We start from the raw sequence: 288,358 nt of genomic DNA on the forward strand, positions 1-288,358 counted from the left end.
GAAAGGTAAGAGGCATATCTCCACTATTGGCACTGCAAATGTGCATTTCTGGTTCAGGGTCTAGCTCAAGATTATTGTTTTACCTGAAATTTTCCATTGTATGGCATTAAATGTTTCTGTTTTGCATTTACTAAATTACACATGTTTGTATTGCTCTGAAATACCTTGAAATGCATGCATTATTACTGTGAGTGGGGTCACCTCCCCACAGATCTGACTTGTGACTTTGCATGGTAGCATTAAGGTAAATTTGACGTAATACTGTGGAACATTCTAACGCAATGCAGTGACATCTCTACAACAACATACAAACAGATGGCCTACCCTCCACCAGTAAAGTTGTATAGTGCACCTTTAAATTGTTATTAGTGTTAAAACTCCTTGTGCTGATTTTCAGGTTGACACACACATACACGCCTCATCCTGCATGAACCAGAAGCACCTGCTGCGGTTCATAAAGCGTGCCATGAAGAAGTATCCTGGTGAGATCGTTCACATTGAGCGTGGACGGGGCCAGACCCTGAAGGATGTGTTTGAGAGCATGAATCTGACGGCCTTTGACCTCAGCGTGGACACTCTCGACATGCATGCAGTAAATCCTACAGCCACCAATACACAACATGAGCTCAGGCAGTTCATTAGTTTAACTGCTATGTTTTCTCTACAGGATCGCAACACCTTCCATCGATTTGATAAATTCAATGCCAAGTATAATCCCATTGGAGAATCAATCCTCCGTGAGATCTTCATCAAAACTGACAATTGTATTCAGGGAAAATACTTTGCACACATAGTGAAGGTATGAAGAAGTTATCGGCAACGATGCAACTGTAATTATTCAATTTAGGTGTCTTATTAATCAAAAATACCTTAAAAAAGATGCATGCTTACTGTGAGTGGGCTCACCTTTCCACAGATCTGACCTGTATCATCATGGAGACAAGGATGTGTCAGTTACATAGTGCACTTTTAAAGTATCTAACTAACAACTAATTTTTATTTGTACAGGAAGTGATGGCTGACCTAGAAGAAAGCAAATACCAAAACTCCGAGCTGCGTCTCTCTGTCTATGGGCGCTCCAGGGATGAATGGGACAAACTGGCAGAGTGGGCCGTCAATCACAAAGTGTACTCTGATAATGTGCGCTGGCTCATTCAGGTGCCCAGACTTTAGTAAGTCCCCCCTTAAAATGTTCAAATGACAAGCAATTTATTATTTACTTGTATTTAATAATTAAATAACCTTTTATCCTCAGTGATGTCTACAAAATAAAGAACACTCTAGCCAACTTTCAGGAGATGTTGGAGAATATTTTCCTTCCTCTTTTCGAAGCCACCATAAACCCACGCAGTCACCCTGAGCTGCATTTATTGTTGGACCATGTAAATATCACTTTGCATTATATTCAAGCAGCAGTTTAGCTTCAAAAATGTATGGATACTTTGAGTATATGACTAGAAAGTACAGACTTAGGTGGAACTGCAAAGGTGAGCTGATTTGTGCTGTTAAACAAGTCACTTTTAGTTGAAAATCGAACACCTAAACAGAATATTGAATGCTTTTGAACACTGATTGATCAAAGGTTCCTGAAAATGTGTGGTTTGAATCCATTTTGTACTTTTTCTTGAGTTTACAGAGTAATTTCACTGCAAAAGATCAATTGCAGTGTGTCTTATTGAATCATAGGTGGTGGGCTTTGACAGTGTAGACGATGAATCCAAACCAGAGCATCACATTTTCAACCAGGAGAGTCCACTGCCTGCCAACTGGACTGAAGAAGACAACCCTCCATACTCATACTATCTCTACTACACCTATGCCAACATGACCGTGCTCAACCACCTGCGGAGGTACATACAGTTTTACAGAAAAAAGTCAAACTACAGATCATGCCTTTAAAATGTTAACTTATTTTACTACTACAGGATAAGAGGCCTTCATACATTTGTGCTGCGACCCCATTGTGGAGAGGCGGGGCCCATCCATCACCTGGTGTCAGGATTCATGTTGTCAGAGAATATTTCTCATGGGCTGCTGCTTAGAAAGGTCAGAGCCAAGCTTAGCCAAGTTTCTACATTATTCTTGTTCTCTACTTCTCTGTTACACTCTATTTTGACAGGTCTAATTTGATGCTCTGACAGTATAAAGGTTTCTTATATTTTCTTATTTTATTTATTTGTAAAGGGACAGTACATATTAATGAACATTAAAAATGTAAATATGCAAAGATTATAGCCAACGTGGCTAATTTCCATCTTCAGTCCCTCGGCAGGTTGATGTAAAATCATCTATAGGACGAGGAAAAGTACAGCAACAATCACACAAAAGTATATAACACCAGCACACTCACTATGCACACAATTATTTTCAAACAGTTCATTTGAAGTTCAAAGTCAGAAGTTTAAGAATCAAGAGTTAAACCAACAACCCCTCAAAATAAAAGAAAATATAAATTGTTTAAACATGGTGACATATTTGACCATTGAATAACCACTGTTTTAAAGCTTTAGAAAATGCTGCCAGTGTTGAAAGTTCTCGTATATGAGCAGGCACTGTATTCCATGTTTGAGCTGCTCGATAAGCAAAAGAGAGTTGTCCAAAGGTACTTTTCCTAAACGGCACAGAGCCGTCGCCTCTAGAGCTGCTCTTGTTGTGCGATTTGAATTTCTTTTCACAAACTCCTTTAGAGGAGGTGGAGCAAGATGATTAAAAACTTTGTAAACCAGAATTAAATCTGCATATTTGATTGTGTTATCCCAATTTAGGAATTTGTATTTGTCAAGTATTCTGCAACAGTGATAATTTGTGGGCTTTTTGTCTAATAAGTGATTTTTTATATATTGTTTCAGCTAATTTAAGAGTAGTTTTTTTTGTCAGAGTCCAAGTAGTAATGCAATAATTTAGGTGTGGCAAAATCATTTAATTTAAATACATAAATGCTGAGTTGGTCGTTAGATTATTTCTTATATGGCGAAAATTTGATAAATGATATTTGATTTTATTCACTGTTCTTTTGATGTGTTGTTTGAATGATAGTTGTGGGTCCAGGGTGACTCCCAGATACTTTACTTCATGGACCATTTTCAGTTTTGTTCCAAGCACAAATACATGTGGGTCTGTATCCATGCCAGGTTTTTTTGAGAAAAACATACTAACAGACTTTGATATATTAAGATGTAGTTGTGAATGTTGTAGCCAATTTGCTCCTCTGACATAACATTTGACAGATCGTGTGCAGCTTGCTGTTTGTTTTTAGAATGAACATACAAGACTGCATCATCAGCGTACATTTGACAAATTATATTAGATGGACAAATTTGGGGCAAGTCATTAATATACATGCTAAACAGCAATGGACCCAGTATCGAGCCTTGAGGCACACCAAGATTATTTTGAGATGTTGGAGATTTTACATTATGCACTGAAACGCATTGCTTTCTCAAGGCCAGGTATGATTGTAGCCAGTTTAAGGTTATTTTTGATAGATTGAAATAAGTGAGTTTTTGTAGTAGCGTGTGATGGTTCACAGTGTCGAACGCCTTTGTCAAGTCGATAAACACTGCGCCAACAACACCGCCAGCATCAATACTGGACTTGATGTTTTCGACGAGGTAACATAGAGCAGTCTCTGTGGAATGATATTTGCGGAAGCCAAATTGCATTGGGTTTAAACTGTAGGGGCTTGTATTTAGATGTTCAGTAAGTAGCTCTGCAACCCACTTTTCAGCTACTTTTGAGATTACTGGAAGAATGTTGATTGGCCTAAAGTTATTGATTAAAGTGGGATCCCCCTGTTTGAAGATTGGCGTAATAACTCCAACCTTCCAGGGGCTTGGGAAAGTACCTTCTTGTAAAGACTTATTGATAATATTTGTGAGTGGCATAATAAGTGATTGTTTATAGTTTTTTAAAAAGATGGTGTCCAAGCCGAATGCATCTTTGGCCCTTGAATTCTTGAGACTGCGAATGATCCTGTCCACAGTAGATTCAGATATTTCAGTAAATGTAAGTGTTTAAGGCAGTGGTCTTCTCTTCTTGTAAGGACGGGTACAAAATGTTTGATTTGACACTAGTTTTTAAAAATGGTGTTACTGCTCATTTTTGCTACTTAGCAGGTTATTTTACATATTTTTTTTTACTGTAAAACAATGGTTGACACTAGTTGACATTAAGAAACATATTAAAACATATAGAATATTTTCCTTTGGGATGTGGTAGTGGTTTTCCTGGTTACTGGGGACCCCTGCCCCTTGGAGACCACGCAGTTGATTTATTAAACTGTGTGCATATCATCCATTGAAATGCGCTTGTGTATTTATGCCATGTGACTGAGCAATAATGTTAAGAGCCTGAATTTGTGATTTAGTTATTATGGTCTTTCTTATTTTTGTTCCTCAGGCTCCAGTTCTTCAGTATCTGTACTATCTTGCACAAGTGGGCATTGCCATGTCTCCTCTGAGCAACAACAGCCTGTTCCTTAGTTACCATAGAAACCCTCTTCCAGAGTACCTGTCCCGAGGCCTCATGGTGTCGCTGTCCACAGATGACCCTCTGCAGTTCCACTTCACTAAGGTTAGGCACATGTCTCTAGAGCTGCAGCCCCTGCACTGCACCTGCCCCTCACCTACCCCTCACCTGCTCTTCACCTGCCCCTCACTTAACGCTTACAGAAGTAATGTGTGTGTTCCAGGAGCCACTGATGGAGGAGTACAGCATCGCAGCTCAGGTGTGGAAGCTCAGCTCCTGCGACATGTGTGAACTGTCCCGAAACAGTGTTCTCATGAGTGGATTTTCACACAAGGTTAGCTATTTCTGCTTAATTTGATAATTTGTGAACATGTGCTATGTTATGAATAAATATATAAGCTCCACTCACAAAAGTCCTAAGGGTCTATTTTTATTATATTAATATTTTATTATATTAATATTTTCAGGCAAAGAGTTATTGGCTGGGTCCCAGCTACATGAGAGAGGGTCCTGAGAGCAATGATATCCGGCGGACAAACGTCCCTGACATTCGAGTGGCGTATCGCCACGAGACGCTTTCGGAGGAGCTGCAGCTCATCACTCATGCGGTCCGCACAGACGAACTGGACGCTATAGATGAGGAGGACACTCTCACCATGGGACCACTTTCAGGACAACGCTAACTGTCACAACATCTGCTCTAACTGTCCCGTTATTAACCCAGCATGTCACTGTAGAGAGAGGACAGCACCAGTCACTAGCCTTGTGTTAAGAATGTGTTCAAAAGCACAACAATCACTTCAGGGGGCTGTTGTCCCCTGGTTTGCCCTTGACCAGCTCAGCTAGGCCCCTGTTTAACAAGCGGCCAGGACAGTGCCTGTGTAACTCATAGATTTAGAATGTGTCCTGGCTAAAACCATGAGGTCATAAAAACACCAGTTACACAGTAACCTTGTACTCATGGTTTGATTTTAGGAAAGTACTTTGATCCACCGTCCTGCCAAAGCCATAACAATATACTAAGACTGTTCAGTAGTTATGTATTGTAGATTTATAGAATAAAAAACATTTTTATTTCAAACTAAAATGATGGCCTCTACACAGCCACGCCTAGGTTAGGCGGTTAGGCTTAGTTAGTTTTAATGTTCCAAGTGTAGAACATCTGCTACAGATCTCCCTTTGGCCAGTGAAAACATTCCGTAAATGTAGTTTACTTTAGTTGAGAAGAAGAATCTAATATCAATAGTAACTGTGTTTTGATTCCATTTGGTCCCATGCAGCATACAATACAACACATACACACATATTTATAATGTAATATTTAATTTCACATAAAACAATATGAAAAGCATGTAGATGCTTAAATTCCTGATCATATAGAACTGCCCAGACCAACTGACCACTGTTGATAAGTTCATCACTTAATCCACATTGATCTGCAAATGGTCTATTGTAAGTCTGCACAATAGAAAAGCACAGGGATGGACACTACAAATGTACTTTTTCTCTGTAAGTCTCAAAGATTCAGTAACCTGATTGTTGCATAGCTCTTAAGCATGTAACTTAATTACAACAAATGTTCCACTTCCTCCTCTGCATGCATCATATACAGTACTACACTCTGTACTCGGCACTTGTTTTAAATTCATTTCATAGCTGGGCTTTCTACAGTAACACCGCTCGGTCATATACACTATGTGCATGCATGGAGATGGCCTTTTGTTATTATAACAAAGCTTCTGCCTTGAAGTGCTTTGGTTGCATGCTGCATGAGGAATGGATAAAAGGATTGAATGAGTTCAAACTGTACGTATATGGTGAACACATGCACAGCATCATGCGTCTAGTCAGAGTAACAAACCAGGATTATTAAACATGCCCTGATGTTTCAAATGTCCACAAGTGTTATTACTACACTGTTCCTGCCTCTGGGCCAGTCCAGCTTCAGAAACATACAGTTCTAATGTCCAATGACAGACAGGTGAGACAGGTGAAAAGGTTCAGCTGTTTAGTGTTGCCTCAGCTGTAGCTTTCAGTTTTAAAGGGATGACATAATATAATGTGAGCATGGTGTACCATGTTAAACCATGTTAAAATGTATTTTTTATGATACAGAATTTATATTCACTAAATTCATGTTGCCAAGTAAATTAGTAATGTCTTCTAGACAAGCCTTATTTGTTTGCTTTTTATCTATATCTGTGTCAATCATTGAATGCGATCTCGATTTGGACATGCTGCAGCAGCCTTTTACTCATGCACATCTTCTGAAATGTAGCCTTTATATTTACCTCTTACTAAAAGCCAAAACTCTCTGGGGTAGCTTTTCATTTCTGTCCATAGCAGAGGTTTTGTATTTTTAGATATTTTTGTGGCCAGACTTGTCAGGAAACAGTTTGTTGTATGTTCACCTACTGTAGACCCTACCTCACCAGAACTCAGTTGTAACAGCCTTGTTTCATCTTAACAGTTTTATCCATCAGTTTAACCATTACAATTGCGCATACATCATAATAGGTGAATGGTTGATCAACACCTCTGCATCTAAGTCCATATAACTGTCTTCAGTGTTGGCTCACATTTGACATATTTTGAGTTGAGCCATCTTGTTCTGCCATTTACTTATGTTGTTTACATTATAGTTTTAATGTTTCCTTTATGATTTATCTGAAATGTATTGTCACAGATGCTATTCAACTTAAGTGTACATGTAAACAATAAAGCATGTTTATACAGTTTAATTGTGTTTTTTATTTACAACAGACACGTGACACAGTTTTAAATCATGAAATGTTCTTATCAAAAATGATCTTTAACTACTATTAACATACCATTTTGTTAATTTAAAGTTAAATTTAAAACAAATAAGACAAATGACATATATGTGAAATTCACATGTAATAAATGTGACATGAATAGTTAAATACAGAATGCATTTAAGTTAAAATGTTTAGCTTTTTAAAGTTATGACAGTTATTATGACAATATAACTGGTGAGCAATTAAAAGTGTTCTAAAAAATGAATAATAAAATACAATAAATGTGAAAAGCACTGATGCAATTATCAGAAATTCTAGTTGTTTTGTAGATGACCAAAGCGTGAGTTTCTTCTCTGCAGTGCTGATGGTATCTAATTTCCAGCCTGTACCAAAAATGGATTACATTATTGTGGTTATTAACCAAAGGAGAGGAGAGTACCATAGTCAAAATTACAAGAAAGTAACATTACTTCAAAATAATATTACTGACATTGAAGTACAAAGTAGTGGTCCAAGAAATTTCTCCAGTAAGAAAAAATATTTTGGAACACTATTACTTAAGTAAGAGCAACTGTCTGGATGCAACATCTGATTTAAAATTCAATAAATACTCATTTAAAGTTGATGTAATTGGAAGGACAGAATATTAACTCATGTACTAAATCTGGTATTTTCAAAAGATATACCCTATATCAACATAATGTGAGGTAAAAGCTTTGAGGGACTCACAGCCAAAGCAGCCTTGACGCCCTGTAGCTGGTAGAAGACTCTCCCTCCTTCCTCAGGACAGAGGGTCTTCAGCTCTTCTCTGGTCATTCCCAAAAGCATTGAACCACTCAGAACCCCCAGACAACGCACAGTACTGCATACCAACAACATTAAAAAATAATAATAATTTGCCATGTTTGCATAATTTCCCTTGTCAACAACAATCAAAGGGAAATCAGATTACTGACATCAGATGTAACATAAATTTCAGTCACTCCAGAAATCATAACGATCAGCTGTTTGTTGCTATATAAATATAGCCAATGTGAATATTAAATCTGTCCTGTAATATGCACATGATGCACACACAACTTTGATAAGACGCTGGTAATAAAATGGGTGGATTTGCACATTTAATTTTGTTAGATAAAGGCAAAGTGATAGGCGATTACCTAACTGCTATTATTAAATGCTATAAAAGTAGTGCCATGCTTGCAAACTATTAATCAATAAAATGGCAATGTGAACTCTTACACAGTAAAAATATAACAACAAAATAAAAGCCAAAATGCACTATAGACATTAATATTCTTGTGTAGATGTCATAGAATTTGATGTCATGATTTCTGATACAGGGCATAGACTACTGCGTGTCTGTGTCCCAGTGCACCCCAGTCGCCTCAAGCTCATGCAGAACTCTGCAGCGTGTTTTTTTAATCGATACTCAAGATGTCAGCACATCACTCCAGTTATTTCTTCATTTATTTTCAGTTTCTTTTAGAATTGATTTAAAATGTTATTGTTTGTTTTTAAAGCTCTTAACGGGCTTGATCCTCCTGTCTGTCCACAGCTCAAAGAGGGGTTAATGGTTAAACAACCAGCTTCTACTGGAAGTCCCCAGAGCCAAACTCAAACACAGGGTTGCCCAGGCTTTCTTTATCACTGGCCCCAGACTCTGGAACAAACTGTCCTTGATATGCGCCTCACCACAGACTTTTAAATCATTTTAAATTCATTGTTTAATGTTTTGCATGTTTTTATATTGTGTTGATTTTAATATGAGGCACTTTGGTCACCTTCAGTGTTGTATAGTGCTCTATACATAAAGTTTGATTGACGGATAAATGTATGGTTATTTCTTTCAAAAACAATGAATCTGTCCCCAGACTGCCATAATAATATAATATATGCCATTAACTCAAAAGCCTTTCATCTAGCAAGAACCACATATTTGTCTGGGCACCACTTTTTTTAACCATTGTGAACAAAAACTATTTCGCCTTTGTGCTGACAGGACGTAAATGAACGTAAATGCCAGTTTGTGTTTCATGCAGCTATGTCCAGTAAAATCACTGTGATGTGAACCATATGCAGGACAAAACCTTGAACCCTATCATAAACTATGAGCATTCCTGAATCATATGATTCCACAAATTGTCCTGCCTATCAGGTCCTTGGTAACACATGGTAATAAAACAGATGTAATGGAAGTTGATTAATGCGTAATGTGCTGGAATCAATCACTGATTCTAATCAAAATGTTTCTTGGTTAATCATCAGACTCACATTTTGGTAAAGCCCTTGTCTTCAAGCCAGGATTTCACTTCAGCAGGTTTTGATCTCTTGGTGAGGACTGGTGGACCATCTAGGTCCTGAGAGACATCACAATATATGATTTAAAGAATTTTTATGTTTGCTATTTAAAGATGTACTATATGTACTTTTCTGTATAAGCTTTGTCTTCTGCTTTTCTCCATCAACAAGCAACCCTGCTTACAGTTAGAAAGAATTTATAACTGACTCAGTTTTTTGTAAGAAAAAGCCTGTTATTGGCAAAAAGTGTAGCGCCATATAGCAGAACATTAATAAAGCAATACGATCTCTGCATATGGAGACAAGCAGGCAGCAGAACCCACAGCAGAAAAGTTACACAGTGTACCTTTAAAATTTTATCTTAAAAAATGTATTACCTCTTCATTAAGCTGATCCATTAACTGGAGAATGTTATTGGGCACATAACCCTCTTCTCCCTGAGCATTCCTCACTTTCCACCACTGTCTAGAGCGGTCGAGCAGCTGGCCACAAACAAATGTTAATCAACAAACTAAGTTGTCAAATAGTTAGTATGTCAAAAAACTGAACAGATACTTACTTCAACTGTGTCTCCTTTAGCAATTGAGAGCTCTCTGTGATTTCTTGAGGTGAAGTCATACATAACCACCATGAATTCAGGTTCTCCTGAGCTGCAGATACCGAAAAAAGATAAGGGGATTCAACAGCTTGTACTTACTGTATCAGGAACTTTTTAATAGATTATTTGATTTACCGTTTTGTATATTGCTTTGGGGGTTTCCATTTTGGTTTTTTCTACAAAGAAAAAAAGTATATCACTCAGATATGTTATCCTGAAAAGCTATTCATGTTAAATTTTCTATAACTGTATGATCTTACACTGGTAGGAGTCTTAATTGGCTGCCTCTTCACAGAATCGTGAGGATCTGATTCTGTTGTCACCTCAGGAGGCTGCCAGCCATCGAAAAACTCCAGGTTATAGGTGGGTATATCCTCCTCAGTTTCAGCCCAGTCTGCACTGTAAATATTCAGAAATACACTTATTTATAACAGTTATATATTATAATTATATATTATATTATAACCAGGGTTGCTTACACACTTACATACACCTCGTGGAAATTTGGACTTAACTTTGACTAACTCCATAACTAAATCTGGACCGCCATACGGTCAATGGGACTAGATGAGGGCTATGCCAGGACTAGAATGGGACCAATCCTAGTTTATATCAGGACTAAGCTGGGCTTCAACACGCAGAGTGAAAACATACCGTAAGAGTACCCCACTCGTTGGAACCACTGGGTATCTATGCTAAATCGCAACAAAAAACAACATTTGGTTTTGAATATGTAGACATACTAATAATGAGATTACTCCAAGTATGTTTTTATGAGGTAACAACATTCCAAAGCTCACAAGAATCATTTTTTAACAGAGGACTGGAGACAGGTAAGACAGGTCAAGTGTTATACTCAATAACACAACAGCAATATACATTGAAGTTATCAGGATAGATCAGTCAAGTTGGTGGTATTTATTTGGTCCCCTCAGGGCAGTTGTAGGAACAAGTCTATTACTTCCTGCTATTGCTTTGACTAATATTCTTTTACCTGGTAGTGTTCCAGGCCTCTCCCAGACTTTGCCACAGTATTTCCTCTGCATCTGTCACCTCTTCCCTCATGAGCTGCACACTGTCAGGGGTTAACACAGGCACTAGTATAGAGGGGGGCAGGCCTTCGGGACAGTGAGCCCCCACCTAAAATGAGTACAATTAACAATGTGTGGGTTTACCAATGTACTATACACACCAATACCAATATGCACAAAACACTGAATTGTAACAGTAAGAGTAAGAATGTCTGTGGCATAAACGAAACAATGTGATCAATAGGTCAACAGCTAATTCCTATTATTTCTGAAAGATTTAACAAACAGGTACAATGACAAAAAATAAAACTAGTCTAATTTATAATTTCTCTATTCTACTAAAAAGCTTGTGTTTTTGACTGATAAAATAAAAACAAAAGTTATACTTGACCAAACCTACATGCTATCTATAGCAATTTTGCTAGTCCAAATTTCCATTAAATAACCATAGACAGATGAAATTATATGATTTCATGTAAAACCCAAACAGAAGTACTAACATAACCTGTACTTACATACGCCAGTGCTGCAAATAAGGAGTGAACAAAGTCTGCAGCACTTGGGTTATTGATTTTTCCATTCAGCTCTCCCTAGAAACATGATTTAAAATACACAGTTAGATATTAATAGTAAAAATGTTAAGAATGGACTAAGATGACACATACCAGTAAGTTAAAACCAGACTTGATTTTGCGCAGACAGACAGCAAAGTCCTCTGCAGAAGGCATGCCGTCCATCACTGGGTAACAGACAACAGTCAACAGCTACTGCATACAATGACTTTGATACTAATTTTACACATGTCAGACTAATCATAACATAACATGCCTCAATGAAGTGAAGCCATATTTATACTTGGGTTACCAATACTAGTACCTTTCTTCTTTTTCTTCTTCTTTTTTCCATTTTTGGCTAAAACTGCAGATATTTTCCCCATGAAAATTTCAATGTCACCTAAAATATGATTTAAGATGTCCTGCAAAAGATAAAATATTTAAGGAAAAACACAGATAGTGAGTTAATTTTGTCTTTATTTTGTTACTGACCACATTTCTATCCAGTTCTGTGTAGATTCGGGGGGGGTCAAGGTGTTCATCTTCTGTTGTGGGGGTCATCTGTGGGACAGGGGTCTGCTCTCGAGAAGGGAATGCCTCTTCCTCCTCATGTAAGGTCACCTCAGATAGAGTGGTGTCATCTTCTGCTCAGACATAACCCATTTTAGTATACAATATTACATACAATAGTGAGCATTGTGTCTTACCATAATCTGGGGCAGTCCACAACAGCACTGGCTCTTCTGGTGGTGGTGGAGAGCCTATACTGCCACTGCTGTAATATCAAAAGACAAAGACCTACAAGAAATGTGCAATGTAATAATATAATATAATGAGCTTTTCAGCTGCCTTACCTGAGACTTGAAATCTCATCTCTACGAGAAAGTGCATGAGAGAGATGTTTCTCAACCACATCGGCCTGCACACAGTGAAAATGTAACAAAACATGACAACATGTTTTCTACAATCAAATTTCCTCTTCTTTTTTTCGCTTATATTTTCATTGACTTTACAATACAATGTGCAAACAGTATAAAGGATAATTTTGTCATATGATCTTTAAAAAACATGATAATAAATTTAACAAAAAAAAATAAAATAAAAAAAATTGGGAATAAAAATGAATAGTTTTATTGGATTAACATAGTCAGTTCCACTTCCTTTCAAATTTCACAGTTTCTAGTCAGTTTCTCCAAAATATTGTGGAACACATCCACCCAGTTTTCCTTTATTGGTGCCTCCACCTTTAATTCCTAGTAATGTACTAATAGTCATGGAATTCTAATCCCAAATACAAGTAAACAAAAGAGTGAGATAGTATAGTATGACCACTGTACTGCTCACCCTGACGTCGTCACACTGGAACAGGAAGATGCTGGTTTTAGATTTGGTACGACTCTGCACTGACACTGTGAGCAGAGAGTTAAAGACTCCAGACTCCACAACAGACTGAATCTCCATCACATCATTGAGATCTATGGATTCCAGCTCCTCCTGAAAAATACAGACAACTTCTGTCACTAATGAGAACTTAAAAAAACAACAGACCTTTGAAATTCACATTTGTATGTCATTACTGAAATTTATTACAACATTTTTCATCTTTTTGTAAAACTGAACTATTGAAATTTCTTATCCCTTTCCTTATTCCTGCCCTTATTTTTTGTTACATTATTGTGATGTGTCTTTGAGTTACTGTGAAAAGCAGTTTATAAAACCGATGTTATGTATTATTATAAGAAAAAACAAATCAATAAATCTTTGTTCCTGTGTTAATTTCTTTGAAAAAAAAGTATCATAGTTTTAACCAATGTTCTATTTCAAAATGTAATTGTAATGTAGAATTGCATATATTTAACTTAAATTATGACTATAACCAAACCTCCTTGTCAAAGCCTGATCTCATCAGGCGCTAAGCAGGGCTGGGCCTGGTTAGTACTTGGATGGGAGACCTGAGATCAGGTGCCACAGTGGCGTGCCAGTGTTGTGTGTTGGTGGTGGTCAGAGACAGATGGCGCAGACTGGCAGCCTCACTTAAGTCAGTCTGCCCCAGGGGAGTTTGACTACAAAAGTAACTTTGACTACAAAAGTAACTTTATTCCACCAAAAGCACTTATATGAGAACTAATGCATTATTATTATTAAAATATGTTTTTTAAACTAAAAGTACTGATATTTTTTATTTAAATAAAATGTAACTAAACATAAAACTTTTGCCAACTAAAACTAGACTAAAACAAAAGAACCATTCAACTAAATATGGGCTAAAATTAAAATTTTTGGCCAAAAGGATAAGACTAAACTAAATAAAAATGTCTTGTCAAAATGAACATGAGTTTGTCCATCATTATCTCTTTGCAAACACCACTGACGGATTTAGCAAACAACCATTAACCAAATATTATGTAAAAGTGTTTGTTTATCTTTATAGCAGGTGTTTCCATGTGTCCTGTGATTGCTCTTTGGATGGGCTGTTCTGCTTCACATGACGTCACGGTCCCGTTCATAAACCCTCATGTGGACAAGGGCTGAACAATTTGATAAAACTACATGACTAGCATTTTTTGCATAATAAGAGAAGATTATTTGTTGTTTGCAAGTGCAATTATGTTACTACAGTCTTTGCAATGCCAATGTACAATTTTGATTTCTTTGTGATTCAATTGTGATATATATTACAGCCTTAATGTGGGCACAGTACCTTTGTCTCTGTGTCGGTGAGGACCAGGGCTGCCCCCTTCAAAGCCAAGACCATGTTCTGCCCCCACACTCGCCCCATCCCGTCCAACAGCCTCAGCCTCTCCACACAGTCCGATATGCTCCTCAGATCCTTCCCATCCAGGTCACAGGTAAACAAATGCTGCAGAGGAGAGTAATAGAAGTCAAATCCATAATAATCCATTATAAGTTCTGTGGTATTGTTTCATTATGATAGTGGGCACATAGTCAAAGATGAATTGCAAAAAAGTTTAATATACTAGTGGTTACAAAGCAGTACTATGGCAATGCACTTACAGTATTTATTCGATTAAAATCAAAGACATTTTAGAAATATTTCATATAATTTGTTCTGTTGATGTATAACATAGAATTATGTGGTGTTATTACCTCCACTCTGTATTGAAATGTGTCCAACATCTTGTTTATTGAAGCAGCATACTCCTTCCTTTGCACTGATAAACAAAAAATCGTGTTTTCTAGTGGTCATCTGAGACACAAAAACAATATTTTATACACAGTATACTCACTATAGACTGCCTTAGCACTGGGCTTGGACAGATTGGATGCCTGTGAAGATACTTCATCCAGAGCAGAGAAGTTGCTGTAATAAAATATGATTTTTAAAATAAATATTCCTTGAGAAAAGTTATAACGAGCATTCAGACGACTTACCTTGAGTGAATGGATTCGCTAAAGCTGCTGGTGTCATTCGCAAAAGGGCTATTACCCCTCATGATTATTTCTCGACACAGACACACCTACACTCCAGGTACATCGGAGAATATATACCATGATGAGTACATTGCAAAGGAGTGGCTACAGGGTCATGTTAATCATTCATTTAATGAGCTGAGTTGATAGTTTTGTTTGTTTGACACTTTGAACAAAATAAAATATTTTAAAGTTTTAAATATTTATGAACTTTTATAATTTATCTTGAGATAACACACAAACGTGGATACTGTGCATAGTGGAAAGTGTTTAGTTAATCAAAGGCTTGACGTAGCCACAGACACACTTCAACTATAAATCTACATAATACTGTCTACAATGCTGTCTAGTTTATAATTTACCAATAAACACATCCACATATTTCAACATAGAGTAATGGTCTACAGCTACAAGCCACTGCATCCAAATTATTATATACATAATCTTTGTAACTGAATACACCCAAACGTATTTTTAAAGTATGCAAATACGACTTGATCAACAGAATGATGTCAGTTACAAGTCTTACCTGTGCTGAGATGTGGTCAGTCCAAGGCAATGTTTAGTTTAAATTGGTTCCTGTCAGAAGCATGATCCACCCAGGACTTCCTCATATAATTAAGGTCAAAGTCCGTTTTAACTCCTGAGACTGGGCAGGCTCAGATCAGGATCAGGGTGTGAGCCAGAGGTCACCAAGGAGCACCAGCAGCATGGAAAAATTATATTATATTTATAAAGAAATGTGCAAGATTGAAAAGTCTAAAAACGAACGAAAATAAACAAGGCAACTTGGTAAACCACCAAACAAATTAAAACTGACATCCAAGGACGAAAACAAAATATTGAAGCCTGGTGTGTTATAAAAAAATCCACTAGAGGTCAGCATTGCTAGATTAGTGTTGTGTTCTATTCACCAGCACACCAATGCTGTGTTTAAAGAAGACATGATTTAATATTCAAAGCACTACAAGATTTGTCATCATAGCAATATGGCTAAAATACAAAAATGTTTAAGTACATATGCACCAAATATAAACTGTACTTCAGCACTCAAAGTGCGTTGGCCTCCATCTCAAAACAGACAAATAAATCTGATTATTGCTAAATGTTTTATAAATGGCAATGATGTAAAATGTTACACATCTAGAAAAGAAAATACTCAATAATCCGGTAACTGGATACATTTTATGAATTGAACAAGGTTTGATATTACACAAATGTTAAAGAAACCAAAAAAAAAAACGAAAAAAAAAAAACAAAACAGGGGCATATTTTATATTTAACATTAAAAGCTGAATGGCACCAGGAGAAGATAAATGAGCAGTACTGATGGGACTCAGGGGGCTGGACAAGAGGACACTTGGCAGTTAGGGTACTGAGGGTAAATAATGCCCTGACCACTTCTGTAACTCATTTACTTTGTAAAATGTTTTCTTATGACAAAAAAAGACTTTGGCCTGTGCAGTCTACAGATGTGTCCCCTTCACATACAATGGAAACGAAAATGACCATCAATACAAGATAATACACATAAAGTAAGTACTAGTGAGCAAGGGTAGTCAAGAGTCAAATAGTCTATAATATGTTGTGCTTCACTGCGACTGCAGAGCTTGAACAATGTTCATACCGGGACCAGGGGGCATGGTCCACCCATCCTGGCCCTGGTGGGTCTGCAGCAGACAGTACAGCTGCTTCAGATGGGTCACGATGTTGTCTTTGATGTCAGGGATGGAAATCTGCAGACGAACGCTGCCACTGTCAAAGGAGCGAGTGTTGTCTCCAGAAAACATCTCACTGATCATTCGCGCCACAACCGGAATAACCTACAGCAGAGGAGAGACAGAGGTCGAGATGTGTATAACCAGTAAAGCATGTGACACGCTGGTGCATACATGCCATGTGTGTAAATCCTGTATAAAGGATACTCATTAAAGCTCACCATGACTTTATGCATTACAAAAACAAAAGCCTTTCCCGAACAAACCTCACCTGGACCATGATCAGTTTCCTCTCTCTGGGGCGGCCATCGGGCCACTCCTCTCCAAAGCACAGACTGATTTCAAAATTGGGTGGGTTTGGAGTCTGGCCACGCTGATGAGCAATCACACCTACAATGACAACAAATGCCTGGTTTATTTATCTGTGTAATTTTGTGTAAGTTGTGTTGACTGTGCAGAGCTTCTTACCACTGAGAAAAGACTCGAGACAGAACAGTTTAACTTTCCTCTGTCTCTCGATGAGGTTGGGGGCTGCTGGATTGGGAGCACAGGGGCCAGACCAGTAGACTTTGCACTGACAGAGGCGCACGGCATAGATGTCGTGTCCATTCACCTCCAGGATGAGGCCACGGTCCATCACGTCCAGCAGGCGGTTGGTGAATATGCGCTGTTTTTCGTTGGTGATGTGCTCGGTGGTGGGGAAACGCAGCTGCTCCAGACTCACGGGTCCAAACAGCTCCTCCTGATTCTCCATCGGACCCAGGTCTCCATAAAACAGCCTGCAGCCCTGAGGGTTACTGACTGTGACTGTGGGACACATCTCTTTGCCCCTGTACAGAAACTGCACCTCCAGGTCAGTCACTATGTAAGAAAGAAGATATGATAGATGAATAAAATTAAATAGATTTACATTTTTGTCACCTACAAATTTCTGTATAGATCTGGTATAAAGAGACAAAACAGGCCATATTTGCAAAATGTAGCTGCCAATTTGTTTTTGTTTTACTAATCCCAACTGTACAACTAAAGCCATATATTAACATGTGAACGTACAAGTATATATTTTCACAAAACAGTGTAAAAATATGTAAGTATTCATACTAGGGATGGGCATTCGATGAAATTTTCTTAATCAATCGTCGGAAGAATTAACGATCGATTAATCATTAACGTTTTTATATTAAAATTATCATCATTATTATTACTATCTGCACTACTAATCTGCATAAATAAATTCAACTTTACGACATATAAACCGTAACGACTCTAGAGCCACATCAGCCCGTTTGACATTATAATGTGTTTAATTCAGTTTTGCGCAACTCTCACAGAAACAAAACTTAAAACCGCATCGCTAATTTGCATAAACTCAGCGAAGATAAAACTACAGCTCTTGTGCGCTGATGCGTCAACTTCTGTCAGATTAAAAGACATGACTCAGTGGAATACAGGTGTGTGACCATATTTGCGTTTGTCAAAACCAGGACACTGTACGGGGGGAGGGAGGTGAGTCCTCGTCATCGACATTGCGCGACTCTCACCTGGTAAAGCTTTTTCCCACTGGACACAGAAACATATGTTCCTGCTTTGTACACTGTGCACAAGGACTCACACTTGTCCCGAACACAACAGAAAGCGTGGAATTTCTTGTACACATCATCGTTAAATACGCATTTGTGCTTCGGTACATTGCAGACTGACCGAATGTTTGTGTCTGCTCGCTCCTTCTGAGTGCAGAGACACATGTACAGACCCCTTGTTTGGTCACGCTACACACGGCAACCTACATTCGGTTTGTCGCTTAAAATTAACGTAATCGATGAAATTCTTAATGATCAATTATCGATTAATCATGCCCATCCCTAATTCAAACATGTTAAAAATATGCCATTGCCATTTTATTAAAGCACCATGAACATAATTTACTTGTTAAAAATAAGAATATGGTGTTCAGTCACACTTTAATATTACTCCTTACTTGGCAGAGAACTGATCCATGTCTCTGGAGTGGCAAACAGGGCTTCAGACAGTGGCGGGGGGTGCATTATGGTTTCAGGCAGTGCAGTGGGAGCCATGACAGCCATTGGGGGAGGCTGCATTTCCACATCCACTGGCTCCTCTTTTGGCCACACTTTGTTGGGCTCCTCTTTGGGCCAGACCTCGTTTGAAGGAGGACAGCTGGGGGGCTGCATGGAGGCGTCTGAGCATGGAGACCACAGGATCAGAGGAGATGGGCTGGTGCCTAAAATTGAAAATCAAGTTAAAGTAAAAAAGATGCAAGGATATATATAAAAATGCAGGTTTTTACCATTGGATGGATAGGGAGGCAGGGATTCTGGTGTGTTGGGAACATCATCATCTCCGCCATCATCATCTCCGGGAGTCCATGAACCAGCATCAGAAAGGGCTGTAATAAAGATTGTGTAGGTTATCGTTACAGTCACACATTATATCATTACAGATTCAAGCCTAGATAAAACAGTGTGAATCATGTTAAGCAGGTCCCCCAGTGTAAAAGTTATGCCAACTCATGGGATCAAACAAAATTGGAATGATATAATTTGCTTTTAAATAGATCAAACAACTATTTTTGCAGTCCATAGATTTGTTAATTTTTCATTTTTATCATTCCTAACCAGATAAGTTGAAATATGGTTACTGAATGCTTCTGGAAAGAATATTTATGAATACAGTATGTACTTTTTGATTTAATAATGCAGCTTTTCTTTTTTTAAAAAAAGGTCTTTTGACATGTTCTTTCATCTGTCCAGATAACGATTACGATGATCAAAATACAATAACATTATTTTAATCGTGGACCCGTCATGAGTGTTCCAATGACAACTGATCACAGCTCTATTTTTATTGTTATGACCAGAAAATGACAAACAGAATAGCCCTTATTTTAGATAAATAAAGTAGTGACATATTGAATGTATTAAAATAAATACATTTATGCAGGAATACTGGCTCCTGCCCCACCCCCATATGGGTGATGTCAATTTTGTCAGTAGTACCTTGGTTACTCATGGGCTGTGGTATGTCACAAACATCATAGATCTTGAGTGGGTTCATGGGGACTTCTTTGGTGCCATCATAAATCAGGTTGAACTCTCTGCTTTTATTGAGCGCACATCTCAACTGAGCCTTCCACTTGGCTGGATCTGGTTCATCTACACCCTCCTGGAACTTCCCTGTCTCCACAGCCCACGCCTGTAAGCCAATGACAAGGACTATGAAACATCCAAGTGGAAAATACCATTGTGTGAGAAAATGTCTGAGTAATGCAACTATATGAAACAATAAGTGTTTTTGAAACTGTAAGTCTATATGGGAGGTTCTCTGTCAGGCAGGTTGTCATATGTGTCATATGTAAGCAAAAAATAAGGCTAGAAGCATATATATTCATCGCGTAAGGCAAGCTTGATCAAATCACTGAGACATCCTTGAAGTCAAAAATTATAAATATAACATATGACTTGTATACAACGTCTATCTTTGCAGTTGCCTTTACCTTGGTCACATAAAAACCCACCTTGAATATGGTGTCTTCGTCCTCGTGCTGCGGTGTGTGGCGGGTCGCGTGTTTCCAGGGGATCTTAAAGCGCATGGCATCACGGTCAATCCACACCAGCCCCGGGTAGCGCCCGCTGTCCACCTGCGCCACGAGCCACGGCTTCAGGCGCACACGGCGTGGGGTAACCGACATCCTGCCTGTGAGGATAGCCCCCTAAAAAACAAAAAGAGACGTTTAAAAGTAACCCAGGCATATTTGTAACAGCCCCTGCAGACAAACGTCCCATACAAGTTACATACAGAGGTCAAAGGGCAGGTACAATGGCCGACATGTCGTCTAGTGCACAGAAGTAAACCACAACAGCAGATCCAACGTATATGCTTGTTAAAGACAGTATGATAGAAGCAATGGACCAAACCTAACCTACAACAACAACAGCAACAACGGAAACTATAAAGCACGTAGCCTACCTGTGGCGGTAAACCAGGAAGTCACCGGGCGCTTTTCTGCTCCGTGAGTGCGCAAACAGCTGTACAAATCCTCGGTATGGTACTAAAGTTTTTCCTATACTTTAACACAGACTTCCACCAAGTCAAAGTTCACCGTTTCTGCCGCACATCGCCGTCTCACAACAACAAAGTGAAAGTTTATCTAGGGTAGAAGCGGTGCGGCGACGTGAAAATGTTCACCTACTTTGGGCTCAAGCCCCTCCTCCTCCTCCTCACCGAAACTCAGGTACACATGACGTCACCCGGTGACACACCTTTCTGCTTCAGGGACAGGCGCACGGACACGCGCCTGGCTTACTGTAAATACAAAGAACCAACACCAAAGAACAACAAACTATTGGGTCACATAACATACCTACATTGGGCTACTTATTCTTATACTTACATTTCTGGATATTGGCAACATGGTGGCAGGTTACTCTTCACGCAAATAATAGAGAGTATATTCAGTATTTGGAATATTTTACCATATATCTAGGTTTTCTGTACTTGCCTTCCTTTCTGTATACTTACTGATGTGAAACAGGACTGGCATTTTATCCTTGAAAATGAATATTAGTATAATGAAGATACATCGTTGCAATAAGAGATACAGGACTGCATTCATACCATACTCCAGTCCATACAACAACTCTGGCTTATGTAAGAGATAACCCTATGTCCTGTCTGTCACTTCTTAATCTTTGAACTGTTTCTCCATACATTTCTTTCTTTTCATTTCTTTCTATATTTTGTATTTATGTATTTCTATATTTTATTTGTTCTTGTGCATATATATTTGTATAATTATACCATATTTGACACCAGTATCTTACTATTTTTTCTAACGTATTTTGAATGTATTATTACCATTTATATTTTTTGCCCTTTATTATTATATTTAATGTGATGTGTGAGCTACTGTGTTTAAATAATTTTCCTTGTGGATCAATAAAGTTTGACGAAGTCTAAATCTAAGACAGAAGACGCAGTCCACATTACCCATCTATTGAAAATATTTTATATAAACAAACAGAGGAGCCTGAAATGCAGATGAATTAGTTGAGGTATCCCATCAGTGAGAGCCACTCCCTGAAACTATCATCATCTCTTGAGTGCATATTTTCCAGGACTGCATGCACGTCTTGTTGCAGGGTGCTATTTTGCATTTCATTTGAAGGTGGTTTGTGGCATATGCACTCAATGGCAGTCACTCAGTTGTTTGTTTGGGATGAAAGCAATGACAAAGCAATGCAAATCAAGAGCAATTTGCAATTGTCATCTGTACTTCATGTTTGAATTATGTATGTGCTTGCAATACCACTTCCCGAGCATGGTCAAATCCACTCTTAATGGTCCTCTCTGATAATAGACCTTACATGATAATTACTATATTGTCTTGTCATTCAGTATATGAAAGCTGGAACAATATTTTCGGGTCAGTATTTATCGTATGTACAATTTATTTGCCCTACTGGGAAATTTGTGGTTATTTTTTGGCTAAAGAATAATATTTAAGCCATTTTTTACAATATTGTAGATTTAGAATAGTTTTTGTGGTTTAAATCTACTCTTGGGTTATTGTGTCAGTAGCAAAAAGTAGTTTGAATATTACTGTTTATTGTCCATATTTTCTTCTGCAATATATTGCACTTCAAAATTTGTTATCATGACAGGCCTGTCTGCAACTTGCTGGAAGATTCTAACCTTTTTTCAAACATTTTCATTTTATTTAGAAATATATTCATGTTCTACCCTAGTTGCACAATTCACAGTTTCTATAGCTGAACTTTCTTTACTCTAATACAAGAAAATGTGCATTCACTTAAACATTTTGTGTTCAAAACATTTCTGGCACTTGAAGTTGAGGATCTGTGAAATGTAAGAACATAAAGGATCAAAGTGTGTATTTTTTGTGTTTCTTCATAAAATAGCATAAGATTTAAAAGGTCAGTAATCCTTCTCCCATGTTCAGGTAGTGCTGTCCTTTGTGTTGGCCAATATCTTTTCTGTGGCATAGCAAATAGTCAATATTTTAGCATCCCTCTTGGTCTATGAGCTCTCCATGGATCTTGTGCAGGATATGGGTCAGGTCCAGACTCTCTGTTAACATCTTTAGCAGCTCCTCATCCTGTTGAATCCCCTCCATGAACTCCTCATAGGACAGCTCCCCTGCAAAACAATTGCTGCTTTGAATCAAATATAATCACATTTTTCTATGTAAAGGCACATACTAGAATATTGAGAAATTGTTATTTGAGAACATTATAAATTATACCCAAATACAATTAAAATACAAACTGACCATAATTTTATAAATATTGCATGAAACTTCTCACCATCTCCATTGATGTCAATCTTGTCAAACATCATGTTGGTAAAGTCCTCAGCAGAAATGTCATGAGATATCCCACTGATTGCACGAATTGACTGTAACACAAAAGAGGAACTTAATGCACTTTTATTTGATACCTTAAAACAAACATATTTACTATACATCACTATTTAGTGATAACAATATATACTCCCAATTAATATACAGCTAAAAACGTTCTCAGGACCATTTGTGTTTTTAATTAACTGACCTACTGTAATAATTAGGATTGCAATTGTATTTTTAGCTTTGACCAGGAGGGGTCAGCAAATGTCAACTGGTGTTTTCAAGTTCTTGCCTCTGAAAACATCGGTCTGCCCCTAATCCTGGTGGAATTCCAGATCCTCTTTTTAATCCTTGTATCTATTTCAGGTCTCAGGGGTCTAAGCAGGTTGTCTCAGGACAGTCAAGAGATTTGCATAGCTCTCACCCAAAATCCTGGTTTAGGTTGTAGATGAGAGATGACTATGATGATACAGTTTTAAAATCAGATTTTTAGGTTATTTAAAACCATAATGTTTTTTCCTGATTCAGTTATGTCTCACCTTAATAATGAGGAGCAGCTCATCCCTGTCAATGCACCCGCTCCCGTCGATGTCATAGAGCTTAAAATACCACCTCAACTTCTGATGCACACTGGCCTTCAACACCAGACTCAGAGCTGCCACATACTCCATAAAATCTATGTACCCATCCTGCAAACAACATACAAAATATAATATAACACAGGAATAAAATATAAGTTGTATTGGTGAAAACATTTTTTCCTTGTGAAAAACCAGAGCAAGATATAAACTGTGTAAGATTAGAAGTTTTATGAAGACTATTCACCCATAATCCCTAATACAAATAAGTAAATAACCCTAAAGAAATCAAAGGGGCACATAAACATGACAAATATATGTTTCTAGTTTTGTTTTGCTAAAAATGATAAATAAGACTTACAGTGCAGATTTAAAAAAGATTTACCCAGATCTGGCCTCAGCTTTTTTAAGTAAATGCTCCATTCATTGACTCATTCTCACCATTTGCAAGGGAAAATTACTTCCTCTCAATCCTATTTGAACTTGTATTTTATGTATTTCAGAATAATGATAAAAAAAATGATTAACAATTAAAACAAAATATATCTTTAGAATAGGGAAAAGGTCCTCAAAATGTTGTATATGAATCACAATTTCATATAATACACATAATGAAATAAAATATAATTATAAGTGAGTAAAATATATATTTTTGACCCTTAAAAATGGTATAAAATGTTTCAACTTGACAGTTAGTGTTTGTAGTCTGGTTGCAGTTCTGGGTCAGTTGGATAAGGCTTGTCACTGGGATAAGCTTCTCTAGTAATAGCTATTGACCCTTGCCCAGAAATAAACAAGCTTTACTCTCCAATAGTACTAACAAAAGCAAAAAACTGTTCACACACACCATTCTTAAACATAAAACTTTCAGGAGTGAAATCACTTACATCGTTCATATCAAAAGTCCTAAACATTGTATGGACATATTCATTTGAAGTCGCTGACAAATTCTTCAGGCCAAAAAACTTCTTAAATTCGTAGTAGGTAAGAAGTCCCGATGGGCACTCTGTCATGAATTTCCTGTACCACTGATGACTTTCACATTCTTGCATCTCCTCCACACTTGATCCGCTGGTGTTGCCCATAATATATTTTCTATCTCCAGCTAAAAAGTTTAAAAAATTCTTTTAGAAAGCATAGCAACTATCATCATAGTAGGTCCAACGCACTCCTGCTCATAACTGGTCTGTAGTCTGTGAGGGAAACCCCAGCAGCAGCAGGACCTCCCTGAGCTGCAGCCAATCATCTGTCAGCACTCTTGTGTGAAACTGGATGAATATATAATCCACTTTGCCTGACAGTAAGACTTAACTAATTAAAGAGACCTTAGACCCTGGAAACGCATGCTACTGCACAGAGAACTATCAGTGTCTATGTTTACATGCACACCAAAAATCTGATCATTATCTGATTACTGGAGTTATAAAATTATTGAAGTGTCATGGAAAGAGTTATGATTTACTTCTTATGACTTACTTCTGATTGTTCACACCTGGGCAGGTTTTGACAAGGAATTTTATTAAAAAACGAATGGGACAAAGACAAAGACAAAAAAAAAAAAAAAAAAAAAAAAAAAGCAATTGTTATATGGATAATAGTTTTCTTTCTTTGTGTTTTCTTGAGGGGTTGTTCAAATTGCAAAAACAAATTTGACGTCAATAACATGACTTTTTTACATTTCTCTGTCCAGCATGTTTAAATCTTACAAAGGTCACTTGATTGTGGCTGATGTGAGACCTGCATGTTTTAATCAAACTGAGGAAACATGACTTTATTATAATCTCTGGTGAGGCTCCTCCCTCTGGAATTCTCCTCCCCAAAACTTTTGGAGGGAAAATTCAAATGCAGCAGGACACAGGACAGATACAGGAGCAGAGGACACACAGTGTGGAGCAGGAGGATTATGAGAGCTGATCTGTAGGTAAGACTTTTTAAAGATTTTATATGTTTCTCCAGCCTAGAATGTCATCATTGTTAAAACATGTTTGTGGTGTTTCATTTGAAATTTAAGTTAATGTAAGGACTCCTTGAAACAAATTATATTTGCCTGTCTATCTACAAGAGGGTGACAGTTGTACTAAGATTTGAATGTGTTTGTTCCAGAGTCGTCTACAAACAAACAGTGACGTCCAGAGCTCTGCTGGAGCTGTGGGGAAGTTCATGAATGTTATATCTGATGTTTCAGGAAAAAGGAAGATGTTTGAGAACCAACAAAACACAGACCACAGATGAACAAAGTAAGTAAACCAACTAAAATGATTTTAAACAAATTTTTCAAAATTAACTTCCTATTGAAACAGTGATCGTGTTTCTACAGGGTGATGTGGCACTGGAGGACTTTATACCAGATGCCCTACCTGTTACTGCGTTTAGAGCACAGGTGTCAAACATACGGCCCGGGGGCCAGATCCGGCCCTTCAAGACCTTTAATCTGGCCCTCGACTGGTTTTCTACAAAAATATTTTAATTATATTTTTTATTAAAATGTGGTGTTTATCACAGCAGCGTCTCCAGCGTCTCTGTACGTGGCCCCTCCCACCAGAGCAGCACAAATGAAGACTTGTCTCTTTCCAAACGCTCTTAAAGGACGATCGTTTTGACTTTTCACCGTGACACCGTCATCAGAAAAATGTCAAAAATAAGAAAAGTGGAGCCGAGTGCAGGATTTTCCAAGAAAAATTAACTTATTCCTATTTGCGTACAAGTTAATGTTAAAATTTTGTGTTGAAATTGTATTTTTCTTAAAGTTTCAGGTTGTTCATAATATTATAATATTTAGTTAAAAAAAATAGTTCATCAATTAAAAAAAGATTTCTCTAATAGATTTGCGTTTCTCTGCACAAATATTTGAATTTATTGTCATTTTTGGGGTTTATATGACATGAGTTTTCTGATCCGGCCCCTTTGGATCAAATTAGGCTGAATACGGCCCCTGGACCAAAATGAGTTTGACACCCCTGGTTTAGAGGAAGAAAAGCAGCACACGGTGAGTATTGTTTCTGCAGATACAGTTCTAATGTTCTTGTGATTGTGTTCTGGTCCATTATTGTAGTAATAAGTGCTTTATGTATATTTAAACATGTACAACAGAGTAGATCATCAGAATGTAATCATGTGTTATTCCTGTGTCCACAGGCAGAGACCAGAGCGTCTTCACTGGAATAAATCTTCACACTGTCCAGCTCCAAACTGTGTGTCTCTGTACTTGTGCTCTGTGTGTTTGATTCTGTTTAAGACAATACAGAAATGTGAAAAACTAAAGACTGCTTTTGTATTATTTTACAGTATTAGATCAGTTAAATTAAATTATACATACTTATATATTTCACGATAAGGTAACATAAGATAAATATGCATATTCAGCATGATTTGATCAAATTTCATCAACATGAAAAAGTGATGTTCATGTTCTGAGAAAAATATGTGTAGAGAGCATCAAAATAAGTTTCAAAGCCTAAACATAATTTTATTGCATGCAACCGCTTTCCATAACTTTTTTACGCAAATCCAGCAACCTTTTTTTTCAGTGTGCATTTATTGTAAATAAAATATTTCTAAATGAGATTTGCAAATGTTTCATTTTTTAAATTGGTATTCAACACTTCATTTGGTGCTGTAAATGTGGTATGTGAGTTACATAGCCTAACTCTATTGATGTTTTTCTGTATTCATAAATCCTGTTTAGTTAAGTCTTCTTTGTGTATGTGGCATTGGAGCTTGCCCCAGTTCAGAGGGCACCAGTCAGTGGGTTAGACCTCAATGCTCCTCCTTCTTCTGTGATGGATGCATCTTTTGCTGCAGAGACAGAAACAACACAGGAGAGAAACAACGTTAATATACGCACACTACAAATGAACTACTCATCTTCATTCAATTACTACTACCAACAAAGTGAAGATACATATTAAAATGTTAATTATGCCATATAAAACATGATCAAAAACTCCCCAGAAAAGTTAAAGGCAAGGGAAATTTAGCCATATAGCATAATTCATACGCAAAGTGTTTTATAGAATAAAAATACATTAAAATCACAAAACATAAATAATCACCATAAAATTAACATAAGAAGAGAAGGAGAACAACATCATATGCACAGACACAGAACTGTTTTTAGCCTGGATTTAAACATGGTCAAAATCTTAAAATTGATGTCAGATGTCAGGTTTATTTGTGTGTTGGAAATTTAATAGAATAATTTTTTGCAATTTGCTCAATTGCTGCCACCCTGCCATGCTCCCTAATGTCTAATGTCATTGTTAATGCTCATTTGTATGTAATATTTATTACTGTCATGGTGTTTTAATTCTTACACATATTGGAATGACAAATAAACAACTTTGAACCATGAATTTAGTATCAGTAAGTAATAGACAACTGCCTCATCTTTATGTAAAAATAAATTTTATATATCGAAATAAGAAATAAATGACTTCATGTTTTATAATGATGATAATGAGAAGACATCTGGTGTTTTGTTATGGTGAAACCAGGATTTGCAGGCTTGCTTTCTATGTTTATTTGGAATTTTTATAGAGATGTATTTCCATTGACAATAATTTCAAGGGGATGGCAAGTGAAATTCTCCTTACCAGCTTTGGGGAAGTTGTTTTCATTGTTACAGGCTTAGACAATGCATTGAATTCATTTCGGCTACCAATCTATTAACGCCTTGTTATAAAACTATGTTCGACATTTACAACCCGAGTGTATGTTCCCATCATGTTCTTTTACAAGTTTATGCATACTAGTAGCTCTGTGACATGATTTATGGTATATAGAGTACGTTCTGTTTTGTAATGCAGTGGCTAGCACTTATACAGTCAAGTGAGTGTTGAATTTTAGGTGAAGAAAGCGTAAAGGTCGTGCACATTCCTGACATTAGAGCCAGCATCAGTGGCACTTGAGAAAACAGGCTGGACCAGTCCTCTGTGTATCCTCGACAACAGGCTGATTCAGCGAAACACATGGACAGCCTTTTAGGACATTGTATACTCACACAATATGTTATTATGTCATTAGAGAGGTGGTGTGCGCTTCTAAATATAAGAATTAAGATTATTTCTGCAAACATATCGTAATATACAGAAAGTATGATTTGAACAATTATACCATATTCATATAATAATTAAAAAAACAATGGTTATGTAAGTTAAAGATACACTATATAACTTTTCTGTGTAGGGCCTACCTTCTGACTGTCACCATGGAAATGTTACTGTTTTGTCTGGAATATTCCACAGTATGGGATAAAATTGATCTATCGCCATAAAAACAAGCAGGTGATGCCACCAGACTGAGGTACAGGTCAGATTTGTGGAGAGGTAGGCCCATTAACAGTAACAGTCTTTTTGATGAATGTTTGATTAATAAAACTGAGATATATAAGTTTAATGCCACATTGTATAACACACAACACAGAACATTCCAGACAATATCATATGAACATGGAAAGAAGCTGATAAACATGGAAACAAGATGATGGCCAATCAGGACCAGAAATTTACATAGTGCACCTTCAACTTTTATCTGTAAAAAGTACCGTATTATATCCATCCATCCATTCATTTTCGTCCGCTTATCCGGGGCCGGGTCGCGGGGGGAGCAGCCTAAGCAGGGACTCCCAGACTTCCTTCACCCCAGACACGTCCTCCAGCTCCTCCGGGGGGACCCCGAGGCGTTCCCAGGCCAGCCGAGAGACATAGTCCCTCCAGCGTGTCCTGGGTCTTCCCCGGGGCCTCCTCCCGGTGGGACATACCCGGAACACCTCCCGAGGGAGGCACCCAGGAGGCATCCGGAACAGATGCCCGAGCCACCTCAACTGGCTCCTCTCGACGTGGAGGAGCAGCGGCTCTACTCCGAGCTCCTCCCGTGTGACTGAGCTCCTCACCCTATCTCTAAGGGAGCGCCCAGCCACCCTGCGGAGGAAACTCATTTCGAGCGCACCGTATTATATGTTTTGGATATTATTCACTTATTACTTTGAGCAATTAAAAAGGTGAGCAGAGGTCATTTTTTGCAGCCTTTTTATTGTGTTAATACTGCATTTCAGGGAATGCTTTTCAAAATATTTTCAAGATTAATAAAAAGGTAGAACAAATAATGGACAGAGAAATTATATTTTTACTTTGATATAAGTTTCAATATGGTATGGACTGCAGCTAGTATGTTTGTCTTGTAAACTATACTCATGAATTTCAGTTTCCAGGTGCCATTTTAAATCAAAATCTAAAACCAAACCAACCAAAATCTAAAACCAGTGAAAATCTAAAATATTTTGTCTTGCATTATTTTGTACTGTGACTAATTTTTTATCAGAAACATATGGATCCTATACTCATCAGTAATGTTCTTTCCATTATCATTAACATTACCATAAACAGCATGAATTAACTGAAAGTCTTTGACTCATAAGTATTAACTTTATCCACGAGCAGTGACCATATGTTTATGTTAATCTCTGTTGTGACAGTGAAAACCTGGAGGTCCTTCCAGTGCACAGATCACAGGGACTTTAAGATGCTCTGATCCTCTTTAGGCAGCATCATCTCCAGCCCCTCTGATCTCACGCCTCACCTGCTGCCCCCACACTACTATCACATACAGATCACTGAGAAAACAACACACAAACAATTTTACATAAGTGAAATGTACTTAATTATTTATGATAGTTATTAAGTTCGACATTTGTTGTAATGAACATATTATATTATGTTAATTACATACATTTAAAATCTCTTAATTAATTAATGGATGTTGGCATCAACTTTTTGTTTGTGTAAGAGATTAAAATAATTGTTGTTTTGTTCCAGCAAAACATGGGCCTATTATTTATTTAGTTTGCTATAAACATAGATTAATAACCAGGTTTAATGTTAAAGTAGGTTAAGGTAGGCCTATACTTGTCTGATCCATCGCAAGGCTATTTAGACAGATTACAACATAATTTCAACATTTCTATCACAAATATACATCAGTGTAAGATTATCTGTAGTAACATATGTCTCTAAATTTAATAGACTTCAAGGATGAACTTAGCCTGGTTACCTTGTCAAGGCGTAGTCCTATAGCTTAGCCCACATTCTGAGCTATTGATGTATAGAGACTTGATACCTCTTTTCTGCTGATTTGACCTAAAAGTGGACCAGTCATGTGGCGCACTATTTACACCGCAGTGGGCTGGAATGCTCTTGCTTAGAGGCCTCACCTGTGGGCGTGACAGACAGACGCACAGACAGACGCAGCGCAGTAGGCGGGGCTTGCTCTATTCTCTCTGTCTCTCCATTAGTTGCCCAAACCTCTGGATCAGATTAGAACGCTGCACCTGCCTTTAGGGCGACACACAAACTTGGGTTGGACTTTTTGTGTTTCATAATGTGCCAATAATTTTGTACTTTTTTCTTTGTGAATATTAGCTGATCAGCCACAATGAAGAAGGGCACGCTTAATTTTCTGGGTCGAAAGAACCAGTCACTTTTCGACACCAACGTGAAAATGAAGGATATGGGTGAGTACCAGCTTTCACCGGAGTCTTATGCATTTTGCATTATCACTGACAAAACAACCTTTGTACCAAGGACACTGGCCTGTCTCTATGGGTTTATATTTGTGCTGAATAACATGGACAGGTACATTTATGTATAAATATGAGTAAAACCAAACGACTGTAATCAAATAGAAATAGAAATATGATTACATGGTGGTCAAGCTGGATCTTTGTAATAGCTTACATTAGACTGTGGCTCAAGTAAGGTAAAGTAATGTATGTTCTGAAATGTGTATAGTAGTTTTAATCTAGTATAATTTGATCACAAGCAATATGTAAGACTTAAAAATAACAGGAGATAGCTATTTTTTGTTGGTGTAAAAAGTTAAATGTAACACTTGCATGTAAGTTTATCATGTCTATCTAATGTGCCTGACTGAAGAATAGATCATTAATATGAAAATTATGGGCTACTCCAGATATTTAGCCTCTCAACAGGAAACACTGGAGCACGCAAACCACAAAAGGGAAACAATATTTGTCTAACACAGTCTGGTCAATGTAAATGAGAGAAACCACTGCCTCGCAGCTGTGCAAGATCAGCCATCTCTCTATTGCTCTTTTCAGTAAAATAAAGTAGTTTGGCTTCAAATTGGTAAAGGTCTCAGGCTAACTATATTTAAAAATTACATAGCTCTTTTATATATATATATATATATATATATATATATATATATATATATATATATATATATATATATATATATATATATATATATATACACACACACACACACACACATACATACACTTAGAAGGTTATATATATATATATATATATATATATATATATATATATATAAACACCTTCTAAGTATTACAACTGTATTTTTTCATTATACAGACTCTTAAACACAAAATCAAAAGTTAAAAAAACCAACAAAAAAAACCAACAAAAAACAACTGACTCAATTCTGCCTTCAATCACCATATTAATATATATTTTTTTTAACTTAATAGAAATTATTGTTTGACTTGCCAACTAAGCAAAAAAGTTGACTTCCAAAATAATTATTAGTATAAGTAAAAGTAAAGTTAGTAAAGTAAAAGCCAGACTTAGTTTCTGTTATGTTTGAGCAAAGCAATTCCATTTTTCCTTCAGACTGATGTAAAAGTTAACATGTGCATTACAGGTGTATGAATCTAGTGAATGCCTGTCTTTGCTAATCATGTAATGAGCATATAGAGTGTTTACATTGCCAGGCTTGCCAGCTCTTTGGTTTTTTTGTTATGTAAAAGTATTAGACAACAGTAGAGCTAGACTAAATGTTTCTCAGTGACAGGCGCCTTTCATCAGTCACTTATGAAACAAACGTGACACGGGACGCAAAGGAATGCAACAGGGAACACTGCCACTACCAAGAGCCTCCCATGGTGATATCTGTCAGCAGGTCACCCAAGCCTTTTTCTGACCTTTAATTGTTGTGTGTGTGTTTAATCATAAATGTGTGTGTTTTTAAAGCTACTTCTGCTCTTTTAATCGCCCCGCTGGGACGAATAAACAGATTTGATTGACTGATTGATTATAGCCAGCGACATTCTGTTCATTTTGTGCATATCCAAACTTGATGTGTGAATCACCTTTTAGCTTCATCTTGCGTCAGATCTATAAAGAATGAGTCAAAAGAAAAACAAAAGTAGTATAGGATTACACTGTTCCCAAGGTTTTATAGGTGTCCATAAATACTGCTGTTGCTACTCATCTGTGACATAATGGAAATTGGAAAGACATAGTTTTTTTGTTAAGTTTCCTCCACTAAGTTTCCTCACTTGTACAGAAACAGTGCACAGTGTTACCATGACCAAAACCACAGGAAAGAGGTGGAAGATGCATCAAGTACTATTTGGAGATATACAAGTTTAGAATACTGAGTAGGCACATCTCAAAAAACTATTAAAAACTACATTAAAAGAGATGCTTGCTGCATTATCTTTGAAAACAAGGCAATAAAGTTATATTTCTGCACCTTTGTGTTATATTTAAAAAAAAAAAAGTTTCGGAACCAAACCTTAACCAAGACATTAACAGACACATTTTAGCACATTTCTGATGGATTGCCAGATAGGCCTGATAGGTCATGATAATTACTATATCGACTTATTGTTATTATTATTGTTTAAGGCAGATAGAACAATATTTCTGATGGACATTATTTTTCACGTGTACCTTTTCTTTGCACTACCGAAGTTTTTTTTCTTTCTTCTTTGCTGCAATAAGACTTGAGATATAAACACAAACTTACTACTAAAGTGTTTCTTTCTGCTAGTTTTTTGTGGGTTTCAATATGATCATTTATTGTCTATATTTTCTTCATTAATGTATTGTGCTTCACCAATCGCACTTCAAAACTTTCATGTCAGGCCTATTGCCAGAACATTGAATAATTTCCAGGATAATCCAAAACAATATTGAGATATTAATTTCTGTCATTATTTTCCACCAGAATGCTAGGATTTAAGAATATATGGAGAGGTGTGTATTTTTATATCTCACCTGGCAGAGCACATTTTCAGTTTAATCATTATTATTCTGACATGAGTTCTGATACAGGCAGAGACCAGTTTACTCAATGTTTATTTTTTGACATAACTGTACATGGATAAGTAAAAGGCCATTTTAACATATTTCTGATCTTTATGTGTGTTTTGTTTTTCAGATAATGTGGATTTGGTGTTAGGTTCAGGTACCATTCTTGAATCTGGTACAGCCAGTGTGAGAGCCCGGCCCACAGTCAAACACTATTCTGTAAGTACACTATGGCTGTGTAATTAATTACATTTTAATGAGATTTAGTCATTTCTAATTGTTGGTTGTCAATTGATTAGGTCTTTTTAGAGGTTTACCGCCAGTCCTTGGTCAGTAAAAGTGTGTGGTTTGGAACAGAGTTCAAAGTTTAGAGAAAGGAAATCGACTATTGTTTTGTGGTAAATGGCAATGATTTGATCTCTGTCTGTTTATTTTCAAGAAAACAATATTGAAAGCCATTTTTATTTGGATTTAATAGGGCAAAATCAAACTTAAAATTTTGATACGAGGTACAAAAATGTATTACATTTTTGTCATATCATCTAACACAACATAAATATACTTAGGGTCTGACTGGACGACGCCCTGTCAGTAATTAGCCAACGCAGTCTAAAGGTGCACTCACACTTGTCCTGCTTTGGTCCTAGGTTGAGCCCAATTCAGTCCAGATGTAGACTTGGTTTGCACCTGTTTATAGTCCTCAGTTAGACCTGTTTGTAGTCCTGGGTTATCAAATCTAATTCCAAATTATGATGTGGTGTTTATGCAAGTTTGAGTTTTTCATACACAAGACAAGTTGCAAAGTTGATCTAAGGAAATGAGAAGAAATCACTACACTGGTAACTATTAGATAGTTATTGATTCATGAGGTAAATTACTACAGTCAAATGCATTCATAGGGCAGTACATTTACAAAGAAACTATTGTAACTGAATATCAACATAATATGTACATAAATATAGCAAAATAGATGCCAATATCCAAGAATTTAAATTATAAAATAGCACAAGATTCATATTTTAATGTAGCGCTTTTATGCAATGACATAACATAAGGATGTACATTGTGTTTTCTCTGTTTGCTACATAACCATTTCTTTTATCTCTCTCTTAATGTCTTCGTCTTAAGCCCAGATAATTGTTAGGGAGTGCTTCGGTTAAGTAACCTTGTACAAAAATGTGCAATACTAAGCACATTTCTATATGCAAATAGACATATTTGCTGAAGAAAAAAGCTGAAGAATGTGTCTGTGCAATGATTAGATAATGACATGTTTTCACTTTTAGTAAATATTTACTTAGATTGAGAAACTGTTAGATTGAAAGTAAGTGTGCACGTAATGTGAAAAAGCACTTTGGGTGTCCTGAAAGGCACTTCACAAATCCAGTGCATTGTTATTGTAAAGATGCGATGTGCTATTTTTTTTTTTTTATTGCGATAACAATTGTTGCAATATTTGAATCCACTTTTTTACAAGTTCCAAAAAGCACTGCTACAGTCACAGCATTTTTTAAAAATACACTAACCAGTAACCATTACATTTTTTTATTATTAGAAATGATGTCAAAATCTCATTCTTGTGAAACCAATCTTGTCTTGTGGAAACTGTATCTTGTCCCACCCGTAGTCAGCCAAAGTTAGATTACTGATGTCATCCCATTTGCGTCTCATATCACATTGTTATGCTACGGACATAAATAAGCCTAACGCGTAGGTTCATACACACCTTTTCGTCTGGGAGTGTTTTTGACTGTGTCTGAGGCATGTATTGAGCTGCCCCACCCAGAAGAGCATGGGCAGGTCAGCTTTGACTCTGCCTCAAATGAAAGTGACTCATATGTTCAAGAACAAAATACAAAATCAAACATTCAGCGGCGCGCCCTCACTCTGCAGGGCGTTTATAAGAATCACATTTAGATCCAAGCAAAATACAAAGAGAAATGTCATAGCAAAGTCATCTGAGGTGCGAGATCAGGCCAGCTGCCAAAATAGTTTGGCTGACGATGTTGTGTTGTTAAGGAACCCGTGTACAGATGCAAAATGACGTCAACATGCCACATACATTACATATATTCAAGTAGGAATTGTGCTGTGATAATGAATGGAATAAGTACACTAGTCTTGTACTGTACATGCCCTTCAAAAGAACTACCCTCATAGTGATTGCAGGTCAATATTGTGTCAACACAGCTTGTTTTAGCAATTTAAATTAATCATTTTTGTTTATGCAGTTCACGTATGCACAGAGCAAGATACTTTTAATCACACCAACAACATGACATTTGAATAAATTGAAATCTAACTTGAGCAATATGGATGTTAGTAAAGAAAAGTGTAAATGCAATCTGTAATGACAATAGTAGGACTAGTAGTAACAGTAACAAAATGGTAGTTGTAACAGCAACCAGAAGAATAGTTAAGTATCAGTATTAATTAGGCTTTATGCATTATACATATACACACTTTTTACTACTGAAAAAATGATCCTCTGCTCCTGGTATCAAGATTTTAGAGCATGCTAACCTGTTTTCAGGCCTGTACAATGCCTCTAAACTGGTTGGTTTACTCTCATGCTGAATACCAAGAAAAGTTCCCACGTCCATTAGCACAGCACGACTCATTGTTGTCTCTTTGCGCTTGAACTTCAAAAATCACAAATATCCCTAATTGTTTCTTTTCCCTCATAGCCGTCATCTGACAGTTTCCAAGCATATGCTGTCCCTACACCCACTGTGCCCCACTATGCCCCTGCAATCAATGGTACAAAGATCAATGGATCAGGTAAGCCCTTAACTGCCTATAATAAATACTTAAAACATATGCACTGGCTCTCAAGTTATTCAAGTTACATCAAGTTATGATATTATTTACACAAAGATTATTTAAGGCGCCTTAGGTTTGACTGATTTGATGGATTACTACAATTGCAATGTATCCATATTGAGTTGAAAATTGAGGTCAGGTAAATGTTTGTCCAGGAAATGGCTCAATAGCTTGAACTGGCTGAGACAGATGCCAGGTATTATAACAGACAGGGAGTGTTTGCAGTTTGAGAGATCAGAGAAATATTTTATGTTACTTGGCATGAACTGGTTTATGTATTATGTGCAAATAAAATGTTAACAGGGAATGTAAAAAATATATGAAAGATTGCCAAAAGAATACCAAAAATGCCATTCAATACCTGTAACTGTAATGTTGTTTGTTCTCTAGGAAAAATAACCTTGCAATAGTCTCACAAGAAAGTAATTTCTTTGTTTGGTTGTCATTAAATGGTCAATGTAGATGGGTCATATTTGAATCCCATGGCACTGGTAGCAGCAATATACTATCCATAAAAGAAATATATATGAATGTTGGCCATAGAGTTGCTATAAAATTTGGGGCAGGACATTAGCTCAGTTATACTTGGCTAAAATGGCTAAAATATAAAGAAAGGTATACTTTGGCCTGTCATGATAATTACTAGACACACTAATATTTCAACAAATGATAGATACAACAATAATATTTGGGGCTCTGTAATTATTGTGTTCATTTTGTGACCATACAGGCTTGACAAAGCCTGATCTAATCAGATTTCAGAAGCTAAGCAAACTGCACTTCCGTCAGTCTGCCTCATGGCAGCTGTGGCTACAATAGTATTTTACCAGCACTGAGTGTGGAGTGAATGAATAATGCACTTTGAAGCGCTTTGGGTGTCTTGGCGCTATATATAAAAAAAAAATAATAAAAAAAAAAAAAAAAAAAAAAAATATATATATATATATATATATATATATATATATATATTTAAAATGTAATATTGATTATTTAATTCTTTGTACTAGTGGAACGATAGTAGTACGATTAAGATGTGAGAGGTGGAGGTTTGAATAAGTAACGTCTGTCACTCATTAATACTCACCAACTGCTTTACTGTTTCTTTTAGCTATGTATATTTGCACAACTTGTACAAAGGGTTGAATGGGTAATCTATCATAATTTATTGTGACAGTGACATAAAGTAGTTTCTATTTTATTTAACTTTTCTGTAGCAATCTGTGACACTAGGAATACTTTGATAATGCAGCTTCAAATGACCGTATTTATTTAGTTTACCCTGTGCTTTCTTTTGACTTATTCAGTGAGTGACGACCAGATCTCTAATGGGTCGACTATTTCTGTGACTGACCCAATTGAGGGTGAGATCTTCGTCCCAGCCCCTCCCTCCATGGCCCCGCCTCCTCCCCCTGCTGAGGTCTTTGTGCTCCCCCCTCCAGAGTTCATGGGCGATCTCAGCACTCTGCAGCCCCCTGTGATGCCTGCTTCAAAACCACCATCACAGTTTCTCTCTTTGCAAGAAGACGATTTCAACTTTTTGACCCCTCCACCCATGTCCCCACCAAAGCCTCCATCTACAGGATCAAATGGTTTATCTGTGCCTGTTTCCAGTCCAGTAGCAACCGACATTCCTGAGCATCCAAAATATGCGCCACCACAACCACCTGTAGAAAAAACAAGAATCTTTAAGAATCCACCCCCAAAGCCTATTCGGATATCGTCTGTACAAACTCTAGACACTCCCCCGGACACCCCCGCCCCGCCTCCCCCAGTGCACACCCCTACACTGTCCTCTTTCAATCCTCAGTCCCCTGCAAAGCTCTACAATGCTCCCAATTCATCATTTGTGAACGGTTATGAAGAATCAGGTCCAAAAATCCAACCTAAATTACTTTTTGAAGACGCAGGAGCTGGACCAGTCCAAATGGTACCACCTAAATCACTCCAAACATGACCAAACCCCAAATCACCCCACCCAAATCCCAAACCCCAACCCCAAATCAAACCCCACTCCAAATTCAACAAACCTCAAATTACCATACCCAAATGACCAAACCCCAAAGTACCCCACCCCAAATTGCCCCACCCAAATTACCAAACCAAACACAAATTCCCTCAAATTACCCCACCAAACTCCCAGCTTCACTTCCAAAATTTCACCAAAAAGACAACCTGAAAAATTTGGATCTCCAACACTTAACGGCAAATACAGTCCGTTAATAGATCGCAAGCTCCGTAACATCAGTGGTTCAAGTGCGCCGAAGGACACGTCTCCTCTAGCACTGCTGATGGCTGCTAAGCAAAGAGACAAGCAAGGAACCCAGCCATCAACCGAAATTCTTTACCAATTCCCATTAATTATTTGGAAGGACAACCAGTGAGTCAAAGTCTGAACCAATTTATCAAATAAACATCAAAAGAAGTGCCCTTGCCTCTGCAAAGTTTACTTGACAGGTACAGCCAGTATCCTCTAAGTCACCACACCAAATCTCCCAAATATTCTGCTGAACCGATGCCGACTTTCCTCCATCCACCAGAGTTTTGATGATTTGGATTACCCAACCATGGACCAACTCACCCACCTAAAATGAACCTTACACCATCCCACACCTACTTCCTCTACCTGCACAGACGACAATCACTACTCCTGTCATTCCGACTCCACCCAAGCCTGTACCCGCACCCCCACCTGCACCCCAACTTCCTCCTCCTACATTTGATAGTACTGTAAAATCCAAGCCACCACCAGTACTAACAAAACCCAAACCAACCCAGGCTCCACTACCTACCCCAGCTACTCCCAGCCAAGCCACTCTGCTCAATATCCTCAAAAAGAAGATGATGGAGATGGACCAGAAAATGGGTCCTGATGCAGGTGAACACGAGTCTAATTCGGATGACTGGGGCTCACCAGAGGACAATGAAGTGCCTGTAATGCCAAAAGTGAATACTCCAAAAAATGCAGGGGTCAACAACTCAGCAACTCTGGACATGAGGGAGCTACAGACCAAAATGGCCCAGAAAAATCAGGAGCCAAACAGAATTCCTATTCCAACCAGGTAAGATTTTAATGACTAAAACATTGCCTATAATGCTTTAATTTTGAATTGCTTTAAATGTAATAAATTAATACTATTATGGTAAATGTAAAACATAATGTATGACATAATTAGTTTTGAAAAAAAATTAAAATCTTATGCTATTAATTTATTCATTAACATTTTAAACGATGTGCAACTTTTTTGATGGAGGGTCCGCCACTTGACTGTCTTCATGAAGATGTTAATGCTTTGCCTGGAATATTCCATTATATGGCATTAAACTTATATAACTCAATAGTGACAAGCAGGCAACACCAATAGGGCAAGTCATAGAAGTTAGAAATCAATCATCAAATAAAATCACCTGTAATGAAATAAATGTAATGTTATACCGTGGAACATATTAAGCAACTGCATCTCCAAGAAGACAAGTAAATGGTAGACCTCGTGCCAGAGAAGTTACAAAGTGCACTGTTTCACTGTTTGATGTTTTAACTTTTTGTTGGTTAAATCAGTTATTTTGTTACACCCAGAGAGGAACCTGCTGTTGTGATTTGGGACTTTACAAAAATAAATTGAAATAGAATTGTTCTTTTCTTTTTTTAAGCAATGGACCCTCAAGACATCAGTATGGTATGACATTCACAGTTCGACCTGGGACCAAACAGCCCATTACACTGGTCAGTAAAGGGGAGTGATACTGTATATAAATGAAGATACTTTGACCCTGTTGAATGTCCAACCCGGAAGCACTTTGAACAAATACAGATTATAACTGTCCAGTTCTGCTGTCACGACCTTAAAGTGTTGCATGTATAAAGCACATGAGTATGAAGTCTTTTTAGCTGCTGTGGTTTATTGTGCTATAAATTGTGTCATATAACATTTTTGTCTAGTTAAATCATACTGATGCATTCTACAGCTCATTAAAACTGCTTATAATGAAAGAGGGAAGTTTATATAAGTATTTCTTTAAGATACAATCCTCATGTAATCTACGGTTATGTAATGCCATAATTGCAAATGACGTTAACTGGTGAATGGCATTTGTTTCTTATATGAAAGTCAGTAAATTTTATGTTGAGACCTAAAAAGTCTTTTGTGTTTTTTTTAAATTACCCAAAATCCAGACCAGCAAATATACCCAAAATGAGCATAAGTAGTACTTGTTATTTCCAAGCTTAAATTTTCTCTGCCACCAGTGCAGAAAAAAAACTTACAAAAATTGTTTATGACAGATCTGGAGTTTCATTTATAAAGTGTGTGTATGTTAAAAAATCGTATGTGACTTTCCTTGTTAAGTTTCATCTATAAATATGAGCAGTCTAGCCTAAAAAATCTGAATTTTGGGCATCAGGACTGTCACCATTCTAAGATTGTGTTGTGGTTGCTCAATCAAATCTCTGTTAATAGCAGTAATTTGAATGATTCACTGTATTAACAACCTACCTGCTTGAGGCCCTCGCCTTTGTTTGAATTTCAAAAGTTTGTACATAACAAGTGTAGTCCTTCTCTAGGTGTGATAATGCAAAAAAAAAAGAAAATAAACAGATGATTTACAGTAGTAATTCAATCCATAATCTTGCCACACCTAAGCCCTTAACATTAGGTGTCCTACCCTCATATCAACATAAAGATAGCCCAGTATGCAATGATTGAGGCTCCTTCCTGCAGAATTTCAGTAAGTCTATATTATTGTGCCATATCCATCATTGATGTAAACAAACTGCATTACAATGAGTATATGATGTACCAATGACCCCATTTGTTCATCATATAGTCATTGTAGGCTAATACATGAGGTATAAAAGCATGAGAACATCTATTATTAGATGGCCTACACTGTTTCCATAACTGCATGTATAGGTTGAGACTACAGTGGCTATGTTGCACATAAAAATCTAATTATCCATTTCCTGTACCGTAAAGATCATTAAATTACATGCCAAGTGCAAAATTTCAGAGGGACCATGGACCATGGAAATCATGACTTTGCTGTTTACATGCCACTTTAATAACGTTATAATTCCAAAATTCTGATAATCTGATTTAAAATGTGCATGTAACAACAGCCACTGTATGCCTTAATTTCCATTTGCATATCTAAGCCTGTTAACTCCTGAGGCCTTGCTCTTTTAAAGTTTTAGCACATAAGGGATATTTTGATCTTGTGGTGAGTGCAAATCTATGCAGTTTTTATACAGTTTTGGTTAAATACAAGTTCTAGATTCTACTAATTTAAAAGTATATCTCCATTATGGACAGCATATGTGTTAAAGAGCTAATCAATTTCTTATTGTTTCTATTAGCAACCACCAGCAATCAAAAACATTCAAGAGTAAATACATAAAAAGAACCTATTGTGCTCTGCTCTTACAGAGAAACCACAACTTATTATTACAGTACGTTTAATGTAGATTTAACCATAACAACCAGCCTGACCAAAATGAAAACACATAATGACATAACGGCAAGAGTTTTTGAAACCGTATTTAAGTACTTGACATTGGCAAGGTGTGCTTTGGAAATCCTTCAGTAAAAACGACCAGACTCAAAGCTGTGAATAAAATCTCAAAAATGCACTGTTTTTAGCAGCTAATTCCACATTACCTAGGAGTATGTATTTTGAATCTAAGAGTTAGAGTTAGTATCAGAAGTGACAGTGTGGTGCAGAACTGCATGGTCCCAGCCGACAGTGCTCAGAGAGTTAGAGCCTCCATGGAGCCAACTCACACCTTTGACAAAGTCCTGGTGTCTCCGGTCTCGATATCTAAAAAAGATTATAAACAAATTATATTATGATTTGATTCTGAATATTCATAAAGTTTGGGGATCAAAGTGTATTTTTTCCCACTGCCCACTTCTAAATTTGATTTTGGTAATCATACTTTGAAAGAATATTTAAAGGTCCATTATGTAGCTTTTTTATTGGAGGGTCCGCCATTTCCTTATCTCCATGGATGTTATTGATGATTATTTCACTGCGTGCCATTGAACTGATCTATCTTGCATTTATTTCACTGGGGGTGTTTAATTGCTCAAAATCCTTAAACAAGTTTTATAAAAGGAGTGAGTTTGCCTCTTCACAGATCTAAGTGGGGTCAACTGCTCATTTAAGTTTAATGCTACATGATGGAACGTTCCAGGCACAGCGACAATCTCTCCGTGGAAACAAGTATGTGGAAGACTCTACACCAGAAATATTACATAGTGCACCTTTAACTACTTGCTACTTGGTGTGTAACATTTGTCAGTCTCTGAAAAAGTGTTATACAAACTTACATTTCTTTCAGTTCAGAGTTTATCACAGCTACGGAACAGTCATTGCTTATTGAAGCCAGCAAAGCAGCGCTAAAAGTGGAGAGACATGTATATTAGAACATTTACTGTAGTTGTTATTGATTGTAAAACTATGAGCTTTACCTATGTGTGGAGAAGGCAAGTTCATTCACTCTGCGACTGTGGACATTCTGCATCTGAGCTGGCTCCACCCCCTGGAAATCTTTTATAGTTACTCTGCCCAGTTCATCACCTGAAAATACAATCAAACATCTGTAAAGATTTTATGTTGCCGTCATACCATTTCTGAGCTGAGAACACCACACACCAATTGCAATAGTGCTTCTGTGATGTGGGTTCCAGGCTATAGTAGTTGGGGAGCAGAGGGGACTTGGCACATCTGAGGGAAAAGAATAAGACTATTAAGTAATATACCTCTTGAAGCACAATTTAGACACCAATATAACAATCACTGAAGAATAAAGTTAACTACTCTTACCTATTCTTGAGGCTGGTTTAGTTGACTTTCTTTTGTCCCATAACAACACACGACCATCCTACATGAAAGAGGGTATGATTAGGACAGACATGCTTAGCAACTGGCACATTAAAAATGAGAGGACTCGTTAAATATCGCAAAATATTTGTATTGAAATCAAAATCTCTTACTTGTCCACATGACACAAACAGGGAATCGTCTGTAGGACTGCAGACAACACAATTCACAGAGTCTGTATGAGCTAGAGAAAAGACAGCCGACAAAACTTGGTCAAATTAAACTGGGGCATAACAATTACTTGCACAATAGAGGGAGAGGTCAAAACCTGCCAAATTGTGGCTTCTCTTCATAGCAATTATTACATAAGTTTATTAGTGTCTTGGTGTGTCTTTAATTTACTTTTATTGTAATATGTCCTTGAGTGTATTGAAAAACTCAAATTAGAACTGAGTGAAAGAGCACGTACTCAAGTCTGAAATGTATTACATCTATGCATTATTCTTATGATCGACATGATGTCACTTCCTTAGGGTCATATCATGCATTCTGAGTACAAGTAGTTTAGTAGCTTTGCATAGTTATTCATAAACTGAACTGACTTTACAAGCAAAACATATCAAATCTTTTAAGTGGAAGATAAATTTGTTATTTGCCCTTTCAAGCCACAGGTATGACATATATTCTTGGATGTGACTATGAGAATTAAATCTTTCAGTGATGTGAAGCTTTAAATACATTGGTGCAATCAAAAACAATAAACGTTACCATGATAGGTAGTAACAACAGTCTCCTGACTAAGATCCCAGACTTTAACTCTGCATTAGACAAAGAAATTAGTCATTATCATAAACTCTGGGTGTGTTTAGATAAATGTTTGCAGTTGCATGCACACCTGTAGGAGCTCACCTGTAGTCCATGCTACCAGTAACAGCACCACTTGCTCCACACATCGGGCTCACACTGGTCACAATGTTGTCATGCTCATATTTGGTCCATCTGTTCACCAGCAGACACTCGTTCTCTGTCAGCTCCCACAGCTCCAAGGCACCTGTACAAAAAACACAGTTATGCTTATTTATTTCTAGTAAATTCATATTTTTTTTCTCAGAAAGTTACATGCTTATCCCCATGTTTGCAGGAAACAAAGCGACTTATGACTCATACTTTTTGGGAATGCCTGGAGATTATAATGTTGCTCAACATTATTGCTTTGTCTGGAATGCCGCCGCCGCCCCCCCATAGTATGGCAATCACACGTGATGTCACCAAGTCATTTTACAGGTCAGATTTTTGGAAAGGAGACCTTGCTCACAATAAGAATTTATGCTTTTCTAGGTATTCTTTCAATGTAAAAACATATGGCAAACAGACACTTTGCTATATTGTGCACCATTACAGGCCAAGGTAGCATTCCCAGGGAGACAAGCAATAGGTGGCAGATCCTCTATCAATAAAGTTACATAGAGTTATGAAATAGAACTTACCAGAATCTGATGCAAGAACTATGTCTTTGTCAGACAGCCACTTGACATCTGTGACCCCAGCTTCAGTCTGCACTCCTGCCTTACAGAAGCCCTCGTTGGGGGCCTGCTCTGGGTTACTGTAGAGCCAAACAGAGCCCTGCCAATTTCTGCCTGTGAGACTGGAAGCGGCAAGCAGTAAGGCTCCATCTGTGGATACAAGGCATGGTCCGTTAAATGAATTCAATACAATGAATGTACAGGCAGCACTTTAACTGTGGCCCTATTGGGCTTCACAAAGGCAGAGACAGTAAAACATGCTTTAACACTGAAATAGCGGGTATGTGTGCACCTGATCGGTACCGGGCCGCGCACAGGTGTTTTTCCATGCACGCGGGCGCGTTTGGAGGAATATCCCATTTATTCTCCTTCACCATGCTGCTGCTTACGGCGCCTTTCATCCAGATGACACAAGCGGACTGTCAATGCGGCCGTTTTCCTCACTGAAGTTATCCACAAGGCAGTTATGACTATGTCCCTAGGAATAAACTATTAGATAAATCTCGTTTAAACTATGGTAAATGTAAAGAAACACATGGGACAAATGAACATGCACTTCCTACTTTGAGTCTTCTTCTGTGACAATATAGCTCCCAGCTAATGTCAGACAATGAGTACTGCCATCTCGTGGTAGGTGACTTAGACTCAGACAAATTTTATTGATCCACAGGGGAAATTATTTGAACACAGCTCACACATCACATTATATTACAATAACACAAGGTAAAAAAAAAAGAAAAAAAAAAGAAGTAAAAGTAATAAACTTATACTACTTAAACTAAATAAGTAGCAATAAAAAAAAATCAAGAGATTGGTATCAAAGATAAGACATAAATTATATAAATGTATTTATAGTAAGTAAAAAAAAAACAAATATCAAAATATAAGTATATCACAGTTATATACAAGAGGTCGTAAGGAAACATGATATGATGATATGATGATTGACAGAAACACAGGCTTACCTATTACATAAAGGTGTGTTGTTGTACATCTATATGGAGAATGTAGTCAAGTTTCTCTCACTGTTTGAGCGGAGCTGTAGGAGCCTGTTGGACAATGAGCTCCTCTGTTTTTGCTGGATCTTTTGCTGCACACAGATGAAAGATAATAGTAGTAGTTATAGTTTGTATATATAGTGTATGACACAAACAGCCCCTCTGAAAAGAAAAGCGATGGCATTTGAAACACGTGGCATGTAATTGGTATCCGGCAACCACCAAACTGTGAATTACACAATATCTTCCTGGAAGTTGACTTCAATGGAAGTTCAAGTTCACCACTCTGCTTCTCTACTTCTTCCTTAGCTCTCGTGAGCGCAATTTCTTTTTTCTTTTTTTTGTGAGTGATCTTTTTGTCAGCTAGTTATAGGTGATGGGAAAAATTAGGTAGGTAAAAGACTTGATGATTTTTAAGACATTTAGCAAAAAAGAAATGTTCTTTTAGTAACCAAGATAACATTTTACAAAAATGAGTGAGCAGTAACCTCCCCACGAAGTAAAGCAGTAAAACCCAAAGTTATCAAAATTGGCAAATTTACACAGTAAATTTCCTTTATTTTACTCACCTCTGTGCTTTTAATTTGAAAGTTTCTAAACGGAAGCTAGAAATAATGCTTTGTAACTTGCCAATTTTGTGTCTCACTAAAATTGATAAGTGATTGGCTTTTTGATACTATAGATTTTAAAGAGTGTAGCGCTCGGGCCACTGAAGGTAAGCCTCTAACTGTGCCAGCTGGGTGCACGTGAATGGCCCCATCAGGTGTCGTCGATGTTTACAGAAATAGCTTTACAATAACCGCTATATGGGTTTTTCGGTGATGTCTTTTGTGTCTGGCGTTTATTGCGCTGAAAGCTCGCATTTTAGCGTCAGTTCTAATGCCTCTGCCCCCCCTTTTCCTGACTGTAAACTACGCTGACAGCTGCTGCTCTACATGCTAGCCGCGCACAGCTAAAGCACAGAGCAGGGCACAGACAGGGAGAGGAAAGGGGTGTAACACTGCGGTAAGAGGTGCCTCCAGACCGGGCGGACATGCAGCATCACTGGTCCTCATTCAGGTGACAGCCCTGGATCAGGACAAATGACAAGCACACCTGTGCAGACATGTTGGTACATATGCCAACGAGCAACGCCTTTGGTCTGCACGAGTCCACATAATCTACTAAATATTTATTTACCGGTCAAAGTTAAGTTGGGGTCACACTGTAAGCATGCATGTGTGTATAATGAATAGATCTTGTCTTTGGAGGGCACATAAACACACATTAATGGCTGCCAGTAAAGGGTTTTATTTAGTTCACCAGATGTATTTATTAATTTATTTTAACAATCCAAATTTCTATAAAAAGAATTAAAGTCTGAGAACAGTCCCATTAAGCATTTAAATAGAAAGTTATTTGCCTCAAATTATGCCAGTGCATCTATTACACAGCTATCAATATTTATTTGCTTACAACATTTAGAACCCCAACAACAGGAGGCAGTGGAGTACACTGTTTTGACAACTTTGCTTCATCTGGCTATGGCACTGCAGACATCTCTGAAGAGGGGGTGCTTGCAAAGTCATAGTTCTTACATGCTTGCACACTTTTACAGAGTCAGGTTTAAGGAAAAAAAAAAGTTCAGCTAAGTGTCATTGATTTAATATAACTGTATGCATGTTTTTTATTTCTGGTCATTAGAGGGCTGCCATGGCCCTAAAGAGAAGGCGGGCGACCTCTCCCACCAGCAGTGTGAGCGGAGGGGACTTTGAGGACAGCCAGACATCTTCTTCCATGTCTTCATTTGGCCGAAAAAGAAGACGTACCTCAAATCTCCCAACTGTAGATCCTGTAATTTTACACATTTCACAGAAATGCTGACAGTGACAAAGATGGTTTAGTCATTCATTTGTGTCTTACAGATTGCTGTTTGTCATGAACTTTACAACACCATCAGAGACTATAAAGATGACCAGGGGAGGATGTTGTGTGAGCTTTTCATTAGAGCTCCTAAACGAAGGTACTGTCACAAATACACAATTTCTCATTATTGTTTTAGAAATAATGCAAGTAGCCCAAGAGTTGTAAAGAAATTATTTACCAGCAGTATGAGACCCAGAGACATGAACACTCTATATATTGTGGTAGCTGTCCATTTAAAGGTGCACTGTGTAACTTTTCTCAGGGTGCCGCCATATGTGTCAAATAGATATGTCATCATAAGTTGTAGTCATAGTGTGGAGCATTCCAGACAAATCAATAGCATCTTCATGGCAACAAGCAGGTACTGTACCGTCCTCCAGAAAAGTTAGATAGTGCCCTTTTAAGTCTTTAGGTCAGATAAAGCTATCACCAATCAAATTTGAACTATGCTGGAGGTCTCCTTGGTAGAGTAGTGCAATTTCACCACCAGTTACTATTAAAACACAATCTTTATTTCTCAAAGGAACCAGCCAGACTATTACCACGTCGTATCCCAGCCCATTGACATGATGAAAATACAACAGAAGCTAAAGATGGAGGAGTATGATGATGTGGAGCAACTCACTAGTGACTTTCAGCTCTTATTCAAGAATGCAAAGAGTTATTATAAGGTAGAAAAAAGCCAGAAGATAATAAGATAAGAGAAAGGTTTAATGTAAGAAATTTTGTATTTCTAGTCGGACAGTCCAGAGTACAGAGCAGCCTGTAAACTGTGGGACCTTTATCTCCGAACCAAGAATGAATTTGTGCAGCGAGGAGAGTATGAGGAGGATGATGATGATGATCAAGATAATCCTGAAGAAGAGGTGGTGTTTTTTCCACGGTCATATAAATTAAAAGTTGTCATTCATAAGAACATATTTTAAAATCTTAAATTCCATAACAGAGTCCAGTTTTGACATTGAAGGAGGTCCTAGAACAGCTTCTTGATGCAGTGGTGTCCTACGCTGAACCTTCTGGACGAGTCATTAGCAAACTTTTTCAACAACTTCCTTCTAAAGTGGTACGAGTATTTCTTATTGTAAGGTAAAATACATATTTAAAGCTTAATTTTGTCTTTTATAGCAATACCCAGATTATTACGCCATCATCAAAGAACCAATCGACTTGAAAACAGTTTCTCAAAAGATTCAGGTTCGTCATACTCCCTACACTCTACAACTTTGTAAATGTTTCTGTTGTTGCCATAATGCTGTATGTCCTGGGTTTGTCTGAAGATGGGCCAGTACAGAAGTGTTCATGGGATGTCTAAAGATATTGATTTGCTGGTGAAGAATGCAAAAACCTACAATGAACCTGGATCTCAGGTATTTAAGGTGAGTCTGTCAGACTTTGATAAGCATTAGGAAATTATTTGGACAATACACAACTAAAAATAAAAAGTATGAAAGCAATGAAAAATATGAAAGAAATACTTAATTACTGAGAAAACCATTAAGTAAAAAATTAAATAATACAACACACATTTGCACAACACGTAATAATACGTAGATCTTAATATACATTAGGTGGGGTAGTGCATAGATGAATAATATAGTTTTACTGAGATATGTTTAAACATATAAGTAGCAAGGTGTGAATGTAGTCTTGCATTTTTGCCTATATATTATGGATAAGGGATACAATACTCCCTTAACTAGTCACATGTATTTTTTTCATTATTGCAGGATGCTAATTCAATCAAAAAGATTTTTGCACAAAAGCGCTCAGAAATTGAACATGGAGACCCAATAAAATCCAGTATGCGTATTCGGTAAGTACTGAACCCACTGATAAGTTAGTGATTCTTTATAATAATGCATGTAAGACCAGTCTTTAACTCATGTTTGTTTGTGACAGAAATCGAAAGTGTGTTCAGGGTGACCGTCTCTCTGCCATCACCATGGCTCTTCAGTATGAGAGTGATGATGAAGGCATACTCTCTGGTACTTTACAGAAAATAAATATAGAAGCTTATAATTTCTTAACAACCATCTGTTCTATAGGCTCCGTCCACTATGATGAGGGTGAATCAGAGGCGGAGAGCATGACTTCTAACATGGACATGACTAACCCAATCTTCCAGCTGTACGAGGCTGTGAGGGGGGCCAGGAACAGCCAGGGACAGCTTATCTCTGAACCGTTTCTGCAGCTCCCATCCAGAAAAGACTATCCCGACTATTATCAGCACATCAGCCACCCCATCTGCCTCTTGCACATCAAGTATGCAAATAAAAAATTGTTAAATATTCTTTTGTAATTAGTTGATGTAACTTACATTGAAGGCAGGCCTAACTTTACTGGAGAGGCAGGACAAGTTTACAGTTTGAAATTACATAAAAAAAAGTTTTAAACCTTTCATAAAATTCACAGACAAAGATGACAAAATACTATGGGATAGCACTTAGGATCTAATACATTAAACACAGTCAATTATAAGCCATTTTTATGACTGACCCATAAAGGTGCACTCTTTAACTCAGTTGCTTCCTTCACTCTGTGGAGATGAGATTGCTTTGTCCTGAAAGTTCATTATCTCATTAATACATTAAACCTATCTATATCCACATTAAAAACAGTAAAAACACCTGTAAATGGAAAAAAAAATTAAAGGTACATTGTGTTACCTTGTTGAGAAGGGGTCCGTTAATTTTCTCCATGGAGATATTATTGTTTTGTCCAAAATATTTCAGGTCAGATCTGTGGAGAGGCAACACTGCTCACAATCAGAGTGACTGCTTTTCTAGGTATTTATTATGAGATATTAAACCCCCTGTAATTGAAGAAGTGTAAGGTAGAGCTGTTTACTGTCATATGAAGAACATTCTAGGCAAAACAGTAACATCTCATTGAGGCAGGTGATGAACTTTTCACCAGAAAGGTTACGTAGTTCACCTTTAATAGTATCCCGCAACCTTTGCCCTTAGATTGTCAATATTCCTATTATTAATAAAAAAGGCAGTTTTTCTTAAATTTTTTGCTGCATGTATTTTTTCAGGAACAAGATGAAGAATAATGAATATGAAAGTGTTGAGAGCATTGATGCAGACCTGACGCGAATGTTTGAAAATGCCAAACGCTACAATGTCCCTCATTCCTCTATCTACAAACGTGCTCTTAAACTACAACAAATTCAACTGGTGAGTCCCAAATTATTTAAGGCCACATATTTTTTGTATTTTTCTTCATGTGTTTTTATTGTTGATAGATTAAAAGAAAAGAGCTCCTACAAAGAGAGGATGATGATGGTGATAGCATGCTCTCATCGGCCACATCTGACACAGGCAGCACCAAAAGAAAATAGTACTGCTATTATTTTTGTGGTTTATTCGTTGTTTTTAGAATATTCTGTGTTTATATGTTATTATATATTATACATAATATAATAAATATATAATATATATATTATATATTTTTTATATATATAAAGATATTTATTTTTTTCTAGTTACAAGAAGAAAACAAAGAAATACAGGATGAAAGTCCTTTTAGCTTCTGTGACAGAGGCGCGGGAGGCAGGCACTGGTCGCAGACTGTGTGACCTGTTTATGGTCAAACCCTCAAAAAAAGATTATCCTGACTATTATAAAGTCATTCTGGAGCCAATGGATCTCAGGACCATTGAGAACAACATCCGATCAGATAAATACATGACAGAGGATTCAATGGTGGAGGATATGAAGCTCATGTTTCGCAATGCAAGACACTATAATGAAGAAGGTTCTCAGGTAAGACTCATTTACACTTAAACTGTGTTGATAGTTATCTATCATTTATGTTGGTAAATTACTTTTCCATTTGCCAATAGTCAGTGGATCTATTTTTGGAAACACTTCCTGACTTCCTGTTCTCAATGGCAAAACTGACTTGGCCTACCTCTTTATAGTTGCATTGCCCCATAGAAAGCAAATGATTTTCATTTAGTTGTTTTTAGTGCTACACATATGACCCAGAGTTTATATTTTTGAAAGATCTCAACAAAATACAGAGCAGAGATGGGGGGCAGGTGAAAATTTTCTGTGCTCTCAAGCATCAAATGCAAGACAACAGTATACAGTATTGCATAAATATTTAGGAATCAATCAAGGCAAATGAGGAGTGGAAAACCATTATAAATTTAATTATTAAAGGCCCATAAAAGGTGACTATGCATAATATATCCCCTTTTAAGGTAAGGTAACTTTATTGTACCTGAAGGAATTTTGTCCTCCACATTTGACCCATCCTTCAATGCCACCAATCAACTGGTCATTATTTGTATGTATTTTAACTAGGCCATAATCAGTCAGGCTTGAGATATAGTTAGAGCTGGGTTCAGGAATCACTAGACTTTCCTTTTCATTTGGTTTAGGTCTACAATGATGCCGACATCTTAGAAAAAATCATGAAGGACAAGCGCAAAGAACTTGGGCCTCCACCTGACGATGAAGACTTGATGTCTCCGAAGTTAAAAATGAGTACGTAGTACTGTCTATTTTTTCTAAACACAACATCACAAATAACTTGCCAGGACAGAGCGGCACCTACATTAATACATCCAGTACACCAATAACATGAGTGGATGGGATAGAGGGTGGCAAACCTTAGTATGTAATTGCACTGAGGTACTATCTCTAAATTATGTTTGAACAATATAATGATTGCTATAACAATTAATGCTGTATCTTTTATGCTAGGAAAGAACAGCATTGCTCTTAAAAAATCCAAGTACTTGACGCCTCTTCAGCAGAAACTCCATGAACTCTACGAAGCTGTAAAAAACTACACAGACAAACGTGGACGCCGTCTAAGCACCATCTTCCTCCGCCTACCGTCCCGATCTGAATTGCCTGACTATTACATTGCTATAAAGAAACCCGTGGACATGGAGAAAATCAAAAGCCACATGCTAGCCAACAAATACCAGGATGTTGATGCATTGGTGGAAGATTTGGTGCTCATGTTCAACAATGCGTGCACTTACAATGAGCCAGAGTCCCTCATATACAGGGATGCATTGGTGCTACACAGGGTCCTGTTGGAGACCAGGCGTGAGCTGGAGGGGGGAGAGGACAGTCACGTGCCCGATGTACCAAGGCTGATTCAGGAGCTCATCCGCAGTTTGTTTGTGTCAGTTTTGGGGCATCAAGATGACGAAGGGCGTTGCTATAGTGATTCACTTGCCGAGATCCCCGCCGCCGATCCTGCCAATCCAGACAAACCACAGCTAAACTTTGAGATAATTCGGTCCAACGTGGATAAAGGGCGTTACAAGAGACTGGATGTGTTTCAAGATCACATGTTTGAGGTGCTGGAGAAAGCCAGGAGACTAAACAGGTGATGCAGTAGTCCTGTGTTATACTAAACCAACTAACTCTATATTAGCTACACCTTAATTAGCTTTAAAACAGCATGTGGAATGAACAAATAGTTTATTAGAATGATTCAAACTTAGTATCTTAACTAATAACCTAACTCTAACATAAGTAGCCCACTTACCCCTTAATTAAGTAGTTACTAAGCATAAATCATACTTACACTATTTGTTCATTAAGTCCTTCTTCATGCTTTAAGCCTGTATATAGTGTGGTTGTTATCATTACTAAATTGATTTATTGGTTGCTTAATAAATATGTATTGCTTTATAATATTTATTGGCTTGATGTTGCCATGTGTGTTTACTATCATGAACCAACCACCATCAATAACAGTGCCATTATTAACTAAGCTTAAACTTGTTTTCTTAGGTGGTACTGTATATGTATTTTTTTTGTTTTATGTGTTTGTTGCAGGACTGACTCAGAGATCTTTGAGGATGCCGTGGAGCTGCAGCAGTTTTTAATTCGGATCCGAGATGAGCTTTGTAAGAATGGAGAGATCCTGATGTCTCCTGCTCTGAGCTACACCTCCAAACACCTGCACTCTGATGTGGAGAAGGAGAAAAAGGAGAAGCTCCCCAAAGAGTTTGAGGAAGACAAAGTAAAGAGAGAGGAGGAGAAACAGGGTATTTCAGAAACAGATTTTAAATAAAATTATAGGTAGATGAGCAACCTTTCAAACTTTTAATATAACTTTTTTTTTTTTTTTTTTTTTCTCGGAAAGGCTATAGGAAAAAAATTATGTGGAATTTACTTCACATTTATTTGTTGAGCTCCGTAGTTGTTTGATTAAAAGATTGTATTCATTTCTTAGTCCTGCTGTTTAATTTAGACTTTGTAAAATTGTATTCTTTAATTATTTAAAAGTGTTGATATATAGTGTAAACATATCCATCTCCATGGAGGATGTCCCAAATTAGGATTTTAACTTTCTATTTCCATGGAATCACACAGGTTACCACATTGTTGCTTTAAAATGTTAATCAAGTATGTTTTTTTTTTTTACTTATTATTCACTTGAATGAGTTTTAATCTTATTCTTTGTAGAAGCTGAAAAGCGAGAGGACACAGTGGAAGGGGTGTGGTCCTCCAGCACACAACGCACATACAGCCAGGACTGTAGCTTCAAAGACAGTAAATATCATGTTGGGGACTATGTGTATGTGGAGCCTGCGGAGCCCAACCTCCAGCCTCATATCATCTACATAGAACGCCTTTGGGAGGATGACACTGGTGAGATTAACAGTAGATACTCACTTATTACAAAAGAAGAAAGAGCAATATTCATCAACTGTATGTGTCAAATCTTGTGTATATCTCTACCAAAATTACAGGTGAAAAATGGTTGTATGGCTGCTGGTTTTACAGACCAAATGAAACTTTTCACCTTGCCACAAGAAAGTTCTTAGAAAAAGAGGTTTTCAAGAGCGACTATTATAACAAAGCACCAGTCAGCAAGATATTAGGAAAATGTGTAGTTATGTTTGTGAAGGTGTGAGCTTTTTGTCTTGTATTTTTATAATTTATCAACATATGTCCTTTGGATTAACTGTTATCTTATATATCTTAAGGAATATTTCAAACTTCAGCCTGACGGGTTTGAGCCAGATAATGTGTATGTTTGTGAATCACGTTACTCTGCCAAGTCCAAGTCCTTTAAAAAGATCAAGCTGTGGGCCATGCCTCTGAACTCCGTGCGGCTATTGCCCCGAGAGGTTCCTCTGCCAGTGGTTCGAGTGGCATCTATGTTTGCTCCAAAACAAGAGGAAAAACCAGTAGAGACCACTCACACAGAAAATGAAAGCAAGTTACAAGATTCCATAATTGACAAGGTAAAATATGTTTTACTTTTAGGATTTTTCGTTTGCATAAAGAGACATAAATGGTTTCATTCAACAGGAGAGAGAGGATGTCCCAATGGAAATGAGTAATGGTGAGCCCGGTTGTCAGTACTATGAGCAACTCTGCTATAACAACCTGTGGCACAAAGTTGGAGACTTTGTATACATTGGTTCCCATGGGTTAGTGCGCCACCGAGTGGGCAGGTAGAGTATTACCTTACCCAACCAATTTATTTAACAGTGAATATAACATAAAACATTTACTTAAATATAAAAATAAACATAATGCATTTTTATATAGAATTGAGAAAATGTGGATGCGTGATGGAGCTGGATACTTTTTTGGTCCAATCTTCATTCATCCTGAGGAAACTGAACATGAACCAACCAAGATGTTTTACAAAAGAGAAGTGTTTCTCAGCAACCTGGAGGAGACCTGTCCAATGACCTGCATTATAGGTAACTGTCAATTTAACTTAAATAGATTTTAAATTAACAAACTGTGTTAACATTGCTTATTTTACAGGGAAGTGTGTTGTGTTATCTTTCAAAGACTACCTTTCATGTCGGCAAACTGAGATACCAGAGGAGAATGTACTTCTGTGTGAGAGCCGTTACATTGACAATGAGAAACAAATGAAGAAATTTAAGGGTCTCAAACGCTTTTCACTTTCTGGGAAAGTAATCGAGGATGAAATCTACTATTTTCGGTTTGTCATTATGAAACAAACTTCCACGTTATACAAAAAGTTAACAACCTACAGAGCAATATAATTTTTCTCCTGCAGGAAGCTTATTGTACCTCAGAAAGAGCCATCACCACTTCTGGACCAGAAGATTGAAGAACTGGAGGCCAAGTTTGCTGACATGACAGATGAAGAGCTGGAGGACCTTGGAGATGATGATCCAGATTTAGATCATTCTCACTTGCAGTCTTCACTGTCCAGTGACTTGGACTTGTTGGCCTACACCCCCCCACAGGTGTAATAAAACAAAAGTATGTTTTCACAAAAATAAGTTGATAACATTGAATATAACTGTTTTATTTGAACAGTCAACACCTAAATCCCTGAAGGGTCTTTCAAAGAAAGAGGGCTCCAAAAGGAAAATTAACATGAGCGGCTACATCCTGTTCAGCAGTGAGATGCGGGCTGTAATTAAAGCCCAGCACCCGGACTTCTCCTTTGGGGATCTGAGCCGACTTGTTGGGACAGAATGGAGAAACTTGGAGAGTTCCCGAAAAGCTGAGTATGAAGGTACAACACATTAACTACACATGTGTGATGATGACTAGCTGTATTTTATATCTCTCACTCATTGCCTTCACATTAGAATGTTTAATTTAGCTAATATTAGTTAAGGTAATTCTTTTGTTAACCCGTTAACAAAAAAACAACATTAGTAAAATGTTATGCCTAATTGTGTTACTGTTTTTTAATCTATTTAATTTTGTTAATAAATGTTTTGTATCTGACCTTTGCAGAGAGGGCAGCAAAAGTGGCCGAGCAGCAGGAGCGTGAGAGATCCACTCATCTGACTTCCCCAAGAGCAGGTACCCCGTTAGGGGCACTGATGGGGGTGGTGCCTCCTCCAACCCCTATGGGCATGCTAAATCCCAGCATGACCTCTATGTCAGGTAACCCCTCATAGATGTGGAGTGTGCGTAGAAGGCTGGAATAAGAAGCTGAACTGCTAGAATTAACACCTTCAATAACAATAACCTAATATTAACATGTATTGTGCAATAGTGTGGTGCTTCAGATAACTCTTTATCTTTAACTAAAACCTTGATATGTGTACGCCAGTGCAGACTGATCTAGATTGGAACCTCCTTTCAGAATAATTTTACTTTAAAGTAACTGCATTTTTGTACACAATTCAAGGTTTGGAGTTTATGTAGTTGAATGCATGTCTCTTGCATATTTTTATTTCTTTGGTTGAATATCTTGTGTTTGTTTATGTAGTAGTTGTTGCATGTGTAACCAATGCATGATACTGTTGTGTTTGTTACTTAACCCATCGTGAGAAGGTGCGATGGCTGCATATAGGACAGTTACGATGCCCTGGCAGGGCCATGTTGAAGGCATGGTTAGTTTGACTGGCATCCCACCACATCACATGGGGGCGCCGGTGTTCCCCCCACATCCTCTGCTTGTTTTGCCTGGGCTTCCCGGAATGCCACACCTGGGTAAGAGTCCTGTCATAGCCACCTCACCTGCCACGCAGTTGCTTCCTGTCACCCGTCTACTAACTGGAGGGGCTACCTGTACCACAAATTTTAATTTGAAGATTACTACATAGCTGGGACTTAAAAGCTTCCACTAAAGAAATTAATCTCACAGTAAGAAAAAATGATTAGGATTGGCATTCCTTAAAGCTACTGATTATGCATCTCTTTATGGGATAATAACAATACATTTGTTGCACATTTATTTCTAAGGACTCAATGGTATTGGTGGTGGAAGTGGAGGAGGAAATGTTCATGGATCCCAGGTAAAGTGCTATGCTTTTTTGGATTTTAACCTTTATTTCTTTATTTGCTTGTTCCCTGTAATAGCTTTTGCAATGCACTCTGGTAAAATATAACTTTTATCACTTCAGAGCTAACCATGTAGAATGTCCTGTGTGAAATTATATTGGCAGAGGAACCTAACAAATGACTTTTTCCTTTAGGTGGGTTTGACTGGGACAGGACAGCAGGCCACACCCGCATTCTCTGGTCAGACAGGACAAGCAGCACACCAGCCCTCCACACCACTGTTTGTGTCTCCACCTGCCAAGTCTCAGCGGCTGCTTCACTCTGAGGCGTATCTGAAGTATATTGAGGGTCTGACGCCAGAATCTTCCACTGTCAGCAAGTGGGACCAAACACTATCAGGTATCATAGTACCATTTTGGTTTTTTTTACATCTTCTGTTTATCTTCATACATTAACTATAAAAACTTGCTATTTCAGTTAAGAAACAAGATGTCCGACTGACAAAAGAACAAGAGAGCAGACTACCATCCCACTGGCTGAAGAGTAAAGGGGCCCACAAGACGATGGCAGATGCTCTTTGGCGGCTGCGGGACCTCATGCTGAGGGACACCCTGAATATTCGCCAGATGCACAACCTGTAGCTTTGCTTATAACTGAGCCTCTGGTTTTCACCTGTGAGACAGGAAGAACGTAATGCTCTTTAAAATGTTAACTTTGTGTTGTCTTAAATATGTTTGTATTCAAGAAAGGTGTATTCTGTGTTAAAATAGTTTTCATTTCACAGTTCATCAAGTGCATTATTGTTGTTATGAATGTCATTTTGAATTCAATGCCTTCATTACATTCACAATTAAATTGTGAACAGTTAAACTTGGGTGTATGAGTCTAATTGACGGTACTTGTTTTCTAGATGCACATATAAAGTGTGCATCTTACACACATCTTGCACACATGAAGTGTGCATCTTACGGAGCAGAAAAATAAACTTACCTTGTCTGAACACGTGGGCGGGTCCAGTAGTTTGAGTGTGACTTGTGCGCATGCGCTTTTCACTGACCGCGCAGTTCCTTTTGCTCAGACATTTGAAAGCTGGCACAGGGAGCACCTCTGAGCAGGGCATTGTCCCACACTGTTAACCTTTAAAGGTAAGATCTTATAATCTGATATATAAGAGGTTTATACGCCACTGTCAGCATAGTGTCCTTGAAATTACAGGGAGAAATCTGTATGCATAAAGGCGCTTATTCAACCTTCGCTAAGTTTGTATGTAGCACAATCTAGCAGGCTAGCGCTAACACCGGGTTGCTAGAATAGTCTGTCTACTCATTGATGATGGAAAATGCATCCCATGAAAGCTGTAATATAATTTTGTGATAAAGTATAACACGACCTAAGAGCGTACAAGATCCTTCTCTACAATTCCCATGTTATCCAGCCGAAAATTTTGCATAAACATGACTCAAAAGCTAGCTAATACAGACTGCATGATGTGTTTCAGACGGCGTGCTAGCGGCGTAGTGCCATTCAATGAAGCTTGGTCACCCAGATTAGCTTCAGCTAAAATAACGTCAAACTCGAAAGTGTCAACGATTTATCATATTTTGGTTTATTCAGTTTATTTTATACTTGTGAACATCTAATTTGCCTCGAAAACTGTACTTATACTGGCCTAATGCATATTTAATACTTTTATACTTTTTTAAAGGCCTGCTGAATTATTTGTAAGATTGTTTTTTGTATGAAGCACCGATCACATTTCCCCTTTTCATTTTATTCTCAGTTAAAACATGGAACTGAATAATGCTCATCTACAAAGTCTGACCGAGTTTCTCAGGAAAACACTTGACCCAGATCCTTCAGTCAGACGCCCTGGTAAAGTCATTTTAAACTTGTGCACACCTCATTGGTGACCTAAGTTTTGAAGCCTAACTTCTGCTTTTGTCCCTCAGCTGAAAAGTTCCTTGAGTCCGTAGAGGGAAACCAGAACTATCCTTTGTTACTACTCACATTACTGGAAAAGTCCCAGGACGGGGTTATCCGTGTTTGCGCTGCAGTGACATTTAAGAATTACATCAAAAGGAATTGGCGCATTGTAAGTGGGAAAAACTGTACATTTTTATGTTCACTATTTAGTTTTTAAACAGTATTGTGTCAAACACATGTTTTATTTGTTAAATATTATTTTCATAGGTTGAAGATGAGCCCAATAAAATCTCTGATGCAGACAGAATCGCAATCAAGGCCAACATTGTTAATCTTATGCTCAGTAGCCCAGAGCAGATTCAGAAACAGGTATGTTTTCATCTATTATATAATAACTTAATTTGGGTGGAGCTTGTGAACAAGTTTGTTTTTATCGCAACAGTTAAGTGATGCCATCAGCATCATTGGACGGGAGGATTTTCCTCAAAAATGGCCTGACCTCTTGACAGAGATGGTAAACCGCTTTGGGAGTGGAGACTTTCACATTATTAATGGAGTACTACGAACTGCACACTCCCTTTTCAAGAGGTACAACTCACTGTCACCTGTGTAGTAGCTAATTTGTAAACTGAAAAAACATTGTAGTTATCATGCTTTTTTTCTTTCTTTTATTTTTTTATTAAAGGTATCGTCACGAGTTCAAATCTAATGAGCTTTGGACAGAGATTAAATTGGTTCTGGACACATTTGCTCTGCCACTGACTAACCTGTTTAAGGTTTGTATTTTACACAATAACCCATAAAATGTATTGAAACGTTTGATTGAAACGTTTGATCTGATGATTTGTAGGGTACTATTGAATTGTGTCAGACCCATGCTACAGATATTAATGCCTTAAAGGTCCTCTTCTCATCACTCACTCTGATCTGTAAGCTCTTCTACAGCCTCAACTTCCAGGTCAGTGCTGTTGTATTATACACTAATCTTTACATTGTATGCTGCTCTTTAATGTCATTGTTGTGTTGTCACCCATATTGCTTATGGACCATTGGTACATTTTCTTTTTTGCTGTTTAGGACCTTCCAGAGTTTTTTGAAGACAATATGGAGACCTGGATGACAAATTTTCATGCTTTACTCACAATAGATAATAAACTTCTTCAAACGGATGTAAGTTATTAGAAATTGCGTGACCTGTATTCAAATCAATCTATTGTATGATTTTAAGTTCAGTTCATCACTCTATCAGGACGAGGAAGAAGCAGGTCTTTTGGAGCTACTTAAGTCTCAAATCTGTGATAACGCTGCTCTTTATGCTCAAAAATATGATGAGGAGTTTCAGCCTTACCTCCCACGCTTTGTCACTGCCATATGGAACCTTTTAGTCTCCACAGGCCAAGAAGTCAAGTATGACCTGGTGAGATCTCACGCCAGTGTTTATTTTAATATATATTGTGAAGTTACTAAAGACTGTCTTTTGTATTACAGCTTGTGAGTAATGCTATCCAGTTCTTGGCATCTGTATGTGAAAGGCCACACTATAAACATCTATTTGAGGACCAAAATATTCTCACCAGCATCTGTGAGAAGGTCATTGTGCCCAACATGGAGTTCAGAAGTGAGCCCATTTTTATTTCACTTTCTACTCTCAATTCCAAAACCACATTAGAGTGATAAAAAGCCATTCATATTCCTCAGGTGCTGATGAAGAGGCATTTGAAGATAATTCAGAGGAATACATTCGCAGGGACCTTGAAGGATCTGGTATTTCTCTACAGTTGTTTGTATATCCAGTTAATGAGTTTAAATATGATAAACATAATATTTCTGAAATACCCCTAGATATTGACACTCGACGAAGGGCTGCATGTGACCTGGTGAGGGGTCTGTGTAAATATTTTGAGGGTCCCGTCACCGCAATCTTTTCCGGTTATGTGAGCTCGATGCTTACAGAATTTGCCAAAAATCCCGGAACAAACTGGAAACACAAAGATGCTGCAATTTATTTGGTCACCTCATTGGCATCCAAAGCTCAAACACAGAAGGTGAATGAAATTAATGAACTAATTCTGATAATCTATTTGTATAGAAAAATTAGCTCAATAAAATAACTGTATTTTATTTCTTTCCGCCAGCATGGGATCACACAGGCTAATGAATTAGTCAATCTAACAGAGTTCTTTGTGAATCACATCCTCCCAGATTTAAAATCTCCCAATGGTAAGAAAAATGTCTGCATTTGCACTTGCATTCCAAAACAGTATTGGCTTCACTTATTTTTTTGGTTTCAGTTAACGAGTTCCCAGTGTTAAAAGCAGATGCTATCAAATACGCCATGATCTTTAGAAGTCAAGTAAGAATGCATTCATACATTTTGTAACCTGTATGAAAGGCCAGTATTAACTCTACATACCTGTACTGGTGCCAGCTTCCCAAGGAGCATCTGATACAGGCCATTCCACTGCTCATCGCTCATCTTCAGGCAGAGAGCACAGTGCAACACACCTATGCCGCTCACGCTCTAGAGAGGCTGTTTACTATGAGAGGGCCCAACAACTCCACACTGTAAATCTAGTCAATATTAACAACATCATGTTTTTAGGCTGTTCTTTGACTTTTTTTGTTTTGGTTTTAGTATTACTCCTGCGGAGATGGCACCATTTACAGAACAACTTCTCAACAACTTGTTCAAGGCGCTGGCTTTCCCTGCATCTTCAGAAAATGAATACATTATGAAAGGTAACTGTAAGGTTCTGTACACATCAGGGTCAAAAGGCAAACAATCATCACTCTTTGTTTCTTTTACTTTATTTTCAAAGCGATCATGCGCAGTTTCTCACTGCTGCAGGAGGCCATAGTCCCCTACATTCCCACGTTAATTGGTCAGCTCACTCACAAGCTTCTCTTAGTCAGCAAGGTAAGTCCTGCGTTATTTATTTGAGCTCAGAACTGTTTTTTTTTCCCCTAAAGAACCTTGACTATGTGTTCTTCTCAGAATCCCAGCAAGCCTCACTTCAACCACTATCTCTTTGAGTCTCTGTGTCTTTCTGTGCGCATCACCTGCAAGGCCAACCCTGCCACTGTGGGCAGCTTTGAGGAGGCACTTTTCCCAGTTTTTACCGAAATCCTCCAGAATGATGTCCAGGGTGTGTCCCTCTGTCACATGATCTAGTCTATACAGTAAACTTTACAGTCAATCATGTTAACATTCATTCATTTGTCTTTCATTTGTAGAGTTTCTTCCGTATGTGTTCCAAGTGATGTCTCTTCTCCTGGAGATCCACTCCAACACGATTCCTGACTCGTACATGGCTCTGTTCCCTCACCTACTGCAGCCCGTGCTCTGGGAGCGGACAGGGAACATCCCTCCACTTGTGCGTCTTCTTCAGGCTTATTTGGAGAAGGGAGGAGCAACAATTGCCTCCAATGCTGCAGACAAGATTGTGAGTTCAATCGTGCAGTAATTGATAAAAAGCAGGTGAGTTTTCCTGTGTTTGAACCCTGACTTTTATTCTTCCATAGCCTGGTTTGCTTGGCGTTTTTCAAAAACTTATTGCCTCAAAGGCAAATGACCACCAAGGATTTTACCTTCTCAACAGCATCATAGAGCACATGCCTCCGTAAGTTTACATTCACTAAAATATTGACCAAAATGACAGATTTGACAAATGTATTTTAACTTTACTTTCAAAATTCTTTCAGGGAGGCTCTTACTCAGTACAGAAAACAAATCTTCATTTTGTTGTTCCAGAGGCTCCAGAGCTCCAAAACGACCAAATTCATCAAGAGTCAGTACAAAAATTTTATGACACATTTCAGCAATCTAAATTTTATACAATTTTTTTATACTTTTCCTCAGGTTTCTTAGTTTTTGTTAACTTGTATGGTGTTAAATATGGGGCCATTGCCCTTCAAGAGATTTTTGATGACATACAGCCAAAGTAAGTTGTAAAGAATGTGATTACTTTTATGTTTACAGTTAATAATGTTGTCTTGACTTTTTCAGAATGTTTGGAATGGTTTTGGAAAAAATTGTGATTCCAGAGGTGCAAAAGGTTTCTGGATCTGTGGAAAAAAAGATTTGTGCAGTTGGCATTACTAAGATCCTGACTGAATGCCCTGCTATGATGGACACAGACTACACCAAACTTTGGTAATATACTCAATCTGACTTCAATCAAAAATCTAATAACAATAAATATAAAATACCAATCATCCAGTGTATTTTGATTGATAATTATTTCTTGTTCTCAATTCATTCACACAGTATGGCCTCATATTTCTCTAATATGAGGCCATACCACCTGTTTCCCAACAGGTCTAGAACAGAACTAAAATAGGCCCAAACCGTGAGTGATCATTTCTAGCTCATGATGTCTGCTTGTGTTTAGGACTCCTCTGCTCCAAGCCCTCATTGGTTTGTTTGAGCTACCAGAAGATGACAGTATCCCTGACGACGAGCATTTCATTGACATTGAGGACACTCCAGGATATCAGACTGCTTTCTCACAGCTGGCCTTTGCAGGGAAAAAGGAGCACGACCCAATCGGAGATGCTGTTGGCAATCCCAAAATCCACCTGGCACAATCTTTGCACAAACTGTCTACTGCGTGTCCAGGAAGGGTAAATTATACTCTTAGTATAAAGACTAATGTAATTACCTGGAAACATGCCTAGTCTTAACTCCGTAGTAATATAGAAACAAGGCTGCAAAATCTATATCTTCTAGTACCATTTCCATCCTACCATGATGGCAATAGGCTGTAAAGTGTTACCCATTTTTTTTGATAAAAGGCTCTTGTTTATTCCCTCTTCATCTCAAACCAAGCCACATGTGACTGCAGATTGATATAGTGGAAAAGATTGTATAATTAAAGGTGTAAGGTGTGAACTTGTGCCAACATTTATAAAATAAAGATGTACATACTTAAAACTCAAGCAGCCTGAAAAGGAAGAAAGTTTTATAATTTAAAAAACAAAAGGGATTTGTTTAAAGCTAAACCTTTTGTTTTTGTGCAGGTCCCATCTATGATCAGCACCAGCCTGAATGCAGAGGCACTCCAGTACTTGCAGGGATACCTACAGGCAGCCACTGTACAGTTGGTTTGAAGTCCTTACAGGTTTGGATTGGTGACAGTGGTTTATTCTCCAGAGGAATTTATCACAACGTTTCTGGAAAAGGATTAAGGGAAGACCTGTCCAAAGGTTTTCTTAAATACCACAACGGATGTTTTGTCTTATTTTGATATGGGACAGATACAGACAAAATGACTGCATACACTTCACTTAGCAGTAGAGGGGAATCGTAATGAGCACTTAACATCCAAAACATAAGCGCTTTTTTTTTCTATGATCGAATTCCCTTTTACAGTTATTGAAGACTGCCCTGCTGCGTAAACATAATGCTTAGTAATCTCTTGCATGTTACCTGTAGAGTAATGTCACTGTTTCATGTGAATAAAAAGAGGCACTTGTTTAGCTACGTTACTTCTGTTACTTTTTATAATATCACAATTTCCTTGCAGTTAATGTGTTTAGGATGATTTATACACTACATCACACTCACACAAAGCAAAATCCCAACGTGCATTTCTTTGGTGCTCCCCAAGTGGAATGATACTATTTTTGGTTGATATGACCCTTGGATGTCTTCTGTTCAGTGTTCTTGATGAAGGGCAGCATACATGTGTCTCCTCCCATAAAACGATAAGTGGCAACATTAGCCTCCCAGGGTAGCAACCTACAAAACACAAGCAAATATTTAAAATGTGCTAAGGAGACAAGTTTGCTTTATTGCATATTTGTACTCACGCTCTTGTGAGAAAGGGGATATACATGAGGCGGGGGATGCAGATCATTTGTTGCTCTGACAGAATGGCCTCCATTGACTGTTGAACTGTGTAAAGGGGTTCCAGAGGGGGGATTAGACTCCGTAGCTCCTGCCTAATAAATGAGGTTTAAATATGAAAGATTTTTGTCATTGGTAATTCATACAAGGTGTCTTATCTCACCTTATCTCACAGCCAGCAAACATCCCGGTGTCCACTATATATGGACAAACTAAAGTTGTTTTAATCCCGTCAAGGTTTTCAGCATGTAGCTCATGTGTCAGGGACTCATGAAAACCCACAGCTCCAAACTTGCTGGCACAGTAATCCTGAAAAACATTCATAGACGGTCATTGACAAATGGATGATTTGTTTAGTTTTTCAAAAGATAATTACCTCTACACAGGCTGTGCTAAACAAGCCCAATGCACTGGCCACAGTTATGATGTGTCCATGGTTCTTGGATTTCATCGGAGGCAAAAAGGCCTTTGTCATCTGGAAAATAAAAAAAGAACTTTCACTTTGCAGCCCTCATTAGACAAATGCACATGTGATGTTGTATTTGTAATGAGTTTACAGACTCCTAATCTTTTCTAAAAATGAAAGTCAGTCACATGCTGCAGACCACCCCTGTTACCTCTGATAACCCGTGGTTGCCGTCTCTGAGCCCTCACACATGAGTTCACAATCACAGCTTCAACACATGTTACATAATGCTTGTCTGTCAGACAGGCCCTGTGCCTCTGTGCGTGAACCTTACCCAGAACAGTGCATGGCAATTCACTAACAGCGTCCTCTCCAAAAGTTCATCTGGACAGTCCAGCAGCCTCCGCCCGGCCACTACTCCAGCGTTGTTCACTAGAATAGTCACGTGTCCCACCTCGCGCCTCACTCGGTCCGCGGTGTCATAGATGCTCTGACGCTTGGACAGGTCCACGGTGTACGCGTGCACCTGTACGCCCAGCTCGCGCGCCAGTTCTGCGGTTTGTTCATTGGCCTCGGTGTTACAGTCCCAGAGTACAAGGTGCGCCCCCTCTTTAGCGAACTCCAGCGCGAAGAGCCGACCTAGCGCGCCCCCAGCTCCGGTGATGAGGCACAACTCCCCGTCTATGCACTTGAGTCTGGGCCTGAACACTGTGTTGAGCACGGCGCAGAGGATGGAGACCGTCAGGTTTATCAGCATCAGCAGCAGGTCCACTATGAGCAACATCCTGCTCCCTCAAGGTGCGGGGCCACTGTGACCAACGGGAGCGAGCGCGTGCAGTGTCCCGCTGTGAAGTCACACTAGATTGACATTTTATATAATCTGAGAGTGAAGGATTATGACAGCGCCAGAGACCACAGGGGCATTTGTCTGGTGACAGGCAGACTAATGCACATGGTCTTAATTATGGAGACATGCCTTAAGCGATTCTAATAACACTCACAATATAGCTACACAACAAAGCTGATAAAAAAATAAATAAACGTACATGCCAGCTGTGCCAAAAGTATGTTTCCCTCAAACCTTTTTTTTTTTCTTATAACAAATAATCTAAAGTTTACTATCTGGGTTTATTTGATCATTTATATGTCAATACCCTATTACGTTTTAGTAAGGATATAAATTATGGCTATTTTGTCAAGAGCTTTGTTCCAAATATTTGCACTTGACTAGTTTGTGTTGCGCGCACATTCCCAATTTGTTATTTAAGTTGTTTAATATACCCCCTGGCTTTAAGTGCTGTGGAGATAAACATCTTACGTTGCACAAGTTCATAATATACAGCTTTTCCTCAAACGCACACCAAACCTAACCTTACTGACATAAAAGAAAGGTTACATCACACAGATTTTCTATTGAACACTGGAGGGCGCTGTTGATCTGTAGCTCGGGGTGAGATTTAATAGGCCATCACATTGCTGCTTCCTGTGGGGCTACTAAAACTTAATACTTATTTTTGACAGTACATGTGAAGAAAACTTAACTAGGTAATGTCTGTGGCATGTAAAATAAGTGAACCTGAACAGGTCTATACGATAGGCTACGCTGCACCCTTGGCAAACCCTGTATGATAAATTTTTACATGTCTTAATTTTTACATAAAAATGGGACACACAACTCCCACAAGAGCTCCTGTCACAAGTGCACAAAATGCTTCCCAAGTCTGCATTCAGACCATGTAAGTATAAAAGAAGGGCCAGTTTTGATCTCACAAAATGTGCGCTGGGGAATGGAGACTTGAATGAATGGACACCCAGTTCACCAACTCCTTTGTCATCATTTATTAAATATCATTCAGTAAAGGGAAAAACTGCTTTAAAATGATATATACCTAAAGAGTTTTATTCCAGAGAATATTTACATGTTTGTCAAAGGTCTTTCGTTTACTGCTACATGTGTCGAACAACAGGAAATCACAAAGTTCATCTGCTACAAAGTCAAGTATGAAACTGTACAAAATGCACACATCCCAAACTTTTAAGGGCAGCACACAGACTTAAAATCTCTGTTTTGGCTTTAAACCAGTGTGAACAGCTGAACAACTGTGCTTTTGTATCTGGAGAAATGTACATTGTGGTTTAAGAAATCCATAAAGTGCAGGTTAAAATGGGCTACACTAAACACTTCTGATACTATCTATGGCTTGTTTTAGTGTTCTACTGTGGTGGCAAAAGGCTTTAGTTTACCAAAAGCTGAAGTTACTACACATCAGACATAGCATTACTCTCTTGTAGTTATCCATTGTTTCAGAATGAGAATTTAGGACTGCCCTAACGATTAACAAGGCTGCCCTAACGATTAACAATTATATGTGAATTGTTGTTGTAAATTGTTGTTTGTTTTCATGCAAAAGCAATACCAGGAAACTAACACCCACAAATAATGGGTTATGAAAATGCTATGACAACTTCTCCACACCCCATACGGATGAATCTCTGCTTTGTAGGCTTATTCTGACACTTTACAATCTGTTACTTTCAAATGTGTAGTAATAAACATTGGTCAAAGTGTTCAGAGCATCATAGATTACTTTACCGATTATGCATCATAATGCTTGATTGTAAGCAAGACCATTTTAATGTAAGCATGAATCTTTGGATAGCAACTTCTCTAAACTGACAAAATTAATTGAGCTGTTCTGCGCCGCCAAGACTTTTTCACCTGGGATGATATTTATAGATTCCCAGAGCCTTTCAAACTCATATACAAAATGGGATTAATTAAGCTTTAAGATATTCTATAGCGTATATTTTTTCCATTGAGATATAGGTATAAGAATGAATCAGAACAGTAGAAAAGGTGAATTTCTAGCCTTAAAACACATCAAGTATTATATCAAGACAGTTGCAATGCCTTGGCAGAGGTCTGTGCTTGGAGTCGCTCTCCTTTTCAAATGATCAACACACCTGAACAGTGCAGAGTAATTTTAGTCTAAGGCTTATAACTCGTATAAAATATAAATGATCCACTCCGCTCAACCATCACCATGGAAACTGTAGTTATTAACACTGAATACCACACCTGTATGTTTCTAATAAATGTGGTGTAGATTAGAAGAGCAGGTGGTTGTGGGGAGTCTTTTAAAAAAACATAAATACTATTTCTTCAGCCATGCTGTTGTTTAGGGGTCATTGGGGTTCTGACAACAGTAATCAGAGCATCAGCAAAGGCACAAAGAGTACATGTGACAAATGAAAGGGGCTAAACAGGATATGGTCTTGACCTATGGCATCACTGTAGAGGTTTTTGTTGCTGTTGTTGCTATATCAGTAATCTTTACCAATGAAGACAATATTTTGAATGAGTAAAAAGGTATTAATAGCTAATAAGTTTTTTCTTCTAGCATATAAACTAACTACTATCGCTTAAAGTCTTAATGTCTGCTAATGTCTTGTAATACAAATCATATTACACTGTTTATTCCGTTTAATTTGTCACTGTTAGGGACTGACTAATAGAGTGGTTACAACAATAAAGCAGAGCAAATAACATATTAAAACATAATAGCAGTGAAGCATGCATTAGATATCTTAAAAGTAAAAAAAGAAATCATGCATGACTAAACATCCATCAATGAGACAAGGAGAGGCAGGCTGTAGCTGTGTTAGTGACTTGTAGCAGAAATGATGGAAGAGAAAAGCCTACAATATTTCAAAATCTCATCTCATTTCTCAACTTAAGTGTTTTCACAGAGGAGAGAGACAGTACAACCTAGATGCTTTACAATTTGAAATCTTCCTTCCTTCTTGATCTTGGGGACAGCTTTGCAGTGCAGCGTTGTATCCTTTCATTGGTGTGAGCAAATCTCAAAGCCAAGATAAAAGTTTATTTCTTCAAAAGTTCAATGGCTCTGCATACAGGGAAGATTCTGTCAGTTGTTGCAGTTACACATCTATAGACAGTAAAATGCATGTGACCAGACAAGTCTTTGGTTCTTCATGTTACCCAAAGGACCAATTGGGACCTTTCATCTGACAATAGCAAATATTACAAACCAACTTCCTTCATGAAATGTGGTAAATTTTAAGAGTGCAAAACTATAATATCAGCACAATGTTTCAAGTCCTTAAATTTAGAAAAGTCTTAAAAATATATATTGTTGCAGTTCTTATGCAATAAATCTGTTTTTTCACATTGTTACAGAGCCACATTTTAACTTGTATTAGCTACAACAAGAGCAATGCCTTTTGTCTTATGGTTGTATAACATAGTGTAGTTTGAACTCTGATTGACCCCTGAAACAGAATAGCATGGATGTAGAAAATCAGCAGATGAATGCAGTCCTTGTGTGATAAAATAATGATGACTTTAAGGTGCTGTGTGGGCCCACAGAAAAAAATAATGGATTTTAAGTGTATTTACGCTGTAAAAATAACAAAACGCCCCATTGGATGAAAAATCAGACAACCAAAAATGTAGTTTGGACATAGAAAAACACAACTGTCTCCATTTATATATAATCTTGCAATCACACAACAAACAGGCGAATGAACTAAGGCCAGTTTAAAGGAAGCAAAAATAAATGTTATCTTTATCATAGGCAGTCCATAAAACACAACTGAAGCACTCCTAGTTAGTATTTTAAAATGCCCATTGAGTCTTGCTACTTAAAATGTGGCTACTAATGAAAAGGAAAATATGAAAAATAGGTTTTTGCTTTGAGTCTAGTTACTGACAGACAGAACCAGTCTAAAGGGTCTTAGGAACATAGTCTTCTCAGTTTTTGAGTTCATAGTTTTTGGGTTAGTTCAATGTGCTTTACCATTATTTAATATATTATATATTTTTATGCATTGGAGCTGTCTCCCTGATGTGGCGATAGATCCTGAGCCATGTGGTTATCCTGGCTTTCTATTCCCAAAGAATTGCTCAACTTCCTCTGAGTGTGATTGGAACGCCGTCCAAACTTGGGGCTGCCATTGTCCAGGAGTCTTCGTGTGGGGTTTGCACTTGTGTCATGAAGGTGCTCCTCCTCATCTGTATCTGCGTCAATGAATTTGCTTATTGACGAATCATGGAATGTGAAAATATTTGGGCGAATGTACTCTGGGCTTTTGGTGGGCGTCCTGCTACTAGCGGTGGTGTACAGAGATGCATCCGGACTTTGCACAGATGAACTGTCCGCTCCTGACTCCTCCCCGCGCCGATAGTTCACTCGTATTGTATGCGCTTTGTTCGGACGACTGATGTGATGGTCTTGATAAGGATTTTGCTTGGACATGGGGGTAAGAGAGCCCTGGGACCCCTCGTGATCTGCCTCTAAGGTGGGCTCCAGGCTGGGGTTGGTGCTCACTCTGCCCTGATGGATGCTGCCGATTGGACTTTGGGAAAACCTTGAGCTGTCTGGAAAATCGGTGGCGCAGCTCATGAAACTATCAATACTGGAAATGCTCTTCATATCTGTCACTGGATCTGCGGTGCTGCAGAGAGGCGCTGTCGGTATCGCTCCCATCTCTAGTTCCGCCCTCTGCCTCACTGGTTTGGACCCCGTGCCCCTGTCCTTATTACTGTTCCCCTGCGCATCTGACAGGGACATCTTGTTATAAATCTCCTCTAGTTTTTGAGCGCTTAAATGTTGCGGACTGCTGGATGTCTTGACTTGCTCTTTGAATGTTGAGTCGATGTTCCTGGTGGGACTGCTGTTGTTTGATCTCAGATTAGACTGATCTTTAACGTGCATACTCGGAGATACATGGTTATCCTGGGGTTTCTCTTTTTTGTTTTCTATACCTTCATCTACCATTACGTCCATGAGCTCCACACCACGAACAAATGCATCTTTAATGTTCATAGACACAATACTACCATTTCGCTTTGCCCTCTCTAAGGCCTCCCTTCTTTTAATGGCTTTCTCCTGGCGTTTCTGCTCCTTGTAAAACTCTGAGAAGTTATTAACAATGATTGGAATTGGTAATGCTATCACCAGTACTCCAGCAATGCAACACAACCCCCCAACTATCTTCCCTAGTAAAGTTTTTGGGTAGATGTCCCCATAGCCAACTGTAGTCATTGTGATAGTAGCCCACCAAAATGACGCTGGTATACTTTTAAATTTGGTGTCCTCCTCGTCTTTTTCGGCAAAAAACACCAAACTAGAGAAGATCATAATGCCCATGGCTAGGAAAAGAATGAGCAGTCCAAGTTCATTGTAGCTCCTTCTAAGTGTAAAACCTAAAGACTGTAGACCCGTGGAGTGCCGAGCCAATTTGAGGATACGCAAGATTCGCATGATCCTGAAAATCTGCACCACACGGCGGACATTTTGAAACTGCAGCACACTTTTGTTAGACTCTGTTAAAAATATTGTGACATAATATGGAAGGATGGCCAACAGGTCAATGATGTTCAGTGGACCCTTGAAGAACTTCCACTTGTTTGGGGAGGAGAGGAAGCGGAGGAGGTATTCCATGGTGAACCAGGCGATGCACACAGCTTCCACATGGGCCAGCTGGGGGTTATCTGTGGGCTGCCCGAACTCATCTGTGTCCTGGAGCTCTGGGAGGGTGTTCAGGGACAAGGCAATAGTGGAGAGCACAATGAAGAGTATGGAGATGATCGCCAAAATCTGAAAGCACACAAAGACAAAATAAATTTATATTACAGTTAGCCCACTTACAATAGTTTATGTATGCTACAAATAGGGATGTAACAAAAACCGAAATATCGTGATATCGTATCGTCAGAGTTCTCGCAATAATATTGTGGACCATCACAATGTATTGAATTACAAGTGTCTTTGTTTAAATTAAGAGTTATGGTGCAGCAAAAGCAAAAAAAAAAAAAAAAAAGACGGAGGGAACTACATAGACCATGATCCTTTGCTCCATTTCAGTGCAGACTACAAGAAGAAATAACAGTTCTAAGCACTTTTAAGTCTTAGTTCTTTGGATTAAGTCTTGCCAAGGCATTTTAAGAGGAAAAAGTAGCATATTCACAATTTTGTTTGCCTCCACAAAATATCGCAACAAATATCGTATCGTGAGATGTGAAAATATTGCGTAAATATCGTAATAGATTTAGATATTGTTACAACTCTAATCGTGAGCCTCCTCACCATATTGTGAGCTTTCCCACGATATTGCAATAAATATCGTAGTGCGATGTTCATACCATGACTTTCATACCATCACGATATCGTATTGTGAGACTTCGATATCATTACACCTCTAGCTACAAAGTATCAATTATGTATATCTTCTGCATAAGTGCACCAGTCATTTGGAGACAAGATCAAAACCTTTGATAATTGGGGCTCCAGTTTTAATGATGACGCCCATGACTGAGGGCACTGGATGAAAAAATAACTTATAATATAAATACTGCTAACCTCCCTTAGCTAAAAACATAGACGGTGAATTTTGAATACAGTTTAACAAAATAGCAATAGGAATGAGCAGGCTTGCCTCCCTACAGATCTGACCTGTAACTTTGCCTGATGCATGATGCATGCCTCAGTGAAGATATTCAAGTTTAATGCCAGATGGTGGAGCATTACAGGAAAAGCAATAGCATCTCCATTAAGACAGCTAAACAACAGAAGTTACCCAGAAACGTTCTAAAAGTTACAGTGCACAGGCAAAGTGAAAGGGAGTTTGAACAATGTCAAAGAAAAGAGTCATATTCTCTTTTGGAAACTGTTGTGTCACGACTCCTTTTTGAGACTTTAAATTACATTCCACAAGGGACTCAAATACCTGCTAAAACCTCCTCATTTGTGGGCATTTTACCTGCATGACTACATTGTGTGACTTTTTGAAATGGCACGTCATAATTTGAAAAGCTACCATGATCTCTGGGGTTTGTGTGTCTGTGTATGTGTGCGTGTTATGTGTGAGTGTGTATGTATGTGTGTATGTATGTGTCTTGATGCACTTTGGTGAGACAGTGAAGCAGGAGGCTGGGAAAGCTACATGTTGTATTGATACATTTTTAAAGCTCCCCTGCCTCTCCTCTTCTTCATCATGTTATCTCCCACAAACGCCTATAGCAATGAATGAGAGAAGCAGTGTATGACCAGTAATACAGCTCCCACGAAGTTTTGTCAAATCCTCTATTAGTAGGATACGATCAACTGTAATTTAAGTCAAAGTCTTGTTATGCATTTTGATGTAGGCTCGAATTAAAGGTGAGCTATAATCTTTCTGCTGCTCGAGGGTTCGCCATCTGCTTGTCTCTTTTGAGATGTTATTACTTTGCCTGGAATGTTCAAGTCTGAAGTATTAATGTTAATCTGTCTTGCTTTTTACCAAATGCAGTTTTAAATTGTTCAACAGTACCTTAATAAAATGAGAGTCGACTCTCCACTGATCTGACCTTTAATGTGCTGTTCCTGCTACCTGCTTGCCTCATTGAAGATAGATAAGTTTTAATGGCCTAGTGTGGAACATTCCAAGCAAAGAGTAATGGAGAAAAGCAGGTGATGAACTCTCCACTAGAAAAACTACAGTGCACCTTTACGCACCTGGCTGTTATAGAATTAACTTTAGTATTAGACCGCTATAGGTAGCTATAGTCTGGGAAAGCTTGAAGTTTTCAAAATGATCAATACTATACCCATTATAATTTATATTGTATGATAGTTTGAACATGAAACAAAAAGGCATTTAATATGTATTGTGAAGGGTTGACACACTTTAATATTCTAGCATCAGCGTGTTCATAATGTAACAACACAAGTCTGCTGAAAGTATTTTTAGTAGTTTGTTGTAATAATTTATTGATACCTCTCCCCCACCACTGTAGCTAACTACTGTGTCATCATCATCACTGCCATCCCCTCTCTATCCCTCTCTATCCAGGGCTGAAAGAAGCTACAGTGTGTGACATGTTGTACAATATGGTGCACAGACAAGAGGTAAGCCCCACTGACACACTTGAGCCAGCTACTAATGATATAATCTCATGAGCACAATAGAGTCTAGCCTGTTGCACTGCTGATTAGGGAGGCGGTGGATCCGTAACACACCTATTATTCCTGTCCCAGTTGGTGTGAAATCCAATGCAAGGTCAGTGCATGGAGGCGGCATCCTGGGCCAATAGCAAAACCGGATTACACATTGTCACCAGTAAGCGGTCATAAGCTTTAATTGGACTGGACAGGTAACTTGCTTGTGCACCTACCTTGACCTTTTGATTAGGCTAACCCTGTTACACTGTTGGACTTTGAGCCATTTTAGCTCCAGTAGGCTACAAGTTCAAACCTGTGAGAGCGAATTTAAAGGGCATAGCGAAATGTTTATGCCCTATTGGTTTCTTAAATAGCACACTTCTATGTTAGGACACCCAGGAGACACTGGTGATGGATGGGAACTTTCAGAAATGACCTGATGTTAAGGAACTTCCTAATCACACTCCGGGGAATCAAACAGCTGCTGTCGCTGAAAAAAATTGTGAAATGATTGCAAGAGTCTAGACAGGTTTGAAAAAGTTAGATCAAGCGTTGGCAGCATTTTAATAAGCGCAAGGAGATTGAAGACGCCTTGGTCACTACGGCAATCTCAAATAGTTTGGTTAGCGGAAAGGCAACAGATCAGGGCTAATCTATTTTGACAGACTAGCCGCTCTTGTGCGTCCCTAATGAATCACGTTGAAGACAATAGACGGTGTGAAAAGTGAACCTTGGATGTGCATTGTTTCTCGCGTGTGAAAGCTAGCGAGTCGTGATGTATAGCTCTACCACACTCCTATCTCACTCCACTAACACCTCTCTTTTCATCTCTCTTTTCTTCGCACCAGCGCTGCACGCCAACGGGGTCAAGACCAGAGCAGATTACAAGGATGTGGGCTCTCGTGGTAGAACAACACTTTACACAGCCGCAGGGTTTACTGAGGCCACACAGTGTTGCATGGACGTCTACAGAGTTCTGAGACTCTTTGTACTCTGATAAGACTAAATGAAATCAGGCACTACAATTATATATAGCTATCTATCTATGTACAATTTTTCAGGTTCACAGAGTTTACATCTAGAGAGCGAGAGGAAGGGAGACCTACTGTACCAATGTTCCCTTTCTGTTATCGGATGTACTAATGTTGTCATGTTAGGATTAGATTATATTTATTCAGTTTGACTTGGCAGGGCAGGAGAAGACAATACAATGCTAAACCTAAAGTATTTCAACAAACATGATTCACCAAAACAACAATTTCGATGAAACTATTTGCATAATTAAGGTTATTATAATTTTCTCTACTTTTTTAATGGCTAGTGGTCATTTAAACACAGTATTCAAATGTGTAATATCCATTTTGAGTGATTCAAATGTTATTGGACGTGCAAAACACCAATTTCAAATGAAGGCTTGCAAGCTCACTAAATGAGTTATTTGTTTGTCTGTTTCAAATATGATTATTGCAGAAATCAAGACAAACAAGTTCAAGGTATTTCAAAGATGTGTTTCTCCTGCAAACAGTTGTAATTTTAATAAGCAAAGGCAATTGTCTCTCCCAGAGTGAAATAATAAACTTCAAATAAAGCTTTTGTATAGATCTAGTAACTATGATTGTTATTAATCATAAATTATGCAAACAAATCTACTCTGTGACAGTTAAACAGGAAGTTCTACAATTTTAAACAGTGGACATTCTACCTGGATGCAACCTATTTCGAAAGAACAAGTGAAGCCACTTGAGGGTAAGGCGCTGGTGATGAGAGCCAAAACATCTTTAACTCTTCAGTGTTAGTCCAGTTGACTAATTTTTCAATCTGCTGTTTCAAACCAACCTGCTTGTGAGGGAAGCTACAAGGTCATTTTTGGGTGAATTTCCCTTATTATGCATAAAAAACATTAGTGTCAGTGGTTTGCTAAACAGGGCCCTCCCTTGTATCATGTTCCTTCATTAGCTACTAATGATGAGCGCCGGGGTCACAGGGGCATCCAACCCATTTCCTATTTGCATAAAACATGGGACTAAATGTGATTTCACATTTCACATTCAACGGTAGCTCACGTTTAGTAAATACCCACCCAGCTGTCCATAACAATATGCACTTGCCTTCAGTAATTAGGCCCAAACCTGCATTCCCCACAGGCCAACAGGCAAAGCAAGCTGAATATTTAATACCCTCTTCAAGTGCAAGCCCATCCCGTCCTGGAGAGCTGCTGTGTTTCTGGGCAGGTATTTATCACAATGTGGAGACTTAAATCTAGCCTATACATGCTCAATTCATGGGGAGCTCAGATGCTGCCCTTATGGAGGCAGAAATTATGATGTAATCCTTTATTATTAGATAAACAATGACAAAAAAGTTAAGGGTAAAAATAGGCTATGGTTACGGTTTAGGTACCTGATTTTTACTCTTAAAAATTTACTAAAATGAATGAATGAAAAACAGAACTAGTTTAAACAGTTTACAGTGATCCAAAGATTACAAAGAGTGCATTCAGAGCATCCTAATTTTTCACAGCAATGAGTTTATGGGCACTTTGCACAACTTATATATCATACTAATCACACAACTCCTGATTATCAGACAATAAAGCACTTTAAAATCAGGTGCAGACAGTACACAGCAGACTTATTTTGACCCCAAGAGCTTACTTACTTATTACTTTACTGGGAATTTTGCTCAAATCATAGAAAAAAATCAGGTACAGGAAACTGTAGTGACTGTGGTTACTGTTAGGATGAGTCTCCAGGAAATGTATGCAAGAATGTAATGTCCCCAAAAAGCACTGAATCCCAACCCTAGTGTGTGCGTGCTCGCCGTGCCATGACTGACTGTAGAGGTAGTAGCCAGAGAGCTAGCCTACTTTTCCCTCTGCTTTCACAAGGTTAGGCCTGCTTCATGCATGATCGAAGAAAGAATGGACTCTGAAGGAGAGCTGTTGTAGTACAAGGCTCCTCTGAGACCTCTCCCACCCCGGCAGCCCTCAGCTATTACCGGCTAAAGAGACAGTGCTCTGCTCCAACATCGGAAACATTACTATGCCCTTTACAGGCTCAATTAACTTTCTGTCCTTCAGATTTCTTTTTCATTTTAATCACCTAATAAATTATTATAACGTTGCCAAAATGTTGAAGATTTAAATGGTGGCAGAAATAGTTCATAAACACTCAGACTGTTCTGACTCACAGCTCCTGAGTCACATGGTTCAGTGGAAGTTGGTCTGTGTGTTCAGTCTTTGCATAACTAAGTGTCCCTGCTGTGCTATGCCAGAGAAAAAGTGAAAAGTCTGGACATGCCCCTGCCAGTGTTCCTGTAAAGTTCCAAAATGTTTTGCTCTGGGAGTGAGCACAGTGAGTCACCATGTTTAGCTGGTTCTGGTTAAAGGCTAGTTTCTGTTTACGTTATATTGTTTCTTTCTTGCTCCTGCTTCCATGTATACCTTCTAGAAAATGTAAACTCCAAATGTGAACTCCAAATCTGTTATTATTATTATTATATGACAATGTGGAATTTGGCCACATAATCTCTTAAATTAGACCTTAGACTAAGTATGATGTGCATCTCGGTGTTAATTTTGTGTTCATGTGGGAGGTGGTCTCTGTTGTAAAAATAATATTTGCGTCAGACGACCCGTAAATAATCCTAAGGCTTTCCTCTGCGTCATATGGAGTCTCCTCTTGTTTGTGTTGTTCATGTTGTAAACTGGACCTTTTATTACAACAAACTGAATGAGCCTGTTTAGTCATTCTGAGTCACTGCTCTATGTTGTAACTGGGTCAAACTAAAGATGGCACTCTTAATCCACCTTAGAACCTTGATTTGAAATATATGACCACACTCACACACTGCATTTGTTGTTACTTTCTTGACGATCTCTTTGAGTGGAACCAGTATACAGGGATCCCTGACCTGGTAAACAAAGTATACAAAAGGACATTTCCTCCCCAGGGGATGTCATGTGGAACTTTCCAGATAGAAACCACAAGGCTCTTATCAAATCATTAAACTAATTAAAGCGTGTTCTTTTGGTTTTCTTCAAATTAATTAATGGAGCTCAGTTGGTGCAGAGCTGTTGGGCTAAAATAATGGCTAAAGTAATGTATCAGTCTAGGATTTAAATGTTGTTTTACCAAGTATAATCATTGTAATTCTTGTATTTATAACACAGTGCAGTCAACAATACAAAAATAACATTCTTTATATCTACTTTAGTATTTTAAGATGACACACTGGTAATATGTTTATGTAAAATAGAGGGAAGTTCATGCATTTAAACATTTAATACTAAAATACCAAACAAAGCTTATTTGGTCTTTTTAAAATTTAAGTGGCCTCTAACATTGCTGGGAAGCCTCTGTCCTGAGTTGGAATGACATTAAGCATTAGTCACAGTGGCAGCCCCCCTGCGTCCCTCACAGATGTGCCCTCTGCCATACCTGTCCCGCCTCACCTTGCCTGGTTACCATAGCGTCCCACCCTTGAGCCTATAGCAGCGATGCGTGCTGTGCCAAAGCCCTACCACTCCCCTGCACCAAGCAGCAGACAGCCAGATGGATGAGAGAGCTTGCGGCTACGCACCATGTGTCCTTCCACAAGTGTGAGGGTGTTGATACCACCATGGGAGATCCACAGCCCCAACATGTCAGATAAGATTCACATCCAATTCCAGACTTAATAAAAAAAAATAAATCCTAGTGATGAATTAGTGTTAGTGTAGATATATTTATGTGTTGAACTTTTAGCGGATGCGATTTTGTTTGTCTAGAAGTGATGTTAAATGTCAAGTTGAGGCATATGTAGCATTTTGAGAGGAAGAGAAGGCAACATCATGAGTGCAGTGCAGAGATGACAGTGCAGTGCAGAAATTAGGAGAAAACTGCAGTCTGACACAGGGGCCTGAGATATTCTCCACCTGTAGTTGATGTACAACAAAGTGATTACATAGCCAAACTAACATTTAATGCCTTCTAGCCATGTGTTCATTATCTTATTCTTGGTAAAATGTCAGTATAAATGTAAGTTGCATGTTCATGGTGTGAAAATTTGCTTCTGGACAGTAAGATCAGAATAATAAAGTATGTATATATCACTGTTGCTTAAGTGGGACTCTAATTCTAATACTAATGGAGAACAAGCAAAAAGTCTTGCTGCTGGAATATTTTATAATGCAGGTTGATTTACATAAAGTCTTCAGTGTTCATGTACACCAGCAAGTCAACAATGTGCCCTTTCTCTGTGTGGTTTAAAAACAGCTGTGTTGTCTATATAGAACTTATTTGTTGTTGAGGTCGCCATCCCTATACAAAATCATACAACCGTAAGGAGGGGTAAAATTAATGACAGCGCCAGTGGCAACTTCTTGAATAAGGTCTAGGTCTATAGTTTAACTGGTTTGACTAATGCCTAACTCTTTAATGACCCCATATGAATTACAAAAGCACATTTCTGATTATGAAACAAGAAACATATATTCTCCTTTACAATTTTTATATTTGGATCACTGAATCTTTGAAATGGGTCAGTGTGGTCTAAACATCAACATATTTCAGAAATCACTCGCAATAAACCAGGCATATCATAAAGGTAAATAAATATAAAGTCTGTAAGGGCTCTCATAATTATTCCAGTTAGGTTATTTTTGTCGTTAAGATGAGTAAACAAACTGGATCTTAACGAAGCGTGCTGTGTTTCTCTCCAGTGTCTTCCTCTTTGCGAGTCCCTGCCTTTGCCTGCCGTTCCAGTCCTCCTCCAGGCGCCTGCTACAAAAACATGCACTGCATGAGTGCGCTCTGCTAATGGAATAAGTGAAGCCGCTGTGATGTAAGACGTACAGCGCTGATGTGCACGGCAACATTGTTCTGCTGTGAAAGACTGGTCCTCCCTGTAGCTTGCAGCACTCTGTTGTCCCAGTCATGGTCCAAGAAAACACATCAATCACAATGCCACCAGTGCCCTCACATTCAAAGTCCTGCAGCCTACTGTGGATTCCCTTTTGTAGTCAAACATGTATAACACCAGTTAGGGTACATATAAAGGTTGTCATTCGGTTCAGAAAAATAGAGAAGTGTCTAAAAATAGAGAAGTGGATGAATTCACAAAATTGGCATAAGCTGGCAGTGGCAAGGCATTTTGATACTGTTATAAATTATTAAATCTTTCTTATTCCTCTACTTAAAAATATTCAACAAAATAATTCAAAAAGGCCACAAACGCAGGTATTCTGTCTCTTACAATGTATATGTAGAATTTCGAGATTCATGTTAACAGATATTTTGCAGTTGATCCTGAGTTTTTTAAGGTCTAAAACTGGCAGCGCTGTGTCCTCCAAGTAACAATAAATATTTCATGGTGAATAAAATGAAATCTGAATGTGGGCTTCATAAAAGTGAATCTTGGAGAGACATTGGAGAGCTTATTATGAGACACATAATGTTACATACAGATAATGGTGGTGTGCATTGTGAACAGTGACCGGCTGTAACACACAGACTGTCAATCACTCATTCAGTATGGGGTTATTTAGAGTCAGCAGTTCTTCAAACACAATGAAGACCCTGAAGAGAGCTCAGAGTAGCACAGGAGAATGCACAGCCTTCACTGAACTCTCTCATCAGTGAGAAGGAAATGCACCTGTCCTCTCAGCCCCTTCAAGACAATTATCATTACTAATTGATTGTAATTTTGAATTAAGAGGCTGCTCTACACAGTAGAGAGATGGCATAAAACAGGAAGACATTCCTCCAGATCTTTCCTTGTTATATTATTTTATCGGACCATCATAAAAATTTCACTGTATTATATCGTCATGGTGACGTGTCCCCTCGTCACTCGGGCTGAAGTCTGATACTGCTGTGCCAGGGTGCAGATAAGATGCCTTCACTGATCTGGTATCAGCTGACAGATAATTAACGTTCACTAATTTGGTGTCTCCGGTGGCCTGGCCGTGTGGCGTGGCGACCCACGGTGTTGACCATAAGCAGCAGGTTCCTGTGACACGATAGGGTGTCAGGCTGAGCAGAGAGAGTTACCTGCAGCAGTAACAGGAGAGGCCTTTCTCGAAGTATAATCCCATATAATGCCATATCACCTCCACACTTGTGTTTCAGGCAGACGCCTCATGACATTCAAGAGCGATCAGTCTGAGTCTGGTGTAATCACATCAAAGTCCTGATGGTTCCTCTGCAGACGGGGAACACGCTGACCTTTTCCTGCGTTGACATCCAAGTCACCCTGCTCTGTTTGGGCCTGCCTAACTGCACCCTCATTCCAGGTTCAAATGATCCTAACTGGTCCCATTGCGCTGGACTCGTGGCTCTCTTAGTGTCACCATGACAACAAATTCACCAGATCACAATTAACAAAAGTGCTGCTCCACCACTACCTGACTCAAGTTATTTTCTTCTGCACTCTTCCCCTCTTTCTTTCACATCTGTCTTCAAGTTCTGTTTATTTGAGATTTGCAAATGAGGTTGTAATGCCAGCTGGCGCACACGCTATATTTGACACCATCCACTTTGAATAAAAATCTGTGATGGGAAACACAAAAGGTGCAGAGTCTTGTTTGGAGCAGGTCTCAGTGTCCCAAGGAGAATTTAAACTTTCAGCTGACATTGCACTAAATATACTACAAACTCTGTACACAACAACCTCCACATCCCAACTTGATTCACGGTCATCCAAGCTTCAAATAGTGCCATCATTTTTTCAAGCCTTTTGAGATGCTGACAATAGCAATAACATTTCCATGTTGGTGTTATTGTTTTGCCTGGAATGTTCCACAGTATTGAACTCACATGTTACACAAATCAAATCTCCAAATGGCTCTTTCCCACTAAACACTTGATGATGTATTTTTTATGTTGAACTAAAACCTGCTCTCTGGATGAATTATTCAGAAGGAGCATGAGGCCAAACCAAGACACTTCCTGCTGGCCACCAAAAAACCCTAAGTCCTCAGTATTAGTATCACAGTATTTACCTGGTCCTGTCCTGTGCAGTTTAGCCCTTCTGTTGCTGTTGTCAGCCATTCTCAGTCTTTAAGTGAAGGGGGGTGATACATTATGTAGAGTGGAGGGTATTTGAAGTAGGTGAATAGTGTATAATGTATGCAGCTGCAATGTGATTGCACTGGGGGAACCAAGGCTAAAGGCACAATACAAACCTGCAGAGGTGGCCTATTTCTTCCTCATAACAAAACTACTTACTACAGGGGCGGTGCCAAGGGGGACTTTAGGGCCAATGCACCCCACACTTCTATAAAACTAATCTTAAACTGAAGATGGTATTTCACATAAGCAGCCACCAGGATAAACAAACCTGGACAACCTGAATAATTACATTTACATTTGCATTTGCTTGAACGATCATCACATATCATTGTCACACATTTACTTGAACAGCCAAAACTACATGCTTTGAAAAAACTTTACAAGGAGTGGATCTGGAGTCGTATCCTGTCTCCTCGATTCCAGAGGGCATGATTGACAGATGGATTAACCAGTCAATAGAAAAATCTTCTCTGCTTGCACCAAAAACAAACATAGCTGCTTACACATAAAAAAAGGAGAAACAGCATGGCTTTTTTCGGAATAAACAATCGAAGCAGAACTATTCTCAGGTTATATATTTTGTTCTGAACTTGACCAGAATTTTGGAGAGGAGATGTCTTCCGCATTTGGAAGACACGTGCTACAAATTAGCAACTGTGGTTGGATCATCTCAAGTTTGGACCGAGGATGTTCAACCTCTATTATTTGGTTCCAGTCCCTTCTGGATTCGATCAGAATGTAGAAGGGACTGGCTGGTCAGGCAAGTCACACATCATATTGCCTATCCAAGCCCTGGTGCTGGAACATATTGAAAGACAGTATTTATATATGTATATATATATATATATATATATATATATATATATATATATACATATATACATATATACATATATACACACACACACACACACACATATATATATATATATATATACACACACACACACACACACACACACACATATATATATATATATATATATATATATATATAATATTATTATTATTATTATTATTATTATTATTTTATTTTATTTTTTTACTGACCTAAAAACTTGCATTCTTACATGAGTGGACTCTCCACAAATCTGACATGTAATTTGGCCATCTGGTGTCACTGTTTAGATAAATAAGTATAAAGACTGTGGAACATTCCAGACAACATCTCCATGGAGACAAGCAGATGATGGACCATCCACAAGAAAAGTTATACATTGCACCTTTAACATACAAAAGTAACTTATATGAGAGCTGTTTTGATCAGTAGAGACAATATCTGACATGCATGTATACATCAAAAAGTCAAAAACCTCTGGAAATCACGACCATGATGCTGTTATAAATTTCACTGTATATCTCTTAAACTTGTGTCAAGATTTGATGCTTTGTGCATTTCTTGTGATTCTGAATCCGTACACACTGAAATAAACATGAATGGACCCTCTGTTGTTATTTTTATTTTAGGAAAAGTGAAATACCAACAGCATGAAGAAAGTGTGTGACATTTGAACAAGAGCAGTTTAGAGGGATGTAACCTTTACGACTGAATGTGCGCGCGGTGCTTAGAGGCCTGACATACAAAAATAAAACAACCATTACCACTGACAGAGCTGGACTGCTTCTTTCATGTACTTCTATCATAGTGGAGAGAGAGCTGAATGTGAACTTAAATAAAAGTACAGTTACAAGTATTCAGTTACTGCTGAAAGGTATTCAAGTAAATAAGCATTAAAAAAAAAAAAAAAATCAAATCAAGATTTTACATTTGCAATTTATGCTTAAAAATTGCACATTTTAGAATTTTTGAAGATTTTTCTATGAAAAGCCAGAATGACTCGTGCAAAACTGAACATTATTTTCTAAATAACTGCAGTCTTTGTGCTTTACTATTTGCATTTTTTTTTGCATTTGATTTGTATTTTCTTTTCGATAATCTTTTATAAAAACCTGATTCATTACAACTGAATGGACCTGAATTAAGTTATGTGTATATTCTTTCAGCTCTAGCTCATCAGAGTGATGTTTTTATGTTAGTTTGAAGGCTTTGAGTGCACAGTGAGCATTGGGACAACTGAGAATTGTTATTACATATTACATATACTCAATAACAAGTGCATGTTTAAAATCTGAGTTACTTTCCCAGCCCTGTGAATTCAAGGGTTTCAGTTTCCTCTACTATGCAACATTTTGAAGACCCCCTTTCCCCATTCAAAAGATATAATAATTAGTTTTAAATTGTTAATTAAATTGCTATTGCTATGTCAGCATTACTAATATCTCATCATTGTGAAACCCATGGATAGCTTTTATTTAGATCTCACATGATGTGGTATGTTTGCGTTAATAATGAAATGTGAGAATGGGCAATTTAGCAGAAAAAGTGCAGCTGTGTAAAAGCATATGGACATAAACAATAGCAGCCAGATGCATGCGAGTATATAGGACTGGATCACAACAGAGAAGGGGATTATGAACAACAACTGCCTCATATGTTTACACTGCAGTGACATGCAAGTCCACTAAACAGACTCTGCTCTGGCTCACACGGCTGGTTTCCATAGTAACATGAAGCTTTTGTCATTTCTCAAAAACAAATCCATTTAAAAATAAAAAAGATCCCAGACAGGAGACAGCTGTGGCGCTTATCTGCATCACTTCAGGTTCACATCATTCTAGTCGTAAACACAAAATTAACGGCGCAGTGGGACTGGCGGTGAAACCAAAATAAGATCATTCTCCCAAAAAACAACAATTTGTATTCTCGAAGGGACTCAGCCAGACCTCGACAAACACATACAGAAATACACAGCACCACTGACCAAGCATTTGCAATTTCTGAGTCCCCCCTCGCTTACACAACCTCTGCATTTTGAAGTCAGTGGGATTTGTCCTCTGAATAAATCAAACATGCAAAATATATTTAGTCTGTGTTTACTCAAAGGTGAATGTCATTTTGTTTGTAAGAAATGTCTTAAGATGATAAGCAATCTGACAGCTTGGATCAACTACTCATCTGTACTGTTAAGAAGATGCACACTGCAAAAATGTACATCCAAAAAAGTAAAAAAAAAAAGAGGAACATTTAGGAACATTAGTTTTCTTTGAGTAAATTTGTGTTTTATCATCTGTAAATAGAATAAAACTTTCTGTACTTAACAAGGATCTTGTTGAGCTTAAAATAAGAAAATAAACTGGATGTTGCTTTATCAAATAAAATATACCTTGTTCTGAAGATATTTGTATAAGTCAAGTTAAAAAAAAAAGTCTCAAGATAATATATTCTTAATTCCAAGACCTTTTAACTTACCTAGGTATAACTTTTTTGCAGTGTAAGTGACAGTGACAGCACAAGTAAAGCAGAGCAATACTATAAAAACAAATGCATGTCTACTGGGGCTGATGGATTAGGTATTGTAAAAGTAAAGCACACCTCTTTGGATGAATGTCGTCTGGTGGAAATGTTCAGTGAGGAGCTTTAAATCCCACAGACAAACACATGTCGGGTGAGGCTGATACTGCGCACGCCTCTGCATCTATCCACACACTGTAAACTGCTGACACTCAGGTATGAGCCCCTCTCACTGCCTTACATGGACACTGACCCCACACTCAAGACAAGGATGCAAGTCTGAACTTTGACCTTTCACCTCTGGGTTACAGTGTAATGTTGATCTGATGAAATATGTATTGTACACTCTGCCTGGTCTGACCTCACCTGATATAATAATGCATAGGCAAAGTGGTTGAGTAAACAGGGCTAATGTTCGGCCAAAACACAGAAGCACCGATATTTCTGAAAAGCGTCAATCACAGAGCTCTTTTAATTTGCAGCTTTTATCCTTTCCCTGTTAATCCGTGTGTGCTGCAGCTGCCGTCGCTTGTGACAAACTGTGGAGTCACAAAGTCTCAGCTGAGAGGTTACACACATGCACATGTAGGCCTCTCACACAGAGACAGGTCTGGAGGAGACGTGATCTGGGAGAAGAGCTCTGTCACGTTTTAAAAATATTCTAAGTTCTCTCACACAAGGACCAGAGGCACTGCTGCAAATGATATAATTAAAACAAACAGTCTTGGTAATAATTTCAAATGTGGCATTCACAGCTGACAGTCATCTTGATAAATGTAGCGGCAATCTGTAATTTAAAAGAATCTGTGGGCTGTTCTGCCTCAACAAGAGAGTTTCCAAATGATTTGGTTGAATAGCCTTTGTCTTGTTATGAGATTTTCATTATACAGCTTTGCCCAGTTGTGTTATAAACCATTTTAGTGAAGTGAATGCCACCATCACAAGCATAGATTTTTTGTCTGAATAGTACTTTTACACAGTGGTGTCTATGAGTGAATATTTGCTCATACGGCCAAGGTTTCACAACAAGATTACAAGCGTCTCTTTAATCACTTTTTGGACAGGGACAGAGAATGTGAGATCCTTAAAGATTAGACAGTAAATCCATGGAGATTTGGCGAGTCTGTTGTATTATCCACAGCCAAGGTTTTCTGAGGGTTAGCCCTGGGATTTCCTCTTAAAGCTGGCTCTTCTGCTCTGGTCCCAGCTGATGAAGAAGTTCTAATAAATAGACTTCCACTCTGAATGACCCATTAAAGGATCATTATGGACTGCAATACTGTAGAACAATAAAAGAAAAATTGGCAACACTCATCCAATAACCACTGAACTTACTTACAGGAAGCATTGGGCTGGGTTTGTTTCCATTTCCTCTGGTATGTTTTTCTTTCTATCTCATTTCTGATTAGTGGCATTGCTCTAAAAACTTCTTTTCCATGTAGTATATACAATATGTATACAATATACAATATATACAGAGTATGTATGGTCAACAGCTGAGCTTTGGCTGGCTGCTGGTACTACCTTCCCCTAAGTGTTATGACTGCACTGATGAGTATGTTCTTTATCTATTTAAACAGGTGCACAGCCTGTCCCAGTTGAGAGTGTTTCTGTTTCGCTGAGAGCATCTTCAGAGCCACAAACGTGTTAAACTAACACACAGGGACTCAGGTTTCCCACTGATCACTAACCCTTTCAATTTACATCAGGCTGCTCAGTTTACAGGAAAAACCAGCCAACACAGCTCCCCAACATGTGGACTCAACAGTGGCACAAAACCAATAAATATCACTTTTGTTCTCCAATGGCCTTGGATCAAATATTGACATATTAATATAGCAAATATTAAAGGCCTACCTCCAGAAAGTGAAGAATTCCTAAATTATTAGTCCATCCTTTGTGTGAGCCCTAAGCCATGATAAAACAAATACGAGTTTTTAGACTTTGACAATACATGAAAATTACAAAACAAAAGAGAACAAAAGCTTAAAACATGTTTTTTTTGTGTCTGTGAATACACTCTCCTCTTCCACGTGTTTATAACAACTCTCATAGATTCAATGCAGACCTGTTCGTTATATCCTGGGGGCAAGTGCCCTTGACTGTAACCTTGAATCCTTGCCTCCTTGGCCCACTTCGGCCCACTTGGGTCCAGTGCTTTTAGATGAGTGTCCTACATGTGGCTCAGACAGAGGTGATGTTATGTGCTCTGTATGAGAGCAGACACAGGGACCTATGGGACGGTTTCTCTCAGATTAGTAATATTGTGATTCACATTCAGCTGAAGTGCCCCTACTCTGCACAGCTAAGGCATACAGCTACACTATAAGGATACACTGACTTACATGGCAGGACCTCTTGTTAATGAGCAAGGCCACAGGTTTCAGGTATGTGACTTGTGACTCCTGCGGGACTTCCCCTGAGAAGTCATGTACTATTCAAGGGAACAACAAGACCAAGACTACTTTAATTACCAAAGAAGCTACTAACTTGATCAACACTACTACATCTAGCAACAAACAGCTGTGGCTATCCCTTATACATATACACCCTGGATATGGTTAAAATGCACATCTAATTGTCATGCTGTAAACACATGGACAACATAAACTGAATAAGAAGTAGCACTGAGTTTTTAATACACGTAAATGAGCCGTAGTTGTATGCAGAGGCTGACCCCAAAAGCTTTGTAATTTAAATTACTGTGTTGATTTTACATACTCATACAATGAACATGTAGCATAGACAAGGAATATAGGGTGGTCTCGTTAATGGTTCAACAAGATATGTATACCCTAACTCACATATTTTAGATGGCAAACAATCTGATGTGATGTTCATATGAAGTGGAGATGGCTGCATCAATATATATACAGTGTATTGTGTGATCTTTTTATTTTCATACATTATGCTAAATTATAATGAACGTGTAAGATAATAAATACTGAGGTAGTAATTTCCACTAAAAACACGTGTCTGGGGGAGATCTGGTGAAAAATTATTTTTATTGATGCATTTTAAACTACTAATTTGAAGCAAAATATTTTTGACCCATTTACTGTATTACATTTGTGCTTTTTGACTGGGTTCATATCAGTTTTGTCTTTGTAACTGTTAATAATGACACTTGAAATATTTAATATGACAGCAGCCCACAAATTTGAACACCTCAGCTCATTTTTTTACATGTAATTAAAATCGATGCCAGGCTATAATTATCCCAACTCGCACAGTGGCTCTACTTCAGCATGTTTTAACACTGCAAGGCTCTCTGAGGGTATTTACTCAATACCATGAAGTGCAAATTAAACACCATTTGGTCCCAGTTACTTATCAGGACACACGCACCAACAAGTCTCAGGACTTTTAGATAATACAATACAATCCCAAGATCAAAACATATTTCTATTCTTTTTCCAATAGTCTATATTTGAAAGCCCACATCTGTCACCTTGGACCTCTCTCACACCAATCACGCAAGTGCCAGTCTGTCCTCCATTACAGCAGCAACACTTCTTTGACTTTCTCTCCTGTCTCTTCTCCCGCAAGAAACAACACCTCCGCCGCACTCCGACTTGTAAATTTGACAACCCACCAATGAAAAAAAAAAAAAAAAGAAAATAGATGGACTGCAGCTGTTTTGACCAGCTCCAATAACATGTCAAAAGCAACCACACAAATGAGAGTCTATTTTGGATGTTGGTGGAGAGTAACTGAAGCAAAGTTATTGGACATGAAAAGACCTAGCAGTGGTGAATGTGTGTGTGTGGACATGTATTTATATTTATAGAAGGCCCTTGGGAGAAGACTGCCATTAGCGCTAGAGGTACACAATGTAGTCAGGAAAGCTCTGAATGCCACACGATTGACCACATCGCCTTTACCAACATGTCTGATAAACTCATGATGGCGAGTTCTCTGCGACATTCTTCAGATAGTTTCAGCATACATAAACATTTATCTTTTTTATAAGCTTGGAGAGATATCAATGAAAATAGTTTGGCCACATCTGGTGAGCTGTTTTTAGTACTACAAATGCAACTACTTCTGATTCAACAGTGTTTTAGTGGGTAATAAAATGTATACTTTATGAGATTACATTTGATCTATATGACCACAGATTTCACAGCAAAATTAATTGGCGTATCAGTGTCCATTTCTGAATACCATTCTGTTACCATGGTTGTTGATCTACCAAAAAACATATCAACATTTCAAAGAGAGCCATACAAAGAAAGTGGGGATCATTATCGTATATTCATTGACATAAGTATTAGGTCAACACATGTGAATATTAAAACAGGAGTGCCTATCCTTGCCACAAAGAAAAATATAAAATAGAATTTTTACTGCATGGCATTACATGTATCGACTAGTATTTCTTGGGAGATAAGCAATTTACACACCAGATTAGTTAAGTTAGTCCTGTGGAGAGGCAAGCCCACTCACAATAAGAATGCATGATTTTTTATTTTATTCAATAGAAGTAAAACTCTTGTACATGAATAAATGCAAGATAGATAAGTTTACTGCCATACTATGAAACATTCCAGGTAAAATAATAACATCTCCAAATAGATAGCCCAACTTTGACCTGAAAAGTTATATAGTAAACCTTTAACTAAAGCATAAGAAAATCTTGTAGTGAAAATCAATTGTTTCTTCCTACACACTTCTTGCCGGTGTTATTCCTTTGTCATTATCAATCACTGCGGTTTGAATGACTTACTGAGAGAGTGGGCGGGCACATTGATCCTCAAATCGACCTTGACTTCTCAGACCATTGTATTTTACTTTACACATACAAACAAACAAGCCTCCATTGAAAGTAACCATTAGTAACCTGGTGGGAACAAAATAGCCAAAACACAGAGGGATCAATAAAGGTGTTTATGTATGGGGGACCTGTCTCCTTCCGCCCACAGATAACCTGACCCTATGAGCTGTATTATCTCTCAGGACCAGATGGAGATTTTGTTGTGCACTGTGAGCATTGTCTGTGGAGGACTGACCAACCAATTCAACCTGATCTCCTCAGTCCTTTGGTCTCTCAGCAGTAGTAAGCTCACTTTTGATGTGCATGGTTGGTTAATATGGTGAGATGTAGAGAAGTACAGGTATATTCAAATGCAATTATTCATGGGGGTTGTGAGGACTTTCCATTCAAAAGATATAATATTTTAAAATGGATTCCTTAATTGCTATGGCGATGGGGTGACAAGCGCCATAGATTAAAACCTCTGAATAGTACTAGCCTACCATAAAAGTTGTACTGATGCATGATTGCAGTAAAACAAGGGGAGAACATGAACAGAAAAGCCCAGGCCTGTCCGAGAATGAAACCCAAAATATTCTTGCTGTGAGGTAAAAGTCTTCACTACAGTGTGCCACTGTGCTACCCACTTATTTTACAGGACTTGCTATTGAACTATTAGTTTGTTTTCTTCTTCCTATTCCAAATCACTTCTCTGAGTGCATTGATTACAGGTGCTGGTCTGAGGTATTGCTTTTTTATTCAAGAGCACAGGTAAAAAAGTAGGATTCATAACATAGCACACTGACCATTGTTGCAGAGCCACACACAGCAGCTAGTCTGGAATGGAAACATACATTTTTGCTCAAGCTAAGAATTACTATTACTACCAATAACACTAAGTACTTCTTATTCTTCTGAAGGTCCTGTGTTCTGTCTGGGTGTGTGTCCCTGTGCGAGCATGTGCAGGTGTAACTCAATGCAGAGGGTGCAGCAGACACAGTGATGAGATGCCACATCATGAGGAGCACAGACACAGATGATGGGATGTTAATGGGAGGGTACTGTTGACTGTCCTTCTTCAGAGTGCTGAGGTGTTGGGTTTTGTATTGAGTTCAGGTAATTACCTCTGTGAGTGCACATGGGCACACATAGGGATCACTTCAAATGCAGCAAAGCAAGAAATTAACAGGTTAACAGGATAAGAAAGTGCGAAGAGTGCAAAAGCATCCTCTATTGTTTGTTTTTTATTTTAGTTTGGTAAAAAAGACCAGTCAAGCTAATAAGAAGATGAGAAAGACATATAAGGGCTCTGTAGGTCAAAACAAATGTGTTTTTCTATCTCTACTTCATAGAATATGATTTTGGGACATCTTGGTTTCCTTAGAAACCATATGCATATTATCTGAAAAAAATATGAAAACCAAAACATCATTTTTTAATGTTAATGAGTATGTCAAAAGCATCAAGGCTCTGGGTGATAATAAGTAAGTAATAATTAATAATAATAATAGCTCACGGTGCGTATGGCTAAGCGCAGTTTTGGGAAACTTTCTTTATTCTTTTCCTATCTGGTGAACTTGACCCAACTCCTGTAATAATCTAATGGTCCTGAGTGAGTCAAAAATGAGTGGGTGTGTACACACATGCACACCTGTATCATGTGACCACACCATCATTTGTTGCACAGTGACAGTTCTCTTCAGTACAAGAGGGCTGACTTCAATTGAGGTTTTTGACAATCGCCTTTATGTTAGTGGACACAAAAGGAGTCTGTAATGAAGTAAAATTGGCAAAGAGTACATTAAGGCATCTTTCTGTTTCTCTATGATCACTAGTGAAGATTCAGTTAAAACATTATGAAACAAAGTATTAAACAGTGCCCAGTATGTTAAGGGAATACTTATGGCCTAACATGTCCAAACTGACCACACTTACAAAAGTCAAAAGAGAAATAAAATGTATAGACTGTCTCCAAAAGCAGTGGATTGATTTCACTGCATTATTTAGCTCCCCTATTCTTTGCAAACTGACCTTTCCAGTCACAGGCCAACGAGTGAGTGGTGAAAAATCTCAGGTACAGTGTACAATTGTGGCTTAAGGAGTGGATTTACCATGCAATGGCTACAGGCTCGGATGTCCACCTCTCTGGAAACTTGTGTTTTTGTTTGTGTGCTGACCACTGGGCCCCACACCACTCTCCAATGCATCTCCTTGAGTGATGTTCTCCCACTGACAGGCTGTGCTAAATAATGAATGAACTTCTGCAGCAAAGTAGCCCTGTCTCTGTCCCCTCCTATTGACCCCTTGTCTATGTAAATGACCCATGGTGATAAAAGCCTAATGCTAAAGTGTGAGCAATACAGGCAGGATCTGAACAGGAGATTATGCTAACAGGAAGGCACTATGGACTGTACACTCTATTCCTATTTGGAATTGTGTTGCCGACTGGTGTGAGAAATAAGCAAATGTAGCACACAGTATTTCCAGTCTAGAAATGGGCAGAACAGGAGGGTCTCCGGGGGCAAAAGTTGGCTTTATATTGGGAAAAGAAGGAAAGTACATTCAAATATATTGTGTATTATCTTATGCAAGTTTTGATTTATTTTTCCCTGATGGAGGGACAAAAAGGTGGAAATGTGGTCTAAAACATTTATATATTAATGTGATGATGAGATGATAATGATAAGTCAATTATATAAAGAGAATATCAGATATTGACAGAGGCTTAAACAAATGACCATATAAAAAGCATTTTAAGACAGAAACCTTTACTTCTAGTAAAAGACTGAGAGATTCAATGTGAAACTACAATTCAAATAAAGCCTTTCATTTATATTTATGTTTTTTATCTTACTCTAATAAGGATTAAACTGTGGGGTGGGCTCATACTAATCACAGCTGAGTGCCCAATGTGCTTAAGCTCAAGTGACCCTGTGAAGACCAAAGTGAAAACTCTTTGGTCTGGACATTAGTGCTCAAAGTGTGCGACTCACGGTTCTGTTATTGATCAGCTGGACTGAGGGACATGTTGCTTTCTAAGCTGAATTTCGATTTATGCCTTTCCGCACACTGATGAAACTGCATCAAAGGGCTCTTTAAATCAATAATGCTAATGTCTGTGAGTGTACAGCTTCATTGGAGTCTCCAGTTTGTCTTTACGTGTGACCCCAAAAAGAAGATTAGGTTTATCACAATCGGAACTATACTGAAATTTCAATGGATGCAATTAACAAATTGCAAAGGATGCAATTGCCATAATTTCCTCCACAAATGACAAAACACTTTTATTTTATTTTATTCTAAATAAAATAAGACAGGAGAGGGAAGAGTGAGAGCTGTTAACTTTCTGTATATCTCCTGAGAAACTGGAGCAGAATAATTTCTGTATATTAAGAGACACACTGTTGGGCATTGTGCTAGTTTAATTCAGCTGTCCACGTTATCTCAACAGCATGTCAAACTGTGCAGCTGCCTGGAATATCAACAAGGTAAGTTACTGTATGAAGAACCCTCTTAGAACAGTGCCGTACAGTTATATTTATAGGCACTAGGCTTCAATAAGTGTGTGCACAAAACAGTATTTTCACGCTGAGCGGGTTACTCAGATGTGCCTAATTAATGAAGTAAGAGGATCCAGAAGACTCCATGTAGTGTACAGTCCTGTGATGTGGAACTAATGTTACACAAACCTGCCTATACTTCCACTGAAACAGAATACTTGTTCACTTACAGACCATATACGGCCTAAGGCCCTGAGAGTCATCAGACACATACTGTGTGCAATTGAGGACAAAGGAAAAGCTGCAGTCACCTAGCAACACAAAGTTATAAACACTGGAGTTTGAGCTCAAAAGTGATGGATCAGAAGAGGTCACAGACAGTAGTCTGTGGAAGAGATCGTCTGATCAGATAAGGAGCATGTATCTCCCCAGAGGCTCTGCTCTCTCACGCACATCTTATGCACTTCTCATGCACGTCTCATGCACATCTCAGTGGGAAATGGGCCGTGGGAAGTCACATATCCACCCGTCTCCAATGGCTCCTCAGGGCATGTCCTCACTCAACCCTCTCTCACTTTTTATGTCCCATTGATTTTCTACATTGTTACAATGACTCTTATCTGATCAGTTTGCTTCTACAGCAGGTAACAGAACACAGTGACCGGAGCAGAGGGCTCAGACTTCACCAACAACTGCACAAACACTTAAAGTGAACTCATCCGAGCTTATCTGATGTGCACTAAGGCGAGCTGCTCAACGCCTGCAGAGACGCCCGACCAGAGAAGTTTCCATGCAATTAGTTCAAAGAGCCTCTGCCCAGGCCAGGCCTCAGTGTCAGTTTTTATTGTTTGATCTACTGTACTGCTCCAGTCCAGAGCGAGAAGAGGAGATGAAGAGAAGTGCACTAAACTACACTCAAGAGGGTAGAAAAAGAAAAGTGCAACTATTAAAACTTTACTTTATTAAAAATATTTGTTTTGATATGACTATAGTGTAATACACAAAGTTTGTCCAAACTGGACAAATGTTCTGTCTAGATAGCTCTTCCCTCAGACAGATGTAACGCATTTCCACCAACACTAGACCAGAACTGAAGAAGTCACTTAAAACTTTTGTCCAGTTGACAGAATTGAATTTTATTTTGCTATTTCACGTGAATGATCTTCACTTGCAGAATTATGACTGAGAAAATTTTCAGGGTCTGAAAACACAATTGCCAAGGTGCAAGGGAAATGATTTATAGAGAGACACAGGTTTGAGGTTTGTGTTTTTGCTCTGAATGCACATTGAATATGAATAATATCACTATATTATCTACATTAACATACGCTACTGTGCAAAAGTTGGATTATTACTTTCAATTTATTACTACATTACTAATTCTAAACTAAAATTTTACAAACTGACTCTTTTTGAAGTGTAATGTCAAAAAGTTCATTGGACAAAAACTGAACTAAAACTGTCTGACCCAAAACCACTCCAGGATACCCCGAAGTCCCGCGCCCTTCACTCGGACATGACAAATGGGCTGTCTGGACGAGCGGTCTGTAAGTGTATTTTTAAAGAGGTTATAAACTTTAAATAGTCCAGATGAAGTGACATGTGGACTATAGATATTCAGGATCACACCTTCTCTCTCCAGCATTAAGCCAGGCGTTATTAATGTGCAATTAAAATTTCAACAGCTCTGAAAAATAAATGAGCTGGAATATGTGTTTGGGAACAACCCATTTTCACTGATGCAGATTCTAAATTAGCTCAGAGAAAAAAAAACACACACACTTTGATAGCAGCCATTTAACCTCTAGACCGGCACTTTTATTGTCGCTTTCCTCGTATGGCAAAGACAGGCATGGGATAATGGCCCCATTTGTGCAACATCCACTATGTGCCCTCCATGCTATTTCATTCACAAGTTTTTTTTAATGCCTTCATAAAACATGGTACCTTCCATACAATGACCCCATAACTCTCAACACAACTCCCGCTACAGCCATTTAGACCATTTGATGAATTGGGTCTCCACTTAACCTCGTGGTATACATGATTTACATTCTCATTCAAACTGCCATATAGAGGCTGTTCATTGTTAAAAATAAATACACTTGGTGAAGTACATAACATTTTATATGGTGCAATTAGACTATAGTAAGTTGTAGCATAGTTTATAGCTTAATGGCAATGACTTTGTTTATATGCATGTTAAAATCTGATCATTATTTGATTGAATAAACAGGATTATTTTGAAATGCATTTTACTTTGTCTTACAAATAAAACTGTTAACTAACACCAGGTATTGTTGATGATCAGATTTCTTTTGTGCATGTAAACACACACCAAAAATCAGATCTAATTACTGGGTAATCTGATTATTCTAGTTATAAATTTTTTACTGGCCATGTAAATGCACCAACTGTGTGAAACACAGTGCTTCAAAAACAGAACCAAGAGGTCTAAATATCTTTCAGTTTTACCCCTTAGTTGGATTGGTTTAAAATAGAAGATCACATGACTATTATGTCTAAAATCTGTAAAAAAATAAACTCATATCACTACCTCCTACGCTCTAGTGAGGTGAAGTGGACTTGTTGCCAAAGTGAGATGTGGCTGTTAATGAACGGAGTGATTGAATATAGAGCAGTATGAGTCTAGGACTAATGAAGCCAGGGGAGGGGGGTGGGGTCATGTCTGAGGGAGGAGGCTGCGGTGTGACTGTCTAAAAATCACTTATGTAGTAATATTTGTTCAACCAAACATTATTCTCACAAATACAGCTGCTCCTTTCATCCTCTTCCAAATTTCAGAGGAAAAAACTTAATAACAGGGGAGCACACAAATGTAAGCCAGTGAAAAGGAAACAATAATTACATGGTTGTATTGAAAAGACAGTCAAACAGTGGATAATATCAAAAAACATGTTTTCATGTTTTGAAAATTATTCTAAACAGAGTAGCAAAAAGAGGAATATTCAGCTCTGTACAACTGAGTGTTGCTATAACTCTTCTCTGCTCTGTGGCTCACACTGACAGGTTAAACACAAGAGAAAGTTGTTCTCAAAACACATTTTGCTAGCCTCTAGATATGTATTGTATTCAAATCCCCAAAGGTGTCTTAAATTAGATTTAAAGTTTCTTTGCTCCCTGTCCTGAAATACTTCTACTGTAATAATGAAATACTGTAAAATTTGAGTATGAGCTGTTGGTTGCTGTCCCTCTGCTTCTCTCAGGTTGCTTGTGTTCACTTGATCTGCTCTAGCATTGGGATAATGACAGTACTGTGCAGCAAACTGTACCTTAGCGGCAAATGAGGAGCTGGGCTTCTCCAGCAGGTCCCATAGCTTCCTCCTTTTCTCCGAGCAGCAGGTGGTGCTGAACTCCTCACCCTCTCTCTCGCGCAAGTTCTCCGCCTCTCTCTTTAGCTCCTCGTTCATCTGTTCTTTCTTCTGGTGGTACCTTGCCTGGCAACACGACTCCAGGTAGATCTCATCAATACCCCAGAAATCCAGCTCCTGACTGAAGGACAGAGCACACATCTCCTCCATCATGTGCAGCTTCCCCGTCCTGTAAAAGTTGAGTATGGACGTAAACGCCCCTGGATGTCGATCGAAGAAGTACTCGTTATTTTCCAGGCTGTAGTCATCACAGATCTCCATGATGGATTCGTGAGTGTTGCAGTCCCTCAGCTTGCCCAGTCTGGTGCGGGGAAGCCTGTCCAGAGTCCTCCACAGGACCTCATGGAGCAGCCCGCCCACGTTCAACCTCACCCGACGGGACTGGGACTTGCTCCGGATGATGTCCATGGTGTCAGGGGGCAGGATGGTGCCCCGGGCTCCACCTTTCATTGCGTTGTTTGTCACTTGTTCAAGTGAAAGGACTGGGACATGTACTAAGACATCCTGCAGAGGGACACATCAGGGTTCTCCTTCTGTACCAATAAAAACAAAAAAACATAAAATTACATAATGTTTTGTATTGTTCAGTCCCTCACAGCTTCTGTTCTACAGCTGTCTGTGAGGTGGTTTATCCACTCATCAGAGAAGCAAATAGATATTTTAATCAGCTTTAAGAGGCACAACCTCTTTTTGTGCTGACTCGTGAGGTGGTGGGGGCTGAGAGTCCAGCCAATGAGAACAAATTTTACACCTTTTACATCTATGACACAGTCAAATATAAATAATTATATTTTAAAATCTGAAGAAGGAAATAAGTTTCATCTAAAAAAAAAAAAAACAACAGTATAAAACATCATTTTTTGAGTAAAATTCTATATTCCTTCATGCAAAAGTCTTGCTCTGACAATAACAACTGAGTAATTCTGTTTTTTGTAAACCTAAGGTAAACTTTCTAAAAAGCGTGTCCCAGGACCAGGACTCTGGGCGCTGTCCGGTGCTGAAACATCTGTCTATCCGTCTATCCATCCACTGTGCGCTGTCTGTGGTGCTGAATTCGCCGCACTCTTTCCTGATTCAAAAAAAAAAAAAAAAAAATGTCTGCTTTAGTTGTGAATGGCATCTCCAGAGCGGACTGTTCTCCGGAGGGATTACTGATGGAGGCAAGACTAATTCTCACCCTGATTATCAACTTTGATTAAGAGTACAGAACACTTTGACCGGCGTGCAAACTGCGCATGTGTGGGCAACAACCATGGCTTTTCTAGAAATATGCGTTTCTACTCCAAATTAGCGGTCAAAGGCTAAGAAAAGTTATAACCACTTAATCAACCATGCCTAACCAAAAAATTAGGCAAAGTGAATAAACTGAGCATTATTTCAAAAGACAAAGTACGTACGTGTGCCCCGTTTGTAACGAAGTAGCTCGCCCGCCAACATCTCATGAGTGGTCGCGTACAAACTTAAGCGCTGCGTGGAGATCTTCGGTAGACTGCTCGGAGCTGAAGGCATTATGAGCCGCGGTCCGACATGTTGAAACACAATGTGCTGTATTAAAGAGACATGCAAGCCAGTCCGCTTCGACCAAAGCCCTCCTGAAGATATTATCCTTCAACAAGTCGCCGGGAGGAGAGAGGGAGCACGCTGTGGTCGCTCCACCTGCACGCGGTGTCTTTGGAGCGTGTGGACAGTGATCTGCAGGGGCTGCCTTCTCCGCGCCTCCACAAGAGCTGCCTCCAGTTTAACCCCTGCAGCTCCGTCTCAGAGAGAGACTGAGCGCCCTCCCATTGGACACCGAGAACACAGCCCAGAGGCTTTGTGACTTATACTCTGATGTTGAGGATGATTGATTAAATAAAACAAAGTCTGTAATGTAAACACAATAAATATAAGTAGCTGTTTCTCGGGACCACTTAAACTGTAGTCTACATAGTTGTACCCAGTATAAACTGTTAAGGGCAGTGGTAGTCAATGTGAAGTGCATGCTACTGGATTTGTTTACTTAGAATTAAACTTTACCTTTACAAAGTGCTTTCAGTTTTATACACTGGCATTTGCAATGGGAAATGTGTAATGCTCCTTTATGAATTCAGTTTAAGAACAAGCTGATATTTCCATAGACTCATGTCTTGGCTCATGCTTGGCTTCCTTAATAGTTATCAGGGGAGAAAAACTGCCCCACCAAAGAATTTACCAAAAAATAATTTTAAATTTATTTACAGATAAATATAAATACAAAGATACATTATATAACACATTACATATAAACAATAAGCTGAAATGTATAAATATGTTGTTCATACAATATTCTTCATTGTTTGTTTCAACTTGTATCGGACACGAAGCTCTCCCTCTGGCTGCAAAACCCCAAATCCATAACGGCTTGTGTTAACTTCTGGCATCTGTGCGTTAGGGTGACACAACTCCAACTCGCACTTTGTCAGCACCATGTAAACAAATCTGCAGAGGAGGAAGCACAGCAAGTTACAATGGTACAATTTCATTTTGGTTGTAATATGAAGTTCTGTCCTTGATACTCACTGTCTGATGGTATTGATAGCCAACTGCTTCCCCACACAGCCGTTGGTCCCTGCTCCCCACGGCATGGTGTAATATTTCAACCTTCTACCTCTTTTGTAAAAATCCATCTTTGGTGATCCGTTTTGATTCAGGAAACGATCATGCTTGAATTTCTGCCACGTTAACACATTTAAACATGTGAGATAAGAGACCCTATTAGGTCCTATTAATAACATTTTATGGAATACGAATGTTGGGAATAATATTTTGTAACATGATCAAATCAGTGTACTGTATTCTGAATACTTTCACACTTAGTTGCATTTGTATAATAATGTAAAAACACAATATAGGAAACATACAATTTTCTAAGGGTGCAGTGTTTTGCATGCAATCACCACTATTTTCAATTTTTACTAAAAATTTGTATTCTGAATATATATTCTTGGTACATGTATTTAGTAACTTCACAATGCTCTGGATGGCTGGTTTTATTACAGTGTCAGCGTGATTCCACCCACATTGTTTCTCTCTCAGTGTGGCTAATCCCTAAATGGCCCACAGCTCTGGAAGTGACCTCTCACTGGGTAATGCAGGGTCAGCTGCATCAACTTTACCTAATATAAGCCACTACTAATGCTAAATACACTTAAGTCTGTCTCAAGCTACTCCCTGAGATAATTAACTTACCAACAGTGTACCTAATAGAGTGAATGTACAAGTCATTAAAGATTCTATATTATTAATTTGTCACCTTTGTCTTGATATTTTCTGTAGTCTAACATGGAAAACTGTACGTGTATGTGTAATAAATGAGTCACTTTTGCATACTGTAGGCCCTTATTAACAATACTTACTAACCTGAGGCTCATTGTGTATTTCAGGATCCATCTGAGGGCTCAGAAGGGGAAACAGGCAAACTCTGTCCCCTTTCCTGAGCAGGTACTCCTGTCCGCCTGCCATATGAATGGTTTTCTCGCACACTACCTCTCTAGTGATGAAGGGGGCAGCAGTGAGACGGAGAGTCTCATCAAGTGCACTGTCTGAGAAGAAACAGATGTTCCATATACAAAATAATGTTACTAATGAAATATGTGAAGGCGGTATTAAGAAAACATGCTTTTACTTTTTGTCTGTCTTTTGGCTAAAAAGTTACATACCGTGATTTAAAAGACAGGGTTGGAGGCAGTTCAAAGGAATGGAGAGTTGGAAAACAGTTGAAGAGTGCAGCAGGTTGAAAAGAGTGGAGAAATGTATGTTAGGTGTGTCTCGTGATAAGAGACTTACACGTAACAAGTACCAGGAATAAGAACATCAAAAGTGCTGCCCATGTTTTGAATGTCAATGTAAGCCAGCCAGGTTTATAATGTATAGCGGAGCAAAGTTAGAGCTTTGAGAGAGGCCAATAGAAAAAGCAAATATGGATAATGTAAAAGTGAAAGAGGAATAGGTTTCATTTGTGTGAGAGAGGAGACATCAAAATGGCTTGGAATAACATAATATAATATGAATCCATGTTGTCCTCACCAAATACTGGAGTTTTTACATTGAGTAAACATGTGTCTGATGATTGTGAAATCTCATTGAACTCCTTCTTCACGGCTGTCATGGCGTCAGGATTGGTAAGCAGAAATCCCAAAAGCCAAAATGCAGCCGGACCAGCATTACCCTGAAAACAAACACTCACATGAGCTTGTGATAAAGGGCCTCTCTCCACTCAAGAGCTGCTTAGCGACAGCACACACACAGCTGTTTGATAACTCTGACATAACCAAATGCAACAATTCATTTTACACAATGTTTTTGAGTGACTAATGTTCACAGGCTAAGTTTTTTTTTTTTTTTATCCATGTGTTATATTATTAGGGCAAAGGCAAGATATTTAAACTTTCATCAAAAACGCTTGGTCTACACTCTAACTGAATACTGATAATGTACAATGAATATGTCACATTCAATTACTCTTACTCATTTAAAGGTGCACTATATAACTTTTCAGGAAGATGCTGCCATATGCTTGTCTCCATGGAGATATTATGGTTTGCCTGAAATGTTCCACAACATTGTATTAAACTCATCTATCTCCATGGAGTCAAGCATTTAATGCCATCTGGCCATGTTACAGGTCAGATCTGTGGAGAGGCAAACATGCTCACAGTAAGAATGCATGTTTTTCAGGGAATGTTTGAACAATAAAGGTGATGGCAGATAATGGACTAGTGATGGACCCTCCTCCAGAAAAATTACATATTGTACCTTTAAAACAAGCCTGTCAACTGTTTTGGTCAAAGTAACGCCACAAAAAGTGAAGAGGACATTTTACAAATAATAATACTTTAAAAAGCTGCAATATTGTTAGGTTGGAAACTTAAAAATTAGTAATTGTATAAAGATAAATAATATGTAACACTTTGTTCATTCCAAGGCTATGGTTAATTAACACCTTCAATTACATGGAAATGGAAACAACAGAAAAACAAATGACTAAGTCTGTGTGGTTTGTAGCAAATGTCAGCATTAACATATTTGAATAGGCCTTCAGCAGGACAAGAACAGGGCCAAATGACTCAGAAATGAATTTAATACTTTTGCGCCTGCATCTAATCTTATTCAGTCTTGTAACAAAGACACAGGCTCTTACTCATTTGGAATAAAACCACAAAGAGAAATTTCATAAGTACAATTGTGTTAATTGAGTGTTCAAGTCAATATTGTGTAACATCTCCAATTTAACATTTAATAACACACACTACGGTACTACTCACAAAAACATAGTGACCTCTTCTGGTAAAAGGGGGCATTGCACACTATTGGATATTTTGGGCTCTCTTCTTTTTGAAAGGATGAGGAAACTCCCATTCAAACAAACAAGCAAACAAACAAAAAAATCAATCATACTCAACCAGTCCATTTATTTAAATTACCACACACTTACTGAAATGCTTTCTACTCTTGACTTGTTGTATATTTTCAATTGGATTCAGAGCCAGTTGAATTTGTTTTCATTTGCTAATTCCAGAGAAATTCCCCATGATATGAAGCCAAATAAGGTAACAGCAGAACTTTTAAAAATATGCACTAATAATAAACTCAAGCAACCTGAATATAAAACAGAATATATAGGACATCTTTTTGGGGCAGAGGAACCTAAATTCAACTTTTTATGACAAAAAGTCATACTTATGATCATCTCTTTCTTCTGTATTATTTAGATTCTAGAGCAGGGATGGGCAAACTTTTTGGTTCGCGGGCCACATAGGTCCTAAAATTTGACTGAAGGGCCGGACAGAAGACAGCACATGACATGTTAAGAGCTTGGTTTCATTACATTCATATTTATGTAGGACGTAGGACACGCACTACGTACTGTAACTTTGTCGCAAAAGACTCAGTACAAATAAAAGCATATAGACTGTTCCACAACACACTACAGGTTAATGTGTATCATGAGCTAATTGTTCTCAAATCTAACTGAAAAACAACTCAATAACAGAGCTCCTGCCAGACAGTCACACACTGCAGTGAAATTTTATGACTTTCTTCATACTGAGAATCACAACTTGAGTATGTTAATTTCCCATGTTTAAATTTCACCATCCTTAACTAGAAGCAGTGCAGCCTTATAAGATATAAAAAATCTACAGAAGAAAAAAGGTGAACCTGGACATAATTTCAGCATCAAATCTGCAAATAAAAAATAGTAACATTGCCAAAGCCAGTCTCAAATAAAGATGCACTATATAACTTTTCCAGACCAAATTACAGGTCAGATCTTACTCCGAGTAGGCTACTCAGAGTAAGAATGCTTGTTTTTCAAGGCAGTTTTGAACAATATAAACACCTGCACTTGAATAAATACTAGAAAGAAATGTTTAATGGAACATTCCAGTAAAAGTAATCATATTTTCACGAAGACTAAATGTAGTGCATCCCCCTCCACCAGAAAAGTTACATAGTACACCTTTAAACACTACAGGTTTGTTTAATTGTGTCATCTGAAACCCAACATTACCACGGCAACTCACCTGAGAAGCCCATAGCTGCATGAGTAAAGCCTTATTCTGTGTGTCGAGGTCTGCACCCTCATCTTGGAGCAACTGTCTGTAGGAGCGGACCCAGGATCCCGCCCCCGAGTCTTCCCCAAATCCCACGGGAGACAGGAGCTCACACAACCTCTGACGGATGCTCTGTGCCAACTTCTTCTCCTCTGCAAGATCCAGATAAACAACACATAGCACAAATGAGTCATCGACACAAGATAAACAATTTAACTGAATGGAGCCATCACTGATTGACAGATACAAGGCAACAGGTCTGAGAAAGTACACACGAATTACTCTATTATACTGTAGGTTAGTGTTACTACTATACAAAGTACTTTATATTAGAGCATGTAAACATTTTAGTCTTTTATTAATTATATGTAGGTCTGGATGATTTGGGGGACTAATCATGTGTGTAAATGTGTGTGTAAAAAGCTAATTGTGTGTGTAATTAGATTTGCAATGCATGCATAAAAAGTAGGATTCAGTTGATCGTGCACATTGTAAAAAACTCCAGGAGCATTCACATTTTAGACTAAAATACAGTATATACAAAAATTCCATGTATTTCAGAACTTTTAGTCTAAATAGCTGGTACATTTTTTTCTATAAAAAGCCACAATATATTCTTCTTTGCAAGGACATTCTATTATCTAAAAAGCAGTCTTGGCAGTTTCATAAATGATCCAACTCTGAAACTTCCATTACAAAACAGTTCTTTTGAAACCACACTGACCCCTTGTGGCCTTAGTAATATAATAAAATAATAGATAAGGCTACAATTCTAAGTCATCAAATGTGTCTTTACCTGGCTTGAGGGTGCCTCTTGCTAATTTTATCAGTAGACCATCAAACTTTCTATACTCTGTATACATTTTTGATGGGTCAGTGCTGTTGTTGTTTTGTTCACCTCCAAAAAGAGTCAGATACCCCGCCCTGCAAGAAAACATGAAACAATGACTCAGAAGTTGATGAAAGGCTTTAAAACGTAACACTGAGATAAGCAACCCACACATTTCACATTGACAATCCCCTGTTTCATTTAGGTGACGCAGCAAGTGTTTCATAACTTTTGTAACTTTGTAACTTTGTAACTTTATTCAGTGATTTACTACATATGGAAACGTAACCTCAAATATTTACATTTCTAAACTTTTTTTTTTTTTTTTTTACTGTTTACTAACACTGGACAGGACAAGAGCTTGCTGGGTAAATTGTTTAGATACAAGACATCATGTTCTGTTGCTGAGAGATTATTCTTGTATGTTTGGTAGGGAGGAAGTACTAGTTCATACTTAAAAAGCAGGCCATAGGAAAAGTTGAACAGTCCCTCCTCTTTCCAGTCTTTCTGGTTCACAGAGAGCTCAGCTTTCAGCAAACTGTACAGGTGTCGCCCCATAGACGTGTTTAAGCCGCTTAAATTCATGCCAAGAAAGTATCTGAAAAGGACCATAAGATAAAACAGCATAAGAGCAGTGCTTACAATTGTGACTCACAAATGATAATGATGATATTAATCTGAGGGTATTTTCCCTGCCAGATACATATTCCTACTTTAATCAAATACATTTAAAAATATGTTTTATTTAATTTTTGTTTATTATTATTTTTATTTTTTTTATATAAAAGCTTGCTTAAAAGTGCACTATGTAACTTTATTGGTGGGGGGACCACTACCTGCTTGTCTCCATGGAGATGACATTTCTTTGCCTGTATTGTTTATTAAATCTTAGGTGTTGTGTTTTTATTGCTAAAAATTACTATATGCAGTGTAGTGTTTCCACAGATTAACTGGCATGAACTGCATGATTTCAAGGAGACAGATCAATTCAATCACATACTGTGGAACATTTCAGGCAAAGCTAAAACATTTCGGAGACAAGAGGATGGACGCACCAGAAAATTTACATAGTGCACTTGACCTACCTTACAACTATTAGTAGTACATTCCACATTTTATCTATAAAGATTTCAACACAGCAAAGAAAAAAACAAGTTCCTAAAAATTCTTTCACTTTAGCGGAACTCACCATTATGGTTTTACTTACTGTTTCATTATCATTTTGCTTTTATTTTGCATGTGATGTGGGAGCTGCAGCTGGAAGATCCTGTCCATGAGCACTGCAGCGTATCGGGAGAAGTCCAAGCAGTCCTTATCATTTAGGACTGAATCATAGGAGAATGGATCCAGGAGAACAGTCACGTAACGCCCAGCCACACGCACCTGCAACAATACACCAAAAAAAACAACAACAAACAAACAAAAAAAAGAGCAAGGTGTTAAATGAGTTGGACTGAGATATATACATAAAAATGTCATTCAGTGTGGTTTGTATCAGCTGGAAATACAGTGATCTCCCATTTGTAATTCCAGCGACAGCAATAGCAAAAAACAAAACAAAACAAAACAAACAAACAAACAAAAAAAAAAAAAAAAAAAAAAAAAAAACAACAACTTGCTCATCATCTTGCACCAATATACTTGTACCAATCAGAACATCAGAGATGTGAGAGGAAATGGCTCTCAGGGTATTTTTCACAGTATTTTTCAGTAAACGAACATTTATAATTTTATTTCGACTTACAGTAAAGATGTCCCCATGTTTCATCTTCATTCGACTAAGAAACTTGAAAGCATCTTTTCCAAATTCAAGGGCATGGCCCAGCCAAGGGATAACACCTTTATCCAGAGGAGGATCGTTTTTGTATCTAAAGAAAAGTATAACAAACATAAGTCACAGGTCACAGAACAATAATCAACACAGCTGTGACATTTATACTTTACTATTATTATTGCCATATTATTTAGGCCACAACGTGCACTTGTGTATTGACGACACAATTACAGGCACATGGCAATTTGCCGAGTCGTGGATAATAGATATGATTTATTACCACGCGTCACTGTAATTAAGGACAATAAAAGCCCGCGATCAAACGGTACTCCCATCTACTTAAAGCGTTGTAGTGGTTCAACCACATTCTTCACACACTGAAGCAGGGACAACCCTGTATTGAAACGAAATATGCGCCTTTGTTAGGCTAGAAACTATGGTGACATTGGCATATTCCTGGAAAATAACAAACTCAAAAGATCGTATTAGGTCTATTATTACATCTACAAAAATCTAAAAATATATTAACTAGGCGATAAATACAACATTTTAAACGTTTTTATTAAAGCCAAAGGAAAAATACCATTCACAAAGTTAGACCATATAGCCCATGACTATCCATAATTGAACTTACCTTTTTCTGTGTGTTAGAGCAAAATAGAGGAGGCCCGCCTGGATAAGTAAAATGATTGTCCAAATCATGTTGTACGTTGCGCTGTTCGTCGCCACGCTCCGCGCGCAGGTTTTATCCTGTGCGTGCTGTTGCGTCACTGCGAGCCGCCTGTGCCGCAGGCGCACTTCAACACAATAGGCTACAAAAACTGAGAATGATTCAATCTACAAATGGAAATACAGTAAATGTAGATGTTACATCTTCATCTTCCTAAATTTTTAGAATTAATTTTACTTAAAAATTAATTACTGTGAGCCTTTAATCTTCTGTAGCCTATATGTATCCAACTACCGGAACCAATCAACCAGGAAGCAACAGACGAGTTTCATTTACCTCATGAGGTTTATTCCTGCTACAGCCTGTTTACATTAGGTAGAACACCATTAGTCACACACCCACTTCAGCCCCCTGAGCTGATGCACACAGCAGCACGTCACACATGGAAATAGTCAAGTGAGTAAAGTAACATAACAAGTATAAAGTCAGCAGGATTATTTTATTAATATAAACACATGGCAATATGTAGAACTGAGCTTTCAACAGAGATAGCTAAACTGTATACTTAATATTAATATGCATTTCCCATTTTTTCTTTAACCAAAAATAACAAACAGGAACATGTGATCAATGCTGTAATCCTTGGATATACATTAGGGCGTCTCCGAGTTGTTCTTCTTGTCCCTGTGAGAGGACCTGTCCCCCTGTGGTACATTATAGATGTCCTCAGGAGTTTGTCCAAACACACCTCCGGTGCGTTTGAGGAGGTAGACCCCGGCATGTAAGCCCCCAACATTCACCCATACAGTGTGCATCTTTCTCCACAGGCCGCCCATCCGAGAAATCGCCTGCACGCAACATCAGGCAAGTCAAACTAAACACATAAAAGCCCTCAGTGCAAACTAAAGACACACATAAACAAATCACTCCTCTGTTTGGTCTAAGGCAAGGCACAGATGACTTCACCATGATGCGGCGACTGCACTGAGCCAGTGAAAACATTACAATTTATATTTTAGGACTACATTGTTAGACAGAAAGAAAAGGCATGTACAGACATTTTTCATACAGATACTGGAAATTATCCACTTATAAAACGTTATAGCATATATTTGTTACTTGTATAATCCAAAAGGAAATTATCTCTTCACCCAAATACATTTAAGGTACAGCCATGGCATGCGTTAACGGTTGTGCAATTCTCCATAGCCCATAGTTGTGAGTAGTGCTTGTGTTAATGTGTAATCTGTGGACGTGATCTCAATCATGGTTTTGTTTTTTGTACAATATACTGACACTGACTGTGTTCTGACACATCCTCAAGTGTATTAGTCATCAAATAAATTTATTACTATTTATTATCATAAATAATAGGGACCGGCCTCCTGCTGGTGCCCAGAGTCAAGACTAAACAAGGGGAGTCAGCGTTTCAGGTTCATGCAGCTAAAATCTGGAACAGTCTTCCTGAACATGTGAGACAGACTCTTCTGTGACGCTGTTTAAATCCAGGCTCAAATATTTGTTTAACTGTGCATATAACTGAAAGGTTTTCATTCCGCACTCTTCTCTCCAATTTATGTCTCTCTTTTTTAATTTTAATCTTCATGATTATCTATGTTTTGATTTGTTTTTATTATGATTTTAATGTATTTCTTATTCTGTAAAGCACTTTGAATTACTTTGTGTACGAATTGTGCTATACAAATAAACTTGCCTTGCCTTATCATATTACACTGTCAAACATCAACTTCTTGTAAGGAAGTTCGGTTTGGTGCCAGTAAACACAGATTCTTAGAAATTATTTGAACCAGGGATTATCTCAAAACCACTCTCAACAAACTCTTGGCAGAAAATGGACTGGTGTAATACTACCTTAGCAAAGCATTTCTTGTCTTGTGTCAACAGCACAGCCTTTCCTGAGCCTGGTCTGACCACACGGGCCATTTCCCTGAGGCAGGATGGATAAAGGTCCCAGTTCTTTTTCCTAGAACCCATTCTTCAGGGTAAAAACAGAGGTACAGGTAAATTTTTATATGCATATTACTGCAAATTACAGAGTACTATGTGACAAATACCTCTTTCCAAAAGGCATATCTGTAATAATAATGTCCACAGAGCCTGTCTTCATGGGTAAATTGCAGAGGTCCCATCTTACTGTGTCGATGGGTAACCCGAAAGCACTGTGGCAAAAAATAAAAGTCAGTATAAAATTACACTGATAGTTTAAATTTGAGATAAGACCCTCCTCCTACCTGCCCTTGTCTGCTCTTTGTTTCTGAAAGTGGAACACATTATTGACTGTACGGTTAACCGCCATGTCATTGTTATCCCCAGCTATGTAGAAAGCATTGTTAAATTCAATGGCTCCCTGGAAGAAAGAAAAGTAAACATTTGTGTGATTATGAATAATTATGAACTATGAACAGTTACCAGGCAAGATATTTACAATACAAACAATATTTATAATTATCTTACCTCGAGAGGTATAGCTCCTGTCCCACACATTGGATCAAGTATAATATCGGACGGCTGTGGTTTACACAGTCTATGAAAGAAGACATGGGTCACCATCATTTTACAAGTATTATGGAAATAAATGTAAAATGGTCTTTATAGCAGAAACACTTTTTTTTTTTTATTCCTGGGGTTTGCATTCTGGTGTTGCTGGGGCAAATAATTTCATTAAGATATTAGACTGTACAAAATATTATTTCACCTTCCATCACTCAAAAGAAAAGTACCTTAACATTCCATAGCACAGAGTGGAGCGCAGAGTGGTGGGACCAAAATGACTGATATTTCTCCTGTGTAAACTTTCTTCTGTTAGGGCAATGCCAATCACCACTTCTTCATTGTGTATGTTAAGTAAAACCTGTAAGACAACAAAAAAAAAACGAATCTATTGTTACTGTAGAAAATTATTAACAAAACACAGTGTAAGTAAATCTATCTTTAGATTGTGTGGAAAAAATGCTGAACATATTCAGACCTAGCACTGACCTATGCTTTGTATATTAATGTGTTCCGACAAGTCTTTTTTGGCTCATGATTGTGATTTACATCAGTACTATTGACAAGGACACACCTACCTCTATGTCAAACTTTGTCATATCAGCTTTCCACTGGAAAAATTCTTGCACAGCTCCACCAAAATCTCTGGCTGCCTCGGTAGAAGAAAAACTGTGCTTATCCCCTGCTCGGCTGCATGTCACACGAAACTTCATGACCTTGGCCTCAGATTGTTCCTCTTGATCTGAAGTAGATGTTTCAGTCTGGTCAGTGACGTCAGCAGTCAACTGTTCTTCAGACACTGGCTCAGACAGCTCGTCCTGCTCATTCTGGACCTCGGCTTTACCATCGCCCTCAGGTTTAACTTTGGGTTTACTGGCTCCTCTGCGATGACTTTTTTTCTTTTTGAACGATCGATTTAATTTCCAGACCTCCAAGGCATTGCTCCAGGGAAGTTTGGAGGCAAGCTGCTTCAGTTCTGCCAATGTTTCCTCCTGATAACCACAGAGAATGTTACCCAAACAGTAACGTATTGTCCACTTAAAAGCACGTAAGACATGCTTTCTGTTTACCTTTGATTCTTTGAACTGATAATGGTCATATTCATCAACCACAACAAACAGATTGTCCACAGACCTCAGACGGTGAACCTATTCGCAGAGAGTGTGTCATAGATTAGACTAGACTAGAGAAATGTAGGTCTACATTATAGTCTATTATACTACTTTTATATTAAACTATCTAGTTATATGATGCGTGTGCACTGGTTTTGTCATGTAAAAAAAAATCAGATTTTGATAAAGAAAAGGCTCAACGCTGATTTTTGATTGTTACAATTGATACAACAAAAATCATTATGGCTATATTTATAAAGACATCACCAAGAAATAAAACAGTAACACGGTTACCCGGAAAAGGCTGTCAGTGGTAATTGAAAAATATATTCTTCCTCGGTCTTTGCTTATTTTTGCATCCACGCCAATCTTCTCCTTGACCTCCTCCGCAGCAGTGTTCTCAAACCCCGTCGGTACAGTGGCCCCGATGGTTACGGTGAGGCAAGGGGCACCGGCGGGCGCACACTCTCTGCTCTCTGACATCTCTGCCTATGGAGAGTGTTACTCCAAAACAATGACAGCTCGTACTTGCTACACACCTGTAAACGAGGTATACTTTCATAACTACAGTGAACTTCACATTTATAGCTGTCTGGAAAATCACGTGTGTAAAGACTCATTCAAACTTGTCACAGTTGCTAGCTAGCGTTAGCTTTAATTTGGTCAAAGTTGTAACAGTAAAAACATAATATATAAAACGTCATGTTCTTGCACTTGTACACAACACAAATGTGGTAAGCTTGAAATGTGAATATGACAACAGTACCTTTCCAAGCTTATTTGTACGAAAGCGCAAAATACATCCAGAACACGAGGAATGACGGCGCTGTCAAATCTTCCGCCGGAAGTACTTCATAATAAAAGTATGGCACGTACTGTGTTTGGTCTGGTCTTTACCATAGATTCATGGTCTTTACCTGTATGCTGCACTCTATGGCTGTAACAATATATCAAAAAAGCTAGAATGAAGTTTACATTTCTTATTATAATACAGACGTGATGAATATGCTAATTGTTTCTTACCAAAAAACACATTTCCAACGAAGTTGTTAAAATCCTGTAATTATACTATTGATCCAGTAGATGGAGCCAACATCATAGTAATGAACTTCTGGAGAAGTCAAACTGACAAGTCAATCTGTTTTTATGGCTTGCACGATTTAACCAGGTAACAGCTGATACAGTCTACTAGTAGACTTTAAATAACAATAACGCTGATGTGGCATTATTTAGTTCAGCAGCTTAATTATTTTTATTAAGTAACTAGACTTAAAAATTCACACAGATCCATTGAGTGTCATATAATGTTCAGGGTGTAATCGAGCAACAGTAATTTCACAGTGTGATCCTCTGTCAAAATACCATAGCTGTTTTTCTTTTTTCCCCCAGGATTCCCGTGAGATGCCAAACAAGAGCAGCATGTTGACAGGACGACTCCTCTCAAAGCCTGCTCTCGTGGGACACACATACAAACAAAAGCAGCCGGCTGTCACTTTGGCCTCTGGCACAGCGCTCACTACTGCTCCAACAGATGTGTCAGAACTGGTATAGTAAGTCACTTCCTTAAAAACTCTATTTTGTAGACGAGAAGAAAGAAAAAGTGTCCTATTTGCCCAAGACAAAAGCAAAATATTATTTATTTTGAACAGCCCCTTGAGATGCATCAACTCAAGGGACCCCCTTTTTTCAAGGGGGTCCATAAAGGTACACTGTGTAACTTTTCTTGTGGAAGGTCCATCACTTTCTTGTCTCCTGGGGATTTTATTGCTTTTATTCAGTTGCAACAGGTGTTGCTCAAAAATACCTTGAGAAAACATGCATTCTTACTGTGAGTGGGGTTGTCTCTCCACAGATCTAACCTGTAACTTAAATTAGAGGCATTATCTGCTTGTGTCTATGGAGACAAGCTTACTGTTATACTGTGTAACATTCTAGACAAAGCTGTAATATTTTCATGGCACCAAGCAGCTGGCCGACCCTCCACCAGAAAAGTTGCATGTGCACCTTTAATACAGGGTCATCTCCCAAACATCTTACAGCCATTTCATTATAGTCTGTAGGTTGAGAAGACTGATTTAGAGATAATATGGTCTTTAATATTTGCTCCACTTCATTTGTGCTCTTTTGACTTACTGACTGGTTAAACTGTGCAGACTAACATTTTGATCACATCTTAATTAGTGTTAATAATAAAGGAATTAATGCATTTGCTTAAGTCCATAATACAAATTTAGTAGGAAACCGTACAACTAACGATCTTACAGATCAGACATGTTAGACATGTACAACATGTAAGCAGAACTACAAGCTATTGTTCTATGGTTTCAGCATTTGAAGATTGTAAAAGCCAATTGTCTCTGGCTGGCAAAGCTTTTACTCCCGCACCAAATGCAACCCTGTGCATTTATGACACTGGTTCAATGAGTTTGCATGCTCATGATACACAGCCTAATAAACGATTACCATAGGTGGGTGTATAGATTATATAGCCTAGATAAAGACTACAATTGTATGCTCATGTGTGGCATCTAGCATACCATGACATGAAGAGAAGGTCAATAGAAGAAAAATCATCCAGTCATCCAGGGAAATGTCATCTTATAAAGAAGTACCCAACTGAAAGTTTTTAATACAGTAATGTACAAGCCACGTAACCGTATATCATGAATGTCTGTAGGCTACCCTTATTTATAATGATATGTCCAAGTCTTAGGTCTGCATTGACCATTGGACTCAAATGCATAACATATGTTTGAGCGTAAGGAGCGTATAGGATGGAGGGGGTGGACAAGAGCAGAATCACAATCACGTGACTGTCTTTTAAATTCCTGTTTCCCTGCAGCGCAATTTGTCAGAAAGAGACAGAGAGTGTACTCGGGTGGCTCGTTCACCGTGCGTACGTCTGTCTGAATACGGCGACGTCCCTCACCGTTCATGATGTTGTCGTTATTGTAGTTCGGGGCTCGCTCTCGACTCCTTTGTTTTCCTGACTTGTGACTGGTACCGGGGGTTCCTCTTCTTCTTGCAGCGAGGAAGAAAAGCGAGGAATGCGAGGGAAGCGCTGCTGCAGCTTAGATGTGATTTTTGCACCGTTTTCACTCAAGAGGTGACCAAAAGCGTCACATTGTTGCGGTACGGTGCGCAAGCTTTGTTCTTTTAAATGCACATTGACTGAGAAAGAAGAGAGAGGGATTGGGGAACGTGGTTACGAGTTAAGGACCAATCTTGGATCAAAGAGAAGGCTGGACTCAACGGGTCTCACTTAACCCACAGAGAGGAACAATGTCATCCACAAAATATAAGAAGGATAAAGAAATCATTGCGGACTACGAGACCCAAGTAAAAGGTACGTGCTGTGCGTAAAACCTGTGTGATACGTTTGACCTGGTAACAATCCAGACCTCTGCATCAATTTCCCTTTTTAACGCACTCTGGTCTGGATGAACGCCCATAGCAGTGAATCACAGGGCGCTCTGTAGTCATATGACAGGTAAACCGTGACAGTAACCCAATGACAGACATTACAGAAAGACATAGGAACCTCTAATTTTTGGGTTTCCTTCCGCAGTGAAATGACTACCTATGTGATTTATGGGTGTTGATTTATCTGATGTGTAGCATGTGCATTGGTTGTTGCTGGGTAAATGAGAGAGTAAATTGCTGGGTAAATGCCTGTGAGAGCAGAACTGTTTTTTGTTTTTTTTTTAAAAGAAATGCATTTTTGTCCATTGAGTCGATATGATATTTGGTTTAAGTTTTTTTATTTTAAATGTAGACTTTGCGTCCTACATTTTCCACTTTCAAGAAACCAGAGCTATATCCCAAAAATATGGGCCTTAGGTGGGGTCTGTTGTGGACAATGGACAATCACACAGTACCAACACTGACACAATAATATCTTTTCACATTTAAAAAATGTGGCATAGTTACCAAAACATAAATAAAGTACATGTGTTTCAATGTTGGAAGTCAGGGTATGTTAGTGAGGGCATGCATACTGGGGACTTGACACCCAATCTCATTTCTGCGTTGGACCTAACTAGTGTGCTACAATTTACTTTATTTTTTAATGTTAGCCAACTTCACAGTGTATCAATTTGACAGAAATCTAACACTGAGCAAGAAAAAGGAATTGTGAATTTGTTTGAAGTCTAGTTTTTGGCACAAAATATTTTAACACTACTGATATCAAAGCCTACTCAAGCATGCCCAACTCATTTACAACACCATTACACTTCCCCACAACCTCAAATAATGATCCTAGCTTTTTCACTGCAGTTTTCCAGGTTGCTGGGTGATTTATCTCACCAATATGACTGAATTCCCAAGGTTCCCGTCCGTGTTTTATGAGGTCACCTGGTCAGTCATGGTCACAGCACTGGCTGATGTTTATATTAAACCCAGTGGAGTGCAGCGCTGTGTGTTTGCATCCGAACAGATATGTAACCTTATTAAAATGAATTTAGTAAGAAGCTATTTAGAAGTACTGTCCAAATAAACAATAACAGCATCAGGGGTTGTAATATACTGGTGCCAAATAACAAACAATCACTAAAAAGGCTTTGCAAAAATCACTTTTATATTGGATCAAGATGCATTCAATTCAAATTGCCAATGATCAGTTTGGGTCTTTTTCATTGAGAGGTCTATGCAGCCAATCCTTGGTGAGTTTAAGTTTGGAACAAAGTTCGTACTTAGGTGGAATGCATTTAGCTCCTTTTGTGTTAAATGGTACTGTTGTATATGTTGATAAAATTAAGATTGAAAGCCCTCTTATAACATACTTGGACCTGGATGGGAAAATCTTACCCAATAGTTTAAGAAATGTGTAATTGTTATTTTCTTCCATCAATACAACCTTATTATGTGACAGAATTATCAGTGGGATAAGTGCGTAGTTTTTATACTTAATTCTTCATCTTGTTCTTCTTTTTTTTAAATTAGACCCGATTCCCTTCAAGACCTTTATATAAAATCAATTGTAACATTATGATATTATGACCTTTTGCATTTTGTTCATTATGTTTTTTCACCTGGGTTTCCCCCTCCAAGCACTCTGTCTTTGATGATCAGTAACATTGTCATTTGTATTTTGTATGAACTGATACTGAATTTCACTTTCATTCTTGCAATAAGGGGTCTGTCTTTGCTCTCTAATCGCTGTAACTACTCTAACTTGATGCCTGATCCCTGGCACTAGCTTGTAGCATTGGTTTACCATATCAATGCCGAGATTACCCCTTGGCGTTTCCGGGCCACTCTTTTCCAAAGTCATCAATTATTCATTTTTGGGATCAGGCTGTGCTCTTGTGTGATAGATCCGGGCTTCGCTCTCTCCACTGGATTTGGTGAATGTTAATTTATGGAGAATTTGGCGTGTTTCTCATTTCCAGCTGGTGCTTTTGTGTAGCCCTCAGACACTGTCCCTGTCTCTGTCTCTCTTGCTCTCTCTCTCTCTCTCTCTCTCTCTCACCATAATGACAATATTATAAGTCGGCCCAGACCGAGTAAAGACATGTAATAAAATTCATATTGGGCCTGGCTCCTGTCTCATGGTGAGTTATTGCTTTATAGTTAATGTAGAACAAGGCAGAGGGGCATCATCAGCAGCAATGATTGGGCTATAACAAGGTCTTAGGGCAATTTCAGAATGTATGAAGGTTCAAAGTTTCTAGAAATGTTTATAAAACAGCAACATGTGTCTAAATCAAATGCCCAGTATATAAAACATTGCTGCCATGCACAATATTTCCCTTAATGCAAAATTGAGCCTTGGACTTGGACATTATTCTGTAAATGATTTCCTTAATTTGCAGCATGCTTGGACCATATGTTTGGGTCAAAGATTTGTTTGCATGTCTTCATTGCATCCACAACTCATCAATGATATTATTTATTACAAATTTATGCTCCTAATACCTCATATGGACAACTTTTCTACATTTATTCTTATGTCATAAACTACCTCACTAAATCCTGACCTTCTGGCATGAATGAATCTTTGCCGACCCTGAAGGCAGTGTGCCAAAACCAAGGACCCTGGGAGATGGTGTTCACTTTGGTCAAGCTGTTCAGCTAGCAGACCTGAATTAGTAGGTCTGCTTGTCAATACCAGCCTAAACAGAGACTGAGGACTCTAGCCTCTGATTTGGACTTGAACGTGTCCATGTGCTGCTCCCCTGTTACTGTTTTCATGCTTTAACTATTAGCAGATGTTTACTCCATCCATGTCTTCGCGCCAAAGATGGCGTAATTGTAAACACTCAAACTTACAAGGACTTGATGAATCATAACTTTTAACTTCTTGTCCTATAAACAGGTATTCCTGTTAATTAATTTACTTTCATTTAAGTAATCATTAAGTGTACAGGTGTAATTAGGTTGTTGGATTAGTTTGAAATAACCTCAAAAGTATTTAGCTTGTAGTTACTGTACATTATTGGTGAAGTCTTGGTTGTCGACATAGTCTTACCATTAGGTACCATACAAATTGGCCAATAGACTGATAAAGAGGTGTGATTGTTTACATAGTTGATATTATTTATTTTTTGTCACCAGCTATCTAATAAATCAGTTTGTTTCCTTATACAAAAAAAAATACTACAAATGTCCCCAAACTGTTCACAGATTTCAAAGCACTGCCATTTTTGCAGCCTACAATATCATCCTGGTTGCTCAAAATCACTAAAGTTTCATGCTTTGTTCAGCTGGAGGTCAGAGAGTAGCTCGACACACCACATTCACACATCCCCAAGGTGTGAAATGTCTTGCCTAAAGACACAACAGCAACATGTACTGCTCAAGGTTCAGATGTAACCACCACCCGTTGGTTTTGTGGGTAAATGCCTTAACTACTGAGCTACTGCCTGCCCCATAACCCACCCACACTACCCAGACCACATAGGCTTTCATCACTCATCTGCTGAAGGAGTAGTCTGACACTTGTTTTCTATAATCTTACAGAAAGGCTGGGTCCGAAAAGTGAAGTTGCAGAACACCGTGTAATTACAGGCACCCAAAGTGTTGCTCTACTCTTCTCACTCTGTCATTGGGCCGTAGTGTTGTAGACGCTTCATGTCAATAAAGTCTCTTGTGGTTTGGTTAAAAATAACTGTGGTGCACTGAAACTTGTGTTTAGTAGAGGTCTGTAATGAGACCCCAACACTGTAAATGCCAACAACCACATGTGTGCCCTGTATCACAATGGTATAGATCTTTGCACTCAATATATTCATTTTAGGATATCTCTGGAACAATATCTAACTTGTGGACCTTGTAACTTAAATAAAATAAAATTGAGCATTTATATCTCATAATGCTGACACAATCCTAAAATTTCAAAGTAACTTTTGATACAAAGGACTCAATACTTGTGGGTGCTATTGGGTCTTGTTGGCTTGTGGGACTCCTGAGGCAGCTGATGGGTACCAGCGGGCCAAGTGTGCTGCAGCCCGTGCAGTCAGAGGCAAAAACTCGGAGCTGGGAGGAGTTGAGGGAGGCCATGGAGGAGGACTATCGGACGGCCTCAAAGAGATTCTGGCAAACCATCCGGTGCCTCAGGACGGGGAAGCAGTTCTTCACCAACACTGTTTACAGTGCGGGGGGAGAGCTGTTGACCTTGACTGAGGATGTTGTCCGGCGGTGGAAGGAATACTTTGAGGATCTCCTCAATCCCACCATCACGTCTTCCGAGGAAGAAGCCGAGGCTGGGGACTTGGAGGCAGATTTGTCCAACACCCTGGCTGATGTAACTGAGGTGGTTGGCAAGCTCCTTGGTGGCAAGGCTCTGGGGGTGGATGAGATCTGTCCTGAGTATCTTAAGTCTCTGGATGTTGTGGGGCTGTCTTGGCTGACACGCCTCTTCAACATCGCGTGGTGGTCGGGGACAGTACCTCTGGACTGGCAAACCGGGGTGGTGGTCCCTCTGTATAAGAAGAGGGACCGGAGGGTGTGTTCCAACTAAAGGGGAATCACACTTCTCAGCCTTCCCGGTAAGGTCTATGCCAGGGTACTGGAGAGGAGAATCCGGCCGATGGTCGAACCTCGGATCCAGGAGGAGCAGTGAGTTTGTCGTCCTGGCCGTGGAACACTGGACCAGCTCTACACTCTCCCTTGGGTGCTCGAGGGTTCATGGGAGTTTGCCTAACCAGTCCACATGTGCTTTGTGGATCTGGAGAAGGCATTCGACTGTATCACTCGTGGTGTCCTGTGGGGGGTGCTCTGGGAGTATGGAGTCCGTGGCCCTTTGCTAAGGGCTGTCCGGTCCCTGTATGACGGGAGCAGGAGCTGTGTTCGCATTGTCGCAAGTCAGACCTGTTCCCGGTGCATGTTGGACTCCGCCAGGGCTGCCCTTTGCCACCGGTTCTGTTCATTATATTTATCCGGGTCCGGTTTGGGGACCACAGGATTTCATCTCTGCTGTTTGCAGACGATGTTGTCCTGTTGACTTCGTCAAGCCAGGACCTGCAGTGTGCACTGGGGCGGTTTGCAGCTGAGTGTGAAGCAGCTGGGATAAAGATCAGCTCTGTGGCCATGGTTCTTGACTGGAAAAAGGTAGCTTGCCCTCTGCGGGTGGGTGGAGAGTCCTTGCCTCAAGTGGAGGCAAGTATCTCAGGGTCTTGTTCACGAGTGAGAGGAGGCTCGAATGTGAGATTGACAGGTGGACTGGTGCAATGGATGGACTCAATACTTGATAACAATTTTGATAATAGAAATATATAAAAATAGAATGTTCTTTTAAATACAAAACCTTCCATAATATATACTATGTGATCAGGTTTTGATACAGAGGCCATTTTACAACTACCCAGGAAAGATTTAGTTCTGTAATGTGTTTCATCTGCATTTCAACACTCTACCTACCCACCATTCATCACAAAAGGACAATCAATTATGCATTTTATACGACTGCGAGATTCACATTCTAGACACCTGACCTATAGGATTAAGAGCTTCTTTAAGTGGATAATTTACATCTGTTAAAGGGCTGTAGGTTCTGTAGTCGAAGCAATTTATATATCAATGTGGAGATCTTTGTAGTACCTTTATGATTTGGTTTAGACAGGGTACATACATATTTTGAACGAACTGTATTAGCACGTTTTGTCTAACTCTACAATAGCATAATCACAGCTGTTATCTGGTGATCACTAAATCAGTGTGGTGCTAGCTGTACTGTTGTCACTTGATATGAATGTGAAGTTTGTTCATTGTGGCTCTCCAGACTTGTGCAGATAATCAGGCTGTTACACTGAGGCTGATGTGCTTTTTAATGGGACATTTAACACAGGCACAATTAGAGTGGTACAGTAGTTTGTCTGCTGCCAGTGATGGAAGAGATAGGCCCTCATTCAAAGGGCAAAAAGGCTTCATTTTCTTGGTTGTTTAGTGCCAGTGTGTGCATGAATTCACTTGTCACTTGGCTGATATATGAAGAATAGTGTCTCCAGTACTCCATATAGCAGCCCATTAGCACTATGTGAGAACTCAAGCTATACTCACAGGTCTTTTAAAATGTTGATTGACTTTAAAAGCACAATAAAGTTGACTTATAACTGTAATGATTGATTCTCATTTATTTACCCTTAAAGGTGCACTATGACTGGAGGGCCTGCTACCTGCTAGTCTCTGTGGAAACCGTATTGTTGTGCCTGTTACTTTCCACACTATGGCATCATATTTATTTCTATTGTATTGATGCAATTACAAGCATTTTGTTGCTAAAAAATAAATACAATAAAGTACCATGAAAAACATGCATTCTTCAGTGAGATCATCTCACCACAAATCTGATGTGTAATTTGACCTGATGGTGCTACCGTCTTGTCTTGCTGGATATAGATTTGTTAATGCCATACTGTGGGGCAGTATGGAATTAAAAAAATATTGACTAAATTATGTATCTAAAGTATACAAAATGTCCAAAACTAACCCCTTGACAAATCGCATTATAGCAAATAGAGGCTGCACCTTGTTCTGACAATTAAATTTATACTTTCTTGACAAGCAAACAGTGAATCCTACTTAGTGAACGTTACCATGGTAAAATGGAGCATGTCTAATGAAAATGTCTAAACAACCTGTTTCCTTGTGGAAAATAATTACAAGCACAAGTGGGCTAAATTAAGGTTGGTAACTAATGAGCTACATGAGTGAGCTGTCAGAAGAGTACAGAACAACCTGGCTGTTAACATTAAAACCAAGAGGGCCGGAGAGTGCATCGCTTAATCATTTATTGTTTTAACACTTTACCACTTTGATAATCAACTTTTATGTCTGCTGCCAAGATAACTGAAATTATGTGAGAGGCTTTGTGTATTTAAAACATTTCATGTGTGAACCAGATTATTGTCTGAATTAATAAATGGAATCAATGTTTAAATACACAAAGTCAAATTTTGTCTCAGGGCTAATTAATCAATTACAAAGTTTCCAAATATGGTCTAAACATTTTTTTATTTTATAGCTGTTTAAATACAGGTCAGTGACAGATCAACTGTAGCAAATTATTTACAATTTTGGAATGCCTGTCTTTATGAATAATGTATGCACCTCTGAACCTGCAGGATGTGGGGCATATAGGGCTATAAATAAAATAAAAAAATAAAACCACATTTTCCACACTAAGATGGACTCCTATGAGACTGCTCCATAATTATTGCCCAAACTATCAAAGAATCAAGTGGATAATTTAACATCTTGTCATGTGCGAGTGCTAATCCCTGTTTGATCTTGACTCTATTGTTAAGGCAGAATTTAATAAAGCCAATTTGCTGCTGTTTTGATCTGAAGCTGCGGTTGTTGCCAGGGTAACCTCATTAGCCTCATTTTCTGATTTTTGCCCATGTCTCTGGTCTCTGGATGTTCTTCATTCACTGTTAACACAACCTCCACAATGCCGCCTCCTCCTCGTCCAATCAGCTACTCATGTGGGACCGGTACACGCCCTTGTTGCCATGGTGACACCTCTCCTCAGACTGGTGCATGGGTTTTCCCCTTAAAGCACTGTTGTCAACCTTGTATTGATGAAAAGCCACATAAGTATACAGTTATTGAAATGAAGTGTCACAGGTAGTGGTGTTGATGACTTTACAATAACTCATACTTGAAGCATTATTTGGGTAGGCTATAATTAAATGTTTAGAGAACTTCATTGATTAGTAATAGATCATTTATTCATCAGCTATGACTTATTACAGTAACTTGTGCCCCAAGGTAAATTTTTGAAATTGGGCAGCTGTCACTGGGTTATTGGACACATACAAACCAATCTCTCACAACCATTAATTGGGGCCACTCAAATAGTTATATTTCCTCCATAATCAATCCTATGTGATTCACAATACAATGCATAGGTCTTAAAAAGTGGGAATCATTGCCATGATACACTGAATACATTACTTATTTATAACAAGATGGTCCTGAAAACCACACTTTCTAAAATTTCATGTTTAGGACCAGTAGGAAACATAATTTTGTTTTGTGCTGTTAATTGATCTTGATAAATAGCCTCCAAAATTTGCTATAAAGTGATATAATGTTCATGCTCGCCTCGTCTGAATACAAGGCAGAGTTGGTTCTCAAACGTTAATGGTTAATTTTTGGTCCTTAAATGAAAAAAATAAGAGAATAAAATAGTCAGATATAATTTCATTGACTCGGGGTAAAAATTACCCCCTGCAAACTGTAGCATTTGTTAATAAAAAACAAAATAAAAACAAAATAAACTTTTGATAAATTATCTGTCCTATCAAATATACATCATTTAACCTGGACTATGGATGTCAGCATGAAAGCAATATTCATATTTTTAGTACTTACAATTACATAGTAAATAATCACAGATGTTAATTAACAAAATAATCTGGACATCCCTAACCCATTTTAAGACATCTTAGGTCAAATTCAGACCAAGGAGCAGATAATGTCGATTAGAACTGAAGGACATCCGCTTGATTGACAGGAGACTTCTTGCTTGTTATTGACCTCTGTGTGTCCATTGATTATAGTCTCAGGCTTCTGTTATGTTATCTCATGAGGACACGTGCTACAACATATAAGCTAATGAACAAACCAGTCCAACCATCACCAAGCATCACTGAGCATCCTCACAGCTCCAAAATGGCATTCATCATTAGAGGTTTAGCACAGCACGAGAAAGTGCAGGGATTAGTTTAATGATTGGAACCTGGTTTTGAGGCTGTTGAAAGGACTTGCAGAGGTCTGGATAAGGGGGGGTGGTCTGCCAGGAGTTTTCATGTGATTTTTTTGGCACTGCAGAGAGGATAACAGAGTCGGCACAGCTCAGGGTAAGGATTATGTTCAGTAAATTTGGCTCCCAGTGGCTTTTGTCTGCAGTGTGTGCATTTCGCTATTGCCCATGGACCATATTTTCAAAGTGTTTAATACAGTATAAGGTGAAGCTTATGATTTCATTTTTAATCTCTTTTTGCAAAGTCAAGTAGCATGCATACAGTTTAGTAAAGAGACTAGAAGAGAGGAAGGTGCTTCTTGGTGGAGGGGAGATGCGACCAGGACAAATTCAACATTTTGCTGTTCATAATCATGTGTTGACACAAAATGAAATTAAAGAGGGAGCAAAATATAATTTTCTTTCTGGATTGGCACAAAAATATTGACTACAGACTGGTCATATTATAAAACAATATACATAACTGCTGCTTTCACCTCTGAAAAATAATGCTGACAAAAATGCTGGACTGTGAGTTTAAGAAGGAAGTAACACAATTCTAAGAAACACATGACAAAATACAGTTCTTATTCAGAATCTTGTTTGAAGCATTTCTGTGTTGAAAATTGATCTTTCATGAAAAGAACTGGCATGTAAAGTCCTGTGTGTGCATTGATAGAAAACTAAATTACATTTGTAAATGATTTTTGTAATAGTTAAATGTGAACATACTCTGCAATATCCACTATTACTGTTTACTCTACAGAAAATGTTTCAGTCAGATAATGAATGCACTGTTGATGAACTGTCTCATGGTCTGGTCTGGTAGAGGCTTCACCACTTGCTTATCTTTATGGAGACATTATTGTTTTGCTTATTCATCTCCATGGAGAGGTGATTTCTCCAAGCACTATGGAACATTACAGACAAAGCAATACATTCTCCATGGAGACAAGCAGGTGGCAAACCCTAAACCAGAAAATGTACTAACTTGTGTGCCTTCAGTGCTATTTAATCTAATACTAATAAAACTCTCCAAATAGATGTATTTCTCAGCACTGTATAAAGTCCCATCTTTTACGAACAGCTGCAGGTCAGAGTGAAGGATCTCTCTACATCCTTCTCTATTGTTCAAGAGTGTTTCCTGTTCTAAAAGGAAACAAGTATCCACTGAGTGTCCCTGAAAGGTGCTGAGACCTGGAGCTCCTCATGGCCCTCTTAATAATGGAGATAAATGGACAGAGGGTGGGCCATGTTAATGTCTGTGTCATGCTTTGTGACTGTCCCTCTCACAGACTGTCATAACAGAGCTGCGGTGATGCATAGTTCATCAGTAATGAGATTGTCTCCACAGAATATTAAAGGACAACTGCTGTTAAAGCATCATTAACTGGCCAGTTTAAAGCAGTTCACAAAGCAATCAAAAAGTAATTATTTTGGAGGAGACTTGTCACTCACTATTCACAAAGTTCATTTTGTGTTTGAGATAAAGCAGAAGTATACGTTTAAAATGAAAATGCCAGACATGAAGAGCAAATAACTTAATCTTGCTTAACAATATGCAGAGATACCATTGATAGTATTTGTATAGCAAGTAACAACAAATATTGGATTGTACTGTCCACTGTTGGCCCAGAATATCTTGTAATTTAAAATTTCCTTATTTTACAATGCTATGCTATTGTAAAAAAAAAAATGCATTACATTACATGGCCAATTACATACAGTATTTGATGAATTATTTGCATTTTAAGTTTGGATATACCTGAAATTTGCATCTTCTAGCTAAACATAAAAAATTAAAAAAAATACATATTGCATGCTTGAAAGATGCTGAAAGTTATTTTATGTATGAATTTTAAAAGAAAGAGTAACTGTAGTTTCTTATAAGGTAGAGATAATTTTAAAAAGTGCTGAAAAGTTATTCACTGCTACGTCCCTAGGTGGTTGCATGTCAATACTGTCTAATTGACATGATGTTTCTGTGGATAGAAATGGTTTATAGTCTTTTGTCTTGGCTGTAAACACTGTTCTACCATAATTGTTGGCCCTGAAATAGTCCAAACCCACTTGTAAATCTCTATAGTATTTCCTGAAGAAAATGGGCAGGACTTGTTAGTATTGTGTTATGTAATGATCATCATGTCTTTCTTTCACTCAGTCACACTCTGAACATGAGAGTCTAACCACAGCCAATATACAGTGTGTAGACCAGGGAATACTTAAGAAATCATTCTCCGATTCCTCACAGTCCCTCGTTGGGAATTGGGCACACATTTCTGCTGCGTATGACCTATTTTTCCACCGGCATCTGTCAAACCCACTGCTTCAGTTGGTGGTTTAACTCTCCAGTTTTGTAAACAAGTGGTTTTAAAGTGTTTACTGTCAGTCTGTCACATATTCTCGAGGTAGTTTCCTTAGTTTCATCTTTTTGCTTATTCTTGCACTCATTTGAATATGAATGCTGATAAGGGTAATTGTTATGCAGTGCTAAACCTGTCATAATGCAATCGAATTATCAGTTCTCGTGTGAGAAAGAGGTATAATCTAATAAACCAGAGGGCAGGGTGGTTAACCACACATTGAGTGCATAGACAGTTTATTTGAAATGTTGACTTTTGTTTTTAGGCTTCCCAATTAGTTGGCCTGTGGATGACAAATACAACGGGCTTCTACGACTGCAAGGGTTGCAAATTAAATCAAAATTGCTACTTGAATGGTCCCATTAACAAATTAACAAAAAGCTGTGTTTATTTTAAACCTGAAAAGTCTTTTAGTTTAGAAGATGTTTTGAAATACATTTGATTTTCAAATTATTTTTGTTACTGGAAACTGAAAACAAAAACAGAAACACATCTGATTGCAAAACTTAGAAAATAGTTCATCCCTGCTGGTGGCAGATTTGCATTTGTTGGCTATAAAGGTCCAGTGCTAAAGTGTTTTCTTGGTTGCTGGTAAAAGAAAAAGTTGTGATTGTGATTTGGTTGACTGCAGAAGATGGGAGGGATCTGATGGAGTGATGGAGGAGTTAAGTTTCTTTACTGGTTCTCCCAGAAAGCTGAGGCCTGACTGGACCCTGACTGGCACATAGTGACTGAATGTACCAAGCTATGTAGATAGTACAGGGTCAAGTTCCAGGGATACCAAATAGGTGCAAGCAGAAAATGTGATTAAATGAATGAACAATTATGATTTCTGGGAGCAAACAATGTATTTTTTTTCCTTTATAAGTGGAAGCTAAACAATGACTTGCTCTGACAAGCATAAAGTTAAAGCTCAGTTTCTTAGATGAATGTATGTAAAACTCTATAATTCATTTGTCAGCATTGGCCTGTGTGCACATTACGTTGGTATTGATTGAGCAATATTATATTAATAGTGTTTCTTAGGACAATCTATTTTCACATATTGTGGAAACTTTACTAAATATTAATTATTTTAAAATTGTATTAATCTGAGCTTCACACATACTGCTTATTGTATAGAACATTACACAATGAGGACATCTCACTATATTGCAGAAAATAAAGATCCCTGCAACATTACAAGAATTTACAGTATGGAAGTTGCAATGTTTTGTTTCTTAATGTGACATATTGGCACTGCAAAAAGTAAATGTAAAAAAAAAGTAAATGTCCAATACACAATTACATTTTAAAAGGTTTGCAAATGTGTGTATTTTTTCACTTCTCAAAATGTCTAAACAGAATCCAAATATTGTGCACTGTATTAAATTTTATAAAATTAAGTCTATCATGAATATGCCTGTCTTCAACATTGCAAAAACTACCACTATTTCAAGGACTTTTTCCCATTCAAAAGATATATTTTGATTGAAATTATTAATTGCCATGACAGCAGTACTAATTCATCATTCTGAAAACCATGCATATCAGTTCACTGTGTTGTCTTTGTCTGATAGAAATCCGTAACCAGCTGGTGGAACAGTTCAAATGCCTGGAACAGCAGTCGGAGTCACGGATCCAGCTCCTCCAGGACCTGCAGGAGTTCTTCCGACGTAAAGCTGAGATTGAGTTGGAGTATTCCCGCAGTCTGGACAAACTGGCTGAGAGGTTCTCCTCCAAGATCCGCAGCTCCAGAGAACACCAGCAGTTCAAGTGAGAGTCTTTTTGCTGCCTTTAAACATATTATGCCAAATCAACTTTTAAGAAGTTTTAATTAAGTTGTAATTGTTTACACTTCTGTATTTAAAGTGATTCATAGATGCCTGTGTAATCTTTATTTTTCTGCACTGAAGACACAGTTCATTCGAATATTCCAGTTTTACACTGCTATGTACTTACTTAGTTCTTTTTTGGTTTGTTCGATTTATTTTTCTTAGACTGTGATACACGTAGGAAGTAGCGTAGGTTAACCATTTTGCTTGCTGCCATGAACTGCAGCTAATCACAGGTGGTGCTGTCAGCAGAAAGTTTGGCTCTTTGTTGAGGCAACGTATACAGTGATGTACCGTCCTCTTGCTTTGCACAACTCTGATATTGCTAGTTTGTGTTATCACAAAAATCAATACACAGAGACTAAAACTACTTTCTAAATTAGTATTAAGAGCTAGATACTCAGACAAGTATCAGTACTCAAAAGGATCACATGAATAGAATCCTGAATAGCTTTAGAATGATCTTGCTAGAACTGGTATATAACTACTTGGAAATATTAAAGAAATTACTGTTTTGTATGTAAAAATTATATTATATTGTCTATGTCTGTCTGTGGTATTGTGGCTTCAAAACATCATACCATTTATATTTTCTTGTGTGTGTTATAGGCTAAAAAATGACAGTAAGTTTAAGTTTCAGCTGCAGTGACAAAATTACATAGCTGTTAATGGATTCTGACCAGGATTCTCATAAAACCAGTGAACATGGTCATATTTGAACCAGCTCTGACCCACTTCTCCGCCTCCTCTGAAATGTTGTGCAGCAATCACTGCTAACATTTCCCATTAGTACTCGACCCATGCAGTGTGTGAAATCCAGCTCTGCATGCTCCCAAAACTCCTGTGCTCCGGGGGACAGGCAAAGCCTGGAAACAGAAGCAATCTCCCACTGTTTGCATGCAGTGTGTGCGGCTGTGTATTCCTTATACTATGAGGACCTAGTTCCCTCAAGTAGAAACTAAAGTTGTTATAAACGAGGGTTGGACTGTGTGTTTGTCATGGACTTGTTAATTGGGTGCAGCTGTATGGCTTCAAACTTGGCTGTTGCTTCAGTCTTTTGCTGTTCTAGCTTAACCTTTGGCCAGTAAAGCTGATCTTTTTCACACACTAACATATGAGTGCAATAACATAACATCGAGTCAGACAGGCTTACTCCCTCCATTGTGTGCATAATTATTAGGCAAGTTGTATTTATGAGGATTCATTTTATAATTGAACAACTACAGTGCTCTTAGAAAAAGTGAAGTTTTGGCTTTCTTAGGAGAAAATCTATGTGTGCACAATTATTGGGTAACTATTAATGTGCAGAATTATTATGCAACAAAATAAAAAATGAACATTTTCCATTCTCACTTGTTTATTTTTCATCTGTTAGAATAGTAAACAACTCAAAATGTACAAATAAACATTTTTGACACTTCAAAAAAAAAAAAAATAAATAAATAAAAAATCTGTGACAGATATAGCCACCTTTCTTCTCAATAATGGTCATAAGAATTCCATTCATAGAGTCTGTCCATTTCTGTGTGCACAATTATTAGGCAAAATCACCCCACTGTGTGGGGATCAACATCCTATATCAAGGTGTGCAGAATTATTAGACAGCTTCTTTTCCTCAGGCAAAATGGGCCAAAAGAGACTTAACTGACTCAAACTGACTGAAAAGTAAAAAATTTTAAAGTCTTTCAGACTGCGGCAGCACTCTTGAAACTGCAAAGATATCAGGGTGTGATCACAGAACCATCAAACGCTTTGTTGCAAATAGTCAACAATGTCGCAAGAAATGTGCTGACAAAAAAGACACAATTAACTGCAAAAGATTTGAGAAGAATCAAACATGAAGCTACCAGGAACCCATTATCCTCCAGTGCTGTCATATTTCAGAACTGCAACCTACCTGGAGTTCCCAGAAGTACAGGGTGTTCAGTGCTCAGGGACATGGCCAAGGTGAGGAAGGCTGAAACCCGACCACCGCTGAATGAGAAGCATAAGCTAAAATGTCAAGACTGGGTCAAGAACAATCTGAAGACAATCAAAGGACTGATGAGATGAGAGTGACTCTTGGTGGACCAGATGGATGGGCCCATGACTGGACCAGTAATAGCTCCACTTCGACTCAAATGCCAGTAAGGTGGAAGTGGGATACTGGTATGGGCTGGTATTATTAAAGATGAGCTTGTTGGACCTTTTTAGGTTGAAGATTGAGTCAAAAATGAACTCTAAAACCTACTGCCAGTTTTTAGAAGACCCTTTTTCAAACAGTGTTTTCAAACAGTGGTACAGGGAAAAGTCAACATCTTTCAAGAGGACCTTGATTTTTATGCAGGTCAATGCTCCATCATATGCATCGAAGTATTCCGCTGCATTGCTAGACAGTGAAGGTAAAGAAATAAATTAAAATAATGCCTTGGCGCCCTTCCTCACCTGACCAAAACTCTAATGAGAACTTGTGGGCCCTTCTTAAACGGGAGATTTATGGTGAAGGAAAACAGTACAGTACACCTCTCTGAACAGCGTCTGGGGGGCTGTGGATGCTGCTGCACAAACAGTTGATTGTCAACAGATCAAGAAACTGACAGACTCTGTGAATGGAAGGCTTATGACAATTATTGAGAAGTCTGGTCACCGATTTCTTTTTTTGAAATGTCAGAAATGTTTATTTGTAAATTTTAAGTTGTTTATTATTCTGACAGATGAAAATAAAGAAGTGAGAATGGAAAATAATCATTTTTTATTTAGTTGCATAATAATTCTGCAAATTAGTAGCTACCCAATAATTGTGCACACTTAAGTTTTCTCCTAAGAAAGCCAAAACATCACTTTTGCTTTCTTAAATATTCAGGTTTGAGGTTTATTAACATTTTGGATTGACTGAGAGCTCTACTATAAAACTGATCCTCATAAATACAACTTGCCTAATAATTATGCACACAGTGTATTTTGATTTGACCACTATCCCAAGGGAGTATACAAAACATCAATACACACTTGTATATAGTGCTACTTATTGTCTGTATGTGTCTATAATAATATAACTACTTAAGAGACATAAGTGCCAAGCAGACAGGCTTTAGAGGAAATGAAGGTGGGAGGAAGCGCTAATATGATCAGAGTGCATAACCACTAGTGTCTTAATGTTCTTGCTTTTCTGTGTTGTGTTATTATAAGCAAATTTAATCATGATAATTCAAATGTTAGTTATTTAAAATTCAAATTAAATCCTCTTAATAGGGCATGTATGCGCCAAGAATTTATGTATTTAAAAAATAAGGATGACTGAGAGCCATAAGCGGTCTATAAATGAACGAATGAGTTCCAGGGGATTCAGTATAATTGTAATATTTGAAAGAACAGGCTAGATTAGACACAGTATTTACATATAAAATATCTGGTTACACGTATAAGATATGATGATGAAATAAGTATTTTTAATATTCTAAGGTACACTCTGTCTTCAAACTAATTATATTCACAAGATGGAGTAAAATGTGAAAGGCCTAGTATGTCATTGCATTTTGGTACAGTTTTCATTGTGCTGTAGAGGAAATTCAAAGTGTGCATCTAAAATAAGGACTGCTCCTCCAATCACATTTGTCTTTGTCCACTAAAAACATTACATGGAGAAGAAAATGCAGAAAACAATATAAAGCTTTTCTCACGCCACAATAACTTGGTTTATGATTCAAAACGTTTTTACAATTTGCCCACCCACTTTACAGATTTTGTGCTGCTTTCTGAGCTAATACTCTTGCACTATGAGAAAGATAGGACACCAGGACACACTTCCATATGCACTGGATGTCCGCCTACAGTCTCTTGGCCCGACTAGAGCAGTGCAGATTCATTAGCGAGCTCCCTGCCTTTGTGATTTACAACTACTGCAGCTACGACTAACCCACTGCGCACTACACAAACTCACACAGGCACACAGGCACACACACACACCCCTCTCACTCCTATTGGACACATTATAACGAATCACAGGAGAGCTCCTAACTGCACTTACTGGACACATTCAAATCAGGCACCACTTACTTTGCTTACCTGGTCCAAAGAGATGGTGGCTAACTTAATTTGAGTTGTGGGGCAGACATTTTAAAGAGTATCATTGGGATTCATAATGTGGTTTATTGAATTAGACCCTACTGCACAGACATATGCAGGTGTAGCAGCAGCTGCTCATGCAATATTAAAAAGAATGGGGACTAAACAGAACTTTATGTAGACACACTGTTACAGATCCTTCTGAGAGTGGATATTAGAATATAATGTAGTTGACTGGCTTTATCCACCATATTACAAATATCTGTTTAAGCATTTACTGTATGTTGTGTCTTTTGGTGTAGAACATGTTAGTTTTCACTTTTAGCTTCTTACTAATCTCTACTATTACAACTCTTGAATGAAGAAACTTCAAATCATACTGTGTAACATTTCTCAAACAAATGCAAGCAATTCTAAACTAAAATACTTAGCCCCTACTTCTCAACACTGATAATACTATTTCTGCTACGGTTTATATTTATATAATAGTTACAAGTTGGTTCTGTGGATAGTTGAGCTCAGTCACAGTAAGCCTGCATGTTTTCAGTGTATTGATCCTCAAATAAATTGCAAGCCAGCTACCAAATATGAACATTCCTAATTTGCAACACTTCGTTTGGGGCCAAATGAAACCAACTGTTTGATGATGCACCTTAAGTGTTTTTGTGGTGGACTTCTTCACAATGATGTGCATGAAAAACTTTTAGCAGATGCCTCTTTTGTGTCACCTAGCCTTTGTGAACAGGAACCAAACTCCAGCTGCTGCTTTTTCAGTGCCACTGCGTTGTTATTAAAGCCTCTCCACTCTGTGATGCTACAAGGGTCAAGGGTCAGAGGTCACAACATATCACACACTTGAACACAGCACTTAATGTCCACAACAGTTATCTTAGCTATCTTTTGTATGTGTGTGTGTGTGTGTGTGTGTGTGTGTGTGTGTGTGTGTGTGTGTGAGAGAGAGACAGTAGATTCGCCGCTTAGCACTGATCTTGTGTCCCATTCACTGCCTTTGTTCTGGGCTGGGTCCATGCAGCTGGTTGCTATCAAATGCTGGCAGAGTGTTTTCATGCAAGGAAGAAATGAAGTGGAAGCAATGAATTTGAAAAGAGCAGATAGGAGCTGCGTGTGGCCATTTTGGATGTGGGAAAAAAGCACCTCAAGAACACAGTGCAGTTCAGACACAGTCCAGTTCAGAGTCTTGGCTGCTTTATTTGATTTAGCTTTTAAATACTAATAAAACGGTAATTGATTACATTTAAAATTTTTTTTACCTACAAGGCTGTCAAAGTGCTTTACATCAAGGAACCACTCAACCATTCACACACATTCATACGCATTCATACACGAGCATGCACAGACACTGATGAGATATGTTAAGTGTCTTGCTCTAGGACACAACAACAATATTAATCTGTGAAAAGTTTGAACCACCAATCTTCAAATGCTAGGATGGATACTACCGACTGAGCAGCTGTATGTATGTCTAAATAAAAAGACAGACCAGTAGAAGACTGTGCAGCATAAAAAGCGGGTATATCAAAATGTGTTTAAATGTAAAATTATTTGCTTCAAAATATGCATCACGATTCAGACTGCCCCTTTAATCAGCTTTGGATGATAAAATGCTCCTCCGTTTATAACATGATGAAGTAAATGAAATAAGATCTAACACCGTTGCACTTCCTTGTCTGACCTACTCTGCATTCTAATCATATCCTGTGCTGTGTATAGATACAGAAACAGAGTCCCATGCTAACAGATGCTTTGAAGATACACATGAGAAGTCATGAGCTATAAAGGCAAGTGGAGGGGGAGAATATGGCGTGAATAGTAACATGGATTGTAGTGCCAATTTTGTGCAGTTTCTCATTTTTTTTAAAGACTGGAACATTTATTATTCTATGGCATCCCATTAGTTTGAGTATGTAGTATTTGTTGGGTAATATTTGGTACAATAGCCTACACAAAATGCATAAATAAATACACAGATTCATTTATGCATACAATAAATTGAGTGTAAATTGAGTTAAAAAGTGTATCAGCTTATTTGTTTGTTTCATTTTATAATGAAGGATTACACCAACTATTTTTTATTTATTTATTTTTTTTAAATATAGAGATAATAATTGTTATTATTTTACAATTTTCATATGTTAGGAGTTGATTAATGTGGTCTATATTGATTGGAATACCATATATAACATATCCTTTACACTGTTTTAGGTCACAACATATATATTTTCCCCCTGTAAAATAGCTATGAAGCACTCATTTACATGTTTTCTGGGTCAGTGTTTATAAAAAGGTCTTAACCCATGCCCTAGTTTCATATAGATGTTTTCCCCCTCCACTGTTAGCTATCTTTTGCGATTGACCGCTAAATGTACATTCACTGAAAACATGTTAGACATTACAGTAAATATATCTAAGTATTAGTATTTTTAGATTTTTTTGACCAGATATGAGTTGGGTGATACTAACAAAATAAGATCACTTTATGCACCCTTGTTTGACTACATTTTAACATTTTTGCTGTCTTTTAGAATAGCTTTTATAGTAAGTCATATTCTTGATATACTAATTTTTCATATCTCCAAAACAACAATTAAGATAGTAACCATTGCATTCTTCCACCTCTACTTATGTTTTTTGGCCTCCTTTGACCCATCCATCATTGTCCTAGTCAACCTCAGGACCACTGGGTCACCACAGTACTAGACTTGGTTAAGAACTAAATAGCAGCCTGTCCGTAAACTGATAAGGACAAAAAACTTTATATGCAGGCAGGGTGGATGTGATATTGGCAACCCGGGTTCAGTTGTGATTGTAATACCCTTTTTAAAAATTTAAGAACACAAGGCAACAGTCAGGTTCTTTAATATTCAGATGAGTTGACCAGTTCTTGAGTTTGTTTTACAGTGCAGGTAAACAGGACTGCAGTGGTCTTGCTCCTTCCACAGACTCTCAGGCCGCTGCAGTAGAAGTGGTGCAGAGTGAGAGATGAGACTGTCCCCTAGGAGACCGGGACAAGATGCTCTAGTAGTCTATATAAAGACCTGCACCTCTTAACCAGAGTCTATCTACTGCTCTCTCCTCCTCTGATCTCTGTGGATCAAACCATGTGCCAGACAGGACTGTCATGGTTCATGTTTTGTAGTGGTTGTAGTTTGTGTTTTATTTTGACATTTGTCCTGTCACCTTGTATTTTTGAGTGTTACTTCCTGTCTTGATTGTTTGCCCCGCCCTAATGTGTTTCACCTGTGTCTATGTGTGTGCATTTATACGCTGTGTTCTCCTCTGCCCTTTGTTGGTCCATTGTCTCTGTCAGTGTCTCTGTGTCTCTTGCCATGGCAATTTAGTCTTGAGTTTTGGATTTTTTGATTTGTCATTAAATATTTTTTGAAGCAGTCCTGCGTTTTGGGTGCTCCCTCTGTTTCCACGTGACAAGGACAGTATTTTGGTGGTGGTGGTGTAGTGAGTTCAGCTTTCATCTATAAACCGTCAAAGTGGCTGGTTCAGTGCAGCTGGTTCAGTGCCTGCCCAAATCCAATATTCTCATTCTTGTACAAATAGAGGGTAGCCTATATTGTAAAATGTGGTCTTTTTTATATTTAAATCAGAATTCCTATTACAGTATAGAGGGATGATCAGGCTATGTCACTTGTAGTCTGTTATGTCATGTCAGTGTAAATACTAATAAAATGGTAACTGATTACATTTATACAGTGATTTTCTACCTACAAGGCACTCAAAGCGCTTTACATCAAGGAACTACTCAACCATTCACACACATTCATACACCAGTGTGCACAGACACTGAATGAATGTCTGACCACTGAAGTTTGGGACATTTTGTCTTTTCCTCACTCACCTTTAACTCATATAGGACATTAGTAGAACATATTCACTAGAAGCATAGCTTATTTTATCACACTGTGATAAACTGTTTTAATGCACTGACAACATCGCCAGCATTGCAACGTGATGTTAACTGCACAGACAGCGGCACTTTCTGCATTAAAACACATGGTAAGACATGTGGTCAACCAGCACCAAACATTTTATGCTAATTGTGTGAACGTTTGGGTTAAGTTAATGCCATCTTTGTGAGAAATTATTTCCATGACAATCTATGACTCAAAGTTTCTAATTACAACAAATAAATAAAATAAAACAAAACAAAAGAATACAGTTTCTTTTATAACAATGACACATTGTCTTGTTGTGTTTGATTTGAATACAAATTTGTAAAACACCTTATCATGCAAACAGTAGTCCAATAATAATTTCATTAGGTTGAGTACTATTTTTGGTTCCCTCTAAAGGGCAGTGCTTTGAAGTCTGCTCATCCTCCTTTTCCTCCGACACAGTGAAATCCTATGCTCCACTCCCATTTCCCTGTGCGTTCTTTGTCTGTTCTTTTCTGTTTTGTTGATTGATTAATGTCGTGGACAGTTGGAGGTGATTGTGTATCTGCTTCCTGTTTGAAAAGCACCCCAGGCCGGGACCACTTTAACCAGATTAGAGCTGCAATCAGGGTTCAAGATTCTCAGGATCATTATGGTCACGAGTGACTGAGGGCCTAACCTGATCAGGCCTGTCTGGACTGGGACCAAGGGCGGACCTCAGAAAGCATATTTTATTGTGAGTGGGGGGGGGATAAAAAGGAGCTTTTAATCTAATATCCCTGCTCATAATAATGTCTGTTTCTTTTTCTAAAATGACATTACACATAGATCTGCTTATTATTAGTGGTTGAAATATGTCTTTTCATGCTTAAAGAAACTTAAAGAAAGCAGCAATGATCGGCCCTGTGTACCAAATTTCAGCTTGTCATAGGAGGAGTTCGTAAAAGTACGAAAAGGTTTGCTGGCCCCTGGCAGAGCGGACGGTGTTATAATATTTTTGCTCATCTTGTCTATTTTTGTGTCAAATTTCATGATTCTACATGCAGTTTTTTTGCCATCGTTCCAATACCCTAAAGCTAAGAGAAGCACAAATTTTAATGTTGGGTAAATTTTCATGAGTTTTTGCTGTTGTTCACTGTGTGAAAAAATCGGTCGGTTGGTTTGGAGAACTTTCTGGTACTTTGTTGAAACAATGTTGTCTCTGGTCACTACGGGCAACTCACTTTACGTCATTTCACTTTCCAGCTACTCATAGCATTACATTGCTTTGCAATACTCATAGGCCCTTGGGCCTAAAAATTGTATTATTTTATTATCTTATGCCTGTCAATTTGTTTTATGTAGATTGTGATTTCATCATCATCATCATGTTTGTGTGTTTTTAGGAAGGACCAGCATCTCCTGTCCTCGGTGAACTGCTGGTACCTGGTCCTGAACCAGACCAGGAGGGAGAGCCGGGACCATGCCACCCTTAGTGATATCTACACCAACAACGTTATCGTACGACTGGCACAAATCTGTGAAGATGTCCTCCGCCTCTTTAAAAAGGTGATTCACTCGAGACTCAGCACTCAACTGGGTAACACTTTATAATAGATACATCGTCATAATGAACAACTTGTTTATTGAAGCAGACGTATTATACAAAATCAACTTTTTACAGCTTTTAACCATATTATAGTTATAGTCACTATTTACCCACTCGAAGTTGTATTTGTCTTTATTCATGCGTATTTGAGTTTTTTCCCAACCACTGGCACACGCCCAGTGCTCTGTACTTACTTCGGTCTCCAATTTTATTTTCATAATCAATGATACACATAGGATTCGGCAGCACTGCATAATCATTTTAGTAAAAAAATAAAAATAAAAATCTACTGCTCATCAGCATAATTTGTAGCTATCCATCGGAGGACGGAGGTGCTGACACCTTTTTCTTGTTTTTTTTTTATTTTTTATGGTGAGCACCACAATTTTGTAACCTGGAACTCAGAGAACTCTTTTATTACATTTTAGATTAATATTATGACTTGAAAGTTCTAAATTAAAACATAATTATCAATGGGTGTCATAGATTATAACTATATGGCAGACATAAGCACAATATGTATTCTTTAAGAATAATTCAGGCTAACTAAATAGTTAATGCCCTAATCTTAACCCTTAGTGAAGTTACTAAACCTGAATCGTATACATTTTTGTTCATTATGAATTGAATGAAGTCTTTCTTCATGCTTTATCAAGGCTGAAAATTACGTAGTTATTATATGATAATAAACTGTTCTGTGGCAACTAAATAAGAGTTTTCTCACCAAAGTTCATCTTGTGTTAAAAAATATAATTGAAATAACAATTAACCTGATATTAAAACTCTATGCACCAGTGCCAGCTGAACAGTTGGTGCTTTGTCTTGGCACACATGGACACTGTAGGAGTTTCATTTGATTTAGTTTGGCCTGAAGACAGAAATGGTGTGAAACAGTCTCCTCCAAACACGAGCTGCTCTTATGTCGTGGGATGTTTGCTTGGCTCATTGTCAGGACATAGCAGAGGTGACTGAGGGCTACACAAACATCGCTATTTTCACCTTCACAGTATCTGGTAGGTGTACTCTCTAAGCACAGACTTCATTCATATTTATCCACCATGTAGAATCACTAAACAGCTATATTAGTGCTTGTATCAATGCCAGTGTGAGTGAGAACGCAAGCCAGAATAATTTTATTGCTACTGTCCCAAGTACTCCTGCTGCTACTTGGTCACATTGTGGGAATATTTCATCATGTTGCTGTTAATTAACCTTTGTTTGTACTTTTATATCCAACTTTTACTGTATTGCTGAAGGTTCATTAGATTGTTAGTTGTTAGTTGAATAAATCTTTAATAGATTTTTTTAAATATAAATGGACATAATTTATATCTATTTTCACAAATCATGTTATAATGTTGTTTGGAGCAGAATTTAAAAGGCTGATATTACACTACTTGATCTACGGTATAATGTTGTTTTCTCATCAAAAACATACCTGGAGTTGTGTTGTGTTTCACTTACATGTTTAATACACAAAATCTGCCTATTTAGGCTGAGTTCTTCCCTCAAACAGAAAACACTCTGTTCCACCTTGTGATGTTATGTGGTAATAAAGGAAGTGCTCCACTGTGTTTTTTAACTCACCTTTCACCATTCACCTTCACTAGAATCATTTGGATCATGTCAGCACTGAAATGCCTATTGAACAAAAGGTAAAAGATAGCTGTTAACTCAAAAACTACAGCTTCATGACATCACAAGGTGAAACAGATCATTTTGAGCTTTGGAGATGCAGACGGACTAAAAATAAAGGATTACTCAAACATGAGTGAATGAAACAAAACACTTCAATGTCTTAGAAGAAGTAACAGCATTATAACTTAAGCTCACAAGAATCCTTTTTGTGTAATATAGGACCTTTAATAGTTTTGTGCCTTGTACCAATGAAAATTCCAATGGCTACCACATAAAGACCAGTCCAAATTCTGAATGCTATTGCTGACATTTTTGTATTGTAATGGGCATAACCTGGGCTAAAATATCAATGACATTTTTATGTGTAAAAGATTAGCGAATATTTAAGAATCAAAATCTAATCTTTGAGTAGGTTAGTCCCACAAATCTTGTTGGGTGTGCTGCTAACTTGCTGCTAACTTACTGATTTGTATTTTATACCAGAACAATAAACTTCCTAAATGTAATAAATACTTTTGAATATAAGGCAGTAGTGATGGTTACAGGCTGTTGCATCACATAGTGTTCCCCTGCGCCATTGCACCAATCTCTGCAGTGAGTTTGTCCACACGCATATAAAATAGATATACACATAAGATACATGTTCATTCAACACATTCACTCCACTGTTTTGTTGCCCTCTGAAAAGCATTCACAGTCAATAAAGCAGATACTACAGCGCCCTTAGTTCAATCTCCCCTCAAATTTTGCTTGCCAAAGTATGAGTCACCATCAGCACGTGCTAGCATGGACAGCAGGGTGTGTGCTATTGGACTTTCATCTGCCTATAAATCCCTTTGAGTGCTGGGTGGTTGCATGTTTGAACTGTTCATTTAACCTTTGTCTTCAGTTGTTTTTAGTCTTCAGTCACGCCCAGTGTTATTGATGTGAATGAAAATTATACCAAGATAAAAACTGATTACTCATCAAGGCAACCACCGGCATGCATCAAGCCCAGGCATTGCTTTAGAGTTGAATCTGTCTGTGCTTTGCCATATTAATATTTCAAAATGAAAAACCTCTTTATTTGGACCTCTTTTGATTGGGTCAGTTTTGGGTCAGATAAGCTTAAATTAGATTTCATTAATTAATAACATTGCCCAGTTGAAATATATAGTCAAACTATATTAATTTACTAAGAATTAGGCCTACTATTTTTATTACAGTACCAAAGTGGGCCACTTTTGATGTTACACAATATAACTTGACAGAGAGGTCTCCATGCAAAACATGACATTTGCGATATTTGATTAACAGTAGTACACAAATGGAGTATAAAAGACATTTTTCACTGTGTGAACCTGGTTTTGGACTTCATGTCTATCAATAGTGGGTTGTACTCCCACTGTACAGAGGTTTTCAGACACCATACTGTAACAGTAGTCTTACCAGAATAAAAGTTTTGGTTTCTCTGCCCACTATGACCAAGTCTTCAAGTTAAATGGCTTGATGGTATCAATCTTAAATTATGTAAACATTTGTGGTTCTTGGACCGCTCCTCCAGATAATTATTGTGTTTTTCTCATTGTTCTGGTCTTTTCTACAAAAATACATGATTTTGTCAATTATTCAGTGTTGTTAGTCATTACAATTACTTAAATTTTAAACTATGATCTGATAAGAGAGACTTTGTTCATCCCACAATAGGAAAATGTCAGTGTTGTAACACAAAGTATAAGAACAGCAAAATAATAGAAACAGAAAAAAAGATAAATATTTAAAAATAGACACTAACTCTTAAATCTAACCAAACTGACTATACTAATGTATACATCAGATGCTAAGTCTAGGCAGGTACTCTTTTTTTATAACTCTTCCTTCATTAGTCATTTGTTAAAATACTTTTGAACTCTCACTTGAGTAATTTCTTATGCCACTTTTGTACTTCTGCTTAAGTAATATGTTGAAGTAACAGTATTCTTGCTTGTACAGTTTTGGTCTATTCGAGTACATCTGCCTTGTTTTCTACTGTATCTTTATTGAAGCCAGTGTTCATTAATTATCCTCAGGCCTCTGCGCTCATATGGGGGATAGTGGCTCTCTCACTGATTCCTCAAACAAACCCATATTGTTATTATGTAACCTCTGTCAAGCTCAGCAGCTCCTGTCAGTCTAACAAAGTGTGTCTTCATTATCCATCGCACCATCTGTTTCTGTCTACTGCTGTGCTCACATGCTGAAGTTATCACAGTCTGTCTCCTCACTCACTCTGTGCACCATATCCTTTAATACATTTAGATCTGACCATTATTCTGATGAGATACACGCTATTCTCTTTGATTCACTATTGGTTTTTAATTATGGCATTAGTATATTAGATAACCATGATAACCACAAACTGATGACTGTGCTGCTAATCAAAATGGCTTTCACATATCTTAACATTCAGAAAGATTCATATTCATATATACAGTATACTACAAAGTGCCTCAGAATTTGCTGAAATCTTTGTTTGTTTATCTATTTCAGAGCAAAGAAATTGGAATACAGATGCATGAAGAGCTGGTGAAAGTGACCAATGAACTCTACACTGTAAGTATTCCACCTCTTTGCCCCCACTTAAAACCATATCAATATTATAAAGCTGCACTATGTAACTGTTCTAATGGAGGATCAGCCACTAACTTTGCAGAGATCTAATGGCTTGTGTGGAATTGTCCACAATATGGCATTATACTGTACATATCTGCATTTCTTTAGTTAGAAGTTGTTAAAATTGATCAGACTTGTAACTTGGCCTGGAGGCGTCACTTCCTTGTATTCATTCAGCCAAATGTATTGCCATACTGTCGAACATTTTATGTAAAACAATAGCATCTCCACAGAGACAAGCAGGTGGCAGACCCTCCATCAGCCAAGTTATTCTTTGTATCATCATTATAGCTTTAATGGAGTAGTTTTAGTGAAGTGGGTCAGAATTTATTGTACAGGAGGTTAGCCTGTACAATAAAAGTACAAAATGTTCTTGATCTCTGCCGCTATTGTGAAGGATGTCTCTGTGTGTGTTTGGATTCGTTAGCCAGCAGCGAGCCATAGAAAAAGCTCTAAAAGCTTGTGGTTTTTGGTGTCTTTATCCTCCTCCTGTAAACAGCTTCCTGCAGCTGCTTTCCATATATTATAATATGAAAAGAGAGTGTGGGAGTGGGCTTCCAGAGGCACAATTTTAACAAATACAAATAGATTTTTGTGAATTCAGTGTATGTAACAGTACTGCTTTGTATGGTTGCTTACTTGTCCAACAGCAAAAAGTCTTAACACAGACGCTGTGCACTGATTTGCCTATTATTGGCATATGATTATTGTATGTTTGATTTAGCCCATAGGTGGAAGCTGATCCAGGCCTATAGGACAAAATAGAAAATACTGTCTTGTGTCTTACTCCCTGCCACTGGCAAATAAAGTCAGTGGGACAGATTTTTTAAAATAATTTCTTATATTGAGCTATAATTGTTTAGTAAAGGTGTACTATTAAACTTTCCTTATTGAGCGGGCTCGGCTTTCACAGGTCTGACTTGGCCTGGTGGTGTCACCTGCTTGTCTATATGGGGTTTGGTCAGTATAATATCATACTGAAACATTACAGGTAAAGCAATAACATCTCCATGGAAACAAGCATGTGGCGGCCAAATAACACCTTCCAGTCAGAAAAGGGCATTTATTAATGAACTACTAGATCAAGCAAGTTTATATCAGTAGCTTTTCTATTATCTTACTGTACTGTGTTTGTCATAAATATTGACAGTGTCTTGTTTGTGCTTTAATATTCATTTAAGTTTATTTACCTCTAGAATGATGCTGGCAGTATTATGTATTGTAGCTAATTAATTCTTGCAGATGCAGCTGGATGCAATGTAGATATTCAAATACTGTACACTATAGGTCTCTGTTCTAGGCTACTGTTTTTGGGTCCTGTCTCTAGTCAGTGTTAAATCAGGACAAAGAGGTTTGTCTGGATGGGCTCCAGGCTACTTCAGCAGTCTTGTGCCCCCCCAAAGAGCTGTGTGATGGAAGAGTGCATGTGATTTATTCATCAGTGCAGTCTGATGAGAGTGCGATGAGCAAAGGGCAGAGCTGGCACCGGCCGCTGCTTGTGCCATCTGTACATTTGGATCTGGCAACCTTTGAATCCTTTAGGGAGCGTGGGAGAGATATAAGGCATAATGAGTTTGTTTAAGCTCCATGCTTGTGCTGGCCTTGTAAAATGTATTTGCTTTTGGTCAGCATCTTGTGTAGAACAATCTGTATCTTTATCTATTTTAATACTGTTACTGTTTTGTTGCATTTTAGTGTTAACAAAGATTAAACAATACTATGCATGTGATTTTCCTCTCCTCATTGCAGCAACTCATCTGACTCATAGAGTTCAGTAATTTGCATTATAACTACATACTGATGTTGCTCTCTCATTTATAAAATCTTGTGACTAAAACAAAAGTGCACACTGCTGTTATGCATTTGACTTAGGAGTAGTCTGGAATATAAAGTAAGAGTGTAGTTTCAGTGTAGTTACACCTACACTACATTACTTTTTTTTTTTGCTCTATCTCTAGAAATAAAATAGCCTAAATTCCCTGACTAACATTTATGACAAAATGTTATCTTAGTGTTTAGGTACATGAAAACCTTTAGTTCTTTGTACCATAAATGTTTTCTGTAACTAGACAGAAACATGTGTGATTACTGTGTTTGAGTGGACAAGCCCCATGTGAGGACTCACTGAACTGTGTTCACATACAGAGGCACTTTCATCATAATGCAATCACAGGATTAAGTAACTGCTGCAAGCCCTCTAATGCTATAACCCAGTGTCTCTTTGCTGTAGCCGCTAACCCTTTGCTGACCCAGCACTCCCTGCTGGCAGAGTTCACTACCTCAGGACTGCTGCTGCATCAGTGTGTGACCCCTGGAAACACTTTAATCAATATCACAGCCTCATAGTATGTATATATATATCCATCCATCCATTTTCGTCCGCTTATCCGGGGTCGGGTCGCGGGGGGAGCAGCCTAAGCAGGGACTCCCAGACTTCCTTCACCCCAGACACGTCCTCCAGCTCCTCCGGGGGGACCCCGAGGCGTTCCCAGGCCAGCCGAGAGACATAGTCCCTCCAGCGTGTCCTGGGTCTTCCCCGGGGCCTCCTCCCGGCAGGACATGCCCGGAACACCTCCCGAGGGAGGCGCCCAGGAGGCATCCGGAACAGATGCCCGAGCCACCTCAGCTGGCTCCTCTCAACGTGGAGGAGCAGCGGCTCTACTCCGAGCTCCTCCCGTGAGACTGAGCTCACCCTATCTCTAAGGGAGCGCCCAGCCACCCTGCGGAGGAAACTAATTTCGAGCGCTTGTATCCGCGATCTCGTCCTTTCGGTCACTACCCAGAGCTCATGACCATAGGTGAGAGTAGGAACGAAGACTGACCGGTAAATCGAGAGCTTTGCCTTTCGACTCAGCTCCCTCTTCACCACAACGGTCCAATACAGCGACCGCATCACTGCCGAAGCTGCACCGATCCGCCTGTCAATCTCACGTTCCGTCCTTCCCTCACTCGTGAACAAGACCCCGAGATACTTGAACTCCTTCACTTGAGGCAAAGACTCCCCACCCACCCGGAGAGGGCAAGCCACCTTTTTCCGGTCGAGAACCATGGCCTCGGACTTGGAAGAGCTGATCTTCATCCCAGCCGCTTCACACTCGGCTGCAAACTGCCCCAGTGCACACTGCAGGTCCTGGCTCGATGAAGCCAACAGAACAACATCGTCCGCAAACAGCAGAGATGAAATCCTGTGGTCCCCGAACCGGACCCCCTCCGGCCCCTGACTGCGCCTAGAAATTCTGTCCATAAATACAATGAACAGAACCGGTGACAAAGGGCAGCCCTGGCGGAGTCCAACATGAACCGGGAACAGGTCTGACTTACTGCCGGCAATGCGAACACAGCTCCTGCTCCGGTCATACAGGGACCGGACAGCCCTTAGCAAAGGGCCCCGGACCCCATACTCCCAGAGCACCCCCCACAGGACACCACGAGGGACACGGTCAAATGCCTTCTCCAGATCCACAAAACACATGTGGACTGGTTGGGCAAACTCCCATGAACCCTCGAGCACCCTATGGAGAGTGTAGAGCTGGTCCAGTGTTCCACAGCCAGGACGAAAACCACACTGCTCCTCCTGAATCCGAGGTTCGACTATCGGCCGGATTCTCCTCTCCATTACCCTGGCATAGACCTTACCGGGAAGGCTGAGAAGTGTGATCCCCCTATAGTTGGAACACACCCTCCGGTCCCCCTTCTTATACAGAGGGACCACCACCCCGGTTTGCCAGTCCAGAGGTACTGTCCCCAACCGCCACGCGATGTTGAAGAGGCGTGTCAGCCAAGACAGCCCCACAACATCCAGAGACTTCAGGTACTCAGGACGGATCTCATCCAACCCCGGAGCCTTGCCACCAAGGAGCTTGCCAACCACCTCAGTGACTTCGGCCAGGGTGATGGATGAGTCCGCCTCCGAGTCCCCAGCCTCGGCCTCCTCCTCGGAGGACATGACGGTGGGATTGAGGAGATCCTCAAAGTATTCTTTCCACCGCCGGACAACGTCCCCAGTCGAGGTCAGCAGCTCTCCACCCGCACTGTAGACAGTGTTGGTGAAGAACTGCTTTCCCCTCCTGAGGCGCCGGACGGTTTGCCAGAATCTCTTTGAGGCCGTCCGATAGTCCTTCTCCATGGCCTCCCCGAACTCCTCCCAGCTCCGAGTTTTTGCCTCCGCGACCACACGGGCTGCAGCACGCTTGGCCCGCCGGTACCCGTCAGCTGCCTCAGGAGTCCCCCGAGCCAGCAAGGCCCGATAGGACTCCTTCTTCAGCTTGACAGCATCCCTTACTTCCGGTGTCCACCACCGGGTTCTGGGGTTGCCGCCGCGACAGGCACCACAGACCTTACGCCCACAGCTCCGAGCAGCTGCATTGACAATGGAGGCCGAGAATGAAGCCCACTCGGACTCCATATCTCCGGCCTCCCCCGGAATCCGGGAGAAGTCCTCCCGGAGGTGCGAGTTGAAAGTCCCTCTGACAGAGGGCTCCGCCAGACGTTCCCAACAGACCCTCACTACACGCTTGGGCCTGCCAGGTCTTTCCGGCTTCCTCCTCCGCCAGCGAACCCAACTCACAACCAGGTGGTGATCAGTTGACAGCTCAGCCCCTCTCTTCACCCGAGTGTCCAAGACACGCGGCCGGAGGTCAGATGACACGACGACAAAGTCGATCATCGACCTCCGGCCTAGGGTGTCCTGGTGCCACGTGCACTTATGGACACCCTTGTGCTCGAACATGGTGTTTGTTATGGACAAACTGTGACTAGCACAGAAGTCCAATAACAAAACACCGCTCGGGTTCAGATCGGGAAGGCCGTTCCTCCCAATCACCCCTCTCCAAGTGTCACTGTCGTTGCCCACGTGGGCGTTGAAGTCCCCCAGGAGAACAACGGAGTCCCCGGTCGGTGCACTGTCTAGTACCCCTCCCAAGGACTCCAAGAAGGCCGGGTACTCTGCACTGCTGTTCGGCCCGTAGGCCGACACCACAGTGAGAGACCTGTCCCCGACCCGAAGGCGCAGGGACGCGACCCTCTCGTTCACCGGGGTGAACTCCAACACACAGTGACTGAGCTGTGGGGCAATGAGCCCACACCAGCCCGCCGCCGCTCCCCGCGGCCAACGCCAGAGAAATGGAGAGTCCAGCCCCTCTCAAGGAGTTGGGTTCCAGAGCCCAAACTGTGCGTGGAGGTGAGGCCGACTATATCTAGTCGGTAACGCTCAACCTCCCGCACAAGCTCAGGCTCCTTACCCCCCAGCGAGGTGACATTCCATGTCCCCAGAGCTAGTCTCCATGTCCGGAGATCTGGTCGCCGAGGCCCCCGCCGTCGACTGCTGCCCAGATCTCTCTGCACCGGCCCCATATGGATCCTCCTGCGGGTGGTGGGCCCACGTGAGGACGGCTCCACGTCGCTCCTTCGGGCTGAGCCCGGCCGAGCCCCGTGGGGGGAGGCTCGGCCACCAGGCGCTCGCTGGCGAGCACCCACCCCAGGCCTGGCTCCAGGGTGAGGCCCCGGTGACGCCAATCCGGGCGATGTAACTGGCCTTGTTGGTGTACTCATCATAGGGGCTTCTGATATATATATATATATATATATATATATATATATATATATATATATATATATATATATATATATATATATATATATATATATATATATATATATACATATATACATATATACATACATACATACATACATACATACATACATACATACATACATATATAGGCACCCAAATTGAGGCAGAACAGGAATCCTGTATTAATTTCCGGCTGCAGTGACCTAATAAACCACTGGGATCGATATCTTGTTTTGATGTCTCCTCTTGTGTCTCGCGTACAGTACTATGAAAAATATTAGTGTTTAGGACAGGCCTTAGTTACAAATTAAAGAACAAAAAATTCTAATCAATACATACCCAGTAAGACTTCCATTTCATTTAGACATGGATCTTATCTCGCAGTAAACATACACTTCTCCTAAATGGTTCACGGCAATGGGAAATGCTGAGGGAAGAGCAAAACTTACTCCCAAGATGCTTTGAAAAAACACAATTAAAAGTGTTACATCAGAGGTATGCTTCAATATCCCAGGGCTGTACACAGTGAGGTGTAAACCTTATGAGAGTTACTCTTGCTGAAAATTACCTGTTTTTACTTTACAGTCACACGTCTCTGTGCTGGATTAAAACCACTCACATTTTATTAGGAATTATATAAACACTTGTAAGCCTGAGAGATGTAGTGCATTCACCTGAGTCAGTACTCTGGTGTTGGCTTTGTTCTTGACAGGACAATTTGACTGTGGCTTAGTGCTTCTTTGGGCAATAATAAGGACAGTAGCTGTATTGAATTGGCATCCACAGCTGTTTGAAGGTGTCAGAGTACTGTGTACATTGATCAAAGTAGTGTTTAAACTTACTCACTAGACTTGTTATGGAAATTAAAATATGCTATTAAGACTATGGACAATATTATTATGCATGATAGATTTTTTTTTTTTTTTTTCAAGATTCTAACTAAGTGGTTCTTTTATGATCTTATTATTTTTTGCAGCACAATTGGGGCATTTAAGATGACAGGAGTTATCTAAAAAAATACCTAAAAGGGATATAAGGTTACTCCATATATCTTCTTTTTTCTCCTGTTGTTCAGATAAATCCTTAATAATCCCAATTAAAACATTAACTGACTAATAGAAATCTTGGTTGACAAAGACACCACTGCCCAGTCAGGCAAAGGCACACAGCCCTATTATTTTGCTTGTAGTATTTGAAAATTAAAAATATGCTAAATGCCTGTAACAGTAATTAATCTAAACTTCAAACCATATTTCAAATGCACATTCTAATTAGCCTTTTGATGTATTGTAGCACTAAAGTTTTCCTCAATCAGGTAGTTTCCAGTGGCTCCATAAGGCCCCTCTTTACTATGGAGAGGTGAAAGGTCAGTGGAAGATTGCAGCTGTGAGCTCTCTAATGGTATCCACAAGTGCAGTTTAGAGAGCGTCTTGTGGAGTTAAGAGGAACCCTATGGCTTAAGAGCAGTGCTTTCTATTTGATCACAGGAAAAACTAAAGGAAGAAACAAATAAATGAGTGTTTATGTTGACTCTGGCACATCCTGAAGCCTGCTTATAAATACGTTTCAAAAATGTGAGACATTAAGCACATACTCTACCATCTGGAGTTTTTTTTTTTTTTTTTTTTTTTTTACAAGAGGAGGGGGGCGCTGGTTTGAGGGGTCTGGAAAAAGTTTGGGTCTTAGAAGTTGTATCAGTGCCGACTTGTCATCGCATCAGGGAGAAGCACTGGTGGAGCGTTCAAGTCCGTCAAGTAAAAGTGACTCTAAAGGCCAAAAATAAACAGATGGATATGGATGTGCAGGGCAGGAGAGCCACAGTAAAGAGAGATTAGCTGAGAGAGTGATGATAGTTTGACAGATAACAGACCACACACACTGACTACACTGGGTCATATACAGGATATACAGTGGAGACACGATTATATGGTTTTAGTAAAAATATACAAAATGATGGAAGAAGGCTTCATATAGAAGAATGTAGTGGAAGTGGGTTCCTGGTGTCTTTACATTACACACAAAACATTTGGAAATCATATCACTGAGATTCAGCTCCAGATTTCTTTATATAGTGAAATATATAAACATTGTTGTGTTACTAATTGCTAAAATTCAAGGGGATTGAAGCTTTTAAATATGACATCTATTATAGATGCAAAAATCTATGCAAATTCTTATTGTAATGGATTACTAAGTTTGTAAAAATGTTCTTCTTATGTTTTTTGTTAATTCTATTTTCATTACATATGCCACATAACATTATGCTGTTGTTTTTTATTTGCATTGTCTGGTATGTTCACCAGTATAGCATGATACATATCTGTCTTATTCAGTCACAGGTTTTTTATTGTTAAAAATACTTTGAAAAACTGTTTGATTGTTTGTCGCCATGGTGATAGATGAGTTTAATGGCATACTGTGGAGTATTATAGGTAAAGAAACAATAACGTCAACATGGAGACAAGCAGGAGACTGATCTACCACCAGAAAAGTTACATAGTGCATTTTTATATGAGCTTACTATGAAATCAAATCAAAGTCTATGGTTTGCTAGATAAATGCACTGTATATATTTCCGTGCATCTATATCCAGATAGAACACAAACTTCCTAACCCCTGTTTTCTGCCTTCTTCTCCTGCAGGTGATGAAAACCTACCATATGTATCACACGGAGAGCATCAGCGCTGAGAGCAAACTGAAGGACGCAGAGAAGCAGGAGGAGAAACAGTTCAACAAATCTGGAGACTTGAATGTGAACCTGCTCAGACACGAGGACAGGCAGCCACGACGCACAGTCCGCAAGATCGAGAAGATGAAGGAGAAGGTACCAGAGCTAGACTTGGCACCACGTTTAAAATACAGAGCTACAGAAACTGGGCTCACTGCAGTGGATGTGCTCCTCTTTGTCAGCAGTATCCAGAGCACGCCGCATGCTATGGGGCACTCATGCATTTTTTATTTGTGGTCTTACATGGGGAATTTCTTAACGCAAATGAAAGTACCTGGATCTCCTGCATGAAATAAAATCTATCAGAATTGCTATTATTCAACAGACTGAATTTGAAATAAAATGATGCAAGAATTGAATAGAACTACTTATTGCTCAACATAGCAACATATAATGTGTTAACGAACAACAAAAACATTTGTTCTTGCTTGTGTCAGTATTATGGTGCAACTGTAAACCAAAAACGGGGAACAATGTAGCTGAAGTGAAACTATGGAATAGGTCTGCCTTGGTGATTGGGGCAAAAATGCTTAATGGCAAAATATGCTATACTGTATGCTTATACTTACCAATAAGTACTGTGAGGTTTTAGAGAACAGAAACTAGCGTTAACAGACAGTAAACAGTTTTACATATTATTCTAAACAGACTAAATAGCCACTACCTAATGAGTTTTAACCAGGCGAGACAAACAGATGAGGGTTACGATGAAAAATCTCGTTAAAACTGCATTATCCGCTTTATATTTGACACATTGTTCGTATTCATATGCATGAATTTTTGGGCACATGCACAGAACCAGTAGTGCGCAGCACAGTCAACCCTAGTTCTGCTTAATTCCAAGGCAAGTTTGCCATGGTTTGATTTTATATTACAATTAGGAAAAATTTACCTTAAAACTGGTGGTGTTCAATTGATGGAGATGGAGAGGCTGTGGGGGCTGATGGTTCTGCTGGAGGAGGATTACTGTAGCAGGCAACTAACAGAGGATACGCTTTAAAACTATTTTTAATGACTAATTGTTAAATCTACTCTGATAGCTCATTTTCTTATCCTTTGCAGTAATCCTATACATCTCCATTTGCCTACACACATCTCTGCCACTTATGTAAACATCACCTGCTGCTCTCTCCTCCCCAGAGACAAGCCAAGTACTCGGAGAACAAACTCAAGTGCACCAAAGCCCGTAACGACTACCTGCTGAACCTGGCAGCGACCAACGCAGTGGTGGCAAAATACTACATTCACGACGTCTCGGACATGATCGATGTAAGTACTAAGTTTGTTTGTTTTTATGTCTCTCCACCAGGACACTGTGTTAGTTTAAACTCTGCTGCTCTGTCACTCTCACACCATCTGGTTGGATCACAGCTTGTTAGGTTACCAAGCTGTTCCACTGGCTGCACTGAACGTATTTGCGGTTAATTTTTCTGTATTAATTAACACATCAAGGCGACAAAGTGTGACACTGGCAAATGTTATCATCTTCTATGGAACAGTGGGTTCTACTCATTGTCCTTGGTTTATTATTTGATGCCAACTTTGGGATCTGGGTTTGGGACAGTTGAAATGTATTTTAAAAATGTATTTAATATGGACAATGCACATGAATGAACATCTGTATTAAACAAATGTGAAAATTACAGATTATAGCTACAAAATTTATATCCGCAAACAACATAGAAATATGAGATTAAACTTTCCTTGTATTGTAATAAAAAGTATGTCTGATGCCCCACGACTCAGAACTGAGAAAAACAGACTCGAGTAATGATGACTCAGACGGGGAGGCGTTGGACCAAGAACAAAAACAAATGTGTTAATTAAACACATTTGTTTCAACTAGGCTTATAAAGATTATAAGTATTGGCTGGGTTTCATGATGACATCACAACATTGTGTATAGGTCAATAATAAGTAATACAGATAGATAAAAGATAGATAAAAGTTAAAATTAAAATTAAAATTATATGGTTCAACATTTGTCAATTTACCTTTTAGAATACCTTGTATAATCAATATTGTAAATGTCGTTCTTGATTTGGGAGACTAACATAATCATTTTGTAGAATCTGAAACCCAAAATGTTTTTCATATATTGACCAAATATGACATTAAAGGTGCACTATGTAACTTTTGGTGAGGTTCAGCTACCAGCAGCATAGAAATTTCAAATATTTGGAGAAGTGTCCACATTCTAGAAGAATGCATTTTTTTCAGTGATTTTTTTTCTAGTTAGACTAGATGCGAGGGCTTAGTGTCTTTTGCTCCTCTTTCTCTTGGGTGCGCGCTGCACTGTCAGTCACTTCACTCTGGGTCTGATCTGAGGACTGGGGTAACTATGTTTCCCGTCATGTGATAATGGTTAAATTCTTGACTCTGGGTAAAGCAGGGATCAGAAACAAAACTTCACTTAATGTCCTATAGGTCAAAACGAACGCCATTCACTCAAACAGGAATCTATTAGGGAAATTCAGAGGCTGGACACCAGTGAAAGTGAGATGAGGATGTGACAAAGTCCGAACGGACAACTCAGTGACCAACTCTAATGGAGCTGGAAAACTACGTGGACCTTGTGATCAGTTAAAGCCCCATGTGTGTTCCACCTCTATACGGAAGGGGAGCACATGAAAAATACACATAAAAAAGTGAAATGTGTATGTATGTGCACGTGAACAAACATAAATTGGTGCCTATGCTCAAAGCCATGAACTTTGTATTCCTCCTGTGATTCTGCTTCCTCTTAATCAATATGGAAGATTAAAGAAAGTGTTAAAAGTGACATTAAAGGAGGCTTTATTCTGTGAGATATCAAATGACTTCTCATATTCATATTTAGTGCTATAAAGGTTGTCTGAAGAACTTCCTTTTTTACATCTGACCCTTTTAAAATCTTGTTCACAACAACAATTCCCAGTATTCTTAAATTATTATGTTGACTTTCTATAGGAATTGCTATTTATATTGATAATGATATTCAGACGTTATTGTCTCAATCCAACAGAAATGTTTTAAAAAGCATCAGGCAAATGTGAAGTGGCTGTAAAATCACCCACAAAAGTGTAGAATGACCACTTTTAGGGATGGCAACACTGAAATAATACTGGATCTGGTATCAGTTAAGCGGATACCCTGGTTGGTCTTTTAATTGGACCAGCTTGTAAATAAGACCACTTACAGCCTGATTTTGGCATAGAACATTTCATAATGTTGATGTTTTTATTCATACAAAGCTGTTCAGTAGTTATTTGAAGGATAAATAACAGTCGCATAACACTTTTGGATCTATTGTGTAATAAGTTAACTATGGTTAAAGAACCACAGTTATCTTATTACACTAGCATCAGTTAATATTGGGTATCGACAAATACTTAAAGGGAGTCGATATCAGAACTGAAAAACCTGATCTGTCCATCCCTAATCACTTAAAAACATCATTCACACAATATTGTCTATTTTTTTAATATTTTGCCCACCTCTAAGTATGTCAATGTAATGTTGTAAACAGTAGCTTTATTCATTCCATTGCTAGTTTGTGTATGATCTTGGTACAGCTTTCGATTTGAAACGCCAACAGAGGAATATTTATGAGAGAAATGGTGACCAGGGTAAGTCCTTCTGAGCCTAAAGTCGCTGTATTGGCACCTTTACGGGGCTTTGATGCACTGAATCTCTGAGACTTGAGAGACATGTGACGTTCAGAATCCACCCCAGCCTGAGGAGGAGGATTTGTGTGCTCTGAGTTCAGGCTTGTACGGGCAGGGCACTGAAGGACATGGCACCTTTATAGAGAGAATTATTCATCCTTCTACATTTAAAAAAATGCCAAACCCAGCTGTTTGCATTGTTAGTAGTTAATAAGACAAATGTTCCTACTTGAGGCAATATATTGAATTATCAGTAATATCGTGAATATAGAGAATAGAAGATGCGGTATAAAGTGATATTTCAGCACTTTTTCACATTTGTCTTAGATTTAAACCTCAGCTAGTAAATTTCTGTTAGATGCCCAAAATATAATAAACAAGACATGAATATATTTATATTTTTGTTGCCAATATCACCCATCCACCAGTTTCTTCTGTTATCGACCCATCAGTTACTTCTACCACCAGCCATCAGCCCATCATCACCACAGGAGCTGTTTCTAGTCCTACAAAAATTACACTGCTAATGTTACTGTTATTACTACTGTACTACACCAATAATGCTTTTTTTAATATATAATTTCTTTCTACCTGAAGCAAAAACTACTTGTTTAAACATTGTAAACACTGATTTGAGTAGAAAGACATAGCCTACATTAATTTTCATGCTTTATATTCTCACAACAAACACAATCTAGTCAGTATATTGAGTTACTTTCTCCCAGTGAGAGGCAGTGCTTCCAGTAGATCTGCTAAACAGCCTTAAAGAGCGTTTACTCAGTGATTCACTCTGCTGTCTGTGCCCTCAGCTCTCTCTCCTCACCTCCATCCTCTGCTTAATGAGGTTACTTTATACAGCCCTGTGATAACGCACTGTAATTATCCCTGTGTCTTAGCCTGGCTGTAATTCTCCAAACTAGGCTGCTATTTTAGTAACCCTAATTTGGGACTCAGTCTATTAAAGAGTTGACAAAAGGTGTCCACTTCTCATTAGGTGGGACATCTACATTTAATTAATTAATTAATTTGAGAGTTCATTCATTTATCACGTTATTTCTGACTGTTTAATTGACTTGTGTTGCAGTGCTGTGACCTTGGTTACCATGCGTCTCTGGCCCGGGCCTTCAGGACATACCTGTCTGCAGAGTACAACCTGGAGACATCACGCCATGAGGGGCTGGACGTCATTGAGAATGCTGTGGACAACCTGGACTCACGCAGTGACAAGCACAAGATCATGGATATGCACAACCAGGTGTTCTGTCCCCCCATGCGCTTCGAGTACCTGCCACATATGGGGGACGAGGTGAGGAAATAAAGCAGTGCTCTTAATGTTTATGTTTACAACTTTATTATAAACTTCATTTATCCCCGAGGGGCAATTCTGTTTGCAGTCACATATCAGAGCATAAAAAGATCCCATACACACAGTTCACACAGGTCTGGTGCTCGTACAATATGGATAACAGTGGCACAAAATGCAAAGGCCAGATGCAAAACAGCATGACAATATTAAAAACAAACATAATTACATTTGAATACACTTGGCTTTGCTTTATTAGCAGTGTTTTCAAATTTTGTGTCAATTCCATTCTTTAGTGGGTTGTATGGCTATTGTCGGGGTCACTTCAATTAATGAATTAATTTCAAGCAATTACAACCTCTCCTTTGTTTTCCTTATGTTCTGTATCCTCTGCCTTTGTACAGGTGTGCCAGGTGAGCGCACAGCAGCCTGTTCAGACGGAGCTCCTGATGCGATACCACCAGCTGCAGTCTCGTCTGGCCACTTTAAAGATCGAAAATGAGGAGGTGAGTCACTTCTCATCCGTGTGCCCCATTTTTACACCTGATCTCCAGCATCCCCATCTCTCCTCACACACATGCCCACACAGGCATACACAAGCATGCGCACACACACACACGCACGCACACGCACGCACACGCACACACACGCACACACACATGCGTGCACACACACATGCATGCACACACATGCACACACACACACACACACACACAATGGACCCCTGGGCCAAGTAGGAGGTCCACATCACCATCTGCTCCTATATGCAATTACTTTCCACTGACCTGTGCATCTGGGAGCACTGGCTTTCCTATGATATTGTGCACAAAACATAATATCAAGGTATTACCTTCAGACAGGAGCTAAGTTGAATCCTATGGATGTTTTTGGTGTTGTCTGTTTGTGTTATGATGAGCCCTATTTTATGCGTTGGACAAGTATTATGTCATTACCGACACTGAACTGCACAGTATAGTTACTTGTTTTTTCTATTGCATTGGTATTGCTTGTAAATGTGAAATTCTTTAAACAACAGTTCCTCTTTTGATTTCTTATTGTAATTAGCAAACATAGTATTGTAGAATTATTTACGGAAAAGATATTATCATGTGAGATTTAAAAGCTATCCTAGAGCAATGTCACAGAGATAGTCATAGGTAGACACCAAGACCAAACTGATCTAAATCTAAATGAATGTAATGTAATCTAAATGAACAGCTTTACAAGTAAAACAAATGTTATTAAAACATAAAATAATTTCCCCACTAACCTATCCCTCTTCATTCACCTACAATGATTTATGCTTCACCTACAGCTAAACACTGAATTTTTATGTCATTCCCAAGGTTGTGTATTGTTCAAAGGGTCAATTCATCTTTGGAATAAATTGGCCTTTCTTGGAAATTGCTCACTTCTTGTCCTTGAAAATCTCATCTGTTCCACCACAGGAAAATCATCCACTACTGACTTCAGTGTGGCTGCTTCATTTGTCAGTTGCTTGTTTGCGTGCAGGTGAGGAAAACCTTGGACGCCACCATGCAGACGATGCAGGACATGCTCACCGTAGAAGATTTTGATGTGTCCGATGCTTTTCAGCACAGCCGCTCCACTGAGTCCATCAAGTCGGTGGCCTCAGAGTCCTACATGAGCAAAAGCAATGTGGCCAAGAGGAGGTCCAATCAGCAGGAGACTGAAATGTTCTACTTCTCTGTAAGTCCGATCTGCACTGTGCACTTTAATAAACACTAGTAGAATTGTATTATTCATTTCACTGATAATAAGACCAATGTTAGAAACTAGATTTGATCATTTGAACAGGTAGCAATGCTTCAAATCACATAGATGTATGTATTTTTCTTCTTCTTCTTCTTTAGAATGATTATAAGACTTGTAATATTAAGTCAAATACTTTGTATTTAAATTATTTTCTATTGTCTATAAAATTGTTTTGGTTATGTGGTATTGAAATTGGCATCAAGTATCAAGAGAGTCCTTAGAATCAAAACAGAGTTTGTAATGTTGTATTGTAACAACTCTGCCAACACCGGACAGTTATTTATTGGAGGAATGTTTCAAAAAGCTGGTCGGTCCTCACATATTTCCACTGGTTTAATTATTTTTTTTGTGAAGTGGAGAAAACTAAATCTCCACTTCACCTTTCCCTGTTTAATCTGTTAATTTTTGCTTTTCTGTAGAAATTCAAAGAGTTCCTAAATGGCAGTAACCTCATCATTAAGCTGCAGGCCAAGCACGACTTATTAAAACAAGCCTTAGGTGAAGGTAAGAGACACCCTTTTTATCTCCCATTGTCAGACATGATTTGGTGCATTTTAATAGTGTGTGGGTACAGTCCTGGTCCTGTAATTAAGGTCCATATGAGTGGCCCTTTACCACTGTCAAATTACTGCCTTTAGGGTTATGGGGCTGCTGACTTCAACTAAAGAGGAGATGTCAAGATGAACAATATATACCCACTTAAATCACTGTAAAAGTTTTAGTTTTTAAAAAGGTTAGTCAGAACATCCAAGTAATGATTGAAGCAATTTTCTTTCTTTCTTTGGGGGAGGTAAAGTCTAAATCATGTTGCCAAGCCAGCCAGCTATTTTTCTCCTATAAGCAATTACCACAAAAATGTGTCTTTAAAATAGTATCAGCACTACGCCACTAGGCCTGTCATGATAATTACTATATCAACTTATCGTTCAATATATGAAAGATGGAACAATATATTTTGGAGCTTTTTTTTTTTTTTTTGTCATTGCAATAGTGGGGAGATTTTTGCTATTCTTATGTAATAAGGTAATATTTGAGCTGTAGAGGGTGGAATAAATATCTTCTATGGCTAATTATTAGTTCATTGTGCTGTGTATTTGTTGGAGCTCTGTCCTTTTAATGATATTGTCTATTTAAAGTGGTTTACTTGGATTACCCTGCTTTATTTAAATAGTGTCAGTTGCAAGTAGTTTCAGTATTATCGCAATATTTATCTGTGGTGTTATATCGTGCTTCAAAATTGAGGCAACAAATTCAGACAAACAAGAATTGGATTTGGAATAAAGATTGTTTTGGTAAATGTTCTAGACCAGTTTCACAACAAAGACTGTCTGGTGGGTGAGGTTATTGTAGTTATTGTGGTGGATAAAATGGAGATGAGATTGACTTGCTGTGATGTCACACCCAGACAAGACTCTACATTTGCATAAATTACATTAATAGGGTCATAAATTCAAGTGTGAGCCATGCAATATAGACCAATACAGTTAATTTACACTATACTTCAGCAATACCATGATGCAAATTTGTGAGATGAGGAAAATTTACCTTATGTCTGTAATAATGTGTTCTATTGTTTGAATGTTTCACATATTGGGAAAACCTTATAATGTGTGATTAAGAGACAATAATATAATTTAAAGGGATTAACCTCACTAGAGCTGTTATCTATTTTTTGGAGCTCACCACATTGTGGACATACTAATCTGCTTATCTCCTTTTGGTTAGAACCCTATCTAGTTAGGGACCATATATATTAACGCCAGGGGGGAAGATTACCATTTCCAGGTTGGAGAAAATAAAATCCCTTTCCCCCTGTCCTTCCCATGGGCCCCTCCGTCCCCTCAGCCGTGAACAGTTTATGTCCAATCAATCAGAAAGACCAGCCTGGCTTGTGTCTGCAGCTGCTGCTCCATCAGGACTGCACCTTAATAGAAGAGGCACCAGACAGAGACAGCTGAGGCACAATATTAACAATGGATTTAATAATTAATATAGTCTGACTTTGTCTTTGTGCTACATAGTGTGTTCAGTACATATTAACAACAGTACAATATTAGAGGATCATTTACATATAAATAACTGGTACAGAAGAGATACCTTTACTTACAAAAGGAAATAATAGTTGCAGTAGTAGAATGCAGTAGTATGACAATGATAATTAATAGGGTTAATATTGATAATGATGACAATTGTATACAATTAATAATGGGACTATATGGGAAAGTTATAAGTATTCTTTTCAGTAAGTGACTTAGTTGTTAGTAGTAGTATTAGTAGCACTAGTGTAATGGCATGGTAATAGTATGGTATTTTCAATGTATTTCACCAACTTTTTTCACAAACTTCAGTGAAAATTGTGGCAAGAAACAATACCTGCTCCATAGTTTCTGCATATTTATTTCTAGACTGTTTATATGCAGCAGCCCAGGGCATATGGCACACCAGGTACCACCCGTTTTGAATTATTCAGGTGATCAATCAGAGTTGCTCATTAGCCCTGCACTTTAACAACCAAAATAGTGTTTATGAACCTTTATGCTCTGGGAAGCGTGACAGAGGAGCACAGCACTGCCTGGTGTGGGCCACATGGAGCTGGCCTATAACTGCATATATTAACAAAAAACAAACATTATGCTTTAGCAAACAGAAGGGGACATGCTAGGCGTCCTGCCAGCACATGCGGCATTAAGAATTCCCTTGTTTATAATTAGACAGATCTACAGAGCATGTGTATGGGAAAATATCATATAACACTGTATTGTTTTTCATTGCATTGGCTCACAAAAACACCCAGAAGTTAATTGAGATGTGCCAAAATTTTTTTTTGGAGATTTGCAGTAATTTCCTAGAGACTTATTCTAATCTTGCATACATACATTCTCCAACAGGCTCCTACAGCTTCGCTCAAACAGTGAGCAATGCAGGACTACATTCATACTATACTCCATACAACTGTACAACAACTCACCCTTATTTAACAAATAATACTCCCTACAACTCTACAACAACTCACCCTTATATAACAGATAACCCTAATAATGTCCTGTCAGTCATCATGTCATTTTGCACTGTCTTTCTATGACCTCTTGTATAAAGCTGTGATTTTATAATTTATTACTTATCTTTCTATTTTATTTTGACTTGTACATTTACATTTATATAATCATTTCTCATTTCACACCTGTCTCTTGCTATCTTTTTTGTTACTTATTTAGAATTTATTATTACCAATTATATTTTTGCTCTTTGTTATTATATTATATTTTGATGTGTGAGCTACTGTGTCCAAATAATTACCCTTGAGGATCAATATAGTTTGTCTAAGTCTAAGTCTACATACATACTGCTTGCCTAACCTTAATCTAAACCCTACCCTTAACGTTTTGAAACCAATATCATAACTTTAAATCATGTTATGCATCTGATAATCTGACCTGATTTTTGTCCTTGTAAGGGAGACAGGTCCCCATGATATGAGTGTGTAGTGCAACTTTAGTCTAAAATATTTCTCAATTTTGCTAGTATTTTTACTGAAATAATTCACCATCAGATAGATCTTTCCAAATCTAAATAAGAGCAATATATTGTGCTGAGGTGACATTGTAGTCAGACTAATTTAAAGGCTGGGTGGCCATAGGTAGACAGGCCATCACTCAGTGCAATGATGTCTGGGAAATGTAGTGTTATTTCTTCAGCTGAATGCTCCGGAGACCCTGTCCCATCTGCCGCTATGATGCGCTGAGAATAGTCTAGCCTTTGCTCTTCATGTCTATTGTCCAACAAACAAAAGAAAAACCTGTCAAGATGATGTGCACCCATTGTAGCCTCTCTGTCACCATGACCCCTGCCCATTCTGAGGGCCAGTTAGAGGCACAGACAGAAGGACAAAATAAACCCTCAGAGGTACGTGATACTTAATCAAACGCATTGTAATTAAATGTATATGGTCAATATGGTTGTCATATCTTAACAGCTCCAGCCTATACAGTAACACCTAAAAAAACAAACAAACAAACAAACAAAAAAACATAATTCTTACTGTCAGTGTCCTCTCTCCACATGTAACCTGATGTGACCTACTTGTCTCCATGGAGAACGATAAGTGCCATACTGTGAAACATTACAGACCAAGCAAGATTATCTCCATGGAGACAAGGAGGTGGCTGACCCTCAGCCAGAAAAGTTGCATAGTGCACATTTACACAATGATAACCTTACTAGTAGTACTTTTCTTGTATCATATAATTTGCCTTCAGTATATAAAATGCCTACATGTATACCAATAGGCCGACTAACTATTAATACTTTAAAAACATCTCTAATTGTAACTATATTTTTTGTGATTTTTCTTTACTTTAAATTACCAATTAGGAAGTATATTTCCTTCTTTAATGTAGATCTTGAGTTTTTTCTGCTCAGACCTAATGCATACTCCTGAAATGGTATCCCACTCTCCCTGGTATTTCTCAGTTAAAAGAGGCTCTCCCCTCAGGACTTCCTCACAGCTCTCTCCCCAGTGACTCTGTAGTACTGTGCTATAAACAGTGTTAGCTCGATTCCTCCTCTGTTCAATAATTCTCATGTTGTGCCTCATCAAAGTGCTCAGTCAGGCTGCACACTGGAGCCTGCATAATGTGAAGCATAAAGATCATGCTAATGCTAATGCTAACACATCTCCCTCTGTGCTTGTCTCTGCAGGGGAAAGAGCAGAGTGTGGGACTACAAGGTAAGGACAATTTCTAAAGCCAGGCAACAAAATGTCATATACTATTATACATGGTTTTGATTTACTGGATTACTCCTGTTGCAACACATTTACAGGACCTTAACGGGCAGGGGCACCTTTGCAAATAATGTGCATGTCCGTTACGAGACTATATCTGAAGTGAATATGATTAAGTGTGTGCACTGAACACTCTTTCATTCATGACTTTCAACCTCCATACTTTTTACTATTTAAAAGTTGTTTGGTTTGTTAATTGCTATCTCAACGATCCTGATTTTTCATCACTCTAAAACCCATGCATAGATATGATATTTGTAAAAGCCTAGTCATGTGTTACATATAAAATACACTTGGTTAGGATTCTTTTGAGAAGAACTACATTGTTAGATATTTTTTACTATATTTCTTTCTGCATGTCTTGCATGTATATATTTTACTTTATCAATTTTACAGACTGTATCATTTTATGTTTCCTTTGTCCATCATTCCCCAGACCTCCCAGTCTGCCCCCTAAGCCACAGAAAATGCGGAAGGCTAGACCTCGCTCCTTATATAACCATAAGCTGTTTAATGGTGACATGGAGACGTTCATCCAGGTATCCGGTGATGGTGATGTGCCCTCTCTCTCTCCTCTGGACCTTCTGTCTGCTCCAAAATGCCTTTGTTTAACCTACAGTTCCGCTTTCCCTGCAGATCAGCTGTCTCCTTATTTCTCCCAGAATCCCCAGCCCCATCAGTCTCTGTGACTGAAATGACAGGAGATTAAAAATGCACCTAACTTCTCACTCTAGCTTCCCTTTGGCCTGTCCTTACTCGTTGCCCTCTAACCTCTAGGGGTCAGTGTGTCACTCGATCCATGCTAACTGTGTGCTTGTCTGCCTCTTTTCCTCTGCTTCTCTGTGCTTTGCTGCTCCCTCTGTCCCAGAGGAAGGAGGAATGCTCGAGCTCGCATTCAGGTACCACTTGTGTTAACAGAAATGAAAGCAACTTCTTATCACTATAATGCATGCAAGAATACATCTCTTAATAGACCAGACCTTTCTTAACTTTCAATCAAATTTCAAACAAGTTTCATGCATCGTCAATAATCATTTTATTTTCCAATTTGATTTAATTATGACACTGTTTCATTTGCATTCTATAATGAGCATAATGTTTTCAGATGGACTTCCGTTTCTAGCAGAGGAAAAAGTGTATTTATGCAGCTAATGGCTATTCACAGTCTGTAGTCTAACTATACCACTGCTTTATTACTTTCACCAGCATCTGTTTTGATAACACAGTTTACTATTGCACTGCTGTTGTTGCCCATACACATATTAGTATTGTAATCTGTCATCTCCCCACACTTTATATGTTTGTGTCTGCTGTGTGTGCTGTGTGTGTACTGTGTGTGCGTGTGTGTGTGTGTGCGTGTGTGTGTGTGTGTATGGGCACGAACGAACTGTGTGTTACTGTGAAGCGCATTGGGTGTGTTGAAATTCTGAAGTATTATTATTATTACCTTTTCATATCATTTTTGTATTTCTCTCCAGGATTCAGGTCAACCCATCCCACTTGTTGTCGAGAGCTGTATCCGCTACATCAATCTTTATGGTAAAGCCCCCCTTCTATGTCTAACTCTTGAATGAAAAGGGCAGGAAGTGACTGCAGCACTACTGGAAGGCTCTCAGGTCTCATAAGAAGTGACAGGTGCCATTGAAAAAGGCCATATATTTCCCCAAATGGCCTCTAGCTTTTTTTTTTTTTTTTTTTTTTTTTAAGTCTGACCCTCGGTTCTCTGCTGCCAGTGATTTTGACAAGCTCATAACAATAGATCTCACACATTGGCTTTTCACTTTCAAAACTCCCATTGGTTGTTGTTTTGGTCAATGCCCCCTCTCCCTGTCTACCTCCACATCTGTGCCGTTGCTATAGCCTCCAGGCCTTTTCCCCTGGATCTGGAGCAAATGAAACTCCAGAAAACTGATTAGGTCTAGGCTAACTGAAACCATATGTTGCAGCCACACGAGGGGCCTCTCCTGGAAAAATACGCATCCCTCTTTGACTAGATTACATTTCCTGCACCGTTTTATGTGTTTCCATAGACCTGACTTCGGTGTGCTCAGATTATTGTCACCATTGTTGTTATAATCTCACGCATATTTCTTCTGTTTGTTTTAGGTTTGCAGCAACAAGGCATATTCCGTGTACCAGGGTCACAGGTCGAGGTCAATGACATTAAAAACTCATTTGAGAGAGGTGAGTATGGATGTGCTAATGTTTGGATATATCAAATATCATCAGTAGTTGTAAATAACAAGATTTTTTTTTAAGATTAAAGATTTTTTTTTAAGTGCTGAAGTGTAAAATATTCTCAGTTAAATTCGTTGTTACAAAGATATATGTGGTTACTTTATGTTAGACAAAAGAATATGACTGAAATATGATATGACATAGCATATGTATTGTATTTTATAGATGAATAATTAATATATCCTACAGAAAAAGCAAGATGAACACTGACATCATTCAGTGTTTGTAAATAAAACTACCAGACTGCACCAGATACAGGCTATTTATATTTTAGCAGTTTGAAATGCAAATAATAATAATTAGCACTTGAAGTATTGCAGCAGCAGTTGTAGTACACCTGTATATGCAGCAGTTTAATAAATAAGTACTTTGTAACAATATTTCCAGCCTTAATGCATCTCCATTTGTGTTTTCTCAGGTGAAGACCCACTGATTGATGACCAAAATGAACATGACATTAACTCTGTGGCAGGAGTGTTGAAGCTGTACTTCCGAGGCCTGGAGAACCCTCTCTTTCCTAAAGAGCGCTTTTTAGATTTCATCTCCACCATCAGTAAGTAGCCAGCATAGACTGTATATATTAAATAAATTAACATAGGTAATCCAATTAGCAAGTGTTCATGGGTAGGCTTCCGGCTCCATTGACTTGTATTAACCCACTCTACGTGATTCTGGTGTTTTTATTTAGCTATTTTGTCTGTAAATAAATTCCTATTCAAAATATGGAACTGGCTCCAAATTCACTCCGGTAACTGCTAGCATCATGAGCTTCATTTGACTGGAGCTGAACGCTATGGGTGATGTCACACTCTCTTAGTCCACTTCTTTATACAGTCTGTGATAGCCAGCCACAAGAAGTCATAGTGATCATCAAATATGTCCATTAAAGTCTCCTCGCGAAAGAAGAGAAAGACATGCAGAGCAGCACATGGAAGCAATCTAAACTCTGGAGCACTCTACTTGAGATTTAGCAGGCTACATGTAAAGAGGAGTGTGCAAGCCGACCACAGAAAGGCCTCCCTGTAGTTTGGGATGGTTTGAGCCCATACCATCAATATAGAAGGAAGCGAAGTAAAAGTGTGGCTTCAATTAACATGCAAGGTTTACAATCTCCTATGTTATTTTACTGGACATTTGTGTTACTTTTCAAATGATGAAACACTGTTGCCAACTTTATGCATAGAGTCTATCACTGCAACTATTGGCATTAAACAGTACTTTACATATGTATTTCACTGCAAATGTTAGCACTGTGTAATATGATAGCAGATCCTCAAATGGGGTATTCTCTGAGCAGACCTTCCAAGGATCTACAGTTACCATTTTTGATAATGAAGCATGCATTTTCTCTGCTTCAGTGCATTGCTACTCGTTTCACTAAACCTTCTGTATGTTTACTTTTATTTCAGAGCTGGATTCTGGAGTGGAAAGAGCCCATCACATCCAGCAGATTGTTGTGACTCTTCCTCACACCATTATTATTGTCATGAGATACCTGTTTGCCTTCCTCAACCAGTAAGTTCTCAAAACAAAGAGTTTCTGTGCTACATAGCAAACTCATTTTAAGTAAAATTATGTGCAGAATTACAGATGACAGGCGGGTGCTTGAGACTTTTAATATAGGAGACTGACTTGGATTGGTTTCTTTATTATTAATGGCTCATTTTTAACACTTTTGAAAAACCTGTTTTACTATACAAAGCATAAAAGTGCACTCTTCACTGTGTAACCTGCGTGCCTAGTCCAGCACTGGCTTGTTTCCATGAAGATCTTTGCTTTGAATGTTCCACAGTATTGCATTAAACTGGCTTATCTGCATAGAGACAAGCAAAATATGGAAACAGGTGAAGTTGCAGGTCAGTTCAATGAGGAGGCCAGCCTAATAACTGTAAGGATGTATGTATTTTTGAGCAATACAAACACTTGTATTTGAATAAATGAAAGAATGAATAGTGCAATAAAAAGAAAAGATAGAGTGCATCTTTAATTTCTCTCTTTAAACGACATCTCTCATGAAATAGAAAGATCCACTTGATCTATGTGCTAAAAGTGAATAATAGGCCAATTATATTTCATACTGATTATCTGTAATGTAATAATAATGTTTCTATTTACTAATATATATATTTTTTTCAGTTTGTCTCAGTACAGTGATGAAAACATGATGGATCCATACAATTTGGCGATCTGCTTTGGTCCCACGCTGATGCCCATCCCAGACGGCCAAGACCCTGTCGCCTGTCAGGCTCATGTCAACGAAGTCATCAAGACCATCATCATCCACCATGAACTCATCTTCCCCAGTCACCGCGAACTGGACGGACCCCTCTATGAAAAGTGCATGACTGGGGGCGAGGAGTACTGGTGTGTTTGATGGCCCATTTATAAACATCAACAGTTAATTCACATTTCAAATATTCACTGTGATGGCTTCTAATTTGCCTCTTGTAGTGACAGTCCTCACAGTGAACCTGGGACCATTGATGAAGCTGACAATGGCACTGAGCCGCACACCAGTGATGAAGGTTAGTTTCTAGGTTGTGTTATATGTAGCATAGGAGGCCTAGGTTCCCATGATAAATAACATTAAAATTAGACTAAACTTTACCTTTCTGTGTCCTAAGATCGGTCCCCATTAGTTATTATCATAGCAATAATATAAAATAATATTCTTCTTATAAAGATATAATTTAAACAAGTGCATACAATGAATTTACTGACAACAATCATTGTGAAGCTGATTTACAACAACCAAATACATGCAGACTGTCAAAGTCAGTGGTTTCAAGTGTTCAGATAAGGTGTCCATATATGACTTGAACTGAGTAAAGTAAAATCTTGCAACCCAAAGCAAGGAGTTGGTTCTGCTTTTGGTTGGATAAACACTAGTATGATTAAATACTCATCTGGTTGGGTTGGTTGTTGATGTTAGTTATATGCCTTTGCAGACTAAATATTTTAAGAAAGAATTTGATTTGTGGAAATAGTCCCAGGTTCATGTCCTAAGTCCATTTTGTTGCAGAGGTTTGTGCTGTTTCTATCTGAAGGCGATCAGTGTAAACAGTGTTGGCATGCGGTGCTTATTCTTTGATCTGCCTTCCTGTACATGTGCGTGTGTGTGTATGTGTATGTGTGTGTGTGTGCGCATTTGTTGTGTGTGTCTTCTCTCTGGAGTCGCGACCCTCCTCCTCTATCGCTCTTTGTTCAGTGTTAGTCAGCAAATCCCCTGAGACTTTCTCCTTTTGTGCAGCATTTCCACAATTCTCCTTTGAGCTTTGAACACACCAACAAAGGCTCAAAACATGGATGGCACACATAATCAGATGTCATTGCTTGCTGTCTGTGAATTGAGAGATCTGTTGTGGGTAGTTTACAAAGTCAAATTAGTCAAATTCAGCCAAAGTTTACCACACCTTGCTATTTCTTTCATTTATTCCGTCTTTGATGTGTGAACAAAGGAAAACAGTTGATAGGGAGAGGCATGAGCTGACCTCTTGCAGTGGTGAAAGATTTCTCTAAACGTTGCCTTGAGCTTTTCTTTAGTTTGGCTTTGTTATGACAAATCTGTCCTCTGGTAGCAAAAATGTGTTTTCTTGTAAATTAATTTTATAGTTGTGGACTGTAGTGCCCCCTGCTGGCAGACACATTCAGATAAAAACATACTGCTTGTGCTAGATTGAATATTGAATATTTAAATTTCAAAATTCTGGCAGTTTTCTTAAAAAAAAAAAAAAAAAAAAAAGTCTTCAAATCAAGTCCTTTTGTTATTGACATTCCGCTGAATTCAAGGGGAAAAAACAATACAATAATGGCTTTATTATTTTTTAAAACTCTTCATGCTCTTCATGGCAATTTGGATGAATATAGACAGAGTGAGTGTATATAGGTTCATGTTAGAATTCTTTATTCTGGATCCAAATTAGTTATTACCAAAGCTAATAATAATAGAATATAATATTTGGATGCTTTGAAGGTCAGTTCTTTCTACATACAACCTACAACCAAGCAAATTCTCTCCTTAATAATTTTTTTTTGCATGAACTTTGTACTTTGTTTCACATTTTCCCTGTGTCTTTATAGAAGTGGAGCAGATCGAGGCCATTGCTAAGTTTGACTATGTGGGCCGCAGTCCAAGAGAGCTGTCCTTCAAAAAGGGAGCCTCTCTGCTGCTCTACCACCGTGCCTCGGAGGACTGGTGGGAGGGGCGCCACAATGGGGTTGATGGACTCATACCGCACCAGTACATTGTGGTGCAAGACCTGTGAGTGTCTACACAGATTTTAGATAGTGATAAGTTATAAGTAAGAAAAAGGGTTATTTGTATTGTTTTTGTTCTTCCAGAGATGATGCCTTCTCTGATAACCTGAGCCAGAAAGCGGACAGTGAAGCGAGTAGTGGACCGTTATTAGATGACAAAGGATCTTGTAAAAATGATGAGCCATCTCCAAGTGAACAAGCCCATGACTACAACTATGGAGGATATATGGGAAGGTACACTAAGTAAACAACCCAGTTTTGGGCTATTTTAAGTCTAGGTTCTATAGCGATTAATAAATGCAATGAAATGAATGATGTGAAATGTCCCAAATGTTTTGGGGTGTAGTACATTGCTTGCTTATTGCTGTTGTCACTATAGCAATATCACTTCCTAATTTCCCTATTCCTTACTTCCTTACTTATTTACTAATATTTACATAAATACAAATTTATATAAAATACACCTAGTTACTCTGCTTCTCTCCACAGGGTCAGGTTACGTTCTGATGGAGCAGCTATCCCCCGTCGTCGCAGTGGGACAGACACTCAGAGCCCCACCAGAGGCACAGAAACACCCCCTCGAGCTGCCGCCTGTCCCAGCAGCCCACATAAGATCTCCATCAATAAGAGCCGCATGGAGAGCCCAGAGAAGAGGCGTCTGGGGACATTTGGCAGTTCAGGCAACGTCAACTACCCCGAGAGGAAGGGCTACCCAGAAGGACACCCTCTGAGACCGGTCCCAGGGGCCACTCGCCACAGCAGCCTTGGGGATCACAAGTCCTTAGAGACAGAGGCACTGGCTGAGGTTAGAGCATTTCAATCCACCTTTTGGTTTTACTTTATACTCAAACTCAAGCCAGTGGAGTGACAGATCGGGATCTTATTAACTTTAATTCTACATGACCTTGGTTTAGCTGTAGCTGTAAGAAATAATTCTATCCTTAGCTGTCACTCAAAAGTGGTGAATAAGGAACCTTGGTCAGTGGCCATGACATTGGTTGCCATTTTAAATGCCTTTTGTCTGTCCCTTTAAAATAAACAAACAGATAACTCAAATATGCTGATGTTTTTCCTTCTGTGGTTATGGATCATGATTAAAATGTAAATACCTTCTTGCAGGACATTGAAAAGACCATGACTACAGCCCTGCATGAGTTGCGTGAGTTGGAGCGTCAGAACACGGTGAAGCAGGCCCCTGATGTGGTCTTGGACACTCTGGAGCCCCTAAAGAACCCTGCAGTGAGCTCTGAGCCGGGCAGCCCTCTCCACACCATCATGATCCGGGACCCCGACGCAGCCATGAGACGCAGCAGCTCCTCCACCTCGGAAATGATGACCACATTTAAACCTGCCCTATCCGCTCGTCTGGCAGGGTCGCAGCTCCGCCCCCCTTCCATGAGACCGGTCCGCCCCGCCCCCACTGCATCACATCGCTCCAGTAGCTCCAGTTCGTCCGGTGTGGGGAGTCCCGCCATCACCCCGACTGAAAAAATGTTCCCCGCTAATAGCCCCTCAGCTAGCTCCAACATTAGCGACGAAGCATTGGATAAACCTATGTAGCACAGGTGGTAGGAGAGTGGCGGTGTGGTATGTTTACTAGCCCACGTGTTCAATTCAGGATATAGTGTGTTACCATGGAGATGCGTGGTTGAAAAAAATTCTCAAGAAGTGACAGGAAAATGTTATTCTAAATGTGTAGAAAGCATTTAAGTTTTACCTCAATTTACAATCAGTGGCCATGTTTTTCAAGGACTGAACTAATGCAAGTACAGCAATACTTGAGAAAGAATTTGTCCAACTCTTGAACCCCATCTGAAATCTACAATTCCATACCATTGTTCCTGATAAGGTATTAAAACAAATATCAAGTATGTAGCATTGTACAATTCTCCTGCATGTATTGGGAGAGAAAAATAGAAGCACTGGACAATTTGTGTAGGCTTTAAAAATATATGTTCTGATTCTGAATTTGTTGGTGTTCTTAAAATAATTTTAAAAAGCACTAATCTGAACTTTACAACTGAACTAAACAACCTTATAATTCATTTGAGTTTGGACAATAGATTTTATGTTCTTTATCCTGTGTATGAACTCCCCTAAGATTCTTGTGGTAAATGTGTAAATAAAATAGCGAGTACTACTTTTGTACATCCTCCTGAATGGACTTCCATTAATCATGTTTAATTTTGAATATGCTTTTCGATGCACATGTCATGCATCCATACTGTGATCTCTGAAAGCTTTTTGATAAATGCACTGTAAATAATTTTGTGAAGAAGCCGTGAAAACGCCACAATAGTTTTTTGTTTTTTTTTACAATCAACAGTAAAAACTTGAAATGTTTACATTCAAGATATAGTTTATGTTATGGACATGTAACAGTTTTAAATCCATTATGTCTTTACCTGTTCTTATTACACAATTATTTATTTTCCTCATTGGTCAATCTTGGCACTCTTGTACTCAGCATCCCAAAGAGCTCGATATCTTCTGCATGTTTTGCGCTGTAAAATGTTTAACGTGTATTATTAGCAGTTGGACTAATGGTTGTATGTGGTGCCTTGCCTTGGTAATACAAACAAAATATTTTTTAATGGTTTGGGCCTTTACTATTTATAAAAATTCTGAATTTGCTTGTCAAAGAATCTGCGGTAATAGCATGTAAAAACCAGGCACTGGATCTGCCCACACACCAATCATCCATTCAAGTTATACCACAAAAAAAAAATCAGGAAAATCAACAGCAATCAGAACTGCAAATCTCACGGTGCTCTGCCTCACCCTACTGGCCACCGCCGGTATTGTCACTTAATAATTCTTGGGAGATCTTTTCTACGTTTGTGTTAATTAAATATGCATACTCTTGCAGGTAATATCAATTTCATAGGACATTTAATTGTAAATGTATCTAGGTATCTTTGTTATTATTTATAGCATAAACAAGCATTTGAGTGCCTTTTGTGCACAGTGTCAGTTTTTAAGATTACTTTACTGCAATATTAATTTGTTAAGGACTGTTGATTATTTTTATCTATGCCTCAGAAAATGTACAAATATGTAGAAATAATGGCTCCTGTTGTATGGGAGTGACTACTGTACTGCTGGTAAAACTCAGTGGACTCATCTCATGTTCTTTTCTCATGTTGGTTTATTTCTGTGATCTACCTGTGCTGTTGTTGAGCCTTATTGTCATTGCTTTAAAAGGTCTTATAGTATTGTAGTATCACTGGTGGAGACATCTGCATATATTTCCCTGTGTTGAAAATTTGTAACTTGGATCCATTTGATTTGCTGTGTTCAAGTTGATATTGGCAAAAAAAGTGATGGCTGGTAGTGCGTAAAGACTGATGACAATGACCCCTCCCCTCCCACATCCTCTCTCTCACTGTGTGTCTAGTCTTGCTGTTCCGTTTGTTGATGAGTGGTTGGTTTAAACCGTGTGATGTAATGTACAACATACCCTTGAATGGATGTTTAAAAGTTCTGCGTCTGAATAAAATATTATTGCTCTGTGATGCAATGTCTTTTTTTTACTTATTCAATGAAAGCTGTTGATTTAATTTTTTTCATTCGTCCATTTTCTCATGGTTTGAGAATGCTGTAATTTTTCAAACTAATTAACTTGTCTCTTTTGTTAATTTAAGATAAATCTGCAGCTTCAATTTGAGTATTTATAAAAACTATTTTTTACTGGCTACCCAGTGTCTTGTGACAACATTGATTTGATAGCTTACTGGCTGGTGGATGCCTCTAATGACATCAGTGTTTACTTCTTGGTATAAGATGCGTATAATAAATAAAAAAAAATACATAGTACAGATTATATGTGAATAATTTCTCCCTGGTAATATGCATCATGATGAGCATTTTGGACATACAGGCTCTTTTTTTGGTATTTTGAGGAGGTAGTCATTGTTTTAGATACATTTGTTATTCATCTATATATTTATGCATGCATGTATGTATTTATTTACTTACTTGTTCATTCATTCATTCATTCATAGTGTATACAATGAAGTGCTTCTATTTTTAGCACAGTGGACGTCATTCTGCTCATGGCCACACGATGGCGATACTACCCAACAGTGAATGTGTAGGAAACTTGAACATCGGGTCTTCTACATTCTGTTGATCACTCTGTCTGGATTAGAAAGAAGAGCTCCACAAAGAGCGGGCTTTGCATACATTACGTGATTGCATCTGCCTTTCAAATGGACCGGGAGCAAATGTCAGATAGCAACACAATCCCAAAGAGGATAACAAAAACTCTATTTGCTCCACCGGAAAAAACGTCCTCTAAAACAAGACAACCTGTCACCGCCCCGTGAGGATAACGAAGCCAACGTCATTTCTATAGCTGGGCCTAATGTCTGGGGACACTGTCAGCTCTTATTAAAGATATCCTCCTTAAGATATTTATGACATTTATAAGAGTGCAAACTTTCAGACGCACACGCACGCACAACAACAACAACAACAACAACAACAACAAATCCATCTTTCACTTGTTTATATACAACAACATGACCGAAATACATGCTTCTTCAATATTCAGTTCAATCAGCGTCATAAGAAATCCAAGTGCTCATAAGTGTTCCTACCAGTGCCAGTAATTTGTATGAAACACGTGGCACACCCAATCCTTTTGTGTTAAAAGCTTTCACTTCAGTTTAAACAGAACAGTTCAAGCTTTTAGAGCCCTTTTCTGTAATAACATTTTATTAAAATTATCCATTAATTCATGTTGAAAGATTTTTTCAGACATGACAAAAGTTAACTTATTTTTTACATATACACTTTTAAATAATTTTTCAACTTTCAGTTCTCTTTTTCACTTGATTGAGAAGTGCTCAGATCGAAAATAGATGGCAATATGTTGGTGACTGTTGTCTCTGGTGGTCTCATTATTTACTTGCATTCATTACAATTGGAAAGAAAATGAGGATAAACTCTTCATTAATACATGGGTCATGTTTAATTTGTGGTGGAGCATTATCATAACTTGCTGTTCCCACGCTCACCTTTTGTGCTATTAACTGCAATGAGTTAAGATAATGAACAAGAGGCAGTGACTCCTCAGCGCAAAGCCCCAGGGACCAGGCCTGTAGCAGGGCTAAATCACTCATTAACATGGACAGAGACAAGTAAATAAACAGCAAGAATCTTTTATGAATTTTAACAGCTCCCATACATAAAGAACCTTCAGTGGAACACTCAGAGTGAATGATTGGAAAATATTTCTTACATTTCAGGGCTTTCAAGTGCTTTTGAAGATAGAGTAAAAATATTTACATCATGGCATTTAAACACACTTGATCAAGGCTCAGCATTGTACAGTAAAAAAAAAAAGTCTATAGTTAAAAAAAATGTAAAAAATAGGAATGGACTAATATGTGTCTCTGTGTTTTTTTGTTGTTTTTGTTTTGTTTTGTTTTTTTGTTTTTTTAACATTGCAGCCAATGACTGATAAACTAAGCATATATTGATATGTCTGGACCATTTACACAGTGCACTGCTCTACGTAAGAGGCTATAAAGACTACAAACCAATCTACAGCCATGAACATACACTGGATCAGTTACAATTTATGTATTGGTAGTTTACAGAATCTAGAATGTGATGATGTCATACTCTCAGATCAGTTTTTCTATTGATTACATTGTACTTTGCCATCAAATATAAAAAAAATAAATGCACAAATGTTGAACCTGATCATTTCTTTGACTGACTAAACCAAAAACTTGCAGTATTACAAAACTAACTAAAAATCTGCATTTTAGCAATAATGATTTTAGCTAACCCCCAGCTGTATTAATTAATATTGGCCTATAGAATGCTGATGTCATCTGAAACCCAGCAATAAGTGATTATTGCTGAAAAGAATAAGATAAACTCAACACTTTGGTTGTTATTAAAGCATATCTTTGTATTGTCTCATGTTTGAGGAACTGTCCAAGGTGTGAGCATTGCTGACAATACCGTCCAAAGACACATGCCAGTAATATATTTTGAGAGTGTATACTGGAGCCTTGAGACCTCTCCACAGCTCAGAAAAGAACACATCACAAGTTTCTTAGATCATGTATTTTGTTTGTCTGTTTACATCTGAGCAAGATCAGAGAAACCCCCACAATACTAAATAGTTCATAGCATCACATGTCTTTCTTTGTATAGGTGCACAGAAATGTATGCTTCATGAAGATATACAGTCACAGCCTGTTCCATCCAGATCACCTGTTGTACCATTCAGTTGTGTAACATGTCCACATATGTCTTTGATAGGGAGGGAGGCCCCGCCCAAACATACACAGAATGCATAATAAGCTTCAGTCACAGAGCCAACGCTCTCCCTGTGCATGGCTCAGCACACGGGAGCCACATTATAAGGCAAACATACACTTGGAACATCACAAAAGCAATCTCAGCACACACGATTTCCCATAATCCAACTGGCAATAAACATTCAGACAATGTACATGTTATTAGTATCTTTTCAGATAGTTGAGCTGATTTTGCATTAGTGGCTTTATCACAAGTTGAAGGTGAAGCTATTTTGTTGATGTAACCAATGTATTTTAGCTAGTTTTTACATGGACAAGTTAAACCTTAAATCTCATCTACTTATTACATCACTTGCAAACTTGTAAGAAAGAGTAGGTCATGACACTATTGGATGAGTGGCTGCTTCACTTTTCCTTCTGAAATTCTAGCACTGTTGGCAAAAAAAAAAAAAAATCATCCATGTGAATACAAGCCATGTTCCAAAGAGTTTGTGAGAGCTTTGAACTTTATACAGACATTATATAGGCACGTTGTCCTTTCATGGTTTCAAAATCAGGTGCCATAAGTTTAAGGTATTACTTATATGAGGAAAACTTCCCTCATTTGACCCATCCTTTAATACTGCTGGTACAACCTGTCAGAATGCAAGAAGTTTGTGTTCTAGAGCACTGAGATGAGAGATTAGTGCATAATTTGGGTTAATTGGAGAAACTGCAGAAAACCAATTCATTCAGACACAAAGGGAACCACCCAATGTCAAGGCTAACTCACCTTCATTCAATTGGAGCAATAAAGCCACCCACATATAAAAGTCTGCCAGTCCATTGTGCGGATGCCATGAAAGAGAAACTTTGAGAAATCACCAGCAGTTTCTATCAGGCTCAAAAAGACACCTGCCACATGGACCTTTTGAAATTCAGATCTGGTACTTGTGGACAGTCTGGAGAGAGGTGGCGTGAAGTGGCATTTCTAACAAATATTACTTTCTGGATAACAATAATCCTACTGTCAGTGTGTGTGCGTGTCAGGAACAGAACCATCATAAATCTCTAATACTGAAAAGTGCATTTGGATTCACAACATCAGACTGAGCCTCTCTGCCTGTGTGTCCTGGGGTGATCCTTTCCCTTTTTCTTAGCCTTCCCGGGGCACACTAAGAAATATTTCATTTGTGTTTTACAGAAAACTTTAATTTAATGAGGTGTCAGCATGATTCTACAGCGCAATGAAGCATACAGTATTGTTCATGAAAGTTTCACTTGAAAGATTATCATGGCCCTTCAGAGAGTCATTTATTAAAGTAAAAACAAAGTTGAGTTCATGCACTATAAGATATACATTTTTAAATGTTTGATAATCCATGGATATGGGTGCAAGAAAATGGTTAAAGCAAGTCAATGTTACATTGCCAAGGTATAGGCAAAGTCCCGTCAACCCTTCATCCAAATTCCATTATTGACTACATTTTGGACACATTTTGCTGCTATTATTATACTGTCATTTGTGAGCTATGGTGCAAAATGGAATCAAGTAATTTCCCTTGTGGTTAAATAGTTTGTTTAAGTCCAAGTCTATTAATAGCAAAAATTACTGTTGTTAAAGGTATACAACCCTGTCTTGTATGTGTGAATGTGTAGATCTTACTTACTATGAGATTTGAAAAATAAAGTGTTGTATAAACAAAACATATTACTATTATAGTCACTGATTTGAAAATATTGCACATTTGCAGATCAACATGTTTGTGACAGCCTTTACTGGAACATGAATATTTTGGTTAGGTGCAAATTTATTCACCACCAGACAGTTAAAATTATAGTACAGGTCTGCTCTTTGTTGCCTTTGCTTTGCTTACCTTGGACCTGAAATGCAAGACATAAAAAATAAATCAAGCACCGATGACCAGAGCAGCAGATGCTTTGTTGTGGTCAAGGTGAAGGCTGTTTCAGCAATAGTCAAAATCTACGTTGGAGAAAACCAATCTATTGTGGTTAATGTGAGGATCATAGACAGGCTGGACAGACCCTCCTCTGAGCCCAGGGACACACACAGAGGATGGCTTGCTTGCTCCGGGCCTCATTATGTCCATATCTATGAGAAAAGAAAGAGAACTCACTGGATATATTCACAAAGCAAAACAAAGTCCACACATCTGAAGGACTAGTGCAACTGGGATCATGTTTGCAACTTAAAATTCATTTCTGAGCATGTCTGTGCAACACTGCACCTTATGAAACTCTGTTTGCAGAGAACATGTGCGTCATAGGGATTTGAATCCAGAAGAAAGATGTGTCTCATGCAAAAGCAAAGAAATGATGCAATAAGGGAAATTTGTTTCAAGTTATGATCTTTCTTTCTAATATAAACCTCACAAAGCACAGCTAGAATACATAATTTATCTTTGTTTATTATATTACATACAAGTTACATTGAGGAAATGTGATTTGTAGGAAGCCCAGGTGTTTCCCTTTCATTATTGTCATTTACACATGCTTGCAGATTTCAGGCACTTAAAATAACAAGAGTGAAGTTTTTATCAGTGTTATTTGACATTACAACAAAGGGATATTCAAGTTGATATTTTTAACTGCATATCACAAGAGTCAGTAATTAATTAATTTGAAATAGGATCATTCAGGGTTTTCAGTCTAATAATCCCTAATATCTTTTTTTAAATTACACAATCCAATACATACTCTTTCCCAAACAATTATTCTGTCTGCAAAAACCTTGACATGCCACTGGTCTGGCACTATATGTTTATAGCATATTAATGTGTTCTTCATGAGGTATAATGAGAACCCAGACTAATACAAAATAGAATAGAATAACATATAATAAATGTACATGTTCTCAAGGTAATCCCTGAACACACTAATTCACAATTTAAAAGCAATGAAAAAAACACTTGACAAGGTTTTATTTCCAAAATCGGGATTAACAGGATTCACACACCGCTGTAATGGATCGTCTGGCTGGCAGTCAATGTGTCATGTCACTTTGCTAACAGGCATATAATTACAACCAGAGTGAACCTCCAGAAATTACACTCGTAGTTTGGAAAGCCATCAGTTGTCAGTTCAGCACAGACCTTTTGAGTATAGTCTTTAGATGTTTTCAATATGCTTCACTTTTTCCAACCAACTTGTGAGTATTTGAGTAGGCCTATATTAAAACAACACTCAAAAATGAAATGTTGACCTATAAGGCGAGACAGAGCAGGTGAATAGGAAAAAAAATTAATAAATCTTAAATTTTGAGTGATATACATTTGAAACTTCTTCAGTTTACTTGGGCTACCTAAATGTAAGACCATTTTTCATTATGTAATGTTTTTATGCATACATATTGTAATTTGAGTCATGTGTTAAAATGGCACAAAGTACTTAACACATAAACAATAAAAGAGTGTGGGTTAAATGTGTTTCATTGTGTGGACATTGATGCATTTTTAGATATCTTATCTTATTTGGTATTTGCGTAAACTAGGTTTTAGTGAAAATTGGCAGTTTAAAAGATTCATATTTTGGATTATTTTGGAGCTAAAACCTAAATAAGTTAAGGCTTGGAATTAGATATAAACAAATCCTTCTGAACGGCCTGTCAGCAAACTGACCAAAAGAATGTGTTTCTTTAGCCTTTTTTCAATTTAATGTTTTGATCCAACCACACAAGCCAACCAGTGCTTCCAGGAACCAGTTTTGATATTAACCACTGCCAATTCAGAGGCCCCAAAAAGCTACAATTATGGACATGCTCTGATTCACCAATCATAGCTTTAACTTTGTCCAATTGGTTTAAATACTTTTTCCTGCTTCTGACACATTATCACATCCTTGAGGAATATCTGAGCACAGTACACTCTGTTCACTTGCTGTCAGCATCCCACCAACATGAACTGACCTTGATATTTCCTGTGTCATTGTCTTCCTCAGCATGTAGACCTTACTCTGTGCGGTGTCCAAGACACACGTGGTCACACAAGGGACCAACAGGTTCAAAGACGCAGCTAAATGCCACACAACACAAATGACTGTGTAAACAAAAAGACCGGAAATGCACATTGTTATCTTGCTGGCACATAATAGCTTGTTATCAGACCGTCTGCTAGTGACCATTAACAAAAAGGAACACTAGGGCACAATTAAGCATTTGGCTAGACCTCAATTCTTGCATTAGCTATACCAGTGTAATAGCATTACAGAAATGAATCACATCAAGGCACATATTTCAAATCACATTATGACATCAATTACAGTGTGCTCTGACTATAGGTGTTTTTTGAGCCAAAACCAATATCCGATGTTTGTCCTGTAGCTGTTACTGACTGATAATATATATTAAGATCTTAAAATCCATAGCAAGGCCCACACATTTTGTTAAGTTACAGTAAAATTCAAAATTTTCACTTAAAAAAAATAATAACAAAATGTAATGATCTTGGATAGAAAACAATTTGTTGCACAACACTTTAAACATACGGCAATATTTTTACTCATTGGTCTGAAGACAAATCTGATGCACTGAGGACAACTTGCAAAAAACATATGGGTGCAGAGAAAGTGGGGCAGTTTAGGAAAAAATATTGGTAATTTTAAATACTGGACCAGTATACTGGATAATATCTATACCATAGATACTGATATAGGAACCAAACCAACAGTCTGCCTAAAGAGTGTGTTCCTTTTTTCTCCAATACAATGAGAAATGAGCAGTGAACTTTAAGAGTATGGCACAAACAGGCATAAATGAGACACTGGCCATATGTTTTATTGTTCAAATCTTATTCTGACTTTTATATTGAGCTTTTTCATAAGTATGTTAAAAAAAAAAAACAGTAATTACAAACGCAACTATCAAAACACTTCTAAATTGTATCCATCTTGCCGAAATGCTAGATATAACTTTTTTGATATTATAGCAAAATCCATTGGTATGTTAACCAGGGGGCATAACACTCTGCTCACGGAGTGCATCCTAAACATGAATGACAATGAGCAAAAACAAAGCTTCATTTTGGTGCACACAAACATAACCAATTTAGACAAACTTACCAGAGCTGTTTAATAAGTTGGAAATAAAGAAAAGGTAGAATAACAAGGTGACAAATAATATCAAATAAATGAATAAATAAATAAAAATGACACATTTTTTAACTGTCCAGCGATTTCTTTGTTGAGTTTCATGTGCCATACAAAAACAAAACATGGGACAGGACTGTACAATTGCACCTTCAACCACCCTTAAATAAAAATAAATAAATAAATAAATATATAAATATATAAATATATAAATATATATATATATATATATATATATATATATATATATATATATATATATATATATATATATATATATATATACTGAATATTTATTTTACTCTAATTTTGCAATCATATTTTGCTTTTATATGATGAAATTGCCTTTTCACTATTCCAGTTTTGCACATCTCCAACATTTTCAATACTTTGAATATAGTTTTTCATATATCTGTCAATCCTATGTTCAGCTGAAATCAACACATTGGCTAGTTTAAATCATCTATGCTTAGCAAGCATTTTGAGTTCATTATAAATATTAGCCAGAAAACGCTACGCATTTTAAGAGCAGTGCAATCTATCCTATAATATGACATGAGCTTCATAGCAGAGTTCAATTAACAAGACACCAGACACCTTTCTCTTGCATTTAATGAGGAAAAAACACGTGTACCCTGAGATAGTGTTTTTAAGACAATTAGAAAATATGAGGATTGTAAGCGGTGGACCCAACTACACATTTACACATTTTAACATAGAAAGTAATTCGACTTCACATGAAAAAATAATAATATAGTATATATATATATAAAAAAAACAAAAAAAACAAAAAAAAACAACAACCCAAAAACAAAACAAAACAAAACAAAAAAAACATTAAAAAAACGCATCACGCTACACACATAAAATATTTAACTTATCAGTCGTCCTTAAGATATATCGTAGAATATTTTTTCACGGCGAAACCGATGAAAAAAAATAAATAAATAAAATAAATAAATAAATAAATAAAAGAGAAAAAAAAAAAGAAAGTAAGAAAACCTCTTACCTTTGGCGGAAGTGACGGCAAGACTACGAACAGAGCTTTTCCTGTTTTCTTTTAGCGGGATAAATTAACTTCTTATTCCTTTATTTAATCCATAAAGTGGTTAGATCGGACTTTATTCTGCTTGGAAAGCATCAGGCATGTCGCTTCATATAGAAACAGACTTGCCATCTAGCTTGGCACCTCTCAAAGTAAGTATCTAGCTAAGTTGTATAACTTTTCTAAATGCTTTTGTTTCTATGCTAACATACGCATTCAGATCCTTGCATGGTTACGACACAGTCAGCTAAGTTACTTACAGCTGACTTTTAAATCGTTATCATATGCGTATTTTGTGCAGACCATGTGAACTTTGGCGACAATCCTGGAACTCACGATAATAATCAGATGTTATGTTATGGGCTAACTAGCATGCTTACGTTGTAAACTCTGACCTTTGCTTTATGTCATGGGTTATTTTTAGATTACAAGCAATAGTGATTACAATAATACCAACACAGTAATAATGTTTTGTGACATATGCAGGATATTTATAGGTTATTAATTTTGCACGACCTTTGTAAATATGAAAAGGAATCTGCATTGCCATTATCAGCTATTAGTGTGTAAAAGCATGCTGAAGTCACAGTACAATATGACATGTACTCCACAATCATGTTTCTTGTATTGTGTGTTTTCAGTCCTTCTGCAGGACAATGTTTCATATAGAGTTCCTGGGTTTATATAAACCATGATTATAACTATAGATTTTACAGACCCTAATGTAAAGTGTGGAAATATTATGTATTTTCCACATGTATGTAACTTAATCCAAACTTTTGCATAAATTCCTTGCATTGGTCTTGCCTTACTAGTTTTTTATTTTTTTTTATCAGAACCTTGAGACTCTTTTGCAATGCCCCATCTGCTTTGACTTTCTAAATATTACAATGATGACAAAATGCTCTCACAACTGTAAGTAATGTGAATATAATATTTGATTACTTTATTTTTCCCTTCATGGTCTAAATGTATGTTTTGTTTTAGTTTGTTCACTGTGCATCAGAAAATTTCTTTCATACAAATTGCAATGTCCAGTTTGCAACATGGTGAGTATGTCAAAGTTTATAAAGAAATCGAACATATCAATATATTGTATACACTAAAAATTATTATCTTTCAGGAAACAACAGAACAAGATTTGAGAAACAATCGTTTATTGGATGATTTGGTCTCAAACTTTCAGGCTGCAAGGTATTTAAATATAGTGTTTTAAATTATGAGTATTCTTTTTTGTTTTGTTCAGAAGAATAATGCTTTGTGACCTTTGCCTTTAAAACCAAAATCCTTTTTTTGCCTTTGCAATTGGTTATGTTATTATTAGCTTAGAATGTTAAAGGCAAAGCTTTGTCCTCCATTTTCTGGAGATTTACAGTAATTGTCCACATAGGTAAAGATGGAAGCATGTGCCATTTAATGTTTATTGTATTCTCCTTTTAAGGATTTTCTTAAATAAAATAGGGATTTTGTTTTAATCAGTGCCGGGCATGCAGGTATCTTATATGACATCTTGGGCCTTTGCATCCTGAGGGCTAATATTTTTATCAGTCGGGATGAAGAGGGCCAATGTATATACCAATGTCCACTGATTTTGAAATTTCCTGTTCACGTGAATTTTCCCATCATTGCATTCTATGTGAATGTGCAATCTTGAATCCATTATAATGATGTATGTCAAACATTATATCAGCGTGAAGTTATTTGAAAAATTATAATTTGTGTGTGTGTGCATGCATATCCCCACAGGCTAATGCTAGCTTTTGCAAAATGCAAATAAACTGATATACTCAGCATCATGAAGGGTCATAGTAGCCCTCGGGATCTGGCTATAATGAATCCTTTAATGCTCTGAGCTCTACTAAGCCATTCTAATCCTCAACACTATTTGTCTCTTGTCTTTGTATGTTTGCAAGCTGTTCCCTTGTAGACTGAAAGTGTTTGTAGTCCTCTCTCTGTATTGGAAAAAAAATAAGTGGATCAGATTGACATGGATGCCCAGGCAGTTTTCAAAAGAGGGTGTTGCCTTGACGATGTGAATTAGGGAGCTCTAGGTTTTGATGGAGCACCAAAGGGAGGCCTAGTTTCTGATGGAGAACCAAAGAGCGGCCTCTGATTGTTTGGATTTTAGTCACTCAACAGCAACCTTACTTATCCTAGTTTTACTGCATGGCATAGAAAAACATACCAAAATACTAGAGGTGATAACCTGTTACAAGTTAAAATATTTTATTTAAAGTTATACTATGTAACTTTTCTCTTGGCTTCTGTCACCTGCTTGTTTCTGTGGATATTGCTTTGCCTTGAATGTTCCACATGCTCTATATGAATGCTCTATATTACATTTATTCAATTGTAGGTTTTATAGTTAGTATATATTATATAGGGAACCTGAGTGTGGGGTTACCTCTGCAGTCTCCACTGATCTAATCTGCAACTTGGTCTGGTTTGGGCTCCATGAAGATAGAAAGGATCAGTACCATACTTTTAAACAATAACATCTATAACAAGCAATAACATCTCCATGGAAAAAAGTATTTGAAGGACCCTCTACCAGAAAAGTTACAGAATGCACCTTTTAAGACAAGAATGTAAGAAACTTGTATGTAATTCCTTCTACAAAATAATTTTAACCATTTGTAAAATAATTAGCTCTTAATTGAATTGTAAGTAACTTGGACCTGTTTACAATGTGCACTCTGAATAGAATCCTACTATTGCAAATCTAATTGCAATCACAGTGCTTATCTGAAAATTCACTGTTAAATATTTGTCCCAGATTTTGCAGTTCTCTGCCAAGTGATAAAGTTTTATAACTTGTTGTCAACTCATCCCTGTGCCAACATAGCTCTTGCTATTAAGATTACTGTTTATATCGACATGTTGCTGAGCTGTGTTATCGGTCTGTAAACCCTGGTACAGCTTCCCCTTTATCAATCAGCTCAATGTTATCATCGTTCCAAAAGGTCTGTCCTGAAACTGAGGACTTGGCGATTGTCATCACTGTTGGAGGGGCTTATGTTGCAGCGTGCACCTCCCTTCTTTAATTTCCTGTTGTCTAGCATTGAGCGTCTGAAAAATAGGATGCCATGATTAGGAAAGCAGAAAGTGCCGTCGTCATCTAGAAATAGACTTGTTGCAGTATGTAATTGTGATAGTTTTGGTTGTCTCTCTGCACTGAAAAGGCTATGCATCTAAAGCAGTATCCGCATTTGTTAAATAGGTTTCAGGTGTTTCTGTGTTATTAGCTGTATGCTAGTAGCCCATTTCACATTCATATCCAACAACAAGTAATGTCCTGCTAAACTGGCCCCCCATCCCTCAAAGTAAGAGCTATTGTAATTTCTCCTTGGCCCAGGATGTTTTGTTTGCACTGGCTTTAAATAGTTGTTATCAAAAGTACTAAACAGCTAGTGATTAAACAAATATGCATTTGAATTGAACTGGAAGGCTTGTCTTGACACAAATACTGATGGATTTCTTCATGATACAGGCTCTGCCTTGACATATCTTTCATGTGGTCTAAAGCACTCTTTCTACTATTGTATTATGATAGATGTGTTCTATCAGGTCACACTATAAGATGGTTTTGTAAAATTAAGGAATTTTGGCCTGATTTTAAGATTGATTTGCCTCTACAGGGTTCAGGGAGGTGTGGCCCAAGTAGCACTCCTCATGTGGAGTTGGTGTGTATTTTCAGGTCACAGCTCAAAAACCTCAAATCACAGCCAACAGCCAATCAGAACAGCCATTTGCCTACCGATTGCTCTTTAACTTTTGCTATTACCACTACAGAGGGTATAGGTGTGAGTACAGTGAGGGTATAGGCCCCAAGCATCCAACTGGCTTAAAAGCCCAACATGTTGTCTCCTTAACTCACATTGTTGTCTCTTTAACTTATAATACTTTTACAGGGTAAGAAGCCAATACAGTTACAACCTGAAAACCTGCAATTGACATTGATATTTACTATACTTGTTTGATAGTTTTTAATACCTCTTTCCTACCTTTTTATTTTGACTTTTTCCTAAACTAGAAACCATTTGCAAAAATCCATAATGTTCTCAATGTTAGCATTTATATTGTACTATTGAATATACAGAGGTACTAAAGTCAAAATAGGGTGGAGACCTATTGACGCCATACATCGCATTTGTCACAGTGAGTGCATAGCGTGCACAGGAGCCTTCCTAATGGGGATAGTAGGCACAAATAAAATGTTTAAATATGGAAAGATGAGTGTTGCACACCTCATTGGTTCCATTTTATTGCCATGTAATGGCCCTGTTACTGTTTGTTTACCATCCACTTTTCCAAGATGCTTGCCAAAGTGTCTGTTTTTCAGGAGAGAGGTGATGGCATAATTGAGCAACTGCAGCCTAACTAAAAGGGCTCAATTTGCAGTATTTATTGCCTGCACGTGTCTTTTCACTTTGAATGTTTTTGAGGATCCTGTGTCCTTAATCAGCTTAGGACTCCTGTCTGAGTGTATTTGTGTCATCTGAAAAAGACAAACACACCCCATATACGAGTGTCAGTGTAAAAGAAAAAAAAAATTGGAATGGGTCGGTGAATACCATTTATTCACAAACCACTTTTCTTTTCACCAGGCAGCAGTTGTCAAAAGCCACGTTTGAGTCTCCTCCGAAGACGCCCAGTACTCCAGCTGTGTCTGTCAGATACAAAACTCCCAGAGAGAAGACCCCGAAGAGCAGCAATGCTGTTTTGAGCCAGTATTTCCAAAAGAAGCCCAAAGCATCTCTTATAGAATCCAAGCAAGATGGTCCCGCCAGTCAGTTGATCAAAGAAGAGCCAATGGATGTGGAGCTGCCATCTGTCCCAGTCCCAGTAGCAGTTAAACAAGAAGAGATACACTTACCATCCATTTACATGGGAGATGAATCAGCTCATTCTTCATCTCTGCCTAAAGATGTGAAACCTGTAATCAAAGGTAATGTTTTGTAGTGTTACAATGACCTCTAACAGAATATAAACTATAAACTACATCATCATTGCCACAAATGGTTGTGACTAGCATTATTGGTCAGGGGTGTTCAAAATTATTAATGGTGTAGTGACTTTGACAGAGTCACTAAAAAGCTTTGAACATTACATTTAAGTCTGTGTCACAATGTAATGTGATGTTTTTCAGGTTGTAATGGTACAAATACTTAAACCTAAAAAGATACTGCCTATGATCTTTTGGGCCAATTTAGTAGGAGGTATCAGAGTCAACAAAAATTGGCCTGAAGGCTGCATTTTGGCCCCTGGGCCATGGTTTGGGCACCCTTGCTCTAGAATGGACTTCATCATGTTGAAATTTATTTACATAATTGGCTGCACAAGCGCATTTCTGAGCAAATTTGGCTCAAATGGTGTAATATTATGGCAATAGTACACAGCAAATGTCAAGCGATTCTGCATTTGAATTCTGAACTATAAAATTAATATTGTATCATTACAATATATGAATGTATGTGTAAATAAATTTGGTTTTATAATTTACTATTGTAGCTCACTGTTATGAACTTTCATTCAATAGCCTAACCTTTTCCCTATCTTTTTTTCCAAGTGGACTGTCCTGTATGCTCAATAAGTGTGGCACAGAATTTCATCAACAAGCATCTGGACATGTGTCTGTCAAGTGGAGAGAAGAAGGAGAGCTTAAGAAGGTAAAATGGACATCTATTGTGACTCGAACAAGAGCCTTTCAAATGGTGTTTGTTCAGCCCATAAATCTCTATAAGGGACATGATGTACATGTGAGAAACGCCTTCACTCTCCTTGAAAGCATTGTAACTGATCGACTACGCTGAATCACCCTCTGTTCGTTGCGAGGATTTTATATAGGTGAAAATGGGCATATGACACAGACATATGTTTTAGTATGCAAACTGCATTAGTCTGTAATTCTTCATGAAATTTTCATGAGGAGGTAAAGCTTTAGCCAACATATCTTAATATACCGTATTTTCCGGATGATTAGGCGGTCTGGGTTATAAGACGCACTGTCGTTTTCCCGAACTTTTTTCACATATAAACCGCACCGGACTATAAGGTGCGTTAAACGAAACACAACAGTTAGGTAAATCAGTCAAACTTTAGTTAATGCGTTTACTCGTTACGTTAACTCTCAACTTTGTTAATTTGTAACACGAAAAAACAAAAAAACTGTCTGAGACTGATAAATTGTCAGCGTATTCACAATAACTCATAATTGTTCGGTTATAACTAAAAATAACACATTAGGGCGTTTTCACACCGCTAGTTCGATTATTTGGTCTGCACCAGGCAATAAAATTCTTATTATGTAGCAAATACACTCCAGTGTGGTCCGCTTTCACACCGGCAAACGAACCAAAACTGGTCCGATTGACGTGTCTCTGTTTCCCGGGAAAACAGCGATACCTCCAGTTACCAACGCCGATGTTCCTGTTAAGACCACGGGCCGTCCTCATCTCAAATTATCATCATGAACTCATAAAACAGCAACATGTAGAACTTTGTACAAACTCACCACATCAGCCCAGAGTTCGGGTAACAGCAGCAGCCAACAGCGCTCACTGTAGCGCGCAGCTCCTCAGGACGGGGCTGGGGTCTGGTCTTTGGTCTTCTGTCGTCCTACAAGCGCGTTGGTCAGATGGTCCGGAGGCTCCATCCTCCATGTGCTGGTTCCAAACGGTGGCGAGCAAGACCAGTGCTTGATGGACTGAGTCCAAACGGGTACGTTCCATCGTCTGCGCGCTGTTTCCGTGCGGGAAAAGCAAGAATGCGCTGTGGACTACAGGTCTGTGCGGGCTGCTCTGGTCCTCCGCGCTCAAGAACTGCGGCTGGTTCCGAGGTGGTGCAGCATCCGGACAGAAGCATGAGTCCAGTTTGGTTTGTTATATGTTGTTCTGAGCGTCCGTCCTCTGCGCATTTGGTTCTTCCCGGGGAAAGCACTTCCTCAGGTCGAGGCTCCCCGCTCCAGCTCCTCTGAGCCCGGCCTGAACCGGAGCTGCCCCCGCTGGTTCGGACTCTGGTTTGGATCTAGTCCGACTGTATTTCTCACACTAGGCTAAAAGCAGGGACTTTTTGAAGTTGTATCAATTGAATAGGCTATTGCCATAAAATTATTTGGTTTATTAAAGCCTAAAATAACAAATGCTGGTTGGTACATGATCACGGGGAACACCGGGACCTCTCTGTGCGTGCAGGTCGTGAACAGACGTACACACCCCCAATTTTGACTCACTCAGTCTGGAGCCACATGTTCGCACACTGGTACTTGCGCTGATCTTCGTGTGTTACATTCTCTGTATTGGCCATTGTTGGTATAAACTTGAGCATGCGCAGTCTTGATCTTGATCGATGTTTCTTCTGCTCGATGGATAATGTCTGTGAAGTGATGACGTATTTTTGACAGTAAAGTTCCGTCTGTGAATTCGTATTTGTACTGATGAAAGCGTAATCGTAAATTTTCATTTCGTGATTGTAATTCATGACGTCGTAATTTTTCAATTCGTATTCTGATAGATAAAATACACACAATATATTTTATGTACGACTGGACTCATTTGAGAGTTTACAAATATTTATTTTATGCAACTACAGCCAAATATGCACGGATTTCCCAAATACGCAGAGATTTCTATTTTATGCGCACGAATATTTTTGACAGCTTTCTTACTCCATACATCCGGTCTCTTAAGGTAAACTTCTTGCAGCCAGTCGCTCATCTTTTCCTCGTCCACAGGAAAAATGAGGAATCACAGTACGTATTACTCCGCGATGCTCCTGACTACGGTAGCTGTAATGCTGCAAGTGGTGCGGCTTTGTCGTTTACTGAAGTTGTACTGGAACTAGGGATGGGCATTTGATGAAATTTTCTTAATCGATCGTCGGAAGAATTAACGATCGATTATCGATTAATCATTAACGTTTTTATATTAAAATGATCATCATTATTATTACTATCTGCACTACTAATCTGCATAAATAAATTCAACTTTACGACATATAAACCGTAACCACTCTAGAGCCACATCAATCCGTTTGACATTATAATGTGTTTAATTCAGTTTTGCGCAACTCTCACAGAAACGAAACTTAAAACCGCGTCGCTAATTTGCATAAACTCAGTAAAGATAAAACTACAGCTCTTGTGTCGCTGATGCGGTCAATTTCTGTTGGATTAAAAGGCATGATTCAGTGGAATGCAGGTTAGTGTGACCATATTTGTCAAAACCAAGACACCGTACGGGGGGTGGGAGGTGGGACCTCGTCATCGACATTGCGCGACTCTCACCTGGTAAAGCTTTTTCCCACTGGACACCGAAACATATGGTCCTGCTTTGTACACTGTGCACATGGACTCCCACTTGTCCCGAACGCAACGAAAAGCGTGGAATTTCTTTTACAAGTCATCGTTAAATACGCATTTGTGCTTCGGTACGCTGCAGACTGACCGACTGTTTGTGTCTCGCTCCTTCTGAGTGCAGAGAGACACATGTACGGACCCCTGTTTGGTCACGCTACGCACAGCAACCTACATTCGGTTTGTCGATTAAAATGAACATAATCGATGAAATTCTTAATGATCAATTATCGATTAATCGATTAATCATGCCCATTCCTAACCGGAACACTCGCGTAAATTCATATAAAAGACGCTCCGGATTATAAGGCGCGCAGTCGTTTTTGGAGGCTTAAGACTGCGCCTAATAGCCCGGAAAATACGGTACCTTCATACATTACTTACTGTACCAAGTCATAATAATAGGTATGTTCTCTCTTACATTATACTCTTGACACCTGGTGAAGTGGGCAAAACATTTTGCTCATCTATAGTTGTATAGAATAATGCTCTAAATTGTAAATTGTGTGCCCAGAAATGAATTAGAATACTGCATAAGAATAAGAATTGTGAAATTCCATTTTGATTAATTGTTAAATTTCTTTACTTATCAGTCATCATCATAATACATGGCATCAGGAGGAAAGATTCATCGAACAATTAAGCTGATGAGTGAGACAAAATCTGTTACCAATCCTGTTAGAAAAATTATGTCATTATCTCTGAGATACTCGGGGGAGGGGGGTATACTGGGGTTACCCGCACACGTGTTAATCCAAAGTTACCTGATGTCATGTGGACATTAATAACCTCCATGCTCTGTATTTGCAGTTCTCTTGGAAAGTCAAGGCGTCCAATGGCAAAACTGGTGTACAACCTGCTCTCTATGCAGGAGCTGAAGAGGCGCCTCAAAGACTGCCACCTGTCAGCGCAGGGGACCCGAGAACAGCTCATCAAGAGACACCAGGAGTTTATCCATATCTACAACGCACAGTGTGACTCGCTCAACCCTAAGTCAGGTACCAGGGGCTATGACGTACAAAGACTGAAATGTAAATACAGTCTGCACTAGGCTTTATCTATTTTCACATACTGTATTTGAAACAGCAACAAGTAACATGAGCTGAGCTGTCTTGTCTTATCTGATTTAAAAGAAAAGTCAGTTAAAGGTGCACTATGTAACTTCCTTGGTGGAGGATCTGATATTCCTTTGCCTGGAATGTTCCACAATATGCCATTAAACATATTGATTTAGTTGGAGACAAGGTTATGCCATAAGGTCAAGGTACAGGTCAGATCTGTTTAGAGGTGATCTCGCTAACAGTAAGAATTTATGTTTTTCCAAGTAATTTTTTAGCAATTAAAATACAAGTAATGTAGTAAATGCTATATATACAGTATGTGGACATTATAGGAAAAATAATATAAGCCCCATGGAGACAATCATCTTACCCCACACCATAAAAGTTACATAGTGTACCTTTAATATTGTTTTTAACATGTTTTCATTAGCTACATATGTTGTTTTATAGGTCTGCTATTAATATGCAGCAAGCAAGAATACATTAAATATATAGTTTTACTTTATGAATTCAGCTGTAGCATCACAGCTGGTGAGTCATATAAATCCATATAAATCCACCCATTTCTTGTTTTAACAGTGGAAGACATTGCCAAAGAAGTGGAGGCCAATGAGAAGATGCGGGTTAAACTGAAGGAGAAAGCCAAGCCTGTCAGTGCCATTATCTTCTTTTATGATGAGTCTAAAAATAGTCACTTTAAAGTTGTTGTAGCATGTGGGGGTGTTGATCTTATAAACAGATGCTACAAGAAAGTTGCACATACTTAAGAAATTTAGAATGAATACTACCTTGCCACCAGGGGAACACATAACTAAGCACAATTCTGTAAGGGTATTTTTATAGATCATCCATACTATCATTTTTGTCTGTCTTATTTCCTGCAGGTAATGGTTTTCTCCAAGGACCTGTCTGAGAAAGATATTGATGACATGCATTCAAGTTATAGTAAGTTTTGCATTTCCTTTTCTACTCTACAGTGTTTCTAAATCTTGAATTAAATATGCGCTAGACCAGTTTTGAACAGGTTTGTTTAGACTGGTCATGCCTTACTGTTATTAAACCTTGCTAAAAATATGAAAGCACTATTGTTGGAGGTATTTCTAATTAATGCTCCTTTCTGCTGTAATTGCCCTGTTCATTGAATGGATGTCCTCTTCTGAGAGCTACATTAGTAGTATTGGGAGAGCTGGCTTGTAGAGTAAGCAGATTAATTAAGTGCCTTAATCCTCTGTAATTAACTAGATAACCATGGTTTCCATAAAAGATTTACTGATGTTTTTCGCATGTTTTTCAGTATGAGAGACTATATTATATGTGTCAGAATTGATAATTATTTGTCTTGGTGGGTAGTTTTGATACTAGTTTTTGTTTTTATAGCCTGAAACCTATGGGATATTTAAAATCATAAACAGAACTACATTTCAGTAACCATGTTTATGTTGACTCATCATTTTTAAATGTTACCCCTGCAACTTACTCATACAACTTTCACTGACCATACTAAATATTAAACCTTCTTTAAGTTATGTCTGTCACACATCTGAAAAACACTTCTAGAATTAAAAGCAGCCTATTATGGAGTACAAGATATTTTATTACACAATATATGCTCTTGTCTTCTCTGCATATGTACAGAGAGATCTTCAAATAAAGCCAGGATTTTAACTTTTCTCTGTGTGAATATGTAAGTGAATATAGCCTGAATACCAAGTCCGTTAACTCTGAAGGTTAATGGCCCATTATAAGTCCATCCATGTATAGGGACATTTGTATCAGCGCAGGCTTTCAGGTGACGTATATGTCCAAGGTGCTGTAAGTAATGATTCATTATTGTCTAATCACTTCTTCCTAAAAGCTGCCGTGATGACTCATACTAAACAATGCAGGGCACAGACCACCAGGCAGAGCTATTTCAACATCACTAATTTATAGCCAGTAAGGATATCAACAATGAAGTGTACTTTGCATCTTTATTTTTATACAACAAAAAGCTTACTACTTTTGTGTATTGGATTCATACATTTTGGCTATTTCATTTACACTTATTTTTTATTTAATTGGACTTTCCCCATCCCTTCCAAAGACATGCACGTGTTAGTGTTTATTAAATTGTTGCTATTACTATTACTATTACTATTACATCTACTTGTAATTGCTGGAATAGGCAATTTAGCATGGTTCTATTGGATACATTTGTCTTCCTTTTGTGTATTATCTTGTGTTGGTGCCAAAAATACAAGCACTTCAAGGGGCTAATAATTTGTGGCTAAAAAAATACTATATTACTGAATAAACTGCACCAAAATATTCAAACTGTCGGTTGGGTTTATATGAAATGTTGCTTAAGGTTGTAGAGTAACTACATTACATTTCTATTACACTCTTCATGGTTCTGTGGAAAAACTTGCGTCTTATAGCTATGATCTTATTTTCCTCATAAGATGCAATAGGGACCTGTTATTTAAGCTGATAATTATCTTTGTATGATGCTTGCACCGCTGTGTTTTGTCACTGTACACTCTTGGCTTAATTACCTTTAATGACAAATAACCAGGATGGTGGGCTGTGCTGCACGTCTCTATGGGAGTCTGACTAGCATAGCCTTTCGATTTCTCCCTAAACCCAAACACAGCCATAGGACCACTGTGTTCCCGTATGAAAAGGTTATAGCCTCGGTCACACACCCTCAGCACTGATACGTGGTGTCTCCTCTGCATCAGGAGAATGCGAAAATATTGCATCTTAAATCTGTTCTGCTGCCTTCCCAATTGTAAGTTCTGCTTCTGCTCCCCAACAAGTTCAGTCTAAATAATTTGTCAAGGACTCCATGACTGTGTAGCCCTGGACAACAGCTTGTTTATTGCTAGTATTGGATGTATTGTGCCTCAGAAATATTTCAGTACAAGTAAGTAGTCTTCAAAAAAACAAAATGACAATCTTGAATTAAAATAGCTTATATTGTAATATTTGTGATGATTTTGTATATTTTCACCTTACATTATTGAAAAACTTGAGAAAAGGTACTTATTCTAATGGAAAGTGATTTGACACTCCAAGTAATAAAGTAAAATTCTTGATTGAAGTTAAAGACTGTGAAAATAGACTAAAATAAAAGCATGTTTCTTAATTTTGGTTGTATTAATTGCACTGAAACGTGTATAAAATCATGTATCCTTCCTCTGAGAGGGCTTCCATCTTCACAAACCTGACCCTTACCTGGAATCGTAAAGTGCATGTTAGTTGCACAAATGCTAGGTACAATTCAAGGTAGCTTCCCTTCAGCAATGGCATTTGAGAACACCTTTGGAACATGTGTTGACATGGTGGAACAAGATAAAGAGCTTGTTGAAAATAACTCTGCGGAGCTAACTTTACAATGGGTCGACAAATGACTGTGACTCAGAGAAGGTGAGTTCTAAAAATAGTGACTCTACAGGCTGCGATAACCTCTTGATTTATCAGACAGGGATGTGGATGACTCACTCCGACAGAGACAATGGAGAGTGTAGACAGGAAGGTGAAGGGAAATAAATAAGTAAATAACTCAACCAATTATTGAATAAGGCTCACTACTCAAAATAGGGATTGTCTGGTATCGATTTTTTTCTGCAGATACCAATATCCAATATCTTGTCTTACTCCTGTGGTGATAGAGGTATTATGCTTTTACAATCTATAGCAAGGCCCAAAATTATGTTCACAAATAAAATTTCACTTTTATAAAAATATTAACATAATGTATTCAGTTAGGTTATAAAATCTTTAATTGCATGTTTGTGTAACCACACAATCCCAACTATTTCCATTTTAAGTCACTACTCTGTTTAAAGACTCATCTGATACATTGAAATAAGTGCAAAAAAGGAGACTGGGACTTCTGAGAAAAAAACATGGCAAATATAGACTATATTTTGTGTATCAAACGGATTTCTGGGTAGAAACCCCTTTAATATTGCAATACTGATTTTAGACTGTGTCTCAGTCAAGTGTTTCAGGAAATCACTGCTTCAATAAATACTTAAGTATGTCAAGAGCACCACTAAAATCAAAAAACACAACTATTTCAAGGTTCAATTATTGTCTTGTCTGTTTTTCTACATAAAGATTCTGCATGCTGATTCTAGAAGTAGCACCATCCAGGGTGTTTCTCGAGGCATGAATTTATAACCTTAACATTATTTCTGAAGAGCTCTATTTCCACTATAAAGGTCTTCTATGGCTTTACCCTCTCTTAAATGTTTCTGCATATTGACTGGGCCTGCTGCTGTGTGCTCTGCCCCACAGGGAAGCAGCACAGCAGGGACTTCTCGCGTCTCATCGCCCAGGTCCGAGGACGCCTGCAGACCACCAAGCCAGCAGGGGTCACCGCAGGGCGAGAGGAGGTGCACACGCCCACCCCAGGTACAGCTGTGTACATTGACTTTGCACACAGATTATAAACTTCAGCAAATGTGCTGTGCCAAGATCACCTTGAGTTGTGGTAAAAATAAATATACCCTTTAGAATGAGAGATTTAGTTTTTTCTAACTTTGAAATTAATTACAGTAAGTTGAAGAACAATATACAAAGAAGTGAAACAAGGCCAGTAGATATAAACATTGATATTATGGGATTGCCTATTAATTTGACCTGCCATTGTTATTATGTCTATTCAAAGGCATGTTCATCGATCATAGTGCTGTGTTAAGATAAACCAAAAGTCCTCATTGATTTCCCCTCTCTGATGTTTTGTGCCTCTTGTTGACACATTATAGCCTCAAAGAGCAATGTAATCGACTTAAGAGACAATACTTCTGATGAGGAGCTGTGTTCAAGAGATCTCTTGTCATCAAGTCCCACGAGCAGCGAAGTGTCCATCAGCAGGTGGGAATACAAATCTATACTTCAAGGTCCACTATGTAACTTTTTGGTAGTGGGTCTGTCACCTTCTTGTTTCTATGGAAATGTCATTTCTCTTCTTGGAATGTTCCAGAGTATGACATTAAACAGATCTGCATTACATTTTTTTCTATTGCAGATATTTTTATTGCTCAGAAATACCTTTAAAAAAAAAAAAAGGCATTCTGACTGTGAGCAGGGTTGCCACTCCACAGATCTGAACTGTAACTTTGCCTGGTTTAATTTCCAGGATGATAGAAAGGTTTAATGCCATACTGTGAAAAATTCCAGACAAAGCAATAGCATCTCCATGGAGATGAAGCATTTGAGGTTTTTAGATGTAACCTGCATGAGACTTTCAATCCTTGTGTTTTGGTCTGGGGGAAATTAAATACAAGTCCATTTCCTGTCCATTTCCTGAGGCCTCATCTTGTAATTAAGAAAGTAGCTGTCCCCAGGCACTCAGGTACCTGCTGCGTGAAGAGCTGGAGAAGTTCAGAGTAAATGTCAATCCCATGTGGACAGTGAGCCATTTGGAAAATGGCTGTTTTTCCCCTTGCTTCTAATTGTGGAAAAATGTAATACTCCTAGTACAGAGAATGAGAATTCTGGTATTAACAATTGTTCATTCATGCTAATTCTTTTCTCTTTTACAAGCTCTTCATCATTGTCTCTATGGTTATAATTTCTAATCTGTGTTTAATTGAGTCTTTATCTCCTTAACCTTCTACAGGCTGAGATAAAAAGAAAGGAAAACAAAATTACCTGGCATTTTGTTCAGCATTCCTTTGACCATGGGGGTAAAACAATAATGGGAAACACTGACAGCGATATCTCACCTAGAGTGCCTTTGCCCATGTTGATCTTCCTATTACCATAAACATCAAACCGTGCTCTCAAAACATGTGGGCGACTGATTTGACCGCTGCAAAAATGCAAATGAGAGTACTTCTTCCCCGGTACCGTGTCTTTTGTTCGTGGTAGCTCTGACTCCTCTATATATGTGTGTCATGGTCGATTATACTGTAAAGCACTTCAGGAATATGGAAATTAATGTTTTAGACTGGCCGTATATGCACTGATAATAAAAATATATTCTGTGTGTGTGGAGTGTAGAACTGCGTAGGTGACTTGGGTGAAGGGTTGAAAAACTTACCCTTATAGCAACTTCCCATCTGCAAAAGGACATAAAAGATACTGTGTTTCTCATCTATTTTTCAAGTGATTGCGTCTGCACATGCAACTGTAGCCTCAAGCGTAAAATCATCCCTAGAAATGATATTTTTAAGATTTTTGCTTCCCTAAAATATCTGATTCTTTATCCTGTATTGCTGATTTCCAAGGTTAGTGGTGTGCCTTGAGGACCAAATGAGTGGGCTCTGTAACTGATCAGGTGTAACATTATTATGTCCAGCAAGTACTAAAAAATGTGTTATCTCTCATGGTATCTGTTTATGAATGGGCAGCTACTGAACAAGCAGAAATATTTGAGCCTGTTTGATAAGGACAACTGGCACACTGCAGGGGAACAGATTGAAAAGGTGAAATTTAATAGCTTTCGAAAATGTTTTTAGAGAGCATGGTTTCACATTTCATTCAAACAAGAATACATAATATTAATAATTGTCACTGTGCTTGTAATTAAAATGCCTACTTACTACCGAATCTTCATTATGCAAGTGGATCAGTGGATACTTGAAGTGTGAGACAAAGTTTAAGGGGTACTTGAGACAAAAGGCTGGACACACTGAATTAGCTAACTGTATTTAAGTGTCTCTTTGGTATGTTTACTTTCATACGTATCACACCAAATTTCGGACTAGACCTGGACCAAACCAAATCTACTATATCTGGAATAAATAATGCTCAAAAGTTAACACATCCTAAAACTGCAGTTGTTGGGCTGTCTATAGTCTAGTACTGAGCTGCTTGCAGGTTATACACAGTCGGGTGAGTGTCTTGGGGTTACCATATGTCCACAGCAAACAGACAGGTGGTCATATCTTATTGCTCTCTTTCGGCCTTTGATTTTCATGGTTAGCAACCTTGCACAGCGACACCTGCGATTGCAGTCATTACCAAGTACTGAAAATTCAAAATCTCTGTGAATTTTGATTGTGTTCCTGGTTTCCTCTTTTGCAGTTCCATCTCCGACATCTTTGGTCCAGAGCTGCCACAGAAATCTGAGTGAGTTATTCTGCTGCTGCAATGATGAATGTATTTACTTTGTCACCTTCAGATACTTGCCGTTCCATATTGATATATTTGACGATACTATCTATAGCTGGCAGGAGAATGGTCTTTGGGTCAGTGAGTATTTCCAATAGAATAGTTTAAACCTAGATAAGCACACATCGCAGAGTTTACATAAGCAGTCTAACTTATATAAGCTTTAATAACCCTGTGGTTTTTGGTGTCATTTGTACAGTCAAGGCAAAACATTGTCTTAGCAGTTAAAATATGTGCAATAATACGCACTGTGTAAAGGGCATCAGGAACATGGTCCAACTTGCTGACCTATTCCTATTTTATTGCGGAAGTTTAAGTATTTTTGGGAAAATGCTTTCATTCTATTTCTCCACTCTGTTGTTCAATACTGGTTCAATACTGGCTGAGAAATAGTTCAATTCAAATAACATTAGCATGAGAGCCTTTTATCTTTTCAAATTGAACTTCATTTTGTTGTTGTAGCTGAAAATATTAACTGTAGAATATTTGATGTTAGTAATCTGTGATATTTAATGAAGGAATATTATGGCTTGTTAGTATTAAACTATAACATACTCAGCCACAATATTGATCTAAAACAGGTTAATAATTGACACAGGTCCATTGATTTGTTTAAAACAGAGAGATGCTGTTTCTTTATAGTGGCAACCTCAGTTCAAATGTTCATTGTGTAATAATTTTGGTGATAACTGTCCATCAGTCTGCTTCTGGTCTGTAATCGTATATTTCCAGACATGGCATGCCACAACTGCATTTTCATGTCATATTTTCTCTGCTAATGGAAGCAGATGGCCTCATTAAATAACCTGTGAATCACAGTCATGCCCGCACACGGCTCGTCTGCCTTCTCAGATAATCGCTCACTGTCCCTAAAAAACTTCCATGAAAGATGGAGCAGCCATACTGGGTGAAAAAGTGCAGATAAAAGCGTTATCAAAGCCTGGCACTTTCATAAATGTATTTCATAGTGGGAAGCCTTTGCTTTACAGTTGAAAATGACTTCAGATAGTGAAGCCAGCACCTGTTGTGGACAGCCAAGGATCTGCTCCTCATCTCCTCCTGGTTGACCTTCAGGTGAAGTGGACTCTCAGCCCCCACCTATTTTTGGTTGGCACCTTTTTAGTATGCTGTAGTTTCACATTTGTCCTTGAAAAGACTCATTAACTCGATGGAGAGAAGGGAATGTGCTTTTAACCAATATGAAAGAAAAATCTAAACTCAATCAAGGTTAATTTAAACCCTGTCTATCAAACTTTGTCCAAGACCGGGCTGGACTCTGGTCATACATTTTAATAGAGGAATAGTCGGACATTTACTCATTGAGAAAGTCTGGCAAAATTCCTCTGATAGTGTCCCTTTAGCCCTGTGTGGTTCATAGAGATGCCAGCCCCTGTCACCGCCTACAGCGTGATGTACAATAATTATCTACTGAAACACTTGATCTGGCTCTTAACAGCCTCCACATGTACAGCACGGCGGTCTAAGAGCCCCACTCTGCTTTGTCCTTTAGAGAGGATCTTTTATTGAGAGTCCACCACTTTTAAGTCAAGGGTGACACTGGAATGGCTTTGTGACTTGATGCTGCTGTGAGCATTAAAGGCATTAAAGACCCTTTATTTCACTTGATATCTGATGTTTGTCTTGTTAGTCTTCCAGAATCTATTTATCTGCTTCTATCACTGCTCTTCTATTTCCATGTAAAAGGTGCACTATGTAACTAACCAACACCTGCTTTTCTCCGCGGAGATGTTATTTTGCTTGGAATATTTAACAGTATGGCAATAAATGTACCTAGCTCCATGGAGACAAGCAGGTGATTCCACTGGGCCAAGTTCCAAGTCTGCGAAGAGGCAAGCAAGTCAGAATGCATGAATTGGCAATAAAAAACAAAATGGCAGTTTTAGCCATGGCATAACCTTTTTTTTTATTTTTCCTTGGTAAAATTTTCAGAAGGTTGTGTTCATTTTCACTTGAAGTTGACTTCAATACTGTCCCAAACACTGATTTATAAACAATATGAAAAATTGGGTATTTGCATCCTTTTTCATTCAGCAGCAAAACCCTGTGAATGCTGAAGCCACTGTTAATTCAGTGCATTTATTTCCGGTCCATTAGACAGCCTGTTGTTTGAGATAGCAGCCCAAACCGTTTCTCCTCCAGTGAATAATAAGTGTGGATGCCTTCATGTTGGCCTGCCTGCACAGTTCACCCTCCCTCTCTGCTCTGTGCATTTGGTCAAGGGAACAAATGCTAATAAGGAAAAGTTCACTGATTAGCTATTATTGTTTAAGCTACTAGCCAGAAAGAATTCTGTCATTTCAAACTTCACATTGGCAGTTGTGTAGTTTTAGGAGAATATGAGATGAGCGTAAATGAGATAAACCACTATAATGAGGAGCTTTGTTTACAGATGCTTTTTAATTAGTTTGTGACTCGTAAATTCTTTAGGTTGTGGACTTTGTAGTCATGTCATGAGAAAAATCAAAACATAATCAACAACTAAAACAGCAAAGAAACTAGAAAAGCACTCAGAGAGCGCAGACCTCCGCCAAGGACTACTCCCATTTTTTTATATAAATTGCGATAAAATCAGTCTTCTGGATCAGATCCGGATCAGCCTTTGGAATATGAAAGAGGATCCCATTGTCCATCCCTGAGTCAAATTTCATGGGGTTTGGTCAATAATTAACCGAGATATTGAGAAACAACATTTTTGGCCCCATTTACCACAATGTTAACTAAAATTTCAAAGTGATCCAGAATCCAGGATTTCTTCCGGATCACCCCCAAAATGAAATCAGTTCTTCCTTTTCACATTTCCAACAAATCCTGAAAATTTCATCAAAATCGGTCTATAACTTTTTGAGTTATGTTGCTAACAGACAAACAAACAAACAAACAAACAGACAAACGCCAGCAAAAACATAACCTCCTTGGCGGAGGTAATTAGATCAAAGTAAGAGTGTACTGTAGTCTGTGTGCTCTGTGTGCCTCTGACGTGATGTTTTTGGGGGGTTTGGTATCTCACCGTTCCAGATTTTAGCTTTGACCTTATCACAAAAAGAGGTTCCAGTTGACAGTTTTACAAATGCAGACTTGAACAGTAGGTCCTAGATATTCTCCTGGCTTCAAGCCACACTCTGTCAGTCCCACTGTTATCACATACCTACCTTTTCTGCCTTTTATTTTATTGGACTAGTAAATAGTCAGTGCACTAAATATATACCAATAAGTAATATATATTATCAATATAATTCTTAAATCACACATTTATAGATTGGGCTAATGATGTCCAACCTTAGAAGGACTTTATCGATAAGCAAAGTTCACATTAATTCTTAAAATGTAATTTTACTAAGGATAAGAATGTGTAATACTGATTTAATTTGGCTCCATAAATAATGTAAGTAAAGGGGCATTTCTATACTGTAACATTAACTATAAATCTAAATGTCACCTCTTCTAATGTTTTTTACAGGACTGTGGAAACTACACTGTCCAAAATGGGAAAACGTCTCCGTAAACCTCGACTAAAGACTGAAAGAAAGACATAATCAGTGCTCACCAAAGCATGAGGCTTCACCTGGCACTGTCAAAGTTTGGATATTTGCACACCTATCTTGTTTTAGAGGCTTCTATTGAAGTTGTAAATTTATTTAGTTTATTCAAAATAATGCAATACAAGCTGCTTATCTCAGTATTTTTTTGCCTTGAGAAGTACTTCTCAAAATGGTCTTATGTTTGAACTACTGTCAATGCATGTTTTTAATTAAGCCGAAATACTTTCCTGAAAAACATTTCCTTTTGTCTTACAATTTAATGATGTATAACTGTTTGTCTAAATTATTGTTATTTTAGATAATGTTAGTTAAAGTTATTTCATTTTCTCTTTGAATAAATATATTTTAAGAAGTTATCATTATGTGAGTGAATGGTCTTTGGGCCTGGGGCATGTATATTCTGAACTAGTCTTCATTGGGCTGGGCTTTATTAGACAGGAGCGTGAAATGGGTGAAGAGTGAGAGAGATGTTCAGTAAATTTCCACAGCTGGGAATGTTATTCACTGACGGCAGCCCATAGGCTGGCAAATGTGTTACAGCCTAAACTACTTCACTATCTTGTAGCACTAAGCTTCATGTGTTCAAAAATATAGGAGAAAAACACTATTTTCCCCATTTGTCCTTATCTGATTGTACTTTACTTTATAAAACCTTTTTCATAAGAGCCATACTTCCTATTGATGATCTGAAATCAATGAATGTCTTCTAAACTCTTATTTCTTCTTTGCTTGTGTAAAGTTCAAGCCCGTAGTAGGGGTGTAAACACTGGAGATTCCCTGATCGATGTTTGTGTGTCTGTGAGGGCCTGGTTCAAGTCAATGGGTTTGGGATTGGTTCATGATTGAAAGCAGATTTTGCCTGAAGCTTTTAAAGCAATGCATTGACTGTGGGGCTGTCTGTTGTAGCTGAACCATGACAAGGCCAGACGCTGCAGGATGTTGGTGCCCTAGTTTGAGTAAGCATCACTCTCACCTTATTTGTCTACTACTTCATGTCAAGAGGGATATCTGTCTACTGTCTACACATGGCAAATGACTCAGAACCTCCATAAATCTCTTAATTGGACAACATCTCTGCTAGAGTGCTTTTACCTGTGTCTCACAAGCTCTGTATATACACTAAGAAAGTATGGCCAATGGTAATTTTACGCTCATGTACAAGATGGATTACTTAAAGAAGAGGCTGCGACCTACAGGGAATAAATAAGCCTGAGAAAATGGAAAGCGTGCATTATTTGCTCCTAGACAAAGAGACCAAAAGTAGCAGGCTGGTAAACAAGAGAGTTGGTAAGGGTGTCTCTATAATGTTGCCCAATCTGACCTAATCTTTCCCGATTTATTCAACATTTTAAGGACTTTTCTTGCATTCGAAAGATTTTGTTTCAATTGTTGCCATGGAAACAGTCCTAGTTTTTCATCATTCAGTAACCCATGGATTACTGGATGATTAGGTCTGCCTCTGTATCTGCTGTACCATTTTCTAATGCTACAGGCAAAAGTTGCACTTGAAATGGTCTGACCCAGCCATCTAGTTTTTCCAATTTGTTCCTTGTCACTTTCATTTTCTGTAATATGTTCGGTCAATTGGTGGCTGTCTGATAAATCCATCCCACTGATCGAATATAATAGAGTAGACATTTAATTTGTCTGCTTCTATTAAAAACAGAAATGTATCTTTATCACAGCTTTGTCATTCAAGTCCAACACACCAGAAAATGCATACATTAAGTATAAACATTATTAACAATATAAAAGTAAATAAGCACAATAGTCCTACAATGTGCCATTTTCTGTTTCTTTGCACTGGGAATGAATGATTTCTTGTAGATGTTTTTTTAGCCCAGTGGGATTTTTATTGTTTGGCTCAGTAAAAAGGGTTTGCTCTCTTCAGCACTAGGCTCTTGTACAGATCACACACGGGGTTTTGGGCACTGGGGTCATTTTCTGGCCTGATTTAATACATGGGACAGTTTTGTTTTGTTTATGTGGAGGTTTTGCAAGGTGCAGATATCCATGTATGTGTTTATGGTGTTCATGGTGCATTAGACACTGTTCAAACATTGGCACACTGTTACATGCAGGCATTTGTTTTGTTTTTGTACTGCTCTCTCCTCTGCCCTGTGTGTTCAGTGGGTGTGACCAGAACTGGAGCTGATTGGCCAGCTAGCTGCCAATCAGAGTGGAGAGGGCTGTTTAAAAGGAGCTGTGTGCGGCCTCTCTCTCTCTCTCTCTCTCCCTCTCTCTCCGTCCCTCTCCCTCCGTGTATATGGCTGCTAGCCCAGGTTTGTTTGGTTGGGAGGATTGGTTAGGTAAGTTCGGGGATCCCTGTACATTTCACACCATGTAGATTTTTGTTGTTAGACACACTAGTTATCAGTTGTTGCCACCTTTGTTGTTTTGAGATTTCCAAATTCTCTTTTTTAGACCAGGTAGGCTAGGCTTTTGATTTCTTTCCTTTTTGTAGCCTAGTTTTCAGTTAGGGCCTGTTTTGGTATACCTTTTTGTTTGTTGATTTGGCACAACTGGCCCACGCCTCCTCCCACCAACATTTTGTTCATTTTTTGTGCACTTTAATGAATGTTTGGCTGTCAAATAAAAAGTTTGCCAAACCGACTTTGCCTCAAGGGTTTGTTTTATACACGTTGTGTCCCTTGTTGGTTATAGGGGACATAACACACACATTGTCAACACTTTTTCAGTGCCATTGTAGATTGGGATTCAGGAAATACATTCCCTATACTATACTAGAACTTTAGAGATGAAGATGTGAGTCTGAGTCTGACTTTTGGTTTAGTTTTGATCAAATATGCACATGGGTTTAATATTTGATATTATATCTTAAGGTAGCTGTCAGACAAATGATAAAAAGGCACCCATCATGGGTTTCCTCTTATAGGAAATTTTAATTGCTATGGCAACGGTCCTAATTTTTCATTGTTCTGAACCCTATGGATGAGATAATTAGTCTGCCTGCTGAGCAGGTGCCATCCCACTTTCGAACACTACAGACAAATGTTGCACTGAAATGCTCTGAGCCACTCATCTAGTCATGCCAATTTGTTCCTGTAGTTGTTCGCAGTTTCTTTCCTGTTTCTAACAATTAATATGTATTTCAGTTGATTACTGTCTGATAAATCTCCCCCACTGATACTGGTATAATCAAATAGAAACTTTATTTTTCTGCTCCCAGTTAAGACAGAAATGTACCTTAATCATGGCTTTGTCATTCACTGTGGCAGTCACTTACATTTACAGTAGTACAATAATATGAAAACAAATATATGTAATAGTGCTACATTGCACTTTTTCCTATTTCTACACTGGGAATGAATGATTTCTTGTAGTTGTAGATGACCAGTGGGATTCTTATTGTTTGGCTCAGTGAAGAGAGTGGCTCTTCTCAGCTCTAGGCCCTTGTACAGATCACACTTGGGGTTTTGGGGATTGGGGTTATTTTTGGCCTGATTTAATATTCGAGAAAGTTTTGTTTTGTTTGTGTGAAAGTTTAATAAGGAGGAGAGATGCGTGTATGTGTTTATGGACTCTGAGTGAAGCAAAGTGGACAGCTTGTTTACTGAATTAAACAAACTTAAATTCAGCCTACAGTTTACACAAAAACTAGTTGCGAGCTAAAAATAACAAGCACAAAAGTGTCAACAGTGCAAAAATCTAATGAAGTGGACATTCATAAACTGCGTCAATAATTATCACTGATGCCAAAACAGATGCACTTAAAACTTCAGAGGGGAAATTCCGTCCTTGGTTGCTACTTGTTAAGTTCCTCAGAATAAAAGATAGATCCTTTGTTGTGCAGAACACTGTCTCTAACTATTTTATCAATGAGGACTCTCTGGAATCCCTGGAGTGCGTCAGAAGAGGAGGGAGTTAATTCCAAAGCTCACAGAGGCAAGACAACAGGGGGACATGCTTGAGACATGATAAACAAAATGAACGGACATCCCAATAGAAGTGTTTTTTTATTTGTTTTTATGACATAACTAATGTCTCTCTATCTCTATTCTCTTCATCTCTACTAATGTCTATATTTATTTCCTAAAAATAAGTTTAAGTTTGTACACCTCAATATATGCGATTTAACTAAGAAGGTGCACGAAATTGAAGACCTGTTGCACTTAAATGAAATTGGTATTTGTGCATTATCTGAAACCCATTTAGACAATGACATTTATAATTAAGTGCTAAATATTGAGGACTATGGTTTACACAGAAAGGACAGATAAACGGTGGAGGTGTGGCTGTTTATGTCCAAACAATATGCCAATGAATTTAAGACCAAATCTGATGTCTAATGAAATAGACGTTATATGTCTTCAAATCAACACCCCTCACACAAAACCTCTTAGTTCTTAATTCTTAGTGGGATGCTGCTACAGGCCCTCAAATTCAAACTATGGCTATTGGCTACTTAGACAATATTGGTATAATGCTAGACAAAGTATGTAAAAATGTATGTGAAAACTGGAAAGTGTGTCTGTAGGGGATCTAAATATTGACTGGCTAAACAAAACATGTTGATTACAATTACCAACATATGTAATCTGAAACAAATGGTGACAGAACCTACTAGACTGGTCACAGATTACATGGGTGGTGGATGGTGATACTTCAGCCTGCCCAGTCTTTACACCAAACCTGCATATATACCCACAGGATTTGATTGCACCCAAAGCACACCCTAGAATTATACACAGAAAATGATTTAAACATTCCTCTACTGAAGTATTTATCAGTGGTATTCAGAAAATAAACTGGGATGATATGTTACTTGAGGAGGATCTTGATATGGCACTGGAAATATTTTTAAATCAATTTTAAGTAAGCCTGCACCCATGTGTCTCTAGTTGTTTGTCACACACTTCGCCGGACATTATGCCTTTATGGGACACTTTTTAGTTGTCACTCATTTCTGTTTGTAGGCCTTTATGACTTGTGTTTTTTGATTTAGATCTTTTGTTAAAGGTGCATAGTGTAATGTTTTGTGTGGTGGAGGGTCTGTCATCTGCTTGTCTCCATGGAGATGTGCCCAGAATGTTCCACAGTATGGCAATAAACTTAAGAATCTCTATTTACAAGATTGAAGGCAAATTACAGGTTAGATTTGTGGAGAGGCCGCCCCACTCACTGTAAGAATTAATGTTATTTAAGATATTTTTGAGCAGTAAATGACACCTCAGAGTTCAAACTGGCTTGACTGACTGATTGATTGACTGATGTGGATTAGCCAATCAGTTGCATGCACAGTCCATCCATATAAAAAAAATATGGGTTCTTATGAGATAAAACAAAGGGGGAAAAGCAGCGTCACAGTGGACTGAAAAACACTGACAAACCAGAATCATTGTGCAAAGCACTAAACTCTGAACTGAAAGAAACAATTCTTGCACAGTACTGTCTAAATCTGTCTGGAGGTACAGCAGAGGCACTGATATCCCTCTGTATAAAATATAGAGAGATCTCATACTGGAGCTGCCAGGCACACTGCAGATTAGATGAATGCCTTTTCTCCAGGGTTTGTGGATAGAATGAGCACATATTCATTCTCAACAAAAGTGAATTGCTTTTTTTTTCGATTACAACATTTGGTAACTCAATAAAGTAATAATTGTTCAGACCTGTACAGAACAGGGACAGTGAGTAAGGAGAATATAAATGCTAGAGGATTTGCAAAAGGTTTATGAAGAAAGACATGATTTCAGGAAGAAAAAGTAAAAAAAACTTAAACTTCTAAATTTTTATATTCACTTCACATTCTTATAGTTATCTTCTCTGGCACAGATTTGTCCTTCGAGACTCATTTGAAGAATAAGAAATATCTACGCATAAACTGAGCAAATTCATTAGAATTAATCTTTGATCCAAATATACCCTTGGATTCTGAACTTTGATTATTACGCTTTACTCTAAATAAAAACAAAAAACAAAAGAACACATGATGCAGTTTTAATAATATCAATTCTCCAACATTTGTATGACTTTTCACAATTCCAAAGATATAATATTTTGTTTTGAATTATTAATTGCTTTGGCAACCATGCTAAGCTTTCATCACTTTGAAACCCATGGATAACATTCACATGACAAAGTGAAAGTTACATAGTTGTGTTAAGTGCTCTTCCAAATGAGATTAGCTGCAGTCCATGAATCGCTGTGGGCTGTTACATTAAGATTTATTGAAAAAGTTTCTTCCATTACCACCAACTTTCTTTGGCATGAAAGGCTGAAAGCATTTTAATGTGTCAGTCAAGGCCCATTTCATTTAAGTGTACTGAGACTTCTGACTGGCAGGGAGAGACAAGACATTTATACGTTATTAAATCCATGTACAATTTATTTCTCGTCTAAACACATTGTTCTTTAAGTGATGAGAGCTTTATTGCAGCAGTGAGAAATCTCAAACTAATCATGATGAAAGTTCTGCTGAAATGATTTACGCTCTGGATATTCCTCTGATATTGTTATGTTTTATTTTAATTGGAAAGTCAGACCAAAGCAATTTGGCATGTATGCATATTGCAAACACTTCTCATTGTGAATCCAGGCCATCTGCTAAAAATACTTGTTACACTTGTATACAATTAGTGGGTAGAGTTGCAGGGCGTAAAGGTTATATTGATTATTGTGCAATGCTAATTTAAACAGATTACTGGACTTTACGTGTCTACAATAAGCAGTATATTAAGGAAATCTACATGTTTTTGTTCCATGGACTATTTTAGCTTCAACAAACTCCTGGAAATTCTCTTATCATCTTCTGTGTTGACTTTGGCAGGTTCTACACTGATCCTGTGTATATAGAAAAAATATATTGTAATTGGAGGAAAATAAAGGATTAGCATAGGCACACATGACAGAATGAGAGCGTTCACCGAATTTGTTATTGAAGCAGGTGTGAAATCACAAATAATTGCAAGTTCTATACAGTTTGTCAACACTACATTAAAGCCTGCATATCAATCCAATAGCCTATGTATTCAGTTTCCAAATGCCCTATGGCTGTGACTTCATGTCCAGAGCATGTTGCATACATGTCTTGAGTGGCATGAGTCTGTCTGGGCCTCTCCCCTGGGAAGAATTAAACCTGGTCCAAGTGCATTACTGACTGTCGCACTGACCTTAAGAAACCTGAACAGTCTGTAAGGGAATAACTGAAACTGAACAACTGAAAAATTTCACATTGCACTTGTACAATTTTGGATCTATAGATGCTTTCATGTTGTGTTTCTTATTCACCCCATTCCACTATGACCCCTACTAGTACTTGTGCAGCTCCTGTCACTTCTATTTTCAGTGATATCACACTGCAACCAGTACTGCTACTGTTTTTTGTTACAATGGTTTATAATCACTTTATTATAAACAGCTACCTCTGTTTATTAGCTAATAATTATTTTTGAATTACAACCTACTTTGACAATAAAACTGGTTAATTTATTTAAAACTAACTAATGATATGTTATCTGTACAAACTTTTTAGATGTCCCCTATGTACTTTTTTTAGGCCCGAGCTGTATTCATAGTCAATGACAAAGAATACAACTGTAAATATGCTTGATTAGATAGAAATTTAACAAAAAATTAGGCACTTCAGTAGGCTCTCGGACCATCAGAAATAAAGTCTGCAACAGTCTGCTATAGCTTAAAATCTAAAGCGTTCTCACATAAAGTATAGTTTAATATGATGTTATAACATTTGTAATTGTAAAGGCCTTAGTTTCTACCTGTGCTCCAGTTCTCTTTTATCATGTCACGCCTTCAGCTGTGACCCAGACACGCTTGACCTCACATTTCAAGACATCACTTAAACACCACCTTCATTTATCTCCTTTGTTTTTCACATTAGAGCTCCTCCTTTGAATGTGTGTGTCCAGGGCATTTCCCATGATCCTTTACCGGTGCCACTGTTCTCTCTCTGAATGTGATCAGGTAGCAAGGGAAGCGTTTGCGACACAGTTAATGAGACGGAGAGGAGGTTAATTAGAGGTGAAATCTGCTCTTGTCTGGGCCTTTCCAACAAGTGTAATTGCTTTAGATGATTCTCATAAGTCTAAAGAGGCTCAGCATGAGACTGTGGAGAAGAGCTCAGCATGAGACTGTAACTTAACATCTGAAAAGTAATTACTCCTCTATATATTTTGGATGCAAATGTGATTTTAGCGATATATTGTAAATCTTTTATTAAAAGAATAACTCTATGCCTCATTTTAATTTATCATGTAAAGTCTAATGAACAAAAAACATTTAAACTAAATAATTAATTGTTTAATATTGTCTGTGTTGAAATGTATGAATGAGCTACAGGGATGCCTGAATTTCCCTTTGGAAATGAAAGATCTTTCTATCTGTGGTAAATGGTCACATTTATGTAGCACTTTTCTACCTTCAGAGCACTCAAACCACTTTACATCAAGGAACCACTCACAAACCATCATACACACTCACACAAACATACATCAGTGCACACAGACATAAAGGCGAAGGGAGTTAATGTCTTGTAAAGACGCAACAACAGCATTCACCTGTGGGAGCTGAGATTGAACCCCCAACTCAACCTCTTGACCTGTTGTTCTCATGGTATCAACAGACCTATCTTTTATGAGATTAGCATGTTAATATAGAGGCACAGCCCTTATAGCACACAATCATTTGCATATATAGAGATCAAATGGCATGGATACGACCAGAGAGATGGTGTTAATTCCTTCTACATATTTGGAATGAGATTTTCCAGATTGCAGCAGTGCACACAGGATATTAGAGTTGATTGTTTAAGTTATAGTCCAAGGGCAGATAATGTGGAACAGCGTGTTCACAGAACCAAAAATGGGAGAAATCACTCAATCCTTATCTCAGCACCACAAAGAGAAACACAGGATTAAGACAAACTGACCCTCCATTTCAGCGTATGTGAGGGTAATGGAGAGTGAAACGCAAAAATAAAAAGGCAGCACATCAATGTTTTTTATGAAGAACATTGTAACCTACAAGACCCTGATCATTTTGGAAAAGGGTGTGAGTCTACATTTCTGTCTGTCACCTCTTGGCTGTTCTGCCCTACAAAGCCAAAAGCCAAAAACATATTTTTGACTCGACCTGCACAAGGTTTGTGTCTGGGCCCAAAGCCAACTCATAACAATAACTACAGAGTCATATTGCCTCAATGCATTTTCATTTTCCATGGAATGGCTCTTATTTTTTTCTTTTAAATAGTATGTATATTTTACATTTAACAACTGGGTTCTTGCAATGCAATGACGTCACAAGTTTATTACTAAGATATACTATAACTATAACTATAACTATAACTTACTTTGCTGTTGAAGCAAATCTCCACAGCCTGTGCCAGCAGTTTTTTTTTGTTTTTTTTTGTATTAAAGAGTGCTCACAAATAAAGAAGACAAATGATTCTTCTAGGCAACCTAAAATAGACTTTGCATAACCCAATCTTTAGTACATATGGCGTATAAATCTCTGCAAGTGAGTCAACCAAGCCTAAAGACATTTTTGTTATATAAATCAACCGACACAATCATTGGTGTAACAAATGCTCATACATTTCTGTAAAATATAGGCTGCTGTAATCTATCACTACGCTATAATAAAAATAATCAAAAACGTTCTGGGGGTTAGAGTAAAGTAGACGTGCAGAGGTCTGCCTTAAGGTCAGAAGTTCTGACCATTCTGTTTTGTTGACATGGTGGTGCTGTTTACATTCACACTTTATACATCCATAATTCAGTTTTGCCTCAGCCAATAACATATGTACATTTGCTCAAAGACCACATGTGCAGACATGGACAAAAATACATAAATCGATATATATAAAAAAAAAAAAAACCTTCCATTAACAACGTCCTGTTTTTCCACACTCTCTTGCTGCCTTCTCCAGCCTGGGGTGATATTCACCTTTGAGAGCTTTAGAGGCATGTAGAGCAGCTCCTGAGAGTACAGCACACAGCGTACATGCTCAAGTCAATTATCCACAAGTGTCCTGTCTCAGGAAACACTGTGAGCCTGTGCCTGAGCTTATAGATCCTGTGGACTCTGAGATCAGACCTGTCCTCTACCAAGTAATGGACCTACTGATAAAGCAGTCAAGTCTCCACACACATTCAAGCTTCTATTTCAGTTTTGGCTAAATCGTTTTTAGAGGCAAATAAGAACAAAATGAAAATGTTTTAAAAGTTTAATGTGATATTCAAAAATTGACTTAAATTAGGTCTGTAGTGACTTACAATTCTTTCATAATTTGCATTTGCATTTTATTTTTTATTTAAGTTATACATTGCTGATCCAATTAAAAACAACCTGAATAATATATGATTTTGGACATTTAGATTTAAACAACATTATTGGTGAAGAGAAATTACCCCTCACAAATAAAGACTAATAACAACAGCAAAACAAGAGTACGTAAATACATTGATAAAGGGTTAACAAGAAACAGGCATCTACTTTTGTTTGTTTACGGCCTGCTATCGAAGAGACTGGATAGGCCTGGTGAAATCACTGTGTTTTAGATGGGGTCCTGCTCTGGCCCAATCTCCTCTGACACCCTGTTCTCCCAAACCACTTCCTGCTTCTGCCTCGGTGCCTCGACTCAATCAGAGCAGATGAGCGCTGGCGGGCTCACAATTTGTCAAATATTATACAACGGCCTGCAGCACCTTGATGTCTTCTGCGCTGCACTAGAAGCAAAAAGATAACTATTATTGGATGCTTATAAAAAGAAAACGTTTCCCAACTCTTAATGAACAATGTCGCCCTTGCCATTCACAGTATTGGAGAGGCAGATGTCATTTCTGAGTACAACTCTTCACTTCCACACCCTTCAGCAACCATTGGAAACATAAGTAGCACAAGGATGTTTTATCCAACGCTTTTATGCTGTTACATTCAGGGACGAATGCATAAAGGATGTCTGCACTGTTCTTGACAAATGCAATAAATAAAAAAAATATTCAACTTCTACACTTAGCTTTTCACCACATAGAGATAAATAAATATTAAATACAACTTCAACAGGCTGCGATGTTGATAGCAGTGACATTATGCCGCGGGGGTAGTCTACATGTATTTTCTATGGCAAGATGTTCAGCAGTAACCACGGTGACACAATGCACACAGTAGCAAACAGCCTGACTTTTTAGATGTAATCAAGAAAAAATACCAAATGGATTTAAACAACACATTTTCAGGAAACTGTGATAAATATTCAGCAAACATTCATGGTCATGTTTGAGTTTCAACAAAAAAGGTGAGAGTGATTTACTGAGAAAGTGTTGGTTAATGCGAGCTTGTGATCTTATTTGAAAGGGATATCTTTAACTGGAATTGAGATTGAGCAATCATTTTCAATAGGAATTGCGCACATTCTTAATATTTTTTTATTGTGACGTTCAAATCTCTAATAATTGGAGTTAAAGAATATAACATTTATTTTTTGTCATATTCTCCCGTGACTGTCAAATCGTTAGAGCAAAATGAAAGAAAATGACTTGTTGAATCAGAACTGACACTAATTACATCTAATTGAACCACTAGACTATTTTTAATCTCAGTATCCTGCATTACACTGATATATCCCTCTTGAAAAATGCTGAAAGGCTGGCCTTTTCAGTTTAAAATGAAAAGTGTCTTTGTGTCAGAAGTTTGGAAAAACTCACTCCACAATGAATGAACAGTCTGTCTCACTGAACCCACCATTTTCATATCCAAACCAAATACTTGGAGACCAACCCTTTATTAAAAACCTGTTGAAGACAAATACTGTCGTATACTTTTGAAAATGAAAATGCTAAATTGTGTGAAAATGAGAAACATAAACAAAACAAAATGCAGCTTCTTAACCCCTGTGGATCTAATTTGGAGCAGCCATAGTCAGTGTGTCATTTCACTGGCACCATGGTTCTCCCTGAGATACACTAATGTCAGTCTGTGCTGGCTCACATTGTTTTAACTCAGGATTTTGTAAGGTTTGTGCTATGGTGTGTGTGAGGCAGATGAAGTCTCTTATAGGGATATGTCGTGTGTGAGAGCACATATGCTGAAGTCATTGTATGCATGTTTAGGATGGATGGTGTAGCAGCTGTCTGCCAGCTCCACAGGGACACTGTAATGGAAGGGTTTAAAAAGAGCCCTCCTCATTCATCACAGCGGGACCATCTCACCTCACAAGCTCTCCTCGCCAAAAAATGACCTGGGATTTTTAACTTGTGGATTCATTTATCCTGCACTTTTTTTTTTTTTTTAAACAAATAATGTCATATATTTACTGTACAATGTGTACTGAAATATGAAGTTGAGAGCAAACTCAACTCATTTACCTGTAATGGTATTAGATAATAATAATACAATAATAAAAGAATTAGAATACAGTATAAAAGAAGCAAAACATATTTCTCATAATGACAAAAGTGCATTTATGTACAGCGAGTGCCAGCCCAGTGCGAGTGCCAGCCCAGTACACATGGATAGAGTAAAGGAGATCAACTAGTGGAATATAAGAAATTAACAATACATTCTATATCACAGGTGCTTATTGTAAATGCATATCTAACACTTACACACTTACGTACATTTTACATTCAACATTTATTTCAATGTAAGTCGTATCACTACATTTAATGGTGAAACACAAATGAGGGAAGTCCCAGCTATAGGAACTCTTTGAAACAGCCCCAAGCACTGATAAATGAAAAGGGTCACACTGATGAAAAAGAAACTGCACACATATGTGAGTCTGATCATTGGTGAGTCTCCTTGTTTTGAAACAGCCATGATTGACAGGTGGATTCTCCAATCAGGGAATGGAATTATCCATCCCTATTGGAAAAAAGAAAGGTAAAAAAATATCACAGGGGCAGGGGATTTTTGTTAATCTGAGATTAGATAAATTAGATTTTATTTGTATGTGACCCATGAGCTCCTTTATTTCATATGCATCACTAAAAAAACAAAAAAACCCAAAACAATAATAATCTGCACAATCTCGTTTGGCTGGTCTTGGGGATTTGCCAGACAAAACATTGGGTACATGTCCAGTAAAACTCAGTTAACTCAAATAAGCCAGTAATTAGATTTGGTTTTATGTGTGTCTGTTGACATGCAGAAAACAACACTGATAATCAAAATCATCTGGTGACATGTGTAACATCAGTGGATTTTTAGAGTAACAGTTGTATATGGGAGACAAAATACAATGAATTTTAAAATGACATTTACATTGGCATTGGTTACATGCACACCAAAAGATAATTATCATCTGTTTTCTGTATTATTTAAATGCAAACTGCAAAATCTGATGTGAGTAACCAGACGGACCATGATCAGAGAAACCAAATTATTTTGCTGTCTGTCCACACGCAGCCATTTTCTCTTTCATTAATGTCTAATTTTGGCCCTTTTGTTTTTTTCCTTTTCACGACCAGCACAGTTGTGAATCAGATTACTCACATGATAACTGTTTACTGTTTCATTTCAATAATCTGATAACTACACAAATCAGATAATAATTAGAATCTTTGTGTGTCAAGAGTGACTAAATGCATTTACTTCTTGTATCTTCTATGTCCCCCATGTTAATACTGCAACCTTTTAGTCTGTCATTATTAGTCTGTATTCTTCATGTAATTAGGTATGAATCAGTGTAATACTTTCTAATGTGATTTGTGGCACAGAAATGACTTAATTTGCTTTACCAGGAACAAATGAAATGAAGATTGAGATGTTTTCAAATGAAACTGTTGGAATAAATCTATTGGTGCATTATATTAATAACCTCCAAAGAATCACGTTATGCAGTATTGACCACAGTATTTGCATTAGTTCCTTTAGTTGCATTGTTTGCTCTGATACTGAATGTAATAATAGTGTTTTATCAGTGCTTTTTTGTCTCAGACCAAACATGATGTGAAATTATTGACTTATTTGTAAAGAAGCCACAGGAAATTAACTCAAATTCATTATTTGTTGCCTTATGTTGCCTGGTGCTGTCTGTCTATATAGCTGAAAAGGCATATCTACATTAACAGTAATCACAACAGTGCTTGCACAGCATAACTTTTATTAAACTGTCTAAACAAAGACAAGCTGATCTTTTTAGATTCAGGCTGTTGAACACTTTCTTGTTGATGTGGCAATTGTACTGAAAATCGCTTACATTTTCAACATTTTCTGCTGTTTTATTCTTTGTGTCTACTTGAGCATGTAAAAGCATTAGTAGTATGAACATAAACTGTGTGTTCATCACCATTCACGGCCAAAGGGAACAGACTGCTTCAGTATTCATAAAAGAGGACACCAGAGGCCTCCTTGACTTTTCATCACTGTGTCCAGAACTTCAAAAATATAAAAAATAAATTCAAAACTGCTCCCACCAGCTCCTGAAGGACTCACCATTCACCTGAGACACAATGTTTTTACTTTGGTGAAGTCCTGAAGGCCAGATGGGCTCCTCTCATACTTAGACTCACTAACATTAATAATAAAAAGTACTTTTTCTCTATGCTACATTTGTGCTTGTTTTCTCTGTGTAACAGGTAATCTTGATTTACATGGTTCTAATCCACGACAGTATCCCTCTACATTACTTGTGTTGTGTTTAAACCAGGCTGTTATGTTGAAAGTGCATGTATTCAGTACACGTATCCATACTGCCTTCAGAAACGCTGTAAAGAAATATCATCTATAAATTGGGGCAACAGTGCCTCAGTGGTAAGAACAAAGGTTCATTATGATTACCTTTCAAATTCCTGTAACAACATGTTCTTGTCAGTGACATTTGTTTGTAAATACCAGCATGTAGGACTGAATAATTTTGGAATAAATTTGTAATTGTGATTTTTTTTTTTTTTTTTTTTGGACATATCTTACGATTGCTATTAGACTTCTGATATATGTCAAGTAAGATTCTGTTCAGAATGCATATGGCCAACTCCAGGAGTATTTACATTTGAGACATGACTGAAATATGAACTGAAACTAATACAAGAATGCCATGAATTTCAAAACATGTCCATAAAGGTCTAAACTACCGATACAGATACAGCAGGATATTTTGTTTTGTGCAGATGACATTTTATTATATAAATATTTAAGCTTTTGTGATTTGCTAATTACACCCTCTCAAGCTGCAATTTGGATTCAGTTGGGATATGTTGTGCAGCACTAACACAAAGACATGTTCGTCTTTCAAGTAAACACTCAAATATCCAGACATTATCAAAGTCAATGAAATATTTCACTTAACTTGATGTGAGGCAGCTTTGTCATGAGAAGGTGACCTATACTTGTGCTTTATGACAAATGCACTCATGCTAACCTTCACAACGCCATAAACTCATTTCATCGTGTCCTTGAAGAAACATGTGGCGCCAATCAAGGTCCTTGTGAGACATTATTTGTACCTGTGAGCTTTGAACTGTGACATGGAGGAACACCATTTCTATGATTTATGCATAATTCTCTCCAAAACAAGGACTTACCTGCTGTTGTTTTCTACACCATTGTTCAGATAAGACTGTCTCTTCCGGTTATAGTGTAGAACTATAATATATGTGTTTATTTGTCTAAATAAGATTTCAAAATCTTAAGTCCTCTCTTCATATCATATTTATACTTTAATTAGAGTATGAAAAAGAGAAGTCTGAGAGGCTTATTGACGAGAGAGAGAGAGAGAGAGAGAGAGAGAGAGAGAGAGAGAGAGAGAGAGAGAGAGAGAGAGAGAGAGAGAGAGAGAGAGAGAGACTTTATTGATCCCGAGAAAATTTCAAGATTTGTTGCAGCAAACTGTTGCAATTTTGCTGTAACATTTCCACTGCACTTCTCAGTGGCCTTTGTGTCTCAGTCAAAGATGGTCACAGATCTGTGTCAGAGCAGTTTGAGAAGCGGAAGAGCCAAAAAGTGTCCCTCTTCTATGTCCTGCAGCCCGGGCATTTATTACATTTATCTATTATTTATTATGTGTATTTATTAGAAGTTACAATACCATTTTTTTAACCCATGCCTGTCCTATATTTTCACTGAGAATTCAAAATTGGAAAATGGAAGCAGCAAAGAAGAATCTAATCCTCAAATGAATACAGTTTTTATTCATATTAAAGTATTGCAGTGAAATCTTTAAATAACATAATGAGTAAAAGTAAACATATAATAATAAAACAGTATAAATAGTAAAATATGCTACATAAAAGTAGTACATTCTCCACTATAGAGAAAAATGCAGGTAATGTAGCCAAGGCACCTGACAATTAATATCTCACACAACCCCTCTGACTTTGTGCCTTTTGCATATTTATGAATTAGATTTTATGGTCTCACATGAGATGCATTATTTTCTCTCTTTTATTTGCTCCTTGTGCATGACAAATTCCTCGTGGGCCGGATTCAATATAATTCATTCATGTTTTAAAATTAAAGGACAATTGCTGTATTAAGTAAGTTCCCATGCAGCACCCTGTCATTTGAGGATACTTTTAAATGTTTTTTAATTAGTAGTTATGGCAAAAATCCCTTAAGAAGACACTGATCTGGCAAGGAATGCCACAGTGCCTGCTCTGCCTAAGTAAATGGTGATTATAATAGTGATATTAATGCAGACTGAGTGTAATCCAGTGCTTTGCTCTTAATGGGGCAGATAATAACCAAGTTTCCTTATCTGAGAGGATTATTTTTGTTTCAGCAAATTAGACTATTAATCACTTTCTCTTTGGTGTACAGTGGAGGAGAGCTGAGTGAATTTTCCCCTTATGGCTGAATATGATTTGGGTCAGAAAACAGCAGGATCTTAAAGTTTGGCTCAAAAACTGGCGAAGACACCAGTAAAAATGGTCTATGTTAAAGCAGTCTCAACCTCGCTGTCTCATGGAGCACAAAGAAATCTGGAAATGGGGTTTGCTCATATAAAGTTTAAAATATTGATGAAACATGATGCAAGTGCACAGAGTGTATTCAGAAACAAGAATATATAACTAAAATTTGACAAGAACATCACATAGAACTTTAAAGGGAATGATTTGGCGCCTTGCATCTATATTTAATAAAAAATACTGCACTGTTACTTCACAGTAACAGTATATCATTCAACAGTCTATTCAATACAATCTACAATACTGGTAGATTGTCTGTACTACATAAAGTAGAGGGGGAAACTATCCACCATTATCTAGCTATGTGAGTAAATGTATTTCTTAATTGTTCAAAGTTCAACCATTTCCATTCATAGATACTGTGTTCATAAACAATAACACGATGAGGCAATTTTTGGCTCCAACTATGTCCAAATATGAAAAAGTTGACAGTTTTTGAGGAAAAAAACATCAAACATGAAATTCATCCAGATGGAGAAATTGCTGCACGTTTCCCTGGTTGAATTGCATGTTTTTCTTGTGCCCAGGTCATTTCAGGGTGAACTGAAATCATCAACAACAACAAATCCTCTGAGTGCAGGATGGATTTTCTGTCATAATAATCATAAAAAACACATCGGACTGGAGAGCATCTAAGGTATGAGCTGTCATGTATATTTTCATAGGTTTGTCATTTGATAATGTATCTCTGTTGAACACTGTGTGATCATTATCTGTGTAGTTTATACCATTTTATTTTTGAGATAATGAAGATAACTTCCTCCACCAAACAAAACTAATGGCCGGTTTCTGCTGCTTCCATAGTGTGATAAGGGTTTTGTGGCATAAACTATAAGACTGTGTAAATTCAGGTTCTAGTATTACACCTTTTTATTGTGAGTATATATGATGTTAGTGTATTTTATTCTTGCCTGCAGTTTGATAAATGACAACAGATTATCAGGGGTGACATTTAACATGTGTTACATAAAAAGAGAAAACAGTTGAAACCCTTAAACTGTACTTTTGTACTTGTCAAATTCAAACCACTTCATAGTCTCACTCCTCTGTGGGCTCTCAGGAAAAACATGAGTCTTGCCAAAACAACTTTCATTTAATTCATTGCGCTGCTCCTCTTAAACATATGGAACCAAATGTAGAGTATATAGACCATACTGGAAGAAACAGAGTCTCCAAAGATATTCTGGTGTTATGCTAAAATAACATTACTCAGAAAGGAATACAGACTAAAAAAAAAATCCATGTTGCTAGGTGTAGTCATACTAGCCAGGCTGGCGCCACCTAGTGCCTCCGCTCAATTTCATTTCTCTCCAGCAACTAGGTCAGGAATCAGAATACACTAGACAGTTCGCAAAAACCCCGGAAGTGCAAGTTTGGGCACCAGCCAATCAGTGAAGAGCCATATATTCAGTGTTGGCAACGATTCCTGAGATCGAGGATTTAAAGCCGGAACAAAGAGAATGTTCAGAATTTTATCAAGGGGAAAGACGTTATCGCCCTTCTCCCTACGGAATTTGGGAAAAGCTTTTAGCTCTGTTAGCTTGTTAGCCCCATTAGTGGTGCATTATATACATCACGACCAAATAGCAGTGATTGGTTAAATGAAAAAAAGTACCTGCCTACCGCCGAATGAACAAATTCTCACACTGTGAGGTCAGACGTTTTTTACGAAGTGAAACCATCTGATGAATCAGGCTGTAGTCATACAGCATACAAATGAAAATAATTATTTTGGATAAAAAAAACAACAACTGCTGTTTCTGTTACTAATACTGCAAGAGCTACTGCTGCTGATAACTAATGAAATGATTAAAGCCTCACATAATTTTAAAAGTGACACTATCTACTAGGTAACCCAACAGATTTTTTTTACTTTTATCCTCATAAGCAAAAGACAGACCTCTGTAAAAAGTTAATTAACATTTACGATAATAACTACAGATTGTGAAAAAAGTTAAAATAAGGTTTAGTCAAGTCCATTTTATTTATACAGCACATTTAAACAAACAACCACAGCTGCCTAAAGCATTGTACAAAGCTAATATAAGATGCAAACTTATAAAACATGCGAAAACACAATAAAACAAAACAACACAAATGTTCCTCAAATGCTCAGCTTGTGTTAGAAGCCTGTGCATACAAATTTGAGTTTTCAACAAAGATTTAAAGACTGGGCTGTTCTCAGAGTTCTACTGGGAGCATGGACAGACAGATGCTCAGAGAGATAGGGAGGGGCCAACCCATGCAGACATTTCAAAACAACAACAGAATCTTAAAATCAGGAAGTCAATAGTTTAGTTATAGTTTTTTTTTTTTTTTTTTCAAATTTAAGTAAATAAACAAACAGTTTCATAGCATTTTTGTATTTACTGAAATGACCATGTGAATCCCAACTCATGATCATGACCCCACTTTAGAAACTTAGACTTAGACAAACTTTATTGATCCACAAGAGGAATGATGTGGACACAGTAGCTCACACATCACAATATATTTTATAACAAAAAGCAAAAATATAAATGGTAATAATACATTCAAAATAAGTAGCAAATATAACCACTGTGACTGGTGTTGAATAAAGCATAATTATATAAATGTACAAGTAAAAATATATATATATATATATATATATATATATATATATATATATATATATATATATATATATATATATATATATATATATATATATATATATATATATATATATATACACACACACACACACACACACAGAAATTAGCAGAGCAGATGGTTTCTCTGGCATTTGCAAAGTGGATTTTTGACTTGGTTTGACTTGGTGGCTGGTGGCAGCATTAATCCGACATGAATTATTTAAGGTGAATGCCAGAGGCATGCTGCTGGAGAGACACATACTCAGGCTGCTAACATGAGCGTACACTTCTCCCAGACACACCGGCCGCCAGCCAACTCATGCACTCACAAGCAATGGGCAAAAGTCTTTAAAGATTATCCTCTGTCACGTATTGGCTTCTATTGGGGTGTTCTGTCTCTAAAATGTATAGACTTAAAGATCAACCTGTACTTTTTCACTCCATGCTGAACATGGAAAGAATTGTGCAAAATTGTGTTCCTGCACCCCCCATCACTTCCAATTTGAAAAGAACAGCACAGGCAGGCAGTTACTATGTTGGAGCTAGTTATAAAAGGTAAGAAGCGTGAGAGTAGGTGGATTTAGAATAATTTGATGATTCAAGTCAAAAGTTATTACTTTTAAATATTTAAAGCTACACTTTGTAACTTTTCTGGTTGGGGTTTGCTACATGATTTTCTATGGGGATATCATAGTTTGCAAGAAATACTAATGATAAATGGTTACATTTTTATTAAGTACTTTTCCATCTTCAAAGCATCAAGGAACCACTCATCCATTCACACATACACCAGTGTACGCAGACACTGGGGCCAAGGTCGCTTATGTGTCTCGCCCAAGGACATAACAACACTATTTATCTGTGGGGGCTGCAGATGGGTCAGTGTATATGAACTCTCAACCAATTATGTTTATGTCGAGAGCAGGATTCAAAACATAAACCTTCAGATCAGTGGACAAATGCTCGTACCAACTGAGCTACTGCTGCTAATATCTTGACAAACCAGTATTGTTACTGTGAATGTTGCTTCTCCGGGATATGATCCTACATTTGGCTCAGTGGTGACTCCTGCTTTATATATATAGATAAATTGGCACCACTTTAATAACTACATCTTAATTAGTCTTAATAAAGCATACACAGTGATTTAATTCATATTCTCAAATAGTTTATTGAGAAGGACTTAGAAATGGAGGAGTTAGAATTTTGATATTTATTAAGCCTGGAGTGTCGTTATAAAGTGTTACTGGTAAGTTTAACAAACAATAAACATCTCTATGTTTGACAGACCTTCCATCAGAAAGTTACTTATTGCAGCTTTAAGTCTACTATTCAGTATAGCACAGCCAACAATACCCAGTAGAGTAAATATTGGCGAGAGGGCAGATATCAGCTCAGGCCAAGTGTACACTGTTATGATGCACGTGGCTGGAGAGTGGCTGTATTAACAGTGGATGAAATCTAATCTGTCCTGCTGTCAATTTTGCACTTCACTTTCAAAAGCCCACAAACTAATAACAAAATATTATTGAAGTAATGCTAACTGCAGGGCCTGTTCAGATGTGGAAAAATACCTGGGAGCCACAGAATTGCTTTTCCTATCCCTGAAGGACAGGCAGTTTAGCGGTGTATTTTGTTTTTGTCAGTACTTTGTGGGCATAAGAAGTGACTTAGATTGACTTTGACAATGTCACTATTCTTTTTCATACGCTGCATTTCCTGTCACTCTTGCCCCAGGTCTCACTGGTGAAGTAAAACAGGCTCTTTTCAAACTGATAACTCTTGATTTAAGTGTAGGCTCTGAGAGTAAATAGAAGATTCTCTAATATATTATGACAGATTGTATTAAGTCATGGTCTATTTTCTTGTCATTTAAAGAAAAACAAAACAAAAAAAAAACACTAAACTATGATTTATTGTATCAATTTAGCCCATGGAAACTTTTTTCAACAATAAAAACAATAGGTCCTGGTATTTTGTTAACACTATAGTAATTCATCATAGCTAGACAGAAAAGTATTTGTAAATGCTCGAATAAATACTTGTCTGTGCATTGTAAGTAAATCACTCTTTGATCAATATCACTTTGTAGCTGGTACTTTGTCTCGTAGCCTACCATATAAATCTACACAAAACGGTATCATTAAACTGAAGTAGTAGTAGCAGTAATAGTAGTAGTATTAGTTAGTACTAGTGTTATAATTCACTTCTCCTCAGTCTCTAAGATAAAATGTGACAGGAATAAAAGTGTTGTGCTAATAAAGCCGCTGAGTTTCACTGAATGGATGCGATTTAACCACTTTGACAAGGCTTATTCATCTCACAAATTAAACAGGAAGTCCAGTCATGCTTTGAGAGTTCTGTGACACTTTTGATTTTGCTCTATATTACTAAATGTTACAGTTAATTAAAGCGTTGTAAAAAGTAATTAAGTATTTATTTTTTTATTTATTGAATATTCCTCCAAAGTAAACATATACAACATTTTGTGCAGAAGATGGACAGTTAGAATATAGATTAAAATTGCTTCCAAATAGGAGGCAATGGGGAAGACCCAAGAGGGCATGAGGTTATGAGAGAAGAGGATATGCAATGTTTTGTCCTTTAAACATTTCTCAAAATAAAATCTATGCATTGTTCAATTTGTTTATTTTATTCTCTGAAAAAAACACTGGACTTCCCACATGTGCTCATCAAAGTGTGCAGGCTACACGTATGTAACTTCTCACGACACACCAGAGGAGGCCTATCCTGTTATTGTTGGGAAGACAAAATGCTGACTTTAAAGAAAAAGTTGAGTAGGTAGCCCAAAGCTTTCGGTAACGGATCATGGCAGTGTGGTCTCGACACCCAAAATGTCAACTGTGAATGCAATAATAACTAATAGCTTCTAGCAGCTCAACTCAGATATGTGTCAGACTGGTGCGATACCACTTGTTTACGCTTACAAACTCCTTTTAACAAGCCTCCCAGCATGTCAGCACAACGTAAATCAATCTCCAGATCTGGGTACAAAATAACAGTTAGAACAGACTGAAGAAGAGAAGGTAGTATTTTTGAGGGAAAATATGAGCTAGTTTGCACTCAAGTATCAACTCAAATGTAATAAGGGGCTGTCAGAGTAATCCCTCATTCATCCTGGAGTGGTCCATGGTCCAAGGTACTCATCTCCACTAATGTTTTGACTTCATTCCACATATCTTTTTAAAGATAAACTAGATCACTATATTTCTCTGGTGGAGGGTACACCACCTGCTTGAATGCTCCACAGTGTGGCATTACACTTATATATTTGTATAGGGACAAAGAGTTATTTTCAGATTTTGTAAGCAATAAAAAAATGCAACTGAATAAATGGAAGGTATATATATATTTTTTGCCATTCTTAGCCAGGGTGGTGCCACCTAGTGCCTCCGCTCAATTTCATTTCTTTCTAGCAAGTGGGTCGGAAGTGCAAGTTCGGGCATCAGCCAATCAGTGAAGAGCTATACATTCTGTTTTGGCAACGATTCTTGAGATTGAGGATTTAAAGCCAGAACAAAGAGAATGTTCAGTGAATTTTATCAAGGGGAAAGACGTTATTGCCCTTCTCCCTACAGGATTTGGGAAAAGCTTAATATCCCAGTTAGCCCAGTTAGCGGCGCATTATATATGTCATGACCAAATAGCAATGATTGGTTAAATGAAAAAAGTAACTGCCTACCGTCAAATGAACAAATTCTAAATCTGCCAAGTCAGATGATTTCTACGAAGTGAAACTGGCTGATGAATCAAACTATGGTGGCCTACCCTCAAGCAGAAAAGTTTCATAGTGCCCCTTTAATAGGTTACAGTAGCAGTGAAAGCACACACTAGTACTGTGGAATAGTAGTAGCAGTAATTTAGATCCTATAGTGACCTTTATACTCTGTAAGAAAGCATTTTATTAAGTAGGTTTTAAAGCAGACCTATAATGCAAAATTGACTTTTCAGAGCTTTTAACCATATTATAGCTGTTTACCCTTCTCATTTACCCTCGCAAATTTATATCTGGAATGATACATGTTTGAGTCACATAGTCTGCTACTCACTAGTGTGATCTAGGCCATCCATCGGAGTTGACGACTCTTTGCTGTGATGGCGCTTACTGCGACGTTAGATGATGGGAGGTGAGAAAATCAACTTGTTTGTTTTATGAAGTCATTATAGATAAATATTGCAATATAAAATCACCAAATTATAACACAATGATCCACGGGTTTCATAGATTATAACTATGTAGCAGGCTCAAGTTCAATATGTGTTCTTTATGTTAACACTACTTACAAGACTGTCCATATAGCTGGCCTGTTTTACTACTTAAAATGTGCAGATCACATCTCTGATCCTATGTAGAAGCCTCATCCTGTACCCCGTAGAGTGACAATCCCTTTTCTTTACCTCTGCTCGGAAACTTCTCTCACAAGTGGAAATCCAAATGTTTGACATGCAAAGTGGTTGTCTCCTTTCTCATCTGGGCCTCGGGGCTCACCTCACATCTAATTTCATCAGTCAATACCAAGATCAGGATCTATGGGGAACACTGACATAGCTGGAGATGGTTTGTGTGCTCTACATGACCCCACTCCACATGTATTCTGGTCATTCATTCTGCAGAGGTCGAGCAGAGAGGGGAAAACATTATTGAGAACACCTAGAGCTGTCTTAACGTAATGCTCACTCTTTTGTAGGAAGTGGAAATGTTGTGTTGACGCAGTGTTGGTTTTTAATGAACACATTTATCAAGAGAAGCTTGACATGGAGTTTCCAGACCTGTCACTGGTGGCAACAACAAGTACTTTTTCAAGTTCTTATGAACAATGCATATGGCAGATTGGACTACTCATTTCACATTTTGCTAAAAATGTTTAGTTTTTTCTAGTTTTTGGGATGCAGACATGACATACAAAGGAGAAATTCCATAAGAGTTACCTAGCAAGCACATCATTAAATAAGGGTCAGAACTTGTTTAAATTGTACAATAGTTATGATTAGACTTAAATGAAAATGATTTTACTTTGTTAAATGAAGGTTTAAACTGTGAGAAAAAAAGTGTTCCTTGTGTTTAAATTATTAAAGTATCCCTGCAGTTTGGATGGAACTTTTTTTGAAATTTCTCTCTCTCTCTCTCTCTCTATATATATATATATATATATATATATATATATATATATATATATATATATATATATATAGTGTACCAAAGGTATCCCACCGAACCAAGACATAATAAGACAATTATGAAATGCTGTCATATTCACTTTAATAATCACTGCCAGAAAGTTTTGCTTGCATTTGCTTTGTTTTATTTGTCTTTACACCACAACACTAATACAGTGTGGCTGGGCATTTTCAGGTTTTTAATGATGCAATTATTTATTTTCTCTTGAGATTTCACACATCAATCTCAGAGTTTACAAGAAATTTCATATTGATTTTCAAACGTTTTATAGATTCTACCTCTGCCTTTCTTTATGCAATATTCTGCAGTTCAGGGTCTGAAAAAAATGTTTTGATGACAAGTGCACCTTTAGAGGCTTTTTCTACTGTAAAGCAACAGTACATAACTTACTAGCTTTTTTCCATTTTAGTTGTGTTTAATGCACTGAAAACTTCCTTTTCTTACTCTGACTGGGCTTGGATCCACAAACGACTCTTACTTGGACTAGAGGAGGGCCTCTTATAGTTCTTGATTCTAAGGAAATATAGTTTCTTTGACTATAATCATATATATGGCATCCAACCTATCTCCTTGAAGAATGTTCCAAAATGTGGTTTTAAGTTTCTATTTCCTTGGACTCACGCAGGTGATGTGTCACATGCAGAAAGTTCCATACTTGCCTTTAACTCACAAGAATCATAGGATGGCAAACAATGGCCTTGTATTGACTCCATAAATACCAAGAAATAACAAATAAGAAAATATTTCAGCCTGGACAGATGTTATTAAGCTGTATACGGCAAGTAAACATTTCTTATTAATGGTGCTTTCCATGCTGTGTGTTTGCCTACACGGCCATATGTATAAGTGGAGGTCTCTCTTTTTATGTGCTACAGCAGCACAGAGCAGTGGGACATGTGATGGATTGAGTTGAACCAGGGACGTCAGGGATGTTCTGGTACATGTACTGAGACTTAACGAGACTGACGCCTCTTCATCATTGTGACAGGGGCTGGCACAGTTGAATCCATCTACATATTTCCCGTGCATCTCCTCCTTCAACAACATTAATATCAGAGGAACCCAGGAGCACCACTTTTCCACATCTAATCGCTCTCACTTCCACCCCATTTCCATGACACGGAGCCTTTCACCACAAGGGCTTCTCTTTGAGTTGTCGTCTTAATTTGCCTTTTTTCGTGGCAGTGGGGAAAGTTGGCCTTCTCTCTCCTCATCACTTAAATCTCTGTAAGCCTCAACGTTTGCGTGTTTCCATCCTTTGATCCGGGCAGTAACGCACTCTGCCCTTTCACTGGACGTCAGCACACTAACCTGCATCAGTGCCAGCATACTGATTCTAATGACTTTGTAGTGTTTCACAAATTAACTACAGCCTCTTCTTAAGTCAGCTCTAAAGTTTATTATTATGGTATTGACCTCAAGCCACAAGAAGAGAAGAATGGAATTGGCAAATGAGACCAGGGTGTTGTAACATGGTGATATGTTACACCATAAAGTACTGTTTAAAGCTCTCTATATCATGTGGCTTGTACAAACAGTGTGCTGGGTCAGCATGCATTCTGCACCAGACGCAGTGATGTCACTGAAGACTGGGAACGTTTTGAGTGTCCAAATTCCAATAACTGAGACTGCTGGGGAAAAAAAAAAAAAAAACAAAACACACACACACACACATCTTTAAGAAGTGTTGAAGAGCAACCTAGTCATCTATCCCAATGGAATAAAAAAACCACACAAGAAAGAGCTCTGAGTCTTTTGGGAGAACTTTTGAACTATTCAGCCTAACAGTGGCCCATGAGGGTCATTTTATAACAAACCTACTCATGTTGCTATTGTAATTTGTGGCCAAACTCACCTTTCTGTGACGCATAATGAAGGCTGAATAATCACAATCACTGTCATGTTCCCATTAAATTGCCCCACGGCAGAACAGATTTGTATCACCATCAAGAGAATGAATAAATAATGCCTCTAATTTTAAAGAAACTTAGATAGCCTTAACTAGATCTATCAAGTAACTCCAGTCTTTGGTAAAATTTTATTCTATCTTCAGTTATAAACTTAGAATTAGCAATTCTTTTAATCAGACAGAAGAGTTTGTTTATGAGATGCCATGTCTATCATGCTCCAAAACCTGTGGGGGGGGGGGGGACAGAAAGATAATTTGGAACATGGACAAAAGAGCATCAAAAAGAGTGGAAGAAAAGGAAACAGCTAACAGACAAACAAGAGCAGTAAAAGAACAAGCAGGAAAATCTGAAATCAGACATATCTGACTACTGCAAGAGACAAAACCATATTATGGACTGGAACAATGCCAGGATTGTCCATGCCAAAAGCAACAAATACCAGAGCTGGATCAGAGAGGCCACCAAGATCCACAAACCAGGTGCAAGAAGGATGAATCATGATGAGGGAGCATACACCTTATTACACACGGGATGCATCCAGGAGAAGGCGCCCAAAACCCTTTCAAGCAGCCTAGAGGTCACATCATTACTCCATCACAAGGCACTTCTGAGGAAGACTACAGGAAGTAGATGAAACATGTAAAGTAGCTAAACAAACATAACTCTAGTATTATTGTTAATTTGAGGAGCCCCATTTTACACAGATGAGGCAAATCCACATTTTTGAGATTCATTATTACTGGCAATCTATACTGTACATGAGGGCTTATTTTGAAATGAGGAAATATTATAAACATTTATAAATCCTTAGCATCTGTTTATGTGTCATTTCATTGCCAACAACTCTGCTAAGACGTTGTTGCATTACTCGTTGATCTACAATACACTATTCATGGCTTCAAATTCAGTCAGTGTTTGTGTCTTACATTTAGTGGGATATTTCTAGTGGGACAGTCCTGAGCATGCCAACTTGTTTCGATATGGAGTTTGGGATTGCAGCCTGGAGGACACTAGACAGGAAGGCGACCCATAATGGTGTAAGGTAATATGCACACTTGGAGCCTGCTATGCATTTTCAGTTTCACAATATGAAGTGTCAGAGGATGAAGTCATGCTCTCAAAAGATCAAATACATTTACCACGTCAGGTTGTATCTGTGAAACTTTCTAAATAATTTACAAAAACATGTAACTTCTAAGTGTGAGTTTTAAGAAGTGTGGCCCTAATGCAGACAGTGAGGTCATATCTGGAGACGATTTTTGTCATTTATATCTGTCTCTGTAGAAGATATATTTTGGAAGATAACTCAGAATATTTTTTCTAAAAATATACCTTCTATGTCAAAACAAACCATGGGACATTTTTGTTTTTCCCAAACAAAAGGTTAAATCCAGTGTCAAATATGTGAACGCTATATATATATATATATATATATATATATATATATATAAACCCTAACCCTATATATCCTATATATATATGTTTTATGTACTCTAGCTGCAGGTTTAAGGACTGGCAGCTTAGCTATGAATGTAGTAAGGGTACAGGCGTTATACAGTTCCTTTAAGCACATTTTATTCCTTCATCCACTAATTCGCAGAACAGCTGAAATGCTTTGACTTAATAGTCCCTTTCATTTTGTCAGATGTTGTGGTTAGTGGTGTCTATTAATATGACAGGACAAAAATGTCTGTTTGAAAGTTTCTCTGATCATATTTCTTATAATTTTGTGATGCATTTAATTTCCATTTCTGATAAATCCTCTGCTCCGCTCCAAGGGACGTGTTCGTTCTTTCCAAATGCCAACAACTACAAAATTAGAGAAAGCGCTCTGGGGTTTCCCGCTTACTTTGCATTTGTATGTTTTGGGGAAATTAAGAGCTAAACAGAAGCTGACCGTCTCATCAACCACCACAAAATCTCAGACCATAATGTAACCAGCATTTTCCTACAATTGCATCAGGACCCAGTTGGAAATTGATTAGCCTTTCCTATGTACTAATAGTGTAGTAATGGGCTACTTAAATTGCAATAATGCCATTAAATCCAGCATATAAAACCTAGACAGTAACTGGCTATTACTTAATTTATTTTCTGAGTTCATATTTTCTTATGTCCAGTTAGACATTATGACAATGAAGTGCAAAAACAGTTGTGCAAAAGAAGTTTGTTCATGAGATTTAGAGGAATGTCACACATGAACAATACCGCACTATGACACACCACTGTAAAGTATTATTTCAACTGTCAACATGCTGTTTTCTTGTCCTTTTAACGGCACCTTAGCACCAATGTTGTGCGGTTTTCCCCGATGTCACGGACAAGTATTCCCCAAAACTTCTGACAAATAACTTGTGGTCCAAGTCGTTCCTTTGAGCTACAAAGCAGCGTGACGCACAGCGGAGGTATCAGGAACAATTCCTCCACAGGTCCTCTGCATCTATACGGTGTAGCCCACCAGGTCTCCTCTACGATGATACCACCCAAGGGTGCTGCTCTGTGATGTCACTATGCTGCACCCATGGACTTGAAAGTTATCTCACGCAACGCATCTGTTTGTTGTTATGGGATGAAAACGACACGTACTCTTGCGACTTTTTGTAGCGCTCGTGATCTGCTTGTGTGTTGTGAAGTGACGAGAAAGGCACGTTGGTGCTGCGTGGCCACCTCGTGGTGCTGAAGACTCACTGAATCAGGGACAAATGCAGTATAACTGCCTCGTGCGCTCCGCTGCTGCTGGCCATTTCTACTCTCACCACGACTGGAGAGGGACCCAGATAGATGCTCTTCTTGAAAAGGGAATATTTTGACTTTTAAATATAGGTATTCAGTTACTTGCAACCACCATGAACCACTGTATTTTTTTAGACATTGTAAATGTTCTGTTAGTACTTCGGTTTTAATTTTTAACACTTTTTTAACACTGACTGACATTGTTCACAAATGTCCACAGTGTCCCTCAAAGCTTTGAAAACCATGGATGGCTAAGATGTTTTCAAGGAAACTTTGTAATATACATTTGAGTCTGTCGATGCTGCAGGTGACTTCTGCCACATCTGCATGAGTTTTCATCCGTGGCGCGCGCAGGAGAGGAAATAACCGGAGCGATGGAAAGTCTTTACAATGACAGCGAACTGTGGCAGATAAATGAAACATGGCGAAACTCTTCTTTGTCTAACGGTACCGGTTCCTTAAACCAAACGAACCCTCTGAAAAGAAACGAGGAGGTGGCCAAAGTGGAGGTGACGGTGCTCGCGCTGGTTCTGTTCCTTGCGCTTGCTGGTAACCTGTGCGTTTTGCTGGCTATCCACAGTGCCAAGCACAGCCAGTCGCGCATGTACTACTTCATGAAGCACCTGAGCATCGCAGATCTGGTGGTTGCCGTGTTCCAGGTCCTGCCGCAGCTTATTTGGGATATCACGTTCCGCTTCTATGGGCCAGACCTTGTCTGCCGGCTGGTCAAGTACCTGCAGGTGGTCGGGATGTTCGCCTCCACATACATGCTCGTGCTTATGTCCATTGACCGCTGCCTGGCCATCTGTCAGCCCCTGCGCTCTCTGCACCGCGGCAAGGACCGCATCTATGTCATCTGCTCGTGGGTCATGAGCCTGGTCTTCAGCGTACCCCAAATGTTCATCTTCTCCCTCCGAGAAGTGGGCACCCCCGGCTCCGGGGTTTATGACTGCTGGGGGGACTTTGTGAAGCCATGGGGCGCCAAAGCGTACATCACATGGATCAGTCTGACCATCTACATCATCCCCGTGGCCATCCTAAGTCTGTGTTATGGACTCATCAGCTTCAAAATCTGGCAAAATTTTAAGCTGAAAACAAGGCGCGAACAGTGTATCAGTCTCACACCCAAGACCTCCAAGGGCAACACACTTGCGCGCGTGAGCAGTGTCCGACTCATCTCCAAAGCCAAGATCACCACTGTGAAGATGACGTTCGTAATAGTGTTGGCGTACATCGTGTGTTGGACCCCCTTCTTCTCTGTCCAAATGTGGTCTGCGTGGGACCCCGCTGCGCCCAGAGAAGGTATTTTTATTATTATTATTTTATTTTATTTTTTATTATTATTATTTTTTTACAGTTGCGCTATATGCACAGTGGCACAAACAGTTTAGTACTTTCCCAGCAATTCAAATAATATCATTTCTTGAGTTAATGCCATATATATGCTCCTTAGCACTCTAACAGTCCTCTTCTTCGCTGTGTGAGCTGTGCGCACCAGCCATTGGAGACTTTTACGCACAGGGTACGCACGGCTGCTATTGGGAACTCAGATCAGATTAAGATGTTTTCTGTTTTGCTATGTTTCGTTTTATATGCCATTAGGCGGGTGGCCTTATGTTTCGAATTCAGTTATAACCTCAAAAGAACCAAAAGGAACTAAAAATCCCACTCTGTTTCCAGTGGGTTGTTGAGTTCAGTCCATTTAATTTAGGACCAAATTTAGGACCAGACAGAGCATGTAGAGTCAGAACTCACCGCAAGTCTGAGGGATGTTGTTTCAGTAGGCCTACCTGCTGTGCTTGTACGGGTGACGGCTAATCATTAATCAAATTACTGCACCAGCGCGCGCCAAGCAAGCAGCTCATTTGTGACTTCAGGGCACGTCGCGCACCTCGTTGACATTTAACCACAATGAGCCACCACCTGGGGGCTATTGCAGTGTGTACTCGCTCCATCGATCTGACCACGCCCACTGGCATAATCTGATGTGATGTCACGAGTGTCGTTTGCTTATATGCTGTCAAAGTTGGATTTACAACAATAACTAAATTACCTAAAGAGACCAAAGTTGATAATGTATATAAGTATTTATACACAGCTATGTGTAGCCTATGGGTTTGCCGACCTGTCAAAACAAATGATTACATAAACAGAGGTTGAAAAATATAGACTTGGAAACAGGCTTTGTCACACTGTTTGTATTCTTTGCTTGTTCTGATGCAGACGGTTACTGGAGATGGTCTTTTTCTGGGCTTCTTACAGTGAGAGGGGTGATGGGAGGGGGTAGTGTCTTCTCTACGTGAGTCAAACGTTTGTGTACTAATGACACGCTGTGCATCACCTGTGCTGTGCGAGAGTGTCCATTAGATTTACTCAGACGAGAGGAGCCAAGCAGCAGAGGAGAGAGACGATGATTGCAACTATAATGTATAATGGCACATACAGTCCTGCACTATGTGGTATGTAACCAAACAGGACTGGTGTCAGGAAGGCTAATAAGCTGTTGCCTGTTGATGTGGAAGAGTTTCCATGTGGCTTCACATCTAGTGGGATATTAGCCCACCCAGTACAGGCAATTATCTCCATGTACAAGCCCAGAACAAATATTTAGTCAAGAGGCCTCAAATACAGATTAGGCAATATACCGACAAGCTATAAATCATTTTAACTTAGTAACTTGAACTCAAATATAATCTCCATATGCTCAGTGGTTTTGGAATTGGATTCTGGCATAACACCTAGATGCCAAATTAATATGCAATTTACTGCACAAAAATCAGTCTGGGTTAGTCTGTACTTTGTAACATCTATGGTTCTGTTTTTTGCATTGCAAGCAAAGGGCAGACATACTGAAGAAAAATATGAAATCAATGTAACGTATATATGAATTGGACAGAAAGAGCATAGAGAAATACATCTGAATGAATGAACCACTGACCTTTTGGTGTTCTAATATCGCCTCTATTATTGCCAATGTGTGGCTGCTCATTTGCTCATTTTTAGCCTCACATCCATGTAATTTTGAAAATGTCGTCTGATTCTTGTTGAGCTGGTCAGACTGACTTTTCATATCTAATGCAGGAGAGATCCACCTGAAGGTTTTCAAAAAGTCAGAGCTCAGACTGCAGTGGCTCTGCTGACTCATACATTGCACAACGAAAGTTTCCTGCCCAATAAAACAAAGACTTCTTCTACTGTCGAGTCACAAAAGACTCTTAAAATAGTCAGGATGAGCATGTCAGTCCAGTAGCACTCCGTCCACACAGATGTATGCAAACTTAAATGCTTGAACAGCCTTTGGTTGAGCAGATTGATGAGCTGAACCCAGGAGATAATGACTTTGAAGTTTGGTTGATAATGTGTGGATGAAAGATACTGAGAGAATTCATAGAGCTTTTATTAATATTGCTCTCTTGTCGTTTGATTGTGTTTCAGTTTCCCGCTTGGCTGCACTGATTGAAAAGTCTTGCAGTGCCACTAAAAACTAAGTGCACTCATGCATAGTTTCTAATAAGACCGTTTTGCATATTAAAATAGGCATTGATTTATTAATTCAGAATTCTGCTTGGCTCTTTTCCTTGATCTTCGATCTTGGCGATATCGTGGTTTGGTTAAAAGTTCTTTTGGAGCGAAGAATGAATTTGAAAGTGACAGACTGCGATTTTTATCTTCAGCTGCCTCCCTACTTTGTCCTTGTCAAAACAATATATGTATTGTTCTGTGGGCTTTTAGGGAGGACATTTTTATGTATTTCATTATTATTTTCCCCTTTTTTATGTGGCATACAATGTTGGCTCTGTGCATTTATCAACACGGTGCATTCATATAATAAACAAGCTCAAAGATTATGTGGTATGTAACACAGTATCTGCAGTTAAGTTAACATCAGTTAATTTCAAATATATTTATCTTGATTTTAAGATATTTTTTCATCTCTGTTTTAGTACGTTCATTTTATTTTATGCAAAACTATCTGTCAGTGCCGGAGAAGTAAAACAATTTCATGAATAAACCAAAAGATCTTAACTAGCCATAAATGACTTGAAAGAACTTTAAAAATTTAGATGTAAAACCGAAATCAACTCAATCCAGTAAAAGCAAGACAAATTAATGAAAATGTTCTGCATTCAAATTATTTTGAGGGAAGCAGGTTTGGCCAAAATGACTGCAAGTTCATAGTCATTATTTAATTAGTTTAAAGGTGCAGTGTGCAACTTTTCTGGTGGAGTGTCCATCACCTGCTTGTCTCCATGGAGATGTTATTGCTTTGCATGGAATGTTCCATAGTATGCCATCTATCTAGCATTTATTCATTGCAGGTGCTACTTTTACTCAAAAATACAGTAATTCTCTCCTTGAATACAGTTGCCTCTCCACGGATCTGACCAGTAATGTAGCCTACAGTTGTCTCCCTTGATATAGATAGGTTTAATCTCTACCTTGGAACATTCTAAATGAAGCAGTAACATCTCCATGAAGACTAGCAGGTGGCGAACCCTGCATTAGAAAAGTGACACACCTTAAATATAATGTAATGTCGCACTTTGCAAAGATGCTTTTATTGACATCATTTTCAGGCATTAAACTAACAAAGCTAACAAATCATCCTATGTCTTTGCTATCCTTCTCATACCCCATTTATCAGAACAAAGCCAATAAAATAAATGGAAACAATAAGTAACAACACCACAGAACACAAATTATCCAATCTTCCTTCATTTAACTACATGCTCAAAACCCAAGCATCAAACACTGCAGGGCCAATATGATCGATACCTCCTATGTGAAGGACTTTAGTACCCTTCCCGGCCTGCAATTTGTGGATCAGTTTCCGTCTATGTCATTACCCAAGAACAGCTTGAGGTCCTTCACACAGACTGGTCCGAAAACAGACCAAAAGCACGAGAGATAATATGGGACACAAGCAATTACAGGAAGCTAAAGATTCATTTACAAATGTCATCTGGCACATGGAGCTGCCTCTATGCAAATGTCAGTCGGGATGCCAGCGCGGGCATCCTGTCACTGATTATCACCATTAGAGTGACACCTCCACAGTAATTATAAGCTTATAAGTGGAAGAAATCCACACACAATCCATTGAGTGATGTTTTGTTAGCTGAGCAAGTATGAGACGTAATAACTTGAATAAGCCTGAAAATGGATGAAGCTCTTAGGAACTGTGCCAAATTCTCTGTGCTCAAATTAATTCACAAAATGAAAAATGACAATTAACACGTACAGGCATAGGCTATTCCAAACCAACTGTGCAAAACTCAAACACAGTTTTACCTTTGAAGATTTGCTTGCTGTTTCTAAAGGATTTAACCTCTCTGTGCAGCTCATACTGTTATTTCTCTTCCTCCTTTTTCTTTCAGACGTTCCTGCAAATCACTGTTCACTGTAGTTTTGTTGACTTCTCTATTTTATATGTAGAATAGCATTTCTGTATTATATGGCTTAACTACAATGAGAAGGTGGCACCAACACAAGCCTTTTTGCAAAGCATTCATTTATCCAGGCTTGGGACTGGTAAAATAAATAGCTATATTCCCCATGGCTTGTGAGAATATGGTTGCAAATGTATTTAAATATTTCTGAAGTGAATATTCAAAGAACTGTCCCGTATTGTTGTGTTTGTCATTTTCTTGAAAAAATGGCTACAAAAAATACAATAGGTTGTTATGAAAAAACTTCAGTGTTGTCTTTTTGTTGTTGTTAATAAATGTGAATATGGTGCTTCTACAAAATTGTATTCAAAATGACTGACACCTGCTGTTTTTCTATTTGCAACTTTGCTCAAAAATCTGTAATTGTGGCTCCCGTTTATCTAATCTCCAAATGTGTTTACCTTTCAGCTTTTCATTCTTAAAATAAAATAAATAAATGGCTGAATAGATTGAGTTCACATGACTTCACAACGTACTTGAATTTCTATAGTTTAATTTGAATTTAAGCTGCAAGGCAATTGGTTTCTCTGCTTTATGTTAATATATCTATAATTACTGTTATTTTACACATGAAACAAAACAGGCACAAAGTTCAGCATCTGATGTGATTAGTGTCAGTTGAAAGACCTTTAAAACATCGGATTAATTTAGCAAGAAAGCAGTGCAGCCAATTCATAACCATAAAATTAGTGGCTTATGTGTTTAACTATTTCTTTAAAGGTCCTAAAATTGACTTCAGTGACATTGAAGCCATGTTAGATTGCTGTTTCCTCATCAAAAACATATGTGGAGTTGTGTTTTGTTTCATTCACACATGTTTGAGCAACCCTTTATTATTAGCCTGTTTACATCTCCAAAGCCCAAAATGCTCTGTTCCACCTTGTGATGTCATAAACCTTTTGTCTACTAGAGACTGGCAACTGGAATTGAACTGAAATTATCCTAATGATTGTAGAGAAGGTGTACAGAGTGTATGAACACGGTGGAGTGCTTCTTGTATTACCACATGACATGACAAGGAAGAAGAGAGTGTTTTCTGTTTAAGAGAAGAACTCAGTCTAAATATGCAGGGTTTGTGTGTCAAAGGGATTTTTGTGATGACGAAACATTATAACAGATCTGAAAAGAGCATAATATGGCCTTTAAAAAAACAATAAATGTCCAATAGAATGTGGACAAAATCTACAAACTACTCTTTGAAGTCATTCTTTTCAGAAAATGTCACTGAATTGAGTGTAAGTGTCCACCTGCTCCTGACAGTGCCACTAACTGTGCTGTTCTCTGTGCCCATAGCAATGCCATTCATTATTTCCATGCTGCTGGCCAGTCTGAACAGCTGCTGTAACCCCTGGATCTACATGTGCTTCGCGGGGCACTTGTTCCAGGACCTGAGGCAGAGCTTCCCCTGCTGCTCCCAACGCTACTTCAAGTCCTCCCAGTACCACTGTGATCGTGACTTCAGCTCCAGCCATAAGAGCAACTCCTCTACCTTTGTCATCAAGAGCACCAACAGCCAGCGCAGCATCACACAGACCTCCTCCACATAGACCAACCTCCTCACAGACACTCATTTGTAAATTACCCATGATGCCTCTGGACACTGGGACCAGGAAGTGAAGAGTACTTGAGGTCCATTTTACAAATGTTTTGCTTTTTGAAAAGACAGTGTTGATAAAAGTGATCTAAAACTGTGTTCAAATATGGGTGCATTCAAATTCACACTGCAACACTAGGACTAGATTGGACTAGACCAGATGAGGAATAAATCAGGACTAAACTAGGACTTGACCAGGACTAAACTATGACTAAACCAGGACTAAACTAGGACTAAAACCAGACTAAACCAGGACTAAACTAGGACTAAAACCAGACTAAACCAGGACTAAATTAGGACTAGAAACAGCCTAAACAAGGACTAAACCAGAACTAGACCAAGACTGAGCCAAGACTAAAACAGGACTAAACTAGGACTTGACCCAGACTAAACCAGGACTAGAGCATGTCTAAACCAAGTCAGGTCTAATGATCTCAAACTAGGACCAAACAAAGTGTGAATGCATCCTTTATGTCCCCATGCGACAGTGTTTGTGTTCTTGTATTTATTTCCATATTTAAATTTAAATACAGAGGAGAGAGATTTGGGGTGTATATTTCATGTTAGTTAATTCAGGAGAAGAGACCAAAAATGCTAAAATAATCTCTTCGGCAGAATAAATATCAGCACCGCCTCCAGTTGCAAGGTTCGCATTTCCATAATTAAAAAAGATGCCAGTGAATTAAAGGAGGTAATGGATCATGATTGCTGCTAGTGAGTTAATTTGATAGTACTCTGTGGTCTACTGCGTATGCGTCAGACCTTTGAATTATTGCACGGGGAAGAGGGACAAAAGATAAATAAAGACTTTAAATGGTTGGAAGTCCAGACACCGTGACCTAGATTTTACCAGGAAACTCCAGGAAGGAACTATGCTATTGGGAAGTACACAGACTGGCTCAAATATTTTCATCCCATTTTCAAGCACATTACTTTGGTCTCTTAAATTCCTGTTATTCGAACTGTTACTTGACCTAAATGTAAGACTAAGGTAAAAAGTAAAATAAAAACAGTAAAAGGATATGTTTGTTTGACTTTAATTTGCTAAGAGGAAGAGATAAGAGTCTTAGGCGTGTTTGTGGACCTCCTATAACACCACTGAGTTCCGGTGAGGTTTGACTGTGCATTCTTCCTAAAAACTAAAACTAAAAAAAAAAAAAAAAAAAAAATCCTTGGCTGGACTTCCTGTTGGGCGTCCCCCGAGTGTAATCAAGGCTGAAGTAGGAGAGTATACGACCAGAGCACCAAGCTGTTCACAGCATCTGCAGCTTTTATCATTTGAAATAACGCTGACCAGTCACGTCCACAAGTTTAAAAAGGGTCATTTTGACTGAGTTTTTCCATTATATGAACATTGCCATTTTGTATGTAAATGAGAAACAGCACAACAGTTGTTACCAAGTTGGCAAAACAAAGATTTATTACTTACATCTACATTTGCTAAACGCCAGGCAATTTCACACCACTATAAAACTAAGATTATGTGAGTGCAAATATGGTGATTTGAAGAGAGTGAGTCTGCAGTGAGTACAAGAGATTGTGAAACAACAAAAAGCACAAAGAAATATAGCACTAGCTAACGACTCTTTCTTTATGCACAGTGTTTTATGTGCATTGCGCAACTTTTCTGGTGAGGGGTCCATCACCTGATTGTCTCCACGGAGATGTTATTGATTTTTCCTGGAAAGTTCCATGGTATGACATTAAACTTATAATTAAACTCATTAACTTATCATTTAGTCATTACGAATGTTTCTAGTGTTCTAAAATACAATAATTCTCTCTGCAAATAAGATTGCCTCTCCACAGATCTGACGCATGATGTAGCCTTTAGTTGTCTCCCTTGAAGTAGATAGATTTAATCTTAACCGTGGAACATTCTAGATAGACCGGAGGTGGGCAAACTTTTTGACTCGTGGCCCACAGAAGGTTCTAAAATTTGACTGAAGGACCGGACCAGGAGCAGTGGATGGAGTTTTTTGGAAATGCATCTCATAAGAGAAAAAAATAACATGGGATAAGTAGAAAACATTTATTGAAATATCCCTTAATTGAAAATCATTACAGAGCATTACAACAAAATATCTGTCTTTCAAGTCCCAAGATATTTACTATTTATTAAAATGACTTTTAAAACACTGAAAATGATGATTATTATTATTGTTATTATTCAAGTTTGGCGGACCGGATTAAAACGATTAAAGGGCCACATATGGTCCCCAGACTGTAGTTTGCCCACCCCTGAGCTAGACAAAGCAGTTACTCCTGCTCTTGTCTTCATAGAGAAAAGCAGGTGATGGACCCTCCACCAGAAAATTTGCACAATGCACCTTTAAAGCTTTTCTAAAAGTTAGCATTAAAGGTGCATTGGGTAACATGTTGGTAGTGGGTGTCTCACCTGTTTGTTTTTATGGATGTCACTGCTCTGCCTTGAAAGTTTCACAGTATGACATTAAACAGCTCTACCTTACATTTATTCAATTACAGGTGGTTTTATAGCTCAAAAATCCCCAGAAAAACAACATTCTAACTGTGAGCGGGGTTGTCTCTCCACAGATCTGACCTGTAACTTGGCCTGGTTTAGTCTCCATAATGATAGAAAGGTTTAATACCATACTGTGAAACATTCCAGACAAAGTAATAACATCTCCATGGAGAAGAGCATTTGACGGACCCTCCACTAGAAAACTTACACAATGCACCTTTTTTATTTATGGCCATTTTTATTCAAAATTGTTCTTCTCAAAATGTTCCAAAATGCCAGACACCTGCTGGTTTTCCATTTGTAACTTTACTTGGTTAGAACTCTCCTCCAACTGTGACCCCCTTTTAAATCCAATCTCTGGACATGTCAAGTTTTTCTCCTTCAACTTTTCATTCTTGTAATAAAAAGAGTCAGTGCTTTATTCTGGCCATTTGCAGAGATAGAGACATGGTGGACAAGATCTATCTCCTGTCTGGTATTCAAAGTGAACACAGTAGGCAAAGTTGTACATTCAATCACTTCATTCTTAATAAATTACATTAGACCCAGTAGATATGAGGACATGTTTTATTCATGTCTACCTGCATGTCAGATATTGCATAAATCATTTCATTACATACATATTCAATGCGTGTTCTTCAGGAGTTCAGAGATTCCTTACTTTACTGCGCATTTGCAGTTGAAGATAAATATCAATATGAAGTATGTGGGTGTCAATAAACAATTTGAGGAGCAATTTGAAGGCAATGCCTCTCAAGACTTGACTGCGATATAGTGAGACAGCCAATATTAAAGGAACTCAACAAAATTTAAACACATGTTCAATAAATCAGGTTTATGCACCACTCTGCTGGAAAAATGCTTTGGACAGTTGGAAAAGCTTTATTTTTATCTCTATTTTTATCTTGGAAGATTGGAACTTCAATAGAAAAAAAAAATCTTGTCAGTTTGGTGAAGGAAACAACAGCGGCCTCTAGTGGGTTGGTGGCTATGCGTAGTCCATTTATTCACTTTTTATTTACACAAACGTATATAGTGTAGGCGCCACTTGCAAGTTCCAAGCATAGCTAAGTGAGTTGTCTGGTAGAGCATCTGACTTAAAACTATTAATTATAAAGTAGTATTATTATCAGATGATTAAAGCAAGCTAGCAGCCAGATGATACTGCTTCAAAGGCTTTGCTGTTTAGTCATAGCAACAATCCATTAGACGACCAAACCAGATGGTGTTTTGTGATTAATTTTCAAAACTTTTCAGTCAATTCTGTCTAACAGGCAGCTCAAAAGGTGATCTACATGCTCCCCTGAGTTACACATGACAATTTATGATGACAAGTTATAAAAAGGGGTCTAAAAATAACACTTTTGGGTTCAAATATTATATACCTTTAGTTTAAAACATATTAACAAAAGGGCACTCACTCTAGATATGCAATCCTAACAATATTTTCTACAATATTTTCTGTCAGAACACACATTAGCCTGATAAAACGAAGCAATTTCCTATCTTCTTTCTACTAAAAATATAAAATGATTCCAGCATTTATTCTAGTTTAGAAAGGCCAAATGTCACAGATGTCCACAGGGATGTCCATATCATTTAGTGGGAACTATAGCCATAAAAGTCTGCTTGAGCCAGAGGCAGGGAGGTGGTGAGTGGGCCTCTTATCCCTTAGCGGCCCAGATCAGTCAGTGTACCACGCCCAGGCTGCAGCTGTCACTGAACTTCTGGAGGCCAACAAGAAGGTGGGGGTATATACTGGGGAGTGAGGGGTAGGAAAAACGCCAGTAACTTCTTCTTCTACTGCTATACGTAAAAACATATATCAACACTAAACCTCTTTTCTCAATGCCACACGCACACTGCCGAAGATCTTCCCCAATGCCTCAAAGAACGGATCACAGAAAGTTTGGATGCACAGTGAGTAGATTCGACTAATACACTGGGACTCTATCAGGCAGCTCTTAATGCAAGGGACCACAGCCCAGATGTGGCAGAAGGAGATACACGCGAACAGGAAGCCCCACAGAAGTGCTACAGGGATCCCAAAGATGGCTGACAGGATACGGTAACACCAGTACTTGGATACAGTGAAGGTGGTGTAGCTGAGTTTCCAGACCCCATCCAGACTGTGGGTTCCATCAGGCTCCGCTATGACATCCTCGAACTCCACCTGAGAGGAATGTTAAACAGTCCGGGTTATTATTATGCATGCTTTTAGGTGTGCTGTCTGCTTTGTGTTGCCTGTACTAGACGTGTGGAGGCTTCCACTGCTGCTAATAGGTGCGTGACAATGTGAGGAGAAAACTGTTGGCTCAGGTCTAGGGGGACCGGGACTAAATTTATTCACAGAACATATCATCAGTGACATAAAGGAGGGGTGCTCTGTGGAACTTTTCTGGTGGAGGATCTGTCATCTGCTTGTCTCCATAGAGATGTCAGTGCTTTTCCTGGAATGTTCCACACATGTATCTTCATTGAGACAAGCAGATTACACCAAATGGGCAATTTACTGGTCCAATCAGTGGAAAGGTGACCCTGCCCACAGTCTGAAAGCATGTTTATTGCAATAGAAACACTTATCATTGAACAAAAAGTTTTTAATTTCCTTGGAGACACAAAGATGGCCCTATACCAGAAAAAGTAAGGGAGTGTATGTTTAAAAGGTCACATTTTAGACTTTCCCTCATGAAAATGCATTATGTATTCCCACTTAAAGCAGTACATTGTATTCACCTGTCTACCATGCGCCCACTGCTGAAGGACTGTTAATTAACTCCATGGTGCAGCACTTACAAAACATGTTGTTTGTTCACACACCACTGGACTGCATCAGTATGGACAGCACCACCACAAGCAGATTTTTCATGTATCCATTTCAGTGTAGGGCTGATCCTTGGAATGAATGAGTGTGCATGGTCTGCTTATTTGCTTTCACAAGTCATCCTGCGACTTTGCCTTTTCTCTTCTATTAAACTGGAATATTATCTAACTAATTTAGGGCAGGATTTGTGGCTGACTCATAGCAGCTTTTAATTGATCCACAAAACATTGAATAAAGGTCTCAGGGTTACAGATGGTTACAGAACTGGTCTCATTGATTGGAGTATGTGTAAATTCATGCAAAACATATCAGCATCAATATTCAATAGATTAATGGCCGCGTCACAGTCACTATCTCACTGTACGTTTTAATAGATTTTTCTTTGAAACTCATTTACATGCAGTTTTGCCCTTGGAGTATTACAACATAGCAACAAGCAAAATAAACTGTTGTCAGTCCTAAATTAACATTATAGTGAGCGGTGTTGGTTTCAGCCAGTTCTAGCAGCAGCAATACAACCCAATGCTCTGCACACAAATAGCCTTCTGGTCTATTTTGGGCACATTGCTTATGTCTACTGCCCCATTTTCCTGTCTACTTTGAGGACATGCACGCACAGGTATCCAAGTCAATTCTTAAAAAAACACAGACCTTAACTACATCTTCATTGATTTGCTTCGGATCCCTGTTTATCAAGTCGATCTCCTTTGTGTGGCTGTCCTTCCTGATCTTCTCCTCATTGGCGTTGTATTGGTACTGATCCGCCATGGTGGGGTTATGGTGCTTCCAGGGGCGCTCGGTGGTCCTGGGACAGTGCTAGTATTCTGAATGGGACACCCTAGCCTGTTCTCTTCACCGTGGTTCTCTGTACAAGCAATGACGCTCCCAGTGACATGCCAGAGGACAGCTGCTGCAGGACGGCCCGGGCAGGACTGGGGAAGGCCCAGTGTCCAACTACACACACACACACACACACACACACACACACACACACACACACACACACACACACACACACACACACACACACACTGTGAGCTAACACACACTTCACAAATGTACACACATGCAGAGACACACAATCAGAGCAAGGCATGCCTTAAAGAAGAACCAGCCTTGTGTCACATTTCACATGGAGCTGTCTGGGCTGGGTTTGCACACTCACAAGAACTTCCACCTCACAAAAACACACCCCACACTACGGCTAACTTTCCAACTGTCTGCGAATGAAATTATAACTTTGAATGGATTTGAAATAACAAAGTGGAGCAGAATAAACATCACGTCGTCCTCTGGGTTTCTTCTGTCACCCAGTGTGCATGGTTTAGTAAGTGAAGTGTTGGATTCTCTCCCAAATATTTTTAAAAGTTTTTTGGGGGGACTGACTGGCTTGCCACTTTATAATAACTACACTTTAATTAGCCTTAATGCATAAAGATGAATTCATAATGAAAACATTTTCAAGATTGTATCAAGATTAATAACTACTTTATTAAGGGATACATAATTAGGAGAGTATAGGGTGGCTATTAACAAATTACTAACCTTTATTTTTAATGAGCTATTAGTGTTACTGTCTGGTATATGGACCCTTGCAGAATATTAGAGTAAACTGTGATGCTGAGTTCTTGGAAAATAATTTGCATTACTGAGTATTTTTGCAATAAATTCCAGTGCACTGTGAGAAACAACACCATTATTTACAGCCATTAACTGAAATCCTTGGTGTTTGCGATTGCACAGTCTTTATTGTTATTATTGTTGTTATTTTTTAAGATTGATATTTAATTCAAAGTTGAGTCTTCTTCCAAACTCACCGGTAGCCCTGCTGTTTGTAGATCCATTGAGGTTGTTCTGAAGCTGTGAAGCTATTAGAAGCCAGGCGCAATGTTGCCATTCAACCTCATACGGAAAACATTTACTCAGGCGATGCCATTTATAAACACTATGCAAATGAAATCTGCTAATAGAGCTCAAATTACCGGAAGACAAAATGTTGCTCCATATGATTCTGTGCTTAAACTTTACTTAATTGTCAAGTATTATATAAGGGCAGGGTTTTTTGGGGCCACATGTCCAAAGTTGTTCTCCTCCTTATTTGTGAAGTATTGACCGAAACCTTTTCTTGAAGACCTAGCACTTTCTCCAATCTATAGAATGTGATGGCTGGGGAACTGAAAAACAAAACTTCAATCTATACATATAAATTAAACTGCCAGATTCCTTTCCTTAAACTTTGTGAGTTCCTAAATTAGTATTTGATGACAGGAACAACATGAAAATTTAATAACAGTCCATGCCAACTATCACTGGATAGTTGTAGTATGGGATCAGCAGTGGTGGTAGTATTCAATGTTGTTACTTAAGTAAATGTACAGATACAGGTGCAAAATATTACTCAAGCAAAAGTAAAAGTATCACACAAAGAAAATCTACATAAGTAAAACTGTGAAGTACTTGTTTAAAAATGTACTGTAAGAGTAAAAAGTAAAAGTATTTAGCAATTTGTAGCAATTTGTTTTTGAGCAATTAAAGCATCAAATGTAATGTGATTATTTTTAAGTTATTTAATTGATTTCTTAGTCTTTCTCGCTTTTTTGTATATTTGGTGTACATGTGGTTTTATAGCTCAAAAATACCTAGAAAAACAGGCATTTTGACAATGAGCGGGGTTGCCTCTCCACAGATTTGACCTGTAACTTGGTCTGGTTTGGTCTCCATGAAGATCGAATGGCTTAATGCTATACTATGAAACATTCCAGAAAATAACATCCCAATGGAGCAAAGCATTTGATGAACTCCCCACCAGAAAAGTTACACAATGCACTTTTAAGTAAAGTACAGATACCTAAAGACTGTACTTTTACTTTTGTACTTTGTTACCTTTCACCACAGGGTATCAGTGTTAGCATGCAATTTCTACTAATAAGCATGTCTGCTTTTTAATATAACTTCTTGTTATTGACTTAAGGCTACACAATTGCCATAAGGCTTCATAATATACAACCATTATCTTTTATTACTACTCATTTCAACCAGCCCTCTGATATAAAATTCAATAGCTTCCTAAAATAAAGTGTGATTCAGTGTTCCCCCGGGCAGTGCAGTTGTTGCTATCAGTCAGTTCTTTCTATATCAGCTGGTGGATAAACAAACCCGTGCGCTGCTGCGGAGCAACGGGGCGTAGGCGGCGTCAGGACGGTCCCATAAGAAAACCAGTGCACGTCCTTAACACCGCTCCCCTCCTATTCCTCCTATACACTTCTGTTTTATCTCAATCAGTACCAACAGTAGTGTGCATGCGTGCCTTCAGAGCGGCTCTTGTTACCCCTGCTCCCTGGTGATGGGTGAGAGGGGAGCTGAGGGGTTATGGGTGGGAGTTATAAAGATGGGGAAGAGGGGAAGAAGGGGAGGTGAGTGGGTGCAGAAATGGGATCAGAGTGCATGTGATCGGGAGTCAACCCAATTAGAGTTATCCAGTAGTCTCGATGCGGTGTGGTAGGGCTGGTTAGGCATGAAGACACAGCGACAGAAATAGAGCAATAGAGAGGCACCACGGGCATACCTCTGCTGCTTTGAGAGTGCCAAGCACTCACTGATCAGCTCCTATTTGTTGCACACACGCACTGCCAGATTTAGACACATAGGTACTACTGTATGTAACCTAAGAAACTGGTTTGACAGAGGGTCTATCACGAGTATGACTATAATATAATCGAGAAATTATTCAGTGTGCCAGTATACCTACTAGTTTCACATGACTGAACACTGAAAAATGAGGAAGCCAAATTGGTAAATCTACAGTAGATATAGGCTACATACTGGCCTAATTGGATGAGCAGGGATACAATTAATGATTTATCTCAAGTCAAGATGATGTAATCCCTCATCTCAGGAGTGGTTTATGGTGGGAAAGGGTTCAGTGTATAGGGTTCATTGATTAATTGTAACTAATTGATTATTGAGATAATAATCAACTAAAGCCCCTTACTATTATGACCTATTTTCCTAAACTGTCTTATTAAAATGTCTCCATTCAAACTGAATCTGTTCCTGAACATTTTGGAGCACTTTGGGTCTTGATAACTCCCATGTCAAAGCTGAAGCATATCTCACTAAACATGAGATTTACTGACTTGTAATTAGGCAAATAAAAGTTTAATTTTTTAATTTGTAGGTTTGGATCACAAACTGGTCCAGATTTTTCTCAGAGTGGTTGATTTAATGATAATAAGTAGGTTAGAGATTTCCATTAATGTTTTACATGTCCATGAGATTGATAGCTCCCTTTGGAAACTGAACAAACAGAAGGGGCCCTCATCAGCCCCCTCAGATTTGAAAAGGTTTTAATAGGTTAAATTTAATGGTAATTGGATAACTGCTATATGAACAATACACAGGCACCAAAACATGCTTTGTGATGAGATGATCATGTAAAAAACTATATACATTATATCATTGTATATGTCATTAGAATGTCCTCAAGAGCATCGTTTAGCTTCATCTCAAATCATTCAAAATCATAATCATAATCATAGGTCTTTTGCTAGGTCAGTTATCAAAAATCATAATTAAACCATCATTTCAAAGTTATAGTCATCTAGACAATGATAAAACAAAAAAAAAAAAAAAAAACCTTCCAGATGACCACCTTTGGAACCTAAAATCTTGTTATTTTTATTTAATTTAAAATCTTGTCATTTTTATGTGCAGTGCATTTTCAATTTATATTACACTGATAGCTGTCAATCACAAGTCAGGCCTCACCCAACCCCTACCAGTGCTCTTATATGTAGTCTCCCTTCCCTTTTCTAAAGCTTTTGGGGGCTGTGACGCTGGGACAGGAGGGTGTGTTGACTTTACAAAGCCAATGACAAAGCCACTGGCTACTGTCCAATATATGGTACTGAGTCCAAACAAGGGTGCAGATTTGATTTGTGTTTTTATTGTAGTAAATTTTATCTTTGAGAAGGGAAAAGAGACAATATACTAAAAAAAATAAATAAATAAATAATCACCATTACACTAACTACCAAGCCATCATACATGTTGAATACCACTTCAATTCCATTGCCACCACAGCAGCAAGACCTACAGCCACCTCAGCCTCTCCATCTTCTCTTTATCACCAAAACTATCTAGGTCCAAGGTGTAATATTATATGAAGTACAGCTGCCACAGGGTATTTTTCTGATCCTTGCTATAACTTTTAGGGTCTAAATTCCACATATGGTTAATTCGTTTAACCAGTCATTCGTCTAGTCTACACTTATCTGTTTATATTTGTTTATTCTCTCCAGTTTATGTTTGTTTATTCTCTCCAGTGCTTTTATTCATAGGTGTGATTTTAACAATAATAATAATATACTGATTTTATGAAAAGCCAAGAAATCTAAACCAGGGTTGATCTCATTGTGAGGTTGCATAATACATAAAATGGACTTTCATGTTTTCCATTTTTACTAACCTCCTCCACTGCCCAGAGCCCTATACTTGAATGCTATTATACTCACACATAGGGCTCCCCTCTGCAGAGGCAGGGCCTCACAGCTCTGCAGGTTTGAACAGGAAGAAATTTGTCCCATTTCTTCTATTATTAAGCCATTTTAAATCAGTATAGCAGTTTGCAGTGTTCAAATGTGCAATGACAATCTTTGCTTATTGTTTTTCTACACTAAGTAGGAAAACACACAATATGTCTTCTTTAATCTATAGGCGCTGCTGATGGAGCATGCTGTGCTGAGAGGACAGCAGGAGGCAGATGGAACAGCCTGGTCCTGACAAACAGGGCACTGGTTTCAGAGAGAGAGAGAGCTCTGAGATGTGCTCCTGACCCGACCTTTACACAGATTACAGACACGCCTTGCTTCTGTGGACACCAAACATTTCCACAGTGTGTAAAAATGTGACACCGTTCAAGGGAAACTTAGATGTGATGTGGGAAAGCTGTAACTCACAAAGATGTGTTCAAACTCTCTTGTGCATGTATTTGATGTTAAAACTGCACTTATATGCTGCTTTTATACATGCAATGTATATTTTTTTCTCATAGGGGGCCCACCACTTGCTTTGCTCCATGCTTTGCTTGGAATGTTGTGACATTAAAGATATCTATTTTAATACATGTGCTTTTATTTAAAAATAAGAAGACTGGCAGCAGCCCGTCCATCAGAAAAATTCCATACTACACCTTTACATCAACATATTTTAAACAGTATGAGTAATTATAACAGTTTCCCTTATAAGCGCACCATGTGCAATTCCATTACATTTGTTGAGTCTGGCAAAGCTTTTGTTAAAACGTAGCAGGTCCATTAGAATCAAAGTAATCAATATGGTATGTTTCATTAAATTATTCCATATACCTCTATTAGGTACATGTTGTGCCGTGACCACCTACATGTTCAGTTTATTTTCTTAGAATTACTTCATAAATCTCAAACAATCAATGTTTCCTTGGCGACAAGAGGAGAAAGTCCCTGTGGTAATAGAGGAGGACCTTAGAGCACAGGCGTGTCAAGAAGACACTGCTGAACGACTATAGAGCAGAGCATCTCAGAGCACACACACAAAAGCACTGACATGGACAGGTCCCCCAGTGACATGACAGTGGGGCTCAAGCTCACAGCTACAGTCACATATGAATGCAGGAGTTCAGGAGCATCATGGGAAGTCTTCAAAAATAACAAGGCACAGCACCAGAAACAGATGGAGAGGGATCAATGAAATGTTTCATATATGAATTGTGTCCATAAAAAGTGGACTAAAGCTGGTAGATCTTACCAGTTTACCAGTTTTATTAGGGATAAATATAATTTTCTCATCTTAGTTAAAAAAAAAGCTGAAGACAAATAATAATATAATAAAATTACTTTAAAAAGTGCTCATACTTTCTGAGTTGGTGAATACTGTGAAAGCAACAAGACTACTTGTGAGACACTGTGTTGTGTTTGCATGTTCTCACGGTGTTTGGATGGGTGTCTTGTATGGCTGTGGGTATCCAGTTTCTGCCATAAACTTAAAAAAAAAAACTTGTTCTGCAGTTGGCCTCAAGTGATACAAACTCAGAGCTAAGCAAAGAAAGAGACACATTTTCATAATTATATTTTTAAAATAAATGATAAATACAGGCCTTTTGTATGTCTTTGACAAAATACCCTACAATGTAATGCCTCACACACATCACAGAAAACTTGTGAAGTGTCGCCCTCTTCAGTCAATAACAGGAACTGGGATCAGAAACATGTGATTATGGACCACATATACTATACAGTACAGTCTGTATATATCCTGGTCCTGGTATCCTGCTTTTGCTATAGAGTACCACTATGGATGTCAGGATATAGGCCTAATCGTGATTATTTTTCATCATTTTCATCTGAGAAAATGTGTTTAAAATGCGTTATTCATGGGCAGTTATGACAGATAATCCTCAGAGATACTGTTACCATACCAAATGTATTTAGTAGCACCAGAATAGTAGTATTTTGACAGATTTCTATTATAAACTACATAGGACAGTGCTCTCAATCGCTGGATTAATAACACAGTGCAGTAAATATTATTTTCCAAAAGAGGGCGGCAGAGATCCTCGCCTCGCACATGTCAGTATGAGGCATTTTTCACAATTTTGTTCATATTAATCCATAGTCAATCAGAATAAAAAAGAACCTCACAAATGCATGGTAAACAATACATTGTAAGACATATGAAGTAAGTATAGAATTAAACACATATGCTTAGACTCATGTCTTATGTCAGAGCCCCCAGTGATTGGGACATGTCCAGCTGTATTCAGCTATTTAAAGTGTGTCTTTATGTTTAGAAACTTCTGTATGCACACAGCTTTTGATAAGTTAGTTGCACATTAGAGAAATACACATTAGAAAACTGCTCACATGGAGGTGCACAAAACTTGAAAAAGTGCATTGAAAAAGTTTGCAGTGCAATTAACAATTTTCAGGAGACAGAGTTTATTTCCCAATAAGAGAAGGAGTTTATTTACTGTGACACTCTCTTATTCTTCTGGTAAAGGCATAATTGTATAGATGAACAAACCTGCACCTTACATTTAGTTTCCTACCAAAATCACATCATCACATTTCTTTATACATTGTGGCTTTACTGAACTTGACTTAATTGATTGGGTTGTAGTCCAGTCAAGATTTTTCCAAGTCCAAATCCAAGTCACATAGATCTGTTATTGCTAATAAAGACGGTTGAAGAAGCAGCTATAAAGAGAGAAAAAGAGAAAGTAGTGGACCACAGCAAGCACAAAAATGAGACTCACTGTGAACATTACCATGCAAAGGTGTAGCTCTCCATCTCCATAGTGGCACGAGATCCTCCCATATCTACTGCTTCAGAAATATTTATTGACTGAACTAAATGAATGAATAATAAATAGTGCAGTTGTTTGATCCTTTATCCCCGACAGAGTGACCAGTCATGGGTCGCTGCTTCAAAGCTGTCTTTGAAGACAAGCAAATCTCTCTCATAATTGAATCCCGCCCCACTGCAGTTGAATGTTGCATGTGTTTGTGGTTTTTCTACTCTTCCTCGTCAGAGCTGACCGCCTGTCCTCCCATCACTTCTGACCTTTATCACAGAGACTGGCTGATTGCTTGTGTCACGTTCGCTGATAAGAAATTAAATGTGATGAGTTTTGGACATTGATGAATCAGATGCCTGGAGAGTTGTGTCTATTATCTTGTGTTGCTTGTGTGGTCAAGGGGATACAATTGACTTATGATTCACTTAAATTACTTTATGGGAGAATGTCATAAATGTCAACTCTTATTTCTTCCATTATTAATACCCCTCCTTAACTCAAAATATAGTCCTATACTGCAATATTTATTTTGTTATTGCATGATGCAGGTGATATCAGGGTGCTGTCAAATCTATTTGATTACGCTCTATCAGCTATGTTGTGCACTTTTTCTGGATATGTTTTCTTTTGTTGGAGAGGAGAGAAGAAAAGGTTGTCTACCTCCACATCAAAGCATATCACTGATGTTGAGAAAGTCTCATCATTCATTCTATTTACATGAAGGTGACTGCATTTCTCCTCTGGTGACGGGAGCATCACCTGTTGTCTGAAAATTGTATTGCTTTTCGTATAATGTTTCATAGTTTGTCAAAAATGTTATTGACCTGTAGCATTTATTTCATTACAGCTGTTTTGACTTCTCAGAATCTCAAAATGAATTAAAAACATGCATTCTATGATTCTCGGTTGGGTGACACAGCCTGCTCATTTCTAGAGGAGCTTAATGCCAGACTGTGCAGCCAAATCAATAACATCTCTGTGGAGGTAAGTAGGTGATGTGCTCTCCACCAGAAATGCTAGCAGTGCACCTCTGAAACAACGTCAAAATGTTAATAGCGTTTCATCCTTAGATTGTGATACTAGCAACAAATCAAAAGCTCTTCTTGTTGGTGTTAATTCGACTTGAAGACGCTGCCCCCTGGTGCTTTGAGGAAGCGCCTCTGCTTAGCTGCCAATACTAATTCACTGCACTTTCACAGCACTGAGCTTCAAACAGTTGGTCCTGACTCTTAATAAGAGCGATCTGCACCTGAAGCACACTCAGTCCCTGGAGACCAATGTCAAGGAGAAGGAGGACATAGGCAATAATTAAGTGCAAGAAACAAGTTAGTTAACGTAAATGTCTCTTACTACACCTTCCAAATACAGATACAGTTACAAGCAGAGGGGAAGCTGTGAAGTTACAAATTTCTAAATGATAAGCAGATTTAGAAAATGTTCTCTGCAATCCTGCATTTTCACTGCAACTGGGAGTGTTCAGTTTGTCAGGGTCAGTTTACAATGTTGGTACAGGCAGTAAGAGCATAGCCAGGCTGGTGCCACCTAGTGCCTCCGCTCAGTTTCATTTCTCTCCAGCGACTATGTCAGGAATCGGAATAAACTAGACCAGGGGTGTCAAACTCATTTTGGTCGGGGGGCCTTATCCAACCGACTTTGATCCCAAAGGGGCCGGATCAGAAAACTCATGGCATATTTACCCCAAAAATTGCAATAAGTTCAAATAATTGTGCAGAGAAATGCAAATCTATTACAGAAATCTTTTTTAATTGATGAACTCTTTCTTGTACAAAATATTATAATATTATGAACAAACTGAACTTTAAGAAAAATGCAATTTCAACACAATGTTTTAACATGAACTTGTATGTAAATAGGAATAAGTCAATTTTTCTTGGAAAATCCTGCACTCGCCATCCACTTTTCTCATTTTTGACATTTTGTTGATGAGGGTGTCACGATCAACACTCAAAAGTAGCCGAAAATCAGCCGAGGGCCAGATTGAAGGTCTTGGAGGGCCGGATCTGGCCCCCGGGGTGTATGTTTGACACCTGTGCACTAGACAGTTCGCAAAAAACCCAGAAGTGCGAGTTCAGGCACCAGAAAATCAGCAAAGAGCCATACATTCTGTTTTGGCAACAATTTCCAAGATTGAGGATTTAAAGCTGGAACAAAAAGAATATTTGGTGAATTTTATCAAGGGGAAAGACGTTATTGCCCTTCTTCCTGTGGGAAAATCTTAATATATCAGTTAGCCCCATTAGCAGCTCATTACAGACTTCATGACCAAATAGTAAAGACTGGTTAAATTAAAAAAGTACCCGCCTACCACTCAGCGAAAGAATTCTAATGCTGCGAGGTCATACGGTTTCTAAGAAGTGAAACCGGCTGATTAATCGGGCTAGGAAGAGCATGGGTACTGCATAGAAGTAATAATGACTGTTATATTGACAATGACTTTTAAAGAATGTGAGAAAATAAATAAATAAATCACACAAAAAATGCTGATTCCTCAAAACACTGTTTTCACAAAGCCAGGCTGCTCCCTCCAGTTGAGCGTCTGAAAATAGGTTGAGTTCTGTGGCATCGTGGGGAGAGCTCACCAGAGACATGATGATGAATTAATACAGAGGAGAGGTGGAGGGGAGCTACCTTCTGGTTCTCTGCAGAGACACGAGTAACCCGCTCTGAACCCAGATACTGTATATTTTTAACCCAAATCTCTGCTCCCGTTCTGTAGATTTTTTATGAATTCATGAGAACATTTTTGTTATAAATAGACTACTGTTACAATATATATATATATATATATGTGTGTGTACTATGGCAGTGTATAGTAAAATGTATGTAATGTCTGAATTTGGGGTGTTTATATAGTTTCTTCGCAATTCATTTTCTTTGTCTGACATGGAGCTTGCACAATAACATTTAACACTTTTATATGTATTATTATGCTTTGTGTGGAGTGGATGGCATTGAGATAAAGTTTTCTAGTTTTTGAATTTGCACTCAATTTTAATTTTAATTCATATTTTTTAATGCAGAGGAGGAGCAGCTAAAATGAATATAGTTATAAAGCTGATTTTGGTTGTAATAGGGCTTAGTCATTTATAGAAGTGACATTTGTGGATCTACTTTTTAGATATTTCAACCAAAAAGTGTTATGTAATTAACGGGGGAAATTGACGCTTTCCCCCATGTGGGAGTATGACACCATCGCATTCTAGAAACTGAAACCCACCTATTTTTGTGTTCTGTAAAATATGACACGTTCACCATTTGTTACTAGCCCAACCTCCTGTGGGATTATGTGGAGAGTTCATTATCTCAGAGCCCCCAGTGATCAGGCCACGTCTCTACTGCCTCCCATTTGTATTCAGCTATTCAGACCCTGTCCCTGTCAGCGCTGGATGAAGTACTTGATTTTGCTACTCCATTAAAAGCACAGATACAGGGGCAAAAGATTACTCAAGTAAAAGTATCACATGAAAAATGCTACTTAAGTAAAGCTATTGATCTTGTCATGGCTGGTGCTCCCCTCCCTGTGTGTGTGTGTGTGTGTGTGTTTGGGCGGAGTCTCCTGGTCCTGATTCATCGCACCTGCAAGCAATCAAGAGCCACTACTTGACACCTGCTCACCTGTGAGACTCTGCCAGATTGTTCCTACCTGCACACGGTGAACCTCTTGGCTCCTAGATTCTACGTTTTTGCTGCTTGCCTTTTGCCAAACATTTTACTTGCGTTCTCTGCCCTTCAGTGATCCCTGCCGTCTCCAGCCCTGCTCCAGCCCTGCTCCAGCCCTGCTCCAGCCTGCTCCAGCCCTGCTCCAGCTCCGCTCCTGTCCTGCTCCAAGCCCTGCTTCTGCCCTGCTCCAAGCCCTGCTTCTGCCCTGCTCCAAGCCCTGCTTCTGCCCTGCTCCAAGCCCTGCTTCTGCCCTCATTTTGCCCTTTGTAAAATAAATTCTCCTTTTCCATTTTTTAACCGGTCCGAAGTCCATTTTTGGGTCCCTCCATTGTTGCGCCATAACAGATCTACCTTTTTAGAACAATTAAAGCATCAAATGTAATTAAAGCCGCGCGCGGCGATGGTGGCCCTCGCCCCCGGGCGCGCACCGCCCCCCCCACGCGACCTCCGGGGACTCGCGACCGCCCCGGCACGCCACCCTCTCTTCCCTACATCCGCCCAGGTCGACAGCTCGTCCATTAGACACATTAAATAATGCACCTTTAAATGTTTCAGGAGTCATTGCGCCCCTACTGGCCAACCATGAAAAATGCCCAATATCCGTAATATACTGTTTTTGTTTACAATCATGCATAGAATTTAATCCCCGACTTTGGTACAAATCCGACAATGTTGATGTTTCATGTCAATGCTAGGGGGCGCTATAGTGTTCACATTTCATATGTTTTATAGTGTATTATAATCAGGTCGAAATCAGGCATGAGTGATTCAAATTTCAGCACGATCGGACTAAGCCTGTGTGTGTAATTATTTTTTAACTATTTTTTGGGGGGTAGTCTTTGCGCCCCTGCTGACCAACCGTAAAAAATGACTTTTTTGCTTGTAAACATGCATAGAATTTAATTCTCGAATTTGGTCCAAATCCGATAATGTTGATGTTTCACGTCTATGCTAGGGGGCGCTATAGAGTTCACTTTTATTAAATTTCATATTTCATCACATTCAGGCCTGGATCACGCAATTGTGATTTGAATTTGAGTTCTCTAGGACAATGCCTGTGGCCGTGACAGGTCACAGAAAAAGCAGGAAATGAAGGCGTTATTCGCCGGCGTGCTACGGGCAAACCGTAAGGAGTATCCCAAAAAAATTTGGCAACTTCTGTGAGTTCATGTCTGTAGATGTGACATGTCAAATTTGAGCTAATTTGGACCAAACCCCGGGGACTTGAATCTTTTTGTAGACCCCCAAGTCAAAACGGCGGCGAATGTTTGATCCAATATGGCCGACTTCCTGTTCGTCATAGGGGTGCAGAATGATTGACTTTTTTGCTTGTAATCATGCATAGAATTTAATTTAACATTTACAGTGAATTTTTACATCACTAAATATATCGGTGATTATATCGGCAGCGCCAACTCCCATTATATCGGTTTCATATCGGCCACAGCAAAATCCATATCGGTCGGGCTCTAGTTTGTAATCCACTTTTTATGGCGTTGTTCTGTCAGCTTTTCCCATTTCTGACCTTTGTGGACGACTATCTTCGGTACTCTAAAAAAATCGCTTTTCCTTCTCTCGGTTAGAACAATTGGCACAGCCGTAAACTGCACAACACATCGGCATTTCCCTCCAGTCGGTTCACTTCTTGCCCTCCATCTGATTTTGCGTGCTGACAAACGTCGCCCTGTAATGTCACGTGAAACCCAGATATTCAGAATTATTATTTCCATGTAAACTCCAAGGAAAATATTTTAAGTCCAAACAATTTAATCCAGAACAATTAAAAAACATCATGTGAACGTGGCCATTGTGTTCTAACAGTGAGTTTTTTAATCATTTCAATACCAGGTTTAACATTTGTGCGTTTACCTTTTGGATATTTCGTGGCAAAGTACAGTGTGATAAAGAGTAGAGGGGTGTGCAAAAATATTGAAATATCGATATATCGTATCGTTTAATGTGATGACACAGTATCGATATTGTGGGCTGCTCTATCGATATATCACCAAGAGTATTTTTGGTTTATTTTACTAAATGATTTTGTTACAGCTACAGTTTCGTTGTTTGTTTAGTGGAAGGAAACTCGTTTGACATTTTCGCTGTTTTGAGGATTAAAATGTTTGTGTTTCATATGGACTTTGCACAAGAAGTGGTTTAACAAAGATTTTCCATGATTTAGCCTTTATTTTTTACTGAACCGTATCGAATCGAAAGCGCACTGTATCGAGGTTTGTCTCATATCAGTGACTTCTTAACAACACTCGGCCTCAGTCAACAGGGAAACGTGGCTCTTGCCCCGTCTGGGAGTATGACATCATCACATTCTAGAACCTGAAAACCTCCCAGTTCCATCAGGTTCACGGCGCCGATGACATCATACATGTAAAGTTCCATAAAGCCTTGTTACCATGGCAACTCCGGAACTCAAAGCTAAACTTCAAAGCTTTGTGGGCTTTAACTCAAAGCTTTGTTTGGCCTCGGGGAGATTATAAGAGTAGGCAAATCGCAAATCACAAATCGAAAATCACAAATCGCTTAACGGAAAAGGCACATTTAGCTGAGCTTGACACAGAGCAAATCGTACAAAGATTTCAAACAGTAGACTTCACAGAGGAGACTTTACAGAGGAGATTTCACAGAGTAGGTCGCACTTTTGATCTGCGTAACAGTAAGTACAGCAACACTTACAAAACAACTCAATTATAAAACAAAAATGGCCAGAAATAACAGAAGAAATATACCCTTGACCTTAAACCATGACCTTAAACTAAAGAACTGTGGTCTTCGAAAGCAAATTGCCAAAAAAGATGAGCACAATGAGCGGCGATGGTGGCCCTCGCCCCGGCGCGCACCGCCCCCCCACGCGACCTCCGGGGACTCGCGACCGCCCCGGCACGCCACCCTCTCTTCCCGACATTCGCCCAGGTCGACAATGACGCATTAGTGATTCAAATTTCAGCACAATCGGACTAAGCCTGTGGGTGGAATCATTTTTTAACTATTTTTTGGGGGAGTCTTTGCGCCCCTGCTGGCCAGTGGTGGAAAATGCCTCATGTCCGTAATAGACTTTTTTTGCTTGTCATCATGCATAGAATTTAATTTCCGAATTTGGTCCAAATCCGATAATGTTGACGTTTCATGTCTATGCTAGGGGGCGCTATAGAGTTCATTTTTCATATGTTTTATAGTGTATTATATTCAGGCCATGATCAGGCATTAGTGATTCAAATTTCAGCACGATCGGACTAAGCCTGTGGGTGTAATAATTTTTTAACTATTTTTTTCAGACAAGACGAGTTACAGCAATACCTAAAGCTGAAAACATGCCTCGGGAGAACAGAGGTAGGTTTTGCTATGCTAACTATGGTATTTATGGCTGGATTTTTGTTTTACTTTTCAGTGATATTTTATGTTATTAGGTTCTTTTTTCAGACCAAACTTGACAGTTTTGGCTGCTCAGCAGTGGTCTTCCTCAGAGTAGTTTCCAGTACTGTCTATTGAAAAAAAGAGGACAGATATGGTAACATTACTGTACATAAGGAGCTTAACAGAAAAAGTGCAAAGGGCAATGGGAAAACACAATATCAACACACCAGTGAAACCATACAAAAAACTCAGGCAATTGCTCGTCTACCCAAAAGATAAAATAGAACCGGAGTATAAATGTAATGTCATATACGAAATACCCTGCATGTCCTGCAATAAAACATACATTGGGGAAACAGGGAGCGCATTCAATACACGAAAAAAGGAACACAGGACAGAATGCGAAAAGGAAACAGCAAAGGAAGGTAGGAAGACAGCGCCAAAACCTGTATAAATCAGCTGTCCGGACACGTCAAAGCAACATCACTTGACCACTCTGAGGAAGACCGCTAGTGAGCAGTTGAAACTGTCAGGTCTGAAAACAAACTCTTGGTCTGAAAAAAGAACCTAATAACATAAATTATTGGAAGACCAAATGAACCTCATAAAAACAATTATGTATATTATATGTATATTGTCTAAAGACTACACTTATAGCCTTAATTGTATATAAAGTTGCATTAGAAAGAATCTGCTCTCATGTTTCATATTGTTTTCATGATGCTTGTCTCATTTGCTGGCTTATCCTCTACAGCTCAGAGGAAATCAAATTGTGTAAAAGAGGTTGAAAAACTTCAAGAAAAGCGTGAGAAGAGACGACTTCAGCAACAGGAACTCAGAGAAAAGAGGGCCCAAGTATGAGTTTGAGGAATGTCAACTTTCCTTTGTTGTGTGGTTCAAATTATTTAACACTTTATTTTCCAGGAAGTAGATGTCAATTTACCCAACTATGAAATTATGTGCATGATCAGAGACTTCAGAGCCAGTCTGGACTACAGGCCCCTAACCTCCAATGATCTAGTAAGTCATATTAACATACAGTCCCTGACAAAAGTCTTGTCGCTTATCCATTTTGTAGAAACAAAAGCTTATAACTTGACTTTAAATTAATCGATTGGTTTTAGAAATGTCTCATATGAAGCTAAAACCCTCCCAAATTATGCTCAATATATTAAAAAAAATTTGCTTCACTGAAAAAAGATTGATAATTTAATGAACACAGAAAGGTCAGATTTTGGCAAGACAAAAGTCTTGTCGCCTTGTCATATGATGCACCCAATCCTAGATTACAGTCTCACCTGTGATCAGTTACTGATCAATCAGTTAGTGGGTGTGTATAAAAAGAACCCCAGCACACCAGACCTTCACATCAACTGCAACTTGACCTCTGACAACATGCCTTAAGATCCACCCTGAGACCAAAGCATTAATTATCAAGAGGCTGAAGACCAGATCCACTGCTGAGGTGGTGACACCTTCAATGTGTGTCTCAGCGTCAAGTACAAAGAATAAGAAAAAGATCTGAAATGACTGGAGATGTTTTTGACAAGCCCAGGTCCGGCAGACCCCGCAAGACAACTGCTCGGGAGGACCGTTTGTTGATTCGAAAATCCACTGCCAGCCCCTTTTCCACTGCAGCAGACTCCACCAGGCCTGGTCACCTCAAGTCCCTGTGTCAACCTGAACAGTTTGTAGAATTCTGTGTCAAAATGGCCTCCATGGTCGAATCAGTGCACAGAAACCAGCACTAAACAAAAGGCAATTAAAAAACTGTGTGGCATTTGCCAAGGCCCACAGCCTGCTAAAAGGATGGACACTGGAAAAGTGGCAGAAGGTGGATTTCTCAGATGAATCCTCAGTTGAATTACATCACAGCTGCCACAAATATTGCAGGAGACCTACTGGAGCCCGCATGGATCCAAGATTCACCCAGAAAACAGTTAAGTTTGGTGGCGGAAAAATCATGGCCTGGGGTTACATCCATTATGGGAGTGTGCGAGACATTTGCAGGGTGGAAGGCAATATCAATAGCCTAAAATATCAAGAAGTATTAGCTCCTCTTACATTCCCAACCATAAAAGGGGTCAAATTTTGCAGCAGGATGTGCTCCATCGCTCAACATCAAAGTTTCTCAAGGCGAAGAAGATCAAGGTGCTCCAGGACTGGCCAGCCCAGTCACCAGACATGAACATCATTGAGCATGTCTGGGGTAGAATGAAAGAGGAAGCATGGAAGGCAAAACCAAAGAATCTTGATGAACTCTGGGAGGCATGTAAGACGCTTTCTTTGCTATTCCTGATGACTTCATCAACAAATTGTATGAATCATTGTGGAACCGCATGGATGTAGTCCTTGAAGCTCATGGAAGTCATACAAGATATTAAATATGGATCTCACAGCACCACTACTTCATTCACTGACGTTATGCAACATATTTTTGTATTTGAAGTAAATTATTTGTTCAATTTTCTGTAGGCGACAAAACTTTTGTCTTGCCAAAATCTGACCTTTCTGTGTTCATTAAATGATCAATCTTTTTTCAGTGAAGCAAATTTATTTTAGTTTATTGAGCATAATTTGGGAGGGTTTTAGCTTTCATATGAGACATTTCTAAAACCAATCGATTAATTTAAAGTCAAGTTATAAGCTTTTGTTTCTACAAAATGGATAAGCGACAAGACTTTTGTCAGGGACTGTACAGTATTTAAATGTTCATGTTTATTTACTATTGTAGTATTATATTCTATTATTAACTATTGAAGTTTACAACAAAAATTGTATCCTGCAGATAGAGGAGCACAGAATATGTGTGTGTGTGCGCGCTCGACCATTGAATAAAAAAGGTAGGTTCTCTATTATTGGCTTTTTTGATTTATATAGTGAATGTATCAGTTTTCTGTAAACTGTCCCTTTTAGAGCTATCAATGAAGGACTTAGATGTCATCACTATCCCAAGTAAAGATGTTGTTATGGTTCATGAACCGAAGCAAAAAGTTGACCTGACACGCTACTTGGAGAATCAAACATTTCGCTTTGACTACGCTTTTGATGAGAACTCCACAAATGAAATGGTTTACAGGTATGGGTTTTATTGTCCCTTTGAGCATTTAAAAAAATCATGACTTCAGACAACATCAACTGTGTTGCCAGATTTACAGCCCAGCCTTTGGTTGAGACCATTTTTGAAAGAGGAATGGCAACTTGCTTTGCTTACGGACAAACTGGAAGTGGAAAAACACATGTAAGTAATGTTTCTGATTCCGATATGTTGTGAAATGACATTACTTAGGAATGACTATGTTTCAGACCATGGGAGGAGACTTTTCAGGGAAGAACCAGGACTGCTCTAAAGGAATCTACGCTCTGTCAGGTAAGTTATTTAATCATTTAATTTTGTTTTAGCTTATGTATGCATGTGTGTATATTTTTATATATACCGGTACATATATATGTATGCATTATATTATGTACGTATATTTTTTTCAGCCAGAGATGTCTTTCTCATGTTGAAAAAGCCAAACTACAAAAAGTTAGATCTCCAGGTCTTTGCCACTTTTTTTGAAATCTACAGTGGCAAGGTTGGTATGCATACTTCATACATACCCATATTTATATGTTGTTTTAATAAACAGCTGCTGCTTTTGTCTTTAAGGTGTTTGACTTGCTGAATCATAAGGCCAAGCTGCGGGTATTGGAAGATAGGAAGCAGCAAGTCCAGGTGGTGGGCCTACAGGAGAGAGAGGTCAAATGCACAGAAGATGTCCTTAAACTAATCGAAGTCGGAAACAGCTGCAGGTATCCTTTGGCTCAGCTGTAGTATATGATTCCTTTATTGGCTGTGGGAAATAATTCATATGATTTTCCCAAGGACTTCTGGGAAGACATCAGCAAACGCCCATTCCTCCAGGAGCCATGCCGTTTTCCAGATCATTTTGCGCAGACGAGGAAAGATGCACGGAAAGTTTTCTCTTGTCGATCTGGCTGGAAACGAGAGGGGAGCTGACACATCCAGTGCAGACCGCCAGACTCGTCTCGAAGGAGCTGAGATCAACAAGAGTCTGTTGGCTCTGAAGGTATGCTGCCCAATCCTTTACCATATTATCTGATATGTTTGTTATCCTTTTGATTTATCTTTTTCAGGAATGTATTCGGGCTCTAGGACGAAACAAACCCCACACTCCATTTAGAGCAAGCAAATTGACTCAAGTACTGAGAGATTCCTTCATTGGAGAAAACTCTAGAACTTGCATGGTATGGCAAAAACCAGTGGTCACCATTTAACTTCTGTTATGTCCTTGATGAGACACTTAGTTAAACCATTGAAGAAGAACCACAGGAAACGTTTTGGAAGTTTAATTTTCCTCTTCAGATGGTGTAACAGACAACAACGTTGCTCTTAGAATCTGAGCCAAATGTAATACCAAAACAAAGTGCATTCATCTTATTTAAAACTTTATATATTCACTTAATAATACAAAAATATAAATGTTTAGGGACTTATAAACACATTAAGTAACTCACAGTATTGCCTGCTTTGAGCTCCAAGGTGGATTACGGTTGATGAGACCAGCCTGACAGATCCCACATACAGAATGTCTATTTTCTGGTTTCCATCTATGGAAACCAGAAAATGCACACCGGAAGTGAACCCATTCCGCTATTTTTTTTATACATTTTTAAACATGAAAGTAATTAACTTATTTATTAAAGGAACACTATTAAAGGTACAATTGTCTTAAGGGCAACACAGCTTCATACCTTAAGTTTGGTCAAGGGGCTTGAATGTTTTTATTTTTTCAGATTGCTACAATCTCCCCTGGAATGGCATCTTGTGAAAACACTTTAAACACTTTGAGATATGCCAACAGGTGTGTGGGGTTTAATTACACCTTATTGTCCTTGTGTTGTGTCTTGTGTCTCATTTAAAATCACTGTGTTTGCAGGGTCAAAGAGTTTGGCATAAACCCTTCAGATATCTCTTTCACACAGAGCGGGGGAGGAGGGCGATCTGAGTTGTCACCTACTTATGAGTATGACCTATACTGATTAACTATATATATATAAAACAGTTATACTAGTAAACCTTTTAAAAACACAACATAGACCTGAAGAACATGTGACCTCTGCACTGTTTATGTTCAGGGTCCAGGATCTAACAGTGGATCCTCTGGCAGCGATGGACTGTCATCAGGCTGGACACATTAACCAGCTGGAGGTGCTTGAGGCCCAGTGGGGAGTTGGCAGCTCCCCACAGAGAGATGATCTGAAGTTGCTCTGTGAACAGAAGTGTAAGTATAACGGGGGGGACCGGAGGGTGTGTTCCAACTATAGGGGGATCACACTCCTCAGCCTTCCCGGTAAGGTCTATGCCAGGGTACTGGAGAGGAGAATCCGGCCGATAGTCGAACCTCAGATCCAGGAGGAGCAATGTGGTTTTCGTCCTGGCCGTGGAACACTGGACCAGCTCTACACTCTCCATAGGGTGCTCGAGGGTTCATGGGAGTTTGCCCAACCAGTCCACATGTGTGCTTTGTGGATCTGGAGAAGGCATTCGACCGTGTCCCTCGTGGTGTCCTGTGGGGGGTGCTCCGGGAGTATGGGGTCCGGGGCCCTTTGCTAAGGGCTGTCCGGTCCCTGTATGACCGGAGCAGGAGCTGTGTTCGCATTGCCGGCAGTAAGTCAGACCTGTTCTCGGTGCATGTTGGACTCCGCCAGGGCTCCCCTTTGTCACCGGTTCTGTTCATTGTGTTTATGGACAGAATTTCTAGGCGCAGTCAGGGGCCAGAGGGGGTCCGGTTTGGGGACCACAGGATCTCATCTCTGCTGTTTGCGGATGATGTTGTCCTGTTGGCTTCATCGAACCAGGACCTGCAATGTGCACTGGGGCGGTTTGCAGCCGAGTGTGAAGCGGCTGGGATGAAGATCAGCTCTTCTAAGTCTGAGGCCATGGTTCTCGACCGGAAAAAGGTGGCTTGCCCTCTCCGGGTGGGTGGAGAGTCCCTGCCTCAAGTGGAGGAGTTCAAGTATCTCGGGTCTTGTTCACGAGTGAGGGAAGGACGGAACGTGAGATTGACAGGCGGATCGGTGCAGCTTCGGCAGTGATGCGGTCGCTGTATCGGACCGTTGTGGTGAAGAGGGAGCTGACCCGAAAGGCGAAGCTCTCAATTTACCGGTCAGTCTTCGTTCCTACTCTCACCTATGGTCATGAGCTCTGGGTAGTGACCGAAAGGACGAGATCACGGATACAAGCGCTTGAAATGGGTTTCCTTCGCAGGGTGGCTGGGCGCTCCCTTAGAGATAGGGTGAGGAGCTCAGTCACACGGGAGGAGCTCGGAGTAGAGCCGCTGCTCCTCCACGTCGAGAGGAGCCAGTTGAGGTGGCTCGGGCATCTGTTCCGGATGCCTCCTGGGCGCCTCCCTCGGGAGGTGTTCCGGGTATGTCCCACCGGGAGGAGGCCCCGGGGAAGACCCAGGACACGCTGGAGGGACTATGTCGCTCGGCTGGCCTGGGAACGCCTCGGGGTCCCCCCGGAGGAGCTGGAGGACGTGTCTGGGGTGAAGGAAGTCTGGGAGTCCCTGCTTAGGCTGCTGCCCCCATGACCCGGCCCCGGATAAGCGGACGAAAATGGATGGATGGATTGTTTCACACAATCATGTTAACATTGCAAATTCAGATATTTAAAGTCCACTCACTTTTACAAAACTTATTTTCACAAAACATGAAATGCCAATGCTATGAGCACTTTAAAAAATCTAAACAAGTATCTTTAAGAGACCTAATAAAATGTAGTATTTTTCACTTGTATAATTACTAGTGAGAAGGATTTGTGTGGGACCATATAATGTACATTGAACTCTGTTTTGTGATGTTTTAGGAAGAGGAAGTTTCCCCACAGCTCTTCACTTTCCACGAGGCTGTGTCTCAGCTTGTGGAGATGGAAGAGCAGGTTCTTGAGGACCACAGAGCTGTGTTTCAGGTAAACAATTCAAGTGACATCCATTTTATCTGTGTAAATCTGAGCTGCATGGATTTATAAATCTTAAATCTATTCACAGAAGTCGATTCGTTGGTTAGAAGATGAAAATAGTACTTTTAGAAATGACAAAGGNTTTCTGTAAACTGTCCCTTTTAGAGCTATCAATGAAGGACTTAGATGTCATCACTATCCCAAGTAAAGATGTTGTTATGGTTCATGAACCGAAGCAAAAAGTTGACCTGACACGCTACTTGGAGAATCAAACATTTCGCTTTGACTACGCTTTTGATGAGAACTCCACAAATGAAATGGTTTACAGGTATGGGTTTTATTGTCCCTTTGAGCATTTAAAAAAATCATGACTTCAGACAACATCAACTGTGTTGCCAGATTTACAGCCCAGCCTTTGGTTGAGACCATTTTTGAAAGAGGAATGGCAACTTGCTTTGCTTACGGACAAACTGGAAGTGGAAAAAACACATGTAAGTAATGTTTCTGATTCCGATATGTTGTGAAATGACATTACTTAGGAATGACTATGTTTCAGACCATGGGAGGAGACTTTTCAGGGAAGAACCAGGACTGCTCTAAAGGAATCTACGCTCTGTCAGGTAAGTTATTTAATCATTTAATTTTGTTTTAGCTTATGTATGCATGTGTGTATATTTTTATATATACCGGTACATATATATGTATGCATTATATTATGTACGTATATTTTTTTTCAGCCAGAGATGTCTTTTCTCATGTTGAAAAAGCCAAACTACAAAAAGTTAGATCTCCAGGTCTTTGCCACTTTTTTTGAAATCTACAGTGGCAAGGTTGGTATGCATACTTCATACATACCCATATTTATATGTTGTTTTAATAAACAGCTGCTGCTTTTGTCTTTAAGGTGTTTGACTTGCTGAATCATAAGGCCAAGCTGCGGGTATTGGAAGATAGGAAGCAGCAAGTCCAGGTGGTGGGCCTACAGGAGAGAGAGGTCAAATGCACAGAAGATGTCCTTAAACTAATCGAAGTCGGAAACAGCTGCAGGTATCCTTTGGCTCAGCTGTAGTATATGATTCCTTTATTGGCTGTGGGAAATAATTCATATGATTTTCCCAAGGACTTCTGGGAAGACATCAGCAAACGCCCATTCCTCCAGGAGCCATGCCGTTTTCCAGATCATTTTGCGCAGACGAGGAAAGATGCACGGAAAGTTTTCTCTTGTCGATCTGGCTGGAAACGAGAGGGGAGCTGACACATCCAGTGCAGACCGCCAGACTCGTCTCGAAGGAGCTGAGATCAACAAGAGTCTGTTGGCTCTGAAGGTATGCTGCCCAATCCTTTACCATATTATCTGATATGTTTGTTATCCTTTTGATTTATCTTTTTCAGGAATGTATTCGGGCTCTAGGACGAAACAAACCCCACACTCCATTTAGAGCAAGCAAATTGACTCAAGTACTGAGAGATTCCTTCATTGGAGAAAACTCTAGAACTTGCATGGTATGGCAAAAACCAGTGGTCACCATTTAACTTCTGTTATGTCCTTGATGAGACACTTAGTTAAACCATTGAAGAAGAACCACAGGAAACGTTTTGGAAGTTTAATTTTCCTCTTCAGATGGTGTAACAGACAACAACGTTGCTCTTAGAATCTGAGCCAAATGTAATACCAAAACAAAGTGCATTCATCTTATTTAAAACTTTATATATTCACTTAATAATACAAAAATATAAATGTTTAGGGACTTATAAACACATTAAGTAACTCACAGTATTGCCTGCTTTGAGCTCCAAGGTGGATTACGGTTGATGAGACCAGCCTGACAGATCCCACATACAGAATGTCTATTTTCTGGTTTCCATCTATGGAAACCAGAAAATGCACACCGGAAGTGAACCCATTCCGCTATTTTTTTTATACATTTTTAAACATGAAAGTAATTAACTTATTTATTAAAGGAACACTATTAAAGGTACAATTGTCTTAAGGGCAACACAGCTTCATACCTTAAGTTTGGTCAAGGGGCTTGAATGTTTTTATTTTTTCAGATTGCTACAATCTCCCCTGGAATGGCATCTTGTGAAAACACTTTAAACACTTTGAGATATGCCAACAGGTGTGTGGGGTTTAATTACACCTTATTGTCCTTGTGTTGTGTCTTGTGTCTCATTTAAAATCACTGTGTTTGCAGGGTCAAAGAGTTTGGCATAAACCCTTCAGATATCTCTTTCACACAGAGCGGGGGAGGAGGGCGATCTGAGTTGTCACCTACTTATGAGTATGACCTATACTGATTAACTATATATATATAAAACAGTTATACTAGTAAACCTTTTAAAAACACAACATAGACCTGAAGAACATGTGACCTCTGCACTGTTTATGTTCAGGGTCCAGGATCTAACAGTGGATCCTCTGGCAGCGATGGACTGTCATCAGGCTGGACACATTAACCAGCTGGAGGTGCTTGAGGCCCAGTGGGGAGTTGGCAGCTCCCCACAGAGAGATGATCTGAAGTTGCTCTGTGAACAGAATGTAAGTATAACGGGGGGGACCGGAGGGTGTGTTCCAACTATAGGGGGATCACACTCCTCAGCCTTCCCGGTAAGGTCTATGCCAGGGTACTGGAGAGGAGAATCCGGCCGATAGTCGAACCTCAGATCCAGGAGGAGCAATGTGGTTTTCGTCCTGGCCGTGGAACACTGGACCAGCTCTACACTCTCCATAGGGTGCTCGAGGGTTCATGGGAGTTTGCCCAACCAGTCCACATGTGCTTTTGTGGATCTGGAGAAGGCATTCGACCGTGTCCCTCGTGGTGTCCTGTGGGGGGTGCTCCGGGAGTATGGGGTCCGGGGCCCTTTGCTAAGGGCTGTCCGGTCCCTGTATGACCGGAGCAGGAGCTGTGTTCGCATTGCCGGCAGTAAGTCAGACCTGTTCTCGGTGCATGTTGGACTCCGCCAGGGCTCCCTTTGTCACCGGTTCTGTTCATTGTGTTTATGGACAGAATTTCTAGGCGCAGTCAGGGGCCAGAGGGGGTCCGGTTTGGGGACCACAGGATCTCATCTCTGCTGTTTGCGGACGATGTTGTCCTGTTGGCTTCATCGAACCAGGACCTGCAATGTGCACTGGGGCGGTTTGCAGCCGAGTGTGAAGCGGCTGGGATGAAGATCAGCTCTTCTAAGTCTGAGGCCATGGTTCTCGACCGGAAAAAGGTGGCTTGCCCTCTCCGGGTGGGTGGAGAGTCCCTGCCTCAAGTGGAGGAGTTCAAGTATCTCGGGTCTTGTTCACGAGTGAGGGAAGGACGGAACGTGAGATTGACAGGCGGATCGGTGCAGCTTCGGCAGTGATGCGGTCGCTGTATCGGACCGTTGTGGTGAAGAGGGAGCTGACCCGAAAGGCGAAGCTCTCAATTTACCGGTCAGTCTTCGTTCCTACTCTCACCTATGGTCATGAGCTCTGGGTAGTGACCGAAAGGACGAGATCACGGATACAAGCGCTTGAAATGGGTTTCCTTCGCAGGGTGGCTGGGCGCTCCCTTAGAGATAGGGTGAGGAGCTCAGTCACACGGGAGGAGCTCGGAGTAGAGCCGCTGCTCCTCCACGTCGAGAGGAGCCAGTTGAGGTGGCTCGGGCATCTGTTCCGGATGCCTCCTGGGCGCCTCCCTCGGGAGGTGTTCCGGGTATGTCCCACCGGGAGGAGGCCCCGGGGAAGACCCAGGACACGCTGGAGGGACTATGTCGCTCGGCTGGCCTGGGAACGCCTCGGGGTCCCCCCGGAGGAGCTGGAGGACGTGTCTGGGGTGAAGGAAGTCTGGGAGTCCCTGCTTAGGCTGCTGCCCCCGTGACCCGGCCCCGGATAAGCGGACGAAAATGGATGGATGGATTGTTTCACACAATCATGTTAACATTGCAAATTCAGATATTTAAAGTCCACTCACTTTTACAAAACTTATTTTCACAAAACATGAAATGCCAATGCTATGAGCACTTTAAAAAATCTAAACAAGTATCTTTAAGAGACCTAATAAAATGTAGTATTTTTCACTTGTATAATTACTAGTGAGAAGGATTTGTGTGGGACCATATAATGTACATTGAACTCTGTTTTGTGATGTTTTAGGAAGAGGAAGTTTCCCCACAGCTCTTCACTTTCCACAAGGCTGTGTCTCAGCTTGTGGAGATGGAAGAGCAGGTTCTTGAGGACCACAGAGCTGTGTTTCAGGTAAACAATTCAAGTGACATCCATTTTATCTGTGTAAATCTGAGCTGCATGGATTTATAAATCTTAAATCTATTCACAGAAGTCGATTCGTTGGTTAGAAGATGAAATAAGTACTTTTAGAAATGACAAAGGAGGTAGACTATGATGGTTGAATCATATGCAACTCAACTTGAGCAAATTCTGGATCAGAAGATAGACATTCTCACTGAGCTGAGAGGTAAAATACAGTAATCAAGACTCTTGTTTTTTACATTGATACTTGCAGAGCATAATCTGTAATTCTGTTTTGTTTTAGACAAAGTAAAGTCTTTTCGCTGTGCACTACAGGAGGAGGAGCAGGCTAGCAAACAGATCACCCCAAAGAGGCCTCGGTTTAAAAAAGGAATCAGTTTAATTTAATCTTGCCTATAACCTTTGTACATGGGCATGATTTGGGCATGTGGTCTTTTTGTGTAAAATGAACCAAAACAAGCTGTTTGTGTCTGTGTAAAGTTAGAAAAATTTGACAATTATAAACTAAACTTTGGAAAAAAGCATTGTACGGTTGACCTATGAGGGGCACTGCAGTCAAGCCTGAGAGTTTAATGGAAACTTGAATCATTGATGATTAAAGTGAAATGAAGTGAACTAATTTGTCATAATAAAAAGTAATGCATTGTTATTGTGTCCCATTTTTGTGTTTTTCCATTGAAGTCTTTAACATGCACCTCTCAGTAAAACTGTTGCCAATACATTACTAGTATATTACCATCAAATAGTTTATTTCACACAGCAAAGGCAAAGAGAGCTTCATCTGTTCAAAAAACCTCAGTGCTTTATCTGAGGTTGAGGTCAATAAAACAAATGTTTTTAGTAATTAGTCAGCTAATACTAATATTTTATTACAGTGTAGTACAGTATAGGCTAGCATATACTTGGCCCCTTCATATCTTAAGTTGGTCATGCTGATCTTGTTGATAATGTAATAAATAAATATTGGTAAAATAAATAAATGAATAATTAGGCTACTCATTAAAATTATAAAAATTGAATGGCCTAAATGAAGTGAACATCTTTAAGAGTTGCAGTTAAGCTTGCAAATCCATAATGCTTACTGCTCAGAGTATAGTTTATTTACTGATACTGACATCAGTAGAAGCACACATAAATACACAATATATGCACATACTATAGGCCATGAGATTAAATGCTGGAATACAAAGAACAACTGGTCAACAGGAGCTGTAGTGCTGTTTGATTTCACTTACCACACATTATCATTAGGTCTGATACAACTTTAAAGGTGCACTATTTACCACTTGCTTGTTTTCATGGAGATGTGATAGATTTGTCTGGAATGTTCCGCAGTGTGCCTAAGGAACATAAAAACAAGCAAGAGACGCCACCAGGCCAAGTCTGCACTTGATCGCTTCAGTCCTGTGGTTTTGCATTGCTGTAATATGAACTGTTGGTAAAATAATAATAAAAACATAAAAGCCGCGCGCGGCGATGGTGGCCCTCGCCCCGGGCACGCACCGCCCCCCCTGGCGAACGCCGGGGACTCGCGACCGCCGGGGACTCGCGACCGCCCCGACACACCGCTCTCTCTTCCCGACAGCTCCCGAGGCCAACAGCTTGTCCACCAGAAAAATGACATAGTGTACCTTTAAAATAGGATAAAGTGAATGATTCTAGAGCCAAACTGTAGACACTAAGCCACAGGTCACGTGACTTTAATGGTCAAGAGCACTGTCACACTAAGACTAAGTGCATGAAAACACATCCTCCACCAGAAAAGTTACATAGTGTGCCTTTAAATTTCTCAAAAGTGAAATTATTCTAGAGGCCAAAGTGTAAAACTAGGGCATAGGTCTTACTGACTTTTATGATGAGGAGTACGTCAGTGAATGTTTTGGCAAAGTTTTACAAATTAAATGTAAAACTAATTTTATGTCACACAATAATAAATTGTGTGTGCATTCATATAGGTGGCGCTGTATCCCTGATAACTGTATTTGACATATCAATGGAATAAGGGTCATGCAGTGTATAACTGATAGAAATGTCATCACAATCGGACAAAACATGTGCATATAATAATTTTTACAATATTTTTGGGGGGGATTCTCTGTGCCCCTGCTGGCCAACCGTGAAAAATACACCATGACTGTAATAGACATTTTTGCTTATAATCATGCAAAGAATTTATTCCCCGACTTTGGTCCAAGTCCGATAATGTTAACATTTCATGTCTAAAGAGGCGTTGACACCAAAGCGTCAAAAAACGCCTTGACGCCTCTATTTGGACGCGTTTGCATTTGAGTGTAGACGCCCCCGACGCGCGTCTTTGACGCCGTGAACAAACGGGACAAAAATACTTGACGCGCGTCCGTTGCCCTGGAAACAAAAGCCCGGTCCCGGTCTTTTCCCAAAACAATATCAGACCAGACTGAGAGAGTGTTTTTATGACATAAAACATCAGCGGAGGAGATCGGGTCGACGACTGGGGCGTATATATATTTATATACTCCGCTAATGACACTGAATCAGTCCCGGTCTAGTCCTGGTTTGGTCCCGGTCTAGTTCTTGTTTAGTCCCAGTCGAGTCCTGGTTTAGTCCTGGTCCGGTCCTGGTGTAGTCCTTGCGATCGGCTCGGTGATTGTGGCGTATATATTTATGCTCCGCTCATGTTGGTGGTTCTGGTTCTGGTTCTCGGGTCTTGCTTCCTGATAATAACGTCGCTGCGTCACTGGATACTCGTCCCTGATTGGTTGACGCGGCGCGTCTGACGTGAAAAGTTCAGCATTTTCAACTTCTTGACGCTGACGCTTTGGACGCGCGTCTTGGCCGCTGACGCCAAAACGCTCAAGAAGCGCCGCGTCGACGCCAGATTCGCGCCGCGCTGACGCCGAAAACGCGCTGCAAAAACGCAGGACGCTCTAGTCGCGCGTCCACATAGACTTTACATAGAAAGTGGACGCTTTGACGCTTTGGTCTGAACGGGCCTTAAGGTAGGGGGCGCTATACTGTTCACTTTTCATATGTTTTATATAGTTTATTATATTCAGACCAATATCCCGCATTAGTGATTCAAATTTCAGCACAATCGAACTAAGCATGTCCCTGTAATCATTTTTTTACTATTTTTAGGGGGAGTCTTTGCGCCCCTGCTGGCCAACCATGAAAAATGCATCATGTCCATAATGGACTTTTTTGCTTGTAATCATGCATAGAATTTAATCCCCGAATTTGGTCCAAATCCGATAATGTTGACATTTCATGTGTATGGTAGAGGGCGCTATAGAGTTCTCTTTTCATATGTTTTATAGTGTATTATATTCAGGCCGTGATCATGCATTTCTTATTCAAATTTCAGCACGATCGGACTAAGCCTGTGGGTGTAATCATTTTTTTATTTTTTTTTTTGGGGAGTCTTTGCGCCCCTACTGGCCAACCATGAAAAATGCACCATGTCCGTAATAGACTTTTTTGCTTGTAATCATATACAGAATTTAATTCCCGAATTTGGTACAAATCCAATAATGCTTACGTTTCATGTCTATGGTAGGGGGCGCTATAGAGTTCATTTTTCATATGTTTTATAGTGTATTATATTCAGGCCGGGATCATGCATTAGTGATTCAAATTTCAGCACGATCGGACAAAACCTGTTTGTGTAATAAATTTTTAACTTTTTTTTGGGGGGAGTCTTTGCACCCCTGGTGGCCAACTGTGAAAAATACCCCATGTCCGTAATGCACTTTTTTGCTTGTCATCAGGCATAGAATTTAATTTCCGAATTTGGTAAAAATCCGATAATGTTGACGTTTCACGTCTATGCTAGGGGGCGCTATAGAGTTCACTTTTATTAGATTTCATATTTCATTACATTCAGGCCTGGGTCACGCAATTGTGATTTGAATTTGAGTTCTCTATGACAATGCCTGTGGCCGTGACAGGCCTTCGAAAAAACAGGAAACGAAGGCGTTATTCGCCGGCGTGCTACGGGCGAACCGTACGGAGTATCTCAAAAAAAGTTGAAAATTTCTGTGAGTTCATGTCTCTAGATGTGACATGTCAAATCTGAGCTCATTTGGACCAAACCCCGGGGACTTGAATCTTTTTGTAGACCCCCAAGTCGAAACGGCGCCGAATTTTTGATCCAATATGGCCGACTTCCTGTTCGTCATACGGGTGCACAATGATTGGCTTTTTTTGTTTGTCTCCATGAGTTCTATCACTGTTCCGAATTTCGTGACCCTACTCCAAAATATGCGTCTGAGCCTCCCAGTCATCTCAAAATTTTGAAATTTCAAGGGGGCGCTGTTGAGTGGGGGGGCTTTGGGCATTGTCGCGATGCCCGTTTTATCGAATTTTTCGCCGGACCGGTCGATCTGGACCCCGGTTTGGGGACTTTTCGTCGATATTCAGGGGGTCAAAAATGCGATCGTTTGGTCGGAAAAGGGAATAAAAAAAAAAAAAAAAAAGAAACCGACGAAGAACAATACCCCTCGCGCCAAATATTTTGGGAAAGATCAAGTGAGTTCTTCTTCTGTTTTTTTTTTTTTTGTGTGTGTGTATTTGTCTATTTGGTTTGCTCATTAACACAAATTAAATGTGCTAAAAATAAGTCCCCATTTCAGCAGATCTCAAACCATAATGAAAAGTACTTTTTAATTTTCAGTCCAGGTCTAAAATATAATGCAGTACAGATACATGCTCTTAAATGGAGTGAAGTAAAAATAAAAATTGTCTGTTGTAAAATTCATTTAAGTAAAGTACAGATACCTAAAAAATGTAATTGGCCCTCGCCCACTAACAAAGTTAGGGGCGAGGGGTATTGTTCTTCGTCGGTTTCTTTTTTTTATTCCCTTTTCCGACCAAACGATCGCATTTTTGACCCCCTGAACATGGACGAAAAGTCCCCAAACTGGGGTCCAGATCGATCGGCCCGGCGAAAAATTTGATAAAATGGGCATCGCAACAATGACCCGAGTGACCCGACTCAACAGCGCCACCTAGAATTGGACCCCTATGGGAGTGGGGACAGGCAAAGTTTGTCGCAGGGAAACGAAATTCAGGACACTGATAGAGAACAATGAGACAAGCCAAAAGATGAATTGGAGCATGACCCTATGACGAACAGGAAGTCGGCCATATTGGATCAAACATTCGCCGCCGTTTTGACTTGGGGGTCTACAAAAAGATTCAAGTCCTCGGGGTTTGGTCCAAAGGAGCTCAAATTTGACATGTCACATCTACAGACATGAACTCACAGAAATTTTCAACTTTTTTTGGGATACTCCTTACGGTTCGCCCGTAGCACGCCGGCGAATAACGCCTTCATTTCCTGTTTTTCCGGTGACCTGTCACGGCCACAGGCATTGTCCTAGAGAACTCAAATTCAAATCACAATTGTGTGATCCAGGCCTGAATGTGATGAAATATGAAATTTAATAAAAGTGAACTCTATAGCGCCCCCTAGCATAGACGTGAAACGTCAACATTATCGGATTAGTACCAAATTCGGGACATAAATTCTATGCATGATTATAAGCAAAAATGTCTATTACAGTCATGGTGTATTTTTCACGGTTGGCCAGCAGGGGCACAGAGAATCCTCCAAAAAATATTGTAAAAATTATTATATGCACATGTTTTGTCCGATTGTGATGACATTTCTATCAGTTATACACTGCATGACCCTTATTCCACTGATATGTCAAATACAGTTATCAGGGATACAGCGCCACCTATATGAATGCACACAATTTATTATTGTGTGACATAAAATTAGTTTTACATTCATTTGTAAAACTTTGCCAAAACATTCACTGACGTACTCCTCATCATAAAAGTCAGTAAGACCTATGCCCTAGTTTTACACTTTGGCCTCTAGAATAATTTCACTTCTGAGAAATTTAAAGGCACACTATGTAACTTTTCTGGTGGAGGATGTGTTTTCATGCACTTAGGGTGTTTTCACACCGACAGTATTTGTTGCACCAAACGGTCCATTCGAACCAAAAGTGGTTAGTTCGGTTCGTTTGCGTTGGTGTGAAAGCGTCAATCGGACTCGGACCCGAACCAAATCAAGTGAACCGAGACCGCAAAAAAGAGGTGGTCTCGGTTCGCTTGAATCCACCAAATGACCAACTTTGGTGCGGTTCCTCTGGTGTGAACACGAACCCGGGTCCAAACCATAGACAGTATGGACAAACGGACTATTCCAAATGCATCATGGGAGGGACACGCGTCTCCTCTGCCTGAAATGACGCTGTACGACTCCAGCGCAGTAACAGATTGTTGTCCAGACGCAGACGCGATTCATTTTCGAATTATTTTACCAACAATGGCCAAAACAGAGAATGTAACACACGAAGATCAGAGCAAGAACCAGTGTGCGAACGTGTGGCTCCAGAGTGAGTCAAAATTGGGGGGTACCCCTGTTCGGGACCTACACGCACAGAGACGACCCGGTGTTCCCCCGTGATCACGCAGCAACCAACATTTGTTATTTTAGGCTTTAATTAACCAAATAATTTCATGGCAATAGGCAATCGCCCATTCAATTGATACAACTTAAAAAAGTCCCTGTTTTTAGCCTAGTGTGAGAAATACAGTCGGACTAGATCCAAACCAGAGTCCTGAACCAGCGGGGGCAGCTCCAGTTCAGGCCGGGCTCAGAGGAGCTGGAGCGGGGAGCCTCGACCTGAGGAAGAACCTTCCCCGGGAAGAACCAAATGCGTGGAGGACGGACGCTCAGAACAACATATAACAAACCAAACTGGACTCACGCTTCTGTCCGGATGCTGCACCACCTTGGAACCAGCCGCGGTTCTTGAGCGCGGAGAACCGGAGCAGCGCGCTGGACCTGTAGTCCACAGCGCATTCTTGCTCTTCCCGCACGGAAACAGCGCGCAGACGACTGAAAGTACCCGCTCGGACTCAGTCCATCAAGCACTGGTCTTGCTCGCCACCGTTTGGAACCAGCACATGGAGGACAGAGCCTCCGGACCATCTGACCAACGAGCTTGTAACAGACCAAGGACCAAGGACCAGACCCCAGCCCCGTCCTGAGGAGCTGTTGGCTGCTGCTGTTACCCGAACTCTGGGCTGATGCGGTGAGTTTGTACAAAGTTCTACATGTTGCTGTTTTATGAGTTCATGGTGATAATTTGAGATGAGGATGGCCCGTGGTATTAACAGGAACATCGGTGTTGATAACTGGAGTATCGCTGTTTTACCGGGGAAACAGAGACACGTCAATCGAATCAGTTTTGGTTCGTTTGCCGGTGTGAACGCGGACCACACTGGAGTGTATTTGCTACATAATAACAATTTTATTGCCTGGTGCGGACCAAATAATCGAACTAGCGGTGTGAAAACGACCTTAGTGTGACAGTGCTCTTGACCATTAAAGTCACGTGACCTGTGGCTTAGTGTTTACAGTTTGCCTCTAGAATCATTCACTTTATCCTATTTTAAAGGTACACTATGTCATTTTTCTAGTGGACGAGCTGTTGGCCTTGGGAGCTGTCGGGAAGAGAGAGCGGTGTGTCGGGGCGGTCGCGAGTCCCCGGCGGTCGCGTGGGGGGGCGGTGCGTGCCCGGGGCGAGGGCCACCATCGCCGCACGCGGCTTTAATTTTACTTTTATGCTTTGTTATCTTTCATCACTGGTCCCCATATTTAGACATCTCTAGGTTTCTATGCACAAATTCTCTTAATAAATCAGTTCCACATAAAAGGAATACACATTAGAAAACTAGCCAGGCTGGCGCCACCTAGTGCCTCCACTCAATTTCATTTCTCTCAAGCAACTAGGTCAGGAATCAAAATAGAATAGACGGGTCGCAAAAACCCTGGAAGAGCAAGTTCAGGCACGAGCCAATGAGTGTTGTCAACGATTCCCAAGATAGAGGATTTAAAACCTGAGCAAAGAAAATGTTTGGTGAATTTCATCAAGGGGAAAGACGTTATTGCCCTTCTTCCTACAAGATTTGGGAAAAGCTTAATATACCAGTTAGCCCTGTTAGTGGTGCATACGTCACGACCAAATAGCAGCGATTGGTTAAATGAAAAAGTACCCACCTATTGTCGAGCGAACAAATTCTAACACTGCGAGGTCAGACAGTTTCTAAGTGAAAGCGGCTGATGAATCAAGCTATTAGAAAACTGCTCACACAAAACTTGAAAAAGCACACTGAAAAAGTTTATAGCAAAATTAACAATTTTCAATTTCACTTTCAGGGTTCTCAGTAAAGAGGATGTGTATTGACTGTCACACATTTTGATCACAAAGGAATAAAAGTGGTAATTAAAAATCATTAAAGATGGCCCTTGATGTCAGCAAACCTAAACAACTTTCTAATTATATACTGCATGTACCTCATCATTATCTCATTGCAACTTATCCTGAAGTACTGGCAAATATTTTTTAGCTGCTATAAAAGTCAAGCCCACCATCAGACGTTAAGAGTCACTGATGTCGTGATCACTTTAATTAAAAACCCACTCATGATTTTCTAATTATCTCTTATCCTAATCACTGAAGCAAGGCTGAAATGGCCATGGATCTTGACTACTTCAAACACACAGCTCTGGGTGTGAATGACTAAAGATTGCGTCCTACCGATTTCAAAAAGAAAAAAAAAAAAAATAATAAAGAAAGAACAAAAAAATCAAGTTCACATCTGAGTCATCATTTCAAGCTTCTCTTTCCAGGTCTAGGCACAGCACGCAGTTGAACTCTCCATGGCCTTTGCTGCAATGCGTTTCCAGCGTTTCTACAGTCTTCAGGATACCACTGCTTTTCAGTCAGTTCCATATGCAGCCAGTATTTACAAAGTGAGAAATTACCATCGAACTGCAATAGCGATTGTTAAAGCAGAACAAAGAGAGGCCCCTCCAGGCAGAACGGTAATGCTTCACTGACTTTTGTGGAAATGCGGCTAGCGACTGTTATTTTTATTCATGTGTCAGTATATTGTTATTGATGTGCAAAAGTGCTTAGGCTACGTTGTATTTCTACAAGGTTTTACTCCCAAGAAGCTTCCAGATATCAAAAGATGAGAATACTTTGTCTTTAAAGGTGTTATATTATGCAAAATTGACTCTTGTTACCTCATCAGAGCAATCCTGGAGTTATTGTGTTTCATTCACACATGTTTGAGTAATCCTTTTAATTAGTCCGTTTATATCTCCAAAGCTCAGAATGCTCTGTTCCTTGTGAAGTTAACAGCTCCTTTCACCTTTTGTTTAATAGAAATAGCGCTAAAATCATCCATATGATTAGAATGAATTTGTATGAAGTTTAAAAACACACTGGAACATTTCCTGAATTACCACATGACATCATGAGGTGGAACAGAGTGCTTTCTGATTGAGAGAAGAACATCCAGGGTGTATGTGAATGAACAAAGCACAACTCCAGGCATGTTTGTGATGAGGAAACAACATTATAACATAGATTAGAAAACCTTTGATTCTAATTTTCATCACTCCAAAACACTCTTCAAAGACTGTCCACATGAAAAGCACAATAGCCTTGAAACCTGCTTCAATCTGCAGTAATTGTAGCTGCCGTGGCATACCTGCAGTGGACAGAGTGGCTGTGGTGTGGATAGTGAAGGCTGTGTGAGTGGTAATGATTGAGGCATTGAAAACACAGTAGGAGGCACAGACCAACTCTTTTGCTCAGAGCAGAGTCTGGGTACTGTGTCAGGAGAGTGTTCTTGCTTTAAACAGCCATTATCCTTTGTCGTACAATACTATTAGTGCAATCTTTTTTTCCCTGAAACCTACATTGGGCCAAAAACAAAGAGAATGTTTGGTGAATTTTATTAAGGGGAAAGAAGTTATTGCCCTTTTTCCTATGGGGTTTGGGAAAAGCTTAATATAACAATTAGCCCCGTTAATGGAGCATTAAATACGTTACGACCAAATAGCAGCAATTGGTTGAATAAAAAAAATACCCTCCATTGAGTGAACGAACCCTAATGCTGGGAGGTGAGACGGTTTCTACGAAGTGAAAACGGCTGATGAATCAGGCTAATTGTTTTCAATTTGCACCAACAAATCTTTCAAGACTTTTTTTTAGTTAAAAGGGAGACTGTATAGATTTTATTGAGGGTGGTTTGTTTATTTTCCACGTATTTAATTACAGTGTTTGTATTGCTCAACAACCCGTGGAGACAGATACATTCAATGCCTTTCTGTGAAAAATTCCAAGCAAAGCAATAACATCTCCATGGAGACAGCAGATGGCAAACCATTATAGTACATCATTAAAGGTGCTATGTGTAGTTTTATACCCAAAAAGGCCATGATATTTCTTTTTATTTTACCTTTTTATGAATCTGTATCTGCACTGATGGGTTTGTCTTGGCACTTAAAAAGTTTAAAGAAATGGGCTCAAAATGTTCCAGTATAGTCAGACTTTCAATTCCTTCTAACACAAATGTTTAGCCAGTGAATTGTTTTCTTTCAGTCAGACGCATGCTCTCTCTAAAAAAACAAATTAGCTGAGCTCCATCCAGTTGTTATGCTGCTTCCTGGAGGTGAAATCCAAATGTGACATTTTGAAAGAGGCTGATGGGAAGACACGTGAAGTACAAGTGTTCCCTGCAGCGCCACAGTGTCTCCAGCACCCGGGTCAGACACATTTAGAGGCTTTTCTGTTTGGACAAGAATAGTCCAGTGATGCTCAGTGCTGTACCATGATGTGACCGCTCTCATCTGCTTTTAGCATTAGACCAATATTGATTGTTCATTTGACAGCAATATGATATTCAACCATGAAGATGCATGATGATGACGCTTCTGTCTTCCTTGTTCACAGTTTTTTTTTTTACCTTGATCTGGTCTGGTGTTTTTTACTTTAGGAAATAAAGTCTTATGAGTCTGGCTATGTTCACACTGCAGCCTGAAGTGACCCAAATCTGATTTTTTGGCCCTTATGCGACCTGTATCTGATCTTTTAGTGACAGTCTGAATTCAGATATTCAGATATCAGATTTTTTCAAATGCGACCCAGGCCACCTGGATATGTGCTCCTAAAACAGATACATATCTGATCTTTTGACATGGGACTTCAGTCTGAACGTCCAGGTCACATTCATCCGACCTACATGGTTTCAACAAGTGACAAACATCACTATTCTGCGATGAAGTAGGTCTAAACCATTAGAAAGCTACAGCCATGGTGGACGAAAATGCTCTGAAGGCTCCGAGTCTAGTCAGTGGAGGGAAAGTGAGGTTAATTAATATTTGGGGGGATTGGTGTATTCAGGCCAAATTGGAGGGGTCTTATTGAAATCAGGCGTTTTTTGAAATGATAGCCAAAGAAATGTCTGAGCGCGACTACAGTCGGTCCTGGCTCCAATGTCAACGGAAAATAAAGAGCCTGCGAGCCAAATACAAGGAGGTTAAAGACTCAAACAAATGAAGCAACCGTGGACGCGTAACCTCTCTGTTTTACAAAGAAGTGGACTGTGTTTTGAGAGACAAGCCCAGCGTTGAACCGATAGAACTGCTGGAAAGCTGAAGAGGAACCCTGCCCCAAGAAGAGCCCAGGTCCCACAGCCAGCAGCTCTAACTGAGATACAGGTGGGCTATTTACACACTGGCCGAGGTACCTGATTATACTGAATTTCAAAGAATGACCTTATTATTTTGTGTAATGCATGCACAGGTGATGGGACCCTTGCATCACTCTCTTCTGCTTCTGCCACAGACAGAAGTTCTACTCAAAGTGAAGATACATCTGTAAACAGCAGTGCATCCACATCCTATGATTACATGTTATCATCTTGACAATCTCATCTCATCTGTGAAGCTCAGCAGGTTTGGGTGTTAATAGTTGGATGGGAAACTTCTAGGAATGCCACAGCAGGGCAGCAGTAGCTCTAGTCCATGCTGCGTTTGTGTCCTTAGGCAAGACACTTCACTCACCATGACTGTATGAAACTGGTGTGGAAGCAATTCGTTGTTCAGAAGGCTGATGGCACAGATTGGCAGCTTTGCGTCTACCCCAGAACAGCTGTGTAGTAGCCTCCCACCACAGAGTATGGATGAATACTCTGTGGTGGGAATACAAATGAGTAATGTACAAAACTGTAAAGCAACTTTCTTTTCGAAAGCTGTGCTCAGGGGCTGTGGTCATTCTTGTCCTGCTTTGGTTCTATTCTTCTGGTGTGATGCTGATTTGATCCTTGGTCCTGTTCTAATCCAGGTTTAGTCATGGTCTTTTGTGGTGTCTGGAGAATTTTAAATTTGTTTTGTGAAAAGTTAAGTTAATGAAAGCTCCTATTTCATTACTGAACAAAGCAATGGTTATTCTTCATAAGAATTTACTTTTGTTGTGTTTTGTATTAGTATTTGTAACACTAAAATCAACCCAGAAACACTTTATTCAAATTTGCCCCTAAACTGCCACTGATCAGATTATTGAAGATTTACTGAAGGGAAAAACCAGCAGATCATTCCTCTCCCGCTGTTGTGTCGGTCTTAGATGATGTAGAGCAGAGGAGGGAGGGCGAGGTAGGGCATCATGAATAATTCAGCAGGCCCTGCCACAGAGAGATCCCCTCCTCCACCCCCACATCGGCCTCGTCCATCCCAGAGGAACCAAACCAGAGTTCCTCCAGCGCTGCTAATGCACAGGAGCGCTCCACTCAGCAGGACCCACCAAACTACAGCCTGACCCGAGGCTCAACTGATCCAGCCAGTATGTATGCAGAAAAGAAGAATTGGTTATTGAGGAAAATAAGAAGTAATATTCTCTGGTGTTTATTTAGAGCCTGGGTCAATGTGAGGCAACTTTTTTGGTGGAGGGTCCGCCACCTGCTTGTCTCCATGGAGATATTACTGTTTTGCTTTGATTATTCCGCAGTATTGAAATAAACTCACAATAGAGACTGGTTAATGGTCACATTTATGGAGAAGCAAGCCTGCACATGGTAAAAATTCATATTAAAATATTTTTTTTTGCTTTGTTTGTTTTTGTTTTTTGAGCTATAAAACACTCCTGAATAAATACAAGGACGATATGTTTAATGCCCTACTGTGAAACATTACAGGCAAAGAAACAACATCTCCATGGAGACAATCAAATAGAGCCCACTTCATCTTAGAAGTGACACAGTTTTGTTTTTGTGTTTTTAATGTGTTAATTATCATACAACAGTACAATAATCTAAAAATGATCAGGAAAATATTAGTTTTGACTTTATAAATGCAATAGTCCTTGTAACAAAATCTTGTCCATAAACTGGTGCCAAATTTCTGTCTTTCAGTCTTTTAGCTTTAGCTGGGAGTTAAATTTCAAAAATTCAGATCTAACTTTGTGGTTTGAACTCTACTCAATTCAGTGCATGCTTTTGTCGGGTCCTTAAGCAAGACACTTCACCTTTCTTGCTTATATGTATGAATGTGGTGTGTGAGTAGACGATTGCTTGTGACTGGCTGTCACTGGTCAGAGGGCTGCATGAGGCAAATTGGCAACCTCACATTCGACAGTACCCAGTCAACCCACAGCTACAGATACAGACACATTTTACATCTAAAGTTAATGAATGATTTATTGTAAAGCGATTTATAACTAACTCAAGACATTAACAATCATTAGCTGAACAAATAAATGGATTTTGTTCTCACACTTGCGTTGCATTATAATTTCATAACTGTCTCCCTGAAGGTTAGCGTAAAGTAGGAGGACCTCAAGAATGGAAGTGCTCTGGTGCCTTCTGTATTGACCCTGAAGTACGAGGAGATCGATATTCGTTGTGAACATGTGTGATGGATGTCGAGCACTAAATAAAGCCTGTTGATAGATGGACGGTCTGACAGCTCACATGTAGTTTTAGTGCAGGGGCAGAAGTCAAGAGAGCTTGACATGTGACTGGATCTCAATGCTTTCACACATACAGGGCTGAAACTGGAAGAAACTGTCCTCTTATAACTGTAAAACTGAATAGGGCTGTTGAGTTGGACCTGTAACAGCTTTTTGGGAAATAGACTGCTACTAAATAATATTTTTTAAAGTGGAAAATTGAAAACCAGGTGTTGAAGTATTTTGCATTCTACAACTTCTGCCAGCAACCAAAGCAAAATTGACAAGTCTTGGCCAAGAGGGGAAGGATGGTTGAAATGTGGAGGAGGAATGTTCCAACAATAACAATAAAGAGTATGTCAATGTTATAATGTAATTATAATAACAGACGTCTGTGACAGCATATCTGTTCTTTAGACTTAACTTGGCAACTTGTAACATTTTCATTTTCCCAAAAAATGAGGAATGGACAATTTGAGTGATAGTGAAACAGAGCCAATAAAACTTTCAACAGTTTTCCATTAGAAATTGCCAAGAACAATCAGAATGATGTATAACTCACCATGGACCCGATTTAACACAGATGAAGGGTTTTACTTCATGATTTTGTATCAACCACAATGTGTCACACCAACTGAGGTATTCATTTCTCAAACCTCTGATATGTTCTTTTGCTTAAAGTGGCCAAAGCACATCTCACTTTCTTTTGTAAAGCCTTGGAAACAGGCTCCAGGTGAGTTATGTGCCCGGCGGAGGAGGACTATTGGATCTACAATTGAGTCAAACCCCCTTTGTGCAAATAACTGTGGCATACTGGGAGGATTACCTTGAATTATGGCAACTTGCCGTGTACAGCTTGGTGTCTTTACAAGCTCCCCCTTGGTAGTCACACCTGAGTTATAATCCTAACAGACAATGCTCCTGCACACTCCCAGCCTACACACACGCAATCTCTTTTTATTGTCTCTCCATGCAGTGCACTCTCCTCGTGCATGGATTTCGATCACAAATGGGGGTTTCTCATAGACACCCAACAGCAGTAGTGGTCTTATTACACCAGCACTGAGATTAAAGGGGTAGTATCGATTCCAGGTTCAATGGAGCTTGCCGCACGGCTCCCTCTCTCCGATCATATGGCGCTATTGCCTCTGGGATAAGAAGAAGGACTTACAGTATAATGCTATCCCTATATAAGACTTAATCTGTTTTATCGAGTGTAAGAATGAGTTTGGTTACACTGCAGCTCAAATGAACATTGTTAAGTCTTCACAGCGGGAGGTGGCAGTTTTATTGACAGTTGAAATTAAATGGTTTTCACATTTTAAATGGTTTTCACATTTTCACTGAGAATCAATGTATACGCAATTGTTTGTCCTTCAAAACACTTCAATCTCTCATTACAATTTGTCACTCAAGATTATGTAAAATAAGTTCCCTTCACTTCACATACGTGTCTTGTCATGCTTATGAAACATTGGCAACTATAGCCTGCATACACCTGCACACTTGGCCGTTCAATCACAAGCCTGTTCACATCTGACTGCCATTATGCCCTTTAGCAAGACAGCAAAGCCACATTGACTCACTTGTGTGCGTATGGCAGGCATGATGGGAATATTTTCCTGAGGCACAAGGCTTTGAGTGTGTGCCCAAGTAGAAAATTGCTGTAAAAATGGTGTAATTTACTTCATGTCACCTGTGATCTCAGTGGCCATCATAACCAACAAATTATGGAGTTGTCAAATGGCTTTCAATAGCTGCTTCATTCGACTTCTCCCTAACATGTAAATATAGTGTGTTATGACTGATGGGGTTAGATTTGTTGTGGTGATCTTATCTTGGGTGTTTTATTGAATGTTGGGTAGACAAACTGTTCATTGAATAGAATGAACACAGAGAACTAGACAGGACCCAACCAATACAAAACAGTGTGCCATGGTCATGATTTTCCTGTTGTACTATCGTTCACTATCTACTTTTATTTTGTCATTTCTATAGCCCTGTGTGTTTTTGAGTTTTACTTCTATATCTGCCCTTTGTTGATCCACTGTTAGTGTCATGTCTGCTTGGATTTTTTTGTTTGGTTTTACTTCTGGTTGTTGTTTATGCCAAATTAAAGAACTTTTCAAGAGCAGTAGTGCATTTTGGTAGCCAGGCTGGCCTAGCGCCTCCGCTCAATTTCATTTCTCTCCAGCGACTAGATCAGGAATCGGAAAACACTAGACGGTTTGCAAGAATCACAGAATTGCGAGTCCAGGTACCAGCCAATCAGCGAAGAGTCATACTTTTTGTGTTGGCAACGATTCCCGAGATAGAAAATTTAAAGCCAGAACAAAGAGAATGTTTGGTGAATTTTATCAAGGGGAAAGACATTATTGCCCTTCTTCCTACGGGAATTGGGAAAAGCATAATATACCAGTTAGCCCCATTAACGGCACATTACGTACATCACGACCAAATAGCAGGGATTGGTTGAATAAAAAAAGTACCTGCCTACTATCGAGCAAACAAATTCTAATGCTATGAGGTCAGACGGTTTCCACAAAGTGAAACCGGCTGATTAATCAGACTAGCATTTTGGGTCCTTCTGTTTAAAATGTGACAGTGTGGTTGAGACTGTGCACCAGTACGTAACCAATAACAGTTTAGCAATACATTTTCTAACATGTGCTTGCAATTTGCACTACAGGAATCATTTGCACTTCTTATAATAATGACCCTATTGGAAAAAGTTCCAGACATTGCAAAATGTTCCTAAAGGACAAACCGCACAGAGGAGCAAACTAATCTGGAAATTTCTCAGCACATCTTCCATTCCATCAAGTTACCTTCCTCCACCACAAACAGTTATGGTCTTTAAATGTCTTCACTAATGTTCGCCCAGAGACAGTGTCACTGCAAAGAGCTGTTTTAAGACGTATAACATTTTATGATCTCCACATCAGTCGTCCTACAGCGATGCTCTCCTCCCACTCTTCACATAAACACTGACTCCTTTAGAGGCAAAGTCAGGGCCACTAATATCGTTCACATGAATAATAACACCCTTTCACTTAATTCTAAAATGTATACGACTGATGTTTTGCCCTGTAAATGCGTGTGAAAAAGCATCTATATCATCAAATGGCTTCCTCCACTTAACATTCACACACAAAAGCCACAGAGGAGCAGTCACGAGCAGCAATTTCAATGTTTGCCTTCATCTCGGGTCACGCAGCGTCCTGACTCACACTCAGCGTATGTATGTGGAGCTGTGTGGATGGGACAGAATGTTCTCTGGCTAACACCAAATATACGGGCTCAGAGGATGGGCACCCACTCACGCTCCCTTTTACTGTCAGTGGAAAGTAGCAGAGAAATTGCCTCTAAATGGGAGAGATGAACTGAGCGGCCTGAGAGGAAGACCACTGGACAGAACTGAGGTTGGTAAAAATGACTGAGACCAGCCAAAAATGATGTATCTGGATGAATGAACATACGTATTCTCTGACAATGCCTTCAGATTTTGTGTTTTTTTTTTTTTGGTCAAGTAATGAAATTTATATTTTCATTTAGATGGAAAGCACTGACATTTAATAACTGCTGATAAAATAGCTGTTAATAGCTTGCTATGAAAGTTGCACTTTTATTGATTTCAGTGGTTAATACTATTTCCTGCTGCTTTTAACAGCAAGGCTTAGCAGTACACTAGAATTAAATTTGATGGAAAATGCCCGAATGTGGCTTTATAAAGAGCTGTTTGTTACGTGGGAGTAAATGAAAAGAGCATCCCTTTTAGCAGCCTAACCTCTAAAATAAGATGGGATGTGTGTTTGTCAGCAGCATAAACCAAGGACTGTACATTTTCTATTGCCTCTGTGTCCTTGCAAAAGACATTTAAATATCAGTTTATGGAACACTGTTTAAGACATTTTAGGTTAAGTTTAAGATAAAGTTATAAGGTTAAAAAACACAAAAAGCAACACATGGAGTAGTTACTTTATCACATTATCATGGAACTTGATATTTATTCCAGATGACTCACTTTGAACCCCTTTCTACCATGGAATTTGAGTGTATTCAAATACTGAACATCTTGAGAATGTATTTTACATTTCAACATTACACTTCCATAAAGGTGCACTACGTAACATTTCTTGTAGAGGTTCTTCCCTGACATGTCATTGCTTTACTTGAAATGTTCCAGGGTATGGACTTAAACCTACCTCTTGTATTCATTCACTTAAGTGTCTTCATTGCTAAACATGAAACATTCTAACTGTGAGTGGGCTCGCCTGTCCACAGAACTGACCTGTTACTTTGCTTGGGGGCAACACTGTCTCCATAGAAATAATGAAGTTTAATGCCATACTGTGGATCATCCATACAGACAGGCAGGTGGCAGACCCTTCAAGGTGTTGGTGTGATTTTTACCTCCGCCAAGGAGGTTATGTTTTTGCCGGCATTTGTCTGTTTGTTTGTTTGTTTGTTTGTTTGTCTGTTAGCAACATAACTCAAAAAGTTATGGACCGATTTTGATGAAATTTTCAGGATTTGTTGGAAATGTGAAAAGGAAGAACTGACTTCATTTTGGGGATGATCCGGAAGAAATCCTGGATTCTGGATCACTTTGAAATTTTAGTTAACATTGTGGTAAATGGGGCCAAAACTTTTGTTTCTCAATATCTCGGTTAATTATTGACCAAACCCCATGAAATTTGACTCAGGGATGGACAATGGGATCCTCTTTCATATTCCAAAGGCTGATCCAGATCTGATCCAGAAGACTGATTTTATCGCAATTTATTAAAAAATGGGGGTAGTCCTTGGCAGAGGTCTGCGCTCTCTGAGTGCTTTTCTAGTTTATATATTTTTTCATCACATTTCATATTCAAAAATAATAGCTCAAGGATCTTGTTTGCTTTATATTGATAACTCTTGTGTTCCTCTCTGAATGCCACAGCAGAAATAGATTTTTCTCTGGGCTATAAGACTTAATCCCTGAAGAGACTGAAAGATTGAGAGGCTCTCAGGCTGTTGTATTACACTACACAATCATTGATATTGTCAGATACTAGCCATGTTAACATAACATCGAGAAGCGTGATGCAGGGGGATAAAATAAATATAAAATCAATGGAATAAATGAATTTTATCACTTCTTGAAATGAAAAACACTTTTGAACCTTTACGGAGAACCTCCTAATAGCATCCAGAGTTAGAGATAGTCCAACCTGCAGGTATTTATCCTGAAAATGATGTGGTGTATTACTGTAAGCAGGAGCCTATTCAACAAGCAGCCCTTTCACAGCCTACAGCCTGATATTTGTATATGCCTCCCCAAAAACACTAGGCTCTGACAAGTCCAGCAAAACTGGCCTGTGGAGTGAGGCTCAGAACACATGACTGGGGCCAAAGTGGCCGCATGACTTATTGAAATGCATGAAGTAATAAGTAATTCTGTCACACCAGAGATGTCGATTCATCGCTTTGGGCTGTTTGACATTCATTATAGAGCAGTCACCAGGGGATTCTTTAGTTTTTATGAATTCGTTTTCAAAAATAAATGGCATTACCAGAGTGAGGCACTAATCAAACAAGCCTAATTTAAAAAAATAATGATTATGATTATTTTATTTTATTTTTTTTTAGAAATGTCAACTTCAAAGCAGCTGAACTAAAGGGACATAGAAACACTGTTTAATGTATTATTCCAACAATGATGTCACAAATGCCAGATACGTTTGGCATTATATCTGCATAACTTTACCACCACCTGTTTGTATTTATGAGATGTTATTGCTTTGGGCTGGAATCTTCTACTACACTATGACAAAAAACTGATGTATCTTCATGGAGATGTCACCAGGCTAAGTTATAGGTCAAATCTGTGAAGAGGCGACAACAGTAACAGTAAGAATGCAAGTTATCAATTAAAAGATATAATGAAATAAATGCTATGTAAAAATATGTTTAATGCTATGCTGTGTAACATTCCAGGTAATGCAA

The 288,358-nt window shown here is 38.7% G+C and overlaps 18 protein-coding genes across 23 annotated transcripts in view; 9 read left to right on the forward strand and 9 right to left on the reverse strand.

The window, feature by feature from the left end:
• LOC110168697 (AMP deaminase 2-like) overlaps positions 1–7,208 on the forward strand; it is a 27,057-nt gene extending 19,849 nt beyond the window's left edge. For all 4 annotated transcript variants that reach the window (XM_020934176.2, XM_020934175.2, XM_055160362.1 and 1 more), the window contains 10 exons: positions 1–5; positions 398–592; positions 668–799; positions 1,009–1,172; positions 1,256–1,382; positions 1,687–1,850; positions 1,926–2,046; positions 4,399–4,572; positions 4,691–4,801; positions 4,935–7,208. The exon at positions 1–5 is cut by the window's left edge and continues 125 nt beyond it. In XM_020934176.2, the coding sequence (XP_020789835.1) occupies positions 1–5; positions 398–592; positions 668–799; positions 1,009–1,172; positions 1,256–1,382; positions 1,687–1,850; positions 1,926–2,046; positions 4,399–4,572; positions 4,691–4,801; positions 4,935–5,150 (1,409 nt within the window). In that variant the 3' untranslated portion in view covers positions 5,151–7,208. The remainder of the gene's footprint in view (positions 6–397; positions 593–667; positions 800–1,008; positions 1,173–1,255; positions 1,383–1,686; positions 1,851–1,925; positions 2,047–4,398; positions 4,573–4,690; positions 4,802–4,934) is intronic.
• A 175-nt stretch (positions 7,209–7,383) lies between these two features.
• Positions 7,384–15,806, reverse strand: eps8l3a (EPS8-like 3a). The gene is made up of 20 exons (XM_020934130.2): positions 15,672–15,806; positions 15,104–15,189; positions 14,959–15,032; positions 14,819–14,883; positions 14,412–14,570; positions 13,055–13,204; positions 12,565–12,629; positions 12,418–12,485; positions 12,203–12,354; positions 12,033–12,132; positions 11,822–11,895; positions 11,672–11,746; positions 11,120–11,265; positions 10,386–10,524; positions 10,261–10,301; positions 10,087–10,177; positions 9,905–10,009; positions 9,501–9,586; positions 7,956–8,088; positions 7,384–7,609 (listed from the first exon to the last, which is right to left on the reverse strand). The coding sequence occupies exons 2-20, from the start codon at positions 15,163–15,165 to the stop codon at positions 7,598–7,600; spliced, it is 1,797 nt and encodes a 598-aa protein (XP_020789789.1). The 5' UTR covers positions 15,166–15,189; positions 15,672–15,806; the 3' UTR covers positions 7,384–7,597.
• Positions 15,807–16,075: 269 nt separating this feature from the next.
• irf6 (interferon regulatory factor 6) lies at positions 16,076–21,111 on the reverse strand. Its single transcript, XM_020934001.2, has 8 exons — positions 20,848–21,111; positions 20,396–20,590; positions 19,878–20,073; positions 19,169–19,267; positions 18,839–19,102; positions 17,329–17,721; positions 17,132–17,250; positions 16,076–16,965 (listed from the first exon to the last, which is right to left on the reverse strand). The coding sequence occupies exons 2-8, from the start codon at positions 20,567–20,569 to the stop codon at positions 16,735–16,737; spliced, it is 1,476 nt and encodes a 491-aa protein (XP_020789660.1). The 5' UTR covers positions 20,570–20,590; positions 20,848–21,111; the 3' UTR covers positions 16,076–16,734.
• Positions 21,112–21,870: 759 nt separating this feature from the next.
• On the reverse strand, positions 21,871–24,994 carry si:ch211-103a14.5 (guanylyl cyclase-activating protein 1). The gene is made up of 4 exons (XM_020934277.2): positions 24,711–24,994; positions 23,785–23,934; positions 23,205–23,295; positions 21,871–23,037 (listed from the first exon to the last, which is right to left on the reverse strand). The coding sequence occupies exons 1-4, from the start codon at positions 24,906–24,908 to the stop codon at positions 22,901–22,903; spliced, it is 576 nt and encodes a 191-aa protein (XP_020789936.2). The 5' UTR covers positions 24,909–24,994; the 3' UTR covers positions 21,871–22,900.
• Positions 24,995–31,142: 6,148 nt separating this feature from the next.
• LOC110168789 (uncharacterized) lies at positions 31,143–38,673 on the forward strand. Its single transcript, XM_020934278.2, has 4 exons — positions 31,143–31,330; positions 34,027–34,115; positions 36,584–36,677; positions 38,024–38,673. The coding sequence occupies exons 1-4, from the start codon at positions 31,252–31,254 to the stop codon at positions 38,671–38,673; spliced, it is 912 nt and encodes a 303-aa protein (XP_020789937.2). The 5' UTR covers positions 31,143–31,251.
• A 3,478-nt stretch (positions 38,674–42,151) lies between these two features.
• Positions 42,152–46,247, reverse strand: wdr77 (WD repeat domain 77). 2 transcript variants are annotated; one of them, XM_020934019.2, is made up of 11 exons: positions 46,024–46,247; positions 45,351–45,536; positions 45,023–45,208; positions 44,445–44,586; positions 44,304–44,353; positions 43,709–43,779; positions 43,539–43,596; positions 43,368–43,439; positions 43,184–43,292; positions 43,043–43,111; positions 42,152–42,530 (listed from the first exon to the last, which is right to left on the reverse strand). In XM_020934019.2, exons 2-11 carry the CDS (start codon positions 45,457–45,459, stop codon positions 42,392–42,394), a joined length of 1,005 nt encoding a protein of 334 aa, XP_020789678.1. In that variant the 5' UTR covers positions 45,460–45,536; positions 46,024–46,247; the 3' UTR covers positions 42,152–42,391. The 2 variants fall into 2 exon arrangements, with proteins under 2 accessions (XP_020789678.1, XP_020789679.1); XM_020934020.2 differs by lacking the exon at positions 46,024–46,247 and adding an exon at positions 45,622–45,707.
• Positions 46,248–46,321: 74 nt separating this feature from the next.
• LOC110168574 (protein polybromo-1) lies at positions 46,322–58,509 on the forward strand. Of its 2 annotated transcripts, XM_055160420.1 has the most exons (30): positions 46,322–46,446; positions 47,740–47,889; positions 47,961–48,058; positions 48,485–48,632; positions 48,699–48,827; positions 48,908–49,024; positions 49,087–49,155; positions 49,239–49,337; positions 49,689–49,774; positions 49,861–49,946; positions 50,007–50,223; positions 50,999–51,140; positions 51,209–51,303; positions 51,449–51,728; positions 52,352–52,457; positions 52,677–53,316; positions 53,772–53,983; positions 54,405–54,590; positions 54,692–54,849; positions 54,929–55,189; positions 55,257–55,402; positions 55,500–55,657; positions 55,725–55,908; positions 55,987–56,179; positions 56,253–56,454; positions 56,682–56,834; positions 57,228–57,386; positions 57,639–57,691; positions 57,872–58,076; positions 58,155–58,509. In XM_055160420.1, the coding sequence occupies exons 2-30, from the start codon at positions 47,749–47,751 to the stop codon at positions 58,316–58,318; spliced, it is 4,887 nt and encodes a 1,628-aa protein (XP_055016395.1). In that variant the 5' UTR covers positions 46,322–46,446; positions 47,740–47,748; the 3' UTR covers positions 58,319–58,509. The 2 variants fall into 2 exon arrangements, with proteins under 2 accessions (XP_055016395.1, XP_055016396.1); XM_055160421.1 differs by lacking the exon at positions 57,228–57,386 and having other exon boundaries at positions 56,682–56,750.
• A 188-nt stretch (positions 58,510–58,697) lies between these two features.
• Positions 58,698–65,078, forward strand: cse1l (CSE1 chromosome segregation 1-like (yeast)). The gene is made up of 25 exons (XM_020933997.2): positions 58,698–58,822; positions 59,458–59,549; positions 59,627–59,769; positions 59,868–59,969; positions 60,043–60,188; positions 60,286–60,376; positions 60,451–60,558; positions 60,678–60,770; positions 60,850–61,017; positions 61,089–61,218; positions 61,299–61,364; positions 61,443–61,645; positions 61,736–61,820; positions 61,892–61,953; positions 62,029–62,165; positions 62,236–62,339; positions 62,420–62,517; positions 62,596–62,746; positions 62,835–63,043; positions 63,123–63,220; positions 63,303–63,388; positions 63,460–63,541; positions 63,607–63,753; positions 63,992–64,223; positions 64,620–65,078. The coding sequence occupies exons 2-25, from the start codon at positions 59,465–59,467 to the stop codon at positions 64,707–64,709; spliced, it is 2,916 nt and encodes a 971-aa protein (XP_020789656.1). The 5' UTR covers positions 58,698–58,822; positions 59,458–59,464; the 3' UTR covers positions 64,710–65,078.
• Positions 65,079–65,161: 83 nt separating this feature from the next.
• On the reverse strand, positions 65,162–66,638 carry LOC110168558 (retinol dehydrogenase 10-like). Its single transcript, XM_020933998.2, has 5 exons — positions 66,189–66,638; positions 65,825–65,923; positions 65,612–65,757; positions 65,412–65,543; positions 65,162–65,340 (listed from the first exon to the last, which is right to left on the reverse strand). The coding sequence occupies exons 1-5, from the start codon at positions 66,636–66,638 to the stop codon at positions 65,220–65,222; spliced, it is 948 nt and encodes a 315-aa protein (XP_020789657.1). The 3' UTR covers positions 65,162–65,219.
• A 4,060-nt stretch (positions 66,639–70,698) lies between these two features.
• Positions 70,699–99,359, reverse strand: LOC110168790 (potassium voltage-gated channel subfamily B member 1-like). The gene is made up of 3 exons (XM_020934279.2): positions 99,317–99,359; positions 97,752–98,287; positions 70,699–72,477 (listed from the first exon to the last, which is right to left on the reverse strand). The coding sequence occupies exons 1-3, from the start codon at positions 99,357–99,359 to the stop codon at positions 70,699–70,701; spliced, it is 2,358 nt and encodes a 785-aa protein (XP_020789938.2).
• Positions 99,360–100,036: 677 nt separating this feature from the next.
• On the reverse strand, positions 100,037–108,038 carry LOC110168791 (prostacyclin synthase). Its single transcript, XM_020934280.2, has 11 exons — positions 107,948–108,038; positions 107,660–107,862; positions 106,996–107,119; positions 106,459–106,634; positions 105,706–105,849; positions 105,219–105,346; positions 104,393–104,574; positions 101,895–102,036; positions 101,229–101,410; positions 100,389–100,540; positions 100,037–100,307 (listed from the first exon to the last, which is right to left on the reverse strand). Exons 2-11 carry the CDS (start codon positions 107,725–107,727, stop codon positions 100,145–100,147), a joined length of 1,461 nt encoding a protein of 486 aa, XP_020789939.1. The 5' UTR covers positions 107,728–107,862; positions 107,948–108,038; the 3' UTR covers positions 100,037–100,144.
• A 137-nt stretch (positions 108,039–108,175) lies between these two features.
• On the reverse strand, positions 108,176–112,212 carry thumpd3 (THUMP domain containing 3). The gene is made up of 10 exons (XM_020934129.2): positions 112,085–112,212; positions 111,613–111,857; positions 111,277–111,354; positions 110,785–111,198; positions 110,437–110,567; positions 110,171–110,240; positions 109,948–110,063; positions 109,771–109,875; positions 109,568–109,691; positions 108,176–108,543 (listed from the first exon to the last, which is right to left on the reverse strand). The coding sequence occupies exons 2-10, from the start codon at positions 111,799–111,801 to the stop codon at positions 108,349–108,351; spliced, it is 1,422 nt and encodes a 473-aa protein (XP_020789788.1). The 5' UTR covers positions 111,802–111,857; positions 112,085–112,212; the 3' UTR covers positions 108,176–108,348.
• A 1,980-nt stretch (positions 112,213–114,192) lies between these two features.
• On the forward strand, positions 114,193–171,288 carry srgap3 (SLIT-ROBO Rho GTPase activating protein 3). Its single transcript, XM_055160243.1, has 22 exons — positions 114,193–114,664; positions 127,431–127,626; positions 137,023–137,185; positions 141,372–141,434; positions 149,712–149,894; positions 150,939–151,067; positions 154,530–154,751; positions 155,153–155,254; positions 156,261–156,458; positions 156,944–157,028; positions 161,223–161,250; positions 161,744–161,846; positions 162,786–162,846; positions 163,414–163,491; positions 163,964–164,098; positions 164,955–165,060; positions 165,682–165,909; positions 165,997–166,070; positions 167,626–167,806; positions 167,887–168,036; positions 168,292–168,607; positions 168,922–171,288. Exons 1-22 carry the CDS (start codon positions 114,601–114,603, stop codon positions 169,360–169,362), a joined length of 3,306 nt encoding a protein of 1,101 aa, XP_055016218.1. The 5' UTR covers positions 114,193–114,600; the 3' UTR covers positions 169,363–171,288.
• Positions 171,289–180,195: 8,907 nt separating this feature from the next.
• On the forward strand, positions 180,196–200,647 carry rad18 (RAD18 E3 ubiquitin protein ligase). Its single transcript, XM_020934151.2, has 13 exons — positions 180,196–180,362; positions 181,047–181,125; positions 181,198–181,259; positions 181,334–181,404; positions 184,818–185,158; positions 185,780–185,879; positions 189,374–189,561; positions 190,204–190,274; positions 190,509–190,569; positions 193,909–194,025; positions 194,379–194,487; positions 196,645–196,689; positions 200,210–200,647. Exons 1-13 carry the CDS (start codon positions 180,312–180,314, stop codon positions 200,283–200,285), a joined length of 1,371 nt encoding a protein of 456 aa, XP_020789810.1. The 5' UTR covers positions 180,196–180,311; the 3' UTR covers positions 200,286–200,647.
• Positions 200,648–229,281: 28,634 nt separating this feature from the next.
• oxtra (oxytocin receptor a) lies at positions 229,282–237,012 on the forward strand. The gene is made up of 2 exons (XM_020934089.2): positions 229,282–230,937; positions 236,379–237,012. Exons 1-2 carry the CDS (start codon positions 230,010–230,012, stop codon positions 236,630–236,632), a joined length of 1,182 nt encoding a protein of 393 aa, XP_020789748.1. The 5' UTR covers positions 229,282–230,009; the 3' UTR covers positions 236,633–237,012.
• Positions 237,013–239,725: 2,713 nt separating this feature from the next.
• On the reverse strand, positions 239,726–242,918 carry LOC110168681 (caveolin-3). The gene is made up of 2 exons (XM_020934157.2): positions 242,640–242,918; positions 239,726–241,337 (listed from the first exon to the last, which is right to left on the reverse strand). The coding sequence occupies exons 1-2, from the start codon at positions 242,754–242,756 to the stop codon at positions 240,996–240,998; spliced, it is 459 nt and encodes a 152-aa protein (XP_020789816.1). The 5' UTR covers positions 242,757–242,918; the 3' UTR covers positions 239,726–240,995.
• A 13,419-nt stretch (positions 242,919–256,337) lies between these two features.
• On the forward strand, positions 256,338–264,511 carry LOC129411001 (kinesin-like protein KIF2A). The gene is made up of 17 exons (XM_055160346.1): positions 256,338–256,641; positions 257,289–257,343; positions 258,122–258,222; positions 258,292–258,387; positions 260,156–260,210; positions 260,284–260,446; positions 260,518–260,608; positions 260,674–260,737; positions 260,854–260,945; positions 261,020–261,162; positions 261,236–261,440; positions 261,508–261,618; positions 262,168–262,235; positions 262,311–262,397; positions 262,510–262,681; positions 264,242–264,343; positions 264,500–264,511. The coding sequence occupies exons 2-17, from the start codon at positions 257,325–257,327 to the stop codon at positions 264,509–264,511; spliced, it is 1,581 nt and encodes a 526-aa protein (XP_055016321.1). The 5' UTR covers positions 256,338–256,641; positions 257,289–257,324.
• Positions 264,512–264,875: 364 nt separating this feature from the next.
• Positions 264,876–268,704, forward strand: LOC110173933 (kinesin-like protein KIF2A). The gene is made up of 10 exons (XM_055160347.1): positions 264,876–264,954; positions 265,076–265,164; positions 265,239–265,381; positions 265,455–265,659; positions 265,727–265,837; positions 266,387–266,454; positions 266,530–266,616; positions 266,729–266,873; positions 268,458–268,559; positions 268,639–268,704. Exons 1-10 carry the CDS (start codon positions 264,876–264,878, stop codon positions 268,702–268,704), a joined length of 1,095 nt encoding a protein of 364 aa, XP_055016322.1.
• The last annotated feature ends 19,654 nt before the right edge of the window (positions 268,705–288,358 follow it).

The sequence above is a fragment of the Boleophthalmus pectinirostris genome, unplaced genomic scaffold (genome assembly GCF_026225935.1).
Source record: "Boleophthalmus pectinirostris isolate CB_2022bp ecotype Guang Dong unplaced genomic scaffold, ASM2622593v1 HiC_scaffold_3, whole genome shotgun sequence".
Classification (NCBI taxonomy): Eukaryota; Metazoa; Chordata; class Actinopteri; order Gobiiformes; family Gobiidae; genus Boleophthalmus; species Boleophthalmus pectinirostris.

Coding starts and splice junctions, on each gene's coding strand:
- eps8l3a (XM_020934130.2), bottom strand. CDS start 15,165: ATGAGGGGTAATAGCCCTTTTGCGAATGACACCAGCAGCTTTAGCGAA. Junction 15,033..15,103: donor AGCGAATCCATTCACTCAAG/GTAAGTCGTCTG, acceptor ATTTTATTACAG/CAACTTCTCTGCTCTGGATG. Junction 10,178..10,260: donor CCAAAGCAATATACAAAACG/GTAAATCAAATA, acceptor CGGTATCTGCAG/CTCAGGAGAACCTGAATTCA.
- irf6 (XM_020934001.2), bottom strand. CDS start 20,569: ATGTCGGTTACCCCACGCCGTGTGCGCCTGAAGCCGTGGCTCGTGGCG. Junction 20,074..20,395: donor ACGAAGACACCATATTCAAG/GTGGGTTTTTAT, acceptor ATTGGCTTACAG/GCGTGGGCTGTGGAGACAGG. Junction 19,103..19,168: donor GCCTCCCTATCCATCCAATG/GTAAAAACCTGC, acceptor TTTCAATTTTAG/GCACCAGCCCATCTCCTCTG.
- si:ch211-103a14.5 (XM_020934277.2), bottom strand. CDS start 24,908: ATGGGCAACACCAGCGGATCAAGTGTGGAGGAGATGCAAGAATGTGAA. Junction 23,935..24,710: donor GGACTTTTGATATGAACGAT/GTAAGTGATTTC, acceptor TGTTGTTTGCAG/GATGGGTACATAGATTTTAT. Junction 23,296..23,784: donor AGCTGCTCCTCATTATTAAG/GTGAGACATAAC, acceptor TTTGTGTTACAG/TCAATTCGTGCAATCAGTGG.
- LOC110168789 (XM_020934278.2), top strand. CDS start 31,252: ATGAAGAAGGGCACGCTTAATTTTCTGGGTCGAAAGAACCAGTCACTT. Junction 31,331..34,026: donor CGTGAAAATGAAGGATATGG/GTGAGTACCAGC, acceptor TTTGTTTTTCAG/ATAATGTGGATTTGGTGTTA. Junction 36,678..38,023: donor TACAAAGATCAATGGATCAG/GTAAGCCCTTAA, acceptor TGACTTATTCAG/TGAGTGACGACCAGATCTCT.
- wdr77 (XM_020934019.2), bottom strand. CDS start 45,459: ATGAAAGGCGCCGTAAGCAGCAGCATGGTGAAGGAGAATAAATGGGAT. Junction 44,587..45,022: donor AGTTCTTGCATCAGATTCTG/GTAAGTTCTATT, acceptor TTTTTTGTACAG/GTGCCTTGGAGCTGTGGGAG. Junction 43,780..44,303: donor TGTTGTTACTACCTATCATG/GTAACGTTTATT, acceptor TCTTTTCTCTAG/CTCATACAGACTCTGTGAAT.
- LOC110168574 (XM_055160420.1), top strand. CDS start 47,749: ATGGCCCTAAAGAGAAGGCGGGCGACCTCTCCCACCAGCAGTGTGAGC. Junction 54,591..54,691: donor CCTTTGGGAGGATGACACTG/GTGAGATTAACA, acceptor CCAAAATTACAG/GTGAAAAATGGTTGTATGGC. Junction 55,909..55,986: donor GATGAAATCTACTATTTTCG/GTTTGTCATTAT, acceptor TTTCTCCTGCAG/GAAGCTTATTGTACCTCAGA.
- cse1l (XM_020933997.2), top strand. CDS start 59,465: ATGGAACTGAATAATGCTCATCTACAAAGTCTGACCGAGTTTCTCAGG. Junction 61,954..62,028: donor CCATGATCTTTAGAAGTCAA/GTAAGAATGCAT, acceptor TACTGGTGCCAG/CTTCCCAAGGAGCATCTGAT. Junction 63,389..63,459: donor AACGACCAAATTCATCAAGA/GTCAGTACAAAA, acceptor ACTTTTCCTCAG/GTTTCTTAGTTTTTGTTAAC.
- LOC110168558 (XM_020933998.2), bottom strand. CDS start 66,638: ATGTTGCTCATAGTGGACCTGCTGCTGATGCTGATAAACCTGACGGTC. Junction 65,924..66,188: donor ATTGCCATGCACTGTTCTGG/GTAAGGTTCACG, acceptor TTTATTTTCCAG/ATGACAAAGGCCTTTTTGCC. Junction 65,544..65,611: donor TTTGCTGGCTGTGAGATAAG/GTGAGATAAGAC, acceptor CTCATTTATTAG/GCAGGAGCTACGGAGTCTAA.
- LOC110168790 (XM_020934279.2), bottom strand. CDS start 99,359: ATGCCTTCAGCTCCGAGCAGTCTACCGAAGATCTCCACGCAGC. Junction 98,288..99,316: donor ACCGAAGATCTCCACGCAGC/GCTTAAGTTTGT, acceptor TGAAAGGTGGAG/CCCGGGGCACCATCCTGCCC. Junction 72,478..97,751: donor GCTCCTCATTTGCCGCTAAG/GTACAGTTTGCT, acceptor GTGTGCTTTCAG/ATTTTGGCGATCATCTCCAT.
- LOC110168791 (XM_020934280.2), bottom strand. CDS start 107,727: ATGATTTGGACAATCATTTTACTTATCCAGGCGGGCCTCCTCTATTTT. Junction 101,411..101,894: donor TGTAAAAACTCCAGTATTTG/GTGAGGACAACA, acceptor GTTTCTTCTCAG/ACAGTGCACTTGATGAGACT. Junction 100,308..100,388: donor GCTATCAATACCATCAGACA/GTGAGTATCAAG, acceptor CCTCCTCTGCAG/ATTTGTTTACATGGTGCTGA.
- thumpd3 (XM_020934129.2), bottom strand. CDS start 111,801: ATGTCAGAGAGCAGAGAGTGTGCGCCCGCCGGTGCCCCTTGCCTCACC. Junction 111,355..111,612: donor CCACTGACAGCCTTTTCCGG/GTAACCGTGTTA, acceptor CTCTGCGAATAG/GTTCACCGTCTGAGGTCTGT. Junction 109,692..109,770: donor GATATGCCTTTTGGAAAGAG/GTATTTGTCACA, acceptor TTTACCCTGAAG/AATGGGTTCTAGGAAAAAGA.
- srgap3 (XM_055160243.1), top strand. CDS start 114,601: ATGTCATCCACAAAATATAAGAAGGATAAAGAAATCATTGCGGACTAC. Junction 154,752..155,152: donor TGCCACATATGGGGGACGAG/GTGAGGAAATAA, acceptor GCCTTTGTACAG/GTGTGCCAGGTGAGCGCACA. Junction 168,608..168,921: donor AGACAGAGGCACTGGCTGAG/GTTAGAGCATTT, acceptor ACCTTCTTGCAG/GACATTGAAAAGACCATGAC.
- rad18 (XM_020934151.2), top strand. CDS start 180,312: ATGTCGCTTCATATAGAAACAGACTTGCCATCTAGCTTGGCACCTCTC. Junction 190,570..193,908: donor TGACATGCATTCAAGTTATA/GTAAGTTTTGCA, acceptor TCTGCCCCACAG/GGAAGCAGCACAGCAGGGAC. Junction 194,026..194,378: donor GGTGCACACGCCCACCCCAG/GTACAGCTGTGT, acceptor GACACATTATAG/CCTCAAAGAGCAATGTAATC.
- oxtra (XM_020934089.2), top strand. CDS start 230,010: ATGGAAAGTCTTTACAATGACAGCGAACTGTGGCAGATAAATGAAACA. Junction 230,938..236,378: donor CCCCGCTGCGCCCAGAGAAG/GTATTTTTATTA, acceptor CTGTGCCCATAG/CAATGCCATTCATTATTTCC.
- LOC110168681 (XM_020934157.2), bottom strand. CDS start 242,756: ATGGCGGATCAGTACCAATACAACGCCAATGAGGAGAAGATCAGGAAG. Junction 241,338..242,639: donor TCAATGAAGATGTAGTTAAG/GTCTGTGTTTTT, acceptor CATTCCTCTCAG/GTGGAGTTCGAGGATGTCAT.
- LOC129411001 (XM_055160346.1), top strand. Junction 260,447..260,517: donor ACAAATGAAATGGTTTACAG/GTATGGGTTTTA, acceptor CTGTGTTGCCAG/ATTTACAGCCCAGCCTTTGG. Junction 262,398..262,509: donor GAGTTGTCACCTACTTATGA/GTATGACCTATA, acceptor GTTTATGTTCAG/GGTCCAGGATCTAACAGTGG.
- LOC110173933 (XM_055160347.1), top strand. CDS start 264,876: ATGACTATGTTTCAGACCATGGGAGGAGACTTTTCAGGGAAGAACCAG. Junction 265,660..265,726: donor AGAGTCTGTTGGCTCTGAAG/GTATGCTGCCCA, acceptor TATCTTTTTCAG/GAATGTATTCGGGCTCTAGG. Junction 265,838..266,386: donor AAAACTCTAGAACTTGCATG/GTATGGCAAAAA, acceptor TTATTTTTTCAG/ATTGCTACAATCTCCCCTGG.